This window comes from Schistocerca nitens, chromosome 8 (genome assembly GCF_023898315.1).
Source record: "Schistocerca nitens isolate TAMUIC-IGC-003100 chromosome 8, iqSchNite1.1, whole genome shotgun sequence".
Lineage (NCBI taxonomy): Eukaryota > Metazoa > Arthropoda > Insecta > Orthoptera > Acrididae > Schistocerca > Schistocerca nitens.
This window is the reverse complement of record NC_064621.1, coordinates 563,934,276-564,222,633: the sequence shown is the minus strand read 5'-3', so window position 1 is coordinate 564,222,633 and position 288,358 is coordinate 563,934,276. Positions and strand designations below refer to the sequence as shown.

Sequence of the window (288,358 nt, the reverse complement as noted above, 5' to 3'; positions counted from 1 at the left end):
GCAGTATGGCTACATCTCTTGTTTGTTCCATTAAATACGTTTTTAATTTTAAATTAAAATACATTCTCATATTATTACGTCTCCTATTATTATCATTATCTAAGTACGCAACAAGTTTATGCAAAATTTATGCGTTTGTGTGTGTGTGTGTGTGTGTGTTTTTAATTCAACCTTTTGTAAAATTTTCAACAACAAAATTTACTAGTAATAAAACTAAATTTGTATGATATAACATGAAAGATCACACAATGTTGTTGTTGTTGTTGTTGTGGTCTTCAGACCAGAGATTGGTTTGATGCAGCTCTCCATTCCACTCTATCCTGTGCAAGCTTCTTCAACTCACTGTACCTACTGCAACCTACATCCTTCTGAATCTGCTTAGTGTATTCATCTCTTGGTCTCCCTCTACGATTTTTACCCTCCACGCTGCCCTCCAATGCTAAATTTGCGATCCCTTGATGCCTCAGAACATGTCCTACCAACCGGTCCCTTCTTTTTGTCAAGTTCTGCCACAAACTCCTCTTCTCCCCAATTCTGTTCAATACCTCCTCATTAGTTATGCGATCTACCCATCTAATCTTCAGCAGTCTTCTGTAGCACCACATTTCGAAAGCTTCTATTCTCTTCTTGTCCAAACTAGTTATCGTCCATGTTTCACTTCCATACATGGCTACGCACCATACAAATACTTTCAGAAACGACTTCCTGACACATAAATTTATACTCGATGTCAACAAATTTCTCTTCTTCAGAAACACTTTCCTTTCCATTGCCGGTCTACATTTTATATCCTCTCTACCTCGACCATCATCAGTTATTTTGCTCCCCAAATAGCAAAACTCCCTTACAATTTTAAGTGTCTCATGTCCTGTTCCAGTTCCCTCAGCATCACCCGACATAATTCGACTACATTCCATTATCGTCGTTTTGCTTTTGTTGATGTTCATCTTATATACTCCTTTCAAGACACTGTCCATTCCGTTCAACTGCTCTCCCAGGTCCTTTGCTGTCTTTGACAGAATTACAATATCATCGGCGAACCTCAAAGTTTTTATTTCTTCTCCATGGATTTTGATACCTACTCCGAATTTTTCTATTGTTTCCTTTACTGCTTGCTGAATATACAGATTGAATAACATCGGGGAGAGGCTACAACCCTGTCTCACTCCCTTCCCAACCACTGCTTCCCATTCATGCCCCTCGACTCTTATAACTGCCATCTTGTTTCTGTACAAGATTACACAATGTAGCACCTGCTATATAATAACAGGCAGCAGGTCTTTACTTGAGAAATAAATAAATAAAAGTGTAGCCATAGGGGCAGGGCCCTCAACGAGCTCAACATTTTCACGATATAATGCGCCAACTGAACAGAATGTGGCACGATACTGGACATCCAACAACACTATCAATCAGTGCGAAACAGTCAGTCCGAAGGGGTCTGGGTTCTATTCCCGGCTGGGTCGGGGATTTTCTCCGCTCAGGGACTAGGTGTTGTGTTGTCTTTATCATCATTTCATCCCCATCCGGCGCGCAGGTCGCCCAATGTGGCGTCGAATGTAATAAGACCTGCACCAAGGCCGACGGATCTGCCCTGTAGGGGGCCTCCCGGCCAATGACGCCAAACGCTCATTTCATTTCAATACCAAACCGAATAACTGCTTGCTTAAGGACAGAGGTGGACCAACGTGTTATTGACTTGCTCACTTTCTGAATCTCATTGTATTGAAGAAATTATCAAGTTTCTTTCTGAAATAGTAACCATTTCACCGTCTGTACATATAGATGACATCTATCGATTTCCGTCCTGTTCGCGCGATGCCATTGTGGTACGTCTCTTTTTAATATATGTACACTCCTGGAAATTGAAATAAGAACACCGTGAATTCATTGTCCCAGGAAGGGGAAACTTTATTGACACATTCCTGGGGTCAGATACATCACATGATCACACTGACAGAACCACAGGCACATAGACACAGGCAACAGAGCATGCACAATGTCGGCACTAGTACAGTGTATATCCACCTTTCGCAGCAATGCAGGCTGCTATTCTCCCATGGAGACGATCGTAGAGATGCTGGATGTAGTCCTGTGGAACGGCTTGCCATGCCATTTCCACCTGGCGCCTCAGTTGGACTAGCGTTCGTGCTGGACGGGCAGACCGCGTGAGACGACGCTTCATCCAGTCCCAAACATGCTCAATGGGGGACAGATCCGGAGATCTTGCTGGCCAGGGTAGTTGACTTACACCTTCTAGAGCACGTTGGGTGGCACGGGATACATGCGGACGTGCATTGTCCTGTTGGAACAGCAAGTTCCCTTGCCGGTCTAGGAATGGTAGAACGATGGGTTCGATGACGGTTTGGATGTACCGTGCACTATTCAGTGTCCCCTCGACGATCACCAGTGGTGTACGGCCAGTGTAGGAGATCGCTCCCCACACCATGATGCCGGGTGTTGGCCCTGTGTGCCAAGGTCGTATGCAGTCCTGATTGTGGCGCTCACCTGCACGGCGCCAAACACGCATACGACCATCATTGGCACCAAGGCAGAAGCGACTCTCATCGCTGAAGACGACACGTCTCCATTCGTCCCTCCATTCACGCCTGTCGCGACACCACTGGAGGCGGGCTGCACGATGTTGGGGCGTGAGCAGAAGACGGCCTAACGGTGTGCGGGACCGTAGCCCAGCTTCATGGAGACAGTTGCGAATGGTCCTCGCCGATACCCCAGGAGCAACAGTGTCCCTAATTTGCTGGGAAGTGGCGGTGCGGTCCCCTACGGCACTGCGTAGGATCCTACGGTCTTGGCGTGCATCCGTGCGTCGCTGCGGTCCGGTCCCAGGTCGACGGGCACGTGCACCTTCCGCCGACCACTGGCGACAACATCGATGTACTGTGGAGACCTCACGCCCCACGTGTTGAGCAATTCGGCGGTACGTCCACCCGGCCTCCCGCATGCCCACTATACGCCCTCGCTCAAAGTCCGTCAACTGCACATACGGTTCACGTCCACGCTGTCGCGGCATGCTACCAGTGTTAAAGACTGCGATGGAGCTCCGTATGCCACGGCAAACTGGCTGACACTGACGGCGGCGGTGCACAAATGCTGCGCAGCTAGCGCCATTCGACGGCCAACACCGCGGTTCCTGGTGTGTCCGCTGTGCCGTGCGTGTGATCATTGCTTGTACAGCCCTCTCGCAGTGTCCGGAGCAAGTATGGTGGGTCTGACACACCGGTGTCAATGTGTTCTTTTTTCCATTTCCAGGAGTGTATATCTAAGAGTGAATGTTGTCAAATGCCTCGCATAAAAACGTGATTATTCCTGTATTCAAACTACTGGTACTATTGGTGACAGAAAGATAGTGTGAGGTGTTTTGGTTAGCCATTGGGCTAGGGGGTCATCTGTTTTTCCAACAGAAGGATCGTCTTAGTATCACTATCCTACGGTATAGGAACAGAGTATGAATATTTCACATTTCCTCCCGCTTCAGGGAAATGGAGCTAAATTTTGTACAGTCTACAACGGCCCTTAAGGGGCTTACCGAGGCATCATTAGTTCATGGGTAGTTCCTTATAAAACCCCTAAAAAGGTTATTTTTACACATTTCGAAGAAAGCTATACATATCAAATGGCTCAAATATTCACGATGTATTCTAAGGTCCCGATCTCGAACAACTTTGAAAATTTCTTGATATCTTTATCCATTTTCGAGATACAGAGGTTCGGAGTTACGCTACTTGCACATGTAAAATACCGATGTAAAATGCTGTACGAAGCCGAAACGGTGTTTATAAAGTGACGCATCACGGAAAATATGCTGTAATGTGTCTCCGTTATCATCAGAAGGGACCTAAAAACCCCATGTTGTAGAAATAAAGCATTTGAGCACTTGGATTGAAGTGTAAAATTAGTTTCTCGTTATTTAAATTTCACATAAGTAAACGGCCAAAAATTTTCTGACCCATAAAAGTCTTTTCTTATGATGACATGCCCTGTTGTGGCGGGGAAAAGAAAGACACCACTGGAAAAATTCTCTTGCCGGAGCACAAGAAGGGCGAGTGTGTTCCTGTTTGATCGACTGCTACTGAACAGTGGGCTACCAGCTGCCTCGTCCTACCTTATTCATAACTTTTTAAAATTTTTATTAAGTTCTGGCATGTGAACATATTCGTACTTTTTTATGCTAAGAAAGAAGGTGCTGGTGCCAGCAGGAAAGAGATAGAAAAGTAATAAATACTGGAAGATATTAGACAGGGGTACGGGTATAGAAAGAGCGAAGGACACAATGGCAGTGTGAGAGGAAAAGAGGGTCACAGTGGTAGTGGAACATAAATAACAGCGACAGAGCAGTGCAAGGAAACGAGTGAAGTAGTCTGTGCTAGTGGGACAGGAGTAAGACAAGGAGAAAGTGGAAGTGGATGAGAGCCAGAGTCTATGACAGTGACAACGAGGAAGAGAGAGATATTAACAGAGAGAGGAGACAGTAGCAGTATGAAGGAACGGAAAATGTAGTAGCAGTAGGAGAGAGCAGGAGGTTGACAGCGACAGTGAGGGGAAACAGTGGTAGTAGGACAGAACGGAGTGAGAGGTGAGCTGCACGTTGAACAGAGCGCAACTATATTCGCATAACAAAATAATATGAAAAATTTTGAAAGATGCCCCACTGATTTTATACACTACTAACCATTAAAATTGCTACACCACGAAGATGACGTGCTACAAACGCGAAATTTAACCGACAGGAAGAAGATGCTGTGACATGCAAATGATTAGCTTTTCAGAGCATTCACACAAGGTTGGCGACTGCTACAACGTGCTGACATGAGGAAAGTTTCCAGCCGATTACTCATACACAAACAGCAGTTGACCGGCGTTGCCTGGTGAAACGTTGTTGTGATGCTCGTGTAAGGAGGAGAAATGCGTACCATCATGTTTCTGACTTTGATAAAGGTCGGATTGTAGCCTATCGCAATTGCGGTTTATCATATCGCGACATTGCTGCTCGCTTTGGTCGAGATCCAATGACTGTTGGCAGAATATGGAATCGGTGGGTTCAGGAGGGTAATATGGAACGCCGTGCTGGATCCCAACGGCCTCGTATCACTAGCAGTCGAGATGACTGGCATCTTATCCGCATGGCTGTAACGGATCGTGCAGCCACGTCTCGATCCCTGAGTCAATAGATGGGGACGTTTGCAAGATAACAACCATCTGCACGAACAGTTCGATGTCGTTTGCAGCAGCATGGACTATCAGCTCGGAGACCGTGGCTGCGGTTACCCTTGACGCTGCATCACAGACAGGAGCGCCTGTGATGGTGTACTCAACGACGGACGAACCTGGGTTCACGAATGACAAAACGTCATTTTTTCTGATGAATCCAGGTTCTGTTTACACTATCACGATGGTCACATCCGTGATTGGCGACATCGCGGTGAACGCACATTGGAAGCGTGTATTGGTCTTCGCCATATTGGTGTATCAGCCGGCGTGATGGTATGGGGTGCCATTGGTTTCGGTCACCTCTTGTTCGCAATGACGGCACTTTGAACAGTGGACGTTACATTTCAGATGTGTTACGACCCGTGGCTCTACCCGTCATTCGATCCGTGCGAAACCCTACATTTCAGCAGGATAATGCACGACCGCATATTGCAGGTCCTGTACGGGCCTTTATGGATACAGAAAATGTTTGACTGCTGCCCTGGCAAGCACATTCTCCAGATCTCTCACCAATTGAAAACGTCTGGTCAATGGTGGGCGAGCAACTGGCTTGTCACAATACGCCAGTCACTACTCTTGATGAACTGTGGTATCGTATTGAAGTTGCATGGGCACCTGTACCTGTACACGCCATCCAGGCTCTGTTTAACTCAATTCCCAGGCGTATCAAGGCCATTATTACGGCCAGAGGTGGTTGTTCTGGGTAATGATTTCTCAGGATCTATGCACCCAAGTTGCGTGAAAATGTAATCACATGTCAGTTCTAGTATAATATATTTGTTCAATGAATACCGGTTTATCATCTGAATTTCTTCTTAGTGTAGTAATTTTAATGGCCAGTAGTGTATATGGCCAGACTCTCTTTGCATTCTCTGCAACATAAAGTTTGGTTGCGAAAGCTATTAAAAGCTCGTCACATTGAAGTCCGAGCTGTTTCGAACTTGGGTTAAACACCGCCAGTCTTCTAAATTTTGCTTTCTTTTGAATTTGGCAAACGTTTTAGATGTTTCTGCAGTACTGACCTGCTTTGTATACCAAGGGGTATGAATAGTATCTTTTATTAGTCCACTATGTTTGGCATAAATGCTGCTGTTGTTGTTTACACTAATCGTTGGCTTTTTCTATGACTAATGTGAACAAAACAAATGTAATATAAACCTCTAAATAAAGACGTCACCAACACGACGATTTTGTTTGGAGGCCATATTAATCTCGTAGGCAAGGTCCTGTTGAAGGTGGTATGCCAGTCGCCTTGCTTCTTTATAATACGAGGTTCTACGCTTAACATAGATTTTGCATCTCAACACACTCTGCCTGAGGCGAAAGAAGTGTTAACTGACAGCCACTGGGCCACCATTTTACCTGTAATTTACCACGGATCGAATCCGACATTGGCACCTTAACAACGAGGTACTACTGTTTTACTTACAATTTACCAGGAATCGAATCCAAGATTTATGGATCTATCGTCCGTCACTTTACCACTCAGCCACCGAGCCACATGAACAAGCATTTGAAAATGGACCTGTTGGTTCGAAACAAGTGCCACCGCCATTTGTGTACATAAATACCCTTATTAACTATTGATGACTGTTGCTTTCTTCTCTGAAAAAATTAGCATGTTTTTTGTACGCAGCCACGGTCTCACTAATGTCAGTTTTCGACAAAATAGCAGGAAGAAATTTTTTGTTCCAAGTGCCATTAATACGGAGACACTGCGTTTTATTGAGATAATACAGTTAAGGAAATACGGCATTAGCTGTTTAACTAGTTAAAGAAACAGAGGCAAGCACACATTGGCACAAAGGCCACATACCAACGCATTCTGAAAGGCGTTCTCCACGGTAGAGCGTAGAGACATGCAACAGAGTACCGAGAACACTACAGCACTGAAAGAATGGCATTTAAAACGTCGAGTCGAGTTATTCGTTATTTTGTTGGTCGATTCCACTGTCATGATGCCCACAGTCAGTGAGAACGTTATCCATCCCCATAGAAACATACATGTTAAAACAACTCACCTATTCACAGTAAATAAAAACGAAGCTGTAGTACCACAAAGCTAATACATAGATATCGTCAAGAGTGGCAGCTTTTCTTTCTTTTTTCCCAACGAAGTCACGATTCGCATCGGCGACAGTAGTTTGCAAAACGAAATCATTTCTCATAAGCTGCCTTGTTCAAATTCTCATTCACACGGTCTTTGGTTTTCACTTTCCGCAAGCTTTCTTATTTTTTGTACACATTTATATCCACCACCAAGTCGTTGGTCCAATAACAGGAACCCGCCACGATCACGTAACGTCTTGGAGGCAACAGACAAGGGGACCAAGTGGCAATCCGATTCTCTTTTTTTTTTTTTCGCGAAGTTCAGAAACTCAAATATCAATCAGCGAAAACAGTTACTTCCAGTTCTCAAATATGCTTGAGAAATTGACTTTGAATTGTACCGACCGTCTGTAATATGCTGAAGTAAGGCCAATTTTTCTCGACAGTTCGTGTGGCTGCCTGGTAGGATGCTCGCCTACTTTCTGTCGGTGACACTTTCCTCTCACACTTCTGTCAAACTTTTAAACGAAGGTATAAGTTCCTTGAACATTTCCGTTAAGCGTGAAATAGATAAGGGAGGAAATGAATTTAATTTGTAATGTTTTTTAATTCAAACAGTCTGTCATAATAGATCGGTAATTATGGATGTATATTTGCAAATAAAACTGGAATTTTGACTGCAATATGTAATTAGAAACAAGGAAAGGTGCATTTTTCATAAAATTAACAATTATAAATCAGTTAGTTGGCATATATTTGAAGAATTTTATATTTAAATGACGCAGGTATTCCGACTGAACTGAAAAAAGAAAAATAATGACCGAACTGAGACTCGAACCAGCGATTACTAGTCTCGAGCACTACTGTTTCTTTTTCCATCTTTATGTGCGAAGGCATACTGAAAGGTAATGCCTCAGAAATCTTTTATGCGAAAACTCTTTAAGCTTTTTAAATAAAAAAAGCTTTATTCACATCTGTATCTTTATTCTGCATGTCTGCATATTATTTTGTCAACATAGTCACCATGGCGACGTACACATTCCTTCCAACGAGAGAACTGTTTGTTGGTACCGTCACTGTAAAATGTTTGACTTTGTTGGCAGAGCCTCTGATTGCACGCTTCATCGCTACCGAAATGAAATTCTGGAAGGTATTCTTTAAGTTTTGGCAACAGATTAAAATCGCTACAGCCGCCTAAGGGACAAATCATGACAGTGCTGGAAGAAACTGAGATTTTTACACACCGTCTGCAAGAAATTGCAACACATTAGATCAGGTTAACGCTTTTATTAACAGCGCATTTTTTAGAAAATCTGAAAGCCTCTTCCAATCGTCCACCTGACCGCAGCGCACGTACAAGTATGATCAGCAGCACCACTCACTGGGAAGAGACTGGCTTCAAAACTACGAGCCGTACAACGCCACAAAGAAGAACCAAATGCAGTCAAGGATACAGAGTACTTTTCCTGCTCAAAAGTATGTAAAAATCAACACCAGTTTCTTTCGGGCCCTTTTTATAATGTATATGAATTACAAAAATGGTTCAAATGGCTCTGAACACTATGGGACTTAACTTCAGGGGTCATCAGTCCCCTACAACTTAGAACTACTTAAACCTAACTAACCTAAAGGACATCACACACATCCATGCCTGATGCAGGATTCGAACCTGCGACCGTAGCTGTCGCGCGGTTCCAGACTGTAGCGCCTAGAACCGCTCGGCCACCACGGCCGGCTATATGTTTTACAGATTTTTTTCTTGATATCAGGTAATGCAGCACACTTTCCAAACAGATTAGAAGTATTTTGAATATTTTTGAACCTGCTTAGGGTTATTACAAAAATTACAAGTAAACTGATGCAATTTTCTTTCTAAAATGCTTCCTTAAATTGAGGTACCACTTAATCCAATGTTATACATGTGAAGGGGACCAAATTTTTACCACATACGCATGATATGCTAGCTGAAGTACTAGACCTATTTAATTCCACCTATTACGCATCTTAAAAGGATAAAAAATATCACATCTTACATTTTAATTTTTATAATTTTTTTCATAACAACAATGTTATTTTTGTATAATTTAGTAGATTCTGCAATAAAGCTTAGGTCTACTACATACGTATGGACTGTTTCAAGTTACAGAAAAAAATTAGAGCAATGATTTTTAAACTTTTAGTAATATTTGTACCTGAATTCTGAAAAATACAACTTGCGGGGAACTGTGAATGAACATATGAATCCAATGAAACTGTGGCTCAGAACATTCTTGAAGCATAGTCTTCATCCTGCAGCATTTCTTCATCTTCAAGCTTCCTCTTGGCATTCCTTTTAGCACTTCCTGCTTCTTTGGTATCTTGAAGGGCGAATCTTTCAGCTTCATGCACCCGTTGTCTGCCACACACAAGCAATTGATCTTCCATATTAGGGCCATATTTTATACATAAATTGCTCAAGACTTCCAACTTTCCTATCACTCCATCAATGAAACGTATCACTGCATCTAGTACACCAACTTTAATGTATTTAGTCCAACAAAAATATGCTTGGGTAATATTTCCCATATGCAATGGTTGAAACGTTCATTTGTATTCTGAGTCCCCCCATGAAGACATTTACTAAGCAAAACAGAGTCACTCAGGTCTCTAAAAATTGCTTTTATTTCATTCATAATAGGCTCAGAAAGAGAATGCTTATGATGGTATGTTTGACCACTTTCTTTTGGTTTTTGGTAACCACACCAATAATCTGCTCCATTAGGGCAAAGTACGTGAAGAGGGTGGTCATCTGTGGACAACTTATGAAAGTAGATGGCCCATACAGCTCTTCTAATTACTGTAACATCATTCAAAGCTGCAGTTCGTCTAATGGCCAGTCCATAATAATTCTGAAGAAGGTCTCTTTCAGTTTCTGTCAATCTGCCTCGGACAGACAGAGATTTCCTATCAGATAGCAACTTTCCTTTCATTTCTCTTCGTAGTTTCCTCAATCTAGCATCCATCCTCTTTTGCACATGTCCACAACGCTCCAGTTTTGTTACCAAGGTATCACCATGAGAGGTGGCATGAGCCCCCTCTCACATTTCTACCCTACTATTTTCCTCTCTAATTGCATGCGGTGAAAAGTTGCTATTCCTTCACACGCGGACTTCCCACGCAGCGTCTCTCGTCACCCAGGTGGTCCGGTGACAGGCGGGCACTGCTGATCTTGAAAGGGTAAGCCGACGGGTGTGAGGGAGTCGAGTGAATGCTTTCCAGACGCCGACATTGTCAAAGGACACGCCCGGAGGGGCCTGAAGTAGCGGCTGGGCTAGAGGTTCCGTTACTTCGCAGAAACTTAGCGAAAACACTTTCTGGCAGGCTACCAGCGAGGCGTGGGAATGACTTGTGTTCCCAAGCAGCCTTGGCGCGCAAATTCCCGCGTTTTCCGCCGGTTTTCGAGTTGCTGATTGGAACGTTTATCCACGGCCACTGTCATGGGGGCGGGAATGTTCTGTGTTCGGTTGGTACGGGTGCTCTTGTGGTAGTCGGCTCTCGCCTTTCGGTCGGAGTAGGTTACAAGACTGAGCTCTCGCTGGTCTGGACAGCCTGCCTTCTGTTGGCTGTCTAATATACTTTTATTTATTTGTAACTGTTTGACGAAGTTGCTGAAGTTTCGACTTCAACGTAACTTTCCGAGTACAGTTGGCAATTGAGCGTTCTGCGTACAAGCGGCCTATGTTGTCTGTCTTGAGCAGTTTTGGCTAAAGTTGACTGTATCGGAGTTACAGTGTGACTTAGCTTGTTAAAATCAATCACTGTACCGTCAGTGATTGTGTGGCGAGCCTTCTTCGAATCCCTCAGAGGCGCATTTGTATTGCTAGGGCGTCTTTAGTCTGGAACAACCAAACCAGGATAATTTGTTTCGGGCTATACTCGCGACATTATCATCACCACGACGGGACGTCGAAGCAACCAGCCATCGCCTCCGGTACGCCAGATCGTGTTCTGCCAGTTAAGAAGACAGTTTGGTAATGTATGTCCGCAGCACCGGCAGATTGGGATTTTCCTAGGTGATAATCAGAGCTCAGCACAGCGCGCCTGTTCGTCTTTTTCTAACTTTGTTCTGTCTTGGGTAGCAGTAATTAATGTTGGGTTGGCTGTGTGTTTTCTCTTAAAATTTGAGTTGCAAGGAATTGGCTCCACATACCACTTCGTCATAAATGTCACAATCCAGTTTAGGGACAACTTCACCTTCACAGCATTTATTTGAGTATCCAATTTGAGTCAATTTGATGTATTGTAAATGTTTCATGTGTTTTGTTTATTATTTTGAGTTTAGTCATAATAAATCATATTGTTATTTTGGACAGAACTTTCATTCTGTTAATCGGCAGAGCAACCCTTTCATTTCTCACTATGTTACTGAAACTTTCCTTTATTTAATTAATGTCTATCAAACTAAATTGTTGCAGGTGCCAAACTCTTTTCTACTCCACTTGCAGGGTCGATTACAGTCGGTTCGCGTTTCTTTTTAATCCATGTGCAACAGCAAAAGTCGGAGTTAGAAGAGGGGGGGGGGGGCTTAGAGCATCATTTATGTAAGAAGATTCTCGAAGAATTTAGTGTTAAATACACTGCTAGCCCCGGCACCTCGCATAAAATGGCGACCCTTAGCCTCGGATCTTCCCTGTGAATCACTGATAAGCTAACAGTATTCTTAGTAGGAACATTCAAATTCTTTTTCTCTATTTTTTTTTAATAATTAATACCCAAGTTCTTTTTCTTGTAGTTCCGCGATTAGTTTTTAAGTAGCGGCGCATGATTACAGTTTTTGTTTTCAGTGTATATATTTTTTTTGTTCATTGTTTTTTTGTGTTTCGTTGATGTGGTGTCCGTACCACATCGCACTTTGTTGGATTTGTGTGCGGTTTCTGTACCACATCAAATTGTGCTTGTAATTACAGCGTTGGAACAGCGTTGTTGAAATTTTATGTCTATGTGTAAAAATACAGGGAGTAGATTATTTTTACTGTGTATTTTAAATAAATTTTGTTTCTCATGAACGATCACGAGAAGTAAGGCACGACTATTAGTGAGCGAAGCTAAAACAAAAGTGGATACTATAGTGGATAAGGGGCACGTTACTGACGGGGATAGGTTCGGAGATGAGATGGGCACATTTTTAGAAGGACAGGACGACAGGGTCATTGATGAGGACGGTGATTTGGACGCGATCTTAGAGCAACGTCGCGACCGTGATTATGATAGTGAGGTAGAGGATGAAACAGAGACAGGCACACAGGTCGAGACGGCAGCAGAAGTTTATAATCAAACGAACGAGAGCAGACAGGGGCCAGCTCGGTCACGTCAGAGCTCTAGCGCCCAGGTGTCCAGAGTTACATCGCCCATGTGTGACGAGGATCAAAAAGATGACATTAACCCAATACTGAGCCTCCTACGATCAATGAAAGAAGAAGATGAGAAACAGCGTACGAAGGACACTCAGACTATAATTTCGCATATAGGAGAAATTCGTGGGGAATTACTAACAATAAAGAAAGAATGTGGAGAAGTAAAACAAATGTCAATGGCTGCACAACAAGTAGTAGGCCTGGCCAAAACGGCAGCAATAGGGGCAATGAAAGTCGCGGAAGCAACTTCTAAACACGCAGGGCGCTTGCGACGTACAACACAATCCCACTCAAAATCCCTAGCGTTCTTAAAAACCCAAGGTAATATCGCGGTTGCGAACAACACGAAACGAATGGAAGAAGTAGAGAGTCGGATAGCAAAACTAGAGCAAAACGGACACACGAGCACTGCGCGTTCGGATACCAATGATGGAGTACACAGAATTGTGTCTCCGAGGAAAAGCCCGCCGTGCTCTAGCCCAATGACCGAGTGCGGAACTAACAATGCACACGCAGAAACAGCGAGTAATAGCTCTAATAATTGTAGCCCACTTAGGAGAGTGAATTCTGCGTGCCACTTCCACTGTGATACAGAGGTAGCACATCACAGTTATCAGCAAGATAGATCAGGACACTCAGCAGACGTGCAAGTATCTGAAACGAGTGACAACACCAGTGCGAGGATCAGACAGGATTTTGATCACAATCACTTCCTGTCGATACTAAAATTCCAGAAGTTCAAAGAAAATGGAGGGTCGATGCACCCGAAGAGCTGGGTGATGCAGTTTACAAATTCATTACCGACATCATGGCCAACCCAGGCAAAATTCTCCCGCGTCAGTCCGCGCTTTTCATCAATAACCAATCGAAAAATAGTAAACCTAACGACTGCACTTTTTACCGACGTAATTATCTATATGCTGAAGTTTTGCTTATGCGTAAAGTTATTTAGTATTGTTATTTATAACTTACTTTACAAATATATTCTACAAAAATCCCCTTTGTCCACATCCATACTTCTTCGAAATGCTCCCACACTAAATCCCACTACATAACTCGTTAAACAATTATCTTCATATTAACCTTAAACCACACTCACGCATCATTCATACTGCTAAAACACATTTATAACATTTTACCTACACAAAAAGCCATAATAACACTTAATGAAAATACTAGAACAGATTATGAAAAACATTCTATTACTTTAGTGCACTCTGGTAGGCACAGTCGAAACTAAATCAGTCCCCTATCCAAGACTGTCCTCTATCAGCTGATACATAAACTACGTGCGCGTCCAGTCTCGCGTCGCCATCTGTCACTATCCAGCTCTGATACACATCTCCCACTTAACCGCCTCCAAGGCAGGATCGGTTTACGGCGCTACGCCTCACAACTACAATTCCGCGTTCAAAGTCTGTCAGTCCTCGAGTGCACACGTAATCACGTCAGAAACCTTATCACATGAATCACCTGAGTACAATTGACAGCTGCGCCAAAGCATTACCCTGTTTTACATTGTGTGCCAGATACTACCGCCATCTGCATATTTGCATGTCACATCAGTGTATATACAGGGTGTTTCAAAAATGACCGGTATATTTGAAACGGCAATAAAAACTAAACGAGCAGCGATAGAAATACACCGTTTGTTGCAATATGCTTGGGACAACAGTACATTTTCAGGCGGACAAACTTTCGAAATTACAGTAGTTACAGTTTTCAACAACAGATGGCGCTGCAAGTGATGTGAAAGATATAGAAGACAACGCAGTCTGTGGGTGCGCCATTCTGTACGTCGTCTTTCTGCTGTAAGCGTGTGCTGTTCACAACGTGCAAGTGTGCTGTAGACAACATGGTTTATTCCTTAGAACAGAGGATTTTTCTGGTGTTGGAATTCCCCCGTCTAGAACACAGTGTTGTTGCAACAAGACGAAGTTTTCAACGGAGGTTTAATGTAACCAAAGGACCGAAAAGCGATACGATAAAGGATCTGTTTGAAAAATTTCAACGGACTGGGAACGTGACGGATGAACGTGCTGGAAAGGTAGGGCGACCGCTTACGGCAACCACAGAGGGCAACGCGCAGCTAGTGCAGCAGGTGATCCAACAGCGGCCTCGGGTTTCCGTTCGCCGTGTTGCAGCTGCGGTCCAAATGACGCCAACGTCCACGTATCGTCTCATGCGCCAGAGTTTACACCTCTATCCATACAAAATTCAAACGCGTCAACCCCTCAGCGCCGCTACCATTGCTGCACGAGAGACATTCGCTAACGATATAGTGCACAGGATTGATGACGGCGATATGCATGTGGGCAGCATTTGGTTTACTGACGAAGCTTATTTTTACCTGGACGGCTTCGTCAATAAACAGAACTGGCGCATATGGGGAACCGAAAAGCCCCATGTTGCAGTCCCATCGTCCCTGCATCCTCAAAAAGTACTGGTCTGGGCCGCCATGTCTTCCAAAGGAATCATTGGCCCATTTTTCAGATCCGAAACGATTACTGCATCACGCTATCTGGACATTCTTCGTGAATTTGTGGCGGTACAAACTGCCTTAGACGACACTGCGAACACCTCGTGGTTTATGCAAGATGGTGCCCGGCCACATCGCACGGCCGACGTCTTTAATTTCCTGAATGAATATTTCGATGATCGTGTGATTGCTTTGGGCTATTCGAAACATACAGGAGGCGGCGTGGATTGGCCTCCCTATTCGCCAGACATGAACCCCTGTGACTTCTTTCTGTGGGGGCACTTGAAAGACCAGGTGTACCGCCAGAATCCAGAAACAATTGAACAGCTGAAGCAGTACATCTCATCTGCATGTGAAGCCATTCCGCCAGACACGTTGTCAAAGGTTTCGGGTAATTTCTTTCAGAGACTACGCCATATTATTGCTACGCATGGTGGATATGTGGAAAATATCGTACTATAGAGTTTCCCAGACCGCAGCGCCATCTGTTGTTGACAATTGTAACTACTGTAATTTCGAAAGTTTGTCTGCCTGAAAATGTACTGTTGTCCCAAGCATATTGCAACAAACGGTGTATTTCTATCGCTGCTCGTTTAGTTTTTATTGCCGTTTCAAGTATACCGGTCATTTTTGAAACACCCTGTACATACACTTGACAACGCACTCCTCTAATAGGGCTGTTTCCATACCAGTACTTGTGAATAATGAAGTTTAATTTTGTTTATCCGCTTAAGTATTCCGTCATCAAGCTTTGTAAGTGTTTAGAATCGGTAGAGTAAGATGCTTTTAGGGAAACCTCCTGCAAACCAGTTTCCTGTACAGTGCCTCTTGTGCTTTCTTTTACTTACTGCAGACCGCTGTGACATAACTCACATCTGACAATGTCCTGAAACTAGAATTTTTACCCGCTCTAAATGTGCGTGGTAACATCCGTGTCCCTGGCTCATACGAATGATGGACATGACATGGCGTTTATTTAGATTGACGTTGTCGAACCACGCTCGAGGACAGACGTACAGCTACATGGCCCGGGGTGTCTGCAATTATGTTGGCGGGATCCATTCATGGTAAGCAGCCATCTTGGTCGGAGGTTTGAAATGAGAACTATCCTTCAGTAATGCTCCTCTTTCCTAGGTGGTTGACTCCACCTACTTCTACATCTTCGCAAGCCACCTTACTGTTTGTGGCGAAGGGTATCCTGTTCCAGTCGCGGATGGTTCACGGGAAGAATGATTACTGTCAATACTCTGAGTGGGCTCGCATCTCGTCAATCTTATCTTCATTGTCTTATCGCGAGGTATGCATAGGATAAAGCAATATATTGCCCGATTATTGTAGGGATTTCTGCTCTCCGAAGTTGAACAATACACAATAACGCGATGCAGAATACCTCTCTTGCAATATCTGCAACTGAAGTTGACTAAGTATCTCCGTGACGCTTTCGTGCTTACGAAACGAACCTCTAATGAAACGTGCTGCTCTTCTTTGCATCCTCTCTAATTCCGCTATCAGTCCTGTACGGTACAGGCACTATACTGACGAGCAATATTCAAGTATTGGTCGAACGAGTTTTTCCAAGCTACTTCTTTTGTTAACTGACTACATTTCTCGAGGACTCTTCCGATGAATCTCAATCTCCTATCCGCCTCACCTGCGATTAATTTTATCTGGTCGTTCCACTTCAAATGGCTTCGTACTCTTTAACTGCTTCCAGAGATTGTTCTGCAACCATACAGTAATGGATCTTTCTGCCTGTGTATTCGCAATACGTTACATTTGTTTATGTTGAGGTTCACTTGCCACTCCGCACACGAAGCGCCAATCCTTTGCATATGTAACTGCATTTCGCTAAAATTTTGTTGCGTTGCGACGTTTCTGTATACTACAGAATCTTACGCGAGAAGCCTCATGGAAGTTGCTGCTTTTTCGTTATGTAAAATTCCAATATGTTCTTTTATCCATAGCAAGAGGACACCTGTCTCACTTTTCCTTGCTTCTGTGATGATTCCTAATACAGCCAATATATATATATTGAAAGGTGGCTACACTGAGCCACAGCGCCAGAGATCGCTAGAGAGCATTGTTCCGCCGCCTCCACTGGCACAGTGATTATTGAGATGTCGTAGTGGGCAGTGCTTGTCCAGGACTCGTAGTAGTCAGTTCGTGTTGAGATGTGCTTGCTGAGATGTGATACTGAAAAATTCTTGTTGAGATGTTGTAATAGCGAATCGGTGTGGAGATATATTGTAATTATGAGAGTGATTTTGGTCAATATATGAAGGTAACGAAACTTGATTTATTTTTCATTATTTCCATGTTTTAAATAATGTGTCATAACAGGTTCAGTCAACAAAGCATCTGGCTTGTGTTCTTGGATTAGAGTGTAATTGTGGTTCTCTTGAGTAATTATGGTATTCGTATTTTCTTTAATTAATTCAGTATAAATGGTATTTGAAATTCTTGTCTTTTGAAGTAGAACCGTGCCAGATGTGTACGTTGAGTCATACTTCCACACACAGAACAGTTACACTTGTGCTTTGGTTTCGTAGGTTTTATAGTTGCTGGGGACTTAATTAATTAATTAATTGTGTTAATGAAAATTTCCATTTCATTCTTTGCTGTTGTTCTATGCAGTCAGATAGCGTAATAATAATAGTCAGGGCCAACCGTTACGAGACTTCGTAATCGGACAGACAGCTACTAAAGCAGAAATTAAAATTATTTGCATTCAACTTTTATTAAGCCCCCATGCACGTGGCGACCACTGCTTCGGATCGTCCCTTGGAATTCTTCTGATTGTAGAAATAGTGGACAGTAGCATTGTTGTAGTAATTTGTAGTTTAGTAATTATAGTCTGTTTTGCATGTGTAGATTTGGTAAGTGTCATTCTTATAATGGTGTTTTTTTCTCTGAATTTGATTTGTTGTCTTGTATACGCGTTTGACGACTTAGTGCAATTATTTCAATTGTTCGTTAATCGTGTTTGAGGGAAACATTTCGAGTGAATGGTATTGTTGGAGATAAAGAGTCATTGTGTGTAAATTCCGTACAGTGACGAGTTTTGTATGCTTTGTAAATGATTACGCGATCGATGAAAAAGGCAAAAAAGATGAATAGTGAGAATAACGAAATTGTTAACATGGCGAACTCGCCAACAGAGGAAAACAGTATGATGGATAATGAAGTGGAAAACAATGTAATAAGTCGGGAAAATAGTCCGGAACCATTTCCAAATTTTTCTCAATCAGGAAATTCACAGAATACGAGATTAACGATAGAAGATTCGGAAATAGTATCGAACACAGATAGCTTAATGGCTATGCAGAAGGAAGTTAGTTTTGCGGGAAATGTTAGGGGCGAAAAGAATTTTGAACTATTTAATATGGAGCAGTTGATGGGTGCAATATTAAATTTGGGATCTCGGTTGGACTCACAAATGGGAACAATGGAAACACGGTTTGACTCACTGGGATCTGAATTAAAAACAGAAATGGGAACTTTACGATCTGAATTAAAAACTGATATGGGAACAATGGAAACACGGTTTGGATCTGAATTAAAAACAGAGTTGGAAACAATGGAAACACGGTTAGATTCACGAATAGGGACATGTTTCAAAAACATGAAAGATGAATTAAAGAAAGAAATTAGAGAAGAAGTACAACCGATTTTGAATTCTCACAATAATAGATTAATTGCAGTAGAGATTAGACAAAGGGAACAGGATAGAGAACAGGAAGAAAGAGATCGCGTGATAGTACAGAAATTTTCAGAGTTAAATTTACAACGTGCACACGATAAGGAAGAAATATTTGAGAGAATCGAGGAATCCGTACCAAATGACAGATTAAATAACCTAACACAACAATATGAACAGTTTACTACCAAATGTGTCAACACTGAAACCCGAGTCGCGACACTTACGGAAGACGTAAATAAACAGAAAGAAAAAATAGGTGACTTATCGGAAAGAGTTGAGGAGATTTCAGATAAACTGACAAATCTTAGTTTACATGGGGACAGAGATTCGGATGGTACAGCTCCATTGCCATTTGCAGAAACCGAAGAGTATCAGAATATAAATAAGCATGTTGAAAATCAAGGAAAAATTAATGAACGCGTTAAAAGGGAAGTTGAGGCATTACGAAAGCAAGTCAAACAAATCGAAGGCGAAATTATAGGAAAAGATAGTAGAAGAAATTTAGAATCACAGATAGCAGAGGGGTTTGAAGAAAATAATTTGTTTCATTTACGGGATGCAACAAGAGAGCGCCAGGCGCGCGAACTTGACAATAATCGACATTCAAACTGGGACAGACGCGGTAGGCCTTTGTCGCCACGAGGCGAAAACTTTGACTATAAACACTTTTTGACTGTTCGGAAATTTAAGATCTTCCGTAATTCTAAGAATGACATACATCCATGTGCATGGTTAGATCAATTTATGTATGCACTCCCACCAAATTGGCCACTAAGTCACAAACTGGAATTTATGTGTGGATATTTAGAAAACGAACCGGCGACGCGGATGCGTGCACTCATTAGAGATTGTAATAATCTGAATGATTTTTATCATGCATTTCTATCGGCATATTGGTCCGAAAACACACAAGACAGAGTCAAACACAGTCTTATTATGCAGCGTAATTTCAAACAGTCTGAGTTCCGCACGCCAGCAGAATATTTTGAAGATATGATTCGAAAGAATCAGTTCCTTTCCAACCCTTACAGCCCGACTGAATTAATTCGCATTTGTTTAACTAAGCTGCCACAATCCATAAGACAAATTGCTTTAGCCGGAAGATGTAAAGACGACATTGAGACTTTTAAGACTTTGTTACAAGAACTTGAGTATGACAACGACGACGGGACTTTTTGTAACTTTTTCAGTAACAGTAATTACGATAGATTTTCAGAGAAAAGGGATAGTGATCGGAACGGGCGTTATATGGGTAATTTTGAGAATGACAGACGTAACAGACAGGACAATAGATACCAGCCTTATGACAATAACAGACGTTCCAACAGAAATTACACAGACAATTATAATAACGGTAATTCTTACCGGAATGATCAATCATACGGAAACAGTAATCGGTATCATCAAGACAGAAATTATTCATACAATAATAGAAACTCTTACTACAGAAATAACCAGGGTAGTAGGTCTAACAATAATTTCAGAAGTGACAGTCGAAATTATACAAGAAGTAGTTATGCAGACAGACAGGAAAACAGAAATTTTAATAACAGACACAACCAAGAATTTGCATCCAACAGACAGGAAGGACCTAATTGGCATCCTCCGCGTGACAGAAATTCAGAGAGACAAGTAGAAATAGTAGAAATTGATCCGCGAAATGACGGGAATAATCAAAGACGTGACGCAAACAATCGACCATGACTTGCAGCTTCGGCTTCTGGCAGCAATATAGACGGTTCAGAAAGTAATGACACTACGACTTTACACTACGTACGCCTGGAAGACATGAGAGACATTTTGCTAGATGAAAAGGAAAATAATGTAGACGCATTTTTACATCCTGTCATTGAAGTATGTGTGGGTAAGAATAAGTTCACTGCAGTTTTAGATTCTGGGAGCCCATTGAACGTCATTAGTGAATCAGTTTTTCGTATATGTGAAAGAACTATTGCCTGTCCTGTGTTACCTATTTCTAAAACTACAATTCGAGGAGCGATTTCTGGAAAAGGTGTGGAAGTTAAACAACAGACCAACCTAAATTTCATTTGTCAAGGATACGAATTGTCTGCTAATTTTATTATTGTTCCATTACTCAGTACACAGATTATATTAGGTATGGAGTTTCTTAACACACATAAGGCAATTTTGAACTTTAAAGAAGGAAGTGTGAATTTGACTGTTGCCGGAATGCCGAAATGTTTGAAATTTTTCGAGTGTTTAGCAAGATCTGAATCAGATACAAAATGTTTAAGGTTTCTTACTTCTGATGCTTTCGTTGAGCATTATGACGACAGTGTGTTTATTCATGACAATGAAAATAGATACAGAGACGCGATGGAGGATATAATTAGTAGCGAAGAATTAATTAATGAAAAGGTTAAGAAAGCTGAAGTGCCGGATGACGTTGCAAAAGAAGAGCTGCACCATATTTTGACTTCACATGCTACAGTCTTTAGTCATCACACAGGAACTATACAAGGCTTACAATATTTATTTAAAGTAAAAGAACACACACCATTTCGCGGGAAAACGTACGCTATTCCTTTGGCTTACAGAGACAAGGTTAAGAATGAACTTCAATACATGTTAGATCAGGGCATTATTGAGCCAGCAGTCAGCCCTTATACCAGCCCATTACACGTTGTTCTTAAAAAGGATGGGTCAATTCGTTTGGTTCTGGATTCCAGACAGATAAATAATATTATTATTCCTGAAACTGACCGTCCACAAAATTTAGATGAACTTCTTCAACATTTCCATGGAATTAAAGTTTTAACCACGATTGATATGCGCGCAAGTTTTTGGCAAATAGAACTCCACCCTGATTGTAGAAAATATACTGCTTTTTTAGCCTTTGGTAACTGTTACCAGTTTCGGAAATTACCGTTTGGACTTACTGTATCTTCAGCAGCATTCATTCGTAGTTTAAATGAAATTTTACCTGTTTATCTTCGTGACAATATTACTTCTTATGTTGACGACATTCTTATTGCTAAACGTTCTTGGAGTGAGCACAACAAAATTTTGGATTCATTATTACGTATTTTTGCACGAGTTGGCATGACAGTGAACTTGGAAAAATCAGAATTTGGTCGTTCTCAGGTGAAATTTCTCGGTCACATTTCTACAGAAGGTATTCTTCCTGATCCAGAGAAACTAGACGCTATTCGTAATTATGCTGTTCTTACCACAAAACGTGATGTTCGTAGTTTCCTTGGTGTCTGTAATTTTCTTAGACGCTTTGTTAGATTGGATGATTTGGCCACATCTCGTTTACACATTTCAGTTATGCGCACTTTGGTCCCAGAAAATGCTTCCATAAATTACGAGAAAATTACTACTTCAGTAATATGGAAAAACGTATTCGATCTGTTCTTGCCAAATGCAAATTATGTCAAATGGCTAAGCCTCCAACGATTTCTCACAGAGCAGCGTTGTTTCCCATCATTCCAGCGAAATTAAAGGACATGGCTGCAGTCGATATGTTCGGTCCAGTGGTTCGTTCTACTAATGGTTTTGCGTACATTTTCGTAGCAGTGGAACTGACATCAAAATATGTGTGTTTTACACCGTTACGCAAAGCAACAGCTCGTTCAGTATCTAACGCTTTCATCAAACATTTTCTTAAAGAAGTTGGTCATGTTGACAAGGTTATATCAGATAATGGATCACAGTTTCGCTCTAAAATTTGGCTTCGTACTCTACGGCGTCGTAAAATTAAACCAATCTTCATTTCACTTTTTCACCCTCAATCTAATGCTTCAGAGAGATGGATGAAGGAAATCAATAAATTGTGTCGTCTTTATTGTCATCAGAATCACAGAACGTGGGATCAGTATCTTCATCTTTTTCAAAACATTCTGAATGAACTTCCTAATGATTCAACTTCTTTACCGCCTATACTGATATTAAAAAATAAAGCACCGATAAATCGCATTTCTGAAATCGTTTCTTTTCCGCCTTCACGGAAACTGCGGCATTCTGAAGTTGTCAACCTGGCTCTACAAAATATTGCATCTGCGGCTGCTAGAAGAGAGAAATCAGCTAAACGTCCTGGTCGTTTAAAAACTTTGTCAGTTGGTCAGAAGGTATTAATTAAGTCCCACCGTTTATCTCATAAAGGAAAAGGCTTATGTCGCAAATTTTTTCTGCTTTATAACGGTCCGTATAGAGTTCGCAAAATTATTCATGATAACACTGTTGAAGTAGAAACTCTTAAATCTCGGCGCTCTAAGGGAATACATCATATATCGAACGTAAAAATTTTTGTAGAATGACATACTTTAGAGAAACTAACAGCTACGTAAACATGCGGAGAATGCAAGAGTACCGCGCTGTGTTTTGGCGGCGGCACATACTCAAAGCAACAGTCAGTCTGCGCGCCGCACAAGGCAGTCGTTGACCGCAAACAATCACTTCCTACGTCACGCGCCTACAGCTGATCGAGCGCTCAGTGCGAATGCACTGACAGACGTAAATAAATACACAGTTTAATTTCTCCGAATAAATTCTGTATAAAGCTATAAGGACTTCATAAATTATGTTATTAACGTTCAGTATTTTTCAGGATACGGTTGTATAAAGTATTTAAGACCTTCAGGTAAATTCTGTGCGTGTCCGACGTTAAGACGACTTGCTTTGGAGAAAATTTTCAGGAAGAAGGTCATTTCGAAGAAGAAAGTAATAAACAAAAAAAGGTAACGGTTAATTGAGTTTATTTTTCAGGTAACATAATTCCACTTAGGTACGTACTTCAGACGTAATTTGCTGCTTGCGATTACGTGATTCATACTTTGTGCTAATTTCATGTTCTATGAATTTACTAGTGAAGCGACGTGCTTACGCATATTAACTGATTTTGACAATGATTAATTAATGAACAGGGTTGTTATTTGTATATATTATGCATCGCTTGGCTGCTATGCTTTTTCACTGATGTCATATTTTTCTATTATGTGCCTGCTGTGCTTATTTATTTAAATTATAATTGTCACCTGATTAATTGTGCTGATGTGGTTAGATATGTAAGTTATACTTTGTGATTTATCTGCTTGCGCCTTCATGTTTACTTATTAAGATTACATATAAACATTTATTTGCTTATGCTGATATGATGCTAATGACCTGTTTATTATGATAGATAACATATTTGCTGCCTTGCTTATGGATTGCATATTTACACATTTCTGTTTTGTTGTCATAACTACTCTTCAATTTAGTATATAGAAATGCTGATATACTGTGTACAAACATAGAGACTAGGTTACACTATGGTATTAATTGTAGATTGTTCGCTTGGCAGAGCCTTGTTATAGGGATTGTGCTGCATCCACTTGTTGACATTCTGTTCTCTACTGGTATATTTACTCGCTATTGCATGTTTTGCTTACGCTCAGTGCCTTATATTTTTAAGATAAGAAAATGAACTGCTATAATTCGACGAACGACATTAGTAAAAGAAAGTCATAGAAGTCACATGAGCTGAGGTTTTATGGAAGCTGTATAAATTTATGCTAATAGGAAGGAAGCTAACGACATGACAGACCAAAACTAGGTTTAGACCATTGACAGTATTACACTGCATTGTCGTGAGCAATTGAAATAGGAAGTGACAATTGACACAAAAAATACTCCACATGTTTGCTTCTGCTATGATTCTTGAAGTGGTGTACACACTGTGAAATGTTATGATCATTCACACTCCGTAATCGTACTTAATTACTGAGAGTTATTCGAACTAAGGTCTGTTAGAGGTCATGTATGCATTTCTTTTATTTAATGATGGACAAGGAACCAAAATGTATCTTATAATTTATAATGAGTAGAAAATTTGGGTCAGATGGATTACACAGAGGTTGTGTGTGGACACCATGTCTTCGGATTGTATGGGATGATGAATTGAAGTTGCACTAGGATTTTGTCTGTACTTGTTCGAGGAGACTGACTAGAGGAAAGAGTTGTTATGGAAGTGAAATGATATTGGTGCTGAGGTTTATATGTATCGACGTATTATTGAGGTATTGAGATTAGGTGAAGTAGATGATTATTGGAGTTTTCGTGGACAAAAGGTAAGATAAATGATATTGATGATCGACGTATTGAAAAGGTATTAGTGAAGTATTGAGATTAAGTTGATGATTATTGGAGTTTTGGTGGATAAGAGGTAAAGTAAATGAGGAGCATTTTTTTTTTTGTTGGTCCATATGGAAGAAGGAGGATAAAGATGGCAGACTAGAACACTCAAGTAGAAGGAAGATTGTCTACACACACACTTTGTCAAATCACTAAGCAGTATACACTTTTTTTTGAAGAGAGGAAGTATTTGCATATCTTGGCTCTCTGACAGTTGTTCAGCAACAGTACAATTTGATCTGGCTTGGCAAACATTGGTCTAGACATGATGACTATGACGTTGACTAACTATTATTGACTGTTATACATTGCTGCCACTACTACTTGATACACATAATGAACATAAAATTTCGACAGAATTGCATTTACACAGTTAACACTATTCAATTACACAGTAGCACTAATGTGGATGAAAGATGAGTGAGTGTGTTTTGTGTGTTTTCCTTTTATAATCCCAGAGAAGTGATCCCAACCTATCTCCTAAATATTATTTCACTTGTTTGTTGTGGCTTGCACTGACACCCATAAATATTATAGGTTAACTGTTATTGTGTACTGTAATAGTTAATGTGACAATTACCTGATATCATTTGTGTGTTTATTATGATTTGTATGTTTAGTGTAAGAGCATTGATAATAATTTGTTAAAGAAATTGTATGTGCATTCAAACTATTGTTCATGACTGAACTGTCTCAGTAGTTATGGTGAATAGTATGGACTGTTACTTGCACTTTTTCTACATGATTGGTGCCACAAGGACATGTTTAATTTCTGCTGATGAACTGTGTGATCAGTGATTGTAAAAAATTATGGACTGTTACTTGTACCTTTTCTACATGATTGGTGCCACTAGGACATGTTTAATTTCTGCTTATAAACTCTGATGAACAGTGTGATCAGTGCTAGTGAATTTTATGGAACTGCTTCTGCTGAGAAATGTGACTTGTTGCTGTGTGCACCTGATCAACATTGCTGGTGCCACTAATGGACTGCTTCTACTGAAATGGTGTTACTTGTTGCTGTCTGCACCTGCTCAACATTGCTGGGTGCCACTGATGGATTGCTTCCACTGAAATGAAGTCACCTGTTGCTGTGTGCACCTGATCAACATTGCTGGTGCCACTAATGGACTGATTCTACTGAAATGGTGTTACTTGTTGGTGTCTGCACCTGCTCAACATTGCTGGGTGCCATTGATGGACTGCTTCTACTGAAAAGATGTCACCTGTTGATGTCTGCACCTGCTCAACATTGCTGGGTGCCACTGATGGATTGCTTCTACTGAAATGAAGTCACCTGTTGCTGTGTGCACCTGATCAACATTGCTGGTGCCACTAATGGACTGCTTCTACTGAAATGGTGTTACTTGTTGGTGTCTGCACCTACTCAACATTGCTGGGTGCCACTGATGGATTGCTTCTACTGAAATGAAGTCACCTGTTGCTGTGTGCACCTGATCAACATTGCTGGTGCCACTAATGGACTGCTTCTACTGAAATGGTGTTACTTGTTGCTGTCTGCACCTGCTCAACATTGCTGGGTGCCACTGATAGATTGCTTCCACTGAAATGAAGTCACCTGTTGCTGTGTGCACCTGATCAACATTGCTGGTGCCACTAATGGACTGCTTCTACTGAAATGGTGTTACTTGTTGGTGTCTGCACCTACTCAACATTGCTGGGTGCCACTGATGGATTGCTTCTACTGAAATGAAGTCACCTGTTGTGTGCACCTGATCAACATTTCTGGTGCCACTAATGGACTGCTTCTACTGAAATGGTGTTACTTGTTGTTGTCTGCACCTGCTCAACATTGCGGGTGCCACTGATGGACTGCTTCTATTGAAAAAATGTTACTTATTGGTATTTGCACCTGTTGACCATTGCTGGGTGCTACTGCTGGAACTGTCAACTGCTTATTCTTGGGCTATGGAAAGCGTTTATGTGAATATTTGTATAAACTGATTTTTTGTGTATTACTGTTTGTAGAAAGTTATGAGACTCTTACCTGCACATATTCGTCATTGCTGACGCTATTGATTGAACTGTTTAACCACATAATACTTGTATAAACTGTTATGTAAAGTCACATGTATGAAAGAATTTGTATTGCTTACTGTATTCTATATAATAGGTTATTGAAAGGTCAGTGCAAAGCCAAAATTTTATCTAGTTATATGATATTTACGTATTAATATTATCTTTTATTTTTGTCTATATTTTTTTGACGAATTTGGTGGTATTTTCACCACCAATGCTGGCAAAAATACCATCAAATTCTAGCCGTGCAGGAAGGGCATATGAAAGGTGGCTACACTGAGCCACAGCGCCAGAGATCGCTAGAGAGCATTGTTCCGCCGCCTCCACTGGCACAGTGATTATTGAGATGTCGTAGTGGGCAGTGCTTGTCCAGGACTCGTAGTAGTCAGTTCGTGTTGAGATGTGCTTGCTGAGATGTGATACTGAAAAATTCTTGTTGAGATGTTGTAATAGCGAATCGGTGTGGAGATATATTGTAATTATGAGAGTGATTTTGGTCAATATATGAAGGTAACGAAACTTGATTTATTTTTCATTATTTCCATGTTTTAAATAATGTGTCATAACAGGTTCAGTCAACAAAGCATCTGGCTTGTGTTCTTGGATTAGAGTGTAATTGTGGTTCTCTTGAGTAATTATGGTATTCGTATTTTCTTTAATTAATTCAGTATAAATGGTATTTGAAATTCTTGTCTTTTGAAGTAGAACCGTGCCAGATGTGTACGTTGAGTCATACTTCCACACACAGAACAGTTACACTTGTGCTTTGGTTTCGTAGGTTTTATAGTTGCTGGGGACTTAATTAATTAATTAATTGTGTTAATGAAAATTTCCATTTCATTCTTTGCTGTTGTTCTATGCAGTCAGATAGCGTAATAATAATAGTCAGGGCCAACCGTTACGAGACTTCGTAATCGGACAGACAGCTACTAAAGCAGAAATTAAAATTATTTGCATTCAACTTTTATTAAGCCCCCATGCAATATATATATATATATATATATATATATATATATATATATATATATATATATATATATATAAGTCTGCTTGTCGAACTCTGGGGTTAGTAATTTCTGCAAAAGGCTTTGGGAGTCCGCTAGTCTCAATACGAGCTAAAGGCCCTCCCACACTGCACACAGCAGATGCATGGTAGAGCGTCAGTGCCTCTGCAGTTTAGCATTCCGAATTTGAAAGGAACTGACAGTTTTGCAGCTGTCTTGGAGCTGTTGACGGGAAGTGTGTTCTAGTGAGAGTATCTCTTTTATCTGTTTCCCCTTATTTCAGTTATAAACAGCATTGCTCTGTAGTCTCTATGGCTGCATTATACATTTACTTCCACAGACGTGGGTTCAAATGGGAGGATTTAGTGACGTGAACATTTTTTTCAAGTTGAGTATTAGGAAAAAAGCTGACTGATGGGACTCTGTAAATCCCGCAGGGTAAACCACTTCCTGGAGAACAGAATGGAATTCCTTGTGTTTTCTACGTCTACATTAATAATCCGCAAGCCACCTCACGGTGTGTGGCGGAAGGTATTTCTGGTATCACTAACTAATCTCCTCTTCCGTGTTCCATTCGCGAATGGCGAATGGAAAGCCGCCGTGGTCATTTCGCGAGACGTATGTGGGAGTAAGTAATAAGTTGTGCAACTCTTTCCGGAAAGTACTCTTTCGAAATTTTAACGGTGAATTTCAGAGGGACATAACGCCTCCCTTGTACAGTATGATACCGCATCTCTATAACGCTCTCGCGCCGACGAAACGACCCCGTGATGAAATGCGCCGCTTTTCGTTGGATCTTCTCTATGAGTTTCCGCTGTTTTATATATAGTTTTTAACTACATGCCTTCTCGGCTCGTCAAACAGTGGACAGTGCGTTCGGCACATTTAGTTCAGGGTTTCGTGTGCTCAAAAGACCTTATGAGTATCTCCCGGGTACTGAAGATAGAAAAGTCACGGCAGCATGAGTAGTGCTATTTGAGGACACAAAACATTACGTAAAGTTACCTCACTGAAGAAACATCAGATATTGAGCATTAACCAGCTTCGCTCGTCTGCCCCATATAAGATGCACAGCGACGAGTAAAACTTTCGTTACGAGGTAAAAACTCAAGGAATGTTAATGCTCTGTTCAGTGGCAGCTAGCAGTTTAAAAAAAAAGACAGTACTAAATTGATGAATAGGCTGGGTCTTTTAGGTTCAAATTTTATTGCATAGATCCATATGAAATAAATAAATAAAATAATAATAAACACAATTTTGTAAATTTGCAGTTGTTTCAAAGAAATGCCTTTTTTGCATGCTGCACATCGAAAATTTTATTTTTATTTATGTACCCAGATGCGTTTCGCGTTTTTTACAAGGAATCTTCAGTGGATATCCTAAAATATAACATGCTACGTCTATTTTTATACATAGGTTATGGTTTCACATTTAGGTTATAGATTTAAAAACAGTTCCTTAACGTTTTTTTTATGAAATGGAACGGTACTTACAGGTAACTTCTAATTCATTGCATCTAAGCAAACTGTTTCGTCCCATCTGGCAATCAGGTGGACATCTTACAGTTCACTTTCACTTCACTGTTCATGTTACACATCACTGTAACTGCCATCTTTTAATGCAGAGTTTCGTTTGTTTTTCTAAGTGTTACCAACATTCTCAGTTTTCTGCATTCAACTGTTTTGTAAATGTGTGTGTGTGTGTGTGTGTGTGCGTGTGTGTGTGTGTGTGTGTGTGTGTGTGTGTGTGTGTGTGTGTATTAGAGAGAGATATTTTTCAATAAAAATATAAAAATTACTTATTTTATGTTTATTACTATTTTTATTCATTTATTTATGCTTAAAATAATAATAATTATTATAATTTCCTGTATATACCTATTAGAGGAATCAGATGTGTAATACCAGAATGAGATTTTCACTCTGCAGCGGAGTGTGCGCTGATATGAAACTTCCTAGCAGGTTAAAACTGTATGTCGGACCGAGACTCGAACTCGGGATCTTTGCCTTTCGCAGGCAAGTGCTCTACCGTCTGAGATACCCAAGCACGACTAACGCCTCGTCCTCACATCTTTACTTGAGTCTCGGTCCGGCACACAGTTTTAATCTGCAAGGAAGTTTCATATCAGCGCACACTCCGCTGCAGAGTGAAAATCTCATTCTGGAAATATCCCCCAGTCTGTCGCTAAGCCATGTCTCCGCAATATCCTTTCTTTCAGGAGTCTGCCGGCACGGTAGCTCAGCGTGTTCGGTCAGAGGGCTACGTGCCCTCTGTAACAAAAACTGAGTTAATCGATCACCGACGAACTAAACCGATGTCTTACGACGTCCGCCTCGAGCAGATGCAACGAACAAAAGCGAACAAACTGAGATTAAAAAAAAAAAAAGACGGTAGAGCACTTGCCTGCGAAAGGCAGGGTCCCGAGTTCGAGTATCGGTCCGGCACACAGTTTTAATCTGCCAGGAAGTTTCAGATGTGTAATATTTTGTTGGGATTTCTGTCTATTATATGATCAATGAGTGTAAACAGTGAGTCATATTTACTTGGTCATTTAGTAGTTGTTTCTTTTCAGCCTTTGTTTTGTATATATGACAATTTTCCTGTAATGTTAGGAGATGTCTTTCATTATTTATTCTAATTATTTTCATTTCATTTTCTCTTGTGGTAGGTTTGTGGTTATTTTCTCTCAAATGTTCTGCAAAAGTTGAGTGGCTCGTTCCATATTTCCATGCTCTGATATGTTCCTTATACCGGGTGTCAAATGCTCTGCTGGTTTGTCCTATATACCTTCCATCACATGTGTTGCACTGTAGTTGGTATATTCCTGCACTTTTGGCAGATATCTGTGCTTTTGGTTATTTTTGGAATGTGAGTTTGGATTGAATTGTCTGTTTCGAGTGCTATGTTTGTCCCTTGTCTTTCGAAAATGTTTGTTATATTATGTGTGAGTTTGTGCATGTACGTCATTGTGTACCATTTTGAAACTTCTTTCTTGTTTTCCTCTATTCTTTGTGTCGTTATGATTCTGTCACTGTTTGTGCCGGTTTCTGTAGTGTTTTGTTGTAATGTTTGTTTGTGGGTGTTCGTGTACTGTGTTCACTGACTGTATTTGTTTTTTAATTTTTTGTTTAATTTTTTGATGCAATTCCTCTGTTATTTCCTTTAACTTTTGAGCATGTAATCCAGATGACTGGTATGACGAAGAACTGGGTTATCTCGAACAGAGTGTATCAGGTATTCCATCAGTAAAGGCTTTTTGTTTCATTTATTCATTTTTTTAGTCATCAGTCCTCTGACTGGTTTCATGCGGTCCGCCACGAATTCGTCTCATGTGCCAACATTCCCAGCACAGGGTGGCAACCTACGTTCTCATTTTTTTACTGGATGTACTTCAGCCTCTGTCTTCCTCTACAGTTTTTACTCCCTACAGCTCCGTCAAGTACCACGGAGGTTATTCCTTGTCATCTTAATAGATGTCCTATCCTTCTATTCGCCGGCCGCGGTGGTCTCGCGGTTCTAGGCGCGCAGTCCGGAACCGCGCGACTGCTACGGTCGCAGGTTCGAATCCTGCCTCGGGCATGGATGTCTGTGCTGTCCTTAGGTTAGTTAGGTTTAAGTAGTTCTAAGTTCTAGGGGACTGATGACCACAGATATTAAGTCCCATAGTGCTCATAGCCATTTGAACCATTTTTTATCCTTCTTTTCCTTCTTCTTGTCAGTGTTTTCCATGCATTCCATTCCTCGCTGATTCTATGGAGAGCCTCGTCATTCCTTACCTTATCAGTCCACCTTATTTTTAACATTCTTCTGTGACACCACATTTCAAATGCTTCTATTGTCTTCTGTCCTGGTTTACCGACAGTCCATGTTTCACTACCATACAGTGCTGTTCCTCATACGTACATGCTCAGAAGTTTTTTCCTCGAATGTAGGGTTATGTTTGAAACTGGAGCACTCCTTGTTCCGTCATTCATGGGCTGTTTTGCTCCTTACCGGCAGGAAGCAGAATTCGTCTGTCTCGTGAACCGCAGTTCTTATCCTAAGCTTCTCTCTGTTCTCATTTCTGTTACTTCGCTTAACTTTTCTCTTCCTTCAATTTACTCTCACCCCATTTTCTGCACTCATTAGGCTGTTCATTCCATTCAACACAACCTGTAATTGTTCTTTACTTTCACTGAGGACTGGAATTTCATCAGTTAATCTTATCATTGACATCCTTTCACTTGAACCTTTCTTTTATTTTCGTCACTGCTTCTTCGATGTATAGGCTCAATAGTAGGGGCGAAAGATTACATCCGTCTTGCACTCTTTTTAATCGGAGCACTTTGCTCCTGGCCTTCCACTCTTATTGCTCCCTCTGGATTCTTGTACATATCGTGTATTACCCGTCATTCCTTACAGCTTGCAACGTACGGGGGTTTATTGTAAAATTATCGATATATTGAAAAATATCTATTGGTAGCCTTAGTCGACCATGAATTGCTATCTGATTTAAGTTGGCTCTGTTTAAACGCGCGGTTATGCCCCCAGTATCATTTGCATCGAAATTACCATTACACTCTAGTTATTAAACAAAAATATGGTGATTGCTAGCTACGAAATCAATAATGCGGTGATTAGCATATGATAACAAATTAAGATTTATTCAGAAAACAGGATGAGCAACATGTCTAGCCTAACATGACAATACAATACACTCGCTAACTAGCCTATCATTGGCACAATGCATTCTCTTTTCCTAACTACTTAAGTCAACACTGAACCCGCAAGTGACTCTATTGCAGTTCTGCCATAACGGACACAGACTCAGAGAGCACCAGTCAAAGAGCTAGCGGAATAAGAACGCATTTAGAATTACAGTGCCCTACCTTGACTGATGATTGATAATATCACCGTAATTCTCCGTGATGATTACGACGGTCGGCCCAGCCAACGTCGTGATGCCGTCTTTCCCGTGAGCGAGCTTGGCTTTAATCTCCACCGTGGACGTGGTTTGCGTCCGTAAACTCCTGTACGTAAGTGTTCAATTGCGGAGTCCGTCACTAGTCAATACTCAAGCTACTTGCACATATGCCAAGAGTAGTTGGTCGACTCAAGTGCGCGGCAGCAAAGGTACACTTCAGATTGCATATGAACACCACAAGTTAGTACAAATCTGTTTCTCTCCTCAGAGGAACAGATAATGCTACGTGTGTGGAGTCGCATGTTCTAAACTATTCAGACTTGGAGAGTAACCACTGGTAACTTCTCCAACCTACTTCTCTCCACGCTCTCCAAGCAGGGCAGCCAGACACCGCGACTGCTCTCTTCTACAGCCGACCCCAGAGTCCACCTTCAGAGGTTTTGCAAACCTGGCCGTTATTCGCCGCATGGTTACGTGCGCGTTGGTAGTCAATCACGACACAGACTTCCATATATCCGTGCGCGTTTGTACCCTACCACGACACAGAATTCTCCCGCGGTTACTGTTGCCGCCAAACTTAACACGTATCTCTACGCGCTGTGCGCCAATCCTGTCACAGTCTTCCGCAAATTTTCCACTGTGGCGCGAAATCGTCTTTCACTCTTTCGCATATAGCTCCTTCTCGCTTCTTGTTGTGATGGTCCAGCCTCTCCCAACGTCTTTGGTGGTCTGTAGTGCCAGCCGACAAAGGGGTCTGGCCGAGGCCATCCCGTTAGTTTGACATGACATAAACACCTTCCTTAGGGGTTCCGGCCGTTTTCCAGCCTCTGAGCCAATCTCGTTAGTCTGACATGACATACACAACTTCCTTTTCTGTGTCCATTCTCTCCTACCGGTGGGCCAATTATCAATTATTATTCGGTGTATTAGTACTGATTTAGCATCATGTAAGGTGCAAAATCTGCTACCTTACAAGCTTACCCTTATTTTTCTCAGAATTTCTAACATCTTGCTCGATTTGACCTTGTCAAATGCTTTTTCCATGTCGACTGATCCTATGAAGGCGTTTTGATTTTTCAGCCGCAACGCTAGAACTGGCTCTCTGGTGCGTTTATCTCCCCTAAAACCAAACAGGTCGTCATCTAGCAGATCCTCGATTTTCTTCTCACTTCTTCTGTATAGTATTATTGTCAGCAACTTGGTTACATGAGCTGTTAAGCTAACTGTGCCATAATTCTTGCACTAACACTCTTCAGGACTGTGTGGGTGAGGTTTTTCCGAAATTGTGATGGTATATCACCAGTCTCCTACATTCTATACATTCTACACAGCAGCCTGAACAACCGTTTTGTTGCCACTTCCCCCAATGATTTTAGGAACTTCGATGGAATGCTTTCTATCTCTTCTACCTTAATCGATCTTAAATCTTCTGTTTATAATACTGTAGCGCCTATCTCTTCCCTGTCGACTCCTGTTTCTTCTTTTGTCACCTCATAGACAAGTCCTCCTCCTCATAGAGGTCTTTAGCGTAATCTCCCCTGCATTTAATAGTGCAACTCACACTCCACTCTGAATGTTACCGCCCTTATTTTTAATTTCATCAAAAATTGTTTTGAGTTTTTCTTATGCCTAGTAGCGCTTCCGACAATCATTTCTTTTTAGACTTCTTCACATGCAGCCAAATCGCTTTAGCTTCCCTGCAATTCCTACTTATTTAATTACCGATTGACTTGCTTTTCGTTTTCCTGCATTCCCCCGAACGTTTCTTTACTTTCTTTGTTCGTCGACCAACTGGAGTACTTCTTCTATTACCCACTACCTTCCTAGTAAGCATGTTTTTCTTCCCAATTTCCCTAATAGCTCTATTTAGAGGTGTCAATTCCTCTCCAACTGAAATGCCTACTGAGCTCTTGAATATCTCAATATCTATGGCCTCAGTGAACTTCAAGCGTATCTCTTCATTCCATATTACTTCCGTATCACACTTCTTTGCGCATTGATTCTTCACCCTACACTTCATCATTACTGAATTGTGATCTGAGTCTATGTCTGCTCCTGGGTACGCCTTACAATCCAATATCTTATTACGGAATCTCAGCCTGACCAGGATGTATTCTAACTGGAATATTCCCGTATCTCCGGGCCTTTTCAATGTATACCTCCTCCTCTTGTGATTATTGAACAGAGTATTTGCTATTAATGGCTGAAATTTACTGCAGAACTGGGTGAGCCTTGATCCCCTCTCATTTCTGCTACTAAGCCCATGTTCTCCCGTAACGCTTTCTTCTACTCGCTCCCCTGCAACCGCATTTTAGTGTCCCATGACAATTACATTTTGATCTTCCTTTACGTACTGAATTATCGTTTCAGAATCCTCATATACTTCCAGTATTTCTTCATCTTTTACTTTCGACGTTGGCATACATACCTGAACTGTTGATGTCGCTGTTGGTTGACGACAGCAACCCGGTCACTGAACTGTTCATAGTAACTCAGTCTCTGCCATACCTTGCCATTCACAACAAATTCTACTCCCGTTCTACCATTTTCTGCTCATGTTGATATTACCCTTTACTCGTCAGACCAGAACTCCTTGTCTTCGTTCCATATCACTTCACTGACGCTACTATATCTACACTCCTGGAAATGGAAAAAAGAACACATTGACACCGGTGTGTCAGACCCACCATACTTGCTCCGGACACTGCGAGAGGGCTGTACAAGCAATGATCACACGCACGGCACAGCGGACACACCAGGAACCGCGGTGTTGGCCGTCGAATGGCGCTAGCTGCGCAGCATTTGTGCACCGCCGCCGTCAGTGTCAGCCAGTTTGCCGTGGCATACGGAGCTCCATCGCAGTCTTTAACACTGGTGGCATGCCGCGACAGCGTGGACGTGAACCGTATGTGCAGTTGACGGACTTTGAGCGAGGGCGTATAGGGGGCATGCGGGAGGCCGGGTGGACGTACCGCCGAATTGCTCAACACGTGGGGCGTGAGGTCTCCACAGTACATCGATGTTGTCGCCAGTGGTCGGCGGAAGGTGCACGTGCCCGTCGACCTGGGACCGGACTGCAGCGACGCACGGATGCACGCCGAGACCGTAGGATCCTACGCAGTGCCGTAGGGGACCGCACCGCCACTTCCCAGCAAATTAGGGACACTGTTGCTCCTGGGGTATCGGCGAGGACCATTCGCAACCGTCTCCATGAAGCTGGGCTACGGTCCCGCACACCGTTAGGCCGTCTTCCGCTCACGCCCCAACATCGTGCAGCCCGCCTCCAGTGGTGTCGCGACAGGCGTGAATGGAGGGACGAATGGAGACGTGTCGTCTTCAGCGATGAGAGTCGCTTCTGCCTTGGTGCCAATGATGGTCGTATGCGTGTTTGGCGCCGTGCAGGTGAGCGCCACAATCAGGACTGCATACGACCGAGGCACACAGGGCCAACACCCGGCATCATGGTGTGGGGAGCGATCTCCTACACTGGCCGTACACCACTGGTGATCGTCGAGGGGACACTGAATAGTGCACGGTACATCCAAACCGTCATCGAACCCATCGTTCTACCATTCCTAGACCGGCAAGGGAACTTGCTGTTCCAACAGGACAATGCACGTCCGCATGTATCCCGTGCCACCCAACGTGCTCTAGAAGGTGTAAGTCAACTACCCTGGCCAGCAAGATCTCCGGATCTGTCCCCCATTGAGCATGTTTGGGACTGGATGAAGCGTCGTCTCACGCGGTCTGCACGTCCAGCACGAACGCTGGTCCAACTGAGGCGCCAGGTGGAAATGGCATGGCAAGCCGTTCCAGAGGACTACATCCAGCATCTCTGCGATCGTCTCCATGGGAGAATAGCAGCCTGCATTGCTGCGAAAGGTGGATATACACTGTACTAGTGCCGACATTGTGCATACTCTGTTGCCTGTGTCTATGTGCCTGTGGTTCTGTCAGTGTGATCATGTGATGTATCTGACCCCAGGAATGTGTCAATAAAGTTTCCCCTTCCTGGGACAATGAATTCACGGTGTTCTTATTTCAATTTCCAGGAGTGTAGATTGAGCGTTAGCATATACCTTTTCCAATTTTACAGCCTCGCTAACACGTTGAAAAACTTCCAACATTCCACATCCCACTTCGTTGTTTATTCAATATTTTTCTCACTGTCACCTCCGCATTTGCGGTTCGCTCCCGGAGATCCGAATGGGGAACTAGTCAAGAATCTTTTGCCAGTGGAGAGATCATTAAATTAAAGGCCTCATGGCCTGTAGATACACATGATGTGCATTTAATGCAGTGGTTTTCTGCTACCTTCTGCATCCTCAAGACGTTGATCATTGCTGATTCTTCCGCCTTTTAAAGGCGATTTCTCACCGGAAGGGCAAGAGAGTGCCCTGAACATCTGTCTGCTCCTCAGCCCTCTTTGACAAGGTCTCTGACAGAGCGAAGATGACTTCTTATCCCGGAAGCCATTGCTGATGATTTTCATGGAAAGCTTTAGCAGTAGCAAGGTTCGAACCCGGACCCAAGGACGTTTCGATTACCAGTCAAAGACGCTACCCATTGAGTCTCGGGCCTACCTAGACCATATGCACAACGAAATGGAAGTGCGGCCTCAGACGCGAACACTGCTACTGAAAGCTCAGGAGTGGCAGAGCACGGAATGACGGAACAGCCGACACACGTCGGGAATGCAGACAGCAGGTGCGCCAGAGGAACTCCTCTGGTGCTCCGACAGAGGTGGCAGAGAGTTGCTCCGCATGGCGCCCGCCCCACACTGCACGCAGCCGTCACACAGCACATCCAGTCCCCTGTCCTGCATATCAGTGGCGAACCTATCGGCGCAGTTAGATTTAGATTCCGATTCTCTGTTCTCTGATTAAGTGACTCCAAAGACGATGATAGCATTCGCACGTAAAGTGTCTCTTTTCTTATCTGCAGCTGTTTATAGTGTCTTCATTTTTCCTGGAAACTTCCTGGCAGATTAAAACAGTGTGCCGGACCGAGACTCGAAATCTGGAACTATGGCTTACGATGTTTATGCAGGATGGCGCTCCATCCCATATTTGCTATACGCGTGAAAGATCTCTTGCGCGCGTCGTTTGGTGATGATCGTGTGCTCAGCCGCCACTTTCGTCATGCTTGGCCTCCCAGGTCCCCAGACCTCAGTCCGTGAGATTATTAGCTTTGGGGTTACCTGAAGTCGCAAGTGTATCGTGATCGACCGACATGTCTAGGGATGCTGAAAGACAACATCCGACGCCAATGCCTCACCATAACTCCGGACATACTTTACAGTGTTGTACACAACATTATTCCTCGGCTGCAGCTATTGTTGAGGAATGATGGTGGACATATTGAGCATTTCCTGTAAAGAACATCATCTTTGCTTTGTCCTACTTTGTTATGCTAATTATTGCTATTCTGATCAGATGAAGCGCCATCTGTCGGACATTTTTTGAACTTTTGTATTTTTTTGGTTCTAATAAAACCTCATGTCATTCCAAGCATGTGTGTCAATTTGTACCTCTCGATCTACATTATTCCGTGATTTATACAGTTTTCAAATTTATACTGACTTTTTGATCGCCCAGTATGTCGTATGGCGAAATATTCTCCTCTGTTGTTCGCCAAAATCTTGTTTAGATATCTGAAACCGTTTATGAGACACGAGCTGGTTTTCTACTGGTGTGCGCGTTCGGGACGGAGACACTTCCAATGAATAATTCAATATGTTAGCTACATTTCACATGCAGCAACATATGGCCTGACATGGCCCAAAAGGAAATTCATAGCGATACCTGTTCTTCAATGCAAACTTTAAGGGGCTCCGGAAAGGCTCAAAATCATGAAAAGTTCAATTTTTACTTTTTTGCGTTTTCTGAATCTTCAGACTATTACCTTTTAATAGATTTATAATTTATTCAATTCCGAAGACTACAACTATTTTTAAATTTTTTTTGAAATGTGTTCTACATGGGCGTGACGCACTGTGCCGCTGTTAAACTGCTGTCAAATGGTGTTATTATTAACGTCCGTGTTCATCAGGTACATTTTAGTGATGTGTGATCAAGTATGTGTTGTGGCTAACCTGTGATGGTTCAATATATATCGCTGGTGTGATTGTCGATTGTTTCATGTTTATTTACTCTGTCGTTATCTCGAAAATATTCGTATTTAATTCTGTTTCTTGAGTCTCTGTTTTGTTGAAGTATAATAATGAGTAAAAGTAAAGTTATTACAAATCCTCTGAAGGCTTTTAAGAAAAGGAGAAATGTTGGAAAGCCAAAGGTATTTAGAAATATGGGAATGAAGATAGGTTATAACATGGTACGAGCGATGCTTGCAAGGAACGCCTTCGGGCTGCAGACAGGGCTGTAAAGAGTCTAGAAATACAAGCAAGAGTAAACAGGAGGAGGAACAAGAGGAAGCTGGAGGAGGAGTTTGCAGAGGATGAAGATAATCCATCCTATGGACCTGGAATGCACTAAAAAGTTAATCCAGTCTTTGTCGCTCGATTCCCAAAACTTTTATTTTCTCATACTAATTACATGTTTTCTGAGGATCTTCCAAACATATTTGTTTCAAACTTTCAGTAAATGTTACACAGTACCTTCTGCATAATTTAACACAGCCTTTTTCCAAAAAACTGTATATTTTTGAATATATAAATAAAAAATTGCAAAAAAATGTTGTGAATTTTCATTACAACTGAAAAAAAATCATCTTTAATAACTGAACTAAAATTTTGTAAAATCCCTGTGTTAAGTTGTAGCCCATATTCCAATAAATAATCTGTAAAAAGTTCAACTTCCTACCTCAAATACTTTGTGAGGACAGATGTAATTTATAAGCGTTATTTTAACATTGCAAGTATAGGGCGTTCCGGAGCCCCTTAAGAATTTGATCTAGTAGCTTACCTGAACTCGAAATACCACAATAACTATGACCTTTAACGATATGATAGGCAGTTCGTCACGGAGCAAGCGAATATGGGATTTTCGAGAATCAATTTCTTTTATCGAAACGTTTCTTTACAGTCATTCGAGAAACACTGCAGATCGGCCAGCTTGCGCGTCTTGTCGTTCGCGCAGTGTTGCGAGCCTGCTGGCTACAGCGCCGATTGAATGGGTGCTGTGGGGACGACGCACGCAGGCGGCGCCGGTGGAGGATGCTGTGACAACGAACGGCTAATGTCCTGCCGTGCGCCTCAGGTAAGTGAAGTGTTCGGTGCCCCATTGGAAAGCGTGTTTTACAGAAGTCGCGCCGCCTCTGCTGCGTACGTTGTGCTGCGTGAGCCGTAGTACGAGGTGCATTCAAGTTCCAATGCCTCCGTTTTCTTTCTCCGGTCTGGAAAGAGATAGAAACATGCGCATTGTTTTAAAATGAGGCCGCGTTCATTATCAATACGTCCCAGAGATGGCAGCACCGTACGGCAGATGGAATTTTACCGCCAGCGGCGAGAATGAGAACTGTTTTAAATACTCAAAATGGCGACATTTTCCTTACTTGAACAGCGTGCAATCATTCGTTTTCTGAATTTGCGTGGTGTGAAACCAATTGAAATTCATCGACAGTTGAAGGAGACATGTGGTGATGGAGTTATGGATGTGTCGAAAGTGCGTTCGTGGGTGCGACAGTTTAATGAAGGCAGAACATCGTGTGACAACAAACCGAAACAACCTCGGCTCGCACAAGCCGGTCTGACGACATGATCGAGAAAGTGGAGAGAATTGTTTTGGGGGATCGCCGAATGACTGTTGAACAGATCGCCTCCAGAGTTGGCATTTCTGTGGGCTCTGTGCACACAACCCTGCATGACGACCTGAAAATGCGAAAAGTGTCATCCAGGTGGGTGCCACGAATGCTGACGGACGACCACATGGCTGCTCGTGTGGCATGTTGCCAAGCAATGTTGACGCGCAACGACAGCACGAATGGGACTTTCTTTTCGTCGGTTGTGACAATGGATGACACGTGGATGCCATTTTTCAATCCAGAAACAAAGCGCCAGTCAGCTCAATGGAAGCACACAGATTCACCGCCACCAAAAAACTTTCGGGTAACCGCCAGTGCTGAAAAAATGATGGTGTCCATGTTCTGGGACAGCGAGGGCGTAATCCTTACCCATTGCGTTCCAAAGGGCACTAAGGTAACAGCTGCATCCTACTAAAATGTTTTGAAGAACAAATTCCTTCCTGCACTGCAACAAAAACGTCCGGGAAGGGCTGCGCGTGTGCTGTTTCACCAAGTCAATGCACCCGCACATCGAGCAAACGTCACGCAACAGTGTCTTCGTGATAACAACTTTGAAGTGATTCCTCATGCTCCCTACTCACCTGACCTGGCTCCTAGTGACTTTTGGCTTTTTCCAACAATGAAAGACACTCTCCGTGGCCGCACATTCACCAGCCGTGCTGCTATTGCCTCAGCGATTTTCCAGTGGTCCAAACCTAAAGAAGCCTTCGCCGCTGCCATGGAATCATGGCGTCAGCGTTGTGAAAAATGTGTACGTCTGCAGGGCAATTACGTCGAGAAGTAACGCCAGTTTCATCGATTTCGGGTGAGTAGCTAATCAGAAAAAAATCGGAGGCCTTAGAACTTGAATGCACCTCGTAAAGTTAGCTTTGAAAAGCGCGCCGCAGAGCGTAGCGTGAAGCAGTCGCCCTCCGTTTTCTGGCGGTGGCGCCTTTGTCGCAATTGAAGGCTTCGGTGTCTCCCTCAAGCGGGAAAGGGGAAAAGTGGGCTGTTCGCGTGGTTTTAAGAGGTGGCTGTGTGGGCTGTCGTGGAGAGTTGGCAGTCGGGGCATCAAGAAGCGACTTCTCTCCAGGTGCTAGGGGGACAGCACGCAGACCGCGGCACCAGCGTAAGCGAAGCGAGCAGCGGCTCCGTGGTATGGGGCGTTAACTGCTCGTCGCGAAAGGAATCTTCCTGAGCGTGGGTCCGCGAGGGGCCTAATCTGCAGTTCGGCCGTATGCTGTCGACCGGTGAGGAAGTTCTGAAAATCGGAGCGCCTTCCTGCGTCCGTTGAAACGGCTGGCAGCGGGCTGCTCGGCAGAGAATTTGGAGGTGCTGCGTTGGTTCAGTCCTGGGAGTCGTAACGCACCAGAAGTTGAGTATTGATTGTTAACAGATTTTATCAAGTTTAATTTAATTCAATTTCCAGAGTGTGCTCCGCTGCAGAGTGAAAATCTCATTCTGGAAACGTCCCCCAGGCTGTGGCTAAGCCATGTCTCCGCTATATCCTTTCTTTCAGGAGTGCTAGTTCTGCTAGGTTCGCAGAAGAGCTTCTGTAAAGTTTGGAAGGTAGGAGACGAGATACTGGCAGAAGTGAAGCTGTGAGTACCGGGCGTGAGTCGAGCTTCGGTAGCTCAGATGGTAGAGCACTTGCCCGCGAAAGGCAAAGGTCCCGAATTCGAGTCTCGATCGGGCACACAGTTTTAATCCGCCAGGAAGTTTTAATTCAATTTACTTATGCTTGCTCATTACACCAGCCGTATTTTTTTTTTGGGGGGGGGGGGTTTCCCGCCCTTCATTCTCGCCTGCCCACCCGCCGTAAGGTGGTAATATTAGAAAGGGTGGTCCGTTTGTCCCCTTTTGAGGACGAAAGGGGGGGGGGGGGGAGGAGTCAGAGTAAATCTATGGTTCGGATTCCTTCTTTCCCCTCCCAGCTTACCTACGGGTTTGTTCGACTGTTAGCCTCTGCCATGTCTGTGAAAGTCTAAGGCACCAATGATTGTACTGTTTAAAATGCAACGCACTAAGACCTGATCCATTCTCTCGCCTGCCATAACTAGCATTACTAGACTCACGTGTAAAAGGTACTCTAAGAAAGAAGAAAAATTCCTTTTGCCTCGTGGTGAGAACTAGTCAATTGCATAACGAATTCCTGCTCATCTGTAACTTACGTAAATTTGTGTTTATGTATATTTGGCTATAATCAAGCAAGGTTGATAATGTACGCCGTAGTGGATTTTTTATATTGTTTCTAGTCAGCAAAAACTGTTGTGTGTTTTTTTCAATTTCATACCTTTTAAGGCTTTTACTCAACGTGCTTATGTGTTTTATACAGGTAGTTGGTTATTAGTGTGTTTTCTTGCCATGCAAAAGTTTGCCATTTCATTACGGGTAGAAATTGTTCCCTTGAAAGGAGAACGTTGTAAAAGCTCGCAAGTCCTACCTGGCGAGGGTGTGTGTTTGCCATAAGTTAACTGGCAGAAATTTGTAAAATTTGTTCTTTTATATATTTTGGAAATGTTAATGATATTAACTGTGAATGTCCCCCCGTGTGCATGACTCATGCCTTTTGGTTTTTCTATTTTGAGAACTTTTGTAAACAGCATTGTCTTTATATGTTGCAGACAAGTTAGATTCTGCGCCATTTAATGAATGGAGTGAAATTCACCTGGGATTTAGCTGAGCTTGAAATATTACCTGACAGCTCAACACAAAAGTTTTTTCTCAAGTACAGGTAGTGTTGAGGTTCAGTGGACCAAGTTCAAAACCATCGTAAAATATGCGTTAGATGAGTATGTGCCAAACAAGATCGTAAGAGATGGAAAAAGCCACCGTGGTACAACAACCGAGTTAGAAAACTGCTGCGGAAGCAAAGGGAACTTCACAGCAAACATAAACATAGGCAAAGCCTTGCAGACAAACAAAAATTACGCCAAGCGAAATGTAGTGTGAGGAGGGCTATGCGAGAGGCGTTCAATGAATTCGAAAGTAAAGTTCTATGTACTGACTTGGCAGAAAATCCTAAGAAATTTTGGTCTTATGTCAAAGCGGTAGGTGGATCAAAACAAAATGTCCAGACACTCTGTGACCAAAATGGTACTGAAACAGAGGATGGCAGACTAAAGGCCGAAATACTAAATGTCTTTTTCCAAAGCTGTTTCACAGAGGAAGACTGCACTGTAGTTCCTTCTCTAGATTGTCGCTCAGATGACAAAATGGTAGATATCGAAATAGACGACAGAGGGATAGAGAAACAATTAAAATCGCTCAAAAGAGGAAAGGCCGCTGGACCTGATGGGATACCAGTTCGATATTACACAGAGTGCGTGAAGGAACTTGCCCCCCTTCTTGCAGCGGTGTACCGTAGGCCTCTAGAAGAGCGTAGCGTTCCAAAGGATTGGAAAAGGGCACAGGTCATCCCCGTTTTCAAGAAGGGACGTCGAACGGATGTGCAGAACTATAGACCTATATCTCTAACGTCGATCAGTTGTACAATTTTGGAACACGTATTATGTTCGAGTGTAATGACTTTTCTGGAGACTAGAAATCTACTCTGTAGGAATCGGCATGGGTTTCGAAGAAGACGATCGTGTGAAACCCAGCTCGCGCTATTCGTCCACGAGACTCAGAGGGCCATAGACACGGGTTCCCAGGTAGATGCCGTGTTTCTTGACTTCCGCAAGGCGCTCGATACAGTTCCCCACAGTCGTTTGATGAACAAAGTAAGAGCATATGGATTATCAGACCAATTGTGTGATTGGATTGAAGAGTTCCTTGATAACAGAACGCAGCATGTCATTCTCAATGGAGAGAAGTCTTCCGAAGCAAGAGTGATTTCAGGTGTGCCGCAAGGGAGTGTCGTAGGACCGTTGCTATTCACAATATACATAAATGACCTTGTGGATGACATCGGAAGTTCACTGAGGCTTTTTGCGGATGGCGCTGTGGTATATTGAGAGGTTGTAACATGGAAAATTGTACTGTAATGCAGGAGGATCTGCAGCGAATTGACGCATGGTGCAGGGAATGTCAATTGAATCTCAATGTTGACAAGTGTAATGTGCTGTGAATACATAGAAATAAAGATCCCTTATCATTAGCTACAATGCAGCAGGTCAGCAACTGGAAGCAGTTAATTCCATAAATTATCTGGGAGTACGCATTAGGAGTGATTTAAAAGGGAATGATCATATAAAGTTGATCGTCGGTAAAGCAGATGCCAGACTGAGATTCATTGGAAGAATCCTAAGGAAATGCAATCCGAAAACAAAGGAAGTAGGTTACAGCACACTTGTTCGCTCACTGCTTGAATATTGCTCACCAGTGTGGGATCCGTACCAGATAGGGTTGACAGAAGAGATACAACGGAGAGCAGCGCGCTTCGTTACAGGATCATTTAGTAATCGCGAAAGCGTTACGGAGATGATAGATAAACTCCAGCGTAAGACTCTGCAGGAGAGACGCTCAGTAGCTCGGTACGGGGTTTTGTTGAAGTTTCGAGAACATACCTTCACCGAGGAGTCAAGCAGTATATTGCTTTCTCCTACGTATATCTCACGAAGAGACCATGAGGATAAAATCAGAGAGATTAGAGCCCACACAGAGGCATACCGACAATCTTTCTTTCCACGAACAATACGAGACTGCTCCTACATATGATTTAGCTAAACATCTCGCTTCCTTACTGAGACCTTTCGTAGGCAAGTGCTCACATCACATACGAAACTCAGCTGATTTTATCAATCGACTGAGGGCTCTTCGTCTTAGCAGTGTAGACCTTCTAGTAAGTTTTGATGTGGTCTCACTTTTTACAAAAGTTCCTCTTGCAGATTCTTTGACACTGATTGGTAACATGTTTCCTGTTGATATCACTGCTTTGTTCAGGCACGCTCTTTCCTCAACTTATTTTATGTTTAATCAAGAATGTTTTGAACAGACTGACGGTGTCGCCATGGGTAGCCCCCTGTCTCCTTTGGTGGCGAACCTTTTTATGGAGGATTTTGAAGAGAGAGCGCATGAATCAGCTGCCCTGAAGCCAACAGTTTTTTGGCGGTATGTGGATGACACTTTCATAGTGTGGCCTCATGGAGGAGATAAATTAATGGAGTTTCTACATCACCTCAACTCCATTCATAGCAACATCCTGTTCACAATGGAAATAGAGAAAGATGGTTGTTTGCGTTTCTTGGACGTCCTGGTTCGAAGGAAGAATGATGGTTCTCTAGGGCTATCAGTTTGCCGGAAACCCACTCATACTCATTTGTATCCGCAAGCATCGAGTTGCCATCACCCATCGCAAATCATGAATTTGCTTAAAACACTTGTTCATAGAGGTCATACTGTCTCAGATCTAGATAGCTTACCTCAAGAAGTCGCCCATCTAAAGACAGTACTCAGCGAAAATGGGTATTCCATCCAGCAGATTAACAGGACACTAACAGTTAAAACTAAGATGCAGGAAGTGGATACAGAGGAGAACATGCCGGAACAATCTTTAGCTTTTCTTCCTTTCGTTGGCAACACTTCGTTTAAAATAGCAAGAATCCTCCGAAAATTTCAGGTAAAAGTGGTTTTCCGCCCACCGTCGAAGGTTGCGGACCATGTGGGATCAGTTAAGGAGAATCTGTTACTACGAAAGACCGGAATTTACAAGATACCGTGCCAATGTGGTATGGCTTACATAGGTCAAACCACACGCACTGTGAAAGAACGCTGCACTGAACATCAACGTTACACCCGCCTTTTACAGCCAATCAGTACGCTATATATTGCGGAACGGAGGACGTTTTCGCCAGTCTGCGACGGCTCACCTGAAGATGACTGGCAGGTGCCCAGTTGAAATATCGTGCGAAGTATTGAACGACGACCGGCTGCAAGCTCGAAATTTGTTTGAACAATGCGAGACTGGAATAGAAGGGAGAACCGATAGAGGTACTCAAGGTACCCTCCGCCACACACCGTCAGGTGGCTTGCGGAGTATGGATGTAGATGTAGATGTAGATGTAGATTATACAGCATCGCGTTGTATACGTTAAATTGACTAATTTGTCAAATGATGTTTTTTTTTTAAGTCTTGCACCAAACTTGAATAAAGAGTTTTACTCAAAGTTGTGTGTAATCTCACCAGTTATTCCTTGGCACCTACTTCCACTTTACATTTTGTGTACTGATTGAGATTAATGGCTCTGAGCACTATGGGACTCAACTGCTGTGGTCATAAGTCCCCTAGAACTTAGAACTACTTAAACCTAACTAACCTAAGGACATCACACACATCCATGCCCGAGGCAGGATTCGAACCTGCGACCGTAGCGATTGAGATTAATAACCTTTGGTGAACCAGTAGTAATTCTGCGGTTCACTGCGGACCTGACAAACTATCCCCCTGGACCGCATGCTTTGTGAGTGAAGTGACACCTTTGCTCTGCCTGTTCCGTAATAATTGCAGCGCCGGAATCGGCCGTCCCCGCGGTCGACTTGCCCTCGTGAGACGCCGACTGTGAAGGGTCAAGGCGCGCGAGCTGGGCGCGGTCGCGGTCGCGGGCGCAGCTGCCGGGTGGCACCTGCGTGCGACAGCCGGGGCGGACCGCAGGAGGCGCGCCTGTCTCTGGTTCGCTGTCACTGCCCGGCCGGCCGGTGGTGGGGGCAGGTCGGCGTCTCGTCCGCGGGGGGAGGGGAGGCGACCGGGGGCGACGCGGCGACATGTCGCCCCACGGCAGTGGCCGACCGCGGGCCGAGCAGACCGCACCGCTCGTGCCGTGTACACGCCGCAGACGCTGCACCACCGTGCGACGCAGCTTCCGCCCGCCGCGGGACCAGCATGAAAGTGCGCTGACCGATGCGGGACTCCCAGCACTACGTCATCATGGGAACAGGTGGGTGATCGCTTCAGTGTCTGTGTGCGCGCACGCCTGAGTGTGTGCTGCGTAGGGCGGACAGTGTCGAGTCACGTGCGGATTCTGCTGGACTACGCCTATAGCGGAAGACAGCCCGATCACAGTACCTCTCTTTCTCACGGGTGCCAAATCTGGTCTGCTGTTAAACTCTCGCGGTGTTAGGTCTGACCGTGACAACTGTCAAAGCATTAGTAATACGCAAATAATGGCCGGTTTACAATTGAACGAAGCGACTCTCACTTCCACTAAGACGTATCCACCGGATGAGCTGGAGTAATTCTTGGAAACACTGGTGTGCGCAGCTGATTTCTTACCGTAAATGAGGATAGCACTCTAGTAAGAATAGACCCGTTGTGGATAGACATGTCGACAGCCGCAGCTATAGTCGACATATCTCTGAGAGACAGTGTCATTAATGTCTTCTCTCGTAACGGCTGATGGCAAAATGCACTCTGTACCCTGAAGAAGTATTTCCATTCATTACACACGATTGAGTACCTCGACCAACGCTGATCAGTGCTTCGAGCAATGCTGATATTTTCAGTTCCACATTGCCCGTATTTACTCAGTCGCAAGTTCGTTATGCCACTTTTCGACTGGACGGCATCGTGGATTGTGACAGGTACGTGAGTATTACAGTTGAAAAAGGAAGTAATTCGACTTGGCATGTTATGCTACACGTAGGTCTCAAGATGCTGAGAATATTTAATTGGCGGTTAACGTGTTGTTCGTGTAAAATAAGGACTGACAACTTTAGTGGAACTAAAGTTTTGTGTGGGTGTGAGTAAATCAAGTGTACCTCTTTTCTGAGTAGTTTTCAGCCAGTGATTACCATCTGTTAAACTGTTTTCCATACTGGCAGTAAATAATGGCAAACTCTGCTGATAAACACCAATGGGGACGTCCAAGGAAGCCATGGGAGGCTCGAGTTTTAACAATCTCCAAATTAGTCGAGGCGACAGAGGTGGAAGATGAAGCTAGACCACCGGTAGTACAGATCCCCTACGCTGCGACTGACTTGAATTTCTTTTTTATTGTGCTTTTGCAATGTGTTGTCATTTTTTTAATGATGTTCTGAATGGTTCTGTAATTTAAGTGCTGTCGTTTCTTTTGTTTCATGCGCTGTACGTCTTAAAGGTCCATTAATGAAATAGAAATGAGATATCACTAATGACAATGATACGCCTGTATCTAAATGTTAATACTGTGAAAGCAAGAACACTTAGTGGCCATTCATAAATCCTTATAGTTGCCAATCACGATGCATTACCGAGAGATACACTGATGAGTTAGACACAGGATTGTCGCCCGAAGATAGCAATAATCCTTCGAAACACGGCGAGACTTTCTAATACGAAGTTAATGACTTGCGGAGTGTCATTGTTACTTCGACATTAATGCTTCGCATTTCGAAAGATACCTTCCAAAAAGCACGCACTGAGATGATCCACGTAGTATAGTTGTGTGAGCGACGAGCCGGCCGCGGTGGTCTAGCGGTTCTAGGCGCGCAGTCCGGAACCGCGCGACTGCTACGGTCGCAGGTTGCCTCGGGCATGGATGTGTGTGATGTCCTTAGGTTAGTGACGTTTAACTAGTTCTAAGTTCTAGGGGACTGATGACCTCAGCAGTTGAGTCCTATAGTGCTCAGAGCCATTTGCACCATTTGTGAGCGACGACCTTCGGTGCCTGCGGGCACGAGACAAACAACCACAACCACAAAAATCTGGGTTAATGTGTTCACTTATTTTTCGAACATTATTGCATCTTGCTTCGTCAAACTGGTTACCTTATGCTTTGGTGCGTAAAAGACGTTGTTAAAGCACTTTCTTTTGTTCTTGTCAGTGCCGTCGTCTGCAACAGATGTCTGTTCAGTATGTCATTTTATTGTGTGTCGTAGCGTGCAAGGCGTACTGCTCGCCTTCCAGGACTCTATTGCTATGAAATATGACTGGCTTCAGGACGTTAAGTAGGTAGTTGCTACGAAAACCAACAGGTGATCCTCATAGCTCCACCAAAGAATGTCGGACCGCATTACAGTCGGACGAAAGTTTTACTTTGCTGTCAGTATCTCAGTACGTGCTGAGCAAGTGTTTGTACTCGGATTTCTGTGCGATGAATGAAAACATCGCTGAGAGCTGGTAAAAGTTGGTTTTATGAGTGAGTGACCACACTACCGTTTTTCACAACTTACAGTCGTATCTTCGAGTGCAACAAAAATTACTACATTAATCCAGCATAGGTGGACTCAAATGTTCTTAGCCAGTATTTAGGCAACACTGTTGGTTTCATCTACGCTGGATTTAGGTAATAATTTTTGTCGCACTCGAACATGCGGCTCTAAGCTGTGAAACACAGGTAGTGTCGTTTTCATTCACCATGACCTTCAGGCGCTGCGGATGCCATGCAGTAAAATTGCTTGCGAATTTTTGTAGTTGTGCTTATAATTCCCTGTCAACGTGCAATCTGTTAACCACGGAGCTAATGTGGCTCATGGCGACTGCTTATCACGTTATCCTACGCTTACATTTGGATTCTCCCAGTCTGGCTCTTAATTCATTTCGTTACGCGTTTTTAAATTACAAGGTTGTGCGATAACACGTCCACCACTTCACAATAAACAAATAATTGGTCATTTTTCTAAATGTATTCTTTGTTAAGAAGTGAGTAGTGACACGTGTCAGTAGAGTTCTGTTGCCCCTCACGTTGAATTTTTGTAGGAAAGTTGTTGACGATCATTTTCTGTGCATACGAGATTTTCAGTTACTCTTTCGCTTCGTAATAAAACTGCTAAATTTCCGTTCTAGCTGGCGTTTAATAACACCGCCAAGATCGTATCCGACTTTCGAGTTCATACTCGAAATTTTTGTCAGACTCTTTTCTAATGTGCTTTTCTCTTCATGCCTTAAAAAGATTATGCGTGTACGATATTTTCTTTCCAAACAATATGCGTATAAAAAGGTTTCACTCTGACACTCTGCGGCGCTTGGTTAGGAAATGCATCAGTTTTCTAGTGTCATTTAATGTTGTTGGTTTAGAAACGTCTAGGCACTAACATTCGGCGCTGAGTTGAATGTTCTGTACGTTGGGAGGACACACTGTCATCTTGGATTCCCTGTTCAAAATATTTTTCGTCCATTCAATGTATTAATTCGTCTTACTGTGTCAATTGCTTACATATTTTCGAACATATTTCTCCCGGCAAGAGACACCCGCATGTAACTCTTGTGTCCGTCTGTACGCGCTACAGTGGAACTTAACTTCTTGTACATTAATACTCTAACATTTTAACACGAGAAATGATAGCTGATAGTTTTCGACGTTCTGTGCAAATTATGGTTGGAAAGAGATATGTAGGTGACTCATGTCATGTACGTCATTGTTACACGTGCAGTAACGTCTGATCGCGGGAAGCAAGTTCTCTCTCGCCCCATCACGGCGCACGCAGCCTCTCCCAAGTCGGGCGAGACGCGGAGGCAGATGATCGTAGCGTAGCGGAGCTGCGGAGGACATCTAGCGGCACGCTCGCGAACTCGCGGCCCGTTCGCGTTTTAACGCCTATAACCCGATTATGTGGCGTGCGCATTCTTCCCGAATATCAACACGGGCATCACCATCAGTTGTTTCTCAGGAGGTACAGATTAGATCACAGGGCACATCTTCGAATTATAGACGCAAAAATATTGTTTATTTTATCTACGACAGCATTCTGGCAACAAACGCAGTTGTCATGCCATTTACATGAAAATCCTACATTAGTACCTGTTGGTTGGCACCTAGCAAAACTGTCTCATTTTGCGTAAATGACCAACCTCAACACGGGATTGTAATGCACCCCTTCTGGTAAAAAAGTTTCGACACTGGACTAATAAAAAAAAAATTAGAGAAAAGTTAAGGTGGTGTTAAAAGGTTCGTTTGAGCAGTTACCAGAAAGCGCCAGACAACAGGCTCTACTGCGCATGCGCAGCTACGATGACGTAGGCAGTCTGTGCTTGGTGCTTGCTCTGCTCATACGCTTTTCGTCGTATTTCTGGTGGGGCATCACGTGTCCATGTGTAGCCGTGCCGCCCGTGTTGCATGTTGTTGAGAGGACATACTGAGTTGTACTTTGAGCAATTGTTTTATCATATCCCACACAGATAAAGGATGCAAATAAGCAAGCAGTTCTTGGCAAAATATCATTTCAAAATTAGGCTCCACAGCTCGAAGTTCAAATGGCTCTGAGCACTATGGGACTCAACTGCTGTGGTCATAAGTCCGCTAGAACTTAGAACTACTTAAACCTAACTAACCTAAGGACAGCACACAACACCCAGCCATCACGAGGCAGAGAAAATCCCTGACCCCGCCGGGAATCGAACCCGGGAACCCGGGCGTGGGAAGCGAGAACGCTACCGCACGACCACGAGATGCGGGCAGCTCGAAGTACCATAAAATTTTGCTAACGGGTTACTTTGTCAGATTTTTTTTTTTTTTTTAATTCGTTCTCTGCAATATTCTTATGTAGCATTTCCAACAGGTTTACAACTACACAGCACTGCAAAAAGCTGTTGTTGTTGTTGTGGTCTTCAGTCCTGAGACTGGTTTGATGAAGCTCTCCATGCTACTCTGTCCTGTGCAAGCTTCTTCATCTCCCAGTACCTACTGCAACCTACATCCTTCTGAATCTGCTTAGCGTATTCATCTCTTAGTCTCCCTCGACGATTTTTACCCTCCACGCTGCCTTCCAATGCTAAATTTGTGATCCCTTGATGCCTCAAAACATGTCCTACCAACCTATCCCTTCTTCTAGTCAAGTTGTGCCACAAACTTCTCTTCTCCCCAATCCTATTCAATACCTCCTCATTAGTTACGTGATCTACCCAACTTATCTTCAGCATTCTTCTGTAGCACCACATTTCGAAAGCTTCTATTCTCTTCTTGTCCATTCTAGTTATCGTCCATGTTCCACTTCCATACATGGCTACACTCCATCCTAGTAGCTTTTTGCACCCCACATGAACCATGGACCTTGCCGTTGGTGGGGAGGCTTGCGTGCCTCAGCGATACAGATGGCCGGACCGTAGGTGCAACCACAACGGAGGGATATCTGTTTAGAGGCCAGATAAACATGTGGTTCCTGAAGAGGGGCAGCAGCCTTTTCAGTAGTTGCAGGGGCAACAGTTTGGATGATTAACCGATCTGGCCTTGTAACATTAACCAAAACGGCCTTGCTGTGCTGGTACTGCGAACGGCTGAAAGCATGGGGAAACTACAGCCGTGATTTTTCCCGAGGACATGCAGCTTTATTGTATGATTAAATGATGATGGCGTCCTCTTGGGTAAAATAGTCCCCCATTCGGATCTCCGGGCGGGGAGTACTCAAGAGGACGTCGTTATCAGGAGAAAGAAAACTGGCGTTCTACGGATCGGAGCGTGGAATGTCAGATCCCTGAATCGGGCAGGTAGGTTAGAAAATTTAAAAAGGGAAATGGATAGGTTAAAGTTAGATATAGTGGGAATTAGTGAAGTTCGGTGGCAGGAGGAACAAGACTTCTGGTCAGGTGATTACAGGGTTATAAATACAAAATCAAATAGAGGTAATGCAGGAGTAGGTTTAATAATGAATAAAAAAAATAGGAGTGCGGGTTAGCTACTACAAACAGCATAGTGAACGCATTATTGTGGCCAAGATAGACACAAAGCCCATGCCTACTGCAGTAGTACAAGTTTATATGCCAACTAGCTCCGCAGATGATGAAGAAATTGATGAAATGTATGACGAGATAAAAGAAATTATTCAGGTAGTGAAGGGAGACGAAAATTTAATAGTCATGGGTGACTGGAATTCGTCAGTAGGAAAAGGGAGAGAAGGAAACATAGTAGGTGAATATGGATTGGGGGGAAGAAATGAAAGAGGAAGCCGTCTTGTAGAATTTTGCACAGAGCATAACTTAATCATAGCTAACACTTGGTTCAAGAATCATAAAAGAAGGTTGTATACCTGGAAGAATCCTGGAGATACTAAAAGGTATCAGATAGATTATATAATGGTAAGACAGAGATTTAGGAACCAGGTTTTAAATTGTAAGACTTTTCCAGGGTCAGATATGGATTCTGACCACAATCTCTTGGTTATGAACTGCAGATTGAAACTGAAGAAACTGCAAAAAGGTGGGAATTTAAGGAGATGGGACCTGGATAAACTGAAAGAACCAGAGGTTGTAGAGAGTTTCAGGGAGAGCATAAGGGAACAATTGACAGGAATGGGGGAAAGAAATACAGTAGAAGAAGAATGGGTAGCTCTGAGGGATGAAGTAGTGAAAGCAGCAGACGATCAAGTAGGTAAAAAGACGAGGGCTAATAGAAATCCTTGGGTAACAGAAGAAATATTTAATTTAATTGATGAAAGGAGAAATTATAAAAATGCAGTAAATGAAGCAGGCAAAAAGGAATTCAAACGTCTCAAAAATGAGATCGACAGGAAGTGCAAAATGGCTAAGCGGGGATGGCTAGAGGACAAATGTAAGGATGTAGAGGCTTGTCTCACTAGGGGTAAGTTAGATACTGCTACAGGAAAGTTAAAGAGACCTTTGGAGAGAAGGGAACCACTTGTATGAATATCAAGAGCTCAGATGGCAACCCAGTTCTAAGCAAAGAAGGGAAGGCAGAAAGGTGGAAGGAGTATATAGAGGGTTTATACAAGGGCGATGTACTTGAGGACAATATTATGTAAATGGAAGAGGATGTAGATGAAGATGAAATGGGAGATACGATACTGCGTGAAGAGTTTGACAGAGCATTAAAAGACCTGAGTCGAAACAAGGCCCCGGGAGTAGACAACATTCCATTACAACTGACAAAACTCTACCATCTGGTGAGCAAGATGTATGAGACAGGTGAAATACCCTCAGACTTCAAGAAGAATATAATAATTCTAATCCCAAAGAAAGCAGGTGTTGACAGATGTGAAAATTACCGAACTATCAGTTTAATAAGTCACAGCTGCAAAATACTAACGCGAATTCTTTACAGACGAATGGAAAAACTGGTAGAAGCGGACCTCGGGGAAGATCAGTTTGGATTCCGTAGAAATGGTGGAACACGTGAGGCAATACTAACCTTACGACTTATCTTAGAAGAAAGATTAAGGAAAGGCAAACCTTCGTTCCTAGCATTTGTAGACTTAGAGAAAGCTTTTGACAATGTTGACTGGAATACTCTCTTTCACATTCTAAAGGTGGCAGGGGTAAAATACAGGGAGCGAAAGGCTATTTACAATTTGTACAGAAACCAGATGGCAATTATAAGAGTCGAGGGGCATGAAAGTGAAGCAGTGGTTGGCAAGGGAGTGAGACAGGGTTGTAGCCTCTCCCCGATGTTATTCAATCTGTATATTGAACAAGTAGTAAAGGAAACAAAAGAAAAATTCCGTGTAGGTATTAAAATCCATGGAGAAGAAGTAAAAACTTTGAGGTTCGCCGATGACATTGTAATTCTGTCAGAGACAGCAAAGGACTTTGAAGAGCAGTTGAACGGAATGGACAGTGTCTTGAAAGGAGGATATAAGATGAACATCAACAAAAGCAAAACGAGAATAATGGAATGTAGTCAAATTAAATCTGGTGATGCTGAGGGAATTAGATTAGGAAATGAGACACTTAAAGTAGTAAAGGAGTTTTGCTATTTAGGGAGTAAAATAACTGATGATGGTCGAAGTAGAGAGGATGTAAAATGTAGACTGGCAATGGCAAGGAAATCGTTTCTGAAGAAGAGAAATTTGTTAACATCGAGTATAGATTTAAGTGTCAGGAAGTCGTTTCTGAAAGTATTTGTATGGAGTGTTATTCATGGTTATGAGAATGTATATTAATTCACTTGATGGCTCCCGGCCACAGAAATCTGTTTTGTTTTCATTTGACGTGGGAGCTGTAAACGAAGACACGAAACATGTAATTTGTATTCCATTCCATTCCATTCCAAAAAGCTACTAGGATGGAATACAAATCACTTGCAACAAAAAGAGGGACAGTTTCTTGTGTAGCTTACACCGGAATAAAGGACAATAGATTTCATGACTATTTCAAAATGTGAAAAAATTAACATGGTTGTCTGTGAGGCTAAGAAACTGTACAACTGACAGTTTATATTCTATTCTAGGAATAAATATGAAGCCATGTGGGGAGTTAAAACGATAAAACATGGTATGCTGCCAGTCTAAAATTTATCATAAAATGACATTCTATAAATTTAAGACGTAAACACAAATTAAGAAATAAGTTCAGAACCAGAGGAAGCACTAGACAAGTGCCTTGTGATCGAAAAACACTTTCACAGAAGGCAGATCTATAAAATTCTGCTACAGCTGTCATTATATTGGAAACAAAATATTTAGTTCGAAACTACTGACCAAATTTGCCTACTTAGTGAGCTTCAAGTCAATGTTTACGTATGTTCGTACGTATATAGCATTAAGAGATCTTACAGTGTCATAAAAGGAACAGGACATCAGAGACTACTCCAGCAGCATCGGAATTTCATAAACCATACTAAAATGCTCCATTCCGCTCTAATTGCACATTTCTATGTCCAGATGCACTCTGAAGTACCTGATATTCAGCTTTTCATGTGATTCTCGTGATACCAATTTTCTTGGAGGTCCAGTACTGTATTCTCATGTTTGGTTCTTTATTATGGTATAACGTCATTCGTCCCAGAAAACGAAAATTTGCACTTTAAACTGAACGAGGTTGAGAGTAGCCAATAGCGCGGAATGAAACACTTCGTTTCAAATAAACTAACTCCCTCAGCGGAAAAAAATTAACTGAAGCAAATTTCTCTATAAAACAGACAGAAATAGCTTCATTAAGACATTAATGGTTCATTGCTAATAACGTGGAAGTAATATACAATCAGAAAATTGAAACTACTAACTTATTTTCGTCTTTCATGGTTATGAGAATGTATATTAATTCACTTGATGGCTCCCGGCCACAGAAATCTGTTTTGTTTTCATTTGACGTGGGAGCTGTAAGCGAAGACACGAAACATGTACACGACCACGGGTCACATGGGGAAGGACCCCCCCCCCCCCCACTATAACTCAGCTTGCTCTGCGCATGCGCGAATCTGGCAGCTTGGGCGCGCCAGGAAAATTTTTCCGGCTACTTCCTGCCACTGCTCATACAACAAACAGCCACGCTCCAAGTAGCCAGAAGCGGCAGGAAGGCACTGCTCTGCGCATGCGCAGGAGCCCGCTGGCAACTGCTCATACGAACCTAAAAATGCTGCACGTGTTCTGCATACTCTTCCCTCGCTTTGAGTACAACGTACAAAAGTTCATAAAACCATGAAAAACTGTCACTAACGCTCTTTCAACTGCCGCGTCTTATCGGCTTGAATTTCGGTGATGTCTGAGCGATGAACCTTCATGTGAATTTCTGCTCTTCGGTATTTTGTGGTGGGCTCGTATTTGTATCGCCAAATCTCGTCCCCCGTGGTGATTCATTCCAAAAGAGAACTGTCCGCGTTTTGTATTTCAATGGTGTCGCTGCAGGCGTCCACACGTTGTTTCTGTTCTGGAGTCAAGTTGCATGGACTCCGAACCACGGCGTGTGTGTAGACTCAAATGGTACAAATGGCTCTGAGCACTATGGGACTTAACATCTGTGGTCATCAGTCCCCTAGAACTTAGAACTACTTAAACCTAACTAACCTAAGGACATCACACACATCCATGCCCGAGGCAGGATTCGAACCTGCGACCGTAGCAGTCCCGCGGTTCCGGACTGAGCGCGTAGAACCGCTAGACCACCGCGGCCGGCTGTGTGTAGACGATTCTCTCTCTCCTCAGACGCTGCTGCGTACGTGCAATGACAACAGTACCATTGGAGAAACAACGGTATATTTATGCTCATCGATTATATTTTGTCACAGTTTCTTGATCAGGATGTTTATGTCTAGGAACACGTGACTCGTATAAAGTTCAAGCAAGGTGCCAAGAAACTGGACGGCTTCAGTGAAAGTCATTTTAATCAGTTTACAACAAGCCTTGTCCGATGTGAAAGGAGTGATGAATTACAGATAAAAAAGCTAAGTCTGATCAGGAATCGAATCCGAGACCTTTGCATATTATATGAATATTTGTAACCATATCTGTTGGTTTTTTCAACCAACGCTGCTCGCTAAAATTGGTTAAAATGACTTTTACTGATGTAAATGAACCACATACCGTGGTTTTTTCAGTGGTTCCGTTGTCGCAGCAAGTACGGAAGAGATACAGTATCATACGGAGCATGGGAGCTAAATTCTTCTTTGTAATTAACTAGGGTAGGGTGAGTTCTGAAAGTAATTAATTCTCTACACCAAATGCTTGACTTTACGCAACGCTTGTCCGTTTTTGTACGCGGTCTCTTAGACTGTTCCTATATGTTTTCATCCATCTAACCAGTTGTACAGTAGTATGAACGTACACAGTTTGTGTTTTCACTGATAAATATGGTTTTCTTTTCTGCCAGATAGCGGTGGCTATAGAATTAGGAAATAATCTGTGTTCCGTTCTTTGTTCATTACTCGTTTAGAGACTTGATCATAACCGCTGTGATCCATCGACAAACGAAGTGTAGCCCGCAAAATGTTTTCCCAAGGCAAAATCTGGATTTAAGCAAAATGTGACAAAAACTGGATTCACTGGCTACTCATTTCTGATTTACTGTAATTTTAGACAAGGAAGTAATGTTTCCGGAGCTGCCCGAAGACATTGCGAAGGAAGACTGGCATATGCCGTTCGCTGCGTGTCAGCCGACAAGTGGGAACATGAGACTGCCAGCCTGCTACGAGAAGAAGGAAATATGGATACTTCAAGTACTCCCTATAAATTTATTGAGAATATTTGCGAGGGGGATAGTGCATTTGTTAAGACAGAAGGCTTGTTTTCGGGTAGCTAGATGAAGCCCATATCGGCGTCCAACTATCGTTGTTTACTGTTACTGTGGATTCGAGAAAGTTAGTCAGACGAATGCTAGAAAATTTCTGTCATCAAGGAGTTGGCGTCTTTCTTCCTTCTTCCATGTCCCAAAAATTTGGCGGCCCTACGGAGACGCTAGTGTCATACTCTGACTTTTTTCAGTGGTCTTCCCCCGACTTCTATCACATAATGTTCTAATGTATGTGATCATAATGGTTGATTCACTTGCTTTGTGTTATAATCTCTTGTGTATGTAGTAACTGAAAGCTGCCATTAATTCAGCCCAAACATCACGGTTGCAATAAACTACCTCTTATCGTTCCTTAACGGAGGCTGATTTGCACGCTTCTAAATAAACACTTATTTGATAATGCCGCAGAGTAACAAATATGTGGCAACACAATAAGAAATAGCAAATTTCATTTATTAAAAGTATTATACAAAATGATATTTTGGTACAGTTTCATGCGTGATGTTGTTGTTGTGGTCTTCAGTCCTGAGACTGGTTTGATGCAGCTCTCCATGCTACTCTATCCTGTGCAAGCTTCTTCATCTCCCAGTACCTACTGCAACCTACATCCTTCTGAATCTGCTTAGTGTATTCATCTCTTGGTCTACCTCTACGATTTTTACCCTCCACGCTGCCCTGCAATACTAAATTGGTGATCCCTTGATGCCTCAGAACATGTCCTACCAACCGATCCCTTCTTCTGGTCAAGTTGTGTCACAAACTCCTCTTCTCCCCAATCGTGTTCAGTACCTCCTCATTAGTTATGTGATCTACCCATCTAATCTTCAGCATTCTTCTGTAGCACCACATTTCGAAAGCTTCTATTCTCTTCTTGTCCAAACTATTTACCGTCCATGTTTCACTTCCATACATGGCTACGCTCCATACGAATACTTTCAGAAATGACTTCCTGACACTTAAATCTATACTCGATGTTAACAAATTTCTCTTCTTCAGAAACGATTTCCTTGCCATTGCCAGTCTACATTTTATATCCTCTCTACTTCGACCATCATCAGTTATTTTGCTCTCCAAATAGCAAAACTCCTTTACTACTTTAAGTGTCTCATTTCCTAATCTAATACCCTCAACATCACCCGACTTAATTCGACTACATTCCATTATCCTCGTTTTGCTTTTGTTGATGTTCATCTTATATCCTCCCTTCAAGACACCATCCATTCCGTTCAACTGCTCTTCCAAGTCCTTTGCTGTCTCTGACAGAATTACATTGTCATCGGCGAACCTATATTCTTCTGAGGCCGGCCGAAGTGGCCGTGCGGTTAAAGGCAGTCTGGAATCGCAAGACCGCTACGGTCGCAGGTTCGAATCCTGCCTCGGGCATGGATGTTTGTGGTGTCCTTAGGTTAGTTAGGTTTAACTAGTTCTAAGTTCTAGGGGACTAATGACCTCAGCAGTTGAGTCCCATAGTGCTCAGAGCCATTTGAACCATTTTTTATTCTCCTGATAACGACATCCTCTTGAGTAGTCCCCGCCCGGAGATCCGAATGGGGGACTATTTTACCTCCGGAATATTTTACCCAAGAGGACATCATCATCATTTAATCATACAGTAAAACTGCATGCCCTCGGGAAAAATTATGGCCGTAGTTTCCCCTTGCTTTCAGCCGTTCGCAGTACCAGCACAGCAAGGCCGTTTTGGTTATTGTTACAAGGCCAGATCAGTCAATCGTCCAGACTGTTGCCCTTGCAACTACTGAAAAGGCTGCTGCCCCTCTTCAGGAACCACACGTTTGTCTGGCCTCTCAACAGATACCCCTCCGTTGTGGTTGTACCTACGGTACGGCTATCTGTATCGCTGAGGCACGCAAGCCTCCCCACCAACGGCAAGGTCCCATGCGTGATACTTGGTATACTAAACATAATGCAATGATGTATCAGCAACTTCGCTGTCTCGTGACAGTCAATGTATTGTCACTGCAAGTCATAACTGCGCTGACATTACTCCATAAATAGCGACTGCTAAGTTGCAACGTAGTCTTAGGTACTGTACCGAGCTAAACTGCAGGCACTGAAGTGCGCTGTCTAACTGACGGCTCCTAATTGTGTGACTGCTGGTGCAGAACTGTCAGAATGTCTGTGGCACATCGTGTTCTGATGCCTATCGGCGAAAGTATTTCCACGTCCATCAGTAGGCCTATTAGGTGGAAGCAAAGTAGTCCACGGTTGATAGGGTTCCCTGTTGGCTGCTGTTCACACCATCTGCAGATGTACGCTACGCACTGGTGGAAGTGACACGGAAGCAAGGGGGGTCCGTGTTTGTGAGGGTCATCTGGTGTGGCTTGTTTGGTATACAACATAAATATAAAGGGTCGATTCGTGCTTGGATACAGACCGAGGTGGCGCAGTGGTTAGCACACTGGACTCGCATTCGGGAGGACGACGGCTCAAACCCGCGTCTGGCTGTCCTGATTTAGGTTTCCCGTGACTTCCATAAATCGCTTCAGGCAAATTCTGGCGTGGTTTCTTTGAAGGGGCGCGTACGACTTCCTTACCCATCATTCCCTAATCCGAGGGGACCGATGACTTCGCTGTTTGGTTATCTCCCTCAAATCAACTAACCAACCAACTGTGCCACAATTTCTTCATCACAAACTGGCACACATTGACCAGTCCTGCGCTTTACTCATCAAGTCAATGGAAGTAGAATCCAGTGAGAGAGGCTTCAAGTGACAGGCACACATCCAAACGGATCTTTTATCGTTGGAGCTCTCCGACATTATCCTGCGGCTACCTCTGTGTCTACCTTGTTGCATAAATATCCGTTCTTTTTAGACCACTAATGCTGCCGATGTCCCATATCGTCTGAACACTGTCGAAACGCACGTGTGCAGGTGAAGTTCTGCTCTGAAGGTCTTATCAAATATGCGCCGCTAGGTTGCAGATGGTAGCCACCCCACGACCACATAACCGTCCGCTGCAATGTCATTTGGATGTTCTTCACAGAATGAGAATTCCAGAAAGATGTGTTATACATGAAACTTCCTGGCAGATTAAAACTGTGTGCCGGCCCGAGACTCGAACTCGGGATTTTGCCTTTCGCGGGCAATATCCGCAATATCCTTTCTTTCAGGAGTGCTACTTCTGCAAGGTTCGCAGGAGGATCTGTAAAATTTGGAAGGTAGGAGACGAAGTACTGGCAGAAGTAAAGCTGTGAGGACGGGGCGTGAGTCGTGTTTGGGTAGCTCAGTTGGTAGAGCACTTGCCCGCGAAAGGCAAAGGTCTCGAGTTCGAGTCTCGGTCCGGCACACAGTAGTAATCTGCCAGGAAGTTTCATATCAGCGCACACTCCGCTGTAGAGTGAAAATTTCATTCTATGTGTTATAGATGCTGTAAAAGTTGTTAAAAGGCTCCTACTCTCATACATGCTGTAAAAGGTCAACACAATTTTGTCTACGAAAGCTACATTTTTAAAAGTTTCTGGCCCTTATTGTTGTGAATGTTACCTTTAGCTATTCGGCATGCTTGCCGCATGTGTATTCGAGCCCGGAACGCTTGACGTACGTGGCATTAAAGACCCTACGCCCTAGTTCGTTGCAGTCAAATTTAGTTACGCCATGTGGTCCACAAGCACATCAAATCTTCAAATGTGTGTGAATTTCTAAGGGGCCAAACTACGTAGATCATCGGTCCCTAGACTTACAGACTACTCAAATTAACTTATAATAAAAACAACACACATATCCTTGCCCGAGGGAGGAAACGAAACTCCGGCGGGAGGGGTCGCGCAATCCGTGACATGTCGAGTAGGTGGAACGTATTGCTTTGCGAACTGTAAACAATCGCTAACCGTCGCAGCTGCGTGCTGTACGTTTGGAGAGAGTGTGACGGCGCTTTCGCTCCCTTGTTACAGATGAAGGCTGCGGTGACGTCATGACGGCGGAGGAAAAGGCGGCGGAAATGAGGGAAGAGCTGGGAGACTGCAAGCTGCCCCAGTCGACCGTCAAGTCGGAGAAAACCTCCACCACGGTAAGCGTCCAGTCTGCGTCTGTTACGGCACTCCGTGTCGGTGTCGCGGTCTTCACTCCGAAGACTGGTTTGGTGCAGCTGTCGAAGCTACTACTTGGTCAAGGCTCTCCGTCGCTGGATAACTAGTGCACCCTACATCCATTTGATCGTGCTTCTGTCTGTAAGGCCGGTATTACACTATCAAATTTCTTTGTCAAATATCTTTGTCCGATATCTTTGTCAAAGATATTTGATGGTGTAATAGGGAACTTTGTCAAATGTCGTCCAATATTTGATCAAATCTATGGCCTCGCTGTAGTTTTGATCAAAGAAGTCGCTTGTCTTCTGTTCACTGCAATATGACAGGTTACCGCATGGAGCGCTAGCATCACTGCTGCATTCTGTCGTCTGTAGTTTTTTTATAAACATTGCCGGTAAATACAATTGGTGTGTGCCGACAACTACAAAATTAATAGAGATGTATGAAGCTGATGAGGCGCTTTACAACATGATGCGCCCTGAATACCAAAATAGATTAAGAAGATTGGAGACCTGACCTGACCTAACCTAACCTAACATAACATAGACCTCTCCTGTGCCAAGGAATCGGAGTGTTACAGTGAGCCTGTCTTCTGCAGATGTATGAATATATACAATACAACACTTGTTTCTATTAAAAATCTCGTCAATGGAGTAGAAGGAGTTGGCCACTAGTAAGCCTTTCAGGCTCCTTTTAAACATCTTTATTTGTAACTAAATTTTTTTATGTTTGCTGGCACATTATTGAAGATGAGTGTTCCTGAGTAGTGGACCTCTTTTTGAACTAAAGTAAGTGCTTTTAAGTCCTTGTGCAGATCATTTTTGTTCCTAGTATTTTATGTATGAACTGAGTTATTTGTTGGAAAAAGAGATACATTATTTAGAACAAATTTCATTAAGGAGTAAATATACTGAGCGGCAGTAGTTAGTATACCCAGTTCGTTCAAGAGGTTTCTACAGGACGTCCGTGAATTTACTCCACAAATAAAACGTATTACACGCTTTTGGACTCTGAAAATTTTTGTTTGACTTGAAGACTTACCCCAAAATATTATACCATATGACATTATGGAAAGAAAGTAGGCAAAGTATGCAAGATTTTTTTCATTTTTATGTCGCCTATGTCTACTAACACTCGAATTGCAAATACAGATTTGTTAAGGCATTTCTGCAGTTCTGTGGTGTGCTCCTCCCAACTGAGTTTATTATCAAGTTGTAATCCCAGGAATTTAAGACTGTCAACCTCGTATGTATGTTTCCTTTTTTCCCCCACTTCTCTTCCGCATGTGCACACAATGCAATTGCTGCGGTTAATAACAAGTTGTTGTTGTCAGCCATCTTGAACTTTGACGAAAAATATGATGACAGTGTAATACCCCTTCTAGCACTACGTCAAAGATCTTTTTCAAATATATTTGACGGAATATTTGATCACATCTTTGATCAAATCTTTGACAAAGAAATTTGATAGTGTAATACCGGCCTAAGGTTTGGTCTGCCTATGCAATTCCCTCCCACACTCACACACACACACACACACACACACACACACACACACACACACACACACACACACACACACACACACAGCACACACTTCACTATTAAACACGATTCCTTAACGCCCCAGGACGTGCCCTATCACCAGATCTTTCTTTTAGTCAAGTTCTGCCATAGTTTTTTTCCCTAATGCGATTCGGTAGGTTCTCTTTAGTTACTCGATCTACCCATCTAATATTCAACATTCTTCTGGTGGCACCACATTTTAGAAGCTTCTGTTCTCTTCTTGTCGAAACTGTTTCTCGTCCACGTTCCACTTTCGTACACGCCCACACTCCAGACAAATCTACTTTCAAAAGAGACTTCCTAACGCTGAAATTTTTATTAGATTTTAACAAATTATCGTTTTTTAAAAACGCCATTCTTGCCAAGATTTTCTTGCTATTTCCTCTCAGCTCGGACCATCATCAGTTACTCTGCTACCCAACAGCTACTTTTAGAGTCTCATTTTCTAATTTAATTCCCTCGGTATTACCTCGTTTAAGTCGAGTACATTCCATTAACTTTGCTTTTCTTTTCCTGCGTTCATTTTTTCAAGACGCTATCTATTCCATTCAATTGGTCTTCTAAGTCCTTTCCCGTCTCTGACAGAATTTCAATGTCAGCGACAAACCTCTAAGCTTTTACTTCTTCTCCATGAACTGCAGTTGTCATAGTTTTTATTTTTTTTTTCGTTCCACTAAACACTTGTATCGCTACAACAAATAGTGTTTCTTCGAAAAGCAACTACAGTGATCATAATCTTATTGTTACATTCAAGGAAAGCAGTCGTGCTGAACTGGTCATGTATTTATCAATACACACACACGCGTGTATCGCAGTGAAGTCGTGACATACCGCACCTGCTTCGAATAACGCACATTTTTGTAGGGTCAGTAGAAAACAGCTGTTTCCCCTATTCGTGGAAAGGGCCGATGTTGCCTGCTTTCCTACCCGCTGTGCTGCAGATCCCTTCATTTCGATTCCAGAAAAGGTATTAGCTCTTCACATAGCCGTTCATTACGCTTTTTCTTGCTATATACATCAAAGACAGGCTTACCGTTTTTGAAACTGAACTGCTACCAGATGCTTGAACGGCGACTCACAAATCATCAGAGTTGTTTATCGTGGAAGGAAAAACAAATAACGAGACTCATTACCGAGCTGCCTTGTACTGTGCACCCTTAGTCGCTCGCGGTAACGCCCTTCTCGCATGGTATTCAGCTTGGTCTACTCGGAAAACTTTGAACCTCGGTTTATGCAAAATGCTTGACAAGAACATCTTACCATACGATTAGGAGAAGTCTTACGATCCATCAAAGAGCGTCGAATTTCGTCACGGTATCGTTCAGTCGACGTGAAAGCTTAAGGGAGATACGCAGCAAATTCTTGTGGTAGACACAAGAGAGGCGTGACGGAGAGGTATACTATTGAAATTCAGAGAAAGAACGCTCCGGCAAGAAAAGGGCAACACATTACTCCCTCCTACACGTAGTACACGTCAAACTGATTTTACTCGTAGCGTGTAAGTCACTTCAGTGCAGTTAACCCCAGTGGTAGCTTCAACTAACAACTGTAAACAACAGATGTGCGTTCGACCAGTTAATTATGGGCGGACAGTGCTAAATAGTGGACGTGCGGCCATAATTTGTCAACTTTATTGCCACAAATCGCAGTGGAGTAAGCGGCAGAGATCAGTTTCATGTTTTTTTCGGTAAAACGGCTACTATGACATCTGATACCATGAAAAAGGGTCACGAAGATAATCGTTTAAGTCGCGCACGAGTGCTTCAATCGTTTAAATGTTTCAAAGAAGGACACGTGTCACTAGAAGACGACGAGAGATGAAGTTCATCCGCCGGAAACACAGAAAAAGCGTCAACGTATGAAATCCAACCGTCATCTCATGCAGAACTATCGCTGAAGGACTCAACAGCTCTAGATGCAGCGTTCAGTACATGCTCCAGGATGTTCTGAAGAAGAGAAAAGTTTGTGCAAGTTTTATCCGTCACACTTTGATTCCCGAATAACATCAACGATCTGCGTACGCCTGTCGCGACTTGGTTGAAGTGAAAAACGCCGACAGTTCGTTTCGGGAAAAAATCATCGCGGCTGACGCGCATTTGTGTTATCAATGCGGACCTACCGAATGGGGCTCTGATCGTTCGTCACGATCAAAGAAGGTCTCGATGAGAGAATCGAAAGTAAAGACAATGCTGATCACCTTTTTTTTGATTCTCACGGCTTTACCGACGGGGAATTTCTTCCATTCGGCAGTAGTGTAAATTCCCAGTTTTACTTGCTTGTCACGGATCGGATGTGCAAGTGGATTCACAGGGTTCGTTCGCGAAAATAGAAGGGGAGGAATTTCTTCTTGCTACATGACAGTCTGGTCCTTCACACAGCTGCAGTAATAGTGCACTTTCTATGGGCGAGGGGGGGGGGGGGGAGGGAGGAGAACAAGTGCCACTTCTCAACCGCATTCCAGATTCACGCGATTTGGAGCTGAATGAATTTTGTATTCCCCAAAATAAAAACTACAGTATAGGTCAATGCTTAAACGACATAACTGGCTTTGAGGCCAAAATGACGCGAGGCTTTAACTACCCAAAAAAGGACATTTGTGATAGTTTCATATGATTGTTTGCGCTTGCTGAGCGTTGTACTGAGGTGGAGGGAGACAATTTAGAACACATGAAGAAAACGAGGAATCTTAACTTATATCTATTTTGTATTAATCCTGTTTCGAGACATTTTGAACTGACGTCTCTCTAAATCACCACAGTGACGACATTCGAGAAATTAAAGCTAATACGAAGCTTTACCGACAATCATTAGTCCCATGCGCCCTTTGCGAATGGAATAGGGAATGGTTGAACAGTACCTCACGCTACACTTCGTAAGGTAGTTTGGTGACATGGGAAATTCCTCATCACATCCCCTTCAGATTTAATGGAAACTAGGCTTGTTGGATAACCCATCAAAAACGGAACACAGATCAAGCATTAAAACGGGAAGAAGGTGTACTGAACTGTTGAAACAAGAAGCAGAACACAAACAATGGACTGTCCAAATTTAATCTGTTCAATATCGAGCGACATTAACGAGCGTCGTGTCGTAGGCGTGTGGTCACGGTTTTAGACTCCGAAAGTGGAGATCTGGGTTCAAATCTCCCTCATTCACTTCCTTTTTTCCACAAAATTACGAACTGTCCGTCCGGTCATTGACACGTCTGTTCGCTGTATGCAGATTTGTGTATATGTCGTGGTGTAATGTCCGTTCGCAACAGCGACGTGTAACGAATGGATCTGCAGACGCACGTACATCTACATCTACATGGATACTCTGCAAATCACATTTAAGAGCCTGACAGAGGGTTAATCGAACCACCTTCACAATTCTCTATTATTCCAAGAGCGCGGAACGGGTGAACACTATATCTTTCCGTGCGAGCTCTGATTTCCCTTATTTTATCTAGGTGATCGTTCCTCCCTACGTAGGTCGGTGTCAATAAAATATTTTCGCGTTCTGAGGAGAAAGTTAGGGATTGGAATTTGGTGAGAAGATTTCGTCGCAACGAAAAACGCCTTTCTTTTAATGATGTCCAGCCCAAATCCAACCCATTATCGTCCTACACAGGTACCTCATGTCATGCCTCTAGCGTTCCGTTTTGCAAGTTTTGAATTTCTTCATTGTAATAGAGTGCACACCTGTTTATTTGTTGTTTTCATTTCTGTGAGAGGTCTATGCGGCATCTCGGCTCCTCTCACTATTCATCACATTTCTTGCGACGGTAGTATATTCTTATAACATGACTGATATTCTGTGATGAATAGTGAGAGCAGGGGAGATGCCGCACAGACCTCTCACAGAAATGAAAACAACAAATAAATGGATGTGAACTGATGTTAGAAAGAAAGAATTCAAGAGTAAAAACTTCAGAAAGGGAATGTAAGAGGTATAACAAGTGGTGCCTTTGTGGAACAAATAGGAGGTCGATAGGTCTGGAGGTCTCTCCGTTAAAAGTCGCTGTTTCAGCCTGGCATTACGTTATGAGACGTACACAAATTTGCATACAACGTACAGTGACGTCAATGACCGGACGGACAGTTTGCAATTTCGTGAAGAGGAAAAAAAAAAAGAAGAAGAGGGAGAGGCGAGGGAGATTTGAAATCGGATCTGTGCCCCTCCGCAGTCTAACACCGTCTGCAAACAAACGCGACTCGACCGTGGCTAACGTTGCTAGATATTGCGCACATTAAATTTGGTCCGTTCACTGTTCCAGGTTTGCTTCTTTTTTCCACAATTCAGTACACCTTCTTCCTGTTTTCATGCTTGATCTCTACCCTGTTTTTGACAGGCTATCCGATGGGCCAACTTCCCATCAAATCTGAGCGGGTGCATTGAGGAGTTTCCCTTCTGAGTACACAGGGTGAAAAGTATTTAAACCGACAAACTCTCGGAGGTTGTAGGGGACATCTAAAAAAATATTTTTCCCTAATGTCATTTTTCCCTATAAGGATTATTTAAACCGGTGGAGGCCGTATTACGCTCTTCAAAAAAATTGTTCAAATGGCTCTGAGCACTATGGGACTCAACTGCTGTGGTCATAAGTCCCGTAGAACTTAGAACTACTTAAACCTAACTAACCTAAGGACAGCACACAACACCCAGCCATCACGAGGCAGAGAAAATCCCTGACCCCGCCGGGAATCGAACCCGGGAACCCGGGCGTGGGAAGCGAGAACGCTACCGCACGACCACGAGATGCGGGCATTACGCTCTTCACTTGTATTTACGCTCTTCAGTTGTAGGCAACTGCTGTCCACCAGTGTAGTAGTGCATTGTCTCTGTTTACTAATGGAGAGATACACCTGGAGTGAGTACATTGATATGGTTGGTGCGTACTACGTAGCTGCACAGCGGATTTATCAACTACCCGCTCCCTACAAGACAACGCATGTGGTTCCAACATGACGGGGCGCCGGCACTTTTCAGTCGTCGTGTGCGTCGATTTCTGGACCGACGGTTCCGAGAAACGTGGATTGGCAGACGTGGTCCTGTACCATGGCCTGCTCTATCGCCAGATATGTCCCCTACGGACTTTTTTGTGTGGGGTGAGATGCGCAACCTTGTTTACGCAACTCCTGTTGCATCAGAAGAGGATCTGGTTGCCCGGATAATAGCAGCAGCAGCTGGAACAATTCAGGATATTCCTGGGGTTTTTGCCCGTGTCACACAGAACATGATCCGACAGTGTAGCCTTTGTTTACGTGTCAATGGAGGCATATTTGAAAATCTACTGTAATTGAAATTGGGTTGTGTTAATGTGTTGTGTACATAGTCCGGCGTAGTCAGCGCGTACACAACTTTCCCACTAGAGCGCGCCCCGCTAAGCACAACAGCGCAGGCGCAGCGCTCGTCCGTCTCCGCACTACGAGATGGCGCTGCCTTACAAGACGGACCAAATTCTGCTTCCGCCGATCAGCGTATTAATATGTAATGCAGCCAGTGAGATTGCTGCTAACGTAGAACCTTTTCTCCTCGCGGATCACACACGCGCAGTGATACCTGAACGCGCGAGGTATTATAACGAGTGTACAGACCTCCGATTAGTCAGGCTGCATTAGTCTGTACCAATCTATAGTTAAGTTTCAGTCTGCGCCTAATAAGATTACCACATTCCTGTACATAGCCATGAAGATAAATGAATAGACACTTTGTCAAGTATCAGAGATATGTGAGAATAAGATTAACGCACCAAGACCAAAGGAACTTCAGATTGTCAATTGTAAACAGCATCCAGAATCAAGTTACGTAATATCTATGCTTTTTATTATTTTAATAAATGTGTGTGAAAATTAATCAATTTCTGTTTAAAGTTGGTCACCGTCAATCTGCTACTCTAAGCGTGCAAGTGGCATTTCTATCGTCTGACCTAACGGCAGAAGATAAACATGCCACGAAAAGACCACGAGACACATCGCCTACATCGTTAGAGCGACAAGTCAAATAATCTGATGGTGTGTGTACCGAAGGTCTTACAGTACGCACACCACATAATGTGTTGTCTCGTGGTCATAAAAGAATGGAAAGGTGTTTGTTGGTTTAATTAATTTGCCGCCAGAGAAATCTTCCTCTACCAGTTTAACTACTCCTCATAGGAAAAAATGACATTAAGGAAAAATATTTGTTTTGATGTCCCCTACAACCTCCCAGAATTTGTCGGTTTAAATACTTTTCACCCTGTAGATGCAGATGTAATAGAGCAGCATTCTTCCAGTCGAAGTATGCTGAATATGAGCAAACCGCGTGACTCGTCGGATGTGGCTCGCTGTCAGCCACAGCCTGGGACAAGTCTCCGGGGTCACAGGACGAGAGCGTGATTCCGCGCAGCGATAACGTAGGAGCGCTTCCCACCGGCCAGAATCGCCGTTAATGAAGCACGGCAACGCCCCCGCGGTTGCATAAAAGCTGCTGATGAGCCGGAGCGGGACGGGGAGAGAAGTGAAAATCAAGAAGAGGAGCAGTCGGCGTCGGGCAGGCCGGGGCGGCTCGCGGCTCTGTGTGTGTCGCGGGCGCGCAGGCGGCGGCGGCGGCGGCCGGTGCGACAAAAGCGGCCGCGGCCGGAGTGACAGCGAGAGGGCGCGCGCTCGCCCGCACACACCCACTGTGTAACAAGGCGACAGCCGACAATGGGATCGGTCGAGTCAGCGCGCTGATTGCCGCCGGCGGCGTTAATGATGCGACCACAAAGCGGCCGGCCCATTTGACTGTCGGCCCATTTGACTGCCGCCAGCTGCCCCAGGTATTCGTGGCCACTCGACGTGGGACACCGCGGCGGCGGGCATCCGGCGTGGGATGTCGTTGATTGCGTGTAATAAACGCCCGGTCGACCGCCGCGTCCGCCAACAAGACTTTAATGGGCTGCCCTTATCTACTCCAGCTTCGCAGGTACGATGGTGGGGGGAGGGGGAGGGTGGAAGGCGGGGGAGGACGGTTGTTTTCTCTGTTGCGAGGCTCCGGCGCACGACTGCTGCGGTGCGTCTGAATGCGTGTCGCGTAGTGGTACCGGGAGATGGGAATGGTGAGGGGTGGGGGGAGTTGGACAGGAGGGGTGCGACGGCAGGAAGGAGCGCTGGAACCGGCCCTCACACCGCCGGCGCGGCGACCTCAAGAGCCCCCAGCCCGCTTCTCTTATTTAGGGTCCCGCGCCGGTCGTGACGACCTGTCGACAAAAGCGATGAGGCGGCACGAACGGAAACAATAGCCCGTATTCTGCCTCGGCCGGCGTCATTATCGCAGTAAACACGAGCGGCGCTGCCGCTGCTGCCGCTCGCGGTGGCGACTGCTTCCCAGGTTCCTCTCCGTCTCTGCAGGTGCCCGGCACACACAAGTCCAAACAGCGCAGCGCTGCACTCTTCCACTGTACGTGCAACAAAGGCTCGAAGCGTGATCCGATTGGTTGCACTGTGCGAGTCACTGCAAACTGCTTCACCGGGACGGGGTCAAAGGCAGCATTACCGCGGAACCGCAGACCGCCGCGAAAGCCGGCACACAACAACTGGACTGTTGTTCTCTGTACCGCCTGAAAAGCGAGCAAAGTCTCACAGCGGCTGTGGCGTGGGAAACAGCGTCACCTGCACCCATGCAAAGGTAGATTCAACCGAACTGTCCAGGAATGAAGTTACGGTGTTGCTCGAAGAAATACAGCAACCAGCCCGTTGTCATAGAGGGTACTTCTAAAGCAGGGCCTAATTTCATGACTGTATGATTCATGTGCAGGTAGTAAAAGAATACCGTCTTCCCTCCAAAGATTCACATTTGAGTTCAAGAAGCATCTCCGTAATACTTGTGTTTTGATCGAACCTACAGCTGAACGCCTTTTAATTGCGGCCGGCCAGAGTGGCCGAGCGTTCCTAGGCGCTCCAGTCTGGAACCGCGCGACCGCTACGGTCGCAAGTTCGAATCCTGCCTCGGGCATGGTTGTGTGTGATGTCCTTAGGTCAGTTAGGTTTAAGTAGTTCTAAGTTCTAGGGGACTCATGACCTCAGAAATTAAGTGCCATATGCTCAGAGCCATTTGAACGATTTTAATTGCGTACGTCTCCTTCTGTAATTTGATCTGGTAGGGGTTCCAAACACTCAGCAGTACCGTGCTGAAGAATGGTTCGCATTAGTATTGTATACGCTTTCCCCTTTGCAGATGAGCTACACTTTCCCACAGCTCTCCCAATAACCCAAAGTGGAGCTTCCGGCTTGCGTAATACCGATCTCACGTCCTCGTTTAATTTCATATCGCTTTTCAACTTAACGAGGATATTTCATCGATGTGTCAAGTACCACACTAGACACACTGTATTCGAACATAGCAGGATAGTTCCCACGTGGTATTCACATGTCTGGAAATACGTGGTTTCCGACTTGCGATCATCAAACCACACCAAATCCCCCCCCCCCCCCTCAGGTAGTTGATTTTGAAACAACTGTGCTTGTAAGAGCGGCAGGAGAGTGCCACAAACAACACACAGGAAATCATGACAAGTTAGCAATAAGTGAGAGGGTACGTTTTACTCGAATAACTCGAAAACGTGTGCTCCATTGAAAACGTATCTTTAAATCTTCTACAAAAAAAAAGGCTCAAATGGCTCTGAGCACTATGGCACTTAACTTATGAGGTCATCAGTCCCCTAGAACCTAGAACTACTAAAACGTAACTAACCTACGGACATCACACACATCCATGCCCGAGCAGGACCGTAGCGGTCGCGCGGTTCCTACAAAAAGGTTCTGATCAATTTTTCTGTATAGGACTAATAGGTTGCCAGTAGTGAGCGAAAGAATAGGAAAATCTTGCGCACGGTTTATGAAGGCGAGCTGTAACACTGTGAATTTCTTCAAACGACAGCGGAACAGCCAGCTGAATCGCCCGTTATAATACAAATGCTTCAAATGGCTCTGAGCACTATGGGACTTAACATCTATGGTCATCAGTCCCCTAGAACCTAGAACTACTTAAACCTAACTAACCTAAGGACAGCACACAACACCCAGTCATCACGAGGCAGAGAAAATCCCTGACCCCGCCGGGAATCGAACCCGGGACGTTATAATACCTCTAGTCAGATACGCACGTATGTCTCAGGTGTATACCATAAGTAAACTAATTTAAAATATTTGATGACCAATAATCGCTCCTTTTCAAATGTAAATATTTTTGAGCCAAAAATTCATATGTAATACACAGTAATTATTCAGAAAGGAAATTTAAAAAAATCAATTAAAAATGACACATAAAGTGCTGAAACGTGTTTGGGCATTAACAAAACTATGAAACGGTGTCTTGTATGAAGTGGAATATCTCTCGAGTGACTGGTTATTTTCGTAACAATTGTCCGCGGTGAGTTTTGAATGTACGTGCATTAGAATAACTTTCTTTCTCCCAGCGTCTCGTGGCGTCCGTTACAGAGTGTTTTTTGAAAAGGAGCCACGCCTGTAGACACAGACAACGCTGCACCAGAAACCGTGCGGTCGGTGCAGCACACCGGCTCCATGACTCTGTGCGCAGCTCCCTCCGGAGCCGCCGCGACAATGGCGTGAAAGCCACTATGAGCGATGCCTTCTGCACCAGCCCTCATTCCTTATGCAGGCGTCTTTCCCTCCGACTTGAGACGCCCTGGCGCACACTCGCACCCTTTCTCTCGCCCTGCGAGTGCCCTCTCCGCGCGACCTGTCCTGCAACTCCGACCTTACCTTGCAGACCAGCCCACAACTTGACCGAGGTTGTACCTAGCAACGAGTGGAGTAGAATTTTATCTTCCGTAACTGCCTCGCCGTAGGGCCATCGCAACACAGTAACCGCTTTCAAACGTCAAACGGGTACAAAAATGGCGGATATGGAAACGAGTAATCGAAGAACTGAAAAGTGACACCCTGCAGAAGATCGGCCGTTGGATTCGATACGGTACCTGTTAGCTTCCATATGAGGAATAACTGGCCGCTCTTCTAAGAACACGGCCCTCATCTACATCTCTACTCGGAAAGCGAGCTCAGGGGGTGTGCTCGAGGATGTTTCTGGTACTTGTTCTCCCTTATCTTCTTCCATACACGAATGAAACGTGCAGTGAACGACTGCTGGAAAGCCTCTGAATTGGCTCTAATACCTCTGATTTACTCGTTGTGGTTATTTCGCGAAATGAAGGGTGGGAGGAAGTAGTATACAGCCCGACTTTCCTTAGTATGTAAGTTTTTTGAGTTTCAACACCAAACCTCTTCGAGAAACACACCATCTGTAACTGTAGCATCTCCATGACGCTTTTGGACTCATTGAATTATCCCCAGTCGAAACACACAGCTTGTGGTCGAATCTTCTGTGCCTGTTCTAATGATTCGACCTGGTAAGAGTAACATACTGCAACACTCAGGGATCGGCATTCTTTAAGCCACTGCTTTATTCGATAAATTACGGTTTCTTACGAGTATTTCATTGAACCCGAACGTGTCATCTGTAGATTCTACAGTTACCTTTATGCGTTTACTAGCTGAGTAACCTGCGGTGCCCGGGTATGTATTTATTCCAATCTTCTATTAGTCAATCTCCTCCTCCCCCCCCCCCCCCCTCTCCCGGTTCATCTCCACCACTTTCTTTCCTCTGTTCATCTCCTCCTCCTTATTCTTCCTCCACGTTATCACGCTTAACCTCGCAGCATATCTTTCCAGATTGTAACTAATACGTGTACCAAATTTGGTTGAAATCGTATGAATGCGTTGTGTTTAGTGAACATGGAGGAAATGGACAGGGAATGTTGTTGATAATTCTTCCGGGTTATATGGCCGTGGTCCATGGAATTCTTCTATTCCCAACGTTTCGTCCAATACTACGTTGGACATCCTCAGAGGTATGGCTGGCCTGCTGAGTCCTGCCGAGTCAGGCGTCGGAGAGCGGCCTAAATACCGAGGAAAGTGGGCGCGGTCTAGCTTGCACATGGTAGCAGAGAGAAAACTAGTCAAAGATAAAATGTAACTATCGATAATAGCCCGTCATAGATAAAAATCACTTATCGGTTCTGTAACGCCACTGTTCATATCTCGCTTAATTTCAAGGCCTCTTCTTTTCTATTAAAATTATCTTCATGTTTATAAATTCCAATAGCCTCCCTATACAGTCGTGGATAATAGTTCGTGGTAGCACTTAAAACTGTAGTTTCAGAAAACTTAACTACATGGTCACCGGACTGAAGTGCATGTTCCGCAACGGCCGATTTATCTCCGACGCCCGACTCGTCAGTCGGCAGGACTCAGCAGGACCAGCCATACCTCTGAAGATGTCCAACGTAGTATTGGACGAAACGTTAGGAATAGAAGAATTCCATGGACCACGGCCATATAACCCGGAAGAATTATCAACAACAGTACCATCCGGTCGTGAAAGCCTTCATTGTATGATTGGGCAGGGAATGCGGATAGATGGCACTCGATGGGAAGTTAATCGGCTGTGAGGCGTGTCGAGATAGTGCGTTCAGTTAAGATAACGCTGTGTCCCAGATGGGACAGTGGTTAACGCACCTGCCTAGTAAACAGGACATCCCGGTCTCGAATCCCGGTCCGATACACATTTTCACTCGTCACGGCTGATTCCGCGCAATGTCCCAATGCAGCTGACGGCAGCGATCCCCTCCCCTTTATTTCCTTTCCTTTCTTCCACTTCAATTTACATATAGGTTGAAGTCGTTCCAACGGTTTAGGATAAGCTTTTTACTCGTGGCTTTTCCTGCGTACGCGTGTATCAAATATATTCCCCTTACATTTAACATATTTCGCACGTAATTCTACACCCATCAAAAAAGTTTTGCATGATCTCCGTTCCGAGAGTTCCGGAACCTGTAGAGAAAATTGGAGTAGAGATCAACATAAACATCATTTCCGCCCTTTTTGTTGCTCATGAAAAGCACACATTGCATGTTGCACCACCATACAGCGACACCTTCAGAGGTGGTGGTCCAGATTGCTGTACACACCAGTACCTCTAATACCCAGTAGCACGTCCTCTTGCATTGATGCATGCCTGTATTCGTCGTGGCATACTGTCCACAAGTTCATCAAGGCACTGTTGGTCCAGATTGTTCCACTCCTTAACGGCGATTCGGCGTAAATCACTCAGAGTGCTTGGTGGGTCACGTCTTCCATAAACAGCCATGTTCAGTCTATCCCAGGCATGTTCGGTAGGGTTCATGTCTGGAGAACATGCTGGCTACTCTAGTCGAGTGATGTCGTTATCTTGAAGGAAGTCATTCACAAGACGTGCACGATGGGCGCGCAAATTGTCGTCCATGAAGAAGACTGCCTCGCCAATATGCTGCCGACATGTTTGCACAGTCGGTCGGAGGATGGCATTCACGTATCTTACAGACGTTACGGCGCCTTCCATGACCACCAGTGGCGAGGTAGAGGTTTTGTGTTTCCCGATAAAAGTTGGTTCTGCCTCGGTGGCAGTGAAGACCGCACGTTGGTTAGAAGAAGGCCAGTTGAGAACCTGCAACCAACTTGTCTGCGTGCAAGCTGCACCTGGAACTGTAGTCTGACGTGCGTATGACGGCAGTTTATCCGCCGCAACCTGACTGCAAATTCGTGTGTGACTCTGGTGACTCGACTTGTTGTGCTGCTATTCATGAACAGCGCTGCAGTGTGTGTTATCCAACAGAAGGACTCTGGCCCACATATCGCTGTTATAACCCGTCGTGCTCTACAGAGTGTCAACATATTGCCTTGACATGCTCGGTCACCAGATTTGCCTCCAATCCAGAACATGTGGGGCATCATCCGACAAGAACTCCATCGTCATTCCAAACAGCACTAACCGTCCCCGTAATTGACCGACCAAGTGAAACAGGCATGGAAGTACACCCCACAAGCTGACATGTAGCACCTGTACAACACAATGCATGCACGTTTGCATGCTTGCATTCAACATTCTGGCAGCTACAACGGTTATTAATGTACCAGCATTCCATATTTGCAATCGATTTCAAGTGATTACATTAACCTGTGATCTAGCAGTATTAATCACTTAAAATACAGAGTGATTCAAAAAGAATACCACAACTTTAAAAATGTGTATTTAATGAAAGAAACATAATATATCCTTCTGTTATACATCATTACAAAGAGTATTTAAAAAGGTTTTTTTTTCACTCAAAAACAAGTTCAGAGATGTTCAATATGGCCCCCTCCAGACACACGAGCAATATCAACCCGATACTCCAACTCGTTCCACACTCTCTGTAGCATATCAGGCGTAACAGTTTGGATAGCTGCTGTTATTTCTCGTTTCAAATTATCAATGGTGGCTGGGAGAGGTCGCCGAAACACCATATCCTTAACATACCCCCATAAGAAAAAATCGCAGGGAGTAAGATCAGGGCTTCTTGGAGGCCAGTGATGAAGTGCTCTGTCACGGGCTGCCTGGCGGCCGATCCATCGCCTCGGGTAGTTGACGTTCAGGTAGTTACGGACAGATAAGTGCCAATGTGGTGGCGCTCCATCCTGCTGAAATATGAATTGTTGTGCTTCTTGTTCGAGCTGAGGGAACAGCCAATTCTCTAACATCTCCAGATACTGTAGTCCAGTTACAGTAGCACCTTCGAAGAAAAAGGGACCAAAAACTTTATTGGCTGAAATGGCACAGAAAACGTTCACCTTAGGCGAGTCACGTTCATACTGAGTTGTTTCCCGCGGATTCTCAGTGCCCCATATACAGACATTGTGACGGTTGACTTTCCCGTTAGTGTGGAAAGTTGCTTCATCACTAAACACAATCTTTGAAACGAAAGATTCATCTGTTTCCATTTGAGCAAGGATAAAATCACAGAAATCGATTCTTTTAATCTTATCAGCTGCAGACAGTGCTTGAACCAATTTCAGACGACAAGGTTTCATAACTAACCTTTTTCGTAGGACTCTCCATACAGTTGATTGTGGAATTTGCAGCTCTCTGCTAGCTCTGCGAGTCGATTTTCCTCGGCTGCGAACAAATGCTTGCTGGATGCGTGCTACATTTTCATCACTCGTTCTCGGCCGTCCAGAACTTTTCCCGTTGCACAAACACCCATTCTCTGTAAACTGTTTATACCAACGTTTAATACACCACCTATCAGGAGGTTTAACACCATACTTCGTTCGAAATGCACGCTGAACAACTGTCGTCGATTCACTTCTGCCGTACTCAATAACACAAAAAGCTTTCTGTTGAGCGGTCGCCATCTTAGCATCAACTGACGCTGACGCCTAGTCAACAGCGCCTCAAGCGAACAAATGTACAACTAAATGAAACTTTATAGCTCCCTTAATTCGCCGACAGATAGTGCTTAGCTCTGCCTTTTGTCGTTGCAGAGTTTTAAATTCCTAAAGTTGTGGTATTCTTTTTGAATCACCCTGTATTACCTAGACAAATGCATTCTCGAAATTTCATTACTCTGCATTAATTATTTTTTGATGCTGCGACTTTTTTCCGTCAGTGTGTATAGCATTATAAACAGTAACGCACTATGACACTCTCGTGAGGTATCCACGAATTTACCTTAGCTTCTGTCGATTCGTTCCCTTATGAACGACGAAGACAAATGCTTTTCATCGCCATCCTATGCCAAAACTATATCGTAAGTCGGCGAGAACAAATGTACTGTACTTTCCAGAACAATATAACTCATTCAGTCGCGTTCCCATGTACTGATACTACTTACGTAGTCGCCCCGTTTCATACCTCTTCAACCTCAAAACATAGAGAAGATTTTTATTTCTCAGTAAGTCCACATTTATCTTCTTTTCCAAGACTCAACTTCGGTCTGTCTCCAATTTCTTGCTTATTTACAATAATTTCTTCTAGACCTATGTTCCCATCCCTAACCAGTTGGGTTTGCCTTTTAATTTTTCAAAATGCTCCAAGTTTTCTCGTCATCCTGCTAGAAGTGTTTCTTTTCTTGGGCCCGCAGAACACTAATCTTCTTTTCCTAATTTGTTATGTAATTTACATCGTTTTCTCAACCAATTCCTGTAAGAGAGAGTATTGCCGAACTGACAATTTCATAAGTCATGGTTGCAAAATACTAACACGAATTACTTCCAGAAGAATGTAAAAACTGGTAGAAGACGACCTCGTGGAAGATCAGTTTGGATTCCGGAGAAGTGTAGAAACACGCGAGGAAGTATTGACACTACGACTTCTCTCAGAAGACAAGTTCAGGAAAGGTAAACCAACTCATGTAGTTTTTGTGCGTTTGGAGAAAGCTTGTGACAATTTCGACTGGAATATACTCTTTGAATTTCTGAAGGTAGCTGGGGTCAAATAACGGAGCGCAATGTTACATACAACATATAAGTTATACAGGAACCAGACGGAAGTTGTAAGAGTTGGGGAGTATGAAAGGGGAGCGGCCATCTCGAAGGGAGTGAAACAGGGTTGTAGCCCATCCCCGATGTTATTCAGTCTGTACATTGAGCAAGGAGTAAAGCAAACCAAAGAAAAAACTGGAGAAGGAATTAAAGTTCAGGAAGAAGAAATAAAAACTTTGCACTTTGCCGATGACATTGTAATTCTGTCGGAGCCAGCAAACGACCTGGAAAAGCAGATGAACGGCATGAGCAGTTTCTTGAAAAGGTGATAGAAGATGAATGTTAACAAAAGCAAAACAAGAGTAATGGAATGCATTCGAATTAAATCAGGCTGTGCTAAAGGAATTAGATGAGAAAACGAGACACTAAAAGTAGTTTTTGCTATTTGAGCACCAAGTAACATTTGATGGCCGAAGTAGAGAGGATATAAAATGTACACTGGCAAAGACAAAAAAAAATCATTTCTGACGAATAAGGATTTGTAACATCGAATATAGATTTAAGTATTTGGAAGTCATTTCTGAAGGTATTTCTGCAGAGTGTAATGTGGTCGGTAAACAGTTTAGACAATAATAGAAGCTTCTGAAATGTGTTGCCACAGAATATTGCTGAAGATTAGGTGAGTAGATCATGTAGCAGATGAGAAGGTAATGAACTGGGGGAAAAAAGAAATTTGTGGCTTAACTTGAGCAAAAGAAGGGATTGGTTGGTAGGACACATTCTAAGACGTCTAGGGATCACTAATTTAGTATTGGAGGGAAGTGTAGGGAGTAAAAAAAATAGTACAGGGAGACCAAGAGATGAACACAGTAAGCAGGTTGAAAACGATGTGATTGCAGCACTTATTCTGAGATGAAGGAGCTTGCACAGGATACAATAGCGCGGAGAGCTGTATCAAGCCAGTCTTCGGACGAAAAAAGATCGACGAGAACAACATATGTAACACATTTTCGCGTTATTCTTTGATCCTTGCACTTCTTATGTATTCGTTAATGCACAGCAGGAGAAGTATTAGCAGCTTATAGGAATTCTAATTGGCGTCGACGCTATTGCCTAAATTACTGACATTTCCCACTTACGTGGAGCTATTCACGGGGCCAGTGTGGGCTGTAATTACCGCACGGCAGCGAAACTTGGTAGATATGCTAATGCGTTAATGCGGAACAAATTTACACTGGACGTAATAGCTCCTGCTTTGGCCACCAGGTGCAAATCTGGCGCTTTACACTGTTCGTATGACGGTATGGCCCCGCTGTCATTTGACGGGCCACAGCGCGAGTGAAAGTATGGCTGTCGAGAATCGAGAAGAGAATCCATATGTTGTCAGCGAAACGGTTTTATGTAAACGGCGTCAATTGCAGCGCTACACTGAGAGGTTTGAGCAGAAACCCGCTGTCATTAAATGTTCTTAAGAAGATGACTTGAAATTCGAAAGCACGGCTGAGCATGCTGTGGGACCTTGAAGAGGAACGCGTCCTACCCCGGTGGACGTCATTGACGAGGTTCCTCTTGCTGTAACTGACCATGCAGCACGTGCCCGGGTAGTGCTAGCGCTTCTCCAGCGTCACCAGAATTTCCCATCCCATGGCCAACAGTAGGAAAAATTCTGCGGTCTGCTTTACCTCACAGGATCGTCACTGCACGAACTGAAACCTCATGAAGCGCAGCAACGTTCAGAATTTGGTCCTCGGTTTCTGGCACGTACGGAAGTCGATGACTCGTGGGTGGGAAATCTTCTGCGGAGTGACGAGGCACATTTTACACTACAGAGTGCACTGAATTCGCAGAAATGCCAAATTTGGGGTCCTGTTAAACCGCGTGTTGTGCACAAAGAACCATTGCACTCACCGTATGTGACTGTGCGGTGTGGATTCGCCTGCACCTTTTTTCTCGGTCCTTTCTTCCTCGAAGATAATACACCCAGAGGGCCTGTCAGGTGTACTGTGAAGTCTGCACATTATCGAGACCTCCCTGTGCAGTATGCGAGTCCTGCTTTGGAAGAGCGCAGCTGTGTGGAAACCACTGTTTTCATGCGAGAGGGGCAACATGTCACGTCACTCGCACAGTGAAAGATCTGCTCAATGCAACTTTCGGCGAACTTGTTATCTGCATGGATTTTCCAGGTATATGTCCCCCAGGATGCGGCTTTTGACTTTGGGTTTATCTAAAAGACAGCGTTTGCCAGGGACACGTTTGGTCTCTACCTGATCTGAAGGCCAGCGTACATTAACACGTGTAAGTAGGCTGTTTAGGTTTTTATATTGGTAACGCCACGTAGCGCTCTGTACGAAAATCACTGGCTGTGCTGTGTGCAGTCTGTGGCTGGGTGGCATTGTTAGAATAGTCGCTATTATAGTGTTGGGCAGTTGGCTGTTAATAGCACGTAGCGTTACGCAGTTGGAGGTGAGCCGCCAGCAGTGGTGGATGTGGGGGGAGAGATGGCAGAATTTTAAGAGCGGACGATCTGGACGTGTGTGCGCCAGAAAGAGTAAATTTGCAGTACTGGATATCATGAACTGATATACGAGGGCTATTCCGAAAGTAAGGTCCGATCGGTCACGAAATGGAAACGACTATGAAAATCCGATAAAGCTTTGCACAGATGTGTTGGGTAGTGTCTCTAGTATAACCCCAGTTAGCATCACGTCGCTCTTCTCATTTCTGAGCTCGCAGTGAGTGCGTAAAGATGTCTAGAAAATAGTGTCTGCCGCCAAGTACGGGGGCCTGGTGAGAAATTTCCCCTGAAGCTATGCAGCTAACATTACATAACTGTCGTGCTGTTTCGTCTTCAAGACAATTCTCAGCCGCATTCTGCAGGGGCAATGAAGATGCTCCTGCATCGTTTTCAAATGGAAATGTGAGATTACCCACAATACAGCCCGTAATTGTCTCCCTCTGAGTTTCAGCTCAGGTCACATGAACCGCTGGTTATGAAGACAACATTTCGGCACAAGACAACGAGCCGCAGGCCAGCGTAGAGAATTGGCGGAGAGCACTGGCGGCTGCCTTCTATAGCGAGGGTATGGGAAAGTTGGTACAACGCTACGATACACGTCTAAGTCGGGTCGGCGACTATGGAGATAGGTAGCTGCAAGGTGTATCTAACTGTTGCAAATAAAACATTTTTGATTTTTACCGTGGTTTCCATTTCGCGACCTATCGGACCTTACTTTCGGAATAGCCCTCGTATATATATATATATATATATATATATATATATATATATATATATAATGACTTTTGAACACTATTAAGGTAAATACATTGTTTGTTCTTTATCAAAATCTTTCATTTGCTAACTATGCCTGTCAGTAGTTAGAATCTTTTATTCAGCTGGCAGTATTGGCGCACGCTGTATTGCAGTAGTTTGAGTAACGAAGATTTTTGTGAGGTAAGCCATTCATGAAAGGTATAGGTTATTGTTAGTCGGGGCCATTCTTTTGTAGGGATTTTTGAAAGTCAGATTGCGTTGCGCTGAAAATATTGTGTGTCAGTTTAAGCACAGTCATTTATAATTTTTCTAAGGGGACGTTTGACACGTTGCTCAGATTCCACCGCAACTGCTGCGAGCAACTGTTGATCGCGTCGTTTTACGGATGCAGCAACTGTTCTACATAGGCAGCACACCGCGCATGGTACACTCGGTGCTCGGAGACCACAGCACAGCTACGATACCTGAGGGTGGGCGTATAACAGTCCGAAACCAGCCGTGTGAAAGTTTACAACTGATGCGGTATTTTCAATCTCTGCTATAATGCTCAGTTGCGGATGTTCTACCAACAGTATTGTTTGTTTTCATACTAGTGAAGATGAAGAAATGGTCATTGCTGTTGTGATACGGACTTTAGCGCCCATGTTTACTCGGCGTTTCTTTCTTATTTTGGTCCATACTGCCACCTATCAAAATATCGAAAGTGAAGAGCACGTAGTAGATTTACTTCACAGTGTCGAAGACGAAGAAGCACTCATAGCTCTTCTCCGAATCCTCGTATTATTCCTTGACGAGTGAAGACTGGTTTATTCAAACTCGTCGTATGGAAGCACTAGTTTTAGGTTATTGATCGTTCATTCAACGAAATTTGGTCGCATTTTTTGGATGAAAAGCTTTGTCCTGTTATATACAGTGTGTATATATGTAGGAGGGGGGGAGGGCGCCGGCCGCAGTGGCTGAGCGGTTGTAGGCGCTTCAGTTCGGAACCGCGCGACTTCTACGGTTGCGGGTTCGAATCCTGCCTCGGGCATGGATGTGTGTGATGTCCGTAGGTTAGTTAGGTTTAAGTAGTTCTAAGTGACTGATGACCTCAGATTTCAAGTCCCATAGTGTTCAGAGCCATTTGTGTGTGTGTGGGGGGGGGGGGGGAGGCGGGTGGGCGAGTGTGTATCCAGTCACTCGTTGTTTGCCTTCAGAGTTGAATAATAAAGTATCCGTATCGATATAATGTAGCTCTATTCTAGATCCTGTAAGCTAGGCAAGTGACTAGAGAAGCTATGTGAGAGGACACTCTTCGATACGAGGAAATAGGAACGAAACTAAATGCATCCACAACTGCTCAGTAGGTGAAGGACAATGTAACGGACGGCAACGGCTAGAAAATTTCAAATATTTACTGGCAGAGAAATGTTAGGAACGGAAACCAACCGTATCTAAGGAATATACAGGGTGATTCAAAAAGAATACCACAACTTTAGGAATTTAAAACTCTGCAACGACAAAAGGCAGAGCTAAGCACTATCTGTCGGCGAATTAAGGGAGCTATAAAGTTTCATTTAGTTGTACATTTGTTCGCTTGAGGCGCTGTTGACTAGGCGTCAGCGTCAGTTGATGCTAAGATGGCACCGCTCAACAGAAAGCTTTTTGTGTTATTGAGTACGGCAGAAGTGAATCGACGACAGTTGTTCAGCGTGCATTTCGAACGAAGTATGGTGTTAAACCTCCTGATAGGTGGTGTATTAAACGTTGGTATAAACAGTTTACAGAGAATGAGTGTTTGTGCAAAGGGAAAAGTTCTGGACGGCCGAGAACGAGTGATGAAAATGTAGCACGCATCCAGCAAGCATTTGTTCGCAGCCCAGGAAAATCGACTCGCAGAGCTAGCAGAGAGCTGCAAATTCCACAATCAACTGTATGGAGAGTCCTACGAAAAAGGTTAGTTATGAAACCTTGTCGTCTGAAATTGGTTCAAGCACTGTCTGCAGCTGATAAGATTAAAAGAATCGATTTCTGTGATTTTATCCTTGCTCAAATGGAAACAGATGAATCTTTCGTTTCAAAGATTGTGTTTAGTGATGAAGCAACTTTCCACACTAACGGGAAAGTCAACCGTCACAATGTCTGTATATGGGGCACTGAGAATCCGCGGGAAACAACTCAGTATGAACGTGACTCGCCTAAGGTGAACGTTTTCTGTGCCATTTCAGCCAATAAAGTTTTTGGTCCCTTTTTCTTCGAAGGTGCTACTGTAACTGGACTACAATATCTGGAGATGTTAGAGAATTGGCTGTTCCCTCAGCTCGAACAAGAAGCACAACAATTCATATTTCAGCAGGATGGAGCGCCACCACAATGGCACTTATCTGTCCGTAACTACCTGAACGTCAACTACCCGAGGCGATGGATCGGCCGCCAGGCAGCCCGTGACAGAGAGCACTTCATCACTGGCCTCCAAGAAGCCCTCATCTTACCCCCTGCGATTTTTTCTTATGGGGGTATGTTAAGGATATGGTGTTTCGGCCACCTCTCCCAGCCACCATTGATGATTTGAAACGAGAAATAACAGCAGCTATACTTTAAATGCGAACATTTTTAGGTTAGGCTTTACCGTGACTGTTACTGACATTAAATGAAACAATAAGTTCACTGTTACCAGTCACCGTTTTATTTATTTCCACGACGCGTTTCGAAGGTTTAAACCTCCATCATCGGGTGGATTTACATTAGTAAGTATTACATTTGTGTGTGTGTTGTGTTACGATTTTTGGAGGAACTTGTGGCACTGCCTAGTAGAGAAACGAGACACTATTTCAGAATATGGTTTAGGATAACTTTTGACGAAAAATTAAACTGATATCTAATGGTAAATATTAAATAAGTAAACTACAGTACCTTCAGTGATCACAGGTTCCTTTTGCTGTCGTAACACATCACATGTATACTGCCACATTTGTAAACAAATATGGCGTCTGGAATCAGCTGGGTGCAAAGTTCGTATAACAGAAGTGAAGACATACTCGCAAAGTGCAAAGAATATACATCATAACAATATTATTACAGAATAATTGCTTTAAGCATTTGGCGGTGTTTGTTTTGAGGGGTCAAATATATGTGTGTGTTCTTCAGGTCGTATATAAATCCAATTCTGACAAGTTAGAACAGCAAACATTCGTACTCGTTTATACAATCAGGTGAAATGTTAAAATGGCTTAAACTTCATTCTTATTGATAACAATTAGGTGAAATGTTACAGACTATAATTACAATGATCATATTGGCTACAACAGTAAAATCATACATACATTACATTCTTTGATTGGGGTTAATAGACAGATGTGAAGTGAGGGGCTAGAGGCAGAAGGAGAGGTAGAGAGAGAAAAAGTGTGTGTGTGTGTGTGTGTGTGTGTGAGTGAAAGGGAGAGGGAGAGGGGGGGGGGGAGAGGGAGAGAGAGAGAGAGAGAGAGAGAGAGGGGGGGGGGAGAGAGAGAGAGAGACAGAGAGAGAGGAAAAAGTGATTATTGAGAGGAAACATTTACATGGCAAGGAGTCTTAAGATTGCATGTTGCATATAGTAGCTGCCTAAAGGTTGGAGTAATACATCGGTTAATGCTATGAAATATGCAGATAGATATACATTTGTGCCAGTAGTTGATGTACATACAGTTTTAAGCTGACAAGGGGGTACAAGCTGTTGGTGTGATGAATTATCTGTGAATGAGGTCAATCTCGTGTACTCTTGGCAGCTGTCAATATTTATGGTAAATATTAGGTGTGTGTGTGTGTGTGTGTGTGTGTGTGTGTGTGTGTGTGTGTGCGTGTGTGTGTGTGCATTTTATGAGTGTAGGCAGTCGCTGAAAATGGAGATGATACTATTGTAAATAGTATCATCTCCATTTTCAGCGACTGCCTACACTCATAAAATGCACACACACACACGCACACACACACACACACACACACACACACACACACACACACACACACCTAATATTTACCATAAATATTGACAGCTGCCAAGAGTACACGAGATTGACCTCATTCACAGATAATTCATCACACCAACAGCTTGTACCCCCTTGTCAGCTTAAAACTGTATGTACATCAACTACTGGCACAAATGTATATCTATCTGCATATTTCATAGCATTAACCGATGTATTACTCCAACCTTTAGGCAGCTACTATATGCAACATGCAATCTTAAGACTCCTTGCCATGTAAATGTTTCCTCTCAATAATCACTTTTTCCTCTCTCTCTGTCTCTCTCTCTCTCTCCCCCCCCCCCTCTCTCTCTCTCTCTCTCTCTCTCCCTCTCCCCCCCCCCCCTCTCCCTCTCCCTTTCACTCACACACACACACACACACACACACACTTTTTCTCTCTCTACCTCTCCTTCTGCCTCTAGCCCCTCACTTCACATCTGTCTATTAACCCCAATCAAAGAATGTAATGTATGTATGATTTTACTGTTGTAGCCAATATGATCATTGTAATTATAGTCTGTAACATTTCACCTAATTGTTATCAATAAGAATGAAGTTTAAGCCATTTTAACATTTCACCTGATTGTATAAACGAGTACGAATGTTTGCTGTTCTAACTTGTCAGAATTGGATTTATATACGACCTGAAGAACACACACATATATTTGACCCCTCAAAACAAACACCGCCAAATGCTTAAAGCAATTATTCTGTAATAATATTGTTATGATGTATATTCTTTGCACTTTGCGAGTATGTCTTCACTTCTGTTATACGAACTTTGCACCCAGCTGATTCCAGACGCCATATTTGTTTACAAATGTGGCAGTATACATGTGATGTGTTACGACAGCAAAAGGAACCTGTGATCACTGAAGGTACTGTAGTTTACTTATTTAATATTTACCATTAGATATCAGTTTAATTTTTCGTCAAAAGTTATCCTAAACCATATTCTGAAATAGTGTCTCGTTTCTCTACTAGGCAGTGCCACAAGTTCCTCCAAAAATCGTAACACAACACACACACAAATGTAATACTTACTAATGTAAATCCACCCGATGATGGAGGTTTAAACCTTCGAAACGCGTCGTGGAAATAAATAAAACGGTGACTGGTAACAGTGAACTTATTGTTTCATTTAATAACAGCAGCTATCCAAACTGTTACGCCTGATATGCTACAGAGAGTGTGGAACGAGTTGGAGTATCGGGTTGATATTGCTCGTGTGTCTGGAGGGGGCCATATTGAACATCTCTGAACTTGTTTTTGAGTGAAAAAAAACCTTTTTAAATACTCTTTGTAATGATGTATAACAGAAGGTTATATTATGTTTCTTTCATTAAATACACATTTTTAAAGTTGTGGTATTTTTTTTGAATCACCCTGTACTACAAGCATTGTACAGACGTGAAAGCACTCTCAACTAGCCTCGTGAAATTATAATATTTGAAAACGAAACATCTAAACCTAAGAAGTAGTACAATTCTCGCGGCCATGACCGTATTCTAAGACGATACAAACAACTTTTTTTCATGGTTTACTCTAGCATCTCGACCACTTTGGGGAAACTGCACTTTGTAACACTGGTGTCTTCACTGAACATGATGTGTCTACCAAAATAACAATTACAACAGTGTTTTAGAAGATCGTACCTTGCAATGTTCCAGCGCATCTCTCAGATGTGGGAATTTACGTCGTGTAGTATGTAGTGGTGAGAACAACAAACTAGGTGAGGAACGGTATAATTATTAAATAAACCGACCGACTTTTACTACTAAAAATTTATCGATACACTGATCATTGGTTTTCTTCATCTCAAATGCGCATTTCAGTTCTCATCTATGCGATTATTTGCTGTTACCTACACCTAGACACTGGTGTTTACATCACTCCTATTCGACATAAATGTGTTTTACTTACCTTCATGTTCGGAAACGAAGCACTATCGATTGTTATTGACGGTAGTGGTACTTCTGTGATACAGTGCCTACTTTCTCTGCGCCAGTAACTGCTCCAGTTGGTAACACAGTTTTGCTGCCAGATTTTTCAAGAAGACGTGTCTTGTACGATAGTTCGTTGTAGTGGAATCGAGTGGGCAGAAAGTTCGTTCTCCGTTAAGAGAAGAGATTGGCCCTGTCTCCTCATTACTGAGCGGAAGTGACGTAGATTTCTCCATAATTTTTAACGATGGCCATCTGGTCATCGGCCGTGGAAAATTGGTTGCCTCGGTCGCTGGTGGTCGCACAGACGATAACAATCTGCCTCGCCAAGTAAGATTTTGCATGATAGGTACTGCAAGACACTCTCATGATAAACTGCTTCACAACGTAATTTAACCTTTTTTTGACTGCGCAAAAAAATTCTTAATAGACGCATTGTCGCGATAAGAAAGTAGGTGTCGCAGCATTGCGGTACCTTACTCTGTTGTTTAAAACTTTTTCCTCAGGTTGTGGGGTATCTTCTGACAAAGTTACGCGACAGTTTATTAACAGAAATAAAACATCATAAAGAAAGCTCAAAGTTGCTGGGGTGTATTCTTATGCCGAATTAAAGGAACTTAGGATATCATATAAATTAGATTCGAATGATCGGAGTTTTATCAGTTTTTAGTTCAGTTCAGCAAAAGTGCAGTTGGGAATGGAACATGGAGTATAACGTACACAATTGATGTAGTTAAAAAATTATTATTGAACTACACTCCTGGAAATTGAAATAACAACACCGTGAATTCATTGTCCCAGGAAGGGGAAACTTTATTGACACATTCCTGGGGTCAGATACATCACATGATCACACTGACAGAACCACAGGCACATAGACACAGGCAACAGAGCATGCACAATGTCGGCACTAGTACAGTGTATATCCACCTTTCGCAGCAATGCAGGCTGCTATTCTCCCATGGAGACGATCGTAGAGATGCTGGATGTAGTCCTGTGGAACGGCTTGCCATGCCATTTCCACCTGGCGCCTCAGTTGGACCAGCGTTCGTGCTGGACGTGCAGACCGCGTGAGACGACGCCTCATCCAGTCCCAAACATGCTCAATGGGGGACAGATCCGGAGATCTTGCTGGCCAGGGTAGTTGACTTACACCTTCTAGAGCACGTTGGGTGGCACGGGATACATGCGGACGTGCATTGTCCTGTTGGAACAGCAAGTTCCCTTGCCGGTCTAGGAATGGTAGAACGATGGGTTCGATGACGGTTTGGATGTACCGTGCACTATTCAGTGTCCCCTCGACGATCATCAGTGGTGTACGGCCAGTGTAGGAGATCGCTCCCCACACCATGATGCCGGGTGTTGGCCCTGTGTGCCTCGGTCGTATGCAGTCCTGATTGTGGCGCTCACCTGCACGGCGCCAAACACGCATACGACCATCATTGGCACCAAGGCAGAAGCGACTCTCATCGCTGAAGACGACACGTCTCCATTCGTCCCTCCATTCACGCCTGTCGCGCCACCACTGGAGGCGGGCTGCACGATGTTGGGGCGTGAGCGGAAGACGGCCTAACGGTGTGCGGGACCGTAGCCCAGCTTCATGGAGACGGTTGCGAATGGTCCTCGCCGATACCCCAGGAGCAACAGTGTCCCTAATTTGCTGGGAAGTGGCGGTGCGGTCCCCTACGGCACTGCGTAGGATCCTACGGTCTTGGCGTGCATCCGTGCGTCGCTGCGGTCCGGTCCCAGGTCGACGGGCACGTGCACCTTCCGCCGACCACTGGCGACAACATCGATGTACTGTGGAGACCTCACGCCCCACGTGTTGAGCAATTCGGCGGTACGTCCACCCGGCCTCCCGCATGCCCACTATACGCCCTCGCTCAAAGTCCGTCAACTGCACATACGGTTCACGTCCACGCTGTCGCGGCATGCTACCAGTGTTAAAGACTGCGATGGAGCTCCGTATGCCACGGCAAACTGGCTGACACTGACGGCGGCGGTGCACAAATGCCGCGCAGCTAGCGCCATTCGACGGCCAACACCGCGGGTCCTGGTGTGTCCGCTGTGCCGTGCGTGTGATCATTGCTTGTACAGCCCTCTCGCAGTGTCCGGAGCAAGTATGGTGGGTCTGACACACCGGTGTCAATGTGTTCTTTTTTCCATTTCCTGGAGTGTATATGAAAAAGAAACGTAAACTAGCAACAAACTACGTCTTGAACACACTTTATTCAATATGTGAACGTCAGTACAGATATTCGGATTGAGGTTATGACACGTTCGATATGCCTACCATGATTGGCGATGCTGCGGCGCAGACGAATAGCGAAATTCTGCATGACCCGCTGAGGTGTCTGAACATCGATGCTATGCATGACCTCCTGAATAGCTGGTTTCAGCTCAGCAATGGTTTTGGGGTTATTGGGTTATTGCTGTACACCTTGTCTTTAATAAAGCCCCACAAAAACGAGTCGCATGTGTTCAGATCCAGAGCGTATGGCGGCCAATCGACGCCCCTGCCAGTGACCTCTCGGTACCCCAGAACTACAATGCGGTCCCCAAAGTGCTCCTCCAGGACATCAAACACACTCCTGCTTCGATGGGGTCGAGCTCTGTGTTGCATGAGCGACATCTTGTCGAGATCAGGGTTGCTTCGATAGTGGGGATGAAATCATTTTCCAAAACGTTCACTTCATGCCAACAAAGATCGCACCGATTATTGCGTGACTGGGCGCTGCACACAACGCAGTCACCCGTTGAGGGCGAAGAGACTTCTCGCTCGCGAAATGCGGATTCTCAGTCCCCAAAATGCACCAGTTTTGCTTATTGAAGAACCCACCCAAATGAAAGTGGGCTTCGTCGCACGAACGCGAATACTAATTCCCAGCATGCCTCGTGGCCAATCGTGCTAACGCAAACCGTTCACATGTTACGCCGATTTCATGTCATGGTCAACAATCCTGTTGGACGAATATCCTCAACTGAGCGTTATACTAGATGTTGAAAATACCGCTTCTGTTGTAAATTTCTTTCATTATCACGACCGGTTTCGGGCTCTCGTAAGCCCATCCTCAAGTGTGGCAAAAGTGCTGCCATCTATTGACGTAGAGAAGAAGGCGGGGCCACTAGCCCGGCCGTTCACAATTTTATTTAGTGGTTTACATTTAAAATTAAGAAAAAACACAAAAAATACATAAAAAGTACACGAAATAAGTGCATTATGCGTAGTAAAGGAGCGTATTGAACAGGTCGGTACAGAACGGTGGTAAAAGTGTGTGGAAACTGCGATACAAGATTATTACATAAACCGTAAAGCGCAATGAAACTCCTTTACATGAGTGGCAAACAAGTTTTAAATTTAGTGGGGATATATAAGTGGCAACGTGGAAAAGCGCGCCACAGTTATCAGTTAAAAAAAAAAAAAAACGCATGTGCCACTCCCATTTACAAGGTCCCGTTACTGATCAACAGGGAAAGCAGCAAAACCTTAGTCTGTGCTCTCAGAAAGTAATATGCCAATTAATAGCTAGCAGCAATAGCACTAAAAGGACACATTAAAAGTGGGCTCAGTTTAAAACCTCCTAACCAATAGTCGACAACTAATCGAGGCTTACATTAGATAAGACCTGAGACGCATTTTACACCATGAAAGACAGGAATTTTTTTTAGATTAGTGAGGGCACAGGTAATGCCAGAGTACTATAATGCGTCATAGTCATAGAATAAAATGAAAACATGAAAACTTTTACTAAGAGAGTTCAATTTTACAGCTATGTAAAATGAACTAGGTGGTCCTTGCGGACCCCACTATAGGAAACAGGTATCGCCGTACATTCGTTAAGCCTACTGAAGGCAACAAAAAACATAGCAAAAAAAAGCACTGACTCAATTAAGAAGTGTACATGTACGGTGTACAGTAATCAGGGACCAGAAAGAGAAGGAAATGATGTTTTACCTACCCAAGCAGTCGTCCGTAGTACTGTCTCGTCTCACTTTCTCTTTGACGTAGGTTCCACAGCACCTAGCCCGACCGGTGGTTTATAACGTTTTTTAAAAGTTTGTAAAACTTTTTTTATGAAATTTTATGTTTTTTGTATGTGTTGAGGCGTGTAAAAATTATCTCCCGCCTCTTGCTATTTTCAATGAGACACCTGAGGATGGGCTTATGAGAGGCCGAAACCGGTCGTGATAATAAAAGAAATTTACAACTGAAGCGATGTTTTCAACCTGTAGTCATATAGTTCAATAATTGTCACCCTGTATCTGATACAATGCTAAATGAAGTGCAACGCAAGTGCTAATCGATTTCTGTACGGCATTCGATGAGCGAACAGTCAGTTTTTTAACTCGTTGCAAGGTCGGCAGAGTTGTTAACGGATTTATCATGGATAGTTTAAGGGGTGTTCTTCTGTCTATCCTGTCACCATCCGATTACCACCGGGGCCGGGATATGTGTAACAGAACTTCATGTGGAACTGAGACAAAATTAGTCGAAATATATTCAAGTTTTGTAACAGGCGGGAATTGAGTCCCAGCCCGTTACTCACCTAGTCGGATGTGGGGAAATCGGCTGAAAAGCACATTAGGTTGGTTGGCTCAGCGGCAACAGTCGGTAATCCGGCGGGCGGATTCGATACGGAACTGGCGCACCTCCCTGTTCCAGAAGCGGCGGTTTAACGCGCACGGCTTTCTGGGGGTTTTAATCAGTCCCGTATCTCCTGATCTGGTACCTATGCATATGTACAGAGATGGCGGAATCCGACATCCGAGCAGTGGTACAAGGGATTGCGTGAAATTCTCATCTCCTTTCATATGGAGTATGCATATTCTTTGCGGATGCACAGTATTGCCCCATAAATGATATGGAATTGAATGCTGCAAAAACAAGCAAAGTGAGAACGTTTTGATTCGATCTCAGCGACAGTTGTATTAATACGATTCTGGAGACAATACTTCCAACAAAGCGTCTCGCCTACCACCAGTCTTATTTTCGACGTCCTTAATTTATTGATCATCTTACAGGAAAACAAATGCTGGTATTCCGTGTTGGAAATCGCGTGCGCTTCCAGATGAAAGAAGGTGAAGAGAGTAAAAACTGCAGGGGAAGACAGAGATCGGAATAAATCACGCAAATAACTCAGCACCTTGGGCGCAAGTGCTTCCGTAATGTGAAGAGAGGAATTAATAGGGACGCACATCAAAACAGACAGAAGAATGATGAACTACCTTCAAAGAAAATAAATAAGTAAACGGATTGTTGTAATGTTGAGCGAAGGAACTTCTACATCGAATACGTTGTTCGTTAGTAAAAGGACAATACATTAAGCCACGTACGCTTCTCAAACGCATCGGTAATAACCCCTCCCCGGACACGAACACAGTCCTCTTCGCGTATCATTCTTTAAATTCTGAAGTAAATGAAGTGTAATACTGACTGTCCGAAATCACATGTCATTTAATTGTTGTTGGATTAGAGACAAGTCAAACTTAACTTTTATTCGGCCACCAAATTTGCAATGGTTGTACGCACAAATATTACACCGTAGGAATGATTTCAGAGATCAGTCGCCATCTTTAGGTGGAAGATACGTTATTAGTTTTTTTTGTCCGCCAAGTTAGTCCAGTATAAAATGCGAAGTAAAACTTTAATTCAGCTTTCACAGAAAGTAATCTTCATTTGATTGTGTAACAGCTAAGCTCTGCATAATAGCGTGCGTGCCACAGTACGTCAGCCAAGTTAAGTCGACCGGGCGTATCGTCGACTGTGAAGGTAATAAGGATCTGGTAATTTGTTCGCAGAATGTAACAGTAGCCAGCAACGTGTTTCGCTCTTTACGACCGCCGCTGGGAAGAGAAAATTATGCCCGCTTATTCCACATGGACAAAACTTTATGAGCGGCATAAAATCAGCACCTGATGTGGCTCTAAAGTTAACGGACCGGGTCGGCCTGTAGTACAAGGTCTCAGGGGTATGCCGGGCCCGCTTCGAGCGAGAATCTTCTGTACCGGGAATGTCGCTCGATGGGTGATCGTTCTGTGTGGGTGATTCACGGCTTTCCAGTGTGTAACCACCACAAATCACTAGTGTTGGCCGTGACGAGACCAGTACCCGTAACGCAAGGCTTTCTGGGGAATTCGAGTGGTTGGCATGCATGGCATGTACAAAATTTGGAAACACCGAGAACACAGCCCTTTACCATGCCTAATAGGCTGTAGGAAACCCTTCTGGATTCAAAACAGCTTCCAGTCTTCTCGAAATGGACATACATGCCCTATATGGTTTTCAAGATAATCTTGTACCATTATTCCTGAAAATGGTGGCAAGTTGGAGTAGCGATGGTGTAGGTAGTTATAGGTCAAACACCCTTCTCTCCAAAAGTAGACCACAAAGCTCACTAATATTAACCTCTGCTGTCTATGGTTGCCTGGGAGACGTATAAATTCGTCCTCGCGCTCACAAAACCAGTCCTGATTTATGCGAGCTGTGTGATCGGGAATCCTGTCGTGTTGGAACCCAGCACCACCACTGAGAAACAAACTGTCTGTCTGGGGTGGAGCTGATCAGTCAAAATGGTTAAATAAACCTCGGCAGTAATGCGACCTTGTAAAGTAACCATTGGCCCCATGCAGTGCCACGATAGGGCTGCACAGACCACCACGAAACTGCCGCCGTACTTCAGTCTTGGGATGTAAACTCGGCCAGAAGCTTGTACACAGTGTGAAAAAAGACGCGTTTTATCAAATTCTTCCATTGGTCCGTAGTCTAGGTTTTATAGCTTCGGCATCACGTTTTCCTGTTAGGGGCGCTTGCATCACTGACAAGTGGTTTCGGAATCCTCGCACTGACTTCCGTGCTTATGATGCACCTTCTACATCTACATCCATACTCCGCAAGCCACCTGACTGTGTGTGACGGAAGGTACTTTGAGTATCTCTATCGGTTGTCCGTTCTATTCCAGTCTCGTATTGTTCGTGGAAAGAAAGATTGTCGGTATGCCTCTGTATGGACTCTAATCGCTCTGATTTTATCCTCATGGTCTCTTCGCGAGATATACGTAGGAGGGAGCAATATACTGGTTCAAATGGCTCTGAGCACTATGGGACTCAACTGCTGTGGTCATAAGTCCCCTAGAACTTAGAACTACTTAAACCTAACTAACCTAAGGACAGCACACAACACCCAGCCATCACGAGGCAGAGAAAATCCCTGATCCCGCCGGGAATCGAACCCGGGAACCCGGGCGTGGGAAGCGAGAACGCTACCGCACGACCACGAGATGCGGACGGAGCAATATACTACTTGACTCTTCGGTGACGGTATGTTCTCGAACCTTCAACAAAAGCCCGTACCGAGCTACTGAGCGTCTCTCCTGCAGAGTCGTCCTCTGGAGTTGATATATCATCTCCGTAACGCTTTCACGATTACTAAATGATCCTGTAACGAAGCGCGCTGCTTTCCGTTGTATCTTCTCTCTCTCTTCTATCAACCGTATCTGGTACGGGTCCCACACTGCTGAGCAATATTCATCCACTGAGCGAACAAGTGTACTGTAACCTACTTCCTTTGTTTGCAGATTGCATTTCCTTAGGATTCTTCCAATGAATCTCAGTCTGGCATCTGCTTTACCGACGATCAACTTTATATGATCATTCCATTTTAAATCACTCCTAATGCGTACTCCCAGATAATTTATGGAATTAACTGCTTCCAGTTGCTGACCTGCTGCATTGTAACTAATGATAAGGGATCTTTATTTCTATGTATTCACAGCACATTACACTTGTCTACATTGAGATTCAATTGACATTCCCTGCACCATGCGTCAATTCGCTGCAGATCCTCCTGCATTTCAGTACTATTTTCTATTGTTACAACCTCTGAAATACTACAGCATCGTCCGCAAAAAGCCTCAGTGAACTGCCGATGTCATCCACCAGGTCATTTATGTATATTGTGAATAGCAACGGTCCTACGACTCCCCTGCGGCACACCTGAAATCACTCTTGCTTCGGAAGACTTCTCTCCATTGAGAATGAAATGCTGTGTTTTGTTATCTAGGAACTCTTCAATCCTATCACAAAATTGGTCTGATAGTCCATATGCTCTTACTTTGCTCATTAAACGACTGTGGGAAACTGTATCAAACGCCTTGCGGAAGTCAAGAAACACGGCATCTACCTGGGAACCCGTGTCTACGGCCCTCTGAGTCTCGTGGACGAGTAGCCCGAGCTGGGTTTCACCCGATCATCTTCTTCGAAACCCATGCTGATTCCTGCAGAGTAGATTTGTAGTCTCCAGAAAAGTCATTATGCTCGAACATAATACGTGTTCCAAAATTGTGCAACTGATCGTCGTTAGAGATATAGGTCTATAGTTCTGCGCATCTGTTCGACGTCCCTTCTCGAAAAAGGGGATGACCTGTGCCCTTTTCCAATCTTTTGGATCGCTACGCTCTTCTAGAGACCTACGTGTCGTTTTGGTTCAAATGGCTCTGAGCATTATGGGACTTAACTTCTGTGGTCATCAGTCCCCTAGAACTTAGAACTACTTAAACCTAACTAACCTGAAGACATCACACACATCCATGCCCGAGGCAGGATTCGAACCTGCGACCGTAGCAGTCTCGGTCGTTTTGGTGCTTACAGTGTTCGCGAGTGCGACATTCAATTCTGTCTCTTTCTTACGTCTTCAATAACCGTCTGTCACAATCACTAAACACACACATTCGTCCACCTTGTGATTTACTGGTTGATGTTTCTCCGTTTTTCCTGTATGCAGTATAAATATTCGATACGATGCCCCTTGGAAGATCAAGCAGTTTTGCTTCCCTTGGTTACGGAGGCACATCCCGTCGGAACACCAATCATTTGCACGCATTAGAATTCCCTCAGCTCCGACATAATGTACACAAAACACTCTTCCCACCACGACAGGCAGTTAGAATGTATTAAGAACATTGGACGGGTGCTAAAAAACGGTTCAAATTGCTCTAAGCACTACGGGACTTAACATCTGAGGTCGTCAGTCGCCTGGAACTTAGAACTACTTAAACCTAACTAACCTAAGGACATCACACACATCCATGCCCGGGCAGGATTCGAACCTGCGACCGTAGCGGTCGCGCGGTTCCAGACTGAGGCGCCTAGAACCGCTCGGACACACCTGCCGGCTTTCATCATAGTCCTCTTCCATGGCCGTCTGTTACGATCGCTTAACACATACTTTCATTGTCGTGGTGAATGATGTCTTGCCGCTTTCCCTGTACGTGTTATAAACCTTCGACACGGTGCCTCGTGAAACACCAAGCAATTTGGCTATCTCGGTTACAGAAGCACCCATTATACTAGCATCAACAATTTGTCCACTTTCGAATTCACTTGGCTCCGACCCAAGGCACTCGCCAACTACACAGAAAACTGTTCTGCCCACGACTGACACTTGCAACGCATGAGGGCGTTGCACAGCTGCCGTTCGTGGCAAGTACAACGGTAGCGAAATCAAATGGTTCAAATGGCTCTGAGCACTATGGGACTTAACATCTGAGGTCGTCAGTCGCCTAGAACTTAGAACTACTTAAACCTAACTAACCTAAGGACATCACACACATCCGTGCCCGGGCAGGATTCGAACCTGCGACCGTGGCGGTCGCGGGGCTCCAGACTGTAGCGCCTAGAACCACTCGGCCACCCCGGCCGGTCAAGCTCATTGTGGTCTTGTGGTTAGAGTTGCTGACTCTCTATCACTGCGCCCTGGGTTAGATTCCCGGCCGCACCGGGGTTTTCTCCGCTATGGACGCGGTATTTCGTAATCAACAAAGGGCATTTCGCAGAATTGGCGTCGAATAAAAGTCTTGCGTCAGGCGGTCGAACTCTCAAGAACGGGACTTCCGGCCAGTGTGCCATACGCACGTTTCACTACTCTGCTTGCGTTCTTCACAGATGAGCACCATTTCTACTTTTCCTTCGTTGTGTACGTTACACGCACGCAAATATTCAACTGAAGACGACAGTAGTGGTGGTTGTAATTAAACAGTGTTCCGAGTGCTGTAGTGCGGGCTGTATACATAGCAGGAAGCTGAAACGTCGTAGTTACGTTCATTAACTGACGCACTCGTGGAGTATGCTGAAAAGAAAAATAGTAGTTCGACTTTGAGCCAGCACGCAAAAATATGTCGCTGTAAACAGTGAGGTAGCGGTGTGGATGCAGGAAAAGGATAGGAACGATCAAACGGATGATAACGCTGCTTCTGGCACGTTTATTAGGATATGGTCACAAGTTATAACATGCTTCAGTATGGCCTCCTGACTCTGCAGCATTCTATATCCATTACACGTAATGGTTGAAAAAAAAAATGGTTCAAATGGCTCTGAGCACTATGGGACTCAACTGCTGTGGTTATCAGTCCCCTAGAACTTAGAACTACTTAAACCTAACTAACCTAAGGACATCACACACATCCATGCCCGAGGCAGGATTCGAACCTGCGACCGTAGCAGTCGCACGGTTGCGGACTGCGCGCCTAGAACCGCGAGACCACCGCGGCCGGCGTAATGGTTGAAAGTTGCTCGCAGCACATTTAGTGTAATCAGAGCGATGTGTCGTCGTATGCTATCCTCCAGAACACGGTCTGCATACATCCGTGATAGACACTATTTTTCAGGTATCTCCGCAGTAGTGTGTTCAGGTAGGGGGATCTGGAAGGTCATACATCGTGAAATTGTCTACAGATGATGCGGGCATTGCCAAAGATTATTGAAACAAATGTTGCACCCGGCAAGTGAGATGTGGTATCGCCTCATTTTACAGTAAAATGATGAAGCGGATACGGTTGCGTTCTTGCGGAGCTGGAATCACGTGTTGCGCAAGGTGGTCCTTATAACTTTCAGACGTCACTGTACACTTAGCAGGGCCACAATGCGTCATCTCCTCGCAGAAAAACGGACCGAGAATGAAGGAGCTGGTGAAAACACACCAACAGTCACATTTGCGGAGTGCACTGGACGCTCCTGGACAAAACATGACGGAGTAGAACCCCATATGCTGCAATTCTGTGCATTGACAGCACCGTGCAGAGGAAAATGTGCCTTCTCTGTCCAAAGAATATTCCCCACCCACGTTTGATCCATTTCCATGAGTGCCAAAGAATGATGGGCAAAGTCATGGCGTTGTAACCAATCTTGGGACTTAATCTGGCGCTCATTCTAAATCTTCTACGAGATTCCAGTGTAAAATGCGTCGCAAAATTTGACCTAGCCAGGTTGACTAGGGGAGAGACAATTCCCGTTTCGGAGCTCGACCTATGGCTGCAGAATTTGAGGCGTGTGCTGCACGGTCGGCTGTAACTACAGAAACTTTGAAACGAACCCTTAGAAAAAACTATGAATGACTGTGCTGATAAACCTCTACGTTATTTGATTTTCAAACAGCTGAGCAAAACTAAACGTACTCAGACATTACTCTCTTTACTTATTCTGATCAACACTAAACTGACACACAATATTTTTAACGCAACGCAATCTGACTTTCAACAATTTCTACAAAAGAATGGCCCTGACTTACCTCACAAAAACTCGAACTACTGCAGTACAGCGAGCGCCAATACTGCCAGCTAAATAAAAGATTCTAACTACTGAAGAAACTAACTACTGATATGCATAGTCAGCAAATGAAAGATTTTGATAGAGAACAAACAGTGTATTTACCTTAATAATGCTCAAAAGTTCAAAAAATTGTTCAAATGGCTCTGAGCACTATGGGACTCAACTACTGAGGTCATTAGTCCCCTAGAACTTAGAACTAGTTAAACCTAACTAACCTAAGGACATCACAAACATCCATGCCCGAGGCAGGATTCGAACCTGCTACCGTAGCGGTCTTGCGGTTCCAGACTGCAGCGCCTTTAACCGCACGGCCACTTCGGCCGGCTGCTCAAAAGTCATCATATATATATATATATATATATATATATATATATATATATATATATATATATATATGTGTGTGTGTGTGTGTGTGTGTGTGTGTGTGTGTGTGTGTGTGTGTATCTCAGTTCATGACATCCGGTCTTACAAATTTACGCTTTCTGGCGGACACACGTCCAGATCGTCCGCTGTCAAAACTCCGCCATCTCTTTCCCCACATCCGCCACTGCTGGCGCCTCATCTCCAATTGCGCAACGCTACGCGCTGTTCACATCCAACTGCCCAACACTACAATAGCGAATATTCCAAGAATGCTAACCAGCCACAGACTGCACGCAGCACAGTCAGTGATTTTCATACAGAGCGTTACGTGGCGTTACCAACATAAAAATCTAAGCCGGCCGAAGTGGCCGAGCGGTTAAAGGCGCTACAGTGTGGAACCGCACGACCGCTACGGTCGCAGGTTCGAATCCTGCCTCGGGCATGGATGTGTGTGATGTCCTTAGGTTGGTTAGGTTTAAGTAGTTCTAAGTTCTAGGGGACTTATGACCACAGCAGAGCCATTTGAACCATTTTGAACCATAAAAATCTAAACAGCCTACTTACAACTTCATCAACAGCTGCCATGGGAGTGGGACTTCGACCTGACCCTGCTGCACTACCCGATTCACCTATTTCATCAGATTCCCTAATCATATTCTTTAGCTTATTTATTGACATGGGGCCTCTTCGCAGTTGCTTCTGTCGGCGATATTCCCACACTGCAGCGCTACTATTGCTGTCGTTTGATGAAAAATGGTTCAAATGGCTCTGAGCACTATGGGACTCAACTGCTGTGGTCATAAGTCCCCTAGAACTTAGAACTACTTAAACCTAACTAACCTAAGGACATCACACACATCCATGCCCGAGGCAGGATTCGAACCTGCGACCGTAGCGGTCGTGCGGTTCCAGACTGTAGCGCCTTTAACCGCTCGGCCACTCCGGCCGGCGTCGTTTGATGAAACAACTTTACCAGCAGTGCACGGTTTTCTTCTCAACAGGCACTGTATTTCGTACGGAAATCCTTTACACCAACAGTCACTTCACAAAAGAACACGTGTAGCCAAGCAATAAACAGCATGTCGATGTCAAAACAGGAAACGTTTCACATTCTGCTTAGAGCTACATATTTTCACCTGGTGGCAGAAAGTGGAACTGTAATTTTTCTAAGCATACTCTGCGTACCAACCGATTACCGAACGTACCTACGATTTTTCAGCGTCCTGTGATGTTAACTGCGGAGTCACCGCCAGACACCACACTTGCTAGGTGGTAGCCCTTAAATCGGCCGCGGTCCGTTAGTATACGTCGGACCCGCGTGTCGCCACTATCAGTGATTGCAGACCGAGCGCCGCCACACGGCAGGTCTAGTAAGACGCCCTAGCACTCGCCCTATTTAACCAGCCGAATTTGCTAGCGATGGTTCACTGTCTATATACGCTCTCATTTGCCGAGACGACAGTTTAGCATAGCCTTCAGCTACGTCATTTGCAACGGCCTAGCAAGGCGCCATATTCAGTTACTATTCTGAACAGATAATATTGTGAATCATGTACCGTCAAGAGCGACGTTCATCTTTAATGGATTAAAGTTAAGTATCAACTAATTTCGTCCGCTTTCTGAATTATAATTCCTTTTCATGTTCCAGAGGTCACGTCAGTATAGTCCTCCCCTCCTCACGCCAGCCTGCGTGAGCTAAAACGCGTGCATTTCGGCCTCCTCTAGTAACACGGTGTTGGCTCTTCAGCCAACACAACATTAACAACCTGCACTGCAGCAGCGAAAAATGGTTCAAGTGGCTCTGAGCACTATGGGACTCAACTTCTCAGGTCATCAGTCCCCTAGAACTTAGAACTACTAACCTAAGGACATCACAGACGTCCATGCCCGAGGCAGGATTCGAATCTGCGACCGTAGTGGTCGCGCGGTTCCAGACTGTTGCGCCTAGAACCGCTCGACCACTCCGGACGGTCTGCAGCACTCGTTAACACCGTTTGTTTAATGACAGCTACGCGATGTCAACACCAGTAAGAATGCGAGTTACGTTATCCCCCGATACTTGCACTGTGTGCTAGTGGAGGAGAGTCAAAGTCAGTTTTGTGTGACAATTTTAATAACGTCTGGTTTACGTGACTTTTTTGATCAGGTCTTGACGAGAGGAAAAGGATTGGAAAATAAAATCGTGATGTGCTGTTTGAAAGGGAAAGGTAGGCCTAATGCTGCTGATGTATTCGCAACGAAGTTACAAGAAAGTCAGGCGCGCTGGTTAATGACCCCCTGGTAGCTAAATAATCTTTTCTTTTGCTTCTGGTCAAAACATTATTATGCCAAGGTAAATGGGACACCGCGGTTTAAAAACATAAACGAGTTTAAATCAGGCTGTGGTTAGTCGGAACTCGTGTGGCGAAATCAGCGCCTGCTCTGTACGGCGTGCGTGTCGCTCGCCTGCCCGTAGTAATTATGCGGCGGTGTCAGGCCGGCCGGGGTTTGCGTAGCGTGGCGTGACGTAGCGCTGGCACCACACCGGCCGCATAAATTACCGGCGCCGCGGAGGTGGGAAGGCGGCGGTTCCCACGGCGGTGCCGGCAGCATCACGCGTGCCGCCTGCGTGACTCGGCTCGCGGCGGCAGCAGCAGCGCGGCCTACGCACGTCAAGGGCCTGCAGAGCCCCCGGTTCTTCCTTTTGCCTGCGCCGAGGGGTCCCGCTGCCTCTAGTGCCCGTCACGGCCGCCTCTGTGGCAGTGGCGCGCGCGTCGCCCGCCGGCCACGGCGGCCTACCGCTTCGCGACGCCTTCTTTCTCTGACCTGCAGATGTATGACAGTCTGTCACTGTAAACAGATGTGCACATACAATGCAGGCCTTCATGTTTGGTATTTACTCTTAGCAGATTTTATTTATACAGGTATAACACCTTGGTCTGAGTATGTTAATTGAACAGGATATGGCAATACTGTCCGAAGCTCGTGGCCTTGCGGTAGCGTTCTCGTTTCCCGCGCACGGGGTTCCGGCTTCGATTCCCGGCGGGGCCAGGGATTTTTCCTGCCTCGAGATGAGTTGGTGTTTTTTTTTGTCATCTTCATCATCATAATTCATCCCCATTACGGTCGGAGGGAGGCAATGGCAGACCACCTCCACTAGGACCTTGCCTAGCACAACGGAGGGGGTCTCCCGCATCGTCCCCTACACTCCTCGGAGTATGGGACCTCATCATCATCATCAGAAGTTAAGTCGCATAGTGCTCAGAGCCATTTGAACCGTTTGAACAGGAGAAAGAGATGATGTCAATAAGTTGGACTGAATGAGTGAGTAAGAATTTGCAAGTGAGAGTGAATGTGTATGAGCGACATACAGCGATGGACAACTTGGTGGGTGTGGGCGAGTTACAGTTAAGGCAGCTTTCGGCAGTGAGAGGCGAGTTGCACTTTTCTGCTGGTGGACGTAGTACAGTAGAAGAGTCGGTGCCCTTTGCTTTATTTAGCATCGAGACACACGACTTGTGTAATCTGTTGCGATTATTTTTATATTTTTAATTTCTGTAGCCTCTCTGTACATCTTGGGTGACTAATGAGTTCAAAAATGTTCAAATGTCTGTGAAATCTTATGGGACTTAACTGCTAAGGTCACCAGTCCCTAAGCTTACACACTACTTAACCTAAATTATCCTAAGGACAAACACACACACCCGTGCCCGAGGGAGGAGTCGAACCTCCGCCGGAACCAGCCGCACAGTCCATGACTGCAGCGTCCTAGACCGCTCGGCTACTAATGAGTGAAGCTTGATAAATACAAGGTACTGGAGAATCGAATTTCTTGGTTCCCTGATTCCAGTACCGCAGTGGTACTGCAAATTGTTATTACTGATATTTTTTAACTGTCGTGAAATGAGTGTAATGTGAGTAATAAAGATTGTGGGCGTGTATATGTGCAGTTGTGGTTCGCTGCATTGTACAAGTTGGGGAGAGGCTGACCCACTCCGATCATATCATTAGACTGCCACGCGAGGACGCTGAACGAGGTAGCTTCTTGTTGCAGGGCCTGCGGTGCGCCGCCCCCGCCTGCTTCTGCCCTTCCTTCTGCCCCGGCCAGGAGGTGATGCGGTCCTGCGACTCCTGCGGGCACGGCTGGCTGTCCCACGGTAAGAGCGCTGCGCGTAACTTCCTGCCCATTATTCTGCCTGCTGCCAAACTGGAGTTGCCTGCCGCAGATGCCTATACTCGCAGCGGACTAGACGCAGTACTATTCACCACTTGTTAACAACTGCTACGGAACAGCGATAATTCCACTGCTAAACAACCTGTTCCAAGCTAATTCTACAATAATAAATGGCCAGTCTTAGTGGTGCACGTAAAGGTGCTGTCAGAAATCCGTCTACGATATTCGTGAGCGCCTCTAACGACTCACTTTGACGAGTCACGTCCTGTTGTACGATAGTAAGTAACGTTTTCAAATCATAAAAATTCTGAGTAGCAATTAAAATCCATGGAGAAAAATATAAAATTTGAGGTTCGCCGATGACATTGTAATTCTGTCAGAGACAGCAAAGGACATGGAAGAGCAGTTGAACGGAATGGACAGTGTCTTGAAAGGAGGATATAAGATGAACATCAACGAAAGCAAAAGGAGGGTAATGGAATGTAGTCGAATTAAGTCGGCTGATGCTGAGGGAATTAGATTAGGAAATGAGGCACTTAAAGTAGTAAAGGAGTTTTGCTATTTGGGGAGCAAAGTAACTGATGATGGTCGAAGTAGAGAGGATATAAAATGTAGACTGGCAATGGCAAGGAAAGCGTTTCTGAAGATGTGAAATTTGTTACATCGAGTTAGATTTAAGTGCCAGGAAGTCGTTTCTGAAAGTATTTGTATGGAGTGTAGCCATGTATGGAAGTGAAACGTGGACGACAAATAGTTTGGACAACAGGAGAATAGCTTTCGAGAAGTGGTTCTACAGAAGAATGCTGAAGATTAGATGGGTAGATAACATAACTAATGAGGAGGTATTGAATAGAATTGGAGAGAAGAGAAATTTGTGGCGCATCTTAACTACAAGAAGGGATCGGTTGGTAGGGCATATTCTGAGGCATCAAGGGATCACCAATTGAGTATTGGAGGGCAGCGTGGAGGGTAAAAATTGTAGCGGGAGACCAAGAGATGAATACACTAAACAGATTCAGAAGGATGTAGGCTGCAGTAGGTACTGGGAGATGAAGAAGCTTGCACAGGATAGAGTAGCATGGAGAGCTGCATCAAACCAGTCTCTGGACTGAAGACCACAACAACAACAACAACCCATGACGACTTTTTCAGACAATGTACATTGGATAAATGACAGCACCGGTCGTAAACATTGAAGTTCTTTATTTTACAGATCGATTTCTGTCACTATGTGACCATCTCCAGTGCAAATTATTCGAATCTTGTATGGCCACATCATAATAGCACAACATTTACTGTGAGGTGTAATGTGTACTGTGATGACTCCCAACAGATATCTTCACTTTTACTGAATCTCATTAGTCGTTTTACTCATTGCTGAGTGTCGCGACCTCATTTTCACATTCATTCTTACGTAGGTGAGACTTGAGACAGACCTGTCTATCCACCTTGATTTACGGTCTTTCTTAATATGATGTGAAGAGGCTTCTTCGCTTGATCCAACCATCTGACTTGCTGCTCTCCCGCGTGGTCTTCTACCCTCAGTTTTTCCCTGGTCTTCTCTCAGTTATCCCCTTTCCTTCTCAAGATGTGCCCAAGGAACTGAAGGTATCTTTGGCTGACATGAGAAGATAACCTTCTCGTGATTTTAAGTTCTTCTATTATTGGAGCATTTGTTCTTTTTTGTGTCCACGGTACGCATAGCATCCACCGCCAACACCACATCTCGAAGGCATCAATGCGGCTCTTATCACTACCTTTCACTGTCCAGATCGCGCATCCGCATAAGAATACAGGAAACACCAATGCTTCTACGAGGCACATTTTCGTTGTCTCGGATATTGCCCGATTCTGCCATATCTTAGTGAGTCTGACCATTGCGGCTCGGCCAAGAATGATTCGCCGTCTTATATCTTAATGGCACTCTCGTATGCAATTGGTCAGAGAGCCTGTATATACATAATCACTCACTATCTCCAGATTCCTTTGAATCCTGTAAGTTGGTTTTGATCGCTGCCTTGGCGATTTGTAACCATTAGTTTGGTTACTTTCATGTTTATCTCTAGGCCAAGGTTTATACTAATATCTTTCACTGTTGAGAACAGATAACCGAGTTCTTCCTCACTTCCTGCTGAGTGTAATATCATCTGCGAAGCGTAAATTGTTGATTTTCCTGCCGCCAATTGAAATCCTACCGTCCCAGCCATCCAGCGCTTTCCTGATTAAACACTCTGCATAGATATTCTAGAGCCGAGGTGACAGTATGAAACCTTGTCTGACGCCATCAAAAAAATGGTTCAAATGGCTCTGAGCACTATGGGACTTAACTTCTGGGGTCATCAGTCCCCTAGAACTTAGAACTACTTAAATCTAACTAACCTAAGGACATCACACACATCCATGCCCGAGGCAGGATTCGAACCTGCGACCGTAGCGGTCGCGCGGTTTCAGACTGTAGCGCCTAGAACCGCTCGGCCACCCCGGCCGGCCTGTCTGACGCCATCTGTCACATCGAAAAATTTCGAGTTTTCGTCATCTACTTTTATGGTTGCGGTATGGCCTATTGTAAAGACCTTTTAGTAAGGATACCGGGTGTTTTCGAACCCCAGACTCGTTGAGCACATGCCAAAACGTGTCCCACATGACACAGTCAAAGGCCTTTTTATAATCTAGGAAGCAGATGTAGGCAGGGACACAGAACTCATAAGATTTTTCAATTGTCTACCTTAAATTCAAGACTGCCTCTCGAGAACTTTACCTGACACGAAACCCGCTTGTTCTGCAGAAATGGCCGACCGAAGTGGCCGTGCGGTTAAAGCCGCTGCAGTCTGGAACCGCAAGACCGCTACGGTCGCAGGTTCGAATCCTGCCTCGGGCATGGATGTTTGTGATGTCCTTAGGTTAGTTAGATTTAACTAGTTCTAAGTTCTAGGGGACTAATGACCTCAGCAGTTGAGTCCCATAGTGCTCAGAGCCATTTGAACCATTTTTTTTTTCTGCATAAATCTGAGACTGCAGAAAATTTTTTAGGCGTTGATTTATTATATGCAGGAGGACTTTGCTAGCATGTGAAATTAATGCTATGGTCCTATAGTTGGAGCAGTCCCTATCTGATCCTTTTTTGTGCAGAGGAATTAGGACAGAGGTAGTCCTGTCTTTAGGTCATTCGCTCTTTTTCCACACATTACGTATTAAATGTAGGACATGCATGCCTTCCTCTCCCATCGCAGTCAGCATTTCTGAATACAGTAGTTTTTAAATTTACGGAAGAGCCTGTAGGCTTAGCAGTTGCCGATTCGATGTACGGTGAGCTTTTTAAGAGGTCGAATCCGGTAATGATACGATTTGTGTGACCTGGCGCTGAAATGTGTAACTAAAAAAATTCGCTGTCACAGATTGATGTCGAAAAGAACGATGTTCCTGTAGTGCTGGAACCGTCAGTGATTATTCAATTACTTCTTAAAAATCGTTTACTGTCCAGCACAGTCAAACATGATTTCTTATCAGAAAGGACACAGTACGTAGTAATTAAAAGGAAACCACCGAGTGAAACAGATGTGATATCTGGCTTTATCCAAGCCACGATTGCAGGCCCTCTGCTGTTTCATACAAGCTGATTCAGCTGCCTCTACTTCCAGGTTTTATGCAGCCCGCAACATATCCTCATCCAGTGACGAGTATCGATGAGGATGACACGGCGGTCGGTCGGTACCGTTGCGCCTTCAGACACCCGATCGGACGGAGTTTAGTTTTCGTTTAGTGCTTACGTATCTCCGCTGTTGTTTCATATTTAACGCCTCGCTGTATACTACGTCGTGTTGATTTTGCTGCCCCTAATATTTTACCGTATTAATCTTAAGGAATTTGGCAGTAATCCGTCGAGATGCGTTAGCTAGAAAGACTTTGCAAGAATTACGACTGTGGCCGTGAGGACAGAAATTCGCGATCCCGTTCCTCGTAATGCAGCCTGCTGCTGTTGAAAATAGGGTGTACTGCGACACAGACCCTGGACGGTCTGATTTGTGTTCGCGCATTCTCCCGCGCGGAATCCACGGCTGCCCCGAGGGCAGATGGCGAGTATCCCGGGTCTTACGGGGCGCACTTCCGAGAAGGAGGCGCCGCCCGCCGGCCGTTAAGTAAGTCGGACTTTAAAATTAGCCGGCGACCGAGTCGCTGTATATTGATACACTGGTCGCCGGCTCGGGCGTTTAATATAGACGCGCGCGCGCTCGGCGTTTCCGCGACGGCGCACTTCATCAGCGTGTAAACACGGCCCGGGCGGGCGCCACTCTATTTTACGACGCCGACGCCGACGCCGACGCCGCTGTCAGCCTCGCTTATAGTGGCGGCGCCGTCTCGTCACGACGCCGGGCCAACTCAAACAGCGCGCGCGACGCGCAGAAACAATTAAATGCGGCGAAAACAGCGGAATTCCCTAGCGGCCCATCGTAAACACCGACCCGTCCGCTAGTTCTGTATTTGTGTTCCTAGGCCAGTATTTCGCTGCTTCCGCGAACGAAATGGACTGAGGTGTCAGACGTCTCGCACCGTTGCCTGCGATTAGGGTACAATTATTTTTGCTCGTCCTAAGGGAGTTCTTTTGTGCTCAAAATGTAAACAGAACTGAATAAAAAGTTAGTAGGTCCCACGGCACGTTCCACTAATAACGTGGAAAGGCGGGTTCCTTCCGGGCGTGAAGGCGGATGTGTCCTATGCTTTCGCACTTGCTGTCAGGCCAAGACAGGAGTGACCGCAAGAGTCGTGGGTTGTGGCGATTTTACACGTATTGAAGCGCCGACGAAAGCGTGATTCGGTTGTTGCGCGAAGCCGGCTATGAACGAGCTCCCTATCGAGGCTTGTGCTTTGGTGGATTCCGTTTTCGGTCCTATTTTAGCACAGAGAAAGAATCGGTTGGAAAAACGGAAGAGAAGACGATGGTGGGTTAGGAACTGGGTGCTTCAATGAAAATCGGGGGAAAAGTAACTTGGTTGACATGGAATTAAGAAATCATTGTCCTGAAGATTTCGAAAATGTATTACGACTGTCTCAAAAGCAGTTTGACTGCCTTTTGGAACGCATTCACGAATGACTTCAAAATCTGATACGATCACGTGACAAGTAACTTAACGCTATTTGGCTGCAGGAGACTCTATGAAAACTACGAGAATTTATTCCGTGTTCCAAAAAATAAAAAACTTACCCAGCGCAGTAAAGTTCCAGAAACAGTTAACTTTCACTAACTTGATAATAGGCCTTTTAATGTCACTAACTTCTGAAGACTTAAATTTATATTCCATATTAGCAAATTTGTCTCTTTTCGTTATGCTTTTCTTGTCACTGCCAGTCTGCATTTTATATCAGTTCTTTTTTGGCCACAATCATTGATTTTCCTCCCCATATACCAAAATTAACTAACAACTTTTAGTGCCTCATTTTGTAATACAATTCCGTCAGAATCGCGTCATTCAATTCGACTGCGTTCCATTATCCTTCTTTTACTTTAATGAATATTCATCTTATTATCTCCTTTCGAGGCGATATCTATTCTGTTCATCTTGTAGCCTAATTTCGTTCCGTTCATCTCATCTTCCAAGTCCTTTGGCGTCTCTGACAGAGTTACCAACTACATAACCCAATCTAGATATCTAACATTTGCACGCTCACATAAATGTTGCTGAAACTCTTTTACGAGTCTCATGACCTCTATATTGTGGCGTCCTGGCGATTTCCCGTTACGCCACATTTCACTGCCGATGCGGTCAGCCCTCTACTGCTCGAAGTTACTGCTCCTGTCCTGTCACGCTATAAAGGCTGCAATTACTTTCACCTGTATAATATAACGGTCGTCCCCATTCAGTTGCTATAATGTCACAGATAATGACAGCCTTACTTGGAATAACACTCACCATTTAAACAGCCCATGTAACCGGATCTCTTCATTTTTGAATAACGAGAGGCTTTAAGCGTAAAGGTCACATTTAAAGCAGTTTAAACGTAGTCATATATGGATAAGGTTTTTGCGCCTGGGTCAGTTATTAACACGAAAGTACGAATTGTACGTCGCATCACGACTGAAATCTTATTGATTACTTCACGCCGATCTCTTGTTAAATATTCGTTGTTTATTGATTTTTACTTTTTAGTATTGTACATCGCCAAGTTTGATCGTGACGTGAAAAATCGCGAATTAATGATACGAGTAAGTGGGAATATCGTCTAACAAGTCGTAATGCATGCATCAGACACTTCTTCGCCGGCACTGTCTTTTTTTTCCAATATTGGAGAAAAACTGGGTGGTTCTGACTTGTCTGCGTAGGGTACGTTCTTCGTTAACTGATACTGAATTCGGAATTTTTATTGTGGTCGCAAATTATAATTCACATATCGATTTCGGTTACTGTACAATATACATTCATCTTCAGATCCGGAAAGGACGGAATACGACTATTCGCGATCTGTCTTATATATGCAACATATACGAAATATAAAAGAATTAAAAATGAGTAAGCTGGCAGCTGTGACCGAGGGGTTCTAGGCGATTCAGTCAGGAACCGCGCTGCTGCTATGATCGCTAGTTCGAATCCTGCCTCGGGCATTGATGTGTGTGATGTCCTTAGGTTAGTTAGGTTTAAGTAGTTCTTAGTCTAGGGGACTGATGACCTCAGATGTTAAGTCCCATAGCGCTTAGGGCCATTTGAAACATTTAAAAATGAGTAAACCATAACAAGCTTTGTTACGATAAGAAACGCTTACAGAATGTGATGAAAAGTATCTGGACACGCTATGTAATGTAGAGTTGATTACTAGACGTCACACGGGCAGTACCTGGCAGTTGAAAAATAGCCGGGGCGGGGGGAATTGTGATTTCAATATAAAAGTAGTCGGGGGGGGGGGTATTGTGTTTTCAATATAGCAATAACAGCAGAATATGTCGGTCGGGAGTGTGCAGTGAGTTCGAGCGTGGACTAGTCATCGAATGCCGCTTAACAGATCCATCAGGGACATTTCAACCTTCCTAAGTTGCCCATTTCGATTGCTGGGTACCTGATTGTGAAGTGGAAACGCGAAGGAACAACCGTCCACTGTCGAAGAGCAACCGTCGACTATTGTCGAGAATCAGCGAGAGAAATCATTCGTGAGTTCCAGTGTAGTAATACAGTTCGGCCAGTGACTGCGCGTAGGGAGTTGAGATGACAGGGTTACAATGGTACAGCATCTCATGACGCACACGTTTTTATATTCAGTGAAATGGTGTAATGAGCGACTCCACCGGGCAGTCCACGAGTCTACAGGGTACATGGATACTCTGCAAATCGCTTTAAGTGCCTGGCAAAGGGTTCATCGAACCACATTTACAATTCTCTATTGTGCCAGTCTCGTGTAGCGCGCGAAAAGAACGAACACCTATATCTTTCCGCACGAGCTCTGACTTCCCTTATTTTATCGTGGTGATCGTTTCTCCCTATGTAGGTCGGCGGCAACAATATATTTTCGCATTCAAAGGAGAAAGTTGGTAATTGGAATTTCGTGAGAAGATTTCTCCGCAGCGAAAAACCCCTTTGTTTTAATGATATCCATCCCACATCCTGTATCGTTTCAGTGACACCCTCACCCCTATTTCGCCGTAATACAAAACGTGCTGCCCTTCTTTGAACTTTTTCAGTGTACTCCATCAATCCTACCTGGTAAGGAGCCCACACCGCGCAGCAGTATTCCAAAAAAGGACGGTCAAGCATAGTGTAGGCAGTCTCCTTAGTCGATGTGTTACATTTTCTAAGTGTCCTGCCAATAAAACGCAGTCTTTGGTTCGTCTTCTCTTAAGTTTTTCGTAGTTTTAATTTCTAGGTATTTAGTTGAATTTACGGCCTTCAGATTTGACTGAATTATCGTGTAACCGAAGGGATTCCTTTTATCACTCATGTGGATGACCTCACACTTTTCGTTATTTAGGGTCAATTGCCAATTTTAGAACAATACAGATATCTTTTCTAAATTAGTTTTGGTCTTTTGATGACGTTAATATTCGATAAACGACAGCGTCATCTGCAGACAACCTAAGACGGCTGCTCATATTTTCTCTCCAAATCGTTTATATAGATAAGGAACAGCAAGCGGCTTATAACACTACCTTGGCGAACGTCAGAAATCGCTTCTGTTTCACTGGATGACTTGCCGCCAATTACTTCGAACTGTGTCCTCTCTGACAAGAAATCACGAATCCTGTCACATAACTCACACGTTATTCTATTGGCATGCAATTTCACCACAAGCCGCTTGTGTGGTACAGTGTCAAAAGCCGTCCGGAAATCCAGAAATGACATGATGGGTATTAGTATTCGCGTTCATGCGACGAAGCCTACTTTCATTTTGATTGGTTCGTCAATAAGCAAAATTGGGGTATTTGGGGGACTGAGAATCCGCATTTCGCGATCGAAAAGTCTCTTCGCCCTCAGCGGGTGACTGCGTTGTGTGCAACGTACAGTCACGGAATAATTGGTGCGATATTCCTTGATGGAACGGTGGCTACCGAACAGTACTTGAACGTTTTGGAAGATGATTTCATCGCCACTATCCAAAGCGACCCTGATCTCGACAAGAAGCGGTTCATGCAAGACAGAGCTGGACCCCATCGAAGAGGCAGAGTGTTTGATTTCCTGGAGGAGCACTTTCGGGACCGCAGGAGTACCCAGAGGCCACTGGTATGGGCCTCGATTGGCCGCCATACTCTCCGGATCGGAAAACATGCGACTCCTTTTTGTGGGGCTATATTAAAGATAAGGTATACAGCAATAACCCCAAACAATTGCTGAGCTGAAAACAGCCATTCAGGAGGTCATCGACCGCATCGATGTTCCGACACTTCAACGTATCATGGAGAATTTCGCTATTCGTCTGCGCCACATCATCGTCAATGATGGCAGGCATATCGAACATGTAATAACCGAAATCCGAATATCTGTAGTGACGTTTACATGTTGAATAATGGTTATGCACGCCGTAGTTCGTAACTAATTTACGATCTAGAATGAGATTTTCACTCTGCAGCGGAGTGTGCGCTGATATGAAACTTCCTGGCAGATTAAAACTGTGTGCCGGACCGAGACTCGAACTCGGGACCTTTGCATTTCGCGGGCAAGTGCTCTACCATTGAGCTACCCAAGCACGACTCACGCCCTGTCCTCATAGCTTTACTTCTGCAAGTATCTCGTCTCCTACCTTCCGAACTTTACAGAAGCTCTCCTGCGAACCCTGCAGAACTAACACTCCTGAAAGAAAGGATATTGCGGAGACATGGCTTAGCCAGAGGCTGGGGGATGTTTCCAGCAGAAGTTTGGAAAGTAGGAGACGAGATACTGGCAGAAGTAAAGCTGTGAGGACGGGGCGTGAGTCGTGCTTGGGTAGCTCATTGGTAGAGCACTTGCCCGCGAAAGGCAAAGGTCCCGAGTTCGAGTCTCGGTCCGGCACACAGTTTTAATCTGCCAGGAAGTTTCATATCAGCGCACACTCCGCTGCAGAGTGAAAATCTCATTCTGGAAACATCCCCCAGGCTGTGGCTAAGCCATGTCTCCGCAATATCAAGAGTGCTAGTTCTGCAGGGTTCGCAGGAGGGCTTCTGTAAAGTTTGGAAGGTAGGAGACGAGATACTGGCAGAAGTAAAGCTGTGAGGACGGGGCGTGAGTCGTGCTTGGGTAGCTCAGTGGTAGAGCACTTGCCTGCGAAAGGCAAAGGTCCCGAGTTCGAGTCACGGTCCGGCACACAGTTTTAATCTGCCAGGAAGTTTCAATTTACGATCTTATTCATATTTCGATAACTGTCATCCTGAAAGTGTAAGTGTCCCGTGTCCGTGAAGAGGCGTATCCAAGATGTTCGGTTATCGACTTTGCACAATATTCTCATTGCACCCTTGTGCAGAATAAACACGGATGTTTCACCGTAGCCGCAGTACAGTCATCTCCCCACGCGTAGCACCGGGCAGCCCCCCCAACTCATCGTCAGCATGCGACGCACGCACCTTCATCAGCAGTGTCATATTTGGGAGGTAGGCCAGTGCGCGCCAGAAAGCAGCTAGACGCGCGTCACCAGCATATCAGATCCGCCGGTCCCCAAACAAGGCCAACCCGGCGGCCGCGAGCGTGGGATTGCAGCCGGGGCGCCCCTCACGTGGACCCGCGACGCGGACGAGTTGCCGCTACAGTTATGGCCCCGTAATTACGAGGCGCCGGTCTAGCTGGATTTATGCAGAGCCCGCGGCGGTCTGTTCCGTGAGAGCGAGCTGGTGGGCGTTCCCAAGGCCGCCGCGGGGAGGCGCTGCTGTCTGCACCGCTAGCGCGTCCGACAGTCGAAACCTCCCCGACTCTGCCACCAGAATCCGCCTCTCGCTGACATTTCCGACCGCAGAGTCACTAAAAGCAAATAGCTCCAGTAATCGTACACGTACCGCAATGTTGGGTGTTGCACGCTGTGCTATTACGGATCTTTGTACTTTACAGCCCTGGTCTTTGAACAGGACCGGTTTAAGGCCCAAACGACACAAGCGGACGCTCGGTGCTCCAAGATGGGCGGGGCTCCGGAGACGCCCTAGGGCACAGTTCGTAAGCGGAGTGTATTAGAATTAATAGCGAAAACTGACAAAGGTTGAAATATATGATCCAGACAACGTAAGACCCTAAAGGAGCCGTGAGCAAGATATTTCCTAATATACGTTAACATGGAGGGTGTCATGAATTTCGGATCGAAAAACTGATTTCTCAAAAATATTTCTTTCTTCTGTAGAGTTTTATCTAAGTTGTGTATAAATTTTATCTTCATGGTAACATTAAAAATGCCTGTGAAATATTAAAATATTGCTCTGCCCTCGTAGCCACGCCCACTATTCCAGACGTCTGGGAAACTACTTGCTACAGATGACTTTTTGTGAATATAAAGACTGTTGCTTTACTTCCTATGTATTTGGCTGACAAGTAATTTTTTGGCTGAAATCTGACTCTGTGGCTGACAACTTCGGCGCATGTGGTTTTTTTACGTTTCGATGATAGGAACGCGTATTAATATGTGGTGACTGAAACACCGAAACCTTTACGTGGAACTGAAGAGCATAACGGAATGTGAGAAAACTGTGTTTAAGCAACGTAGGTTTCACAGAAACAGTTTAGATGCAACGAGGTGTGCTATGTGTGCATACTATTTTCACAAACTGTCTATTGTCGAAACGCCGACGCATAATATGTGCGCGAAAGATGAATGGTGTAAGCATAACATTAGAAATGAAACCTATTCACATAACCATTCACTAACAGGGTCTTTTATGAATAGAATTAAGCTCACATGCAGGTGTCTTAGAAACTCCGACTAACTGAGAAAGTGTCTTCATGGGAAAAGACGCAAAACAAATGAAAGTGTAAGCAAATTAATTTGGATTGGATGCTCAAACAGAACTTTATTTACCACAAATAGGTGTCTACAATGCTGCTTTATAAGTCAGTGAGGGGAATAACGACAAATTTGATATGCTTTATAGAGTGTACATCCAGGTGTGTTTACTGCATCGGTCAGAGTAGGATTAATAAACCGGACAGGACACTGTCTGACCTACAAATAGCCTCCAGACAGATTGGAAGGCAAGCGAAGAAAAACCTTTAGGATGAGAATGAGTTTAAAATACAGTCATGTTATTATATGTTATAAATCCTAAAACGTATTTTCTCAGTTTTACATTTTTTCCGTTGTTAAAAGCCTTTTGTCAAAAAGTATATGAACTAATGCAATGAAATTTTCATGCGCCGTTCGAAACATGTCGCTGTGTCATTGGAACTAAAGAATCTCCTTCAGTTAAATTGCGATTTATAGCTTGGATGACCGCAAAAAAATACGTAATTTTGATTGTGCAAAAATTTAATGTTTCGTAAATATTAAAATTTTAAACATAAATTAATAATTGTGGATCAGCGATCTTATGATCCTCTTAACACCCCACGATAATGTTTTCAAATGTATTGCGTGATGATAAAATCAGCTATGGCTTTTTATAGAAGGGGAATGAAAGAATTAAAAAATTAGTGTTTGTGGCAATGTACTGAACCATGGTTTTTTTACTATATTTTCACATTAAAACGCACTTATTTTTCTCCATACATCCGAAGGTTCAGAATTCTGACTTACTCATTGTGGGTGTAAAGATTTCTAAAGGAATGTTTACATTTTCGGTAGCATCCCCCTTTCTTGTTAAGCCCCCCCACTCCACCACCCCCCTTCACCTCCATCACCACAGACTTCAGTATCGAATATTGTCGTGATTAGTATAAGTACACTAAGTGTAGCCATGTATGGAAGTGAAACATGGACGATAAATAGTTTGGACAAGAAGAGAATAGAAGCTTTCGAAATGTGGTGCTACAGAAGAATGCTGAAGATTAGATGGGTAGATCACATAACTAATGAGGAGGTACTGAATAGGATTGGGGAGAAGAGGAGTTTGTGGCACATCTTGACCAGAAGAAGGGATCGGTTGGTAGGACATGTTCTGAGGCATCAAGGGATCACCAATTTAGTATTGGAGGGCAGCGTGGAGGGTAAAAATCGTAGGGGGAGACCAAGAGATGCATACACTAAGCAGATTCAGAAGGATGTAGGTTGCAGTAGGTACTGGGAGATGAAGAAGCTTGCACAGGATAGAGTAGCATGGAGAGCTGCATCAAACCAGTCTCAGGACTGAAGACCACAACAACAACAACAACAACACTTGAAATCTGAACTTCTTACGTACGACCGTGCTAATTGAGCTAAAACTTCATGCAAGGCCTACCTTAATAAGAAACACTACTTCACCTGTCAAAGAAGCTGTTCCACGTGTCGTCCTCACATTTGGAATCGTTACTGTACTTGTCTCTACTGTTAGTTGCAAATTCTTTCAAACACCCCTGATCATGCGTGCTGTCTTTCTTTAACCGTATCAGTGGAAGTGCTGTACAGTTAACCTTTGAGATGCTCAAATATGGAAACGTCCTCCTGCCACTTCTGAGTTGTTGAACGGTTACTGAAAGGCTATTTCCGATCTTACCATCGTCTGACCAAATCACTGTAGGCCGGAATATTGTTTGGGACACGTGTCTACAGAACGCATCGACGCAATTAGGAAATGCGCTGCTAGGATCGTAACAGACCGATATAGGTTCCACGAAAATTTAATTGAGGTGCTTTACATAGTAAACAACTGCACCAATTACGGTGTTTCATGAGCATCACGACTCTCTTCCATAGCGCCATGGGAGATTACCTTAGTACAGTATGTAGTATCTGAAGAGAACGTAGAAATGCTACTACAATATTCTGCGGCATGTATTGTATATAAGAAAACATTGCCGTTGCTGTTTTGCTTACATTCTCCATAGGTGAGTAGCATCTACATTCTCTTCATTCATGTACATTGTACTCATACTAAACTTCGAAATAAAGATGGTTGAATGTGTTATGTTCGACTTCGTACACAAGGGTCAGGAGAGGTGGACTGCAGAGTGACGTGGCAGCTGTCGTCATAGGAAAGCTGAACAGGAGCAGACACGATTAGCGAACAGGTCATCATAGTAAACAGAAGATTCATTTAACTTGTATTTCTCCAAGCGTTCGAAGACTCGTTGCAAATAATGAGGCAAGAAACCAAGTACAGGTCTGTGACAACAAGGAAGAGGATCCCTGTTCTAGAGCAGTAACGATGGAGTTGTGTGTGTGTCGTAGCGAAGAGGCTCCAAGCATGGACAGGTTGAGCAGCTGCCACCAGCCATCCTATTATCGTGGCAGTAGAGGGCGCCCACTGTACAGAGCCGCTGGAGGCGTGGCCCAGCAGGAGCGCACCGTTGGGTCTGTCAGATCCCGCGCGACCGATATCGGCGTCTCACGGAAACTTGCAATACAGTTGCCAACTTCACGACGCCTGTGGGGTGATACTGATACGTGATACCACAGACTAAATGACCAGTATCCATTTTCAGACGAATTATTCTGGCTACCTCCACCATATGATAGTACATGAGAATCAAAGTCAACTTCGTGGTTATGTTTTTAATGACGTCATATTTACGTGAATGGTACACTGTCATACGTTTGTTAACATGTCTTGAGAAAAGGAAATAGACTATCGAATAAGAAAAGTATAGGGTGCTATTTAAGACATACTGCTGTTCACTATGAACGAATACAGGAAAAGCAATCATTCTGGCAGTTAAACAACGTCTACTTGATACATTCTTCATTTTGCTTCTGGACAAACAGTTATGTCGTGTGGTCAACACAAGTGGGAGAAGTAGGACTGTATGCATCACTTATCACGGTTTACCCTTTCTCCATAGTGGTGACAGTAACAAGGCTCTTTCTGTTGATTCACCAGCTTTCTTCTGACGTAGCTGTCCCGTAATCTGTCCAAAAGGAACTTGTCTACAGCACTCTTATAAACTTGTTGTACCGTTCAGCCCACTCAGCTCGCTGTTGATGCGGCTCCGATATTCACCTGCGGCTTCAAGTCTCAGCTGTCGCAACTACAGGTGTGCCCTGACAGAAAAAAAAAAAGCAGCAGGCTATGCGAGGAGCGCGGAGGCTCATGAATATGGAGAGCTGCCAGAGGCGATGAACTTGCCGCTGGCGAACCTGGTCGGCCCCTGGAGCGACCCCAGAGGTCACGGGGGACGGGGTGAACTGTGACCACTTGTCACCAACTGGCTCTATCGTTCACCAGCAGGTGCCGCGGCGGCGCTTCCCCGTCTAAACCGGAGGGCTGCCCGGCGGTGCTGGCAGTGACGAAACTGAGGCCTGCGTCAGGGGTAGGAATGTAACGGAGATGGATTTACCAATGTCGGAAAAAGGAAGGTAACTGTTTAGCACATCATCGACAACGAAGTCGTTAGAGTCGGAGCACAAATTCGGATATGGGAAGGATGCACAAGGAAAACTCCCGTGGCCTTTCTAAGGAACCATCCCGGCATTTGCTTTGGGCGATTTAGGGAAAGCACAGTAAATTTAAATCTGGGTTACCAGCAGTCGTCCTCCCTAGTAAGAGTCCAGTGTGCTAACCGCTGCTCCGTCTCGCTAGTTCCAAAGTCCAAGTCGGTTGCACAATTATTCTGACGGACTGAGGAGGCAAATACGATGACAGTATGTACGTAGTTATCATTTTATAATAACAAGAGCGTACGCACATCGCTATCTAGCGGTTAGCATCTCTCTTTCTAGTTCTCGGGGTTCTGGATCAGCTTCCCGGCCGAGTCGATTTCTTTGCTCAGGAACTCAGTTGTGTGGGGTCCTCAAATTTCATCTCATTATCATAATATACGCTAGTCGCTGAAGTATTTTTTTTTGGCTGAATATACTAGAATTGTTTTTATGAGAATGTTGTTGGCTTTAATTTTTTTAGGTGGTAATTTTTATTCTTTTGTATTTTTTATTAAGGCGTAAATATTTCCTTGCACTAAGCGGCCGACAGCCCCAGAAGGAGTCTTGCGGCCAGTAATGCCATTCCATTAACGAAAGCCCTTTGTAAAACTGCGCTTATGTATGTACGTTATGAAACTGCTTTTGGGAGAATAATTATCTATAACAAGATACAGTGTAAAAGATTGAAATCAAACTAAGTTCAAATCTGTAATTTACAATTAAGAAACAATAACTTTACTGCATTGCATTCCCTTAAACTTATCCTTAAGGCGTCTCATATTAACCCTGTCCCACTTAAAATTTTCTCATTTGCTACTGAATCTGCTGGCAGTGAAAAACGCTGTCGTCTCATATGTGACAGAATCTTTGGAGCTTTGCTTGTACTTCCTACAAAGCAAAGAATAATCAAACATTGGAATACGTTTATAATTACTCTTTGACTACTGTTTTCCTTAATATGAATTTCTGTTCCTTAGCAGTTGAGCTGTCACAATCACCGTTAAAATATCCGTTCATTGCAATATTTGTTAGCAAAGATTGGATATTACTTTTACCTACCCCTTTTTCGCAGTTTCAGATCTAGTATTAGATTCAATAGCTTCTGATGTATTAGCTGGCATCAGTTCTACCCTTGCTGGTTTTTGGACATGAAACTCTGAATCTCCTGTGTGACGAAGAGACGTGCGGTAAATAAAAGATATTATCTCGTAATCAACGTTTTATTTGTTTCACTGACACCCTCATATTGCATCGTGGCTCCAACAATTTGAAATTCAACTAATCCTCCTCACAGCGAACACACGAGGCTATTTTTGCGGTGTCAAACTAGTGTCGATAGCATGTCAGTAATGACAACACCTCCGATGTGTTATGCGCCTTTAATGTACAGTCAAGCGCGACCTGTTTTGGGACGTCTCGCCATTTGTCAAGTACATTTTCCGATACATAAAGACGTATGTAAATCGGTGGTCACAACAGACCCGTGTGTTGGTTAATCAATAAACTGCCAAATACATCAAAGCAGTCATCCATATCCCCGTATATCGTGTGAACTAACTTAGTTTATCCGAAGGTATTTGCCGAATTTCATGCACCAAAGTGGGGAGGGCCGGTTTGCTACAAGAACAGCTGTAGTGTTGCTGACAAAAAGTTACGATTTTATACGTACGTGACGGAATAGTAAAGCAACATTAAACAGCCTGTGTGAATCCATCATTTCATGTAAAACTAGGGAGATTCTGGCTCATACAGTCCTTCTACCCATGAGACACTGTTGTGAAGCTCTAAAGGCCCTTTAATTTACCAGCTTTAGTAGAAGCACTGAGATACGAAGGACTAAACTTCGTGCCTCGAGGGAAAACATTCAACAGTGATTAAAAGCTCTCGTGTTTTTAACCGGGGTGGCTGTTTTTAAAAAACCGCGTCGTTTCTACGATGTCATGCTGTCATCTTCTGGCAGTGTGTCTATTTGTAGCATTATGTCCCGCAATTTATACATCAGTGACGGGTTCCAACTCTGCCACCAGATTCGAAAACTAGCGGCTTTTCAGTATACACTTGGCATGTCTAATTTGACTTAAACATTTGAAATATTTTCCATTGTTACGGTGAAGCTGACCTGTCAAATCGCATCATTCCTCACAGTAGTTAGTTCTGTATTTGCAAAAAAAAGAAAGGATCACTAATCGTTGGGAATGTCTCGGCCGCATCTTTCTCCGACCTGTTATGACTCCCAGCAAGGTATCTGTCTCTTCTTGTAGACAGTGATGGGTGGTTCTGTAGTTCGTATTGTATTTGTGTTACTTTGGTTGGCTAGGGACTGCAAGAAGAGAGAAGTGGCCTAATGTCAATGTACAGCTGGTTTTTCTGTAATAGTACCAAGCGGACTTCGACTACGAACGGGTCACCACTAACAGTCTCACATGCCCCAGTCTCACATGTCCCTAGGTTTGGGATTTAAGCTCCTGCAATGCACACCGTCTGGCGGCCGGGATCTTCCCAACTCAAGCTATTAGTCTGTTAGTGATAATGAAAATTTCTTTCCCTTTATATAACTATTTGATGACATGTTCGGTGCTCAGTGGAAAAGTAAAATGTTTATTTCAGTATCAGATTGACACACTTCCAAAGCAGTTTCTGCGCAGTTAGTTTCATTTGTGGGGACTAACCAAACTTTAATGAACTCAGGTCTTTACCAATAAGAGTGGGCGAACGCAGTTGCCATCACACAAGTGGAAGAGATGTGTTTCACAGTGGCAAACATGAACAAGCGATCGCAGGTCTTGAGGATGCACTTCAGAGCCCATATTGTTCAAATGTGTGTGAAATCTTATGGGACTTAACTGCTAAGGTCATCAGTCCCTAAGCTTACACACTACTTAACCTAAATTGTCCTAAGGACAAACACACACACCCATGCCCGAGGGAGGACTCGAACCTCCGCCGGGACCAGCCGCACTGTCCATGATTGCAGCGCCTGAGACCGCTCGGTTAATCCCACGCGGCGGGAGAGCCCATATTTACTGGACTATTTTTCTTTTTTTTCGGTCCACACTACCTCCTCCCAAAATATTGAAAGCAAAGAACTTGCAGTATAGTCTGTCCACTACCAAGGGTATCAGAAAGATTACCGTTTACACGTTTCGATTCGGTCGCTTCTGGACCAGGATTCCTTGCCTCATATTGATTCACTTACATTTCCCCGTCATCCCTAGGGTTGTAAAACTAGCGTAAGCTATCATAAGTAAGTGCAGACTACCGTAGGTATCCTAGTAACTTTGGTCAACTGAGGTCGTATGTGCAATACATGTACGATAGATGTGTTGCAGAGCTATCGGGCGTTACCTCATAACAATCGCTTCCTTTACATATCTGATCTGTCTCTTACTAGATTCCCTTAGAAACCGGATGCGGAGAACTACCTAGAAATCGAATGACGATATGTAAAAGGCCTCATAACCTACGGAAGTTTTTGTACCACGTAGTTTACGTATAAAGAAACAGTGTTTGCAGCAAAATTGAAATTGTTAATTAATAATTCAGGTTTTATTCTAAAACTATTGGTTTGCATCGCGAAAGAGCGGGGCGTTGTAGTAAAAAATAAAGAAAAATTACGGATTTATCATATAGCGCTAGAAAACGCATTTTCCTCAAAAAAAGTTAAAATATAAAAAATTATATCAAAAATCGCTTCAATACTTCGCGAAATTTATATAAAACATGTTTCTGCAATTCATACACAATTTTCGCGTTTAATACTGATAACAAGAAACTCTTGTCTTCGATCATGATGAAGAACATTCTGTTGAGTACAAAATAATAACAAAAATTATTGATTATATATGTTTTATGTTTGTGCACGTAAAATGTACTTGCATTAAAAATAATTCATTTGGTCACATAAAAGTACCGAAAGTATGTGATCAACTTATTCTTATTACTGATTGTTGTGTGGTTCTAATTAAAGAAAGAGAGAGTGAGAGAGAAGTCGTCGTATCACAGTGTCTCTCTAACTCCACTTCTTTTCCTGTCAATGCTACCGGGAATCCTACTACTTACTGCGCTGTGTATGTATTTCATTGAAAATCCCGAACCGGAGCTTTGGCAGAGAGCAGTTCTAATCATCCCTTAAAGTTTTAACATAGTCACGGTATCACCGTGTATACTGTATATAAAGGTAGTGGAATGTTCACGAGTAGGTACACAGCAATTGTGCGTAATCAGGGTCAGTAATCAGTCTCACAGAGCACACACGTGGCTCGTGAACGCAGCAAGGTTGTTGGACATCTGGTGAGGCGTGCGTCATCGGCGGCCGAATGCACAACGGATGCTCACATAGCCCAGGCAGATATGGGCTGTCTCGTTGCGTAACAGGAGCAAGGGGCGCGCAGTGCGTAGGTGCTAGCTATCCGAATGTGCGTAACTAGCACGTCACGCTAGCGTCTGAGCTCAATGAAGCGCTGCACAAATGGAGGAAGATACACGCTACAGCGTTGAGAGATGCCGTATTGCCGGCCGGTGTGGCCGAGCGGTTCTAGGCGCCTCAGTCCGGAACCGCGCGACTGCTACGGTCGCAGGTTCGAATCCTGCCTCGGGAATGGATGTCCTTAGTTAGGTTTAAGTCGTTCTAAGTTCTAGGGGACTGATGACCTCAGCTGTTAAGCCCCATAGTGTTCAGAGCCATTTTTTGAAGAGGTCATTTCGTGCACAAAATCCTGGACTGGCAACTCTATCGCAATAACGAGACTTCCAAGGTATTGTTGAGTCCATCCCACGTCGCATTGCTGCACTATGCCGGGCAAAAGTAGGTCGAACACGATATTAGCAAGTATCCAGTGACTTTTTTTCGGCTGAGTGTATGTAAAATAATTATCTGTACACTGTTTTATGTGTCCTTATTAATTGTTTTTGAGCATACTATTCTGTATTCTAACCAATAATTCACACAGTTATCTCCCATCTTGGTCCCTCGTAATACGCAGCGTCGTGCATCCACTGAGGTACTGCAGATCAGTACTCTGCGTGTTGGGCTGAACACGGACTGTTTCACAGAAGTAACATCGCCGCAGACGTTCTCCGTGTATCGGCTCCTTCAGGTTCATTGCTCATGAATCAGAACAATTCTTTAGAGACATTAACGAGATTCTTACTCCTTCGGCGACGATTAACCGCTCCGTCCCGAAGCGACGTCAGATCTTCGTCGCATTACGTTGCGGCTCGCTGCTCGCGAGAAAGCTGCGCTGGGAGGAAAATGCGTGCGTGGCTGCCGCATCTCGCGACGGCGAGTGCGCAACAAAAGCGGCCGCAATTAATATGCACTTACCCGCGGTGTAATGTGCCGTGCTGCAGTCGCGGGGACCACGTGACAAATGACGGCCGGCAGCGTAATGACCACGTGACTCGGCACACCGGCGCAGGCTGCGGCATCAAAGGAAGCCGCCGCCGGGGGCCGCCGTCCGTCGCAGTAGCTCCTGCGGGATGTGTGTTTTCTCCGGACGAGCAATCATAAGGCTCCTCCTTTTTTAGCAGTGAGAAATATTTTCAGAAGACGACAGCGATACAGACAAATGGTTACCATTGCCCGTGAAGTCTTCGTGTTGCGTGGCCTTATCGTAAGCTGCTTAGTTCTTTTCTTTAAGTTATGTTATTGGCTTGCAGGTGCCACAATTCAGCCGCCCGTATGCGTCACAGACCTGTCGATAATGTACTTCGATGGCAACAGAGAGCTACGTAAGGTTTTGTACGTGTATAGAGGGTGTCTCAAATTTTTTGGGTCAAACTGAAACAGTTGATAGTGGGTCCACAGTCGGTTAGATAGACAACCAATGATCGGAAGCGCATATTTATAGTGTTACGGACATACAAAACGTAGTTCATAGTAATTATTCGAAGCGACAACCGCCACTCTCAGTGCATGTATTGCAACAGCACATGCAATTCTGCCACATTCTTTCAAAAATCCCGGGTATCTGTTGTACACTTGTAAGCTTATTTGTCCGTCGCTGACATAGAAGACTGCAAACCTGCTTTCCTTCCCGTCTGGGCAGGCTGTGCAGTGACTAGAGTACATGTAAAGCTTACTGGGACAGGGTAAATGTTAGCTACAATGAAGTCGATATTTCGATTGTAATATTGGCATTTTAATTTGATATTCCCCACAACTGACAAAATTTACAAAACAAATCAAAATAAATGTGAATCTCTTTGTCTACCCACACACTCCTGAGAATGGCACATTAACAGTTTGCAATTACGCGCCCCTATTACCAGCAACTGCGTTAATAAATACTCGGCACCTCGCAAGGATAACTACCAGATCAAGAATATTAGGTAAGTTGTTGGAAGTGGTTAAGCGTTGGTGAAAATCTCACTTCTGAGCACACAAAGAGCTCTAACCGCAGAACTCTGCACGGAACACGCGTTGGTGCAGTGCTGCGATACAGACCGTATATCTCCCTTCGAAGCCGATGGCCAAAACGCCGTTTCCAAGTCCGTACCGCTCGATGGCTGAAGCCGAAGCCCTCTCTCCCCACAATTCTCCCGTCTCCCCACGCGTACAAAAACGTGCCCGAAGAATACTCAGTTTCGGCCGATGTCGAATGCTCTATCATCGCCGAAATCCCTTCAACTGCATTTCTGAGATCTAGCCAATGATCGAGTAGGTCATATTGCCCCTAGGCAAACGAAATTCTCGTCTTCGCCACGTGTTGCCCAGCACAGGCGGCTCCTGATGCCGGGCTATCCCCAGAAGCGCCGTATTGTCCCGCGTTTCACCGGCCTGGGTGGCCGAGCGGTTCTAGGCACTACAGTCTGGAACCGCGCGACCCCGACGGTCGCAGGTTCGAATCCTGCCTCGGGCATGGATGTGTGTGATGTCCTTAGGTTAGTTAAGCTTAAGTAGTTCTAAGTTCTAGGGGACTGATGACCTTAGAAGTTAAGTCCCATAGTGCTCAGAGCCATTTGAACCATTTTTTGTCCCGCGTTTCCGGTGACCGCTACCTGCCACCCACGGCAGCCCGGCGAGCTACGGGTATCTGCAGACTTCATATCCCACAATTCTCAACTTCCGACATTTTTCACCAACGCTTTAAGTTAGTGATTTACATGCAGGGAATACTGCCCCAGAGTGCCTTTTATTTATCACAATTCAATTGAGTCATGATCTGATGCCCTTGCCAGTCTCTTTATTATTAATACTAATGTTGGTAAGCTAACGTGTAAGTGCCCATGTCCTCGCACGTTACACACTGCAACGGGCAACGCGTGATAAACAGCGTGCACTCCTGACCACCAAACAGACACACTGTACACAACTTACAGGGTGTTTCAAAAATGACCGGTATATTTGAAACGGCAATAAAAACTAAACCAGCAGCGATAGAAATACACCGTTTGTTGCAATATGCTTGGGACAACAGTACATTTTCAGGCAGACAAACTTTCCAAATTACAGTAGTTACAATTTTCAACAACAGATGGCGCTGCAAGTGATGTGAAAGATATAGAAGACAACGCAGTCTGTGGGTGCGCCATTCTGTACGTCGTCTTTCTGCTGTAAGCGTGTGCTGTTCACAACGTGGAAGTGTGCTGTAGACAACATGGTTTATTCCTTAGAACAGAGGATTTGTCTGGTGTTGGAATTCCACCGCCTAGAACACAGTGTTCTTGCAACAAGACGAAGTTTTCAACGGAGGTTCAATGTAACTAAAGGACCGAAAAGCGATACAATAAAGGATCTGTTTGAAAACTTTCAACGGACTGGGAACGTGACGGATGAACGTGCTGGAAAGGTAGGGCGACCGCGTACGGCAACCACAGAGGGCAACGCGCAGCTAGTGCAGCAGGTGATCCAACAGCGGCCTCGGGTTTCCGTTCGCCGTGTTGCAGCTGCGGTCCAAATGACGCCAACGTCCACGTATCGTCTCATGCGCCAGAGTTTACACCTCTATCCATACAAAATTCAAACGCGGCAACCCCTCAGCGCCGCTACCATTGCTGCACGAGAGACATTCGCTAACGATATAGTGCACAGGATTGATGACGGCGATATGCATGTGGGCAGCATTTGGTTTACTGACGAAGCTTATTTTTACCTGGACGGCTTCGTCAATAAACAGAACTGGCGCATATGGGGAACCGAAAAGCCCCTTGTTGCAGTCCCATCGTCCCTGCATCCTCAAAAAGTACTGGTCTGGGCCGCCATTTCTTCCAAAGGAATCATTGGCCCATTTTTCAGATCCGAAACGATTACTGCATCACGCTATCTGGACATTCTTCGTGAATTTGTGGCGGTACAAACTGCCTTAGACGACACTGCGAACACCTCGTGGTTTATGCAAGATGGTGCCCGGCCACATCGCACGGCCGACGTCTTTAATTTCCTGAATGAATATTTCGATGATCGCGTGATTGCTTTGGGCTATCCGAAACATACAGGAGGCGGCGTGGATTGGCCTCCCTATTCGCCAGACATGAACCCCTGTGACTTCTTTCTGTGGGGACACTTGAAAGACCAGGTGTACCGCCAGAATCCAGAAACAATTGAACAGCTGAAGCAGTACATCTCATCTGCATGTGAAGCCATTCCGCCAGACACGTTGTCAAAGGTTTCGGGTAATTTCATTCAGAGACTACGCCATATTATTGCTACGCATGGTGGATATGTGGAAAATATCGTACTACAGAGTTTCCCAGACCGCAGCGCCATCTGTTGTTGAAAATTGTAACTACTGTAATTTCGAAAGTTTGTCTGCCTGAAAATGTACTGTTGTCCCAAGCATATTGCAACAAACGGTGTATTTCTATCGCTGCTCGTTTAGTTTTTATTGCCGTTTCAAATATACCGGTCATTTTTGAAACACCCTGTAGATAGGTCATAGCACGTGCGTCATGTGACGACAGAACACAGCGCATTAACCTGTGTTTCGCGCACACCACTATCCGAGGTGTCAGTTGCCAATTGCATCAGACAGCTTGTGATGCCTCCTTGGTGAGGTGTGTTACAGTGTACAGTGCGTGACGTGTAGTCAAAGCTGGAACACTGCTCGTCACGAGAGTAGTAGACATGCATTTAATGTACGGTGCGGCAGGATGCAGTGCCTGTAAAGCAGCATGAATGCACAGCGAACGCTTTCCCAACAGGCGTCATCCTAACCAGAAGTTTACCTCCGTCGACACAAACTGAAGAGAGACTGGATCGTTCACGTCCGAGACAGCCGGCCAAGATTCCCCCCAAAGACTAGTCCGAAAACCAGACTTTGTGGAGATGGTGTTGGATCGTGTGGCCGACCTCCAGCAATAAGCGCCCGTAAACTTGCCCGTGAAAAGCACACTTCCGAAGATACACTGTGGAGAGTACCGGTGGAACAAGTATTACAGGGTGTGGTAGATAAGTAATGAGACTCAGTCTAGAAAAACAAATTTATTGATCCAATTTGTACAAAACGTTAATATTCTTCAAAGTACTCGCCTTGGGCTTCGACACAACGTTGCCAGCGCGTTTTCCAAGCTTCATAGGTCCCACTGTAGTCCGTTTGAGTTATCCCAGTTAGTGCCTTCGTGACAGCACGTTGGATGTTCGGAATATCGTCGAAACGATGACCCTTCAGGCATCTTTTGACCTTCGGAAATAGGAAGAAATCAGGAGGACTCAAGTCAGGGCTGTATGGTGGCTGTGGCAAACCTTCAACTCCAATTCGGGTCAAGTAGGAGGTCACGAGGAACGCTGTGTGCGCCGGAACGTTGTCGTGGTGGAGACGCCAGCGTTGAGCAAGGTCCTGTCGCTTCCGTTTGACAGCTCTGTGCAATCGCTGAAGGACTTATTTGTAGAATTCGGCATTGACAGTCTTCCCCTGAGGGACAAACTCTTTGTGAATTAACCACCGCTTGTCGAAAAACACAATCAGCATTGTCTTGATGCGGGACTTTGACATTCTTGCTTTCTTCGGCCGCGGGGATGCCGGTGTGTGCCACTCCGAGCTCTGGGCTTTCGTCTCCGGGTCGTACTGGAATGTCCACGATTCGTCGCCTGTTACTACGTTGTCTAAAAAGTGTGGATTATTTTCCAAATCATTCAACATCTCACGGCAAACGTCCACTCGTTGTTGCTTTTGTTCGGCGGTGAGCACTCGGGGAACCAATTTTGCGCAAACTTTCCTCATCATCAAATCTTGCGTAACAATTTGGTGAACCGTAAATTTATTCACGGAGACCTCATCGGCGATCATTTTGAGACTTAAACGACGGTCGGAGTCCAGGAGTTCTTTCACTTTGGCCACCGTTTGATCCACACGACTCATTGAAGGGCGTCCAGATCGTTCCATGTCTTCAACGGATTCCCTCCCGTTTTTAAATTCATTAAACCACCGGAACACTTGAGCTCTTGATAGGGAGTCTTCTTTGTAGGCCTCCGTAATCATAGCAAAAGTTTCCGAAGCAGTTTTGCCCAAGCGAAAGCAAAATTTGATTGCATACCGCTGTTCTATCGAGCGATCCATCTTCAGCGTTTTCACAAGTGTCACGGGCACACAAACAACGTAATACGCGAAACTCGACCCTCACTGCACCAGAGCTCCGACGCGACTGCGAACCGGTTCTATTGTTAGCTCAGATCCCCCACCACGTGACGTACAGGTGGAGACCGCCCTGCGAGCGACTGGGGCGCCGCGCGGCGGCCAGTCTCATTACTTATCTACCACACCCTGTACACCACTACCATAAGCAACGTATACGAGCACTACCATGACAGATTTTGAACCCGTGGTCAGTGTACTAATCACTGAAGTGCTGTAGTGTCGAGCTTCGTACACTTTGCATTGTTCACGGATGATGCCTCAGTCACCCGTGATGATATTTTCAACAGCTGCAACAGCTATGTCTGTAGTGAGTACAACCCCCACGCCACCCACATCGGTGTTCCTGCGAGATGTGCTGCCAGAGTTCTTGGAGACTGTATCCCTTGTCTGCGCGGCAGTGTGCCAGCCGACTGCGGTGCTAATTTCCGAGAGCACCTGAACAGCGCGTACCTTGTAATGTTGATGCATTAATTTGTTCTGAAAGCGGTGCTGATATTCAAGACAATAAAAGCGGGTTAAAAGCTGTGAGCTATCTGGGGAAGGAATAGAAGCTTCCGAAATGTGGTGCTACAGAAGAATGCTGAAGATAAGGTGGGTAGATCACGTAACTAATGAGGAGGTATTGAATAGGACTGGGGAGAAGAGAAGTTTGTGGCACAACTTGACTAGAAGAAGGGATCGGTTGGTAGGACATGTTTTGAGGCATCAAGGGATCACAAATTTAGCATTGGAGGGCAGCGTGGGGGGTAAAAATCGTAGAGGGAGACCAAGAGATCAATACACTAAGCAGATTCAGAAGGATGTAGGTAGCAGTAGGTACTGGGAGATGAAGAAGCTTGCACAGGATAGAGTAGCATGGAGAGCTGCATCAAACGAGTCTCAGGACTCAGTCCTGACCACAACAACAACAACATCTGGGGAACTTAACCTTGCATTACTGAGCTACTGTTTCACCAGGTATCTGGTCTAGCTTAGCAAATTCCCAACCAGACTAACATTAATTGTAATCTTTTAGTAGTCATCTTACGATAACCGGTGATACATATATATAAAAAGAATTTAAATAAAAAGGAATAAATCAGTTTATATTTGGACATTTATTTTAACATTGATCATTGTTCCGTTAAAATTTCAGCATATTAAACTTGATTCATAACTAAACCGGGGCTTTATTTAGGATTGTGAAAATGTCAGTTTGTAATCTTACGGAACACATCAAATATGGAGCCAAGATTGGGAGACTGCATACAACACTGCATTCATAAAATAACAAACGAAGAACGTTGAAACATATGCAAGAGGAAATTAACCACAACCAACCGATTCAATTTTCACCCAAAGAAGTTACGTTTGTAGCGCAATCCTGTCTGTCATGAAATTACCTCACACTGGTATACTAAATTCATACTAACTCTCTGTGAAATGTTCCCGAAAAGAATAGCTGAGGGCTACTTTGATGATTACACCACATGCTTCACGTGGTCAACTTGGTTTACACAAAGCGTATAACTCCACAATAATTTTGATAATTAAAATAAATTACATCGAAACACAAATTACAAAAGAAAAACCTCGAACTGGTTACTATCGTCTTACTATTAACCTGATGGGTCAAACAATTGTATGAGCACGTGGTACTGGTCTCACAAAGTGGGTTGAACATAAAGAAAAGTTGCTATATTGAAAAATATTGTCAAGACGAGACGTTATAATCTCACGCACGTTCGCATTTAAGATTGATGATCTTAGAGTTACTGATCAACACGTGGTTCCACTTTACTCACAAAGTAGTGACAAAGCAACTACTGGTAGATATTGTCAACTTCACACTGCAATTTAAGATAACATTAGATATTTTTGTCCGCAGCTCGTGGTCGTGCGGTAGCGTTCTCGCTTCCCACGCCCGGGTTCCTGGGTTCGATTCCCGGAGGGGTCAGGGATTTTCTCTGCCTCGTGATGACTGGGTGTTGTGTGATGTCCTTAGGTTAGTTAGGTTTAAGTAGTTCTAAGTTCTAGGGGACTGATGACCATAGATGTTAAGTCCCATAGTGCTCAGAGCCATTTGAACCATTAGATATTTTAGATCTAAACCTGAAATAAAGGTGATTAAATTTTCAGTTAGGCTGAACTTAAGAAATCCATTGTCCTAGGGACTTAGCAGAGACGCGCTTAGCCGGAGATCTTACCACTTTAGACGCTCGCCGTGGACAGACTGGCGTGGGCCCCAACCAAGGGTGCTTCCAGATACAAAACGGAAGTGACCAGAGACGCAGCTTCCTATACCAACATGACAAGGGACGGACAGGACCATACTAAGAATAGAAACCTCTTTGCTTTTAGAAAGCGTAGCTACCCTGCTGTTCTCTAGCAGACAGGCTTGTCTGCTACCATCAAGCATGCAACTAGAAATACATTTGCTCATTCATCCTTTCACACAGAAGGAAGGGGGATGACAGTATCTTATCATATACAGTATATAAATGAAAGCGGATGTAGGTTCCGTATGAGACTGTGTGACATGAATTACATATAAACTGTGTTTTAAGGTGTAGTAGTGTGACAGATCGTTCTTGATTATGTGTAAAAATAACACGTTCCACTGTTCAGTCTCCTCCCAGATAGTCAGAAACACCACAGTAAATTTAGAAGTGGAATGTATGCCGTAAATGACAACAGTTTTAAAAAATTAATGTGAAAGGAATCCAACAAAGACCTTTCAACCTACCCCATTGCCAGCTCGTTGGTTTCACATCTCTCGACTTCTTCTAGACACGGATGAAGATCTGCTTTCTACGGTGCCAGCTGCCTGCCTCCTTGTACAACAAACGTCAAGGATCTTTGAGAGAGCGCGGTAGAACTTCATACTCCATTCCCACGCATGGATTGAGACTGGTGGTCGTCACTTTGAACAATTTCTGTGAACTACGTTGTTATAACGCGGTGTACACGGTGTATTTCCATAACACAGTAAATATGCAATTCCGACCATCGGTTCCCTATTTCGATGTAATCAGTTGTGGACCTGTTGCCAAATGTTTCAATTTGACGGAAAGAAAAGATTTAAGACACGCCGTATAGCCATTATAGACTCACAGAAAGCTTTTGACAGTTCGAGAAATGAAGTATGGAACATGATAACTTTTGCTGGCTGATCTATACATCTTATTGAGCAGTAAGGAGCTTTTAAAAGGACACAATAACAACAAAAGTCGTAATAATAAAACTGAAGAACTAACTACCAGTAAGGAACTTAACCATGCCTGTATCCTGTCACCAACCTTATTGAATGTGTATACACGCCAAAGCGACAAAGAAACTAGTATAGGCATGCTTATTCAAATAGAAAGATATACAAACAGGCAGAATACGGCGCTGCAGTCAGCAAACCCTATATAAGGCGACAAGTGTCTGGCGAAGTTGTTAGATCGGTTACTGTTGCTACAATGCCAGGTTATAAAGAGTTAAGTAAGTTTGAGCGTGGTGTTACAGCTGGCGCACGAGCGATGGGACACAGCATCTCCGAGGAAGCGATGAAGTGGAGATTTTCCCGTACGACTATTTCACAAGTGTACCGTGAATATCAGGAATCCGGTAAAAGATCAAATCTCCTACATCGCCGCGGCCGGAAAAAGATCCTGCAAGAACGGGACCAACGACGACTGAAGAGAATCGTTCAGCGTGACAGAAGTGCAATCCTCCTGCAAACTGCTGACTGCTGGAGATTTCAGCGCTGGGCCATCAACAAGTGTCAGCGTGAGAACCACTCAACGATACATCATCGATATGGGCTGTCGGAGCCGAAGGCCCACTCGTGTAACCTTGATGAAAGCGCGACACAAAGCTTTACGCCTCGCCTGGGCCCCTCAACACCGACATTGGACTGTGATGAAACATGTTGCCTGGTCGGTCGAGTCTCGTTTCGAATTCTATCGAGCGGACGGACGTGTACTCATATGGAGACAGCCTCATGAATCGATGGACCCTGCTTGTCAGGATGGGACTATTCAAGCTGGTGGAGGCTCGGTAATGGTGTGGGGCAGTTGGAATGATGCGTCTACATACGACAGTGACGCGTGACACGTATGTAACCATCCTGTTTGATCACCTGCATCCATTCATGTCCTTTGACCATTCCGACGGACTTGCGCAATTCCAGCAGAGCAGTGCGACACCGCACACGTCAAGAATTGCTACAGAGTGGCTCCAGGAACACTCTTCTGAATTTAAACACTTCCGTTGGTCACCAAACTCCACAGACATGAACATCATTGAGCATAATCTTGATTGCCTTGCAACGTGTTGTTCAGAAGAACTCTCCACCCCTCCCCCTTCCCCGTAATACTCTTAGTGATTTATGGACAGTACTGCGGGATTTATGGTGTCAATCCCCTCCAGCACTACTTCGGACATTAGTCGAGTTCATGCCACGTCGTGTCGCGGCACTTCTGCATGCTCATGTGGGCCCTACACCAAATTAGGCAGGTGGCCCAGTTTCTTTGTCTCTTTAGTGTAAATGTTTACCCGACTCCATAGCGTAAGTCGAAAACGTACACCGTTGTACTGATGCTCAAGCTGGTGGTCGATGAACTTTTCACTGCCAGTTTTCGGCTGACAGGGGGAGGAGAAGTGGTGCATAAAATTCGTTGTCTCAAGTCACTGCTCCAGTGTTCCAAACCTCTTCCCAGTGTCTCGTGAAGTGAAGGTGTTCAACACTGTTGATTGTGGTTCATTCGTCGGATGAGGACATAGGAGCTAGGCGTCCCCCTTGGTCTATTCGTGAGGAGAAGACTACGTACCAGCACCAGACTTCAACCTGTACTTTCCCTTTATCCATAACAACACAAAAACGAATACTACACTATGCAAGTAGTGTGACATTTACTCTCCACAGATACCACATGATACTCCATAACAGATCGGAAGAAGGCAAACCACCTCCATTAAAAACTTCTTTACAGTGACTATGTTCGATTCCTGCATCTGCTTTCGTGCGCTCATTCCGTGAGTATGGGACTACTTTGACATGAAAGATTCGATTCGGAACTGGAGACAGGGAGTAAATCAGGATATACAGGATAAGAGAAATAAACATGTTAATAGTACTATGTATGTAGATCAAGTAATAGCTCGGGATGAAACTGAAGATGAGCTATAGAAAAGCATTGTATGAACTACATGAATTAGGGAGAAGAGAATATAACCGTCGTTTATCATTGAAGAATACTAAAACGTTGACTCGTCACTCGAAATACAACACCCGCTCAAAACTGATAATGGCACCCCACCAGAGCAATTCTCCATCTAAAACTTTTTTCGACGCGATATGAGCCAGGATGTGATGAAAGATGTGGAAAGTAAGATTAACAAATATCAATCAATATATACCGTGATAAAAAGTCGCCAGGTTACCCGAGGGCGCTAATGCGCTGCTTCCTGGACTCGGTTAGGCGCACCGGCTCCGGATCGAATCCGCCCGGCGGATTACCGACGAGACTGGGCCAGTGTGCTGATCAGTCTGTATGTGGCTATTAGGCGGTTTTACATATCACACTAGGTGAATACCGGGCTGGTCCCCACATCCGGCCTCAGTTGAACGACTCGTAGACATTTGAAGACGCTCACACTATTTCGTGGCTTACACAAGACGCAGACAGCTGGGCCACACAGGGGGTACGGGATGGCGACAGGAGGGGCGTAAGGCCACCCCTCCAACACATCGCCAGATCCATAGTAACAACGCCGACCCCGCTATGAAGTAGGACAAAGGCCCAAAGAAAATGATGGTGATGATGATGAAGCGTGATAAAACATTCCAGAGCAAAATACGAAAGGAAACAAAATTTTATGAAACGATGATTACACTTGTACTGGTATGCGGAAGTGAATCACGCGAGATGAAAGTAAACTACAAGCAGCAGAACCCAGATTTCTCCGGAAAGCGGTAGGTGCTACCAGCGAAAATCAAATAGTGAATGAAGATATTAGGAATCGTATAGATACTTGTAATATTAATGCACAGATTTAATCATCACCCAAAAAGAATGAGTGTAGTGAGAATTGCACCATAGGTTATGCTTCACCAGCGAAGAGAAAGAAGGGACCTAGGAAGACCCAGGACTATGTAGCAGTGAAAAGTGAAGACGGAAAAGGCATCAATGCCTAAACTCTGAACCGAAGAAGAAGATGAAAAGAGGAGAAGCAAGATACTGTTATGTTGCGACATTCAGTCCGAAGATTGGTCCGATGCCCGTACAGAAATCCTGTTCTCCCTTATGTCAGACTAGTTTCCTACTATATCTGTCTTCAAGACATCCTTTTTTTTTCTTTTCAAATTTTCTGACTTACCGACGCTATTTCTCCACCCCCGTAGCAGAGAAGTCAGCGCGGCTGAGTGCTATGTGGAGAATCCGCGTTCGATTGCCAGTAGTGCTGGGAAGACTGGAACGAGGGGTACTGTGCCTCGTGATGTCAACTGAGGAACCACTTTATGTAATAGTAGCGATAACAGGTCAGAAAAGTGACAAAGGTCGGGACATCGGTGTGCTGAACTCACGCCCCTCCATTCCGCGTCCTGTGGAGTAATTGGGAGAGGATGACACGGCGGACGGTCGGTACCAGGGTACCTCCAGGTTCTGTGGACGGAGTTCTTTTTTTATACTTTTTAAATGACGTCATTGGCGTGTAACATTCCTTTGTCTGATAGCGTCAGTCCCTCCTATACTCAGATCATTACCCGAAGATGCTGGACTGAACTGCCGAACGACAATTTAAGCGCGCTCCAGGTAGGCAGTGATGAGAATCGCCGTCTCTGGTTCCGGCGGGAAACCGTCCCCCACCCCCACCCACCGCTGCGTGGGCCAACGGAGGCGACGGTGGCGCCATTGTCTCTGCGGCCGCGGTGGCTGGCTCCACCTCCTCATCAATATGGAACACCGCGCCGCGTAAAAAACCCGCCACAGGCTTTGATTGGTTCCCACCGGGACCCGCTCGGCCGACCCGTCGCCCAGGCCACCGCAGCGTGCGTGATATGTTCCGTCCGCCGAGTTCGCCGGGCTCCGCACACACTCCGCAAACGCTCGTCGAGTTAACTTCTGCCGTTTTGATTCTAACGCAAGTAAACTTATAACGCTATATTTTCCGTGTTAATAACGACGGAATTTGGTGGGAGCCGTTGCTCCTCCGTATTTCGATGTAATTGCAGTGCAGTGGAAAGTAGTAGATTTTTTTTCTTCACAAATCTGGGCATAGTGAGACACTCGAAATGACTTTGCGAGGTATTCGGAGTGTCCTGTGACGTCAGGTGTTTTTTCGCATCATTAGCTCACCAAATACTGTCAGGAGTATTGTAGGGGCTGACACGTGATCCTGAACGTACAAGTAAATGACGGTAATTTATTGTGTACTTTGTCTGATTAAAAGTATCCATGCACTTTTGTGTAATACGAATTGACCACTACACACAACGAGAGGCGGACCCACCACTATAAAATGGAGACTGTTGAATTATCAGTACCAAGGGTGGCCTTACGATAGTTTGTAGGAGAGGGGAGGGGGATTAGACCTGCGGGTATGGAGAATTTTTAATATTTTGGAAGACAAATGGTGACCCCTAAGTACCCATAAAGAAGTTCCACTTCCGACCCTGTTAAAAACCTTCGTAACGCTGCATTTTAAATCATTTTCTTGAGAGAAAAACACCTGGCTGCAATAAATTTCTTCGTTTACCTTAGATGCGGCTTTTCGCTGATGATGCTGTAGTATACAGAGAAGTTGCAGCATTAGAAAATTGCAACGAAATGCCGGAAGATCTGCAGCGGATAGCCACTTGGTGCAGGGAGTGGTAACTACCCATAACATAGACAAATGTAATGTATTGCGAATACATAGAAAGAAGGATCCTTTATTGTATGATTACATGATAGCGGAAGAAACACTGGTAGCAGTTACTTCTGTAAAATATCTGGGAGTATCCGTACGGAACGATTTGAAGTGGAATGATCATATAAAATTAATTGTTGGTAAGGTAGGTGCCAGGTTGAGATTCATTGGGAGAGTCCTTAGAAAATGTAGTCCATCAACAAAGGAGGTGGCTTATAAAACACTCGTTCGACCTATACTTGAGTATTGCTCATCAGTGTGTGATCCGTACCAGGTCGGGTTGACAGAGGAGTAGAGAAGATCCAAAGAAGAGCGTCGCGTTTCGCCACAGGGTTATTTGGTAAGCGTGATAGCGTTACGGAGATGTTTAGCAAACTCAAGTGGCAGTCACTGCAAGAGAGGCGCTCTGCATCGTGGTGTAGCTTGCTGTCCACGTTTCGTGAGGGTGCGTTTCTGGATGAGGTATCGAATATATTTCTTCCTCCTACTTATACCTCCCGATGCGATCACGAATGTAAAATTAGAGCGATTGGAGAGCGCACGGAGGCTTTCCGGCTGTCGTTCTTCCCGCGAACCGTACGCGACCGGAACAGGAAAGGGAAGTAATGAAAATGGCACGTAAAGTGCCCTCCGCCACACACCGTTGGGTGGCTTGCGGTGTATAAACGTAGATGTAGATCTAGCGGACTAGGGTACGGCTCTTTTCCCCTCCTCCCCCCCCCCCCTCTCTGCTCCCTGATCACGGGTATCGGTGTCCTCGGTCAGTACAGAACCTGTAACACCAGAATGGATTGCTCAGAACAGCTCAGTGGCTTCGAACTTAGGGTAATCATTGGATGTCGTCCGAGTAACAAACCCACCAGAGATATTCCAGTCCATCTACAGCAGCCCAAGTCGCCTGTTCGCGATGTGACTGGCAAGTGAAAACACGATGGAATGACCGCAGCTGAACCAAAAGCAGGCAGAGCTCACGCTGCCTTCTGACGGACAGGGATCTTCAACATCGTGGAGAATTGTTGTAGAAAATCGCATGAAACCAGCAGAGGAATCACTCGTGAGTTGAAAAGTGCTGCCAGCAGTCTAGCTACTACCGTTTGACGCTGCGTAGGGAGTTAGAAAGACTGGGGTACGATGATCTAGCAGCTCTTCAAAGGCCACTCATTTCGGTAATCAGTGCTAAGCGACGCTTGAGGTGGCGTAAACAGCAACACCACTGGACAGCGGTGATGCGGAGTGATGAATTACGCTGCACGGTGCGACAATCCGATCTAAGAGTCTCAGTTTGACGAAAGCCTGGAGAACTTTACCTGTGGTCATGTGCAGTGTCAACAACGAATTACGGAAGAGGGGTGTTACAGTGTAACGGGGGCTTCCGCGGTTATGGCGTGGTTACCTTATTGAGCTTATGAAAACACTAAAAGCGAAAGAATATGAAAATATTTAATGCATTGTGTACTGCTTAGAACAAAGGAACAGTTCAGCAACATGGGTTATTATTTTTTTTTAGTATGAAAATGCAGCCTGTCATAAAGCAGCATCTGTGAGGAGTGATTTGTGAACAAGCGACAATTTCTGAAATGAACTGGCCTGACCAAAGCCCCGACCTGAACATATTGGAAAATCTTTTAGTTGAAAGCGGTTGGCTGATTAGGGGGAGGGGACGAAACAGCGAATCCATCGGTCCCAGCAGCGGATTATTGAGGGATGGAGAAGGAAGTCTGCAGTGCCCTTTCAGAGGCCGGTATTTGCCTGAAGCGATTGAGGGAAATCGCGGGAAACCTAAATCAGAATGGCCGAACGCGAGTTTGAACAGTCGTCGTCCCGAATGCGAGTCTAGTGTGCTAACCAATGCGCCACCTCACCCGGTGAGAGCAGAAAGACTTGTTCTTCTTATAAATAGAGTCGACTCAGGTTCCGTACCAAAAACTACCAAAGAAAACCAAGGATGTCAAGTATTCATCCATAAAAAAACTGTGCAATTCCAAAATGGTGAAATGGACAATTTGCACTTAATGAAATGCGCGTCGTAAGAAAAGTTTAGACTTCATGATCATCAACATCATCATCATTGCATAAATTTTCCGGTTAGAGCTCTTTGGCTTTTCCGAAACCAACCAATTTAAAACTGATCGCACCATCATCTTTGTGGCAGCGCTGTCCTCCTACAGTTGGGTCTGTAGTCATAGGTTTTCCTTAGAATTTGGCTTTGATCAAAAATGGCTCTGAGCACTGTGGGACTTAACTTCTGAGGTCATCAGTCCCCTAGAACTTAGAACTACTTAAACCTAACTAACCTAAGGACATCACACACATCCATGCCCGAGGCAGGATTTGAACCTGCGACGTAGCGGTCGCGTGGTTCCAGACTGTAGCGCTTAGAACCGCTCGGCCACTCCGGCCGGCTGGCTTTGATCCATACGTAGTTCACGGTCATGCTTTTTCTTTCTGTACTGCTGGATCTTGTCTGCTATTCCTAGAAGATGGAGCTCCTCTCTTACCTTACTGTTTCTCAAATGAACTTCTAATCTCTATCCTGCCTCATTTCTTTGATTTCAGTTCGCTGTAATGTTTGCTCCTTGAAGACCATGTTTCAGATCCATAGAGCAATAAAGGCACGGTCATAATATTGCACAGTTTAAGTACTGTCTCTTTCGTAGTTTTATTCAGGAATGATTTATTAATCGTAGCTAACATATGTAAGAGCCTTTGCAGTGTTTTTTCAGCACTTGCAAGACCCCCTCGCTTCTAAACTGATACTGTTATTACTCAGCTTAGCCACGAGTCCGCAGAGCGTGGTATATGTGACGTACAGTACAACTGGCCAGCATTTCCACCCGGAATTTGCGAGTGTAAGTCGGACCTTTCTTGATCCGCCTTGGTGGGTCGTGTCGTCAGATTTCCTCCTACCTGTGCGCGGTGCAGCTTTAGTAAATGTCGTCCCGTGCAGATTCTTCACTGGCGCATTGGGTGTCTCTGTCGGTGGAAGCTAATTATCTGAAATTGCTGTCGATCAACTTTGGGGTGTCTATTTACTCGAAATTAACATTCAGAATGCCGTAATATCACTTTTATTCCTATTAGATCAATAATGAAACACTCGTGTCACAAACTACTCGTAACCGAGAGCATGGCTACCATCGAACAAGACAGGAAGAGCTCTTAACGCCGACTGCCGACTTTGGCGCGCAGTCCGTATCTCTTACTAGTTTCGTCGCAGTTCGTGGATTTCCGATCAAGTTCGTACTTACTAAGATATGCATTTGTTAATGAACGGGTGAGAATTTTAACGAGGCAAAATTATGATAAATTGTTCTAAACATCCAGAGGCTCCTCCTAGTTTTCATGTTGCCATAAATGACTTTAATTATTAAATATAAATAAGGAAAATCGGTGACTTTGGCGGCAAGATGGCGGTACTTCCCGTCTTGTATATTTCTCAGGCTGACGCTTGTTGCTACGGTCCAGCGCCGAGCCCCACCCCACTACGCGCGACATGTGGTCGCTTCGTCACCTAGCCAGCCAGCGTGGGAAATGGATTCATGGCTGGCTACGGACTACAGCACTTCATAACTATCGTGAATACATCAATAAGAGACAATAATTTATTAAAACTGCTAAAAATGTCTTCCTCACGTAAGAGGCACCTCACACAAAAAAATATATGGTTCAAATGGCTCTGAGCACTATGGGACTTAACTTCTAAGGTCATCAGTCCCCTAGAACATAGAACTACTTAAACCTAATTAACCTAAGGACATCACACACATCCATGCCCGAGGCAGGATTCCAACTTGCGACCGTAGGGGTCACGCTGTTCCAGACTGTAACACACTCTTATCATAAACTTAAGAGATATCTCAGCCCATTTACTTGAATATGCGAACCTGCTTCCGATACCTTATTTTCGTTTATGATTCCCGTTCTTATATATTCTTTTTTGCGGAAGTTCATAGCATTATTTTTCTATGTGTATATCGTTATGCGTATATTTGCCATTTTGTGTAGTAAGAGCCATACAGCTCGTTATATGTTGTCTTCCGTATCTGCACAAGTGAGTCTGTTGAATATTGCACATTTGAACGCTATCGTTAGCTTTAAAATACCGTATGAATAAAAATACTTGCTACAGAAGCTCGCTGTTATGCACGGTATCTCTTGTGTCACCAGGTACATTTCATCCGGTGTTCCCGCAAATATTTGCAGTTTTAGTTTTTGCTATTTAGCTTATACCTGCACTCATCATATCATTCATGTGGCGTTCAGTGTGTATGGGAAGCGTCAGGCCGGCCGAGTTGGCCGAGCGGTTCTAGGCGCAACAGTCTGGAACCGCGCTACCGCTACGGTCACAGGTTCGAATCCTGCCTCGGGAATGGATGTGTTGTAAGTAGGCTGTTTAGGATTTTAAGGTTGGTAACGCCATGTAGCGCTCTATATGAAAATCGCTGACTGTGCTGTGTGCAGTCTATGGCTGGTTTGCATTGTTGGAACGTTGTTATTATAGTGTTTGGCAGTTGGCTGTTAAGAGCGCGCAGCGTTGCGCAGTTGGAGGTGAGCCGCCAGCAGTGGTGGATGTGGGGAGAGAGATGGCGGAGTTTTGAGAACGGATGATCTGGACGTGAGTCCATCAGAGACAGTAAGACTGGATGCCATGAACTGCTATATATATTATTACTTTTGAACACCATTAAGGTAAATACATTGTTTGTTCTCTATCAAAATCTTTCATTTGCTAACTATGCCTATCAGTAGTTAGTGCCTTCAGTAGAATCCTTTATTTAGCTGGCAGTATTGGCGCTCTCTGTATTGCAGTAGTTCGGGTAACGAAGATTTTTGTGAGGTAAGTGATTCATGAAAGGTGTAGGTTATTGTTAGTCAGGGCCATTCTTTTGTAGGGATTATTGAAAGTCAGATTGCGTTGCGCTAAAAATATTGTGTGTCAGTTTAGTGTTGATCAGAATAGGTAAAGAGCGAAATGTCTGAGTACGTTCATTTCTGCTCAGCTGTTTGAAAATCAAATAATGTAAGAAGTTTATCAGCACAGTCATTCATAAATTTTTCTAAGGGGACGTTTCAGTGTGTGATGTCCTTATGTTAGTTAGGCATAAGTAGTTCTAAGTTCTAGGGGACTGATGACCTCAGAAGTTAAGTCCCATAGTGCTCAGAGCCATTTGAACCATTTTTTTGAAAGCGTCGATTTGTTTCCCATTACAAACAAAATGGTTTTTAAACCGGAATTTTACGCGGCTATTGGATAGAACGTTTCCAAATTAGTCTGGTGCGATATTCGTTTTGGCGGTCTGCGTCAGCAGGAGCAGTAAAACAGGAAGGATAACGTGTACTCCAGCGGCGTGTGAGTAGCGCTGTTGCTGCATGGTCGTGGCAGTGGAGACGGGCCAGGGCGGCGCTCTAGCTGCACGAGCACCGGTTTTCCTTCCTGTTCTACTGCTCCTGCTAACGAAGGCCGCTAAAACGAATATCGCACCAGACTAGTGTGGGACGGCTCTATCGAATGGACACGTAAAATTCCGCTTTAAAAATCGATTTGTTTGTAACGGGAGACAAACCGACGATTTTTGTCGGCATTGGGAGTCACATGACAGACGTGACGAGCAGTATTTCTTTGGCACGACTTCAGCTACACACAGCAAATACGAGATTGCAAATACCTGCCGAAATAGCAGAGCAACAGCGCCCGACGACTCTTGAGAGACATGTTCAACTTTTGCAGTCCTGTCTTCGTCAGTTGCGTGTAATATTACGGTATATTGATAATTTTTACTTATGGACCGTCTGACAGCAAGTGAATAAAACACAATTTTAGTGCCATAAACGTTTCGCCTTTATTTTCTGCAAGGTATCATCAGTGGCCTGGAATATGTACATATGTTTGCTATTTAATTTACATTTTTGTCACTGTGCCTATAGGTTATAAACAGTTCTGGTGGTTGGTATTTCCTATTAAGCAGTAATGTTTTGAACTGTACTTACAGGTTGCGTGGACAATTTCTTACATATTACGCTCCTGTTGCATTTTTGGTATTGTACTTCTTCTTATGAACGCCAATTTCCGGTTTTTTTCCACGTTCCACAGCACTATGAACTGAACGCTTGTTTCAGTGCAATGTTTTGGTTTCTGTTGCCGGCTGTCAAATGTTTTTGCCAAAGATCGAATGTTATTCCCAAACTTTCGAGTGTAATTATTTAAGTATCTGTGATCTGTTCCTGTATGCATTTGTGTGTGCGTTTGTGTGTGTGTGTGTGTGTGTGTGTGTGTGTGTGTGTTATGGTGTGGTATATATACAATTTTTTTTGTGGGCTCTGCTTACGTGTGTGTAACTCTCTTGGAAGAGTTAACCCGTGTACTTTCTTTTCTTTAAATACTGTGCTTTTTCACAATTAATGACATGTTTCGGGCAATTATGACGCGGTCGAACAGATTTCACCTTTTTGGTTTTAAGGTGAAATCCATTCGACCACGCCATAACCGCCCGGAACATTCTACTAAACGCGACATTTCCGGCTGTGAAAGTTTATATTTTACAACTGTAGTTCTTAACACTTTTTTGTTATATTGCTTCTTTGTCTACCTGTCTCTTGGTAAGAGTTTTGCAATTTTTAGATTAACTTGTTCATTAGTAGAGACTTGAAACCTTAAACATAGCTCAGTCGTGTGACTAGGACCTGCCGTCGGGTAGACCGTTCGCCGGCTGCATGTCTTTCGATTTGACGCCACTTCGGCGACTTGCTCGTCGATGGGGATGAAATGGTGATGATGACAACACAACACCCAGTCCCTGAGCGGAGAAAATCTCCGGCGCAGCCGGGAATCAAACCCGGGCCCTTAGGATTGACATTCTGTCGCGCTGACCACTCAGCTACCGGGGGCGGACATAGCTCAGTACAAGATGACAATACAATATTTACTGCTTGTCTGTTTCATGGCGAAAGGTACTTCATTTACCACTTTTACTTTGCGATAAACTAGGGATATGACGCTTCCAACGTAGCTCAGATCTGGATGAAACAGATATAAACGTGCTTGCTTGTCTGGTGTGTGGCGGAACACAGTTTGTGTATGACTGCCGTCACCTCATTTTCTCGTTCTCGTCGCGAATTATTCGTGGGAAGAGCGATTTCTGATAAGCGTCCGTGCGACCTTCAATCTTTCTCATTTTAACTTCATTGTCTTATCGCGAAATAGAGGTAGGAAGAAATACACTCCTGGAAATGGAAAAAAGAACACATTGACACCGGTGTGTCAGACCCACCATACTTGCTCCGGACACTGCGAGAGGGCTGTACAAGCAATGATCACACGCACGGCACAGCGGACACACCAGGAACCACGGTGTTGGCCGTCGAATGGCGCTAGCTGCGCAGCATTTGTGCACCGCCGCCGTCAGTGTCAGCCAGTTTGCCGTGGCATACGGAGCTCCATCGCAGTCTTTAACACTGGTAGTATGCCGCGACAGCGTGAACGTGAACCGTATGTGCAGTTGACGGACTTTGAGCGAGGGCGTATAGTGGGCATGCGAGAGGCCGGGTGGACGTACCGCCGAATTGCTCAACACGTGGGGCGTGAGGTCTCCACAGTACATCGATGTTGTCGCCAGTGGTCGGCGGAAGGTGCACGTGCCCGTCGACCTGGGACCGGACCGCAGCGACGCACGGATGCACGCCAAGAACGTAGGATCCTACGCAGTGCCGTAGGGGACCGCACCGCCACTTCCCAGCAAATTAGGGACACTGTTGCTCCTGGGGTATCGGCGAGGACCATTCGCAACCGTCTCCATGAAGCTGGGCTACGGTCCCGCACACCGTTAGGCCGTCTTCCGCTCACGCCCCAACATCGTGCAGCCCGCCTCCAGTGGTGTCGCGACAGGCGTGAATGGAGGGACGAATGGAGACGTGTCGTCTTCAGCGATGAGAGTCGCTTCTGCCTTGGTGCCAATGATGGTCGTATGCGTGTTTGGCGCCGTGCAGGTGAGCGCCACAATCAGGACTGCATACGACCGAGGCACACAGGGCCAACACCCGGCATCATGGTGTGGGGAGCGATCTCCTACACTGGCCGTACACCACTGGTGATCGTCGAGGGGACACTGAATAGTGCACGGTACATCCAAACCGTCATCGAACCCATCGTTCTACCATTCCTAGACCGGCAAGGAAACTTGCTGTTCCAACAGGACAATGCACGTCCGCATGTATCCCGTGCCACCCAACGTGCTCTAGAAGGTGTAAGTCAACTACCCTGGCCAGCAAGATCTCCGGATCTGTCCCCAATTGAGCATGTTTGGGACTGGATGAAGCGTCATCTCACGCGGTCTGCACGTCCAGCACGAACGCTGGTCCAACTGAGGCGCCAGGTGGAAATGGCATGGCAAGCCGTTCCACAGGACTACATCCAGCATCTCTACGATCGTCTCCATGGGAGAATAGCAGCCTGCATTGCTGCGAAAGGTGGATATACACTGTACTAGTGCCGACATTGTGCATGCTCTGTTGCCTGTGTCTATGTGCCTGTGGTTCTGTCAGTGTGATCATGTGATGTATCTGACCCCAGGAATGTGTCAATAAAGTTTCCCCTTCCTGGGACAATGAATTCACGGTGTTCTTATTTCAATTTCCAGGAGTGTAACAGCCTCGCGGGGTAGCCGTGCGGTCTGGGGCGCCTTTCCACGGTTCGCGCTGCTCTCCCTGTCCTTCCTCGGGCATGTGTGTGTGTGTGTATGTTGTCCTGAGCGTAAGTTAGTTTAAGTTAGATTAAGTAGTGTGTGGGCCTAGGGACCGATGACCTCAGCACTTCCCACAAATTAAAAAAAAAAAAAAAAAGAAAAATGTTTGACTCAGGTGAAGCGAAACTGAAATATACGTGAAATGTACCAAATGTCTCTGTTGTAATCCCGACTGTTTGAAAGGTACTGAAAAATTTAACTCACATCACTAAAAAGCAGAATATAATAATTTAAATAAAAATCAATTCTAACACTCCAAATCTTTAAACCGGTCTAAAAAGCAAAAAATAATTCCTGCTATCCCCACACAGGTTCCTAACGCCATAACGCCAGTCCTCAAAATTTGTGATCGTGAATTTTTAATAGTTATGAAAATAATTGTGAGACTTAAAACGGAAAACATTCGGAGCTTTCGGTATATATTTGATGCATGGATAGTTCACTTCTTCGCTATTAGAGTATACAGCGTGGTCAGAATCAATTTTTCTCTTTAAGTGGTCCATGCGTTTTGATAGCTATAGTGACAGGCAAGTTTTCGATACTATATCTGTGTGTGCTTAGGAATCTGCGTGGAACTATGGGAAATAATTTTATATTCCTTAGCCAGATTTAAAAACTTGGCATATTAAAAATTGATTTTTAAGTGAATAATTATTACTCATCTTTTTCCCAGTGAAATACCGAAGATAACATCGTAAGTTCTTGCGGCTTTCTGACTTCTAAACTTCCTTCCTTTTTCACCTTTGGTCTAAAGGAAAACAGTCGTGTGTCTGACAAGGAATCCCCCCCTCCATCGCACCCGACTTACATTTAGTGGTAAGTTGGCACGTTGGACAGCCCGTCAAAAACTGAATACAGATGAAACATGAAAGCAGGAGGAAGATGTACTAAGTTGTGGAAAGAAGTGAACTGTCTAAATTTAATATGTGGAATGTCGAGTAATATTACTGAAGGTAGCGTCGTGGTTGTGCGGCCACGGTGTTGACCAGCGAAGTGGAAGGTACTGGTTCAAGCCGCCCTAGGGCCCTGTAATTTTTTTTCACAAAATTACGAGCTGTCCGTCATGTCATTGACGTGTCTGTTCGTCTGTATGTGTCGTGGCGTAATGTCCGTTTGCAGCAGCGACGTGTAACGAAGGGACCTCCAGACCTATATAACTCCTATTTGTTGTACACAGGTACCACCTCATCGGTTACGTTTTGGAAGTTTTGAATCGAGATTTCCTTCGTCGTAACATAGTTCACGCCCGTTTATTAGTTTAGAGAGCTGTATGCGGCATCTCGCCTGCTCTCACTGTGGATAACATTTACTCGCGACGGTAATATATCCTTGATGATGATGAAGATGTTTCGGATTGTGGGGCGCGCAACTGCGCGGTTATCAGCCCCCGTACAAATTCTCAACCTTTACTTAGTCCAGTTTCGCCACGTACATGAATGATGATGAAACGATGAGGCCAACACAAACACCCAGTCATCTCGAGGGATTTAAAAATCCCTGATCCTGCCGGGAATCGAGTGTGTGTGTGGTTTTTTTTTTTTTTAACGTCCCGTCGACAACGAGGTCATTAGAGACGGAGCGCAAGTTCGGGTTAGGGAAGGATGGGGAAGGAAATCGGCCGTGCCCTGTCAAAGGAACCATCCCGGCATTTGCCTGAAACGATTTAGGGAAATCACGGAAAACCTAAATCAGGATGGCTGGAGACGGGATTGAACCGTCGTCCTCCCGAATGCGAGTCCAGTGTGTTACCACTGCGCCACCTCGCTCGGTGCCGGGAATCGAACCCGGGACTCCGTGCTCGGGAAGCGACAGCACGACCGCGAGACCACGAGCTACGGACAATATTTTCTTATCGCATGACTCATATTCTATAAGCTACGTATAGTATGACAATTGCCAAGAAGGAAAAAAGACACGCCAGTGACAGGACGGACAGTTCGTATTTTTGTGGAAAACAATATAGGGCCCGAGGGAGACTTGAACGATCTCCCCCTTCGCAACCGTGACTCTACGGTCGGTAACGTAGCTCGATATTCCACATATTAAATTTGCACAGTTCACTGTTTCTATTTTAATTCTTCTTTTTTTTCACAGTTCAGTACACCTTCTTCCTGTTTCCATGTCCGATATGTATTCAGTTTTAGAGGGGCTGTCTACATCTACATCAATACTCCGCAAGCTACCTGATGGTGTGAGGCGGAGGGTACCCTGAGTACCTCTATCGGTTCTCCCTTCTATTCCAGTCTCGTATTGTTCGTGGAAAGAAGGATTGTCGGTATGCTTCTGTGTGGGCTCTAATCTCTCTGATTTTATCCTCATCGTCTCTTCACGAGATATACGTAGGAGGGAGCAATATACTGCTTGACTCTTCGGTGAAGCTATGTTCTCGAAACTTTAACAGAAGCCCATACCGAGCTACTGAGCGTCTCTCCTGCAGAGTCTTCCACTGGAGTTTATCTACCATCTCCGTAACGCTTTCGCGATTACTAAATGAACCTGTAAAGAAGCGCGCTGCTCTCCGTTGGACCTTCTCTATCTCTTCTATCAACCCTATCTGGTACGGATCCCACACCGCTGAGCAGTATTCAAGCAGTGGGCGAACAAGCGTACTGTAACCTACTTCCTTTGTTTTCGGATTGCATTTCCTTAGGATTCTTCCAATGAATCTCAGTCTGGCATCTGCTTTACCGACGATCAACTTTATATGATCATTCCATTTTAAATCACTCCTAATGCGTACTCCCAGATAATTTATGGAATTAACTGCTTCCAGTTGCTGACCTGCTATTTTGTAGCTAAAAGATAAGGGATCTGTCTTTCTATGTATTCGCAGCACAGTACACTTGTCTACATTGAGATTCAATTGCCATTCCCTGCACCATGCGTCAATTCGCTGCAGATCCCCCTCCAATGGGCCAACTTAACACAAAATGTGAAAGGGGGCGGGTGTTCGATAGGGAGTTTGCCTCGTGTGCAGAAGGCTGGTAAGGGGAACCAGTCGCTGCTGGCAAAGTGCAGGAGCGGAGATGGTGGCTAATAAGCAGAGGCCGAGGCGCGCCGCATGCCGGCCGCTCGCCGGCGGCGCCGTCTCATGCTCAGCGGGCGGCTGGTTACGGCCGGCAATTAGGCAGCCGCAATTTGCACCTCTCTGCGGCCGGCGGCCGGCTCTCGCTGTCACGCGAGGCGAACCGGCGCGCCCGGACAGGGGCGTGGTCCTCCAGGGGCAGCCGCCGCGGCCGCCCGCCACGCGACGCTGGAGGAAGCTGGAGGCGCTGCTGGTCAGCGCCAGCACCTCCAGTCTGCCGCTAAGGACTAGCGAGATAACGGAAGCGGCGTCGTCGGAACTTGGGGTTGCAGCCGGATACTACACGATTTGCTTGTAGGAGTTGGATACGGACTGGTAATTGGTTTGCACACTGATGTTCAAAATTAAAGAAGCAACCGGTAATTTTGGAAGGTTGTTTTTGTTTTGCCACAAAATAATATTAACAGCTAATAGCAATGTAGAAAAATATGTAAATACACTATTGGCCATTAAAATTGCTACACCAAGAAGAAATGCAGATGCTAAACCGGTATTCATTGGACGAATATATTCTACTAGAACTGGCACGTGATTACATTTTCACGCAATTTGGGTGCATAGATCCTGAGAAATCAGTACCCAGAACAACCACCTCTGGCCATAATAACGGCCTTTGATACACCTGGGCATTGAGTCAAACAGAGCTTCGATGGCGTGTACAGGTACAGCTGCCCATGCAGTTTCAACACGATACCACGGTTCATCAAGAGTAGTGACTGGCGTATAGTCACGAGCCAGTAGCTCGGCCATCATTGACCAGACTTTTTCAATTGGTGAGAGATCTGGAGAATGTACTGGTCAGGGCAGCAGTCGAACATTTTCTGTATCCAGAAAGGCCCGTACGGGACGTGAACAGGTGGTCGTGCATTATCCTGCTGAAATGTGGGGTTTCGCAAGGATCGAATGAAGGGTAGAGCCGTGGGTCGTAACATATCTGAAATGTAACGTCCACAGTTCAAAGTGCCGTCAATGCGAACAAGAGGTGACCGAGACGTGTAACCAATGGCACCCCATACCATCACGCAGGGTGATACGCCAGTATGGCGATAACGAATACACGCTTCCAATGTGCGTTCACCGCGATGTCGCCAAACACGGATGCGACCATCATGATGCTGTAAACAGAAGCTGGATTCATCCGAAAATATGACGTTTTGCCATTCGTGCACCCAGGTTCGTCGTTGAGTATACCATCGCAGGCGCTCCTGTCTGTGATGCAGCCATGGTCTCCGAGCTGATAGTCCATGTTGCTGCTAACGTCGTCGAACTGTTCGTGCAGATGGTTGTTGTCTTGCAAACGTCCGCATCTGTTGACTCAGGGATCGGGACGTGGCTGCACGATCCGTTACAGCCATGCGGATAAGATGCCTGTCATCTCGAGTGCTATTGATACGAGGCCGTTGGGATCCAGCACGGCGTTCCGTATTACCCTCCTGAACCCATCGATTCCATATTCTGCTAACAGTCATTGGATCTCGACCAACGCGAGCAGCAATGTCGCCATACGATAAACCGCAATCGCGATAGGCTACAACCCGAAACGTGATGGTACGCATTTCTCCTCCTTACACGAGGCATCACAGCAACGCTTCACCAGGCAACGCCGGTCAATTGCTGTTTGTGTATGAGAAATCGGTCGGAAACTTTCCTCATGTCAGCACGTTGTAGGTGTCGCCCGGCGCGAACCTTGTGTGAATGCTCTGAAAAGCTAATCATTTGCATATCACAGCATTTTCTTCATGTCGTTTAAATTTCGCGTGTGTAGCACGTCATCTTTGTGGTGTAGGAATTTTAATGGCCAGTAGTGTAATACAGAACATAAACAGTTTGAACATACATAACGGTAGACAAAAATGTTCTCCATTTTTTTCCAACGTAACGGAGTTGCACACGAATTCTGACAACTGATTAATGTCCTCAGTATAGGGTGTGAGTACATCTGGCACCAATACAGGCCTGACAACGAGGGCAAATGCTCTGAATTCTGTCATTAGTCTCACGTTGTGGCAATAAGTCCCATTCTTGCTGCAGAGCTGCTCCCAAGTCTTGGTGGATGCTGACGTTATGCAAGCCGTCTCTCTAACACTTCCCTGGCATGCTCTGTGTGATTCAAAAAGGGCGAGCGACAAGCCACGCAACCAGTCCTACTCTATGATGTCGAGCATTATCGTCCATCAATACGAAGTCTGGGCCCACAGCACCTCGCAACAACCACGCGTGCGATTCGAAGATCTCCTTACAGCACCTGAAAGTAGTTAAATCTTGCTGATTCAGCCGTAAAATTTCACGAGGAGGTGTTCAAGCGGTCAACATAATCCCTGCCCACACCATTAGAGATTCTCCTCGATATCGGTCCCTTTCCACTATTTTTGGGTCCCGAAATCGTGTTCCACGTGCCCTCCGGATGCGAATCCGTCGAGAATCACTCTCCAGACCAAATCGGGACTCATCTGTGAAAAGAACGTCGGCCCGCCTTTCGACCGTCCAGGTGCCATGTTGACGGCTCCGCTCCAGACGTTCCCTTCTGTGAAGACACGCCAGAGGTAAACAGACAGCAGGTCTCGGACAACAAAGGCCACTCTGCCGAAGCCTTTTGTATAGTGTTTGCTTCGATACAAAACGTCCAGGGGATGCTGAGGTCAGATGCCAATTGTCGTGCAGCACTAAGGCAGTACAGTCGTGCCCTTACAGCCAAATAATAGTCCTCTCGACCTGACATCACACGTGATCGGTCCGATTCTGATCTCCGCGATACAGTTTCGGTCTCTATAAACTGTCGCCTCTTCAGAGAAAGAACGGAACGATTCGCATGAAGCCACCGGCCTACACCAGTTTGCGACTCTCCTGCTTCCATTCTTCCTGTGGCCCTCCACAGCAGAGATTCTGCAGGCTCTGCTCTGTGCTATACTGCACCGGCTGCGACTGTGTACACAGCGATTTTGCAAACACTACCCCGCTTGATAGGTGCACTGACTCCATCGCTGGCGCTGTTGTCCATTGATGGGAATGCCATCTTCTATGCAGAACTCGATCGTGATGACATCTGTTGACGGTTTGTATGATTACATCGTGAATTAGACACAGGACTGGGAAAAAGCCGTTTGTTGCTTTAAGCCGGCCGGGGCCGCCGGGCGGTTCTAGGCTCTACAGTCTGGAACCGCGCGACCACTACGGTCGCAGGTTCGAATCCTGCCTCGGGCATGGATGTGTGTGATGTCCTTAGGTTAGTTAGGTTTAAGTAGTTCTAAGTTCTAGGGGACTGATGACCTCCGAAATTAAGTCCCATGGTGCTCAGAGCCATTTGAACCATTTTTTGCTTTAATTTTGGACACCAGTGCAGTTAATTATCATTTACGAGTGCTATAAATAACCGCAATATTTCCTGCAGACAGTGTCGCGCGACTCATCAGTTACGGCGCTGCGTGTTCCGCAGATCATTCGAACGAGTGGTGTGCAACGAATTGTTTTAACATTAACGAGCACATTACGAGGGTCACTCCAAAAGAAATGCACACTATTTTTTTTTAATCCACATTTTATTCTACATGTTTCAAACTTTTACAGTGTGTAGATACATCCTTTAGGAACAATATTTTCATTTATCCACATAATTTCCATCCCTGTCAACTGACTTACGCCATCTTGGAACCAGCGCCTGTATACCCGCACTGTAAAATTCTGGATCAACCTGTTGGAGCCACTGTTTGGCAGCGTGCACAAGGGAGTCATCATCTTCAAAACTTGTTCCATGAAGAGAGTCTTTCAGTTTCCCAAAGGGATGATAGTCACATGGATCCTGGTCTGGACTGTAAGGTGGGTGTTTCAGTGTTCTCCATCCGAGTTTTGTGATCGCTTCCATGGATTTTTGACTGACATGTGGCCGTGCATTGTGTTGCAACAGCAAAACATCCTACTTTTGCCGATGTGGTCGAACACGAGTCAGTCGAGCTTGAAGTTTCTTTAGTGTCGTCACATATGCATCAGAATTTATGGTAGTTCCACTTGGCATGATGTCCTCAAGCAAGAGTCCTTCGGAATCGAAAAACACCATAGCCATAACTTTTCCAGTAGAAGGTGTGGTTTTGAATTTTTTTTTTCCTTGGGTGAATTTGCATGATGCCACTTCATTGATTGCCTCTTCGTCTCTGCTGACAAATGATGGAGCCATGTTTCTTAACCTGTCACAATTCTTCCAAGAAATTCATGTCCACCATTCTCATACTGTTCCAAAAGTTCGCTGCATACCGTTTTTCTTGTTTCTTGGTGAGCCACTGTCAACATCCTGGGAACCCACCTGGCACAAACCTTTTGTAACGCCAAGACTTTCTGTATTCTGCAAACACTTCCTCCCCCTACCCCAATATAGCGTGACAATCCGTTCACTGTGATGCGTTTGTCTGCAGTCACCGTTAAGTCTCTGCACATTGTCTGGAGTTTGTGCAGTACGAGGCCTGCCGCTGCGGGGACAATCCTCAATATTTCCGTGCCCCCTTCCATCACGTAACCTGCTTGCCGACCGACTAACTGTACTGCGATCGACGGCAGCATCTCCATACACCTTTTTCAACCTCTTGTGGATGTTTTCCACTGTCTCGTTTTCACAGCACAGGAATTATATGACAGCACGTTGCTTCCGACGAACGTCAAGTGTAGCAGCCATCTTGAAGACATGCTGTGACGGCGCCACTCACGGGAACAGGTTGAACTAAGTTTGAGAACAAGCGGGAAGGAAGTATCTACACACTGTAAAACTTTAACACATGCAGAATGAAATCTGTATTTTTACAAAAATAGTGTGCATTTCTTTTGGAGTGACCCTCGTATTTTTCAACTACGCTTAAAACTAGTCTTTCTTTATTTTATAATTTTTTACAGGCTGCCAGGGGGCTATGTTTCAGACTGAACGGTGAAAGGCATAATCAGTCTTAAATGATGATGATGATGATGCCAGTTTTTAGATAAAATACTTTCTACATAATATAAGTTGTCGAGAAGAAATGATTTTAGTGTGGGTTTAAAACTTCCTTAGCTACTTTCTTCTTGTGTTCTAGATATCGTCATCACTATTCCTTCAACAATGAAGGATTATTTACGACGAATTGTTAGTAAATACTGTCTAACACAAAGGGAGAGAGAGAGAGAGAGAGACGACGCATCGCGAAGGGTTCATGCAAATTAGTCACAGTCTGACATTCATACATGTATTGACAGCAAATGCCAAATTGTAAATTGTGACGGCCTCTCGATGAAAATATGACGCCGAAGCGCTGTTGGACCGTGCAGCTGGCAAGCATAGTAAATTGAGGACATGACGATACCAGGGCATAAAATCTTTGCTAGTTTCATTTCGTGTCGTCAACTAGACATTATAACCATGTCCCGCAATCGGGCGCGTGAACAAAGTAAGCAGATGGCAGCATTTGACAGAGGATGTGTAGTTGGGCTCAAAGAAGCCGGTTGGAGTAATCGGCGAATCACTCGACATTTTAATAGGAGCGATGCCATGTAGTTGGGCTGGAGAAATCGGCAAGTCGCTCGCCGTTGGAAAAGGAGCGTTGCTGCTACTCGAGGGTGCTGGCAGGAATGGGTGAACCGTAGCCGAACACAGCGTCGGGGATGGAGTGGTCGACCTAGAGAGACGACACAACGAGGGGACCGAGCAACTGTCAAGAGGCACACAGAGTCCCGGATTCATCGTCCGGACGTGTCGACGATGTGGCCTATTTTACACCATATTTTAGTTTTACGTGACGATGCTTTGCTGAGTGTATTTATATGTTCTGACGATGCCATTACTGGTTTATCACATTACGACATTAACGACTGAAACCGGTCATCGTCGAAGGACTTTATATTGCGATCAAAGACTGGAATGAAAAAACAGTTAATAAATCATTCACTTCTTCCGAAATTGTAATTAATTTTTGTCTGTACATCGCATCTCCCGATTTCTGTCGTCTCTTCGTATATTTCCTTCGTGGTGCGCCGTTTTTTTTATTTATTTCGTTTCTTAGATTGTGTGAAGAACAAAATGACACATTGTACGTACAACGCACGAATCTAGAAACAGATCTAACTCTACCAAAGCAGAGACGCAGCCGATGGTCCTCGCACAAACTTAGTGAAAGTTGTGGAGCCTGTTCAAATACGCCTAGGTCTGTCCGTTATCGTCATCGGGAAGTCGTAAGGACTACCCGCAAGTTGTCGCAGTAATATCTCGCAGGCTTACGTGCCCGGATTTTGAATGTAGAGGTCTGGAGGAGCGCGGCGCGCAAGGGACGTAGCTCATTAAGATGGCGGCCGGAAACAAAGGACTGAAGCGCAGCGAGCGCTCCCCGCGGAGAGGCGGCCAAACAGCGGGGGTGAAAAATACGGCCGCGGCGGCCGCCCGCCGGGATAAATCTCTGACAGACAAGTGGCCCGGCTGCCTCGCCTCACCTTGCGGGTGACCTTGGCCGTCCTTGGCGGCCCTTCTCAGCGGGCGATCGGGCCGCGCTGTCGGCGGCTGCGGCGGCCCGGGAGGCGGCGCGGCACGCGAGGGATACCTTACTGGTGCCTGCTGGTTGCCACGCACCGCCGAGCACGTGTTCGGGGAGCACCTCAGCCCGCCCTCGGTGGAGGTGGCTCGAAGCTCCTTCACACCGGAGCGACCACAAGCGAATGTGCAAGAGTGAGAACACTTGTCTCTGGTGTAAACACCGGGGGTGAAACTCGTAAAGGGACTTCTGGTAACACACCCTCGGTTCATTGCCATGGCACTTGGAGGGCTGCAGTTTTACCAATCTATCACCCTCCTTTCTTACTGGCTGATTTTTAGTCTTCTATGTTTGCTTTCATTTCGTAGTTAACAGAAGTTGGTTTCATCACAGTGTGCTTCTCATTTCGACTTCTCGTGTGTATTGCACCCGTTATAAATATATTTCTCGTATTCTGATTGCGTTCTTCTCGCATCCGCAATGGTTGAAAATTTGTTTTATACATCTACATCTACATATACACTCCGTTAGCTACCAAGCGGTGTGTGGCGGAGGGGACAATTCACGTCGAAGTCATATTTCCCCCCCTCTGTTCCACTCGCGGATTGCGCGAGGGAAAAACGACTTTCTGATCGCCTCAGTACGAGCTCTAATTTCCCTTATCTTTGAATGGTGGTCATTGTGCGATTTGAAAGTTGGTGATAATAATATATGCTCTACATCCTCGGTGAAGGTCGGACTTCGGAATTTAGTGAGCAGCCCCTTCTGTTTATGTGTGTCAGTCACTATCATTTTCTCGCATTACGTACTTTCACGGCTTACACACACATGCTCAGGTGGATCAGTGGATTGCATTACACTTATGTTTGGTAGATGTAGCCAGTTTTCTGTTGTGAACATCATTTCGTTGCAAATCAGTGTAGTTTATTTTTGAGATCGTACTATGACACTGGAATTACCCATTTTAAGCAATAACAAAGTAACTTACAAGAAGAAAAACCTGTGGGTCTTTATAAATAATTTTTATCATTTTAGCACACAAACACGATACCGCAACATAAGCAGTTCAGAGACTGGGATCTGTTGACGATATGTTGGGGTGTATCTGTTATCTTCATAAATTTGTATTGTGTGTGGTTGTCTTTTGAACATATGTTATTCTACATCCTTAAGGATCTCCTCAGTATGGCTGTCTTCAGAGTCGTTGTGCTCATAGCAGAGCGTCGTGACACCATGAGCGAGCTTGGTGCCAGTGTGGTGAGCACACTGAACCCGCATTCGGCCATCCTGATTTAGATTTTCCGTTATTTCCCTGAACCGCTTCAGGCAAATTCAAGAATGGTTCCTTTGAAAGGACACGGCCGACTTCCTTCCCAATCCTTCCCTAATCCGATTGGACGGAAGGCCTCGCTGATTAGTCCGCTACCCCCCCCACCCCCCCCCCCCCCAAAAAAAAAAAAAATTCAACCAACCAACAAACTAACGTGACACCCTGAACAAAGCGTCCCCATATCGGATGCTTACCAGCTTTTCTCAGAGACTGCTGAAGAAGTAGACTGGAGATCTCCTTTACTTGACCTGTCCAAATGCTAGCTGCTCTCCCCTGCGTCTCGTGCCCTAGATGTTTCCTTCGATGACTATTTTCCCGTTTTCTCCACCTCTTCTCACAATATGGAAAAAGAACTGGAGTATTTTTTTTTAGGCGATGTGAGAAGAAAGGTGTATATACGAGGTATATGAAAGGTGTATACATTGAAAAAATCGGTAAACTTGTTCGGCAAGATCGCCGTTTAACAATCAGATCAGTGTCTGAGTTAACAGGAGTTGACAAGGAAATTGTCGAACAAGTTTACCGATTTTTTCAATGTTTGCATCAGTTTTTGCTGACAATGGTCTGCCAGTGCGAGTGTCATCACTGGTGTCTTCGCGGCCATCTTTAAATCGTTTAAACCACTCAAACACTTGTGTTCGCGTTAAACAATCATCGCCGTACACTTGTTGTAACATTACAAACGTTTCACTTGCAGATTTTCCTAGTTTGAAACAAAATTTGATGTTAACACGCTGTTCTTTCTGTACACTCAACATTTTCCGACGCACAGACAAAACGTCAACTACTTAAAACAGACGCCACGGGCAGACTGAGTGCAGGAGGCAGATGAAACTCGAGCAGTAGGCGGAGCGAGAGTCACGTGACAGGCCACGCGACTTTCAGCCTTATTGCATTCGTTTTATTGTTTCACCAGTACTAGTCCGGTTTTTTTCTAGCCACACCTCGTAGATACTGAGTAGCGTGGTAATAGACAAATTAATTTCTCTTCCAGTCCATTTTATGCGCAGCATCCTGCGTCAGTACCAAAGCTCAAATGCATCAATACTCCGCTGGTATCTTGTTACGCAACCTTAAAAGGAGACGGAAAATACGAGTGTTTGGTTCAAATGGCTCTAAGCACTATGGAACTTAACATCTGAGGTCATCAGTCCCCTGGACTTAGAACTACTTAAATCTAACTAACCTAAGGACATCACACTCATCCATGCCCGAGGCAGGATTCGAACCTGCGACCGTAGCGCGGTTCTGGACTGAAGCGCCTAGAACCGCTCGGCCACTGCGGCCGCCTGACGAGTGTTTCAGTAAGCCGAATCTTTGTCGTGCTCGTTATCGCTCTGTTCTGCCAGATCTGGGAGAGCTTCTGAAAGTATGGGCAAAAGAAGTACATGTAATCTATGCTTGATCCTCCTGTAACTTTCCTCCTATCTATGTAATTATGTCGTTATGTAGTTCTCAATTCGTTCGAGCAATCAATCATTCATAATAAGAAACACAGTCATAACTTAGTCACTCAAAATGATTCAGAAATTGTACTTGTTAGAATGAAATCAGGCGACGATTCTTCTTCTCTGCAGGCTCGTGCTTTGCGGCAGTCTGCTAATCTGTACAAATAAAATGCCTCGTATTTTTGAGAGCGTTGTATAATCAGTCGGGAAACCTCAGATCAAGCGGATATATGGCTTTGATGAAGTTTAACCTTCCGAAGCAGTAATGGAGCTCTTGGATTATCAAATGCAGGTTCGTATCCAGTATTTCGGAAGTTCCCTTCTGATTAACAACTACGCAATATATCGATGAATATCATTAATTCTCAATTGTCAAATACACACCTTTTGTATGAAGGAGCAATATATATATATATATATATATATATATATATATATATATCCCTTTTAATCTTACAATTTCGTATCAGTTATCTTTTGTCATAAATCTCAATATTCAGATTACAATTCTTCAAACAATGCTCAGGCTAATCCGCACGAAGACAATCTCGAAAGCTTTTTTTTTTTTTACTAACAACCACCAGAGAGGGTACTACAAAGAATAATTATGCGCTCTTGGCAAAGCTATTGTATGAAACTACTTTGCGCATGGATTCTGCGACTATGAAGATACAAAATTAGTAAACGTCATTCAAGGTAGTGTTGTATCAGAATAATTCATCGAATATAAAGAGATATTACACTCCGCAAGTTGAGTCGCGTGAAAACCGGATACACCAGTGGATGAAAACTTTTTCGGGCTCTCCCCCCCACGATGGGAGGGGGGAGAGAGGGGGGGTGGCGTTGAGTCGTATAAGGTAAAACACCAATGGCTCCAAAATGGGATCGGTGAACGCGCCGAAGGCGCCCGCTGCGCCCGGTGGTGTTTGGGAGTGTGGCGGACAAAAGACTGGAGACCAATGCCGCGGCAGCCGGCAGGCCGTGAGGCGGTGGGCGGAGCAGATAAATCAGCGCTAGCAGGGCCGGCCCGCACCAGCTGGAGGAGGGGGGCGGGGCGGGGGAGGCGCTGGATGCCGGCACATCACCGACGGCCAGCACCCAGCTGAGGCAGACGAGGGAGACTGCCGTCTCGAGGGACCGCAGCCACTGTACAGGGCGGAAGCACGACTTGTCAAACTGGTTGTTGTGAAGTCACAACCTGCCTTCTTCTTGAAATCCTTACGTATAAAAGTTTGAGTATGAATGATGCAAATCTCCTCCTAAGTGACTGGGTCGATTTGAACAAACTTGGTACACATATTACTTATACTCTGGAAAGAAGTGCTTTGGGTGTAAGAACCATCTGCGTCTCCAACGGGTGCGGGTTAGAAAGAAGTGTAGACTATCGCGCGCAAATATCCACATTATATTCACCAAGTATTTGAGAAGGAGAGCCCTTAGCCACTTTAAACATACACTACTGGCCATTAAAATTGCTACACTAAGAAGAAATGCAGATGATAAACGAGTATTCATTGGACAAATGTGTTATACTAGAACCGACATGTCATTCCATTTTCACGCAATTTGGGTGCCTAGATCCTGAGAAATCAGTACCCAGAACAACCACCTCTGGCCGTTATAACGGCCTTGATACGCCTGGGCATTCAGACAAACAGAACTTGGATGGCTTGAACAGGCACAGCTGCCCATGCAGCTTCAACATGATGCCACAGTTCATCAAGAGTAGTGACTGGCGTATTGTGACGAGCCAGTTGTTCGGCCACCATTGACCAGACGTTTTCATTGGTGAGAGATCTGGAGAATCTGCTGGCCAGAGCAGCACTCGAAAATTTTCTGTATCCAGAAAGGCCCGTACAAGACCTGCGAGATGCGGTCGTGCATTATCCTGCTGAAATGTAGAGTTTCGCAGGGATCGAATGAAGGGAAGAGCCACGGGTCGTAACACATCTGAAATGTAACGTCCACTGTTCAAAGTGCCGTCAATGCGAACAAGAGGTGACCGAGACGTGTAACCGATGGCACCCCATACCATCACGCCGGGTGATACGCCAGTATGGCGATGACGAATACACGCTTCCAATGTGCGTTCACCGCGATGTCGCCAAACACGGATGCGACTATCACGATGCTATGAACAGAACCTGGATTCATCCGAAAAACTGACGTTTTGCCATTCGTGCACCCAGGTTCGTCGTTGAGTACACCATCACAGGCGCTCCTGTCTGTGATGCAGCGTCAAGAGTGACCGCAGCCATGGTCTCCGAGCTGATAGCCCATGCTGCTACAAACGTCGTCGAACTCTTCGTGAAGATGGTTGTTGTCTTGCAAACCTCCCCATCTGTTGACTCAGGGATCGAGACGTGACTGCACGATCCGTTACAGCCATGCGGATAAGATGCTTGTCACCTCGACTGCTAGTGATACGAGGCCGTTGGGATCCAGCACGTCGTTCCGTATTACCCTACTGAACCCACCGATTCCATATTCTGCTAACAGTCATTGAATGTCGAGCAACGCGAGCAGCAATGTCGCGATACGATAAACCGCAATCGCGATAGCCTACAATTCGACCTGAATCAAAGTCGTGATGGTACGCATTCTCCTCCTTACACGAGGCATCACAACATCGTTTCACCACGCAACGCCGGTCAACTGCTGTTTGTGTATGAGAAATCGGTTGGAAACTTTCCTCATGTCAGCACATTGTAAGTTTTGCCACCCGCGCCAACCTTGTGTGAATGCTCTGAAAAGCTAATCATTTGCATATCACAGCATCGTCTTCCTGTCGGTTAAATTTCGCTTCCGTAGGACGTCATCTTCGTGGTGTAGCAATTTCAATGGCCAGTAGTGTAATTCTCCCCACTTGCAGGCCAACACCGTTACCACATAAAGTCGGCTTAGTGGCTATTCATTTCTATTTTGCTTCTTTTTTCCACAGTTCAGTACACCTTCTCCCTGTTTTCATTCTTGATCTGTGTTCAGTTTTTGACGGAGTATGCACTGGGCCATCTTATTACTAAATCTGAGAGGGGTACGACGGGATGTTTCCGTTGTTAGAATCGGGCAGTTGCAAGCTTGAAATTTATGTGAAATAAGTGTACGCGTGCGTAGTAAAGAGTAAGAAGGTAGTTGAGTGTAAATGTTTTGGGGTTTTACGGTAGATGCATCGTACACGAGAGGGCAGGTGAAGGAAACCTGACTATCCGACGCAGGTTCGTGCAAACGCCGAGACCGCTACTCGCAGAAGCTAGCAGCTGCCACTTGCGGCTGTGACAAACGCACAGTTGCGGAGGGGAGCGCCTGCAGTGGCCCAGTTGTGTGCGGGGACCGGTTCTGTAGCGCTGGCAGCTCCATACATAGGTAGATAGTTAGTGGGCCCCTTCCGCGGAGTCAGGTCAGACGCCAGACCCCAAAGCCCGGCCGGATCCCTGCGGGCCAAGCGTTAAATATTAACGAGCGGGGGTCAGCTGGCAGCGGAGGCAACCGATATGAGATTCCAGGGGACTCTCGATGGCCTGGCACGAGGAACGAGGCCCTGGAACGAAGTAGTTCTACACTGAAGCGCCAAAGAAACTGGTATAGGTATGCGTATGCGAATACTTTGTAAACAGTCAGAATACGGGGCTGCGGTCGGCAACGCCTGTGTAAGACAAGTGTCTGGCGCAGTTGTTAGAACGGTTACTGCTGCTACAGTAGCAAATTATCAAGGTTTAAGTGAGTTTGAAAGTCGTGTTACAGTCTGCACACGAGCGATGGGACACAGCATCTCCGAGGTAGCGATGAACTGGGGATTTTTCCGTACGACCTTTTCACGAGTATATCGTGAATATCAGGAATCTCCGACATCGCTGTTGCCGGAAAAAGATCCTGCAAGAATGGGACCAACGACGACTGAACAGAATCGTTCAGCGTGACAGAAGTGTAATCCTTCCGCAAATTGCTGCAGATTTCAATGCTGGGCCATCAGCAAGTGTCAGCGTGCGAACTATTCAACGAAACATCATCGATATGGGATTTTGGAGCCGAAGGACCACTCGTGTACCGTTAATGACTACACGACACAAAGCGTTACGGTCGCAGGTTCGAATCCTGCCTCGGGCATGGATGTGTGTGCTGTTCTTAGGTTAGTTAGGTTTACGTCGTTCTAAGTTCTACGGGACTGATGACCTCAGATGTTAAGTCCCATAGTGCTCAGAGCCAAGCGTTACGTTTCGCCTGGGCCCATCAACACCGATACTGGACTATTTACGACTGGAAATATTTAGCCTGGTCGGACGAGTCTCTTTTCAAGAGCTGATGGACGTGTTCGGTTATGGTGACAACCTCATGAATCCATGGTCTCTGCCTGTCAGGAGGGGACTGTTCAAGCTGGTGGAAGCTCTGTATTGGTGTAGGGCATGCGCATTTGGAGTGATATGGGACCCCTGGAACCTCTAGATACGATTCTGTCAGGTGAATCGTGCGTAAACATCCTGCCTGATCACCTGCATCCTTTCATATCCATTGGGCATTCCGACGGATTTGGCCAATTCCAGCAAGACAATGCGATACCCCACACGTCCACAATGGCTCCAGGAACACTCTTCTGAATTTAAACACTTCCGCTGGCCAGACACGAACATCATTGAGCATAGGCCTATATGGCAGAATTGATGGTGTCAGTTCCCTCTAGCACTGCTTCAGACATTAGCAGGGTACACGCCACGTCGGGCTGCGGCACTTCCGTGTGCTCGCGGGAGCCCTACACTATATTAGCCAGGTGTACAACTTTCTTTCTCTCTTCAGTGGATATCTACGCTCCATAAGCCACATTATCGCGTGCGTTCCTTACCCTGATCCAGTTGTTCTGGAGCGTGGAAAGAGCGCCTATCTATTTCTGCCGCGATACTATTTTCGCGAGTTGTCCGTTTTTTTCCCAGTGAATGTCAGAGACACGTGGCTGGGACCTGCTAGGCGGGCTTCACGGCTTGTGATTTCACTTGGAGGCAGGTTTTCCCAGTTCCTGTTGCGACTAATTTGCGACACTTGCTGGCAGGAAACGACTCATAGCCCAGGAGTGCTGTTAATTCCAAAAGGAAATGGCCGACTAGAGTGCTTGATTCTCTTCCAGTCTCAGTGTGACACCTGCATTTGGATAATTAGTTTTAAGAGGCCGCTGCACTGAAAGTGGTTGTGAGTGCTTCCACTGGTTGTTCAAGAATTGTGAAATCACACAACAGGGTGTACTTCCGCCTACTTGTGCACAGTAGGCTGTACTTTTTATTTTATTTTATCGAGGTTCAACCGCCTGTCCCTGAACCGAGTGTTGATCTTTCGCAGGTTGTTTTGCATTTCGCTGCACGTTTCTAGCGTTGCGACTTCCGTAATTGCAACAGCATCATCCGCAAACAGCCTCATAGAGATTCCAACCTTCTGCACTACGCCGTTCCCATGCACTAACTGGTCTATACAACCAGCATGCCTGTTAAATTACATTAATATGGATGTATCCACACCACCCCTTCAAGAAATTTTAAACTCTGCTGGGACGCATTCAGTGAGATATTGGAATGTCTGTAGGGTAAATGGAAAGCCATTCTTCCTCGAGAGCCAAATCCAGAGAAAGCAGTAATTTATTTATTTCATTAACAGTACAGAGTAACCCACCGCCTTGAAATGTAAGGTAGGTCGGATGCTTCTAAACCCAGCAACAAACACTTCTCATTCTTACAGTCCTATTGGTATACGGTTGTTAATGCTGTTTTAAATAATATGAAGAACACAATATATAAAAATTTCTCTAAGGTTACAGCGAACTCAGTGCTTAACGGTAGTTAAAATGGTTCTATATAATTTGTTTCTGCCTATGTGATGAAAATATAATTTATATAACGCAAATGTAAAAGAAAAATAAAAAGAAATAAGTAATACAGTCAGTGTGGTGAAAATAATTTGCAATATGTATAGGGAAGTGATACACTGTATCCGGACGTGTAATATAACTTACGTAGCATGTTGGTTAGTAATGCCATATTTCTACATACTGTATTTCAGGTGAGAAGGTCTCGGTAGAGCCTTATATGAAATGGTTCGTGCTTACGTATGTTCACTGTGTTTGTGTGTACTGGTATATTGCTGGGGGTGTTGCAAGTCAGGAAACTACATGAAACTCAGTAGTTGTCTGCTTGTCCTATTATAGGTAGTTGCGGTATGGTCTATGTGATACCCTAGATATATGCACCTGGTGTTATACAGATTAAATACTGATTGAGCATTTCATACATGGTTGTCATACAGGTTGTCAAAGCAGTAATGTTTTACGCCAAGGTCTGGAGTAAAGTCGACGTTCTAACTCCTACCAACGGTGTTCCATTGAGTTGAGATCGGGACTCTGGACGCGCCAGTCCTTTGCAGCAACGTGATGGTCCAGAAGCAGACGCTGCTTTATGACGAAATGCATTGTCAAGCAGATACAGAGCATCACCGCCTGCAAACTATTGCACTACTCTTTGCTGAACACAGTGCTGTAAAACGTACTCGGTATCCTTCCGCATGCAACACTTTCTTATGTGCAGTATACCGACCACGTAATAAACACGATAAACACCCACGTAGTGTAATACAACGTCCTCCGTGCCTGTTAGCCCTACAAATGACAACAGGAAACAATCTTCAGGCATCTGCCAAACCCCAATTCTTCCGTCGGATATGCTGCAGGATATAGCGTGGGCCATCACTCCAGATCACTCACTTCAGGTCGTCCAGTGTTTAATACCGTCGCTCTTTACTCAGCGTCAAGCTTCGCTTGACAACAGAAAAGTGTGAGTTATGAGGATCTGCTCGACCACTGTACCCTGTTCACCTTAACTCCCTGTGTAAATCATTATGGTAAAGGACGCCTAGTAACACTTTGAAAGTCACGAGTGACTCCTTTCGCTCATTTCAAGCGATTGTTTACGACCACCTGCCGCAATGCAGGACAGTCTCTATCCGTCACTACGTGAAGCCTGTCCGGTCTGGGTATCGTTAATCAAGTGATATCCAATAATTAGTCTACGGTCGAGGTCACTGTTAAAGTCCTGACCGAACCATTCTGTTGTTAGCGGTTCTCTGCTCACAACGCAATACTTCCCTCAACCTATCGTAAGGGGCGGGGCTCCCCTCTCGTGATGTCTGGTAGGAGGGTCCGGATAACTTTGATCTGATAGGGCGTAAGGTCCGATAACAGTACTATAGGTACTCCGGAATTTACTTGCTGGTCTGTTCTCAGTTAAGAGTTCAAGCTGTGTCGGGTTTGCGAGGAATTTTGTAGTGCTGACTGAGAATGAGTCAGTCAGCCTCCCGAGGAATCGCGCGGCGTTCTCTGGTGACTCGACTTCCGCACGGAGGAAAGACAGGAGGGGACTCCGGACTTCCCAGGCTCGGTTGGCTGCGTTCCGTCCCCTTCCGGCAAATGCGTCGCCTCTGATCACTCAGCCGCCTTCTGCGTATTCTGGTGAGCTCCTCCTCTGCAGGACGCCGCCGGAGGAACAAGGCGGCTCAGGTGCCGCGATCCGCCGTCCTTGTCTCCTTTCCCAGAGGGCCGCCCGTCACCCGCGTGACGCACAGTGCCTACGTGACGTCATCCATCGTGTTCTTGTCTGTGACGCAGCAGAAGTCGGCACGGCACTAGCGCCACATATTCGACCAACATACGCTGATTAGCTAAATTATACAACCATCTGCGAGATAGTGTGTTGAAACGAAATACATAAACTATCTGATCAAAAGTATTCGGACACCCCCAAAAACATACGTTTTTCGTATTAGGTGCATTGTGCTGCCACCTACTGCCATGTACTCCATACCAGTAGTCATTATCGCGAGAGAGCAGAATAGGGTGCCTCGCGGAACTCAGGACTTCGAACGTGGTCAGGTGATTGGGTGTCACTTGTGTCATACGTCTATACGCGAGATTTGCACACTCCTGAACACCCCTAGGTCCGCTGTTTCCGAGGTGACAGGGAAGTGGAAACGTGAAGGGACACGTACATCACAAAAATGTACAGGCAGATTTCGTCTGTTGACTGACAGAGACCTCCGGCAGATGAAGAGGGTCGTAATGTGTAATAGGCAGACGTCTATCCAATCCATGACACAGGAATTCCAAAATGTGTCAGGATACACTGCAGGTACTATGACAGTTAGGCGGGAGATGAGAAAACTTGAATTTCGTGGTCGAGCGGCTGCTTATGAGCCGGTAAATGCCAAACGGCGCCTACTTGGTGTAAGGAGCGTAAACATTGGACGATTGAACAGTGGAAAAACTGAAGTGACGAATCACGGTACACAATGTGGCGATCCGATGGCAGGGTGTGGATGTGGCGAATACCCAGCGAACGTCATCTGCCAGCGTGTGTAGTGGCAACAGTAAAATTCGGAGGCGGTGGTGTTTTGGTGTGGTCATGTTTTTCATGGAGGGCCTTGCACCCCTTGTTTTGCGTGGCACTAACACAGCACAGGCCTACATTGATGTTTTAAGCACTTTCTTCTTTCCCACTGTTAAAGAGAGGTTCGGGGATGGCGATTGCATCTTTCAACACGATCAAGCACCTGTTGATAATGCACAGCCTGTGGCGGAGTGGTTACACGACAATAACATCGCTGTAATGGGCTGGCCTGCACTGAGTCCTGATCTAAATTTTCTAGAACACCTTTAAGATGATGCCATCGGATTAGGGAAGGTTGGGAAGGAAGTCAGCCGTGTCCTTCCAAAGGAACCATCCCGAGATTTGCCTGAAGCGATATAGGGAAATTACGGAAAATCTAAATCAGGGTGGCCGGACACGGGCTTGAACCGTCGTCCTCCCGATTACGGGTGCAATGTGCTAAGCATTGCGCCACCTCGTTCGGTAGATATTTTTGTTTCGAATGTTTGTTCCTGTGATATCCCTGCATATTGACCTCTCCTTCTGGAACACGCTGTATGAGCATTATAAAATCGAATGTTAAGCAAGACACAATTTAAAAGAACAGAGTATGCTTCATAAAAGAACTTAAGTTTCCAATGAAATTATCTTGAGGTGGCAGTACATAACGTTTTTTCGTATTGGGATAGGGTATGCATCATAAAATAAGGAATAGCAAGGTGTAACGGTTAACAACTTTGAACGAGTGCAATAAGCCAAAGAGAGTACACCGTAGAAAGTTATGTCGACCATAGGTGAAGCTGCTGGACATTTGCGTGGCAGATCATGGTTGAAGTGACCGCTGTAGCGAAAACCTACTAATACCAGTACTTCTGGCCCAATTTTGATCACGAACGAAATAGAATCTTCCTACACTTCGGTCAGGGGCCTGTAAATGGCATAGTGAAACGCTGAAACTGGTTACAAATAAAATAGGGTTGGAAACTAGACGGCTGAAAGGTGTTTAACTTGACGTCCTGTATCGCACAGCCGAGTTCCAAACATGCAGGACATTCAGAACCAGATATAATGAACACCTCAGAGCACTGAAAAGCAATAGCACACACTCAACATTTGCAGACCACCTGGTAGCACACAACCACCACCCAACAAACATTGAAACTGACCTTCACATCCTAAAAACTAGCAGCAGCCTATATCAAAAATTAACTATAGAAGAAAACTACCACATCCAAAAATCAATAGCCCAAGGAAAGAAAGTACTCAATGAATACACATCACTGTGCAACAAAACTCTCTTCGCTACAATAGAAGAAATATACAAGTAAAACACACACACACACACACACACAAATCCTCTCTCTTTTCTTTCTTTCTTTCTTTATTTCTTTCTTTCAGTCTCTCTCTCTCTCTCTCTCTCTCTCTCTCTCTCTCTCTCTCTCTCTCTCACACACACACACACACACACACACACACAGGCCGGCCGAAGTGGCCGCGCGGTTCTGGCGCTGCAGTCTGGAACCGCGAGACCGCTACGGTCGCAGGTTCGAATCCTGCCTCGGGCATGGATGTGTGTGATGTCCTTAGGTTAGTTAGGTTTAACTAGTTCTAAGTTCTAGGGGACTAATGACCTCAGCAGTTGAGTCCCATAGTGCTCAGAGCCATTTGAACCCCATTTTGAACACACACACACACACACACACACACACACACACACACACACACACATACACTCTCTCTCTCTGCCCCAGTACTCATCACACACAGGCAAACCCACATAAACCACACACAACTAACACCAAATACAATTCAAACTCGCGCGCCTCAGCCAGCAGAACACGCTACGAAACAAATGAACGCCACACAGCCACAACAACACGTAATGACAGCGAAAACTCCGCCTATGTTTTGAGTAATCGAAAAACTGCATTACCACACGAACACAGGCAAAGAAGTAAGCCCATTTACTTCGCCAACAAAACAGGAAAACGTACCACAACTTCAAAACTGTAAGTTACAGAAAGAAAACGAGATACAGTCTTATTTCCGTTCGTAAATACATAACAAATAGAAAATAAATTACGTTTTGCTGTTTGCAGATGACATGTTGTATATTGTGTAGCATAACAACTACCAAAACAAGAGGACAATTAAGTTATAAATGTAACTTTTACACAATGTTGTAAACGACGAAAATGTTAATATGTTAACAACAAATTTACAGTTAAAAATAAAAAATAAAAATAGAACCCACGGATGATAGCACATAAGTGCTGAAACATGTATGGGTGAAACAAAAGAAAAAAGGTGTCTTGCATAAGGCGGAACTTCTCATCCCATTTCCGCAATCATCTGTGAAAAGATGGACATACAGAGATTTGCACTGGGGTTGAGAGACTCGCGCAGGGCAGCACAGCGCCTCACAGCGGCCATACGGAGGTTTCCGGTAGACGATGTCCATTAGGGATGGGCAAACTCGTTCATCCCTAGGAACTAGTTCACTGCTGATCGTTCTTTTTTGGGAACCGTTCATTTTTACTCATTCACCGTTCATTTGTGCTTGGTATATGGTTCTTATGAAAAACTGAAAACTAGTAGTGTAGGTGACTGAAGGATAGAGAGTACTAAGAGGGGCACTTGCCTCTCCCCTGGAGTATAGAGTTTTTATTCATTACAGAATTCTTACGCACTTTTAAAAGTAATTTATGTGATTCTGCAGAACCTCTAGTTCAGCCAACTGTAGCATTGTGTGGCTAATCGCAGGGAAATAATATAGGGTGGCCCACGGAAAACCGGCCCCGAGTACAGACTGCTCGCCAATTACGGACGATGTGTTGCCCGTTACGAGCAGACACAACAAACAGACAAACATGTAATAATTAGGCAGTGAAGAAATAACAAGCTAATGCAAGCAACAATGGCGAAACAATCGATAACGATGTGTAGAGAGCTGGAGAAAAGAACAAGAAAATCTCACGCGACGCGCGTGGGCTAAAGCACATGTAGTCCTGAAAACCTGTTGGTGGCTGTTTCCCAACTTAATAGACCACAAGTGTCTTGTATAAAATTCTTCGTTTCGACTTCCACTACATAGCTATGCTACGTTGTAAACAATAATCGTTTACACCCTATATATACTTCACATTGTCTCTGAGTTCCTAGGCGAAGGAGACTTCATGGAAGCATAAAATAAAATGTGGTTTTTCTCATCATACTTGCGTCACGCGCTTAGTAAAAATTAGGGTTTTATGTTGCATTATTAAAGTTAATGCAGCAATAATAATAATAATTAAGTTCGCAGTAATAAAGTTTTTGGTTTGAAAGCTCCTTCTGAACAAATGTTTTTGAGATAATAAGTAAATACGATTTTATGGCAATCTGTCTTTTCAAATGGAGAGGCACCGCTTTTCCTACTAAGCCAAAATGACCCACCACCCCCCCCCCCGCCCCCCTTTTTTTTCGGAGAAACCAAACTAGCAGGTAATGCAAATTGGAAACAATCAAACTTAAAAATAATTATAGCCTTCCTAAATATAATGTTTTGTATATGAAAGATACACGAAAATTGTTTGATATGAATTTTCTTACACTAAAAATTAAGCAAATTATTGAAAGTTAGTTGCTAAGTCAAGTCGATGAAACCAAAAAATATATGAATAATAAAAAAACTTGCCTTGTTATAAGTATGTCTTCTGTTGTTCATCGATATAATGAAGTGAGCTGATATGCCCTTTTCTTACCTGAAAAGACGTACCTATTACATACAACGTAATTTTTATGTAATTTACGTAACTATAAAATACTTTTTGATTACCGATCGTGGATGCTGAACAGCCAGAACCAAGTGCAAGAACAGTTTGGAACACATGTAAAATAGGCGAGCGCAGTGAACGAAACGAACAACTGGATACTGAACTAACTAGGAGCAGTCGGCAGTGGAACTGAGACAGGTGGCCATGCGAAGAACGGCGAGTGCGGCCGAAGGAGCCCGAGAGTGAGACGAGCACGCGACCGAGGCTGGAACCAGAACCGCCGAAGTGACCGCCGCGACCGAACTGAACAAGTGAACTATGAACCGATCGTTCCTCGTTCCCGGAAACTATAAGTAGACCGCCGCGACCGAAGTGAACTATGAACCGATCGTTCCTTGGAATTCGTTCCTCGGTCCTTTCGTTCATCTAGGTGAACCGTTCCTTTGCACCCGTTCGTTCGCGAACTACCCATCTCTAATGTCCATCAGGGTGCAGGTGGGATGGGACGTAGTGGGCAGGTAGTTTCCAGGAATACTGAGCTCAGGTTATAGGTATCCCGCGAAGTCTACAGCAGTCTAAAGTGTCCTCAGACGGAGGAACACGCACTCTGCGATCGACTGCTACCTTCAGCCTTTGCTAATCCCTTTCCGTTGCTCAACTCACCGCATCGGTACGTGGGAGATTAGCGATCGGCGCGCCGCGATGTGTGGACTCGGCGGCCGGCGTTTTACGAGCCGGGCAGCAGCAGGTGAGCACCGCCGGCGGCGTCGACACACACACAGACACACACACAGGTAGGCCGGAGCGGCGGCCTTGCGGCTCGCGGGCAATTTGTTTTGGGCCCCGGCCGCGCGCCGTGACACGTCCCGTAATGAGGCACCGGCCTAATGACGCGGGCTCCAGGCCGGCACGCATTCCTGCGGGAATTGGCTGGAGCCGGTGCTGGACCCCGTGTCCCCCCAGCCGGCCCAGGTAGCGAAGACGGCCGCGGCCGGCCGCCCATGCCCTATTGTGTGTGCCGCGCCGCCGGGCCCGTTCCTCCAGAGCGCGAAAGGTCCGGCAGTCTCGTGCATCAGCGGTGTCGTTTAAAGTCGTCGTCACACGGATCTTGCATTCGAAAGTCAGCGTTGAAGGTACTGGGTTTCTGGAAAAAGCAAACGGCGGAGTCTCTCTCTAGTATGTCAGGTAAACTGAACACGCCTTTGAATGTAGACCAACGAACTGAAGAACGCCACCTGCGTCACATGCTGGCCATCTCTCCTTTCAGTACACGCTACAAAGTTGAGAGATGCCGTATTGCCGGCCGGTGTGGCCGTGCGGTTCTAGGCGCTTCAGTCTGGAACCGCGTGACCGCTACGGTCGCAGGTTCGAATCCTGCCTCGGGCATGGATGTGTGTGCTGTCCTTAAGTTATTTAGGTTTAAGTAGTTCTAAGTTCTAGGGGACTGATGACCTCAGAAGTTAAAGTCGCATAGTGCTCAGAGCCATTTGAACCAGTGATGCCGTATTGTATCTCAGCTGAAGCCCATGTTTGGTCGGTTTATGCTGGGTGTTTCCCTAAGAGCGTGCAAAAATTTAACACGACGAGCAAAATGCTGCACTGAACAATTTGAGTTAGGAGCCAGCTCAAGGAGATATGCAAGTAAGCTTCTCTGAAAATGGTCCAAATCGTTCTGAGCACTATGGGACTTGACATCTGAGGTCATCAGTCCCCTAGAACTTAGAATTACTTAAACCTAACTAACCTAAGAACATCACACACATCCATGCTCGAGACAGGATTCGAACCTGCGACCGTAGCGGTCGCGCGGTTCCAGACTGAAGCGCCTAGAACCGCTCGGCCTCCCCCGCCCGGCTGTTACAATTATAGTAATTTAGACTAATTGGAGGTTTAACGTAGGGCCTTGTTCAGTATCGCACCCCCCTCAGATTTAGTTATACACTCCTGGAAATTGAAATAAGAACACCGTGAATTCATTGTCCCAGGAAGGGGAAACTTTATTGACACATTCCTGGGGTCAGATACATCACATGATCACACTGACAGAACCACAGGCATATAGACACAGGCAACAGAGCATGCACAATGTCGGCACTAGTACAGTGTATATCCACCTTTCGCAGCAATGCAGGCTGCTATTCTCCCATGGAGACGATCGTAGAGATGCTGGATGTAGTCCTGTGGAACGGCTTGCCATGCCATTTCCACCTGGCGCCTCAGTTGGACCAGCGTTCGTGCTGGACGTGCAGACCGCGTGAGACGACGCTTCATCCTGTCCCAAACATGCTCAATGGGGGACAGATCCGGAGATCTTGCTGGCCAGGGTAGTTGACTTACACCTTCTAGAGCACGTTGGGTGGCACGGGATACATGCGGACGTGCATTGTCCTGTTGGAACAGCAAGTTCCCTTGCCGGTCTAGGAATGGTAGAACGATGGGTTCGATGACGGTTTGGATGTACCGTGCACTATTCAGTGTCCCCTCGACGATCACCAGTGGTGTACGGCCAGTGTAGGAGATCGCTCCCCACACCATGATGCCGGGTGTTGGCCCTGTGTGCCTCGGTCGTATGCAGTCCTGATTGTGGCGCTCACCTGCACGGCGCCAAACACGCATACGACCATCATTGGCACCAAGGCAGAAGCGACTCTCATCGCTGAAGACGACACGTCTCCATTCGTCCCTCCATTCACGCCTGTCGCGACACCACTGGAGGCGGGCTGCACGATGTTGGGGCGTGAGCGGAAGACGGCCTAACGGTGTGCGGGACCGTAGCCCAGCTTCATGGAGACGGTTGCGAATGGTCCTCGCCGATACCCCAGGAGCAACAGTGTCCCTAATTTGCTGGGAAGTGGCGGTGCGGTCCCCTACGGCACTGCGTAGGATCCTACGGTCTTGGCGTGCATCCGTGCGTCGCTGCGGTCCGGTCCCAGGTCGACGGGCACGTGCACCTTCCGCCGACCGCTGGCGACAACATCGATGTACTGTGGAGATCTCACGCCCCACGTGTTGAGCAATTCGGCGGTACGTCCACCCGGCCTCCCCCATGCCCACTATACGCCCTCGCTCAAAGTCCGTCAACTGCACATACGGTTCACGTCCACGCTGTCGCGGCATGCTACCAGTGTTAAAGACTGCGATGGAGCTCCGTATGCCACGGCAAACTGGCTGACACTGACGGCGGCGGTGCAGAAATGCTGCGCAGCTAGCGCCATTCGACGGCCAGCACCGCGGTTCCTGGTGTGTCCGCTGTGCCGTGCGTGTGATCATTGCTTGTACAGCCCTCTCGCAGTGTCCGGAGCAAGTATGGTGGGTCTGACACACATCTACATCTACATCTACATCTATACTCCGCGAGCCACCTTACGGTGTGTGGCGGAGGGTACTTATTGTACCACTATCTGATCCCCCCTTCCCTGTTCCATTCACGAATTGTGCGTGGGAAGAACGACTGCTTGTAAGTCTCCGTATTTGCTCTAATTTCTCGGATCTTATCGTTGTGATCATTACGCGAGATATATGTGGGCGGTAGTAATATGTTGCCCATCTCTTCCCGGAATGTGCTCTCTCGTAATTTCGATAATAAACCTCTCCGTATTGCGTAACGCCTTTCTTGAAGTGTCCGCCACTGGAGCTTGTTCAGCATCTCCGTAACGCTCTCGCGCTGACTAAATGTCCCCATGACGAATCGCGCTGCTTTTCGCTGGATCATGTCTATCTCTTCTATTAATCCAACCTGGTAAGGGTCCCATACTGATGAGCAATACTCAAGAATCGGACGAACAAGCGTTTTGTAAGCTACTTCTTTCGTCGATGAGTCACATTTTCTTAGAATTCTTCCTATGAATCTCAACCTGGCGCCTGCTTTTCCCACTATTTGTTTTATGTGATCATTCCACTTCAGATCGCTCCGGATAGTAACTCCTAAGTATTTTACGGTCGTTACCGCTTCCAATGATTTACCACCTATGGCATAATCGTACTGGAATGGATTTCTGCCCCTATGTATGCGCATTATATTACATTTATCTACGTTTAGGGAAAGCTGCCAGCTGTCGCACCATTCATTAATCCTCTGCAGGTCTTCCTGGAGTACGTACGAGTCTTCTGATGTTGCTACTTTCTTGTAGACAACCGTGTCATCTGCAAATAGCCTCACGCAGCTACCGATGTTGTCAACTAAGTCATTTATGTATATTGTAAACAATAAAGGTCCTATCACGCTTCCTTGCGGTACTCCCGAAATTACCTCTACATCTGCAGATTTTGAACCGTTAAGAATGACATGTTGTGTTCTTTCTTCTAGGAAATCCTGAATCCAATCACAAACCTGGTCCGATATTCCGTAAGCACGTATTTTTTTCACTAAACGTAAGTGCGGAACCGTATCAAATGCCTTCCTGAAGTCCAGGAATACGGCATCAATCTGCTCGCCAGTGTCTACGGCACTGTGAATTTCTTGGGCAAATAGGGCGAGCTGGGTTTCACATGATCTCTGTTTGCGGAATCCATGTTGGTTATGATGAAGGAGATTTGTATTATCTAAGAACGTCATAATACGAGAACACAAAACATGTTCCATTATTCTACAACAGATTGACGTAAGTGAAATAGGCCTATAATTATTCGCATCTGATTTATGACCCTTCTTGAAAATGGGAACGACCTGTGCTTTCTTCCAGTCGCTAGGTACTTTACGTTCTTCCAGAGATCTACGATAAATTGCTGATAGAAAGGGGGCAAGTTCTTTAGCATAATCACTGTAGAATCTTAAGGGTATCTCGTCTGGTCCGGATGCTTTTCCGCTACTAAGTGATAGCAGTTGTTTTTCAATTCCGATATCGTTTATTTCAATATTTTCCATTTTGGCGTCCGTGCGACGGCTGAAGTCAGGGACCGTGTTACGATTTTCCGGTGTCAATGTGTTCTTTTTTCCATTTCCAGGAGTGTAATTTGGCACAGTGGATAGGCCTTGAAAAACTGAACACAGGTCAGTCGAGAAAACAGGAAGAAGTTGTGTGGAACTATGAAAAAATAAGCAAAATATACAAACTGAGTAGTCCATGGGCAACATACGCAACATCAAGGATGATCTAGACACGGGAGCGCCGTGGTCCCGTGGTTAGCGTGAGCAGCTGCGGAGCGAGAGGTTCTTGGTTCAAGTCTACCGTCGAGCGAAAAGTTTACGTACTTTATTTTTGCAAGTTATAATCTGTACGTTCGTTCATCGACGTCTCTGTTCACTGTAATAAGTTTAGTGTCTGTGTTTTGCGAGCGCACCCCAAAACCGTGCGATCAGTAGATGAAAGGACGTGCCTCTCCAATGGGAACCGAAAACACTTGATCCAGGAAAACTCGTCTGATATATTCTATACGACACTGGTGACGGCATGTGCGTCACATGACAGGAATATATGGCGACCCACCTAACTTGCACACTTGGCGAATGGGTAAAAAGATTCTTCTACCTTGCCCGATTTAGGTTTTCTTGTGGATGTGATAATCACTCCCAAAAAAGTGATGAAAACATAAGAGTGTGTCACATAAACTGCAACAAACGATTGCAACAGTTTCACAGTCGCACAGTTTTCTCTGTGCTCTGTCAGAACATACGTTTTTAACGTTTTCAAATTTTTCTGTATGTAGACCGTCAAATCTTGCATATGTCCAAGCAAATCTGAACATGTCCTAGAATTTTGGAGAGCGAAACTGATTATGTGTGAGTGCCTGAACTCTGATAATTGTCTGAAAATAAAAATTTAAACTTTTAACTGGAGGGATGACTTGAACCAAGGACCTCTTGTTCCGCAGTTGCTCACGCTAACCACGGGACCACGGCGCTCCTGTGCCCACATCATCCTTGATGTTGCCTATGTTGCCCATGGACTACTCAGTTTGTATATTTTGCTTATTTTTTCATAGTTCGACACAACTTCTTCTTGTTTTCTCGATTGATCTGTGTTCAGTTTTTCAAGGCCTATCCACTGTGCCAAATTATAACTAAATCTGAGGGGCGTACGATGGGGAGGTTCCCTTGTAAGGAACAAGTGACAACTGCTAAGTAACACCCGACCACTGGCAGCAGAATGATATGGAGAGGGAGGAACGTGTTAGCTACAGCGAAGCCTTCGCACGAACGCTCTGTATGCATTCTAAAGTTAATGAAGTACGATATTTCGTGAAAGTTGTTGTGGAAACGATTAGTACTATATGCCTGCAAGACATTATTTGAGTGCTTACGGTCAAGGGCGAGCAGTGGGAGAGCTCGAAGCCGGCCAGAGTGTCCCCGCTACTGAGGCCACAGTAATGGCTGCGTCCACAAGGGTCTTCTCGCGATTAAGAAAGGTCGCCGCAGCCGGAAACGCTGTTCGAAAGCATGCCGGCAGTCGTACACAGTCCTCCTCCTGCGTAGCCCTAATGGCGAAAAGGAACATGCGTGTCACGCCTAGGCAAATCGCTGAAGACTTCTCAACTGCTATCGGTAAACGTGTCTCTGCTAGAACCATTCTTGGCGATTAAGTCAAACTGGTTTGCATGCTCGGAAGCCTGTTAAATACATCCCACTTCCACCACGCCGTCGTCAAGAAAGAGTTTGTTGATGAAGGGATCATGTTGGTTGGAGTCAGAAACAGTGGTCCCGGGTAACGAATCCCGCTTCATTGTAGTAAGTGATTATGACCGCCAGTTAGTGTGTAGAGAGAAAGGGGAACACGTTACACACCACAGAATGTTCTTGAACGTCATCAGTATGGCCTAGGCGTTATGATGCTGGTAGGCATTTTGCTGAATGGCCGAACACCGCTGCCTATCTTTCATTGAGGTGCTGCAGGCATTGCAGGCAGATTATTCTGAATCATTTCCCTCTGTCTAGGGGTTGGGTAGGTCCCGACTTCCTGTTTGTGTACGACAATGTCCACTCATAAAGGCCGCTGAGGTGTCGGACATACTGGAAAGTGAAAATACTGAACGTAAGGAACGGCCTGCATACTCGCCGAACTTACACGCTATACGGCATGCCTGGGATACCCTTGTGTTTCTCAACCAACACTCTCTCCACGAACCGTGAAAGCACTGAAAACCACCTCGAGAGAGTTATGGAACAACATAACGCAAGGACTCCTCAACCGTTTAGTGGCCGGCATCAACAGCAAGTGCAAGATATGGGTTAGTGCTTGAGGAGGGCACATTCCTTGGTGAGAGTCCGATATCGCCCATTGTGTGGGGAGTCTGATCTGTGTCAAACGTGAACATTAATAATGTCTGTTATCCTACTTTCCCTTGTGGTGAAATCTCTACCATTTTTCATTGTGAGTACACCACTCCACTTCTGTTACGTATACAGGGTGTTACAAAAAGGAACGGCCAAACATTCAAGAAAAATTCCTCACACACAAATAAAGAAAAGATGTTATGTGGACATGTGTCCGGAAACGCTTAATTTCCATGTTAGAGCTCATTTTAGTTTCGTCAGTATGTACTGTACTTCCTCGATTCACCGCCAGTTGGCCCAATTGAAGGAAGGTAATGTTGACTTCGGTGCTTGCGTTGACATGCGACTCATTGCTCTACAGTACTAGCATCAAGCACATCAGTACGTAGCATCAACAAATGGCTCTGAGCACTATGGGACTCAACTGCTGAGGTCATTAGTCCCCTAGAACTTAGAACTAGTTAAACCTAACTAACCTAAGGACATCACAAACATCCATGCCCGAGGCAGGATTCGAACCTGCGACCGTAGCGGTCTTGCGGTTCCAGACTGCAGCGCCTTTAACCGCACGGCCACTTCGGCCGGCGTAGCATCAACAGGTTAGTGTTCATCACGAACGTGGTTTTGCAGTCAGTGCAATGTTTACAAATGCGGAGTTGGCAGATGCCCATTTGATGTATGGATTAGCACGGGGCAATAGCCGTGGCGCGGTACGTTTGTATCGAGACAGATTTCCAGAACGAAGGTGTCCCGACAGGAAGACGTTCGAAGCAATTGATCAGCGTCTTCGGGAGCACGGAACATTCCAGCCCATGACTCGCGACTGGGGAAGACCTAGAACGACGAGGACACCTGCAATGGACGAGGCAATTCTTCGTGCAGTTGACGATAACGCTAATGTCAGCGTCAGAGAAGTTGCTGCTGTACAAGGTAACGTTGACCACGTCACTGTATGGAGAGTGCTACGGGAGAACCATTGTTTCCGTACCATGTACAGCGTGTGCAGGCACTATCAGCAGCTGATTGGCCTCCACGGGTACGCTTCTGCGAATGGTTCATCCAACAATGTGTCAATCCTCATTTCAGTGCAAATGTTCTCTTTACGGATGAGGCTTCATTCCAACGTGATCAAATTGTAAATTTTCACAGTCAATATGTGTGGGCTGACGAGAATCCGCACGCAATTGTGCAATCACATCAACACAGATTTTCTGTGAACGTTTGGGCAGGCATTGTTGGTGATGTCTTGATTGGGCCCCATGTTCTTCCACCTACGCTCAATGGAGCACGTTATCATGATTTCATACGAGATACTCTACCTGTGCCGCTAGAACATGTGCCTTTACAAGTACGACACAACATGTGGTTCAGGCACGGTGGAGCTCCTGCACATTTCAGGCGAAGTGTTCGTACGCTTCTCAACAACAGATTCGGTGACCGATGGATTGGTAGAGGCGGACCAATTCCAGGGCCTCCACGCTCTCCTGACCTCAACCCTCTTGACTTTCATTTATGGGGGCATTGGAAAGATCTTGTCTACGCAACCCCGGTACCAAATGTAGAGACTCTTCGTGGTCGTATTGTGGACGGCTGTGATACAATACGCCATTCTCCAGGGCAGCATCAGCGCATCAGGGATTCCATGCGACGGATGGTCGATGCATGTATCCTCGCTAACGGAGGACATTTTGAACATTTCCTGTAACAAAGTGTTTGAAGTCACGCTGGTACGTTCTGGTTCTGTATGTTTCCATTCCATGATTAATGTGATTTGAAGAGAAGTAATAAAATGAGCTCTAACATGGAAAGTAAGTGTTTCCGGACACATCACCACATAACATATTTTCTTTCTTTGTGTGTGAGGAATGTTTCCTGAAAGTTTGGCCGTACCGTTTTGGAACACCCTGTATACCGTGTTGATGTGATTGTTCCTGCCCAACAATGCGTCTGTTCCTTAGCAATTGTCAAGCAGAATCACTGAATCTAGCTACAAAGAAATCTTTCACATGCACGTTTGAATTACATCTAATGAATACTTTTCAAAATAGTTTGAGGTCGGATTCATTTCTTAGCTCGTGACTTTCTACTACACCACGTTACATTCCTTTCCTCAGCAGTAATCAACGCAATCCGTTTGTCAGCCTTTTCAACGGATATGTTTTGCTAAAAGTTTGAGCATGTGAGGAAAACACAATACATGACTTCTCTTCCAAATGCTATTTCTACTGCTTTAACCATTACACTGATATTGTTGCATGAAACATTCATAAAAAGATTCGTTGAAATAACTAAGAAAAATTTTTGGCTGTGGTAACAGGTAATCTGGTATTTTTTCCAACATCGGAGGTATACATTTTGATTGCGATATCGATGTTACGATTATTCAAAGGCTTCAGTGCCGATGTTTAAACGCTTAACATCGATATTTTACAAATGACGACTATCAGCGAACATCCCTAGTACCAGCGCATCAGCGCGCGTGCATCAGTGACACTGGAAGCCCTGTTTGTTGTATTTCTCGTCGCGAAGCACGTCCCGTATGAGGACGGTATAAGGAACGGATGCATTGCATCTGCAACCATGGCCGTCAACTAGAAAGTCTCTTCTGGTGATGAGTCAGTTAAAACTGTTGGGGCGCAAGAATACCTTTGGATGTGCGCGGTAAGGCTGTACGTTGTCCGTGCGGGCAACCTGGCTCGCCATTGTTCCCGGTCATAACCGTGAAAGGCGCGCATCCGATGCAGTGTGCGCATGCGCAGTGTGTGCCTTGATTTGTCCGCACTTGCATCACTGCGGCCACTTAAAATGTCGTCGCTTGCCTCGCCACGGCTCGCTCGCTCATTGCCGAGTTGTCAGAAGTAATACCTGCTGTGTCGGATGCCGCCCGCGGGCTGTGTTATTACACGAGACACTCGCGCTTGCGTCATCCAGCTATTTCGGACACTGTGTCACATTTCGGTGTGATGTATATAATCTGTGATCCGCGCCACTCTATTAATTCATAAGACATGGAGTGCCGCAATCTTTATCCCGCGTTTCTCTAGAGCCCACAGTTTTTTTGTCTCCGGCATTAAAAGTTGGAAGAGCACTGTAAGGCTATCCCTGCGTTCATTATTGTGTTGCGCAATACCTTACATTCTGTAATTTCGCGACCTCATCGTACAGGTGTGCTTACTATTTCCACTTCTCTGAACTACTTAATTCCAGATGAACTACGTTTCAATTCGCCCGCCCAGATAGCCGCGCCGTCTAACGCGCTGCTTCCCGAGCGGGAAGGCGTGCCGGTCCCCGGTCCGGTGTGCCTGCCAGCCTGTGGTTGATTTTTAAGTCGGTTTTCCATCTTCCTCGGCGAATGCGGGCTGGTTACCCTTATTCCGCCTCAGTTACACTATGCCGGCGATTGATGCGCAAACACTGTATCCACGTACGCGTACATCATAATGACTCTACCACACAAACATTTGGAGCTACAGTGTGGTGTGAGACGTTTGCTGGGAGGGTCCGCTGGGGACCCAACCACACAGTAATCTTGAGTTCGGTGTGGGGCGGCGGTGGGGCGGATTGACAGCTGTGGCCTGTTGTGGAGTTGTGAGCCACTGAGGGCTACAACGGGGCAAAGCCTCTCCGTCGTTTCTAGGTCCCCGGTTCAGTACCCAGTACACACACACATTTCAATTCGCGTCTAGTGCATGGGGCCAACGCGGGGTAGCCGTGTTGTCTAGGGCGCCTTGTCACGCTTCGTGCGGCTCCCCCCTCCCCCCCTCCCCCTCTCCCCCGTCCCCCGTCGTAGGTTCGAGTCTGTGTGTGTGTTACCCTTAGCGTAAGTTAAAGTAGTATGTAAGTCTACGGATCGATGACCTCTGCAGTTTGTCCCATAGGAACATACCACAAAATTCCAATATTTGCTAGTGTATAGAAGGAAGATGACACACTTTTTTTTCTAAATATCTGGAAGGAACATGAAAAAAGCCTGATCTAGGGGATAGGGGATGCTTCTGGTAGCATAGTTAAAAGATAGAGAGAACACGCTGTTAAATGCACGACACGCATCTTCTATAAATGCCTTAAGGTGGGCATTTGGCTGCAACAAGGCTCAGAAACGATCAAGAAATTATGAGTAAGTAATCTGAAACTGAGGTTTAACAGGAAGCAAAGCTTTCAGAGAGGCTAGTGCAATTTTCAATAGTAATACGAAACAGGAATTAAGTCCAAACCTTAACTACAGCCACTTGCTCGAACTGATTTTCTCTCTGTCTCTGTCTCTCTCTCTCTCCCTCTCTCTCTCTCTCTCTCTCTCTCTCTCTCTCTCGCTCCGTTCCTTCCTAGAGTGAACCACGTCGTGACGAGATCGTTGCGACAGTCAGTTACTCACCAGAGAGTCGTGAACAAGACCGAAAACCGCTTCACTAATGAGTTACGGAATCATCTTTTGGGGAAACTACTCTCACAAAGAGAACATTTTTAAAATTCAGAAACATTAGAATTATATCTGCTGTTAGTCTTAGATCATCATGCAGAGACCTCTTTAAGAAAGTTGGTATTCTAACTACTACTTCTCAGTACATGTACTCATTGATGTCCTTAGCGAAAAACAACCTGTATAAGGATATAAAAGCTTAACATTAGTACAAAAAGGAGTCAAATAGATGGGTACTCATATATTCAGTAACTTACCAGGTCTTGTAAGTGATAAAGATCGGTTTCAGAGTGAACTCCTTCTACTCCATCGATCAATATCTTCACAAGGATTGTAGCTTTAAAAAAGTATATAAAAAAAACTTTGACTCCTTCCACATCCTAGAGACTCCCCTCCAAGGGATCCACGGAAAACGATAAATGTAATATAATGTAATTGAACTAAGATAAGTGTGTTGGCTTCGTTCTTCGTGGTTCTTCAGCATCTATAAACTTTGTAAATGACATCATGGTTCGACAACTGGCTGACTTGTACCCTTCCTTTTTATTACTGCAGTTTGAGCTGTTAGACCACTTTCAAACACCTGGAGTTACATATAAGCATGAGACTGCTGTGTTAGTGTAACAGGCCAATAGTAGAATCTGGAGCAACACAGATAAATGTTACAGAGTCAGTCAGTACTCGAAATATGTATTTATTTATAAAAAAAGTAGCAAAACGTGTATTTTTTATAAAATTAGTACCTTGAATCGGTGTCTATTAGAATACATATAACTTTTGTCTGTTCCGGACTACCAGTTTTCTGCAAAAATTGCCTCCTAATCGATTTTTATGATCCGTGACGATATTAAATGCGCACTGTTTATTTAAATAAACAATGTCTTCCATAGACTGGATTGTTCGAGCACACAATTAATGATAGTCATTGAAATAAAAATAAATAAAATTTCAAAAAGATAAATGACGAATGACTTTACCTTGACGTCTTGTTGACATACCTTTATCACCTTGGAACATTATACAACAGAGTGTTTCAAACTGAGTATAGTTCACATCTGCAGCAAGGCTTGACATTCGTCGTTGAAGAGACCCAACTTTTCCTTGTACGTTTGTTTTAGCAATACTCATTTTTCGTTTAAAAGTATGTCGTACCGAGGAAAAACTGTTGCCTGTGAAGAAATACGTAGCTGATTTATAGTATCGAAATTAAATATGAAGCTGTTCTGTGACGTGTAACGCGTGCTGTTAGGACCAGTTTGCACACAGGAAATTGTAGGGCGAAGAGAAGTCGTATATTGAATTGGGGAACCATTTTGTTCCGAAGGAAATTTTTCGAAAGCGCCAACTCCATTTGCTGTTGATTGGAGAATAAGCCAGCAATCTCGTAACTACCTGTGATGGAGACTAGATCAGAAAAGCGTTCAGCGTAGTCGTCTTAAATCTTCAGCCGAGTTCGCTAACCAGGCATCCACTGGAAGTCGTCGAGACCTAAAGCGGCGCTTTACGACACGTCAGACGTTCGGTTTACGAGCCAGTCACTTCATTACATGACACGACAGCCAAGATACAGACGTCCTTTCGTTCCTTTTTTTTCGCGTCTGTTTGTTTTTATTCACAATATGTCTGAATGCTTGTCCACCTCCCTCGCCACTTGTCACGACTGGTTCCTTTCCTGCTTTTCTTCTTGTCGAGAACGCGCGATGTAGTATCTCTTGTAATCTTGTCTGACTGCCTTTTATTATTTAATTTCATTTCTCGAACGCTCGTTTATGGCGGGAGCAGCACGACTGCCTTCGGTTCCTGTAGGGAAATGTGCGTAACCATTCAGGTGCTGTGTTTATACCGACAGCCCACATCGATCCTCGGTGTTGCTATTGTTATTCTCTTGCACCGTAAATATTTTAGTCCGTTTCATAAATTACGTTTAGCACTGCGGAGTAGTATTACACGATGCACTGTGGAATGGTGTGTCGGCGTATTAAATATAATTTAAAGTGAAGGCCGTTGCGACATATGGTGTCGCCGTGTAGCTGCAGCAGTCGTTCGTCATCTTTACGCCACGACGTAGTCTTGTGGAAGATTCCAGCTGGATATCCGGCCTCTTAGAGTATCACGTGACGTGAAAGCGTTCGTGGATGTTGAGAGGTCGAGTTTTGTGACGCCACAGCCTGGAATTTCACGTCTTACTAAGTTGCGAGGCGTGAGGGAATAATATGCCAAGACAGATTTCTGTCTCGTGCTAAGGAATGTGGCCAACGAGATGGATAATCGGTTTTACGTCATGTGCAGAACTTAGAAGACACCATATTGGATTTAGTCTTTTGGACTTCGTATTTGGCGGTTTTCACACACGTCAACAAAGGTTTTGCATGACCCCTTCATTTCGTAATTCACTGGACAGGAAACAAAAGTTGACCCTCAGACAAGCATTTATACTCATTTGTTACACTCATTTGGCATTCCATGGATGAGGTCATCAACCCTAGTCCAAATTGTCCCACTCTTCAGCAGCGATTTTGTGTACGTTGCGCACAGCTCGTTTAAGTCTATCCCACACATTTTCAATCGGGTTCATGTCCACGAAACAGGCAGCCCACTCCATTCTGGGGATCCTAGCATGCTGAATGAACGTGTTCCCGAGACCAGCACAATGAGCACAAGAGTAACAATCCATCGACATGAAATTGTCATCAAAATATTGGCGATACGGTCCCACTATTGGTTGATGAATCTCGTCCGTATACCTTAGAGCAGTGAGATAGCATCAACAACGAAGAGAGGCGTACGGTAGCCCCATGTAATTCCACCGTAGAACATCGCTCCACCACCAGCTTGTTCCACAAGTGGGACACAATGTCAGAGTCTTCCGATATCACCGGATTGTCTTCAACCATGTTCTGTTCGATTATCAGGGTGCAAACGAGTCCGAGTTTCAAACGTAAACAACATTGGACGCCAACCCTGGGGTGTCCATTCTCTTGATTTCTTGCCTGTATGTAACGGAGTCTCCGGTGTTGTGGTGTACGACTTGGTGCTCGCCATGACGGTCGGAAATGGGGATCGCGTCATGCAATAGTCTCTTATCTGTTGGTGCAATACATGACATCCTGTAGCCCAGGGCTTCACAACATCGTGCTCGCGGAGCAAGCTGTGAGCAGCAAGGCGCGAGCACGGAGCAGCGCGAGCACGCTACCCCCACTACCGGACCAGAGCGGAGGGTGGGGAGAGTCACGTGGGACTCACAACAGCTGCTGCCAGTCAATGTAAATCCGCGGCCACCTGCAGGGATATCACTCACTAATTATTACTGCGGCAAATGAAACAAATATAGGAGAATGTACACGTGCCACATAATTTTATTAGCTTAGTGTATACCTCTGCATTCGTATTAATTTGTGAACTGTTATACAATAAAACGTGTCACTGAAGTGTGGGATTCTCGGTTACCTTGTTTGCGTCTGTGTTCGGAGTAATTGTTCTTGTGCATTTTAGGCGCAGCGTGCAGTTTAAATTTCGATCAGACAATGCGTTTCTCAGGCGCGTCTTGTTACATTTCATTGCAGAGAACAGTTGTTCACAAACATACGTGGAGCCGAACATTAATATTGTTGTAGCCGCCAGTTTGTGCAAACGAGGAAATCTATCGTGAGGGAAGTGTCTGTAGAATTCCAAAATGTTTTTCTTGTTCTCAAATTTGTCTCTGTATTCTCTGTCACACTGCAGGTCAATAATTTATTGCTGCAGCTCAGGACGAATCTCTTAAATATTCGCTGAATATGGACAGAACAGATCAAAATCACTGTCTAGTGCTGTCAGATCTTGAAAGCGCTGATCAACTAAACTATGTGAATAACGTTCACAGTCTTTGTGAACATCTTGCATGGATGATAATTTAGGAAAATGAGGTAGGTTTCCTGTTTCCAGCTGACTCACCCAAAGTGTCAATTTCATTTTAAAAGCTCGTATTCGATCTATGAAATGAGTAATTAGCAGATCTTTACCTTGTAGTAAAATGTTCAAAGCATTCAGACGGCTAGTTAAATCTGCTAAGAACGCGGGATCACATTCAAATGTGCGCGCGCATTTCCCCTCCCTCCCCTCCCTCCCTACTCAGCGACCTTGCACCTGCTCGCGAGCACGTGCCTGAGCAGACGCGAGTACTCGCGCTCAAAACCGGCCAGTTGTTAAGCCCTGCTGTAGCCTCTTCGAAAGCCGCATTCAGTCCTGGAGCAGTCAGCCCAAAAGTCATAGATATGTGTAATCCTGCGCACCTGTCGAACGTGAACGGCTTTTGGAGTGCTAAGTCCTGAAAATTACCTGTCAGTCCATGACAGCATCACCTTACTTTGACTCCGATGCACATGTTCGCAACTTCCCTGGTTGAGAAGTCTTCTGCATGTAACGTTATAATGCGAACCCAATCATTGTTCGCGACTGACCTTTGCGGCATGATGGACGTTCACTCTAGTGTTCGACAGACGTCTCTACCTGCAACTGCAGCACATTCGAGTGCGGCATCCCACCCGTACGTAGCGCTCAGGTAACTGTGGGTGTCTTTAAAAATAACGTCAGGAAGGACGTTACTACAGACACAGTAACAGTCACTATAGCAACACACCTACATAACATATAAATGTGATGCAACACTTTTGTTGATGAACGTACGTACCATGAATATAGGCTGTTCATACGCTAAAGATCTCTCGAAACGCGTCGTATGTGGTACGAATTGTTATAATAAAAGGCCCGGAAACCACAAATCGTTAGTTACAGGCTTCCTGTGTTTTAATGACACCTGTGGCTACAATCTTTAGATATTTGTGCAATTTGGGGACTATACACTCCTGGAAATTGAAATAAGAACACCGTGAATTCATTGTCCCAGGAAGGGGAAACTTTATTGACACATTCCTGGGGTCAGATACATCACATGATCACACTGACAGAACCACAGGCACATAGACACAGGCAACAGAGCATGCACAATGTCGGCTCTAGTACAGTTTATATCCACCTTTCGCAGCAATGCAGGCTGCTATTCTCCCATGGAGACGATCGTAGAGATGCTGGATGTAGTCCTGTGGAACGGCTTGCCATGCCATTTCCACCTGGCGCCTCAGTTGGACCAGCGTTCGTGCTGGACGTGCAGACCGCGTGAGACGACGCTTCATCCAGTCCCAAACATGCTCAATGGGGGACAGATCCGGAGATCTTGCTGGCCAGGGTAGTTGACTTACACCTTCTAGAGCACGTTGGGTGGCACGGGATACATGCGGACGTGCATTGTCCTGTTGGAACAGCAAGTTCCCTTGCCGGTCTAGGAATGGTAGAACGAAGGGTTCGATGACGGTTTGGATGTACCGTGCACTATTCAGTGTCCCCTCGACGATCACCAGTGGCGTACGGCCAGTGTAGGAGATCGCTCCCCACACCATGATGCCGGGTGTTGGCCCTGTGTGCCTCGGTCGTATGCAGTCCTGATTGTGGCGCTCACCTGCACGGCGCCAAACACGCATACGACCATCATTGGCACCAAGGCAGAAGCGACTCTCATCGCTGAAGACGACACGTCTCCATTCGTCCCTCCATTCACGCCTGTCGCGACACCACTGGAGGCGGGCTGCACGACGTTGGGGCGTGAGCGGAAGACGGCCTAACGGTGTGCGGGACCGTAGCCCAGCTTCATGGAGACGGTTGCGAATGGTCCTCGCCGATACCCCAGGAGCAACAGCGTCCCTAATTTGCTGGGAAGTGGCGGTGCGGTCCCCTACGGCACTGCGTAGGATCCTACGGTCTTGGCGTGCATCCGTGCGTCGCTGCGGTCCGGTCCCAGGTCGACGGGCACGTGCACCTTCCGCCGACCACTGGCGACAACATCGATGTACTGTGGAGACCTCACGCCCCACGTTGAGCAATTCGGCAGTACGTCCATCCGGCCTCCCGCATGCCCACTATACGCCCTCGCTCAAAGTCCGTCAACTGCACATACGGTTCACGTCCACGCTGTCGCGGCATGCTACCAGTGTTAAAGACTACGATGGAGCTCCGTATGCCACGGCAAACTGGCTGACACTGACGGCGGCGGTGCACAAATGCTGCGCAGCTAGCGCCATTCGACGGCCAACACCGCGGTTCCTGGTGTGTCCGCTGTGCCGTGCGTGTGATCATTGCTTGTACAGCCCTCTCGCAGTGTTCGGAGCAAGTATGGTGGGTCTGACACACCTGTGTCAATGTGTTCTTTTTTCCATTTCCAGGAGTGTATAATTCAACACAAATTTGACTCAGTACCTATCTGACGTCAGCCCTGTAAATTACAGTACATTACATTGTGCGCCTGGATAAGCAGTTTACGTAATAACGCATCGGAAGACCATACAAACACAAACGGACACACTTACTCCCAGAGAGAGAGAGAGAGAGAGAGAGAGAGAGAGAGAGAGAGAACGAACCTTTAAATGTATAAATCGGTTGAGGTCCACAAATGAATACTTGTCAATACAATGACATCGTTTGTTTTTCAAATACATCATTATTTTCTTTGTTTTTAAAACTACTAATTTTCATAGTTGTTAACATAAAGCACTGTCTTTACGTATTTGATAGTCGCATGATTCTTTTGATAGTTTTTGTAAGTCTCACTTCACTTGCAAAATATATTATTATTACATAACGCTATACCTAGTATGTCGTCACTGGAACACATTTGTGTGTTAATAGAAGTCAATGAGGGAAGAGCAGTGTTTATGTAACGTTAAAAGTAAGAATTATCATAACGTTTGCGAACCGAGGCGCTATACTGCATATTTGACAAAGTGAAATGCACAGGCCTTCAAAGGAAGGTCTCTCTCTCTCTCTTTCTCACACACACACACACACACACACACAAAGGCTCATCAGATGACTTGAAATTACGCTCCCCCGTATCGTGCGATACCGCTGCATGAAGTACCAACCATGTTGCGCCAGGTGATGCGACAGAGCGACATGAGAATCTCAATAAACTCTGAAGTACGACCTCATTTGCATCTTGAATTTGCTGCTCCACTCCATTAATATACAAACGTATGGCAGTGTGTCTGTTCGTGCCTTCCGCTTGGCGGCACTTCAGTAGCAAGTTGCAGAATGCTGTGGGAGTTTCGTGGCTCATTGCCTTCGACTCTAACACACCACTGTCACCACTGGATTCACTGAATCTCTGGTTCGTGCGTTGGCACTCAAATACGAAATCAAACAATTTCTACAGTAACGTACTTCGCGATTATTCTCAGTCAACTGGAGCTAAACAGCTTCCATTCACCTTCATTTTATAGCTCAACTGTGTTTTAATGAAACATGAAATACTTTTATGAAAGTATATACCAGTTTTAAAACCAGGGACATCAATTCTTATACCTTTACTGCTCAGAGTATAAATATTTCTTTGAGGATATGTGGTCAGTTGATCGTAATTTCCTCTGTTAATAAGTAAGGGAAAAGAATGGCACATTGTCAGAAAAGTAGATAGTAAATAGTGTCGGAAGTTACATGCGGCTTTTCGCGGATGATGCTGTAGTATAAAGAGAAGTTGCAGCATTAGAAAATTGCAGCGAAATGCCGGAAGATCTGCAGCGGATAGCCACTTGGTGCAGGGAGTGGCAACTGACCCTTAACATAGACAAATGTAATGTATTGCGAATACATAGAAAGAAGGATCCTTTATTGTACAATTATATGATAGCGGAACAAACACTGGTAGCAGTTACTTCTGTAATATATCTGGGAGTGTGCGTGCGGAACGATTTGAAGTGGAATGATCATTTAAAATTAATTGTTGGTAAGGCGGGTGCCAGGTTGAGATTCATTGGCAGAGTCCTTAGAAAATGTAGTCCATCAACAAAGGAAGTGGCTTACAAAACACTCGTTCGACCTATACTTGAATATTGCTCATCAGTGTGGGATCCGTACCAGGTCGGGTTGACGGAGGAGATAGAGAAGATCCAAAGAAGAGCGGCGCGTTTCGTCACAGGGTTATTTGGTAACCGTGATAGCGTTAAGGAGATGTTTAGCAAACTCAAGTGGCAGACTCGGTAAGAGAGGCACTCTGCTTCGCGGTGTAGCTTGCTCGCCAGGTTTCGTGAGGGTGCGTTTCTGGATGATGTATCGAATATATTGCTTCCCCCTACTTATACCTCCCGAGGAGATCACGAATGTAAAATTAGAGAGTTTCGAGCGCGCACGGAGGCTTTCAGACAGTCGTTCTTCCCGCGAACCATACGCGACTGGAACAGGAAAGGGAGGTAATGACAGTGGCACGTAAAATGCCCTCCGCCACACACCGTTGGGTGGCTTGCTGAGTATAAATGTAGATGTAGATGTAAAAGAGTACACGTTCCGCGTGTGCTGGAGACGCAGCTCTGCTGTGGTATGGATAACAGGTGGAGGTTACGGCGTGGGAGTGAAATAGCGTGGCAACTGGAAACGTACTCCAAAGTTGAAACACGACAATCAGTACGATTATCCTGGGCAAAACGCCTTAATTTGCTCTTCTTTCTCCATGTATTTGTAACAGTGGTACTTTGTAAGCAGAACTGTAGATTCTGCACGTTGAATTTACGTACAGTACTACCCTGTGAGCAAATACATTAGAGATTTTATACATAATTAGTACCTGAAAGTTTATTGCATTATTAGTGGCCTTGTAGAAGAAATTTTCATTCTTACTTCAGTTTAAAATGCTGTTACTTAACACAAGCGAGGCGCGCATGTATTTAGCGGCCTCTGCATCCCAATTTTTGCTTATCGCTTGAGCCTGTACCTTCGAACAGTTGGCCTTTGTCTCTGGCATGGTGAATACTTACTTTATGCAAATATGTTGTTCTGTGGACAGCTGTTATAGTTTTATGCAGACAAGAGCCTTTACCAGTGGGCGTTGTGAGGTAACGGGCGAGTCGTCGCGCCCTGAAAATATTCAAAGCTCTGAGGAGGCAGTGGCCGTACGGGCCGCTCGGCTGGGCGACCACGTGGTGCTGAACGTCAGCCGGTCGAGAGGGGTGGTCGGAGGAGGTGGTCCATCGGCCGCGTGGCTGGGAATTCCATGTTGACACCGAGACGAGGACGGCGCTTTGGGTCGAAGGAGACGTCTGTGCCGGGAGTGCCAAAGATGGCGGACTTGTGAACCATAATAGCGGACATTTCACAGTTCGTATAGAAATTAATAGTAGCCAGATGAATCATGATACCTCAAAAAGAAACATGAACACTACTATAATTGGAAGGAGAAACAGCATTGGTCGTATTTGTTTGTTTTATTATCCGCAAAATCGATTTTCGGTCACTTAGTGACCATCCTCAGTGCTGTAATATACAATTAAAATTGGTAGGCACTGGTATCAACAAGCTTAGAGCCTATCAGTGCCTACCAATTTTAATTGTATATTACAGCACTGAGGATGGTCACTAAGTGACCGAAAATCGATTTTGCGGATAATAAAGCAAACAAATGCGAGCAATGCTGTTTCTCCTTCCAATTATATCCATCATCTGGTCGTGGTGCACAGAACACTCCATGGAGTCGCCAATCAATGAACATTACTATTCCCAGAATGAGATTTTCACTCTGCAGCGGAGTGTGCGCTGATATGAAACTTCCTGGCAGATTAAAACTGTGTGCCGGACCGAGACTCGAACTCGGGACCTTTGCCTTTCGCGGGCAAGTGCTCTACCAACTGAGCTACCCAAACACGACTCACGCCCCGTCCTCACAGCTTTACTTCCGCCAGTACCTCGCCTCCTACCTTCCAAACTTTGCAGAAGCTCTCCTGGTAGAGCACTTGCCCGCGAAAGGCAAAGGTCCCGAGTTCTAGTCTCGATCCAGCACACAGTTTTAATCTGCCAGGAAGTTTCAACATTACTATTATTTGCGCGACGATTTTGATGGTGTAATCAGATTTTCAATAACTTTAGTAGTTTAAAGTTTAGTATCTGACGGTAAATTATAGAAGTAACACCCAGCGACGAATTTACAAAATTTAAACGCTTAATCCGATTTTGTCGATCGCCGTGTCTTTAGAAAGCTATTAGTGTAAACCGAAATTGGTTTGAATTACAGACCTGTAACTTAAATAGTACATGAGTTATTGTATGTCAAAGTGGCCGATTACTATCGATCGCGTCAGGCCATAAGTACTCCACAGTTACACGAAAAAACGATAGCAGCATGCTTGTAAATATAATGATTCATCTATGTCTTTGTTAATATCCGATATATGCTATTCATGAAGAAGCTGGTCAATTATTTACTGTGTTTCAGAAAGCACAGTGACATTAGGCTCCTGGCCTACCTTTTGCTTCTTTTGTTTTGGTATATGTTTAGTTAATTGTTTATGTATTTAATAAGCGTGTTTATGGTCCAGCCGTAGGAATATTTATTTAATTTCAGTTATTCAAATGTAACTCCAGTATTTCGGATGTGCTTATATATGTGTGTGGGTGCGTTGGCGCTAGCGCTCTAGCCAGTCACAGCGCTCGTGAATGGGGGAGCTGGATGGGAGCATCGTTTCCGGGGAGGACACACCGTAGTTCTGGCAGTGCGGGAGTGTTGGAGAGCACGACACAGGACACGGGGCGACGGACGCACAGTCGGCGGAAAGACTCGGGCAGTGGAGCAGTTTGCGCGTGGTCGCGGAGAACAGAAATATTTAGGAGTGCCGACCTGTGCTCTTGTGTGATTTCCGTGCCTTCTGCAGTGAATATCTCGCGAGCTGTGTTGTTGTTCATAACTAATTACGTGCTGTAGGAATCTATTGTATCCCTGTAATTCAACTTATATTTTATTTAACTCCTGACCATCGACACCAGTAAGTGTTTTGCAGAAGTATACCGCATTCTCAAAAGTCCTTCTACTATCGTACTCACCATCTAAAGTCGTTAAGAGAGTACCTGCAGATTTTATTTAATTGCAAACTTTCATTTATAAATTTATATGTGGCATTCATAATTCGCAATTTCCGTGTGATGGAAATCTTCGACCATTCGATTCATGTGTGTACTCATATTGTATATTGTAGACTCAGCAGTATTTGGCTTGCAGTGCGGCAACTACGTATCCCAGCCCCTAGACAACGGAACCAGTCAAAACTTCTAATTGTCCAACGTCGAGTCGGAGGGTGCGTAATAGTAATTTTGAAAGCCCGCAGCATATACAAGTGATCATTTATTATGACGTGCGCTGAGTGTAATCTGGGTGCTGTCTCAAGCCATGATATGTGGTATTTGTGGTTTTCATATTAATTTTATGTGTGACAGGAGCCGCTCGGCTACAGGTAATGTAATTTACCACCATGTGGTATAGCGGGTGAATACAGTTACATAACAAATATTGGTCTTTTTAAATATTTTGTTTGTTGTTGTTGTTGTGGTCTTCAGTCCTGAGACTGGTTTGATGCAGCTCTCCATGCTACTCTATCCTGTGCAAGCTTCTTCATCTCCCAGTACCTACTGCAACCTACTTCCTTCTGAATCTGCTTAGTGTATTCATCTCTTGGTCTCCCCCTACGATTTTTACCCTCCACGCTGCCCTCCAATACTAAATTGGTGATCCCTTGATGCCTCAGAACATGTCCTACCAACCGATCCCTTCTTCTGGTCAAGTTGTGCCACAAACTCCTCTTCTCCCCAATCCTATTCAGTACCTCCTCATTAGTTATGTGATCTACCCATCTAATCTTTAGCATTCTTCTGTAGCACCACATTTCGAAAGCTTCTATTCTCTTCTTGTCCAAACTATTTACCGTCCATGTTTCACTTCCATACATGGCTACACTCCATACAAATACTTTCAGAAATGACTTCCTGACACTTAAATCTATACTCGATGTTAACAAATTTCTCTTCTTCAGAAACTCTTTCCTTGCCATTGACAGTCTACATTTTATATCCTCTCTACTTCGACCATCATCAGTTATTTTGCTCCCCAAATAGCAAAACTCCTTTACTACTTTAAGTGTCTCATTTCCTAATCTAATACCCTCAACATCACCCGACTTAATTCGACTACATTCCATTATCCTCGTTTTGCTTTTGTTGATGTTCATCTTATACCCTACTTTCAAGACACCATCCATTCCGTTCAACTGCTCTTCCAAGTCCTTTGCTGTCTCTGACAGAATTACAATGTCATCGGCGAACCTCAAAGTTTTTATTTCTTCTCCATGGATTTTAATACCTACTCCGAATTTTTCTTTTGTTTCCTTTACTGCTTGCTCAATATACAGATTGAATAACATCGGGGAGAGGCTACAACCCTGTCTTACTCCCTTCCCAACCACTGCTTCCCTTTCATGTTTCTCAACTCTTATAACTGCAATCTGGTTTCTGTACAAATTGTAAATAGCCTTTCGCTCCCTGTATTTTACCCCTGCCACCTTTATTTTGTTATGTATGTAAAAATATAAGGGGCATTCAAATGAAACCAGGTCACTAGTGTAAAGTAACAGTAACGATTTTATTAACTAAAAATTTTTGTTATACACAGTACACTCACTCAAAAATAATCGACAAAACCGTTGGCATATTTGTCCCATTACGACAAATGGTTCAAATACCTCGAAGCACTACGGGACGTAACATCTGAGGTCATCAGTCCCCTAGACTTAGAACTACTAACGTAAGGACATCACACACATCCATGCCTGAGGCAGGACTCGTACTTGCGACCGTAACAGCAGCGCGGTTCCAGACTGAAGCGCCTAGAGCCGCTCGGCCACAGCGGCCGACCCCATTACGACACTAGCCGGTCGATTCCATCCTTGAAGAAGCTAGTAGACTGCTGTCGCATCCAGGCCCGGACCCAGTCACACACTTCGTCGTCCGTTGCTAACAGCTAGTAACCGATGGTTCTCGTCCACAGTGATTCTGTGGTTGCACAAGACTAAACATTCACTTCCGCAACCGTTTCCGGTGTGACGTCACTATGAGCCTGTCCAGGACGAGCATCGTCCTCCAGTGTCCGGCCCCGGTAGCTGAGTGGTCAGCGTGACAGAATGTCAGTCCTAAGGTCCCGGGTTCGATTCCCGGCTGGGTCGGAGATTTTCTCCGCTCAGGGACTGGGTGTTGTGTTGTCCTAATCATCATCATTTCATCCCCATCGACGCGCAGGTCGCCGAAGTGGCGTCAAATCAAAAGACCTGCACCAGGCGAACGGTCTACCCGACGGGAGGCCCTAGCCACACGACATTTCATATCGTCCTCCAGTGACTCGCGCCATTCCACAACACCTTAACGACCCAGACTGTACTCACCGTGCGCAGTCTTCATCCGTCGATACATTTTACAGCCTCCAACTGCATCCGCCGCCAAAAATCGAACGTGAAACCACACTGGCGCTATGTAACATCAAACGTTGCGCACGCGTCAGTTTCTCTGCCAATAGATGGCGGCACCATAGCCTCAGTTACTTGGTGCCGCCTTACGTGTAAGGCAAAGGTAGACGCACTGACCGGGTTTCATTTGAATGAACCTCTTGGTTTCTAATCCTTTATATACATTTTTAGGGCCCACTCATTGCGGAGAAGATATTTGTATAAATTTCGAAACCTAGGTCAGGGGCTCAATAAACCTCTGCTTTGCAACTGCCTGGCTGATTATTTCAGCCCCTTCAGATTTATTGAGTTGCCGAATAGCAGCCATATATAAGATTTTGTAATTTCATACAGGCCCAAAGTAATTTCCTGACGAAATATGGACTAAAGCCACACAGAGGTGAGTGATACTGACAGGAAAATCCAGATCCTTCCCCTGTACATTTGCTTCTTTTCGGCGGACTGAAAGAACAAAATGAGGGTAGGGGGAGGGGGGAGATTTTCCAACGACGAAGACGTTCACTCAGCGGGTCTCACATGGCTCCGTGATCAAAGGAGTGGGTTTCTATCGTCGAGGAACTGAACGATCGGCAAACGTTCCGACCTATGTTTACAGAAAATTGGTGGCAGAAGTTTCATTATAGGAAATATTGATAACTCATTGATTATTTTTTATCTTCATAGCGACTTTCAATTGGTTTACTCACCGCCAAAGAATACAATACGATGTCACGTACTAGAAAACTGCAGGTGGTGTAACAACGTAGTAGCTGGCTTGATGGGCTGACTTGGTGGTGACCAGAACAAGAACTGATAACAGCATCGGAATTTAATCATTAATTTTACAATTTTCATTTTTCGTGTTGTATAGATAATCGCCGCAGGAGGTTTTGTGCATTTTCAGGCTCTTTCTTGCGATGGACGACCCTCGACCTCGTATAAGTTGACTGCAGCAGGAGAGATTCTTCCTTGTCGCGTAAAGAATAGCTGTCAGCGCTCGTTAGATCTCTGCGACGTTCATGCAACAAATAAAATAACATTAAAACACTCCGTAGTGTTACTTTAAACAGTAATGACTATGAAAACTGATCAACATACACTAAATCATAAGAGGCACTTGCGTGCACAGTGGAGGCGAACTATTCACTGTTTTATTATATTTTATTTATTTTCTTTAACTGTGATTTCATACAACAATATAGCTGCTTTTCGCATCCTAGCGTCCAGAGTGTCGTATATTTGCAATGTTCCTCCTGCAAATTCCGCTCTCACATACACTATGTGATGAAAAGTAATCGGACACCGCCAAAAAACATACGTTTTTCATATTAGGTGCAGTGTGCTGCCAGCTACTGCCAGGTACTCCATATCAGCGACCTCACTAGTCATTTGACATCGTGAGAGAGCAGAACGGGGCGCTCCGCGGAGCTCACTTCGAACGTGGTAGGTTATAGGGTGTCGCTTGTGTCATACGACTGTACGCGAGATTTCCACACTCCTAAACATCCCTAGTTCCACAGTTTCCGGTGTGATAGTGAAGTGGAAACGTGAAAGGACCTGTACAGCACAAAAATGTACGGGTGGACATCGTCTGTCGACTGACAGAGACCGCCGAAACCTGAAGAGGGTCGTAATGTGTAATAAGCAGACATCTATCCAGACCATCACACAGGAATTCCAAACTGCATCAGGAGCCACTGCAAGTACTATGACACTTACGCGAGCGATGAGAAAATTTTGATTTCGTGGTAGAGCGTCTGCTCATAAGCCACACATCACGCCGGCAAAGCCAAACGACACCTCACTTGGTGTAAGGAGCGAAAATATTACACTACTGAACAGTGGAAAAACGTTTCGTGGAGTGACGAATCACGGTATACAATGTGGCGATCCGAAGGCAGAGTGCGGGTATGGCGAATGCCCTGAGAACTTCATCTGCTAGCGTGTGTAGTGCCAACAGTAAAATTCGGAGGCTGTGGTGTTATGTTGTGGTCGTATGTTTCATGGAGGGGGCTTGAACCCCTTGTTGTTTTGCGTGGCACTATCACAGCACAGGCCTAAGTTGATGTTTTGAGCACCTTCTTGCTTCCCGCTGTTGAAGAGCAATTAGGGTATGGCGACTGCTTCTTTCAACACGATCGAACACCTGCTCATAATGCACAGCCTGTGGCGGAATGGTTACACGACAATAACATTCCTGTAATGGACTCACCTGCACAGAGTCGTGACCTGAATTTTATAGAACGCCTTTGGGATGATTTGTAACGCGGACTTCATGCCAGGCCTCAACGACCGGCATCGATACCTCAGTGCAGCTCTCTGTGAAGAATGGGCTGTCATTCCCCAAGAAACCTTCCAGCACCTGATTGAACGTGTGCCTGCCAGAGTGCAAGCTGTCATCATGGGTAAGGGTGGGCCAACACCGTATTGAATACGAGCATTACCGATGGAGGGAGCCAAGAACTTGTAAGTCATGTTCAGCCAGGTGTGCGGATACTTCTGATCACATAGTGTAGCTCTTCTGTCTCCTTCTGCCCGTAACGGTTTCGATCATCCTCTTCTTCTTCTTCTTCTTCTTCTTCTTCTTCTGTAAGTTTAAATGTATACATCGTCTTGCTGTGTCACCTGTCCTCACTCATACAGGACACATGCCAATGGCATCTCATTAATTTTTATCCGACTGTATTAATTGCAGTTGTGCCCAGTCCGCATTCATTTTTAATTTTGTCACGTAGTGTCAGCCTGCAGCACCATCCCACTGTTTCCATCTCCTTTACCAAGAAGTCTCACTTAGACGTGTGAGTTATTTCCGATGTTTCTGAGCCTTTCATTCCAATATTTGCTACAACGATTGTAAACATACTTATCTTCCTTTTTCATGTAAAATTGCGATTTAATTGTCTGTCTGCTCGTCTACCTTGGCCAATGCAGTTCTTAATTTCACTTTTAGTAGATCCATCTTTGTCAGAAATTACAATAATTTTTAAGAGTCCACAGACGTTACTAGCCCAGTGTTTATGTTCTTGACTCAGTCCTCCGGTAAACAAGTACTTCTTCCTCTCTGAATGCTTAAACCCCATTTATGATATTCGCTGTGCACCTTTCTCATTCTCTGGAAAAATGATTTGGTCATCAGAAAAATGCTAAGGGAACACCTTGTCATCATTTGAAGACACACCAATACTACGACAAGGACATTAGGGCAAAATTCAACTTATTGAAAGTAATGTAGAAGCTATGGTTAATCCTTGTGGTAGATCACCTCCATTACTTGTGCGCCAGTACAGTAGCCGCTGAGCACAGCGCCACCTTGTTGTGTGCCCACAGCGCTGCCGCAGCTGCCGCACCAGAGCGACGTGGAACACGCGGCCTCGCTGGTGCTCTACGGCTGCCAGGCGCTGCCTATCCGGCTCAAGATCCTGCTGGACAGGCTCTTCTCCAGTGTCGGCCGTCGACAGCTAGCCCAGCTGCTACTCCAGTTCGGCTGGACGCTCGACGACTACGCTCGCGGCTACATCGTCCGGGTAAGTACAGCGACCCGGCTGTCAGCCAGTCCCACTCCACCATTAGAATCCTCTCAGTTTCTTCCTTTCTGGAAAGCACTCACCCTGTCTCGGTTTGAGCATCTGGGTACATTAGCTGCAGTAATTTTATAAGAACATGCAGAAATTAAACAGGAATATCGGAATTCTCCACAGGATATTTACTGCAGAGGTCGTCATGGTCCGACTGTACATAGAGCGCTGGGTAGGCGTTCCTATGGTTGTCACGATGGCGTAGTTGCTGTCCCACCCAGGTTCAGAATGGTTCAAATGACTCTGAGCACTATGGAACTTAACATATGAGGTCATCAGTCCCAAGACTTAGAACTATTTAAACTTAACTAACCTAAGGACATCACACACATCCATGCCCGAGGCAGGATTCGAACCTGCGACCGTAGCAGCAGTGCGGTTCCGGACTGAAGCACCTAGAACCGCTCGGCCACAGAGGCCGACTGTCCCACCCAGGCATTATTGGTTCGACGGCGGGCTGAATTTCGTCTAACGAAATTGTTCCGCCGCGGAAAATCACAAGACGATCTCGCATTTCAACGAACATCGAAAAGATAGAGACTGAGCTAACCGATCGCGAAATAGAACAGCAATTACAATCTCTTAGTAGTGGAAACCCATCAGGATCAGATGAGATAGATGTAAGATTCTACACAAAAAAATCCGAAAGAACTTGCTCGCCTTCGAGCAGCAGTTTATCGTAGACCACTGAAGCAGTGAAGGGTACCTAGCAACTGGAAAAAAGCGAAAGACATTCCGATTTTCAAGAAGGGTCGTGGGACAGATGCACATAATTATAGGCCTATATCGTTGACGTCAAAATGTTGTAGAATTAGGATACATGTTTTCTGCTCACTTATTATGACGCTTTTGGAGAACGATAATCTTCGGAATATAAGACAACATGGGGTCCGCAAACGGAGATATTGCGAAAAGCAGCTTCCTCTGTTCCTTCATGAGATCCATACCGCTGTAGACAACTCATTCGGAATAATGTCGTGTTACTTGACTTCAGAAATGCCTTTGACATCTTCCCGCCTTGCCATTTAGTAAAAAAAAAAAAAAAAAAAAAATTATACGAACCTGCCGAGTATGTGACCAGATTAGCCACTGGATACGAGACTTCCTGACGTAAAGACCGGAACACGTCGCTCTTAATGGAACAAAATCGACACATGTAATGATAAATTCCGGTGAACCCCAAGGAAGTGTGACACGGCTGTTAATGTTTACAATGTACATAAATGATGTACTAGAAAGCGTCGGAAACTCTGTAAGACTGTTCGCAGATGATACAGTTGTCTATAAGAATATAGCAATACCATAAGACAGTATCAGTTCGCAAAATGACCTACTGAGGATTGATTATGAATGATGCAGGTATTCACAGTTGACTACAACGTAAATAAATGTAACATATTGCTCATACGTAGGAAAGAAGTCCACTACTGCACAACTGCACCATTGATGGAAAATTGCTGCAAACAGTATCTGCCACAAAATATGTAGGAGTAACCACCCAGAGCGACCTTAATTGGAATGACCACATTAAACAAAGAGTAGGAAAACCAATGCCGAACTAAGATTGATAGGAAGAATGTTAAGTAAATACAGCTCATCCACGAACGAAGTGTCGTACGAGGCACTTGCTCGACTGATTCTTGAGTACTGGTCATCCGTGTGGGATCTTTACCCGGCAGGACTGACAGAGAAGATCCAACCAAGATCCTCACACGATCGTTTAGTCCGCGCAAGAGCGTTACAGAGACGTTCAACAAACTCCATTGGGAGACATTATAGGAGAGGCGTTGTGCATCACGCAGAGGTTTACTGTGGAAACTTCGTGAGAGTAATTTCAGCAAGAGTCGAACAACATATTACTTCTCTGTATGTCCATCTTTTTTAGCGATGGTTGCGGGACTCGGCTGTTCGTTAGAGTATGCCAAATTAAACACCTTTCAGCCTTCAATTTTCAACCTTAATTTATTTGGAAACCAGTTTTAGCGTTTTACTAAGCCATTTTCAGGTCTCTGACCGACGTATAGGAATCATCTACCTCGGCAGGTGATCGTTGAAGTGGTCACTGTAGCAATTATGTACTAATACCGGTATCGCTGGGCCCTGTTTTGATAAAAAAAAACTCGCCAATTTAAATCACAGTTGCATTTCGTCATTCATAATGGATAATGGATATTCCGAAAAAAGTATGTACAACTTGCTTCGCCAGAGCAAGATACGATGACAGGATTCGAAAATTTGTTCTACGAGTACTTTCAAACTAATGCTAAAGCACTACACCTAACATGTTGACATGCGCTGGACGACGTCATCTATGCACTTACAGCAAACATTCGACGGAGTTCTTACGACTTTCATAAACATTATTCTTACCTGTAAGAAACGTGATGAATGAGGTGTAGGAAGAAGTTGTAAAAAGACACAAGAGTTTTTTTACCCTTTCAGAGTAAGAAATATGATGAACTTAAAAGAAAACTAAATCCTAAAACTTTATTACTCTTTTAGTAATTCAGTGGAAAGTATTAGAAAAAAGCAGTAGGCTATGAAAGGGTCATACTAAATGCAATAAGCTATGAAAGGGTCGTACTATCTGAAAGTAAGGTCGTTGCAGATGCATATGACCTCTTAGGAACAGCGCTGTTAAAAGTAGCATCAAAGGATCTTTTGAGAAACTGCTAACTTACGAGGGGTGTTCAATAAGTAGTGCAACACATTTTTTTTTCTCTGCCAATTTCGTTTGACGAAATGCAGAATTTGTTGTGGGAGATCGTGGAATACTCCCTTTTCAGCCCGTATAGTTTCACGAAGTTCCGACAGATGGCTCACGAAGCCTTCAAAATGGCGCCTGTAACGGAGGTCCGTTACGAGCAGAGAGCCGTCATTGAGTTTGTTTTGGTGGTAAACTAGAGCATCACTGATAGTCATAGGCCCCTGCAAAAGGTCTTCGGAAACCGGTCAGTGAACAAAAGCACGGCGAGTCGTTGGGCGAGGTGCCTGTCATCATCGCAACAAGGTTGCGCAAACCTGTCCCATCTGCCGCATGCCGGCCGGCCGTATATAGCTGTGACTCCTGCAATGTTAGAACGTACGGATTCTCTCATTCGAAATGATCGACGAATACCAACGCACTTCTCCTTCTCCGTGACAACGCAAGACATCACACAAGTCTGCGAACCCGAGAAGAGCTCACAAAAGTTCATTGCTCTTCCTCATCCACCCTAACGCCCGGATCTCGCACCTTCCGACTTCCGTCTGTTTGGCCCAATGAAGGACACACTGCCCGGGAAGCAGTACGCGGATGATGGAGAGATTATTGATGCAGCAAGACGTTGCCTCCGACGTCCACCAATAGCTTGGCGACATACAAGCTCTCCCCGTAAGTTGACGCAAGGCCGTCGCATCGAACGGAGATTATGCTGAAAAATAGGGTCTTGCAGCCAGTAATATGGTGTGTTGGCATCCTGAACAAAACAAACCTGCTTTCAGAAAGAAAGTGTTGCATCTCTTCTAGAACGCCTCTCGTAGTTTTAGACATGTGTGAAGTGTAGGGCAGCGAGCGTATTTTCCCCAATAAATCAATAAAAACTTTAAAAGAGGGAAAGATGTGGGCGGTGGGACTGGTTATGAGATGTGAGGTCTGGGTGACATTTTGGTGAATTGAGAATGAGGCAACTGACTGCCACGGAGGAGCGGGTGTATGGTCCCCTAGGGCCCAGTGCATGTAGTTACGTCAGTGCTCGACCGTCTGATTACCTGCAGCTTCTGGAAGAAACCGCAGTCGCCGTTCGGAACTGTATGTAGCCTGGTCGCCAGCGCTGACTCGGAGACCGCGCCCTCGCCCTGTGGCGGAAGCCGCCCCCGCACCTACCTGCCGCCCCCATTAGCGCCGGAGAACAAAGTAGCCCGCTAATGGCAGGGGTCGCCTTTCGGCCCATTACCGCAGCAGTCGGCACTCGGTCCGCCCCCACTTGTCCTCAGCCCCCGACATGTGTTACTCTGCGGACACCACTCAACGCCACCGCGGCACGATTCTCACCATTTACTTTTTCGTTCCAGCAGCGCAAGGGCACTGCAAGTCATTAACTCCGTATGGCGTTTAGTCGTGGGCCACTGAAACAAAATGCAATCACATCAATAATAAACCATCTCTCTCTTAGACTGTGCTAAAGTGGATGACCTAAATCACATTTTCTTTGGCTGCAAATATCGGATGGATGTCAATAACACAAGCCCTCTGGTACATGAGTTACCAGCTTTAGCCCCTGTATTTTAATCATCAAAAAAATGTTCAAATGTGTGTGAAATCTTATGGGACTTAACTGCTAAGGTCATCAGTCCCTAAGCTTGCACACTGTTGTTGTTGTTGTTGTTGTGGTCTTCAGTCCTGAGACTGGTTTGATGCAGCTCTCCATACTACTCTATCCTGTGCAAGCTTCATCTCCCAATACCTACTGCAGCCTACATCCTTCTGAATCTGCTTAGTGTATTCATCTCTTGGTCTCTCTCTACGATTTTTACCCTCCACGCTGCCCTCCAATACTAAATTGGCGATCCCTCGATGTCTCAGAACATGTCCTACCAACCGATCCCTTCTTCTAGTCAAGTTGTGCCACAAGCTCCTCTTCTCCCCAATTCTATTCAATACCTCCTCATTAGTTATGTGATCTACCCATTTAATCTTCAGCATTCTTCTGTAGTACCACATTTCGAAAGCTTCTATTCTCTTCTTGTCCAAACCATTTATCGTCCACGTTTGACTTCCATAGATGGCTACACTCCATACAAATACTTTCAGAAACAACTTCCTAACACTTAAATCTATACTCGATGTTAACAAATTTCTCTTCTTCAGAAACGCTTTCCTTGCCATTGCCGCCGGCCGCGGTGGTCTAGCGGTTCTAGGCGCTCAGTCGGGAACCGCGCGACTGCTACGGGCACAGTTTCGAATCCTTCCTCGGGCATGGATGTGTGTGATGTCCTTAGGTTAGTTAGGTGTAAGTAGGGGACTGATGACCAAAGGTGTTAAGTCCCTTAGTGCTCAGAGCCTTGCCATTGCCAGTCTACATTTTATATCCTCTATACTTCGACCATCATTAGTTATTTTGCTCCCCAAATAGCAAAATTCTCATTTCCTAATCGGCCGGCCGGAGTGGCCAAGCGGTTAAAGGCGCTACAGTCTGGAACCGCGCGACTGCTCCGGTCGCAGGTTCGAATCCTGCCTTGGGCATGGATGTGTGTGATGTCCTTAGGTTAGTTAGGTTTAAGTAGTTCTAAGTTCTAGGGGACTGATGACCATAGAAGTTAAGTCCCGTAGTGCTCAGAGCCATCATTTCCTAATCTAATTCCTTCAGCATCACCCGATTTAATTCGCCTACATTCCATTATCCTCGTTTTGCTTTTGTTGATGTTCGTCTTATACCCTCCTTTCAAGACACTGTCTATTCCGTTCAACTGCTCTTGCAAGTCCTTTGCTGTCTCTGACAGAATTACAATGTCATCGGCAAACCTCAAAGTTTTTATTTCTTCTCCATGGATTTTAATACCTACTCTGAATTTTTCTTTTGATTCCTTTATTGCTTGCTCAATATACAGATTGAATAACATCGGGGATAGGCTACAACCCTGTCTCACTCCCTTCCCAACCACTGCTTCACTTTCACACCCCTCGACTCTTATAACTGCCATCTGCTTTCTGTATAAAATGTAAATAGCCTTTCGCTCCCTGTATTATACCCCTGCCACCTTCAGAATTTGTAAGAGAGTATTCCAATCAACATTGTCAAAAGCTTTCTCTAAGTCTACAAATGCTAGAAACGTAGGTTTGCCTTTCATTAATCTAGCTTCTAAGATAAGTCGTAGGTCGGTATTGCCTCACGTGTTCCAATATTTCTACGGAATCCAAATTGATCTTCCCCAAGTTCGGCTTCTACCACTTTTTCCATTCTTCTGTAAAGAATCCGCGTTAGTATTTTGCAGCTGTGACTTATTAAACTGATAGTTCGGTAATTTTCACATCTGTCAACACCTGCTTTCTCTGGGATTGGAATTATTATATTCTTCTTTAAGGCTGAGGGTATTTCGCCTGTCTCATACATTTTGCTCACCAGATGGTAGAGTTTTGTCAGGACTGGCTCTCCCAAGGCTGGCAGTAGTTCAAATGAAATATTGTCTGTAGATGAAGATGAAATGGGAGATGTGAAGAGTTTGACAAAGCTTCAAATGTGTGTGATATCTTATGGGACTTAACTGCTACGGTCACCTGTCCCTAAGCTTACACACTACTTAACCTAAATTATCTTAAGGACAAACACACACACACACCCATTCCCGAGGGAGGACTCGAACCTCCGCCGGGACCAGCCGGACAGTCCATGACTGCAGCGCCTGAGACCGCCTGGCTAATCCCGCGCGGCATATTGTTGTCATCAAAAGACATTTTTTGTAGATGAAATGTGTTCGCAGTTGCGAATACGAACAACTGACTGTTCTATAAGGGAATGACGACAATGAAGATTTGTGCCGACGGGGACTCGAACCCGGATTTACCACTTCGCTATGGCTATCTGTGCATGACTCACGACCAGACCGAGACGTCCATAAATCTTCGTTCCTGCGTCACAACCTGTTCTCGGACAGACGTTATGTATTTCCCTCATGCATCTTTCATCTAAACAACACAGGCACTGCAATATTGGATTTATTAGTCAATACCAGGCAGCGACTTTCAGTTAAAATGTTCTCCCGTGCACGGGAATTGTATTACGTGTGTGCGAGTACAGTGTGTGTTGTGTTGGCTGAAGAGCTACACCGTGTTACTAGAGGAGGCCGAAATGCACGCGTTTTAACTCACGCAGGCTGGCGTGAGGAGGGAAGGACTATACTGACGTGAGGTCTGGAACATGACAAGGAATTAGAATTCAGAAAGCAGACGTAGCTAGTTGATACTTAACTTTAATCCATTCATGATGAACGTCGCTCTTGACGGTACATGATTCACAATACTACCTGTTAGTAACTGAATATGGCGCCTTGCTAGGTCGTAGCAAATGACGTAGCTGAAGGCTATGCTAAACTGTCGTCCCTGCAAATGAGAGCGTCTGTAGTCAGTGAACCATCGCTAGAAAAGTCGGCTGTACAACTGGGCGAGTGCTAGGACGTCTCTCTAGACTAGACCTGCCGTTGTCGGCGCTCGGTCTGCTTCACTGATAGTGGCGACACGCGGGTCCGACGTATACTAACGGACCGCGGCCGATTTAAAGACTACCACCTAGCAAGTTGGAGTGACAACATACGGGAGTTTCAGTATTTTAAACATAGCTGCGCTACAGCAACGGTTCCACGTCAAAAGATTAAAAAACAGCCGACCAGTTGCAAAGGATAAAGTAATCTTTACCTAGGTTTCAATAGATATAAATCTATCTTCTTCAGAAGACGGGAATATTACAGTAACATGAAGTGAAGTATCCTAGTCATTTTTGCAAACATTTACATAACTCAGTTGATCCAAATAAAACATAGCCCTGAGAACAGGGTTTGTCAGACATATAAAAATTAAGAACATAGTAGTTGAAGAGCGCATGCGCTCTTCAACTACTATGTTCTTAATTTTTATATGTCTGACAAACCCTGTTCTCAGGGCTACGTTTTATGTCGCCCATGCGCTCTTCAACTACTATGTTCTTAATTTTTATATGTCTGACAAACCCTGTTCTCAGGGCTATGTTTTATTTGGATCAACTGAGTTATGTAAATGTTTGCAAAAATGACTAGGATACTTCACTCCATGTTACTGTAATATTGCCGTCTTCTGAAGAAGATAGATTTATATCTATTGAAACCTAGGTAAAGATTACTTTATCCTTTGCAACTGGTCGGCTGTTTTTTAATCTTTATACGGGAGTTTGGTTCTGACCGTGAGCCCTGTACGAGTAGCCAAAGCGGTCAAGGCGACGCTCGTGTAAAGTGAGATACACATGTTCGAGCTCCAGTCCGGCACACATTAGCACTATGGTCATTGCCGTACACTGCTGATGGCTGTTCGTTTTCGCAATTGCGAATACAATTCGTGTGTTTCAAAATGGTCACAGACGCCACAGTGTCCGTCTTCTAAACAACACGGACACTGCAGTGTCGTATTTTCATACAGTAAGGTTAAAAGGAAGCGTCGCCTTATTCTTCAGGAGGTGGTATTGGTCAAAACTGGAAGATATTTTCCTTTAATTGTATGTCGGGGAACTAATACCTGTTGAGGTATGGGCCATTTTGATTGTGACAGATAATGTGTAGTATTTACAGGTGAGTCGGGATTCATAAGAGATGGCATGGTAAATTACCACATTACATGGATGCAAATCTTCCAGCAGTCGTGAAGATGAGACATCATAATCACTTCCCTAAATGTATTTTCGGTGAAAGATTCAAAACGGGTGTTGCGTATCGCCGATTTCTGCGAGTTGAATTACCAGCGCAAGTGGTAAAGAAAAAGGACTTTGATTTGTATTCAACCGTGCTCCACGCCATTTCCTATGGATTAAGCGACAGTAGCTCACCAGAACGATTCGTGAGCGATCGATTGGTCAAAATCATGCCCTCCCTTTCACAACACGTGAAACGGTTAGATTTCTGGTTAAGACGACATTTAAAGGCTTTTTTGTATGGCCAACCCATCGACAATGTGCAGATGTCACAGTGGAGTGCGACCAACGCGTGTGACGCAAATCGAATCGCTGCCTTTAATTTAACTTGTACGTATCAAAGTGTGTACTTTGTATACGTGCACCTACTTCGAAAGAAAGAGAGACACTACAACTCGTGCCTGGTACAGCTATAGTTGACTGTCAGGCTGGAGTCCAGGCAGAGAGGACATACAATACAGCGCAGGAAACGTTGTTCACATGTATAAACGACATAGATTTTGATCCGATGACGGCATATGCCGCCTGAGCCATATCAGATGTACTGATAATGGTTTCCACGTCGTTCGCCAATAGATAGTGTAGTCTATCAGAGCAGCATCTGTGTCTTCCCTTTAAGAGGAAGCGCCCACACGCAGAAGCCTCAGTGTGAAGCGAACAGGCAGCCATGACACGGAGACTCACTCGTGCTTCCTACAGCCAAGTGAGCCAGTTTGAATCGGGTGAGATTGTGGCCATCCTAGTGGGTCTTTCAGAGAACTGACGTGATGCGTCAGCTGTGCCACAACGCTGCTATCAGTCATCACGTGAACAGTCTCACGCCCGTAGACGAGGTTCTTTAAGCCCACGCAGCACAGACGTCTGCGAGAATAGTCCTATTATAAGGGCAGCGGTGGCAGATCATACAGCACGGGTAAGAGGGCTTGTGAACCCAGATATGTGGACACCACCTGTTGCGAACCGGTTGTTAGCAGTTGGACTACGGGCACGTACACGTCTAGCAAGTCTTCCACTCACGCCACGTCATCGACTAGCACGGCTCGACTGGTTCCTTCGCTTTGGGGGTGGAATCGATCACCGCGGTCTTCAGCGCTGAAAGCAGATCCTGCCTGCACGTGATGGTCGTTTACGCGTACGACGCAGAACGCGTGAACACGGTCTCTTAGAGTGCATTCGTCCAACACACACTAGGGCAGCCTCACGGCTTATGGTACGGGGTACGATAAGCTACAATTCTCGTTCACCTTTGGGCACACTAACCAGCTAACCAGCGCTCGGTACGTCAAGAATGCTGTTAGGCTCGTTCTTACGCCGTTCTTGCAATAGGAAGGTCATGTGATGTTCCAACAGGGTAATGCTAGGCCACACACCGCCCGTGCAACTCAGCGTGCTCTGAAACACGTGTAGCAATTTCCCTGGACAGCAAAATGTCTCTAGTTTAGCACGTGCGGAATACGAGGTGCGGCTATAAAAAAAACCGGGCTGATGCTGGAAAAAACATTTATTTACAATTATTTACAATTTCATGTTATCTCCTTCAATGTACTCTCCTCCTCGGTCTCTACACCGCTCCATACGAATTTTCCACTGTTCATAGCAATGCTGCAGATCATTTTCGGTACGTCCATACATTACTTCCGTCGCTTTTTCTTTTACTGCTTCAACAGTCTCAAATCTAGTTCCTTTCAAAGCTGACTTGACTTTAGGGAAAAGAAAAAAGTCACAGGGGGCCAAATCAGGTGAGTGGGGTGGGTGATCTAAGATGGGAATGTTGTGTTTTGCCAAAAACGTCTTCACTGACAACGCACTGTGAGCTGGGGCATTGTCTTGGTGAAGGATCCATGACTTTTTTCTCCACAAATCGTTCCGTTTTCTCCGTACTCGCTCACGTAGGGTAGCCAGGACGCTAATGTAGTAATGCTGGTTCACTGTTTGTCCCTCTGGTACCCAATCAATGTGCACAAACCCTTTGATGTCAAAAAAAAATCACCATTGCCTTGAATTTCGATTTTGACATTCGTGCTTTTTTCTGTCGTGGAGAACCAGGAGTTTTCCAATGCATCGATTGGCGTTTAGTTTCGGGATCGTAAGTAAAAAACCACGATTCATCGCAAGTAATAACATTTTGTAAGAAGGTGGGATCACTTTCATTGTTTTCCAGGATGTCAGAACAAATCATTCTTCGGCGTTCCTTCTGTTCAATTGTGAGACACTTTGGAACCATTTTTGAACACACTTTGTTCATGTTGAAACTTTCATGAAGAATCTGCCTAACACTTTCCTTGTCAACTCCTGTTAACTCAGACACTGCTCTGATTGTTAAACGGCGATCTTGTCGAACAAGTTTACCGATTTTTTCAATGTTTGCATCAGTTTTTGCTGACAATGGTCTGCCAGTGCGAATGTCATCACTGGTGTCTTCGCGGCCATCTTTAAATCGTTTAAACCACTCAAACACTTGTGTTCGCGATAAACAATCATCGCCGTACACTTGTAACATTACAAACGTTTCACTTGCAGATTCTCCTAGTTTGAAACAAAATTTGATGTTAACACGCTGTTCTTTCTGTATACTCAACATTTTCCGACGCACAGACAAAACGTCAACTACTTAAAACAGACGCCACGGGCAGACTGAGTGCAGGAGGCAGATGAAACTCGAGCAGTAGGCGGAGCGAGAGTCACGTGACAGGCCACGCGACTTTCAGCCTTATTGCATTCGTTTTATTGTTTCACCAGTACTAGTCCGGTTTTTTTCTGGCCACACCTCGTATGACGGGACGAGAAGTGACTCGTGCGACACGTCAGCCAACAACTTTTACAGAATTACTTGAACGCGTCGAGAAGGACTGTATTGCAGGACAGTATTCATCACTTACACGATCGACTAGTCAGCCCCTGCATTACCGCCCGCGCAGGCTATACCACGTATTACTATGGGTGTTTCGGCATGGGTCATGGCACGTCAGACGTGCTTGTGCCAATGATCTGTAAATGCAATCATTTCATGTACTCTGTATGCACTGTTGCATATGAACAGAGTGAAATGGAAACCTCAGTATTTTACCGACAGTGTGGAATAACTAAATGGCTCTGAGCACTATGGGACTTAACATCTGTGGTCATCAGTCCCCTAGAACTCAGAACTACTTAAACCTAACTAACCTAAGGACATCACACACATCCATGCCCGAGGCAGGATTCGAACCTGCGACCGGAGCGGTCACGCGGTTCCAGACTGAAGCGCCTAGACCGCACGGTCACACCGGCCGGCTGCAATAACTAGGAAAGCCTTGACATGACTCGGTCGGTCGTCGAAATATTGTGCCAAAACTGAAATACAAACTCGGCCGGCCACCCGGAAGAACACCATTAATGTGTATAGCATGGTTCAAAATGGTTCAAATGGCTCTGAGCACTATGGGACTTAACTTCTGAGGTCATAAGTCCCCTAGAACTTAGAACTACTTAAACCTAACTAACCTAAGGACATCACACACATCCATGCCCGAGGCAGGATTCGAACCTGCGACCGTAGCGGTCGCGCGGTTCCAGACTGTGGCCCCTAGAACCGCTCGGCCACTCCGGCTGGCGTGTATAGTATGATCACTGTTAATTTTGATACTGTATTACAAAAATATTTTTTCAAGCAAATGTTTAGTTGCAGAATGAGATTTTCACTTTGCAGCGGAGTGTGCGCTGATGTGAAACTACCTGGCAGATTAAAGCTGTATGCCGGACCAAGACGCGAGCTCGGGACCTTTGCCTTTCGCGGGCAAGTGCTCTACCAGCCGAGCTACCCAAGCATGACTCGCGACCCGTCCTCACTGCTTCAAATCCGCCAGTACCTCGCCTCCTACTTTCCAAACTTCACAGAAGCTCTCCTGCGAACCTTGCAGAGCTAGCACTCCTGGATGAAAGGATATCGCGGAGACATGGCTTAGCCGAGTTCGAGTCTCGGTCCGACACACAGTTTTAATCTGCCAGGAAGTTTCAAATGTTTAGTGTTTTGCCAAGTAAGACCCCATTTATGAGTTTTATGAATCTGTTCGTGTTGTCTGTCTGTTAGTCGGTATTGTTTCTTCAATGAGACGTGTTTCTGTGTAGTGTTCAGATTCGTTAACTGTCAAAGATGGATTACATACAAATCCAGAGTCTTACATATAAAAAATTTTACTTGATAATTACTTTGATTCACAAGACACACCGAAATTCTGACGTACGATTTGTCGGACGCCATGGGAATGACGTCACTAGCCATTAGAATGAAAGCAGAAGGTTCAGCTTTGAAAGGGTGTGGTGAGTGCGGAGGAAACGGCAGTTGGGTAGTTGTGGAGACAGGCGGCAGGTTATAAAGCGGCGCGTATGTTTTCGGGACTAAGAATTGAAGTTGTGAACCTGTAAGCCTGAACAACCAATAGAACGGTATCCACGGGAGTAGCTGATGTGGGAATCTATTATTAGTGAGCACTTGAGTTAAAGGCAATGAATGTAACAAATAAGTACGTGCAGAAAAAAATTATTCTGGGCTCAAATTGGTGCTATTTTTCTGCCAATATCTGTGTTGTTTTTTGGTAACATTGCTGTTATTTTTTGGCAGTAACGATGTTATTTTTGAAAAAATCCGTTATTATTTTTGGCCAAACCAGATGACTTTTTTCGCCAGCTTCGATGTTGTCTTTACTAGATTCGGTGACACTGTTTTTCACAGACTCGCTGTTTTTGTCAGATTCGTTATTTTTTGGCATATTCGGTGCTAATTTTTGCTAAATTCATTCTTATTTTTTTCTAAATTTAGTCTAATTTTTTGCCAAATTCGGTCTCTTTTTTGGCAAATTCTGTGTTTTTTTTCTAATTTCGGTGTTATTTCTTCTAATTTCGGTGTAATTATTTCCAGTTTCTGTGTTATAGTTCTGTTCAATTTCGGTGTTATTCTCTTTCCAATTTCGGTGTTTCAAATTTCGGTAGTATTTTTAATGGTACACGAACATCAGATTTGAGGAAGTACGAACTCAAAATTCAATTTCACTATCCAATAAGGATGAGTTACGAATATTGGTATATTTCTGTCCCTTAGATTTACAACATATTTTGTACGGGGAAAGGACAAATTTCGCGACGTTTCGGAAAAAATCGCCGATTTCGAGATATTTCGTAAAAGTTCTTGAATCCCTGTTAGTTCGCTAAACACCTTGAAATTCGCGTTATCATTCTTGGTTTCGTTTTCGTGAAATTTTCGTGTCCCTAGATGAAAGTAGATCTCATCAGTCGCAAATTTTAATGGACGTTAAATATGGTAGGCAATTAAAAAGGACCGGTAAACTCAAATGACGTATAGCACGTGAGTTGTGGCCGCTTTGGTCCTGGAACAAGGATGCTGGCTGCGCGTAACTGGCGTGGCGCCTCCTTTCAAGAGCAACACCGACTCAAAGGAAGGCCTCGGCGCTTGTTGGTGACGTCACGTCAGCTAGGCACGGCGAACGCCAGGTCTGTTGTAGGCATACTCATAATGGCGGTGTCTCCCTCTCTGACACAGGAAAATGTGAAACTGTTGGCGGTAGTTGAGCAACACACATTGTTCTGAGAGATTTCTGCAATCAATTAATTGTGCAATTCATTACAATTCTTAACAAATAGTGTACTCCTGAACTTAAATTTCCACCTGTTTTAAGGATTGACATACAAAAACAACTTCATGGTCCAGCAGCAACATAATTCGTGCTTCTTTACCTTATTTGTAAATCTGAGGAAGTTACGTTTGTAATGGGTTGCTTTTAAAAGAAACTGTGAACATATTGGTGCTCTTCTTTAGGTATCTTGGTTGACTATGGGGTGAGGAGCACTGAATGTTAATGCAATATCTTGCGATTGTACACGTTTGGGAATGGGTTGGGGGGACCGAAGAAGAGGTAAAAGAGAGATACTTGATTTATCAAGTAAAATTTTTTTATCTTATAAAGTTTCTCCTTTCAGTGGCAAAAGGGGAATATTTATCTTTTCTAATGTGCATGTTTAAAAAAGTTTAAGCTCAGCAGTATTTTCGATGTATGAAGCTATTTTGTTTCCTGTTTAGAATTCCTTTCGTTGAAAACGACTGTAATCCAATGATTGGCAACAGTTGGACATTTACACATGTAAATTAGTTCACATTTCCAGTGACGATGTCAAACGAAAATAGATAAATAAATAAATAAAAGAAACGAGTTCATTGTAAGGGGGTTGGGGAAAGTTTCGATAACAAAATGGATCAAGTAAATATAGTTAGTTGAATGTAAAATTTCCGAAGCTTGCAATGGGGCAAAGCATCCTCTCATATTGATCTACGTTTGTTTCGACAGGGTTCAGTAATACAGAACTATGATCTTCATTTGTAGCTTTACGATTGTAAGAAAATCTTTCATCTAAATAAAACTGCAGAATCCAAAACAATACCAAACATTTTGTCCAAAAATAAGGGATTTATAGTGAGAAGCACGCCCAGGCGTTTCTGCCTGCAACAGACCTGGCGTCCGCCGTGCCTAGCTGACGTGACGCACCAACAAGCGCCGAGGCCTTCCTTTGAGTCGCTGTCGGCCTCGCACGCAGCGCTGGCCATGTTGGCTGCCCCGGGCTCCGTGCCCCTCTCACACTGGCTACTCCCCCCCGGCGGCTGGGATGCGCCGTTCGCCGCTCGCCTTGTCTTTAGCTAATCTCTTCCTGTGCGCTGCTCGCGTTCATATTTAAAACCCCAGCCCTTAATGTCGCTGCAGCAGGCTACGGTAGTTGGCCGCCCTTCCTCCCCACGCCTTCCCCGTGCCGAAAACCGCAGCATCCTCCCGCAGTTCTTTCCGGGATCAGGCCGCAGCGCTGCCGGGATAAGAAGGAAAGGATTTCCCTCTCGTTAGCGAGCAGGCCCGCTGCCGCCGATGAATAATGAAGCAGCGTGGATGCCGGCAGGAGAAGTGCAGCCAAGAGCGCGCGCTGCCTTTTAACTCACCGCTAAACTCCCACACCGCGGCGCTCCTTCCCAGCATTAATTAATAACCGGCTCTAGAATGATAAAGTCTTGTCCGTATCATCAGACACCGTAAAATAATTAAAACCGCCGAGCATCCCCCTGCATCCGCACTTCCTCCGTGAGCCTTCGTCACTTTCATAAAGAGAGGAAGATTACTGAAATAATTTCACAACACTGTTGTCGCCACATAAGCTGCTCATCTATATTTCACAGACAGCGCTGTCATTGTCTTTGTCATTATAGTTACTCCCGTAGTGTACGTAGTACGATCTTATTTGTTCCAAGTAATTATCTACGCAGGCACAAAATTTTCTCGATTTACTGTTTCACTCAAATCCACAACCTTCAGACGGTAATTCCCAGTCCTGTTATGACGAGCAATCAACTTCATTACGAAGTCATGCAGGTAACAAGGAATCTCTGATACGACGTGTCACCGTGACTGCGGCTAAAGAAAGTAAAAATCTGAATGTGGTCAATACAGGTCCGCAACATTGATTCAGAAGGAATAGTACAACGTTATTCTTGTTGCAGGCGTGTGTGTGTTGGTATGAATTATTAACTGATGGTGACTTTGACGCACGGGTAAAACACAAACATTCATCAGGTACACGCTTGGCCTGCTTGTTGCTCTCATTATTTGTTTGACTTTATAACGCGAATGACAGCTGACCCGAAAGTGATAACATACGGAATGAGCGGAAACAAAACGCCTTAGAGGCATAGTTTCGGGCGCAACATAAAGTACGCTTTGAGCTCTCTCTATTTCTCATCAATAAGGGATACTGCAAAACTGGTAACATCGTCAAACCAAACAGCAGTTGTCTTTGTGTTGACATTCACCAGAAATATCTAAATCTACGCCCTGTAAACTACTATGTTATATATGCATGGCAGGGGGCACTTCCCATGTAACACTTACCAGGGCTCTTCCTGTTACATGTAAGTCGCGAGGGAAGAATAATGCGTAGGGGCCTCGATGCGTGTTGTAATTAATCTAATCTTGTGTTCGTGATTGCTACGAAATCTATTCATAGACGGTTGTAGTATATTCCTAGACCAATCACTTGAAGCTGATTCTCGAAATTGTGTAAGTAGTCTCTCATGGGATGCTGCGACCTATTCTTGAGTACTGCTCGATTGTTTGGGACCCGAACCAGGTCTGATTGAATGAAGACATCGAAGCAATTCAGAGGCGGGCTGCTAGATTTGTTACCGATAGGTTTGAGCAATACGTGTTACGGAGATGTTTCGGAAACTCAAATGGGAATCCCTGGAGGGCGAAACACTATTAAGAAAATTTAGAGAACCGGCATTTAAAGCTGACTGCCAAACAATTCGACTACCGCCAATATACGAGGGATATCCGGAAAGTAAATTCCGATTGATCGCGAAATGGAAACCACTTTTAAAATCAGAAATATTTTGTCTGCAACAGTTAGTTACAGCTTCCAGCCACTGCTCAACATAGTCACCACTCCGACTTATAAATCTGTCGTAGCGTTCTACCAACATTCCTATACCCTCGTCATAGAAGACAGTCGCCTGTGCTTCCCGCCAATTCTCTACGCTCATCTATAGCTCGTTATCTGTCAGAAAATGTTGTCTTCATAGCCAGTAGTCAATGTGAGCATAGATGAAACACAGAGGGAGTCAATTACGGGCTGTAGTGCGGGAGATCAAACACATCCCATCGAAAACGCTGCAGGAGCATTTCCATTGCCCCTGCAGATTGCGACCGTGAATTGTCACAAAGTAGGAACCGTATGAGAGTTCTGTAATGTGGGCTGCATAACATCAGGCGAAACCTCTCACCAGGACCTCACACTTGGCGGGACACAGTATTTTCTATCTTTATGTGCTCACCACGCACTCAGAACTGGAAAGAGTGAAGTGATGTAACCGACACTCATACCACAGACACTGTCGAACACATATGTGCAAAGCTTTATCAGATTTTCACAGTGGTTTCCTTTTCTTGACCGATCGGAACTTTCTTTCCCGATATCCCTTGTGCATTGCGCGTAAGGACTACGGAGATAAGATACGAGAAATTAGGGCACATACGAAGGGATACGGTCGTTTTACCTGCTCTCTGTTTGCGAGTGGAACAGGAAAGCAAATGACAAGTAGTGGTAAAGGGCACTCTCTGCCACGTACCGCTCTGTAGCTTGTTGAGAATGTACACTCCTGGAAATGGAAAAAAGAACACATTGACACCGGTGTGTCAGTCCCACCATACTTGCTCCGGACACTGCGAGAGGGCTGTACAAGCAATGATCACACGCACGGCACAGCGTACACACCAGGAACCGCGGTGTTGGCCGTCGAATGGCGCTAGCTGCGCAGCATTTGTGCACCGCCGCCGTCAGTGTCAGCCAGTTTGCCGTGGCATACGGAGCTCCATCGCAGTCTTTAACACTGGTAGCATGCCGCGACAGCGTGGACGTGAACCGTATGTGCAGTTGACGGACTTTGAGCGAGGGCGTATAGTGGGCATGCGAGAGGCCGGGTGGACATACCGCCGAATTGCTCAACACGTGGGGCGTGAGGTCTCCACAGTACATCGATGTTGTCGCCAGTGGTCGGCGGAAGGTGCACGTGCCCGTCGACCTGGGACCGGACCGCAGCGACGCACGGATGCACGCCAAGACCGTAGGATCCTACGCAGTGCCGTAGGGGAACGCACCGCCACTTCCCAGCAAATTAGGGACACTGTTGCTCCTGGGGTATCGGCGAGGACCATTCGCAACCGTCTCCATGAAGCTGGGCTACGGTCCCGCACACCGTTAGACCGTCTTCCGCTCACGCCCCAACATCGTGCAGCCCGCCTCCAGTGGTGTCGCGACAGGCGTGAATGGAGGGACGAATGGAGACGTGTCGTCTTCAGCGATGAGAGTCGCTTCTGCCTTGGTGCCAATGATGGTCGTATGCGTGTTTGGCGCCGTGCAGGTGAGCGCCACAATCAGGACTGCATACGACCGAGGCACACAGGGCCAACACCCGGCATCATGGTGTGGGGAGCGATCTCCTACACTGGCCGTACACCACTGGTGATCGTCGAGGGGACACTGAATAGTGCACGGTACATCCAAACCGTCATCGAACCCATCGTTCTACCATTCCTAGACCGGCAAGGGAACTTGCTGTTCCAACAGGACAATGCACGTCCGCATGTATCCCGTGCCACCCAACGTGCTCTAGAAGGTGTAAGTCAACTACCCTGGCCAGCAAGATCTCCGGACCTGTCCCCCATTGAGCATGTTTGGGACTGGATGAAGCGTCGTCTCACGCGGTCTGCACGTCCAGCACGAACGCTGGTCCAACTGAGGCGCCAGGTGGAAATGGCATGGCAATCCGTTCCACAGGACTACATCCAGCATCTCTACGATCGTCTCCATGGGAGAATAGCAGCCTGCATTGCTGCGAAAGGTGGATATACACTGTACTAGTGCCGACATTGTGCATGCTCTGTTGCCTGTGTCTATGTGCCTGTGGTTCTGTCAGTGTGATCATGTGATGTATCTGACCCCAGGAATGTGTCAATAAAGTTTCCCCTTCCTGGGACAATGAATTCACGGTGTTATTATTATTTTAATTTCCAGGAGTGTATGTAGATGTTGATGTACACAGTACAGCAATATTCTAGGGTGAGTGGTACGTAAGTAATTTGTTTTGTAGTGTGACTGCACTTTCTTAGTATCCTATAGATTAATCGATGTCAGTCATCTTCGACTGAATCCATGTGATCGTTCCATTTGTTATTATTGCAAAACTTACATCCATATTCTTGTATGAGTTGACTGATTAGAATTGCGCTATTCACATTGCTTTAATACGATATTGCAAATTTTCTTATCTGAAGCAAGCTATTTTAAATTTTTGAACATTTAAAGCAAGTTTCCATCTTGTGTACTATATTGAAATCTTATCAAATGTGAGTAAATATATTTATCTTTAGATGCGAACATTTTAGATTAGGCGTTACCGTGACTGTTACTGATATGAAATGGAACAATAAGTTTACTGTTACCAGTCACTGTTTATTTATCTCCTTGACGCGTTTCAGAGGTTTCAGCTTCCATCATCAGGTGGCTTTACATTTGTTAGTATGACATTTGTGTGTGTGTGTATGTGTGTTGTGTTACGATTATTTGGAGGAACTTGTGGGACTGTCTCTAGTGCATATTTGTTTACAAAATATGGCAGTATGCATATGATGTGTTATGACAGTAAAAGGAACCTGTGACCACCGGAGACAGTGGCACAAGTTCTCCCAAATAATCGTAACACAACACAAACAAATGTCATACTAACAACTGTGTTCCAGAAAATGAAATCGCCAACAAAAATGTTTATTTTTCGATTCTTAACCCCACTGACACACACAGCTAATGTACATAACCTACCAGCTGAGGTATAAGTAACTGTATAATGCACCTGATGAAGGCAGCATGCTAGCGAAATGCATTGTGCTAATAAAATGTTAGTAAAATGTGACTGCAGCAGTATAAAATTATTCCACATAATCTTATAATACAATCGCAGACCTCAAACAGCATCCATATAATATGGATAAATTTAAACTGTAAATCCACCTGATGATGGAGGTTGAAACCTTTGAAACGCGTCGTGGAGATAAATAAACAGTGACTAGTAACAGTAAACTTGTTTCATTTAATATGAGTAAATAGTTGTGCAAGGAAGTGGAAGTAACACATTCTCTCATGTATCGTGGGTCAACCATCTGCGACAGGGGAAGTTTTTGGAAGGTGAGACAAGGAGCGTAGCACGGTAGACCGAGTGGCTATGAAGAAGCTCGCCAATATTTGGCGGAACTGAGTGATAAGAAACGAAAAGTACATAGATCCAGCGTAGCACGGTAGACCGAGTGGCTATGAAGAAGCTCGCCAATATTTGGCGGAACTGAGTGATAAGAAACGAAAAGTACATAGATCCAGCGTAGCACGGTAGACCGAGTGGCTATGAAGAAGCTCGCCAATATTTGGCGGAACTGAGTGATAAGAAACGAAAAGTACATAGATCCAACTTACTGAAACACTCGTGGACCCTCAAGACCAGCATTTTGGCGTAGTTGAGTTTTGTCCTGGCGCAGAATGCTGTACATAAAATGTATCAAAAAAGAACTAATGCGTCCACTATCAAGAAATGTGATATCTCCAGGCGTCTTTCTCTCATGTCAAGCAAAAAATTGTGCAGTTGTTTTGCTGTACTGTGGGAAGAAATGGACAAAATCTTCATGGATGGAAAGATCGAGAGCACGAGACCACTGGTGAGGACAGCGATCAGGTGGATGGAGCACATCAAGAAGATATCAAGTCTTACTCTTCTGCCCTCCCTGAGAGAAGTTGATAACAGACCAGTAAGGCGACTCTTGGTACACGGGGCCACGGCAATCAACAATACGTACGACGACCTGTAATGATGATGATGAGCTGATGTCATTCCCGAGAACTACATCATCTTCGAAAAGTCTAAGGATACTATTTATACTGACAGTCAGATCATTAATGTACAACATGAATAGCAAGAGCCTCAAAACTACTTCCTGGAGCAGACCTGAAAGTCACTTCATCTATCGATAAATATCCATCCCAAGATAACACGCGGCTTCCTCCCTACCAAGCAATCAATAAAGTCACAAACTCTGCTTGATACCCCTCAAAATCTTATTTCCGTTAATAAACGTCGGTTTTGTGTCGAGTCAAACGTTTTTCGGGATACGTACAAAAGATGCAGGAGGCGGAGACTGAAAAAGGGGAAAGGACAGGGTACGGGGAAATGTCTCTGAATTTCTGAACAGAAGGAAATGAGATGCGTGACGATTACGACGAGGCTGGGTTTCTTTCCCACGCGAAATGTTCTCACACTCGGTCTCGATGTAAATTGCCGTCTCTGCTGCGTCGCAGCGCCTGTTTTACATTCTGGCTTCACCGCATGGGCGGCACGGAAAGGGCGGACTCCGTACCGCACAGAAAGTCCCGCCGTCAGAGGGAATTCCACACGCAGGTTCCGGCATCGCTCTTACGAAAAGTATCCTCCCATCTTACAATCACGATAAAGAGGACGAACGAATTTTAGAAGAGTTTCGACTAATCAGATTATAAAATTGTGCATGGATAACAGGTTTATACAAAGTGACAAAGGTTACTAATCGCATTTGGAAGACACGGAAACTGCTCGAAGAATGGAAATGTGTTGTCATAGTACAGTGATTTATCGAAGGGTAAACCATTACGGGGAAACATACGTCATACATGTTGGCTACAAGTTGCTGCCTACATCTCTTATTAACATAGCAGAACTGAAAGTGCAGTAGGAGCCTAGCAAGAAGGCGGTAGAAGAGCGCAGGAAGGCATGGAGAACTTGACGCTGATAGCACTGATAGGACACAGGCTCTTGAAGGACAATAAAACAGCTGCAACGTTTCGGTATTTCAAGAAAGTGAAGATCATGAAGAACAGTAGACAGGATGAGAAGACGCTACAGGAGAACTGAATTATTAAGAGATATTAAGGCAAGGATGATATTGGGAAGCATTCCTTTTCATACTATGGTGTACGTCAAACAGGGAGACTGGCTTTTTCCCATGCTGTTCTGTCTTGCACACGATGAAGCGATCACAGCGGAAAGCAACAACCTCGGAAAGCAGGACAAAAAGGACTGCAGGACATACGAGGATATCTTCCATTTGCGGATGACAGTGTGATACTAAGTGGGACGGAATAATGATACTTCTAAATTTAAGTTTATATTATTACAAGAGTAGGACTAAATACTGCCCACAACAAGATGATATTGCCTGCCACTTAGATTTGAATCATCAGGAGGCACCGTACAGCACACTGACGCATTAATCTAAGAGAATAAGTAACAGGAAATAAAGCAGTAACGAAGAAGTGAAAGGGGGGACGAAGAAGATCACAACTACTTCTCTATGTCCAGGAAATTTTGTTGTTAGGAGAGGATAACAACGGACGTTAAAACTAGTGATTTCAAGACATCAGCGACGAACGCAATATCTAAGCATGAGATGGTAGAGTTGTAAACACGACATACAGAAAACAAACGAAGAATAGAATATCTTTAGGAAGATACTGGACCTAAAAAGAGAAGATAAAAGTTACGAATCAAGGGAATAAATGTGCCGCATCTCGAGGGCCATGGAAAAAAGTACACACCAACTAACATTTCACGACGAGAAAAAAGAGAGATCGAGAAGAGTTTCGCCAGCGGAAGACATAACCTTAATAGGGCACTAAGATATCATAAGAAAAGCAGGACAGAAGAAGGAAATGGAAAGAACTATCATGGCGTCTTAAGAATTTAGATAAGCCATGGAGAGCCTATATCTGGATAGCGGCACTGGGTTTTGAACCAATGTCCCCCAGAATGCGAGTGTACTTGTCTTACCATTGCGTTACCCAGCTGCCGGCCGCGGTGGGTATCGTGGTTCTAGGCGCTCAGTCCGGAACCACGCGACTGTTACGGTCGCAGGTTCGAATCCTGCCTCGGGCATGGATGTGTGTGATGTCCTTAGGTTGGTTAGGTTTAAGTAGTTCTAAGTTCTAGGGGACTGATGACCACAGATGTTAAGTCCCATAGTGCTCAGAGCCATTTGAACCATTTTTTCGTTACCCAGCTCGATGCCCTTGAGGTAGACGCCTCAAATTTGAAAAAAATGGCTTTGAGCACTATGGGACTTAACTTCTGAGGTCATCAGTCCCCTAGAACTTAGAACTACTTAAACCTAACTAATCTAAGGACATCACACACATCCATCACCGAGGCACGATTAGAACCTGCGACCGTAGCGGTCGTACGGTTCCAGACTGAAGCGCCTAGAACCGCTCGGCCACCCCCGCCGGTCTCAAATTTCACCACAGTGATAGCTGCTGCTGGGAGTGTTTCACAATTCGAAGTATTTGGTGCAGCGTACTATCATTCCAGATGTCAGTTCAACGCAAGGCTTAGAAACGCTTTCTTATAAGGTACTAAACAATCGACAGCTGAATTAACACAGGGGAATAACATGAGGTAATGCGGCGGGCCGCACTGTTAATTCACGAACGTAGTCACAAACTGCTCAAGTGATTGCTCCGTGTTTTTTTACCTTCTCAAAAATCATACAGGACGGTCAGTGTGCAAGGCATCGACCAAAATATGTTACTACGTCATACATTGGGTCACTCTTATTAACGCTCCCATTACATGTGCTAAAATGGCATTTCACTTCTTTCAGTCAGTCATGTACCAGTGACAGAAATAAAGTTGTCGAGTAAGTTACGTCGCCTGCAACGTATTCTTTAGCAAAGGCGACAGATCTTACGAGGAATTATGTAGTTCACACAAGGCAACTATTACACGTAACATTTTTTTTTGTTTTTTTGTTTTATCCTGTGATGAACTGCGGTTCTACATTATCCTGTATAACCATCGTCGGTTACTATGATGGTAACAGGGAGAAAGGTACCATTGTTCCAAAGTTACTCTTGGTGCCATGGTCGCTTAGCGGCGTTACTCTTGTTGCCATGGTGGGTTGATCCAACGGTATGACTTCGTCTCACGGAAGACAGTGATTAGTCTGACAGCACGACGGTACCGCACAGACATCTTGCGTCCTCATGTATTACCTTAAACGCGACAGCACCGTAGTGCAATTTTTCAACACGATAATGCTCCCCCATTCATGGCACGTTTGTCTATGAACTATCTGCACGATGCTGAGATTCTCCCGTGGCCACCAAGTTCCCCATATGTGTCCGATAAAACACGTGAGGGAGCAGCGCGAAGGTCGACTCCATGCTGTGCCATCATCTAGAACTTCAAGGACCAGTTAGCCTGCAACGTTTGCGGGCCAACTTGCCTCAGATACAGCGCCAGCCAGCATGATACCCTTCTCAACAGAATAAGTGGATGCATCCAGGCCAGGAGAGGTGTAATGTCATACTGCTAAGTGGAATCATACTGCCGATTTCTTTGTATAAGTGACCCGATTATGTAATCAATGGAATAACGTGTATCTGTCAACCCGTTTAGTTTCATTTCCTCTCCTTCTCCACTTCTAAGTGACTTACTTTGTTTTTCAGGCAGCGTAATTAGTAGTGATATAAGTGTATCGCCCTTGGTAATCAATCTATCAACTAGTGAAAGCCGCATTCAAATGGTCCCCGAGATTAGCAGACAATAAAACGTGGCACTGAACTTCGATTCATAAAGGTCGATTGAGCTGCCCCAAGCGAAATCTTTTTAGGCAACCCTCAATGCTATTTCTGGCCTTCAAAAATCATGCCCGAGATTTTCATATTTTCTCGTTCGCAACGCACGAACTGTTAGTCCTACAAAAACAATGAATACGACCTTTTTGTAGGAAATTTAAAGTAGTTAAAGTTCGTAATGGGATGCGCCTTCGTTGGAGGACACTGTATTCGAGTTATTTAAGAAAAACGTACAAAAATAACCTTCAAACGCACCTGCACTCCAAAACTCATCCCTCACCAGTCACGATTCCTAGTATGTTGTTTGTGGTACTCCTTCCTACCACTATACAAAAATTGAAGACTAAACAAAATAGTCACAATATTCGAAAATTTTTGGTCTCTATTCATTGGGGTATTACGCCACCAGCATAATCGACTGATTCGTTAACGTTATTAATTCAAACGTGACCGTGAGGATATGAACCAGAAACGTCTCCTGTAAACGTAACGCTAAAGCTAATTACGTTGACAATTCGAACCTTACAATCATGGTAGTTTTGCAGTCGGAAGATCTGACGAATAACGATGCTGCAACTGTTTCTTTTATGCTGTTAAAATGCATAAAATTTACACATAGGTCAGCTTTATAATTTCTGTTTGCTCGAATAAGCCGATGGTGTAATAAGGACAGCCAATGAAGATGAAAAAAAGTCTAATTTGAGAAATAATTAGCGCTGTCACAAATTTTTGTACGGTGGTAACAGGGAGTGCCATGAACAATACACTAGAAATCCTGAACGGTGGGGGCTGAGTATGCGCGTGGAGCAGCGTTTGGTGGTCACTTTCGTACATTTTTCTTGAATGACTCGAAAACTATGACTTCTAAGCGAAAACGCTTCAGTTATGTTAATAGCGCATTTGATTGTGTATGGGAACGTGTATCTCATTAAACATATTACAACTGTTGAGCACCACCTTGCAAAAACACTGAAGCGTGATTTTCAGTGGGATCATGTATATACTGGAAACTGGTGAACTGTACATACCAGGAAACAGCGTGAGCCGGCGTGCGCGGCCGGTAGTAGAGTTATTTACTGGGCCGAATCGTCTGCCATGTTTTCGCCAACTCTTAAGATTCGGCATTATTTACCTTGTGGGTGTTAAACCTATTCCGCATTCTCACATGTTCATGCAGAAAGAGAGTAGGATCTCGAAGTTGTAATATTAATATTCCACAACATTGGAATTATTTAAAAGGCCCTAGAATTATGACATACATAAAGTCAACCTTAGAAGTATATCCATACAGGCGTATTTCCCAAAAGTAAGATTTTATGTTATTTATTGCTCATTAGGTTAAATTAGATGCTGCCCTGCAGGGAGGTCTGAGTAACCACCCCACCCCCTCTTTCCCAAACACGAAGTGTGAATATCTGGAATTCACGCTGCTGTTACAAGTCTTTGTGATTAACACAAAAATAAAACAGATCATTTCTAGTTTGCTGAGTTGTGGTCAAAACTTTATTCTTTGAAGTTATGTCACTTACACAGGTTCCCTCACAATGACCAGTCCGCTATAAACATATCTTGATTATGACTCATCCTATTGTACATAAATAGAACTGCGGTTACATATTATTCAGTTCATGTATTTATGGTTACGATAAAGACTTACAAATAAATCCCAGTGAATATTACACTGAACTTTCCGAATTCCGAAAATACGTCAGGGCCCGAAAAATTTTGAGACGAACTGATTCAGTATAGTTTTCGACTGGGGAAGAAAACGCAGTTGTAAACATCTGGTTTCATGTTTAGAACTACTGTTCTTAACACACAGTTACAACACACGGTTGAGCGCCAGACACTGGTTCCCAGTTGTGAGATCGTGACCCCTTTTTTTCTTCGTTTGCGATCGCTTGGAATTGTAAAGACGTGAAAAACCATTTTTGCAATGTTTAGTGCAATTCACAGCTGAGCAGTCACCAACTATTCATGACGTATTCATCTTTCCCTTTAACTGAAAATCGCCATTTACGTCGGGACTCACATGAAAAGAAGTATAAAACATTGGGCATTGGGGACACGTTTTTTTAGTTTTTATTTTTAGTCATCAGTCTTCTGACTCGTTTAATGCAGCATGCGGGCCCTCCAAGAATTCCTCTCCTGTGCCAACCTCTTCATGTCAGAGGACCACTTGCAGCCTAAGTCCTCAATTATTTGCTGGAGGTATTCCAATCTGTATCTTCCTCTACATTCTTTGCCTTCTGCTGCTCCCTCTAGTACCACGGATATCATTCGCTGATGTCTTAACAGATGTCCTATCATCCTGTCCCTACTCCTTCTCAGTGTTTCCCACATATTCCTTTCATCTCCGATTCTGCGCAAAACCTCCTCATCACTAACTTATCAGTCCACCTTATTTTCAAGATTCGTCTGTAGCACCACATCTCAAATGCTTCGATTCTCTTCTGTTCCGCTTTTCCCACAGTCCAATTTCCACTATCGTACAGTGCTGTGGTCCAAACGTACACGATCAGAAATTTGTGCCTCAAATTAAGGACTATGTTCGAAACTAGTAGGCATCTCTTGACGAGGAATGCCCTTTTTGCCAGTGCTAGTCTGCTTTTGATGTCCTCCTCGCTACATCCGTCATTGGTCACTGGCTCGGCACACAAGTGAGTGGTTTGTATCTGGCTTCAGGACGCGTGCGGCGAGCGGCTGGACTCGTGGCAGATGTGCTCGGCCGAGGAGGAGTCGGCGCTGGTGCGCGCGTGCGTGCGCTTCGCGGACACGCACTCGCTGGCGCTGCAGCTGCTGGCGGCGTGCGACGGGCCGCCGCCCCACGCGGGGGTGGGCGCCGCCGCCCACCACACGGCGCACGCGCTGCCGCCCTCGCCCGCCAGGACGTCGCCGCCCGCCTCCCCGCCCCATGCCGCCCCCGGTGAGTACAGCAGCCGCCCCACACCTGCAGTTCACTGGGCGCGACAACAAACGGCTACGGAGAAACCAAGTAATCGGTTGCCTGAGTACACTGACGAAAAGTGTCTGGGCACCCCTGTATAATGCGGAATGTCACCAGAGATGGACCCGCCGGTTCAGAAGAAGGCCGGGAGTATTGTGTTGTCAGTGAAGAAAAAGTAACAGCACAATGGGTCAGCAAGCAGAGATCAGTGGCGTCGAACGAGACTAGACACTGTACGTCATGCGAATTGCAAACCCACCAGGCATATTTCGACCGCCGGCCGGGATGGCCGAGCGGTTCTGGGCGCTACAGTCTGGAACCGCGCGACCGCTACAGTCGCAGGTTCGAATCCTGCCTCGGGCATGGATGTGTGTCATGTCCTTAGGTTAGTTAGGTTTAAGTTCTAGGGGACTGATGACATAGAAGTTAAGTCCCATAGTGCTCAGAGTCATTTGAACCATATTTCGACCCTTCTGAAGTTCCCCAATTCGATCGTTGCTGAGTGTGATTCTCAAGGGGAGACACGGCTAAACCGAGATCAGCAGACAGGGATAGTCAAGCATTGACGAAGGTGGTTGTAAAGAAATCGTTTGAAATCAGCAGAAGGAATCACTCCCAGATGCTACCAGCAGTCAAACTAGCACGATGACTGTGCGTAGAGAGTTATATAGAATGACCTACGATGATCGAGCGTCTTTTCATAACCCACACATTTCTGTCTTACACAGAATTGCAGCTCCAGCACAGGCTCTTTCCTTCTAACGGACTCCACTCTAGAGCAAGTCATATCTGTTTCTTGTTATGGAACCTCTTGATTTCTTTTTGGTTTCCGTTATAATGGCCATGTCAGTATTTTATGAACTCTAAGTAGCCAATTTGAGGACACTGTCTATTCCAAGTCGTTTGTTCCCGTTGTACATAAGTGTTGCCTTCGGTTTATCGGTTCATGCTGGAGATTCTGAGGAACATTATAATTCTCCTGTTCCAAAATACCGTCCTGTAGTGGTGTAGTTAGATGGTGGGGCTGCCCTCTCTATGTGCCCCAACACACATGTTTTTCTTTTCAAGTTGGCTCCCTTAAAAGGTTGCTACAGCCATCGGTCCATCTCTTGAGGTTTCCTACGGTATCTTTCCCTGTTTCTCATCGTGGCTGTTGATGAGAATTGGCTTAAAAAAATGGCTCTGAGCACTATGCGACTTAACTTCTGAGGTCATCAGTCGCCTAAAACTTAGAACTAATTAAACCTAACTAACCTAAGGACAACACGCACATCCATGCCCGAGGCAGGATTCGAACCTGCGACCGTAGCAGTCGCTCGGTTCCAGACTGTAGCGCCTAGAACCGCACGGCCACTCCGGCCTGCAGAATTGGCTTCCCTACGCCTAGAAGAGTCCACTTGCCACTCCCCCAACCCCTACGTTGTGGACTGACTAGCACTGCCAAGAGCTTCACCTCCCACCAGCTTGACTCTATGGGTCATTACAGAGTGCACAATCCTCCTCGTCAACAGTAAGGTGGCAATCTCTGACATCGAACATGATACATCATGCGTCCAGAGATATTTCACTACATTTTTTCTACGGTCTGAAAGCAGTCGAGCCTGTTTAACATGTGGTTTAGTAATGCAAGTAAAACCCAAAATGCGCAGTTTTAAGTAAACTTTACGCTTTAGTAGATAAATTTATGATCCATGCAAGCAGTTAATGAAAACAATCTGACTGTAACATTATCATCGCAACAGAATACACTTACATTAAAAACGTAATTGGAATACAATAGACTTAGCGCCTGTAAGTTCTGTACTTAAGTGACCATGAACAACCAGCTCTACTATTCCACAAATAATGAATACACTGAGCAGCCAAAACATTATGACCACTTTACGCCGTGACGTTGGCTGCCACCTCGTGGCGTTGCGGGCACGTGACGCGGTAACAAAAGTGCCTAAGCGGAGCAGACACGGAAGGGGATGACCCTAAAAAAAAAAAAAAAAAAGATATGGGCTGCAAATGATGAAATGCATCGAGATAAGCGACTATGACGAAGGACAGGTTATTATTATGCAGAGCCTGTGAACGAGTAACTCGAAAACGGCGAAGCTGGTCGAATGTTCACGTGCTAACGTCCTGAGATTCTACGGAAAGAGCTAGAAGGGCAATGAAACTATCACTAGGCGCTAAATAACTGGAAGTCCACGACTCTTCACAGAACGTCGGGTTCAAAGCCTTGTCTGTACTGTAAGATAGGGTAGATAGTGACCTGTGGCATCTCAATCGAAAGAGCACAATGCTGGTGCACGCACAAGTGTTTCGCAGCACACTGGTGATCGTACCACTCCTAGGTGTTCACATGTTCATCCAGCGACATCCTCACTTACGACTGCAGTCGACACGGGACAATCGAGATTCGATAGTATGGCATAAATTATACCTAGTGTTCGTAATGATTCATTTTCCCTCTTTCTTGGCACACAATGTGAGATATGATACCAAATCGTCGATCAGTGGAAGTGTGTCGGATGAATTACATTTTTGGTACACTACGTCAATGATCGTTTCCACAAACGCCGTCATCGAGATGTACGGCGGCTCGAAACGCACAGCGGGCCACGGACGAAGGCTGGTGGGAGCAGTATAATGGTATTGGAGACATTCTCTGCGCTTGCACGGGACGTGTGGTAGCAATCGAAAACACGCTGACAGCTGCGAACCACTTAACATCCGTTCGTGCTCGATGTCTTCAGATGGTTCAAATGGCGCTGAGCACTATGGGACTTAACTTCTGTCCGCATCTCGTGGTCGTGCGGTAGCGTTCTTGCTTCCCACGCCCGGTTTCCCGGGTTCGATTCCCGGCGGGGTCTGCCTCGTGATGACTGGGTGTTGTGTGATGTCCTTAGGTTATTTAGGTTTAACAAGGGGAGGCCGCCAATTGTGAAATTCAGATTCGATTCATACTGCGCATAATAAAAGCTCATGGCCAGAGGTGTAATGTGGCAAAGCACCAAGATGCACTTCTCAGCCGTTGTCGAGAAAATCGACAGTTAAAGAAACCGTTGCCGCGAAATACTCTCTACGATCAAGTATTTACTACAGCGCCGTGGCGCAGCGGTACGCGCTCGGGTTCGTAATCCGAAGATCGCCGGATCGAATCTCACGCCATGCAACTTTTTTTTTATTATTAGTTTATTGTAATTCAAATATATATATATATATATATATATATATATATAAACTATTAATGAATTGCTTATGCATGTTGGTGAAGGCGGATCGCTCTCCAATTGTACCGCCTCCATTTTTCCGTTTGTTTAACAGGGTGTACCAAAGCTCTCACGTCCGCACTGATTTTCGACGATGTTATAAGTTGCGCTAGGGACCGCATCTACCTTCTTTCGAAGTTAGCACGCAACTACGCTGTTATGCGGCGGCTCGTTTCGGCCCATTCAACGTCTGTCCTTCAAGTGTAACGAGCGAGTAACGGAGTTTATATTTCATACCTGCCACAGCAAATTTGTGTTCGTGGGGTTTCTATTCTAATTCGAACGTTTGACTTACGCCATACGTATTCGTTTCGGAATATCGTTTCTACGTCTTCCGTTAACTATACGTGGTTAACATTATGAAGACAATTAATAACATTTGTGAAATACAACTTTGTTTGCGGAAAACATAATGATGTTCGAAATCGCCAGTTTTCCACGACAAACGACTTTCAACAACTTATTATATGCATAATTATTGCAACTGCTTGCCGGGAATGATATATATATATATATATATATATATATAAAAAAACCGCTCGGGTTCGTAATCCGAAGGTCGCTGGTTCGAATCTCGTGCCATGCAACTTTTCTTTTTAGTATTTTTTTGTAATTCAAATGTGTGTATACACACACACACTATATATATATATATATATATATATATATATATATATATATATATATATATATAGTGTGTGTGTGTATGTGTATACACACATTTGAATTACGAAGAAATATTAAAAAAAAAGTTGCATGGCACGAGATTCGAACCAGCGACCTTCGGATTACGAACCCGAGCGCTTACCGCTGCGCTACAACGCTGTAGGAAATGGTTAATCGTAGAGAGTATTTCACAGCAACGGTTTATTTTAACTGTCGATTTTCTCGACAACGGCTGAGAAGTGCATCTTGGTGCTTTGCCACATTACACCTCTGGCCATGAGCTTTTATTATGCGCAGTATCAATTGAATCTGAATTTCACAATTGGCGGCCTCCCCTTGTAAGTAGTTCTAAGTTCTAGGGAACTGATGACCATAGAAGTTAAGTCCCATAGTGCTCAGAGCCACTTGAACCATTTTTGAACTTAACTTCTGAGGTTATCAGTCCCCTAGAACTTAAAACTACTGAAACCTAACTAACCTTAGGACATCACACACATCCATGCCCGAGGCAGGATTCGAACCTGCGACCGTAGCGGTCGCGCGGTTCTGGACTCTAGCGCCTAGAACCGCTCGTCCACTTGATGTCTCCCCCGACGGCGATGTCATCTTTCAGCAGCAAATGTCACGGAGCCAGAACCGTGTACACTGGTTTGAGGAGCGTTATAGTGACCTCACCCTGATCTCTCGGCGCTCAAATTCGCCTTACGTAAATCCTGTGGAACCCATCTGGGTCGCTGTCTGGCGCCATTATTTACGCGAATTACGTGACCTGTGCCTAGGCTTGTAATGCATCATACCTCCGCAAACGTATCAACAAACGGATCCCTGATACCCGGAATCAGTAATGTGCTTCGTTTCAAAGACGGATAAACAGTCTATTAAATAGTTGGTTATAATGTTTTGGCTCATCAGTGTAAGTGTTAACAATCCGACTTGTAATCAGTTGCTTTGCGGAGAGGATGTTAAATTCGTTTCTGTGGTTATTACAGTCAAACATGGAACTCCGCAAGAGCACACGTCTGCAGATTCATGTACAGCACCTCCCCTAGCTGCAGGGGCTTCGTGACTCACCATATTACCTGTAAAATGTATGTAGCGGAAGGAGAGTGAGTAGAGCTTCCCTGAAGCGGCAGTTGCCACGCTGTTGCGCAGGCAAGGTGCGGCTGCCGCCGCTGGAAGTCCTGCAGGATGCCGCCCCATCACCTCTGCTGGCCGCTTCCCCCTCGCCGTCGACGTCTGCGTCGCTGTGGCCGGGAGCGCGCGGCAGCTCCACCCCCGCCGTCTTGGCGTCGCCCGGCGCCAGCATTTCCGACGGCGGATCCTCGGAAGAGTGTAACGGTACGTGTCCTGTCCTCGCTGCCAGCCACCGGTTCCACGGCGAGTCCTTAATGCACCGGAAATCGGATAATTACTGTCTGCACCTCTGTAACTAAACAAGGTCTCACAGGTTACAATAAAAGTCTAAGCACTGCCAAATTATAACAGCACTATATTACCCGGCCCCGGGAGTATACAACATTCCATTAGAACTACTGACGGCCTTGGGAGAGCCAGTCCTGACAAAACTCTACCATCTGGTCAGCAAGATGTATGAGACAGGCGAAATACCCTCAGACTTCAAGAAGAATATAATAATTCCGATCCCAAAGAAAGCAGGTGCTGACAGATGTGAAAATTACCGAATAATCAGTCTAATAAGTCACGGATGCAAAATACTAACGCGAATACTTTAGAGACGAATGGAAAAGCTGGTAGAAGCTGACCTCGAGGAAGATCAGTTTGGATTCCGTAGAAATGTTGGAACACGTCAGGCAATACTGACCCTACGACTTATTTTAGAAGCTAGATTAAGGAAAGGCAAACCTACGTTTGTAGCATTTGTAGACTTAGAGAAAGCTTTTCACAATGTTGACTGGAATACTCTCTATCAAATTCTGACGGTGGCAGGGGTAAAATACAGGGAGCGAAAGGCTATTTACAATTTGTACAGAAACCAGATGGCAGTTATAAGAGTCGCGGGACATGAAAGGGAAGCAGTGGTTGGGAAGGGAGTGAGACAGGGTTGTAGCCTATCTCCGATATTATTCAATATGTATATTGAACAAGCAGTAAAGGAAACAAAAGGAAAATTCGGAGTAGGTATTAAAATCCATGGAGAAGAAATAAAAACTTTGAGGTTCGCCGATGACATTGTAATTCTGTCAGAGACAGCAAAAGACTTGGAAGAGCAGTTGAACGGAATGGACAGTGTCTTGAAAGGAGGCTATAAGATGAACACCAACAAAAGCAAAACGAGGATAATGGAATGTAGTCGAATTAAGTTGGGTGATGCTGGGGAAATTAGATTAGGAAATGGGACACTTAAAATAGTAAAGGAGTTTTGCTATTTGGGGAGCAAAATAACTGGTGATGGTCGAAGTAGAGAGGATATAAAATGTAGACTGGCAGTGGCAAGGAAAGCGTTTCTGAAGAAGAGCAATTTGTTAACATCGAGTATAGATTTAAATGTCAGGAAGTCGTTTCTGAAAGTATTTGTATGGAGTGTAGCCATGTATGGAAGTGAAACATGGACGATAAATAGTTTATACAAGAAGAGAATAGAAGCTTCCGAAATGTGGTGCTACAGAAGAATGCTGAAGATTAGATGGGTAGATCACATAACTAATGGGGAGGTACTGAATAGGATTGGGGAGAAGTGATCGGTTGGTAGGACATGTTCTGAGGCATCAAGGGATCACCAATTTAGTATTGGAGGGCAGCGTGGAGGGTAAAAATCGTAGAGGGAGACCAAGAGATGAATACACTAAACAGATTCAGAAGGATGTAGGTTGCGGTAGGTACTGGGAGACGAAGAAGCTTGCACAGGATAGAGTAGCATGGAGAGCTGCATCAAACCAGTCTCAGGACTGAAGACCGCAACAACAACAATATTACTTCCCTCTTCTTCAGCTGAGACATCCTGGAGATGGGTTCGACAAATGACGGCCACGTTGTGAAACCTCGTTTCGGTGTAACAAGTTTCCCGTACCGTTTTAATCATCATCGTTATAGACATCCGCAGTTTGTTCTCTGAGATCGATATCTGATGTTTTATGCCATCCATTTAATTTGAGAGTTGCACAATGTCTAACCTCCTTTAATCTAAATATACTTCGTAACTGTTCGCGGTTTTTGAGTCGTTGAAGATTCTGAGAAGTGTCGTAATTTTCGACCTTGATAATTCTCTCCATTAAAATGGGATGCGTTAACAAACATGTTGCAGAAACGTAAAAGTATTTTAACCTTGAGCCTCGGTTTCAACTTCATACATTCTTTATGACAGGCCGTAGATGAAGACGAGATGGGAGATATGATCATGCGAGAAGAACTTGATAGAGCACTGAAAGTCCTTGAAAATTGACAGCATTCCGTTAGAGCCACTGATAGCCTTGGGATAGCCACCAATGACAAAACTCTTCCATCTGATGTGCAAGATTAATGGGAGAGGTGAAATAACGTCAGACTTCAAGAAGAATATAATAATTCCAATTACAAAGAAAACAGGTGCTGACACATGTTCATATTACCGGCCTATCAGTTTGGTAAGTCACGGCTGCAAAATGTTACATGAAATTTTTACAGATGAATGGAAAAGATGGTAGAAGCCGACCTCGGGGAAGTATAGTTTGGATTCAGCTGAAATATACGAACACGCGAGGCAGTAATGACTGATTTATCTTTATGAAGAAATGTTAAGCAAAAGAAAACCTACGTTTACAGCATCTGTTCCACTTGAAGAAAGCTTTTGACAATGTTGACTGGAATACTGTCTTTGAAATTCTGAAGGTACCAGGGGTAAAAAACAGGGAGCGAAAGGCTATTTACAACTTGTACAAACCCAAACGACTGCTCTAAGAGTCGATGGTCACGAAGGGAAACCAGTATTTGAGAAAGTATCGCTGTAGAGTGGACCCTTCGTAAAAAAACGGAATGTGGCTACTTGTTATTTGTAACTAAGAAAGATCTGAAAATGACATGAAATGCAGATGTTACAAAAGTGCTTGACAATGACGCTTAGTCGAACTTAGCTAGTCGCACGACTAAATAAACATCGCATTACATCATACCATGTTTACATTTATTAGAGGCTTTGGATCCCCACAAGTACAAAATTTTACTGAGAAAGAGTTATAGACTATACCCGCCCGATATTATTCAATCTGTACACTGAGAAAGCAGTAAAGGGAACCAAAGAAAAATTTGAAGTACGAATTAAAGTTTAGTAGGAAGAAATAAAATCTTTGAGGTTTGCCGATGACACTGTAATTCTGTCCGAGACAGCAAAGGTCTTGGAAGAGCAGGTAACGGAATGGAGTGCCTCTTGAAAGGAAGATATAGGATGAACAGCAACAAAGTCAAAACAAGGATAATTGTAGTCGAATTAAATCAGATGATGCTGAGGGAATTGGATTAGGAAACCAGAGAATTGAAGTAGTAGATGAGTTTTGCTATTTAGGCAGCAAAATAACTGATGATGGCCGAAATAGAGGAGATATAAAATGTAGACTGACAATGACAAGAAAAGGATTTCTAAAGATTAGGGATTTGTTAATATCGAATATAGATTGAAGTGACAGGAAGTCTTTTCTGAAGGTATTTTTCTGGAGTGTAGCCATGCATGGAAGTGTAAAATGGACGATAAAAGTCTTAGACAAGAAGAGAATAGAAACTTTTGAAACGTGGTGCTACAGAAGAATGGTTCAAATGGCTCTGAGCACTATGGGACTTAACATCTGTGGTCATCAGTCCCCTAGAACTTAGAACTACTTAAACCTAACTAACCTAAGGACATCACACACATCCATGCCCGAGGCAGGATTCGAACCTGCGACCGTAGCAGTCGCGCGGTTCCGGACTGAGCGCCTTAACCGCGAGACCACCGCGGCCGGCACAGAAGAATGCTGAACATCAGATGGATATATCGCGTAACTAATGAAGGGGTACTGAACAGAACTGCAGAGAAGAACAATTTCTGGTATAATGTGATAACCTGACCAGGGGAAGGGATCGGTTGGTAGGGCTTAACAAAGGATCACCAATTTAGTGCTGGAGGGAAGGGGTGAGGGTAAAAATTGTAGAGTGAAACCTGGAGATGAATACAATCAGCAGGTTCAGAACGCTGTAGATAGCAGTAGTTATTTAGAGGTGAAGAGGTTTGCGCAGGATAGACTAGCATGGAGCTTCATTTAACCAGTCTTTCGACTGAAGACCACAACAACAACATCCATTATGGTTTTTGGACAGCGCATTACTGAAGCTGTTGTCTTCAGTTAAAAAAAAATGACTCTGAGCACTATGGGACTTAACTTCTGAGGTCATCAGTCCTCTAGAACTTAGAACTACTTAAACCTAACTAACTTAAGGACATCACACACATCCATGCCCGAGGCAGGATTCGAACCTGGACCGTAGCGGTCTCGAAGTTCCAGACTGTAGCGCCTAGAACCGCTCCGACACCCCGGCCGGCTGTCTTCAGTTAGAGGCTTGGTCTAGCTTTCTCAGTCTGCTTCATCTCTGCATAGCTGTTGTAACCAACAGCCATTTGAAATGCTGTACCTGTTTACTGAAGTCAAACATAATTCTCGATGCACAGCTTTTACCTACCGCACTTATCTTGCACTTACAAACAGACAATTTCATGATGCCTCAGTGCGTCCTATTAACTGACCCCTTCTTCTAGTCAAGCTGCGCAATAAATTCCTTTTCTCCCCATTTCAATTCAATACTTCTTTACATATCTTACCAATTTTCTCCGTTATTTTGTAGCACCATATTTCAAAAGCTTCTGTTCTCTTATATAGTATGTGAAATGTTCCTCGTCCTCGTTTTGATTTCCATGTAAGGCAACACTCCAGACAAATACCTTCAGAAAAGACGTCTTAACACTCAAAGTTACATTCCATGTTAACGAATTTCACTTTTTCAGAAACGCTTTTCTTGCCGTTAACGGTCTGAGTTTTATATACTACTTCGGCTAACGTCCGTTATTCTCCTGCTCAAATGCCAAAAGTCATTTCGTACTTCTAGTGTATCATTTCCTTTGTTGGTGTCCTTGTTATAACATCTTTTCGACATCCAACCCGTTCAAGTAATCCTCCAGGTCCTTTGCCATTCCCAACGAAATTACAGATTGATTTTCAAACCTCAAAGATATCATTTCTTCTACCTCAACTTTAATTCGCTTTCTGAACTTCACCTTGGCTTTCTTTAGTTGTTGCAAAATGTATAGAATGAATAACACGGAAATATTCCAGTTTCTTAACTCAGGAAATACTTAGTTGATAGCGAATAAATTACATGGCGAATCTTACTTAACAAAAATTTACCCAAGCAAAATAATTCAGATGTTGTAGAACTCGTCCGCGAAATATCTGAAGGTGTTGGGTGTTCAAAATCTGAAGGATCAAAATAATTGGAAGGTCTTAGCTGTTCAAAATCTTAAGACTGTAATACTTGGAGCGCTACTATAGGTCAGTGACGGTTTGTGTTACCGATCATGCTTTGCTTCTCTTCAAAATACACTCCTGGAAATTGAAATAAGAACACCGTGAATTCATTGTCCCAGGAAGGGGAAACTTTATTGACACATTCCTGGGGTCAGATACATCACATGATCACACTGACAGAACCACAGGCACATAGACACAGGCAACAGAGCATGCACAATGTCGGCACTAGTACAGTGTATATCCACCTTTCGCAGCAATGCAGGCTGCTATTCTCCCATGGAGACGATCGTAGAGATGCTGGATGTAGTCCTGTGGAACGCCTTGCCATGCCATTTCCACCTGGCGCCTCAGTTGGACCAGCGTTCGTGCTGGACGTGCAGACCGCGTGAGACGACGCTTCATCCAGTCCCAAACATGCTCAATGGGGGACAGATCCGGAGATCTTGCTGGCCAGGGTAGTTGACTTACACCTTCTAGAGCACGTTGGGTGGCACGGGATACATGCGGACGTGCATTGTCCTGTTGGAACAGCAAGTTCCCTTGCCGGTCTAGGAATGGTAGAACGATGGGTTCGATGACGGTTTGGATGTACCGTGCACTATTCAGTGTCCCCTCGACGATCACCACTGGTGTACGGCCAGTGTAGGAGATCGCTCCCCACACCATGATGCCGGGTGTTGGCCCTGTGTGCCTCGGTCGTATGCAGTCCTGATTGTGGCGCTCGCCTGCACGGCGCCAAACACGCATACGACCATCATTGGCACCAAGGCAGAAGCGACTCTCATCGCTGAAGACGACACGTCTCCATTCGTCCCTCCATTCACGCCTGTCGCGACACCACTGGAGGCGGGCTGCACGATGTTGGGGCGTGAGCGGAAGACGGCCTAACGGTGTGCGGGACCGTAGCCCAGCTTCATGGAGACGGTTGCGAATGGTCCTCGCCGATACCCGAGGAGCAACAGTGTCCCTAATTTGCTGGGAAGTGGCGGTGCGGTCCCCTACGGCACTGCGTAGGATCCTACGGTCTTGGCGTGCATCCGTGCGTCGCTGCGGTCCGGTCCCAGGTCGACGGGCACGTGCACCTTCCGCCGACCACTGGCGACAACATCGATGTACTGTGGAGACCTCACGCCCCACGTGTTGAGCAATTCGGCGGTACGTCCACCCGGCCTCCCGCATGCCCACTATACGCCCTCGTTCAAAGTCCGTCAACTGCACATACGGTTCACGTCCACGCTGTCGCGGCATGCTACCAGTGTTAAAGACAGCGATGGAGCTCCGTATGCCACGGCAAACTGGCTGACACTGACGGCGGCGGTGCACAAATGCTGCGCAGCTAGCGCCATTCGACGGCCAACACCGCGGTTCCTGGTGTGTCCGCTGTGCCGTGCGTGTGATCATTGCTTGTACAGCCCTCTCGCAGTGTCCGGAGCAAGTATGGTGGGTCTGACACACCGGTGTCAATGTGTTCTTTTTTCCGTTTCCAGGAGTGTATAATGCGGTGAGAAATTTGTGCTGAGTTACCTTAGCCGTTTGGAAACAGAAAGCGAGACGAGTTTGACAACAGCACCGAAATATATGACTGAATGACGGTGCGTGTTTGTGAGCTCAGAAGACTTTGATGGTGTAATGAGCGCGCCGCTGTGACGAACGACGAGTACAAAAAAGATTTTGACGAGTCACTCGTTAATGTGCCGATGAGTGTGCTTGCTCGGCATCAGTCTTACGAAATTATACAGTTAGGCTATACAGTAGACCCATTGAGCGTGGTGATCTCAGCGCCGGTCATTAGCGGTGTAGGCCATATTTACTCGTAATGCTCTGGACTTCCGATATCCAAGCAGGGACGCACGATTTGTTTCGGTTCTCCTTGCAGTCTGGTTGTATTCGGTTGCTTTGGAATACATTACCAGATGTTGATGCTAATTCACGAGTCGTCGAAGTACTTAGTATCCGACCGTGTCACCTCCAATAATCATTCGAAGAGCACAGCGCAGACGTCAGTAATACTGAGTGGCTTTCAAACCCGTCTGGTGGTACTCAATGTGTTCCTCATATACGGGTGGATGGCACTTCCTCCACTTAAACGGTACCTCAGCGGGTTATTGCTGTGGTCTTCACCCTAAAATTAGTTTAATGCAAACTATTTTATCTAAATGTTTTTTATTCCAGTCTCTGATCACAATATCAGTCCTTTAGACGATGATCGGTTTCAGTCCGTAATGACCATCCTCAGATCTTTTTTACACCATGTCCTAAAGTGATAAGGCCAAAATGGCAAATGGCATCGAAGTCCGGGAACACTTTCAATTATTTATTGCACAATAACTAAACATTGTACAGATGTCATTCATATTGCATTTTGAAGATTAACCTTTTTTTTTTTTTTTTTTACAAAAATTCGAGCTGTGAGTGACACGGGAGACGTCAATACGTTAATCGAATTCTTGCCATACCCGTTCCAGCTTGGCATCGTCGGCTGTGGCAGTCGCTTCCCGTATTCTCTCCCGGAGCTCTAATGCATAACGTGGTAGAGGCGGTACAGCCATCTACAGAAAAGTCATACGGAGTGAGATCTGGTGATCCGGGAGGCCATTTCACGAAACAGCCGTCCCCTTCTGTAGCACGGCCGATCCATCGAAGCGGCAGCTCCGTGTTCAGGTACCCACGAACTTCACGATGAAAATGGGGGTGGAGCCCCATCCTGCTGGCAGATGAACGGAGAGTCCGATTGCATTTGAGGCATCAGTCATTGCTGCAAGATGTCCAAGTAGAAATATCCAGTGATAGTGCTTTCGGCGAAGAAGAATGGCTCGTACAATTTTTGACATGACAAGGCACAAAAAACATTGGTGTGGATGCTTTGTACCCCAGATTCGACAATAATGCCTGTTCACTTTCCCATTAATGTGAAAAGTGGCTCCGTTGCTAAAAATTAAGCGCTCAACAATACCATCCCCATCCTCATTCAATTGTTACAACTGCGAGCAAAACTCAAAACGCTTGTCTTTGTCGTCGTCATTGAGCTTCTGCACTAGCTCCATTTTGAATGGTTTCGTAGACAGCTTCTGTCGCAGGACTTTCCACCTTGTCACTGGAGCTATTTAGAGTTCACGGGATGACGACGCACCGATTTCTTTGGACTCCACATGAATGTCTCTCGTACGCGCTCCACATTCACTTCACTCACACTGGGACGTCCGCTTCTCTTTGCCGGGCGCAAGCAATCCGTCGTAACGAATTTGTTAGGCCAGTGGTAAACGGCCTTCCTTGTTGGTGGCTTCTTACCGTATTTGGTTCTAAACATCCGCTGAACAGCTATAGCACACTTGTTTTTGTCGAACTCCAACACACAGAAAGCTCGCTCCGCACGTGAACTCGCCTTGTTTGCGAATAGCGCTGACTATCGACAAATTACCAAACTACACTGTGGCGGTATATATTAAAAAAAAAAAAAAACTTTGAGAGTTTCTCTTCAAAATGACGCGTGTGTGATATCTGTACAACGTTTGGTTCTTGTGGAATACATAATTGAAAGTGTTCCCGAACTTTATGTACACCCTTTATACTAACAATATTAAAAATCATAGGCATACCCATCGTTCCTAGTCAAAACTTACTATTCAGAGAAGATTGACAATACCAAAAGTTAGCGACCCAGCGCTCCTAGTCATAAGTATATGACGCCGCACTACCCACATGGATAACTTCTGTTCCGCCAGCCAGACGGTCTCTCCTTGTCATGTAAGACACTACCACCTGATACTTTCCGCTTTGTAATAATACTAATCGTATTAGTAGTGACAATTCTCTATCGCCAACCCGGCCTTTTTTTAAAAAAAGTATCGTCTCCTCACTAAAAATATATATATTTTTTTCTTTTTACATGCAGGCAAGTTTTAAAGAAAGGGGCACTTTTTCTTTACCTTTCGGTCACCATAGTACTGACGATATTTTATGAGTAGTAAATTCCCACTAGGGGCCATCTACGATTTTTTAACATTGTGAGTATATTTTAGACATTCCTTTACTGATTTTAATATCCGCAAAAAGTGGTGACACTATACTTTGCTTTTTACGACGTAGGTTCACCTGATGATGATGCTTGAAGCAGCGACACCGGTCGTGTTTTAATAAACAACCATTTTACCAGCTGTGAGCTGAGTTCTTCCTGACATCACCAGTGCAATTATCCATGCTAGTATAGCCTGCGAAAGCCTCCTCATGTGTGCATATCTATTGCAACCTACATCCATTTAAATCTGATGCCTGTAATGGAGACCTGATCTCCCTTCAGAATGTTTTCCTCCCACATTTCCCTCCATTACCAAGATGACAATTCCCTGATGCACCAGGATTTGTGCTACCAGCCAATAGCTTCCTAAAGTCAAGTTGTACAAATAAAAAAATTATTTTCCGCAATTCGGCTCAGTACGTCCACATTAGTGAGGCGATGTATCCATTTAATCTTCAGCATTCTTCTATAGCACCACATTCCAAATCCTTCTCTCCCTCTCGGAACTAATGATCGTCCACGTTTCACTTTCGTACAGGGCTACACTCCAAAAAAATCGGTTCAAAGAAAACTTTCGAACATTTAATTGATATCGATGTTAGCATATTTATCTTTTATACGTCGTAGAAAGCCTACATAAAAGCTCTAAGCCTTTAGTTCAGAAGGAGTATATGTTACGACATATGATGAACATTAGATCAGTTTTCGGAAAACAGTTTAATACAGCATAGCCTGGAAGAAATCCATATCCATATGAGGGACGATATACGGGGCCGGTCGCATTAATGTCACCACCATCTACGTTCGATGTCAACGGCAATAACGACTCACAGACGCCAGGTGGCAGCGCTAGCAGAGGAGGGTACATATGGCGTGAAGTGTGTCAGGTGATGGGGGGAGGGGAGGGGGGGAGGGGAAACATGGAAAAAAAAATACTGCAGTCCTCGTAATGCGAAAACGGAGCAAATTACACTACAGGCCATTGCTACACCAAGAAGAAATGCAGATGGTAAACGGGTATTCAATGGACAAATATATTATACTAGAACTGACATGTGATTACATTTTCTCGCAATTTGGGTGAATAGATCCTGAGAAATCAGTACCCGGAACAACCACCTCTGGCCGTAATAACGGCCTTGATACGCCTGGGCATTGAGAGTAGTGACTGGCGTATTGTAACGAGCCAGTTGCTCGGCCACCATTGACCGGACGTTTTCAATTGGTGAGAGATCTGGAGAATATGCTGGCCAGGGCAGCAGTCGAACATTTTCAGTATCCAGAAAGGCCCGTACAGGACCTGCAACATGCGGTCGTGCATTATCCCGCTGAAATGTAGGGTTTCGCAGGGATCGAATGAAGGGTAGAGCCACGGGTCGTAAGACATCTGAAATGTAACGTCCTCTGTTCAAAGTGCGGTCAATGCGAACAAGAGGTGACCGAGAAGTGTAAGCAATGCCACCCCATACCATCACGCCGGGTGATACGCCAGTATCGCGATGACGAATAAACGCTTCCAATGTGCGATGTCGCCAAACACGGATGCGATCATCATGATGCTGTAAACAGAATCTAGATTCATCCGAAAAAATGACGTTATGCCATTCGTGCACCCAGGTTCGTCGTTGAGTACACCATCGCAGGCGCTCCTGTCTGTCATGCAGCGTCAAGGGTAACTGCGGCCATGGTCTCCGAGCTGATAGTCCATGCTGCTGCAAACGTCGTCGAACTGTTCGTGCAGATGGTTGCTGTCTTGCAAACGTCCCCACCTGTTGACTCAGGGATCGAGACGTGGCTGCACGATCCGTTACAGCCATGCGGATAAGATGCCTGTCATCTCGACTGCTAGTGATACGAGGCCGTTGGGATCCAGCACGGCGTCCCGTATTACCATCCTGAACCCACCAATTCCATATTCTGCTAACAGTCATTGGACCTCGACCAACGCGAGCAGCAGTGTCGCGATACGATAAACCGAAATCGCGATAGGCTACAATCCGACCTTTATCAAAGTCGGAAACGTGATGGCACGCATTTCTCCTCGTTACACGAGGCATCACAACAACGTTTCACCAGGCAATGCCGGTCAACTGCTGTTTGTGTATGAGAAATCCGTTGGAAAGTTTGCTCATGTCAGCACGTTGTAGGTGTTGGTACCCACGCCAACGTTGTGTTAATGCTCTGAAAAGCTAATACTTTGCATATCACAGCATCTTCTTCCTGTCGGTTAAATTTCGCGTCGCTAGTACGTCATCCTCGTGGTGTAGCAATTTCAATGGCCAGTAGTGTATATGACGTCCGAAAGGGCATCTTAATTGATTTTCGGGCTAAAGATGAAATAATTTCCGAAACAGCTAAATTTGTAAGCTGTTCGTGTGCCGCCGTTGTTAAAGTATACCGTGCACTGCAAAATGGCGCTACGCAAAACACGCGCCTAGGCCACTGTGGTGCACCGCAGGCCACAAGATGATACGGATAAACGGCGGCTGTGTGTGCAGGAGAATATACTACAGCTGCTGACCAAATGACAGCACAGATGAACCAATGGACTACCAACAGTGCCTCTTCAACTCTGTTCAGGGAAAGGTGCTGTGTATGGGCCGCCGCAGCAGGCGCGCGGTCAGCGCACCCGTGCTAAATGCTGTTCATCTGGGACGACGGCTGGTATTTGCACGGCAGTATCGCAACTGGTTGACGACAGGCGGTCTTTCCAGATGAATCATGTTTTATGCTCCTGTCGACAGGTGGCCGTCGGCGTGTGCGGCGTGAAAAGTCTAAAAGTAAACACCTTGCAACAATCGTCAGAAGGGTCCGAGCTGGAGAGGAGGGTCCGCTATGGTCTGGGGAATGTTTTCGAGGAATTCCCGGGATGATACTGTCGCTCTGGAAAACATGATGAATCAACACAGGTATGCATTTATCCTCTAGGACCACGCCCACTCCTACATGCAGTATGTTTTTCCTCGTCAAGATAGCATTTATCAGCAAGACAATGCGACGCGGCACTCACCTCGCAATGTATGTGCGTGGTTCGACGAGCACCAGGAACAATTCACCATACTCCACTGGCCGTAAGACTCCCAGGATTTAAACTCAATCGAGAAACTGTCGGACAGTCTCGCTCGGCTGTTGGCGGCATAAGCCTCAACCGAGGAATCTAGCTCAGCTGGCCGTGGCGCTGGAGTCGTGTGGCTGCACGTGTCTGTCGGTACCTTCCGGGACCGCACTGATTGTCTTTCTGCACGTCTTACAGTGGTACGCGCTGTAGAAGGTGCTTTTCACAGATGGTGACGGTAATTTTCCTGGACAGTGTACATTTGATAGAAACCATAGAACGCCGTCATATCAGTTCAGCTGATCAGACTTCACGAAGAAGAATATAAATTCCAATCCCAAAGAAAGCGGGTGTTGTCAGATGTGAAAATTACCGAACTATCAGTTTAATATGTCACAGCTGCAAAATACTAACGCGAATTCTTTATATACGAATGGGAAAACTGATAGAAGTCGACCTCGGGGAAGATCAGTTTGGATTCCATAGAAATGTAGGAACACATGAGGCAATACTTATGCATTATCTTAGAAGAAAGATTAAGGAAAGGCAAACCTACGTTACTAGCATTTGTTGACTTAGAGTAAGCTTTTGACAATGTTGACTGGAATACTCTCTTTCAAATTCTAAAGGTGGCAGGGGTAAAATACAGGGAGCGAAACGCTATTTACAATTTGTACAGAAACCAGATGGCAGTTATAATAGTCGAGGGGCATGAAAGGGTAGCAGTGGTTGGGAAGGGAGTGAGACAGGGTTGCAGCCTCTCCCCGATGTTATTCGATCTCTATATTGAGCAAGCAGTAAAGGAAGTAGTAGGTATTAAAATCCATGGAGAAGAAAAAAAAAAACTTTGAGGTTCGCCGATGACATTGTAATTCTGTCAGAGACAGCAAAGGACTTGGAAGAGCAGTTGAACGGAATGGACAGTGTCTTGAAAGGAGGATATAAGATGAACATCAACAAAAGCAAAACGAGGATAATGGAATGTAGTCGAATTAAGTTGGGTGATGCTTAGGGAATTAGATTAGGAAATGGGACGCTTAAAGTAGTAAATGAGTTTTGCTATTTGGGGAGCAAAATAACTGATGATGGTCGAAGTAGAGAGGATATAAAATGTAGACTGGCAATGACAAGGAAAGCGTTTCTGAAGAAGAGGAATTTGTTAACATCGAGTATAGATTTAAATGTCAGGAAGTCGTTTCTGAAAGTATTTGTATGGAGTGTAGCCATGTATGGAAAACGTGAACGATAAATAGTTTAGACAAGAAGAGAATAGTAGCTTTCGAAATGTGGTGCTACAGAAGAATGCTGAAGATTATTTGGGTAGATCACATAACTAATGATGAAGTGTCGAAAAGAATTGGGGAGAAGAGGAGTTTGTGGCACAACTTGACAAAAAGAAGGGACCGGTTAGTAGGACATGTTCTGAGGCATCAAGGGATCACAAATTTAGCATTGGAGGGCAGCGTGGAGATTAAAAATCGTAGAGATGAATACATTAAGCAGATTCAGAAGGATGTAGGTTGCAGTAAGTACTGGGAGATGAATAAGCTTGCACAGGATAGAGTAGCCTGGAGAGCTGCATCAAACCAGTCCCATGACTGAAGACCACAACTTTTACTGATAACAGTGGATAATTACTTTACATTTAGCTTTAGTACATTGTTCTAATGGCACTAGATTGCTCTTGATCTGAACTACGAAGAGGCTCCTATCAGCGTGGCTGTTAGAGAGTAGGGTGCGCCGCACTGCACTCCAACATATGTAGACTTCCGGCTGTGGCGGCGTAGTTAACCTCATGAGGACGTGTCTTCCTCGTCATCTGTCATTCGTGGCTGCGTCTGGCAGCGACTTTCTTTAGCTTTTTGTCCCGTTGTGAGGTACCGACTTTAACATGAGACCTTACTCTTTGGACGACAGTTTGTTTTCCTTTTCAGAAATGCTTTTCTTGCTATCGCCAGTCAGCATATTCTATACTTCCTACTTCCACCAAAAGTAGTTACTTTGCTGCCCAAATTTCAGGTTCACCTTGATATTTTAAACTAAAGTCATTACAGTTTGCATCTAGTTGAACACACCACAGAATTACTTCTAATATCTTTTTCAGTTTTAACAGAACAAATTACTGTTGTAAGTAATGTGAAAGAACGACTGTTGTGGTAATGAGCCAGTGGTCATAACTTAATGGATAGTAACAGAGGTGAAGTTGCTGAGGTTCAAATTAAATGGGTAAAAATTGTAACTGTTTTCATTATGATTGGATATAAACTTTCTGTTGCTTCTGCTCTCAAAACTCTCAGTCCCTCATTTCTTTGGTCTCAAACCATCCCTTTTTCCATGTTTTAGATTGTTGTTAACTGCGTTTTAACCATTCTGGTTCCTTCTGTTATTATGACGTATCCCTTAAATTGTTCTTATACTTTGCATTTCCACCCTGGATAAATACCTTTTATTCTTGACTTGAATTTGTTCTGGCCAGTAATGTGTATCCAGTCAGTTTTCTAAGGAATCTCAATCATGAGCTCTCTATTTCTTTGTCCTGATGCTATGTAATGTTCGACATTGGCATCTCTTATCTTTTGTGACCTCCAGTCAAATTCCCCTTCATTGCGGCACTCGAAATAAAGAAATGTTTCGACCTTTCTGAAAAAGTCATAATTGAATGCTTATGTTGAGTTGCAGCCTAAATATGAGAAACTCGTGAAACGATTTATTGTTTGGTACTTAGTTACAGTAATCTGTGTTCTAGGCCTGCCATTATTGAAAAAATGCGACTGATGCGAAATTTTTGGTAAAATGCTTTCTGGTCAGATGTTGAAGTACAAACTGAGCGGTGAACCTTATTTAATATACAATTTCACATAGAAAATATATTTGGTTTTAAGATATTAATTCAATGATAGTAATATCATTTGACAAGTTTCTTCTACGCGCCAGGCAATGTGCCTATCACGTCATTTCGCCCATTAAAAACTGCTAAGACTCATCTCACCTGGCCGGCCGGTGTGGCCGTGCGGTTCTGGCGCTTCAGTCTGGAACCGCGTGACCGCTGCGGTCGCAGGTTCGAATCCTGCCTCGGGCATGGATGTGTGTTATGTCCTTAGGTTAGTTAGGTTTAAGTAGTTCTAAGTTCTAGGGGACTGATGACCACAGATGTTAAGTCCCATAGTGCTCAGAGCCATTTGAACCATTTTTGAACCATCTCACCTGGAAACTTTAGGACGCTCCATTTTCGAAATACTGGACCGATAGAGAACGTGATAATTTCGATTCATCGAAGAATAGTTCATCTGGAAGCAAAGGAAAGTATGCGCCGTTAAAAGTTTATATGGAAAGTTTTCACTACAGCAAGCACGTACAAGTGTATGTTAGTAGCAGTAACTACGCTAAAATGAAGAGATCTGCTAAGGCTAGAGTAGTGTGAAGAGTTGCATTAATCAAGTCTTCGCGGTAGAGACTATAACTTACGAACCTTGTCGTAGATGTTTCTAAAGTTCTGCACCTATAAATGCAACACGTCTAGTATAACTATGTTTTTGGAACGAAGGAAGGATGCAGGAGCTGTGACTAGCGAAGATTGGAGAAGAAACCAGCCTTGTACATTTCGAAGGCATCATTCTGGTATTGGCCTTAAGCGATTTGAGAAAATCATGGAAAACCGAAATTTGGATGACTGGATGAATATTATGACCCCGTGTCTTACCACTGCCCCGCCTTGCTCGGTGATGATGTTTCTTCACAGGATTATTGCGGAAATCAACAAGAAATTTGCACCATAGCGAATTGGCTGTTTTTGATTCACAGCGCCAAATGCTGGGTGGGAAAAATAAAACTGGCCCGAAAAATATTACATTCATTTTAAGATATGCAAACCAACTTAGCATTAAACTTCCTGGCACATTAAAACTGTGTGCCGGACCGAGACTCTAATTCAGGACCTTTGCCTTTCGCGGGCAAGTGGTCTACCTTTTGAGGCATCCAAGTACGACTCACGCCCCGTCCTCACAGCTTTACTTCTGCCAGTACCTCGTCTCGAGTTCGAGTCTCAGTCCGGCACACAGTTTTAATGTGCCAGGAAGTTTCATATCAACGCACACTCCGCTGCAGAGTGAAAATCTCATTCTAGAAACATCCCGCAGGCTGTGGCTAAGCCATGTCTCCGAAATATCCTTTCTTTCTGGAGTGCTAGTTCTGCAAGGTTCGCAGGAGACCTTCTGTTAAGTTTGGAAGGTAGGAGACGAGGTACTGGCAGAAGTAAAGCTGTGAGGAAATGGCGTGAGTCGTGCTTGTGTAGCTCAGTTGGTAGAGCACTTGCCCGCGAAAGGCAAAGGTCCCGAGTTCGAGTGTCGGTCGGGCACACAGTTTTAATCTGCCAGGAAGTTTCATATCAGCGCACACTCCGCTACAGATTGAAAATCTCATTCTGGCAACTTAACATCAACTGCACCAGTTGTAGATGATGTAAGTGGGTTGCCGACTTCAGGAAACATGTACTATTTTCTGAGCCAGTTTTATTATGCCTACCCAGTACGTTTTAGTTTCTTATCGCTGTGCTACTTTGTACAGCTCCAAGTGAAGTTACAGGTTCAAGAATGTGGTGTACCAGATCGACACAGAGCACAGTGGAGATGTGAATGCTCGAAACAATGTTTACCATTCTAAGTCTGCTGGTGATTTCTTCGCTGCACCGCCGCCGGATGAGCCAGCCTCTTCATGTGGTACCTCACTCGTTTGTTGCAGGCGCTTACGAGACTGCGCTCGACCTGAGCCGGGATGGCTGCTCACCGAGGCCAAAGTCAGGCTCCGGGAAAATGGGCAAGGCGTCCGGCTGGAACTCCAGGAGCGGAGGCGTGAGTGCGCTGGAGATGCAGTCTGGCGGTTCCCAGGGGAAGCCTGCGCTGGGCAAGAAGCGAGTCCAGTGCAACGTCTGCCTCAAGACCTTCTGCGACAAGGGCGCGCTCAAGATACACTTCTCGGCTGTCCACCTCCGTGAGATGCACAAGTGCACGGTACGTATCTCACTTATACCTAAGTACACTTTTCACTTACATGTAGCTTAGTTAGAAACCCAAAAAGAAAAACTCGTCTACTATATACGAGCATCAGCCAACACCTTTTCGCTAACAAAACTTGTTCCCCATGACCTAAACTGTTGTTGTTGTGGTCTTCAGTCCTGAGACTGGTTTGATGCAGCTCCCCATGTTACCCTATTCTGTGCAAGCTTCTTCATCTCCCAGTACTTACTGCAACCTACATCCTTCTGAATCTGCTTAATGTATTCATCTCTTGGTCTCCCTTTACGATTTTTAATCTCCACGCTGCCCTCCAGTGCTAAATTTGTGATCCCTTGATGCCTCAGAACATGTCCTGCTAACCGGTCCCTTCTTTTTGTCAAGTTGTGCCACAAACTCCTCTTCTCCCCAATTCTGTTCGATACATCATCATTAGTTATGTGATCTACCCAAATAATCTTCAGCATTCTTCTGTAGCACCACATTTCGAAAGCTTCTATTCTCTTCTTGTCCAAACTAGTTATTGTCCATGTTTCACTTCCATACACGGCTACACCCCATACAAATACTTTCAGAAACGACTTCCTGACACTTAAATCTACACTCGATGTTAACAAATTCCTCTTCTTCAGAAACGCTTTCCTTGCCATTGCCAGTCTACATTTTATATCTTCTCTACTTCGACCATCATCAGTTATTTTGCTCCCGAAATAGCAAAACCCCTTTACTACTTTAAGTGTCTCATTTCCTAATCTAATTCCCTCAGAATCACCCAACTTAATTCGACTACATTCTATTATCCTTGTTTTGCTTTTGTTGATGTTCATCTTATATCCTCCTTTGAAGACACTGTCCATTCCGTTCAACTGCTCTTCCAAGTCCTTTGCTGTCTCTGACAGAATTACAATGTCATCGGCAAACTTCAAAGTTTTTTTTTCTTCTCTATGGATTTTAATACCTACTACTTCCTTTACTGCTTGCTCAATATAGAGATTGAATAACATCGGGGAGAGGCTGCAACCCTTCCCAACCACTGCTACCCTTTCATGCCCCTCGACTATTATAACTGCCATCTGGTTTCTGTACAAATTGTAAATAGCCTTTCGCTCCCTGTATTTTACCCCTGCCACCTTTAGAATTTGAAAGAGAGTATTCCAGTCAACATTGTCAAAAGCTTTCTCTAAGTCTACAAATGCTAAAAACGTAGGTTTGCCTTTCCTTAATTTTTCTTCTAAGGTAAGTCGTAAGGTCAGTATTGCCTGACGTGTTCCAATATTTCTACGGAATCCAAACTGATCTTCCCCGAGGTCGGCTTCTACCAGTTTTTCCATTCGTCTGTAAAGAATTCGCGTTAGTATTTTGCATCTGTGACTTATTAAACTGATAGTTCGGTAATTTTCACATGTGTCAACACCTGCTTTCTTTGGGATTGGAATTATTATATTCTTCTTGAAGTCTGAGGGTATTTCGCCTGTCTCATACTTCTTGTTCACCAGATGGTACAGTTTTGTCAGGCCTGGCTCCCGCAAAGCCGTCAGTAGTTCTAATGGAATGTTGTCTGCTCCCGCGGCCTAAACTATCACTCTGTATATATCCAAGGCTATTACTGTGTTACTCCTGCCTAGCCTCTTGCGCCCTGATGGCACATACAGGGTGACATTTATTGAACTATACGAAAAAACGTAGGTTAGTTACAAACTAAGGGGTGCACACACTTTGTTCGTTATGTAACCGTCACTACAGATATTCGGATTGGGGTTACGACATGTTAGATATTTCTGCCATTGTTAGCGATGATGTGTCGCACAGAAATAGCGAAATTCTGCATGACCCGCTGAAGTGTCGGAACACCGATGCTGTCGAGTACCTCCTGATAGGCTTTTGTCAGCTCAGCAGTGATTTTGGGGCTATTGCTGTACATATTGTCTTAAATGTAGCTTCACAAAAAGGAGTCGCATGTGATCAGATGCAGAAAATACGGCGGCCAATAGAGGCCGATACCAGTGACCTCTGGGAACCTAGAGCCAGAATATGGTCACCGAAGTGCTCCTCCAGGACATCAAACAATCTTCTGCTTCGATGGGGTGGAGCTCCATCCAGCACATGTACCACATCTTGTCGAAAACAGGGTCACCTTGGCTAATGGGGATGAAATCATCTTCCAAAACCTGCACGTACCGTTCGTTAGTCACCGTTCCATCGAGGAATGTCGCACGGATTATTCCGTGACTGGACAGTGCACACTAGACAGTCACCCGTTGAGTGTGAAGAGCTTTCTCGATCGCGAAATTCGGATTCTCAGTCGCCCTAATGCGCCAATTTTCCTTATTGACGAACCCATCCAAATGAAAGTCGGCTTCGTCGCACAAATGCGCATAGTAATTCCCATCATCCCTTCGCAGCCAACCGTGCAGTTTGAACGTCCCATTGCGAACCGTTCAGATGTTATGACGATTTTATTTGATATAGTTCAATAATTGTCACCCTTTATTATTCTCCTTTTTTAGTGTAGTCTGTTTGTGGGTTACCGAGTCAGGTGGCGCAGTGGTTAGGACACTCGATATGCATTTGGGAGGACGACGGTTCAAACCCGAGTCCTTTAGTTACATCCAGAATTACATTCTCTGGTTACTCTTGCTCGATCATAAAATGGTGCTTCCAGCCTGTAAATAAATCCACACTGCAGTCATAAACAGGCCTGATGTCCCACGTAAACGTTTCCCAAGCGAACAGCAATAAAATCCGACAAGTCTGCTTTGCGAAACAGCCAACGTCGGGACTCTTACATATCACAGTCAGTTAATAAAGCACTAAATTTCTATACCGTGACATCTGGCAGACAATATTGCGGCGTTGCCTCATGTTCATGGAACTGTGAAGATGTGGGACGTAAGATTGCGTTATTTATTGGTCTATAATACGAAAGCACTGAAGAATCAAAACAGTTCCTGTTACATTACGCTGGGGCGTAAAGTACGTTAGGGAGACGGTATCGACTACAGTATCAGAAAATCGAGCTCTTTCAACTAGCTCAGCACGCCGTCCCGGTAACCAGCGAAGGAAAATCGCCCCACTGGAGGCGAGCACCTTCAGCCAACGGCCAGCAGTAGAGAAACCACCCATCAGTCCCCGCGCGGATGTGGAGGCGGTGCTGTCATAGCATCCATACGGAGTATGCGGACCCAGGCTTTTCTAGTTGGCTAGAACTACCGTCTGTTGAAGCCAGATTCTCAGTGAGTCTCCATGGAACCCGGGGGGTTCGCATTAGTGAGATGTACACTCCTGGAAATGGAAAAAAGAACACATTGACACCGGTGTGTCAGACCCACCATACTTGCTCCGGACACTGCGAGAGGGCTGTACAAGCAGTGATAACACGCACGGCACAGCGGACACACCAGGAACCGCGGTGTTGGCCGTCGAATGGCGCTAGCTGCGCAGCATTTGTGCACCGCCGCCGTCAGTGTCAGCCAGTTTGCCGTGGCATACGGAGCTCCATCGCAGTCTTTAACACTGGTAGCATGCCGCGACAGCGTGGACGTGAACCGTATGTGCAGTTGACGGACTTTGAGCGAGGGCGTATAGTGGGCATGCGGGAGGCCGGGTGGACGTACCGCCGAATTGCTCAACACGTGGGGCGTGAGGTCTCCACAGTACATCGATGTTGTCGCCAGTGGTCGGCGGAAGGTGCACGTGCCCGTCGACCTGGGACGGGACCGCAGCGACGCACGGGTGCACGCCAAGACCGTAGGATCCTACGCAGTGCCGTAGGGGACCGCACCGCCACTTCCCAGCAAATTAGGGACACTGTTGCTCCTGGGGTATCGGCGAGGACCATTCGCAACCGTCTCCATGAAGCTGGGCTACGGTCCCGCACACCGTTAGGCCGTCTTCCGCTCACGCCCCAACATCGTGCAGCCCGCCTCCAGTGGTGTCGCGACAGGCGTGAATGGAGGGACGAATGGAGACGTGTCGTCTTCAGCGATGAGAGTCGCTTCTGCCTTGGTGCCAATGATGGTCGTATGCGTGTTTGGCGCCGTGCAGGTGAGCGCCACAATCAGGACTGCATACGACCGAGGCACACAGGGCCAACACCCGGCATCATGGTGTGGGGAGCGATCTCCTACACTGGCCGTACACCACTGGTGATCGTCGAGGGGACACTGAATAGTGCACGGTACATCCAAACCGTCATCGAACCCATCGTTCTACCATTCCTAGACCGGCAAGGGAACTTGCTGTTCCAACAGGACAATGCACGTCCGCATGTATCCCGTGCCACCCAACGTGCTCTAGAAGGTGTAAGTCAACTACCCTGGCCAGCAAGATCTCCGGATCTGTCCCCCATCGAGCATGTTTGGGACTGGATGAAGCGTCGTCTCACGCGGTCTGCACGTCCAGCACGAACGCTGGTCCAACTGAGGCGCCAGGTGGAAATGGCATGGCAAGCCGTTCCACAGGACTACATCCAGCATCTCTACGATCGTCTCCATGGGAGAATAGCAGCCTGCATTGCTGCGAAAGGTGGATATACACTGTACTAGTGCCGACATTGTGCATGCTCTGTTGCCTGTGTCTATGTGCCTGTGGTTCCGTCAGTGTGATCATGTGATGTATCTGACCCCAAGAATGTGTCAATAAAGTTTCCCCTTCCTGGGACAATGAATTCACGGTGTTCTTATTTCAATTTCCAGGAGTGTATTTCCCCACCTGTGACCAGTCATCACCGCGGAAACTCGTGCGTTACCTCTGCAGCAAATTTATGCTGCCAGTACACAAATGTCGCCTTCATACAAAGGCAAAGGATAGTCCACAGACGGACATTAGTCCGTCCACTTCGGCGCGGCCGTAAACATTGTTTGAAGTATCCCACAAGGAGCTGACTATCTAGTGAAGGACGTGTGGCAGACTGCTCTCGTCAGTAATGCAACATGCAGATGAGATTGTACACTTAGAGGGAGTCTGTGAAGCACACGGTTATTCTCTACAGCAGATACCCAAGGCGTTGCGAATGCAACCCAAGGAGCACAGAATGACTGAGGAAGAAGACACAGGGAAATTTCAATCGATGGCGTTTCGCATCCATACCTAGCACGAAGTTAATGTGATTTTTCGCCCTCCACTGAAAACACTAGCACTCCAGGGTTTTGCCGCAGATGATTCGATGCTCCACAAGGCTGGGGACGCCATGCTTCATCCCCTGTAAGGGTGCCTTGTCGTACGTCTAGCAGACGACTCGTACAGTTCGTGAAAGATGCACGGAAGTTAGTTCATTAGTTAGGTACATGTTCCACAGAGCGTTGGAAACGATTCTTTTATCTAAATGTGGACCGCCGCGGGTACACGGAGCTGCTACAGCCCAATAGATCGTCTGTGACAGAGAACTATATCGACACCAATCACTCTGTTCGGTATGAAAACGTTGCAACTCCAATGTCGACATTATCTTTTTAGCACTCGCTGGTGAAAGAAGCAGTTGAAATTCGTTTGGGGAAGAATTTGATTCATGGACATAGCGTTTTCAGCTTGCACAAATCGTGAAAGCCGGCACTTGCTGTAATAAACTTGCTACAGTGCAGTCACACATCGATATCCCAGCGTGAATCGACTGCGTAGCCTCAGATTCAATTTAAACATACTTGTTTGCCACCGAATGACACATGTGACACCTTTGCGTCTGCGGCCACACGCGCAGTGGCTCATTCCAGCCGTGTAAAAGGAAGGAGCGAATGTCGTAGCTTCATTCTGTCGGCACCTGAAGATGTCCGTAAGGTATACGGCCGAAATATTAAGAGAAGCAATTTTGTTGAAGGCTTTGCTCACCCGAAATTTAGTGAATCTATCGGTGCGCCGCAAGTACACGAAGATGCTCAGAGAAAAGTTATACTGCTGTGCAAAACTTACGGATGAACGTAGTTTTCGCATGATGAGTCACTGCCAGGTAACACAGCTGGGCGGGGGGGGGGGGGGGAGGTATAGAGAGAACTGCTACAGTCTAGTACAGAAGGTAACTGAAAGAAGTACGCAATATGAAGAATATGCATGACACTTTTATTCCAAGACAGTAATGAAACTTAAGTTGGCGCGATTTATGATGAACTCCTGGACATTAGAAACCCCAGGACTGGTTGTGCTCACCATGGGCGAGAGAACATGCTGTGCAACGCGCTCCCATGCTGGTCGAAAGGTTAGCTAGGATTTCTTATGGTATGGCGTTCCATTCGTGCACTAGCGCGGCTGGTGACTGCATAATGTCGTTGGTACATATGAACGTCTTGCAATGCGACACCTCAACGCATCCAACACGCGGTCACGTGGTCAGTGTGATTTTGTTCTGAAGGGGGGGGGGGGGGGGGCACACGACTCTATTCACCGATTATCTTATCGTTCCAGGAGCTTCGTCACCTGTGCTGTTCCACGTCGCCGCTCATTGTCATACCACAATCTGAACTCAGGGCCGAATGAACCCTCAACAAGACGCACGTGCGGGAAGGAGTACAGTGTGACAATAAAGTTGATCGGTGATAGGACCGTGTATGGAAGTTTGGAGTTCAGTACGCCCATGCAACACTATGCCTCTCCACACCATAATACGTAGGCAGCAATACACGTGTGACAACGCTAAAGGGCGAGGGGGAGAACATTTAATGAAACCAGGATAGAGTAGAACCGTAATACTTTTGAGAGTCCAGTTTTTATGACGTGAGGAGGCGTAATGTTGCCTGGACGTATTTTCAGGGCTGCATTCGTTCCTTATTTCATTATTATGCGGGATAATGAGCGACAGCATCGAAAGTGCTGGTGGAGGAACCCTTGGAATGAGAGTATATTCGGTGAATTGGCTGTCGTAGCCGTTACTCCCAACTTAAATGCCATGGAGGACGTAGGGGATGCGTTTTGGAGACGTTTTGCAAGACGTCCACATGCTCCGAGGACCACCCAGCAGTTTTTAACCGCGCTCGTCGAAGAATGGAACTCCCTACACAAGAACTACTTGCCAAACTTGCAGGAAGTGTAGGAGCACATTGCATAGCCTGCAGCGAAGCCAGTTATGACCGCACGCCCTATTAAGAACCATGTGCTGCCTTTTGTAATGTCCAGGGGATTATCATGAATCGCGGTGGCCTGAGCGCAATTATTATGTTTCAATATAAAACGCCATTTCTGGGTTCGTCTCGGTTTGAATTCTTTCACTTACCTTCTGTACTGTACAGTGGCAGTTTTTTCTATGTACGGTCCAAGCTTGATAGAGCTATGTTACTTGGCAGTGACACGTCATGCGAAAACTACTTTCGTCGTTAAGGTTTTTACGAGGGAGGAATGAAAGAAGATTAGGTTTTAACGTTCCGTCGAGAACGAGGTCATCAAATACGGACGTTGTGTACATGAGTGTACTTGTGCACCCAGTAGCTTTCCTCTCTCGAATGCCTCCCATGCACTTTCTTAAAACGGCAGCAAGTGTTTCGTGTAGCCGCAGTGGTGTGCAGCAGTGGACGCGTCTGAACGCGCCGTGTGCCCGCAGGTGGAGGGCTGCAACATGATGTTCAGCTCGCGGCGGTCGCGCAACCGCCACAGCGCCAACCCCAACCCCAAGCTGCACCAGCTGCAGTTCCGGCGCGCCGACCTCGCCGTGCGATACCCCAGCCGCTCTCCCGCCGACGCCTCGCCGGCCGGACTCGGCGCTGCCAGCGCCGTCGACGTCGGCGTGGGTGGCGTCAGCGCGGAAGACACGCTGACCCGCGTGCTCAGCCTCAGGCTCCTGCAGGGCGCGCGGCCAGAGCTCAGGTGAGTCGCCCTTTTTTTATTTACCTATTTATTCCTTTTACTGCTTCTTGTAGACCTATTTTCTGCGTTTACTCGAGGGACGTTCAACAATTGATGTAACAATTGAAAGAAAATCAGCCCTCGGTCACTATTTTTAACAAATTAACCTCGTTTCGACGCTGCTAGGAGTGTCTTCCTCAGGATATACACTCCTGGAAATTGAAATAAGAACACCGTGAATTCATTGTCCCAGGAAGGGGAAACTTTAGTGAAACATTCCTGGGGTCAGATACATCACATGATCACACTGACAGAACCACAGGCACATAGACGCAGGCAACAGAGCATGCGCAATGTCGGCACTAGTACAGTGTATATCCACCTTTCGCAGCAATGCAGGCTGCTATTCTCCCATGGAGACGATCGTAGAGATGCTGGATGTAGTCCTGTGGAACGGCTTGCCATGCCATTTCCACCTGGCGCCTCAGTTGGACCAGCGTTCGTGCTGGACGTGCAGACCGCGTGAGACGACGCTTCATCCAGTCCCAAACATGCTCAATGGGGGACAGATCCGGAGATCTTGCTGGCCAGGGTAGTTGACTTACACCTTCTAGAGCACGTTGGGTGGCACGGGATACATGCGGACGTGCATTTTCCTGTTGGAACAGCAAGTTCCCTTGCCGGTCTGGGAATGGTAGAACGATGGGTTCGATGACGGTTTGGATGTACCGTGCACTATTCAGTGTCCCCTCGACGATCACCAGTGGTGTACGGCCAGTGTAGGAGATCGCTCCCCACACCATGATGCCGGGTGTTGGCCCTGTGTGCCTCGGTCGTATGCAGTCCTGATTGTGGCGCTCACCTGCACGGCGCCAAACACGCATACGACCATCATTGGCACCAAGGCAGAAGCGACTCTCATCGCTGAAGACGACACGTCTCCATTCGTCCCTCCATTCACGCCTGTAGCGACACCACTGGAGGCGGGCTGCACGATGTTGGGGCGTGAGCGGAAGACGGCCTAACGGTGTGCGGGACCGTAGCCCAGCTTCATGGAGACGGTTGCGAATGGTCCTCGCCGATACCCCAGGAGCAACAGTGTCCCTAATTTGCTGGGAAGTGGCGGTGCGGTCCCCTATGGCACTGCGTAGGATCCTACGGTCTTGGCGTGCATCCGTGCGTCGCTGCGGTCCGGTCCCAGGTCGACGGGCACGTGCACCTTCCGCCGACCACTGGCGACAACATCGATGTACTGTGGAGACCTCACGCCCCACGTGTTGAGCAATTCGGCGGTACGTCCACCCGGCCTCCCGCATGCCCACTATACGCCCTCGCTCAAAGTCCGTCAACTGCACATACGGTTCACGTCCACGCTGTCGCGGCATGCTACCAGTGTTAAAGACTGCGATGGAGCTCCGTATGCCACGGCAAACTGGCTGACACTGACGGCGGCGGTGCACAAATGCTGCGCAGCTAGCGCCATTCGACGGCCAAGACCGCGGTTCCTGGTGTGTCCGCTGTGCCGTGCGTGTGATCATTGCTTGTACAGCCCTCTCGCAGTGTCCGGAGCAAGTATGGTGGGTCTGACACACCGGTGTCAATGTGTTCTTTTTTCCATTTCCAGGAGTGTAAATCAAAGTATGGTCTATATTCTGCGACCATGTTATTGAATATAGACCATTCTTTGATTTAAATTCTGAGGAAGACACTCCTAGCAGTGTCGAAACCAGGTTAATTTGTTACAAATAGTGACCGAGGGCTGATTTTCTTTCAATTGTATTCACGGTCTCTGAACGTGGAGCCATGTACAAGATTTAGTGATGCAACTTTTTTTTTCTGTAAACAGCTTGGTTTTATTCAGGATTCCAATACCCCATATTATCGCTCGCTATTTTGGCTACAAAACCAGTTGTTCTACACAGTCTCCGTGTCATGCGACGGCCTTCCGCCACCTTACTGGAGGACCTGTATGCGCGCGTGGTACCACTCCACTGGTCGACTTCTGAGCCAACGTTCTGATGCATTAATAACTTCCTCATCATCCACGCACTGCTTCCCGGGGACTGATATCCTTCATTGGGTCAGACAGGTGGTGGTCGGAATTTGCGAGGTCCGGGCTGTAGGGTGACGAGCAAGAGCAGTCCAGTGAAGTTCTATGAGGTCCCCTCGAGTGCACAAACTACTGTGACTACGAAGGCTTTCCCGGCGTAATAATTGATCAAATTCTTCTCGGGTATGCAGCCGGATCATGACGTCTTCAAGACACAATATTTCTGCGGTCCAACTGGCCGCCATCATCAGGTGAGAGCGCTGGTGCACAATTTCGCCGGAACTGACTTCCCAGCGCAAGCGGCAGCCCATATATAGGCCGCAGAAGGCCCACAACGCGTGCGCGAAAAGGTGCCGTAGCTGCCCTCTAGTGCAGTAAACATGCCGCGCCGCCGGTGGTGGAAAGAGGCGAAATCGAGATATCGCTGTCAAAAATAAGAGAAATTTAAAAAATTCTATTCCGACGATTGAGACGCAGACCGTTGTTTTTTAATGTCGGATAACACCGGGTCCCAAGTCTTACTTAAAAGATAGCCCTTGTCTCTATTAATAAGATTGTCAGATAAACGAATCTCTATTGATTCTTTTAAAACACAGTCCCAATAGCGAGATGCAGGGGCAACCATTTGTGTCGCATCTACATCTACATCTACATCTATACTCCGCGAGCCACCTTACGGTGTGTGGCGGAGGGTACTTATTGTACCACTATCTGATCCCCCCTTCCCTGTTCCATTCACGAATTGTGCGTGGGAAGAACGACTGCTTGTAAGTCTCCGTATTTGCTCTAATTTCTCGGATCTTTTCGTTGTGATCATTACGCGAGATATATGTGGGCGGTAGTAATATGTTGCCCATCTCTTCCCGGAATGTGCTCTCTCGTAATTTCGATAATAAACCTCTCCGTATTGCGTAACGCCTTTCTTGAAGTGTCCGCCACTGGAGCTTGTTCAGCATCTCCGTAACGCTCTCGCGCTGACTAAATGTCCCCATGACGAATCGCGCTGCTTTTCGCTGGATCATGTCTATCTCTTCTATTAATCCAACCTGGTAAGGGTCCCATACTGATGAGCAATACTCAAGAATCGGACGAACAAGCGTTTTGTAAGCTACTTCTTTCGTCGATGAGTCACATTTTCTTAGAATTCTTCCTATGAATCTCAACCTGGCGCCTGCTTTTCCCACTATTTGTTTTATGTGATCATTCCACTTCAGATCGCTCCGGATAGTAACTCCTAAGTATTTTACGGTCGTTACCGCTTCCAATGATTTACCACCTATGGCATAATCGTACTGGAATGGATTTCTGCCCCTATGTATGCGCATTATATTACATTTATCTACGTTTAGGGAAAGCTGCCAGCTGTCGCACCATTCATTAATCCTCTGCAGGTCTTCCTGGAGTACGTACGAGTCTTCTGATGTTGCTACTTTCTTGTAGACAACCGTGTCATCTGCAAATAGCCTCACGGAGCTACCGATGTTGTCAACTAAGTCATTTATGTATATTGTAAACAATAAGGGTCCTATCACGCTTCCTTGCGGTACTCCCGAAATTACCTCTACATCTGCAGATTTTGAACCGTTAAGAATGACATGTTGTGTTCTTTCTTCTAGGAAATCCTGAATCCAATCACAAACCTGGTCCGATATTCCGTAAGCTCGTATTTTTTTCACTAAACGTAAGTGCGGAACCGTATCAAATGCCTTCCTGAAGTCCAGGAATACGGCATCAATCTGCTCGCCAGTGTCTACGGCACTGTGAATTTCTTGGACAAATAGGGCGAGCTGAGTTTCACATGATCTCTGTTTGCGGAATCCATGTTGGTTATGATGAAGGAGATTTGTATTATCTAAGAACGTCATAATACGAGAACATAAAACATGTTCCATTATTCTACAACAGATTGACGTAAGCGAAATAGGCCTATAATTATTCGCATCTGATTTATGACCCTTCTTGAAAATGGGAACGACCTGCGCTTTCTTCCAGTCGCTAGGTACTTTACGTTCTTCCAGAGATCTACGATAAATTGCTGATAGAAAGGGGGCAAGTTCTTTAGCATAATCACTGTAGAATCTTACGGGTATCTCATATTGCATTCTGTGTCCCTGGGTGAGACAGTGCTCCGCCACTGCGGATTTCTCGGGTTGAAGCAGCCGTGTGTGCCGCTGATGCTCAACACATCGGTCCTGAATGGTCCGGATCGTCTGACCAATGTAAGCCTTCCCACAGTGGCAAGGGATCTTGTACACACCGGGCTTCCTCAAACCCAAGTCATCCTTAACAGAGCCAAGAAACGCTCTAAGCTTGGCCGGCGGACGAAAAATACTTTTGATGTGATATCTTTTTAGAATTCTTCCTATCTTCGAGGAAATGCTCCCAGCAAAAGGCAGAAAAGCCACCGATTTGCAGGTATCTTCTGGTGGTTCAGGCGATGGTCCAAACTGGAAAGCACGACGGATCTGTTATCTGTATAGCCATTCTGCTTGAACACAACCTTAAGGTGGTCCAATTCTTGTGTCAAGCTTTCTCCATCTGAAATGGCATAAGCTCTTCTCGCCAACGTTCGCAGGACCCCTGTACGCTGGAACGATGGATGACAGCTAGAAGCATGCAGGTAACGGTCCGTGTGCGTAGGCTTTCGATAAACACTGTGTCCCAGTGTCCCATCATCCTTTCTGTACACCAGAACATCCAGAAACGGAAGCTTTCCATCACTTTCCACCTCCATGGTAAACTTGATGCTAGGATGCAGGGAATTAAAATGATCTAGGAGGCGGTCAAGAGCCTCTCTCCCATGAGGCCACACCATAAACGTGTCGTCAACGTACCTCCAAAAACAGGTTGGTTTTAAGGACGCCGTCTTCAGCGCCATGTCCTCCAAATCTTCCATAAAAAGGTTGGCGACTATTGGGGACAGTGGGCTCCCCATAGCCACTCCGTCAGTCTGTTCAAAATATTTGTCATTGAATAAAAAGTACGTTGACGTCAGCACGTGGCGACAAAGCCTGGTTGTGTCCTCATCCAGTTTCTCACCAATTAATTGCAAGGATTCTTCCAGAGGAACCCGGGTAAAAAGCGACACGACATCAAAGCTCACAAGCAAATCGCAGGGACTAAGAGACAAGGACTTCAATCTCTGAATAAACACCATAGAATTGGGAATGTGATGTTGGCATTTACCGACGTGAGGGCCAAGAACAGATGCTAAATACTTGGCTAGATTGTAGGTAGGAGCACCCAAGTTACTCACGATCGGACGAAGCGGGACCCCTTTCTTATGAATCTTGGGTAGGCCGTATAGCCAGTTGGACCGCAGAAATATTGTGTCTTGAAGACGTCATGATCCGGCTGCATACCCGAGAAGAATTTTTTCACAAACTACTGTTTATCGGGAGGACGACGGTTCAATCCCACGTCCGGCCATCCTGATTTAGGTTTTCCGTGATTTCCCAAAATCGCTCCAGGCAAATGCCGGGATGATTCCTTTGAAAGGGCACGGCCGAATTCCTATCCCATCCTTCCCTAATTCGATGAGACCGATGACCCCCAAACAACCCAACCCGTGTTTAAGATCTTGCGTTGTCACGGAGAATAATAACCATTTGTGTGTGAGTGTGTGTGTGTGTGTGTGTGTGTGTGTGTGTGACTGGCGGTCAACGGCTCGAAAAAACCATTCCGAGGTATTCACCGTCAGTCAGCTTCGGTGATGATATTAACAAATCTCTCCTCTATCCTATCTTCTTTTTATATTCTTCTTAAAAAACAACAAAATTTTATTTATATTTCAACCTTAAATTATTGTTATTTTGAAAAGTATCATTCTCTGTAAATGTTGTAGATAAAACAAAAGAAAAGAAAATTGTAAAAAGATGAAAAACGAAAATTGTAAGACGTACGACCTGTTTTAAACGTCAGGTAACAGGTCTATAAATTGGCAATAAATAAATAAATAAAATGTCACGGACAATAAGTTCGTTTGTATTTTTGTGGCAACGAACATGCTGAAGTCGTTTCTTCAGTACCCTGAGTTAGCACGGTACTCTTCACAGTTGATCGTTGCACCAAAAGGGAGACATCAAACAGAATAACCATTCCACAGTTCCAGAAGACCGTCGCTATGAGTTTGTCGGCTAAGGGTGCGACTTCAAACTTTGTCTTCGGAGGAGAGCAGGTACGGCGTCCACTCCAAGTATTAATGTTTTCTTTACGGTTCGAAGTGATGACCCATGTTTCATCGCCAGTTCGACAAAAAAATTGTTACGAGCAGCGTGGTCCTTCGTTGCTCTTTATGAGCTTCTGTGAGGCAGCGACGAACCCAGGCCGGCCGATCTGGCCGAGCGGTTCTAGGCGCTTCAGCCTGGAACCGCGCGACCGCTACGGTCGCAGGTTCGAATCCTGCCTCGGGCACGGATGTGTGTGATGTCCTTAGGTTAGTTAGGTTTAAGTAGTTCTAAGTTCTAGGGGACTGGTGACCTCAGATGTTAAGTCCCATAGTGCTCAGAGCCATTTGAACCATTTTTTCGAGAAACCCAGCGGGCACACATCTTTCAGTACTTCAACTGTCTGTCAGTGCTACCAACAGAGACGTCCAGTTGACCAGCGAGGTGTTTGATCGTGATCTGTGGATAACCTCGATTGAGAGTGTTCGCACGTTCCCACTCTGCTGGAGTCACAACGGTGTGCAGGAGATAGGAAACGTTTGCGCGACCTTGTTGCGATGATTACAGCCACCTCTCCCAATGACTCACCGTGCTTTTGTTGACTGCCTCACCTCTGTAGGCATTCTGAAAGCACCGGCGAATGGCTGAAATGGTCTGGTTTTCAGCCAAAGCGTTTCAGTGACAGCCCTCCGCTTGGAACGCTCCTCCGTAACAGACGCCACCAGTCGCGTCATGAAATCACAGGGGCTGAAGCGGGAATATTCCACGATATCCATAACAAACTCCGCATTTTGTCAACCGAAATCAGCAGAGAAAAAAAGAAGAATACTCACTGAAAGCCCCTTGTATTTACGTAACGGTTAAAAAAGAAATGTATATATCCTGGTAAATGCACTATTTCAGTGCTATCATTCATATTTTCTAAAATTCATGTGACCCTCCAGCCTATGACCGAGATAGGTGACAGACTTTTTAATCCACCTGTAATCGAGAAGAATGGGGCTTTAATCGCCATCCACACATCAGGATTTACGTTTCTCTTGATTTCCTTAACGGCGAATCCAGAATAGTTCCTTTGAGAGGGACTGAGTTCAGTCAAATTTCCATCCTTCTCGCGACACTGCAATTAATTCGTCACCGAAGCCACAATGAATCCAGATTTTATTTTTTTCTCCCTATCATGGTGTGCAGGGGAGATTATGATTACATGAATCGTGTATTGGATCAGTTAGGCGTGCACGTATCATTTTGACCGGAAAAACACTATCTTCCAGAGACAGGTATTCGGTTTTCTATTGGGTGCGCCGTCTTAACCTGCCGCGAATCATCAACGTTGCAAAACAGCGAAAAACGTTGCATCACAGTAACAAAACTAACAGTATGATCAATAGAATTCCTCCACTGCATTCTTTCTGATAGTGGAGGTAGTTTGACATTTTGAGGACCCTCTACAAAATATCGATGGTATACACAATAACTAGACACAATTTGCAGCCACCAGTATGTTGTAGAGTTGTCCAACAACGGCTCAGTTAGATGAGTAATGCAGTTTTCTACCAGTAACAACTAAAAATATTGTATTTTGAACGAAACCCGCACCGAGTGGCCCCCATCGGCAACGAACAAGAGCTGTTTCCTTCTAGTCTCCAAGACACCCTGCTAGGTTAGGTCATTTCCCAGCTAAGTCGACCAACGCACTCTTTTGCCAAGAGAACGAATTTTTTTGTGGCATTCCATAACAGCTACAGATAATTCTCTTATTTTGTAACATATGATGAGCAAGTTGTATTTGTATACTAATTTATACGTCCAACATCTCAGTGCTCCTCCATGGTCAATATTGCGAAAGATCCACTTCACTACTCTTCTTTTAAAGGTTTCTCGTTTCTTTATGTCACTGTTCCTATCTGCTCACATTTCAGAGCTGCAAAGCACAACTGCTTGTGGAACGTTGTTGATCAGCGCTCTCTACGACAAGTCTGTCTAAATCTGTGAATTTTTGAATCTCAAAATATCTCACTGATTTTCAGACTACCTGCAGACAGGTCCAGTTTCGCTCCAATCGTGATATTGCTACTTATTCTCTCCACCGTTGTCGTTGACGCAGCCGGTTGTGAGATGAACAAGATTTGGCGTGTAGGACACCCCCAACTCAGAGGCATGGTTTGAATAAATCATTAGTACAACTCAAGCCAATCCCTTTAAATTAATTTAACTTGTCAAACGACTTTCGCTAAGCTTACCGCCATCTAATTTACATGCACACACTCGATGCTTGTTCATTTTTATCCCACCCTACTGACTTTTATCTATTGAGAATCAGAATGAATAAGAAAGGAGGCACCACATCGATACGCCTCAGGTCGCATTTCATCCAATACTTCATAGGTACCGCTTCAGCATACACTCAGTGGCCAAATTCCTGGGAAGTCACTGGCAGACGAATTGTTCGTCGGCCGCTGAAGCCCGTGTTATGCATTTACATCGGTAGAATCCCAGTACAAAGGAGTTCCTGACGCCCCACATTCAGTTCGGTGGCTGTGTTACTCACAGTACGAGGTGCATTCAAGTTCTAAGGCCTCCGATTTTTTTTTCTCCGGACTGGAAAGAGATAGAAACATGCGCATTGTTTTAAAATGAGGCCGCGTTCATTGTCAATACGTCCCAGAGATGGCAGCACCGTACGGCAGATGGAATTTTACCGCCAGCGGCGAGAGTGAGAACTGGTTTAAATACTTAAAATGGCGACGTTTTCCTTATTTGAACAGCGTGCAATCATTCGTTTTCTGAATTTGCGTGGAGTGAAACCAATTCAAATTTATCGACAGTTGAAGGAGACATGTGGTGATGGAGTTATGGATGTGTCGAAAGTGCGTTCGTGGGTGCGACAGTTTAATGAAGGCAGAACATCATGTGACAACAAATCGAAACAACCTCGGGTTCGCACAAGCCGGTCTGACGACATGATCGAGAAAGTGGAGAGAATTGTTTTGGGGGATTGCCGAATTACTGTTGAACAGATCACCTCCAGAGTTGGCATTTCTGTGAGTTCTGTGCACATGACGACCTGAAAATGCGAAAAGTGTCATCCAGGTGGGTGCCACGAATGCTGATGGACGACCACATGGCTGCCCGTGTGGCATGTTGCCAAGCAATGTTGACGTGCAACGGCAGCATGAATGGGACTTTCTTTTCGTCGGTTGTGACAATGGATGACACGTGGATGCCATTTTTCAATCCAGAAACAAAGCGCCAGTCAGCTCAATGGAAGCACACAGATTCACCCCCACCAAAAAAATTTCGGGTAACCGTCAGTGCTGAAAAAATGATGGTGTCCATGTTCTGGGACAGTGAGGGCGTAATCCTTACCCATTGCGTTCCAAAGGGCACTACGGTAACAGGTGCATCCTACGAAAATGTTTTGAAGAACAAATTCCCTCCTGCACTGCAACAAAAACGTCGGGGAAGGGCTGCGCGTGTGCTGTTTCACCAAGACAACGCACCCGCACATCGAGCTAACGTTACGCAACAGTTTCTTCGTGATAACAACTTTGAAGTGATTCCTCATGCTCCCTACTCACCTGACCTGGCTCCTGGTGACTTTTGGCTTTTTCCAACAATGAAAGACACTCTCCGTGGCCACACATTCACCAGCCGTGCTGCTATTGCCTCAGCGATTTTCCAGTGGTCAAAACATACTCCTAAAGAAGCCTTCGCCGCTGCCATGGAATCATGGCGTCAGCGTTGTGAAAAATGTGTACGTCTGCAGGGCAATTACGTCGAGAAGTAACGCCAGTTTCATCGATTTCGGGTGAGTAGTTAATTAGAAAAAAAATCGGAGGCCTTAGAACTTGAATGCACCTCGTAGACCTCCGATCACCACGTATGAACCTGCGCACGCTAAGTGACGTGTGTTCCTTCGTCACACTTGTGCTCTTCCCGTGCGGCGGTTTACGAGTGTGGAAACATCACCAGTGACATACTGAAGATCCATTGCTGACAGTGACGATCTCTGAAACACTAACCCTTTTGTAATCTCCGATATGCTGTGATCCAATAGTCTTACGCCGATAACCATTTTACTTTCAACTAACTCACGACTTGCTGCCATGTTCAGTGCACATGTGCCTGTAACAGACAGCTCGGATCTCGTGTCTACACTCGCGAACTTTTAAACATTTAGCTGCAACATTCGAGCGTCATGCACTACGCTTTTTCAAACGGCAAAATCCTATCCGTTACTCTGGGCCAGTGAGAAGGGGAGATGGTCAGGGGTGGGATCGACTATTTGCAATCATCTATACCGTGATGTAGGTTATTATGCAAAATTTTATTTGCTCTTTGTTCATTCCATTTTATTCTTCTTCCATTTGGAATCCTTGCCCACGTGATTTGAATTATTTTTCCGTATTTACTTCGATTTAATTGCTTCCATTTCATCATTTTATATTTTCGTCCAAGGTACTGCAATCGGTATTTCTATTACTCATTTTGCTTCACTTTCGCTTTATTTATAAAACTTTCTTTCCTTTAAACCTTCACCTAAGTTATTTTGTCCATAGAGCGAGGAGAATTTTTGCTTTAAATGCATTTATTACTGTAATCATCCATAAAGAAGTACATCTTTTACGCAACTGCAAAGCCAATATAAACAGTTTATTTTCTCTTTTACGTCTTAACCGGGAGAGTGGTAATTTTAAACGTTTATATGTTATGACCGTTAAATAAAAACAAATAACACCGGGCAGGCAAAGATTGCAGTTGACAGAATAATAAAGGGTAAAAAAGAGAGCAGAAAACGTCAGTACGTTGGTAAAATGATACATCAAAGGATCACAAATAAAACTGTATTTAGACTGATTCATATAGAAACATAATGATAAATCACTCTGAGAAACATGTCATAGCAAAAATGGCGCACCAGACGGGACTCCAACCGAGAATCTTGAGCATTCCAGCCAAATAACATAGCTGCTTTTTATTATTTACTAATATTTTAGATCAACTTTCTTAGTTGCTTTTGCAGCCAAAGCTAATTCTTGAGTCTGGCGTGGCTCCTTGGACAGTTTTTTAAAAAATTATTTTGTTACTTTTTTATCGTAGCCGCTACACTGTTCTTTATTTGCCCTCGAATCTCTCTCAGAATCCCTCCTTCACTCACCAAATTTTGCCTCCTTCGGTCAACTTTTGTTGCCGTATTTAGGTCTGGTTGTGTGAAGTTCTTCCTTCTTTTTAACTGGAATAAGAATGTTATCAGCGTCTGATCATGTGATTCGCTAGGTTGCGGAGCAGTTTGCGAACAATGCCGCTATCATCAGCGCTCTGGCAGATCATCTCGATTACTCGCAGATGGTGGCCCACCAGTGTTAACTGCTGCTGGGTGTGCTACCTTGGTAACGTTTGACCCGTATGTTCGCCGTCATAAACAAGGTGTTTTCACGATTCATGTTACACACTTCCAGAAGCTGTAGAAGGTACTTGGTAGCTCGAATTTCACATAGGAACTCATGTCCGGAAACGTCGGCCAGCGACGCTACGGAGTCAAAGTTAGAAGCAACGGCGCTTGTAAATGTATATATTTGTACCGGGAGATTCCGTGGTGATGTTACAGAATTTCTAGGATGATGGAGAAGGATAAATGTATCAGTTTGAATTAAGGGTCGCTGTGCCGGAAACGAACGAATCGAAAATTATGAGTAAAAATCATGTACCAGTACTGTTGTTTGGCCGAGCGGTTCTAGGCGCTACAGTCCGGAACAACGCGACCGCTACGGTCGCAGGTTCGAATCCTGCCTCGGGCATGGATGTGTGTGATGTCCTTCGGTTAGTTAGGCTTAAGTAGTTCTAAGTTCTAGGGTACTGATGACCTCAGAAATTATATCCCATAGTGCTCAAAGCCATTTGAACCATTTTTAAATACTGTTGTTGCTAAGATTGTATGTTAGGTAAATTCCAGTGGTAGTATGCACCGAGACAAGAAAAAATGTCCAGTAAACATGGGCTCTACAATGCATACCTTAACAGCTTTGAGCACATGTTCAACAGAGGAGGATTGGTTGACAGTCGTGAAGATGGAAAAGTGCTCAGAGCTCCTGAGGTGTGCGTTTTACAGCCCATTTTTTCCTTGTTTTGGTCCATACTAACACCTCTGAAAATTGCATACCCTACAACAATATCCGTATATGTATTCCACCGTCAGAAGTATCAAAACGGTTTTTGCTTATAACTTTCGACCCGCTCTTTTTCAGGTTCAGGACTCAAACTTCAAATTGATGTTTTTATCGTTCTCCATCATCCTAGGAAGTTAGTAATATCATCGGAGGGATCACCCTGTATACGGGGTGGTCCATTGATTGTGACCAGGCTAAATATCTCACGAAATAAGCATCAAACGAAAAAACTAAAAAGAACGAAACTCTTCTAGCTTGAAGGGGGAAACCAGATGGCCCTATGGTTGGCCCGCTAGATGGCGCTGCCATAGGTCAAACGGATATCACCTGAATTTTTTAAAATAAGAACAACCATTTTAATACGTATTCGTGCAGTACGTAAAGAAATATGAATGTTTTAGTTGGACCACTTTTTTCGCTTCGTGATAGATGGTGCTGTAATAGTCACAAACATATGGCTCACAATTTAGACGGACAGTTGGTAACAGGTAGGTTTTTTAAATTATACGTAGGTACGTTTGAACATTTTACTCCGACTGTTTCAATGTGATTTCTGAGAACGTTTGCTGTTACTGCGTGATTACCTGTAAATACCACATTAATGCAATAATTGCTCAAAATGACGTCCGTCAACCTCAATGCATTTGGCAATGCGTGTTGCGACTTTCCTCTCAACAGCGAATAGTTCGCCTTCCGCAATGTTCGCACATGCATTGACAGTGCGCTGACGCATATTGTCAGGCGTTATCGATGGATCACGATAGCAAATATCCTTCAACTTTCCCCACAGAAAGAATTCCGGGGACGTCATATCCGGTGAACGTGCAGGCCATGGTATGGTGCTTCGACGACCAATCCACCTGTCATGAAATATGCTATTCAATACCGTGTCAACCGCACGCGAGCTATGTGCTGAACATCCATCATGTTGGAAGTACATCGCCATTCTGTCCTTCCTCCCATAATGACGCACCATACATTAACCCGCCAAATGTTCCATTTGTCGCAGCCATCGTAGATTTTCCGTTGCCCAATAGTGCGTATTATGCCGGTTTACGTTACCGCTGTTGGTGAATGATGCTTCGTCGCTAAACAGAAGGCGTGCAAAGAATCTGTCATAGTCCCGTAATTTCTCTTGTGCTCAGTGGCAGAACCGTACACGACGTTCAAAGTCGTCGCCAAGCAATTTGTGGTGCATAGAAATATGGTACGGGTGCAGTCGATGTTGATGTAGCATTCTCAACACCGACGTTTTTAAGATTCCTGATACTCGCGCAATTTGTCTGCTACTGATGTGCGGGTTAGCCGCGACAGCAGCTAAAACACCTACTTGGGCATCATCATTTGTTGCAGGTCGTGGTTGGCGTTTCACATGTGGCTGAACACTTCCTGTTACCTTAAATAACGTAACTATCCGGCGAACGGTCAGGACACTTGGATGATGTCATCCAGGATACCGAGCAGCATACATAGCAAACGCCCGTTGTGCATTTTCATCACAATAGCCATACATCAACACTATATCGACCTTTTCCGGTATTGGTAAACGGTCCATTTTAACACGGGTAATGTACCACGAAGCAAATACCGTCCGCACTGGCGGAGTGTTAGTTATACCACGTACATATACGTTTGTGACTATTACAGCGCCATCTATCACAAAGCTAGGAAGGTGGTCCAACTAAAACATTCATATTTCTTTACGTACTACACGAATATGTAATAAAAATGGGGGTTCCTATTTAAAAAAAACGCAGTAATATCCGTTTGACCTATGGCAGCGCCATCTAGCGGGCCAACCATAGCGCCATCTGGTTTTCCCCTTCAAGCTAGACGAGTTTCATTCTTTGTAGTTTTTTCATTTGATGCTTATTGTAGTGTCGGCAGACTTGCCAACACTACGCACACTAATGGAAAGAGGCGGCCAAGATGCACGCGCTAACTCACGAAGGATGGAGTGAGGTCTGAAACAGGAGACTTAATGAATGTGATAAAGAAAATACGTATCTTTGGAATATACTTAACTTTTAATACATCCTTGTATACATCGTTCTTGATGAGACATCTGGAGATTGTGGCGATACAAGTGACTCTTTATATACAAGCTATTTAAGGCTAATGGCGCCTTGCTAAGTCGTAGCCATTAACTTAGCTGAAGGCTATTCTAACTGTCTCTCGGCAAATGAGAGAAATGGCTTCGTCCGTATAGTCGCTAGCAACGTCGTCGTACAACTGGGCGAGTTCTCGTACGTCTCTCGAGACCTGCCGTGTGGTGGTGCTCGGTCTGCGATCACACAGTGGCGACACGCGGGTCCGACATGTACTAATGGACCGCGGCCGATTTAAAGCTACCACCTAGCAAGTGTGGTGTCTGGCAGTGACACCACACTTATTTCGTGAGATATTTGGCCCGGTTACTATCAATGGACCACCCTGTATATATACATTTATAGACGCCGGCACCTGTAATTTCGAATCTCTGTAGCGTCGTTAGATTCTGTTTCTGGCATGGGTTCCTATGTAAAACTAGATCTAACAGCCCCTCTACAGCCTCTAGAACTATGTAACATGGATTGGTTCAAAAATGGTTCAAATGGCTCTGAGCACTATGGGACTTAACATCTGTGGTCATCAGTCCCCTAGAACTTAGAACTACTTAAACCTAACTAACCTAAGGACATCACACACATCCATGCCCGAAGCAGGATTCGAACCTGCGACCGTAGCAGTCGCGCGGTTCCGGACTGCGCGCCTAGAACCTCTACACCACCGCGGCCGGCGTAACATGGATTGCAAACCACCTTGTAGATGTGTTCAAAAAGTCCATCCCAGACTTGGAAACCTCCCCCTGTCATTTTACAAGCATTGCAGCTGCCGACCGTTCAGGTCTACAAGACTTTAAGTTTTCAGTTATGTACTTCACCTGGCCCCTTACTATTTCTCACCACTTCTCATGCTGGTTACAGGTTCGAGGACTCGACGCAGACTGGGCAGGCGCACACGTCCTCCGAGGACTCGTCCATGTCGCCCAAGAACAACGGCGCGGTCTACGAGGGCGAGTCTGATGCCGACACGAAGGCTGGGGGCGGGGACGGCGAAGCGGACGAGAAGCCGGAGCCCAGCTGGCTGAAGCGCCTGCAGAGGCGGTGGCAGCAGGAGAGCGGCGAGGAGTCGCCCAAGCTGACCGCTCCCGAAGACGCGTCTGCCGCCGAAACGCCTGCCGCCGCGCCCGAGCCGCCGCAGAGGGGGACGCGCAAGCGGAAGAGCCAGCACCCCACGCGCTGCGCCGCCGTCGCCGGCGAAAGGCCCGCCAAACTCTTCGCCTCGGACTCGCTCTCCTCGGAGGACGACTGCCACCTGTAGCCGCCTCTGCCAGTGAAACTCTGCAACTCTGTTCAGAATAACTTCAGGGCTGACACTTCCGCAGGAGCACGCATAGGCGCGGGACAGAGATACCACATCGCGCACGGAGCACGTTGCAGTCTCGTGTTTGATTTAGACTGGTCGAACTCGCGAGCTGGCACCAATGCGTCCTGACCGAGTGAGGTGGCGCAGTGGTTATCACACTGGACTGGTATTCGGGAGGACGACAGTTCAAACACGCGTGTGGCCATCCTGATTCAGGTTTTCCGTAATTTCCCTAAATTGCTTCAGGCAACTTTTGGGATGGTGCCTTTGAAAGTGCACATCCAACTTCCTTTCAATCCCTCCATAATCCGATGGGACTGATGACCTCGCTGTTTTAAGTGGCCGTGCGGTTAAAGGCGCTGCAGTCTGGAACCGCGAGACCGCTACGGTCGCAGGTTCGAATCCTGCCTCGGGCATGGATGTTTGTGATGTCCTTAGGTTAGTTAGGTTTAACTAGTTCTAAGTTCTAGGGGACTAATGACCTGAGCAGTTGAGTCCCATAGTGCTCAGAGCCATTTGAACCATTTTTGAACCTCGCTGTTTGGTCCTCTCCCAGAAATCAACCAGCCAACCATCAATATGTCCTCCAGTGTTGTCATCTCAATTTTACTTGCTACAGCGAATTTTTAAAATTCTATGCAGTCAATTTTACTGAGACGTACTGACTCCTACGTTTATCACATGCCTGCGGTACAGGCAGGATGAACCCCATTTGTCCCGCTGCTGAGCTGCTGTTCCAATATCGGAGAGTCTCGGCAATACTGGTGCGAGTTTAGAAGGAGAACAACAATGGCTTGAGGAGTGAACTGGAATTTGTATCAGGGAAGGAGACGCATAGGGTAGTTCATGCAGGTGTGGAAGTTGGAGTGCCAGCGATGGATAGCGCATCTGTCTAGAAAGCGGAAGACCTGGGTTCAAATCCCAGTCCAGGTACAAATTTTAACTCGTCGCTACTGCCTACATCATTAATGTAAACTTTTAAAACGATGTTGGGAAGTTCACGAAAACGTATTTCCTCACCATGTAACCGAATTTTCGACAAGCGAAAAATTTTGTTGTTGTTGAAGTTAGGTGGACACACCATTTGTTGACACAGCTGTCCACTTTAGTCTATCTCGTGCACGCCTCTTCATCTCTTCTACATAACCACTGCATCTACATCCATTTAAACCTTCTTAGTGCAGTAAACGCTTGCTTTTCCTCATCAATTTTTACCTCTGACATTCCCTCCATTACCGAAATGATGACTCACTGATGCCTCAGTAGATATCCTATCAGATGACCCTTCTTTTAGTGAAGCTGCATACATTTTCTCCCGATTGTACTCATGCGTCGCCATTCGTTATTCGCTTTATCAGTATACAGCATTCTTCAGTAACGCCACATTAAAAAACCCATTCTCTTCTTGTCTCAAGTGCTAATCGTGTACATTTTACCTTCGTTCCTTGCTACACTTTCCTCTTTTTTTTCAGAAATTCTTTTCTTACTGTAGCCAATCTGTATTTGATGTTCTCTCTGTTTCAACCATTATCACTAATTTTGCTGACAAGATAGCATAACTTGTATAGCCTCATTTCATAATTTAATTCTCATAGTTCCACCTTATTTCGTTCGTCTATATTCTGTTACCTTTGTTTCAGTATTTTATACCCATTTTATAATACCTTTTGAAGACACATTCCATTCCGGTTCAATTGATCTTCGAAGACCTTAGCGTCTCTGCCAAAATTACAATGTCACTGTCAAGCATCAAAGTATTAATTTATTCTCGAAGGCTCAAATTGCCTTTACACATTTGTCCTTGCTTTACCTTACAGCTCTGATGGTGTACAGATGGAATAACATCGGAAACAGCTAACAATCTTCTCCAACTCCCTTCTCAAGTATTACTTCCTTTTCATGTTCTTTGAATCACAACTATAGTCCAATTTCTGTACATGTTGTAGTTAACCTTTCCCTCTCTGTGTTTTACGTGTGATAAGGGTACCAAATTTTCGACAAGCAAGGCACTTTTTTTGTTATTGAAGATAAGTGAACAAATTACACTAACGAAAACCTCAAGATAGATCGCATTTTCATGTGCTCCAAATCCAACAGCGTCAATGATTGCCAACAAGAAGTAATTTGAATTAAATGTTAAGCATGATGCTCCACTTGCTCATCAAGTGCTATCTGATCACTTGTTTTGGTTTCATTATGGGATATTGATCAATACTTGAGTAAGTAACATGTTATTATTATGCAAAAAACAACAGTAATAACTCCTCCAACAGTAATAATTCCATAGAAGAACAAACTGCCTGAACATTCGCATAGTGCAAATGGGAATTACTTTATTTGAGGGGGAGTGAGGCTGTGGATGAACGTTTTGCAACCAGGATTTGTTGCCGCGGCTACAGGACTCGTGGTTTTGGCCTTGTCTCCTGTATGGGTCTCAACCCACTATTTCCTTCGTAGGTGTCACTCCTAAAGGAATTCTGAACAGAGTATTGACTCCCGCAGAGCTCCAGAGCCGTATACCACACAAACCGCTGCCACCGAGTGGCAGTACAAACCAAGAACAACTGTCGGGTCTTGGCCTGCATGTAATTCTCATCGTATGTGTAATGTGCCGCATCTCTTGCCTATTGCTCTGTCGAGCACACTTAGTATTAACGTAAAGTTCCTGTATTTCAATCTCGCTCAGCAGATAAAACCATATTTTTCTATTTGGCAGTCTTCTAAAATTGCATTTCAGCATATGAATTTGTACAAATGTAACTGTAAATTTTATGGTTCTTTATAGCATGATGTATCCTAAGTCTCATGAATTAAACTGGTTGCGAAAATTTATATGCAACGTCATATTTTAGCGATTGTGCAGTGGCTGTAGCCATTTGTAGAAATATTTCTCTTTTTACTATGTTAGACCATGACGAGACTGACGTTTAGAGGATGATGTACAAATACCTGCCTACATTAATGTCAATTTAAAATGGCCTCAAGTAGGACTATAAGGAACCAATTGTTCAGTCCAGTAGTATGTCCATGGTGTGATGACCGTGATTTGTATATGTGTACCACAAATATAAAATTGTAATTTTTGTATCAATATTAAAACTTAGAATGGACAAGTAATTGATACATCCTGAGTCACTATCTAAAATAACCAAACCTTCAGATATATCCTTACCTTTTATTTTCAGCGACCATAAATTGCAAATGACACTGCATAATCAACTTCCAATTGTCTGACGATAACATAATTATTTTGAGGGTTGTGAGCTTATAAAATAGGCATAATGTGATTCAAGGCTCAGATGCGAGAACAATGTTTTTCATCAACTTCCATAAGAATGCTGATGCAGTTCCCACAGCGTAGGGTTTCAAGACTAATAGAATTTCATGAGTTTTAGTTACTCAGAGTCCCAAGACTGATTTTATTTCTGGCGTACAAGGGATCACAGTGCACTAACTACAATAGGAGTTGGAAGTGAACAACTGTAATGAACAGATTTGAATTCGACCATTAAGTTATAAACAGGCAATGATAATTAGTAGACGAGCTGCCGTAGTGTGTCAATGTTTTTGTGCCACAAGAGAGTGTAAATCGAGTGTTCAAGACATCGTTCTGAATGTTTTGGAGAAATTATGAGGAAAGGCACGTCGATTCCGAAACAAAAACGACGATGCTGGAGGCCTGGCTTGACTTGATTGAAATGAAAAATGCGGACAGTACTCTACCAGTAAAAATCGTTAAGGGTAACGAGACTTGGTGTTGCCAACATGAAACTACCACAAAACGACTTATGGTAGAAATTCACGTAAAGAGTCGAGACGTTGACGAGATAACCGAAATTGAAGGCAATGTGATCTTCGAGATGGAAACATCCCGAAGAACAACTTTTCTGTCAATCTCACATGACTGTACATTACGCTCAAGTGGGGCGAGACTACATAAGAACAGTGAAGCATTTAAATCAACATGGTTTTTTTTTTTCTTAATCAGCTCTCGAAACTTTTCAGACTGATTGAGTAAATACCTGTCTAGCTGTTACGTTGAGGCTTGATTGTTACATAAGTTTAAAAGAAAGCCTGATACATTTTCAGATAATTTCAGTGCTCCTATCGGAACGTAATGCAGTTCTTTTCAGTATAAATAAGAAGGGAGAACAAGGAATGCAATCAGTTTCATGCTGCATGAAAATTAAGTTTATTAATGATAAAGACTGCTTAGAGCAGTTTATTGTTACCAGTAATAGACAATAGTTATGTATGCAGGGTGTTACAAAAAGGTACGGCCAAACTTTCAGGAAACATTCCACACATACAAAGAAAGAAAATATGTTACGTGGACATGTGTCCGGAAACGCTTACTTTGCATGTTAGCTCATTTTATTACTTCTCTTCAAATCACATTAATCATGGAATGGAAACACACAGCAACAGAACGTACCAGCGTGACTTCAAAGACTTTGCTACAGGAAATGTTAAAAATGTCCTCCGTTAGCGAGGATACACGCATCCACCCTCCGTCGCATGGAATCGCTGATGTGCTGATGCTGCCCTGGAGAATGGCGTATTGTATCACAGCCGTCCACAATACGAGCACGAAGAGTCTCTACATTAGGTACCGGGGTTGCGTAGACAAGAGCTTTCAAATCCCCCATAAATGAAAGTCAAGAGGGTTGAGGTCAGGAGAGCGTGGAGGCCATGGAATTGATCCGCCTCTACCAATCCATCGGTCACTGAATCTGTTGTTGAGAAGCGTACGAACACTTCGACTGAAATGTGCAGGAGCTCCATCGTGCATGAACCACATGTTGTGTCATACTTGTGAAGGCACATGTTCTAGCAGCACAGGTAGAGTATCCCGTATGAAATCATGATAACGTGCTCCATTGAGCGTAGGTGGAAGAACATGGGGCCCAATCAAGACATCGCCAACAATGCCTGCCCAAACGTTCACAGAAAATCTGTGTTGATGACGTGATTGCACAACTGCGTGCGGATTCTCGTCAGCCCACACATGTTGATTGTGAAAATTTACAGTTTGATCACGTTGGAATGAAGCCTCATCCGTAAAGAGAACATTTGCACTGAAATGAGGATTGACGCATTATTGGATGAACCATTCGCAGAAGTGTACCCGTGGAGGCCAATCAGCTGCTGATAGTGCCTGCACACGCTGTACATGGTACGGAAACAATGGTTCTCCCGTAGCACTCTCCATACAGTGACGTGGTCAACATTACCTTGTACAGCAGCAACTTATCTGACGCTGACATTAGGGTTATCGTCAACTGCACGAAGAATTGCCTCGTCCATTGCAGGTGTCCTCGTCGTTCTACGTCTTCCCCAGTCGCGAGTCATAGGCTGAAATGTTCCGTGCTCCCTAAGACGCCGATCAATTGCTTCGAACGTCTTCCTGTCGGGATACCTTCGTTCTGGAAATCTGTCACGTCTATTGCCCCGTGCTAATCCATACATCAAATGGGCATCTGCCAACTCCGCATTTGTAAACATTGCACTGACTGCAAAACCACTGTTGATGTACACTAACCTGTTGATGTTACGTACTGATGTGCTTGATGCTAGTACTGTAGAGCAATGAGTCGCATGTCAACACAAGCACCGAAGTCAACATTACCTTCCTCCAATTGGGCCAACTGGTGGTGAATCGAGGAAGTACAGTACATACTGACGAAACTAAAATGAGCTCTAACATGGAAATTAAGCGTTTCCGGACGCATGTCCACATAACATCTTTTCTTTATTTGTGTGTGAGGAATGTTTCCTGAAAGTTTGGCTGTACCTTTTTGTAACACCCTGTATACATCGCTATAATTTCTATTGTTAATCTTCTGCCGGCCGCGGTGGCCGAGCGGTTCTAGGCGCTTCAGTCCGGAACCGCACGACTGCTTCGGTCGCAGGTTCGAATCCTGCGTCGGGCATCGATGTGTGTGATGTCCTTAGGTTAGTTAGGTTTAAGTAGTTCTAAGTTCTAGGGGACTGATGACCTCAGATGTTAAGTCCCATAGTCCTCAGAGCCATTTGAACCATTTTGTTAACTTGTGTTTATATCAGGAGAATGCATTTGTTCACTTCGCTGCACAAGTACGATGAAACTAAGAGACTGCTTACGAGCAGGACACGAGGTGATAGCATAGTACAGAAAGTGTTAGTACGTTTTTGTTTTATCTGTGCCATAAGCAGTATAATGCGCCAAAATACACCTAGATTATAACGCAGGAGAATTCTCTTAACATACGTAGTAACTTTAAATCTGGTTTGTCCATTTGTAGATCTTGTGAAGGAAAGATGACAGTGCTCTACAACATTCAAACGGATAGCATCAATAATTGCATTCATGTTTCGAAAATACCTATTTATTTAGACATACAGATGACCTTTCGCTGGAAGGTGTAATTTTACTTTGTTGCCAGCTTGTTTTAAGAATAACATAATTTGTTGCAGTAGCAACTGAAAAATGTGTGGCAGAAAACATGGTCTCCTTCGTATAGAATAAGGAGCTGGGACACCACTGATCAACGGCGTGTTATTTGTGGCAGTGGAGACTTCATCTCATGAGTCGAGCACTGACCAGTGTATACAAGATTTCTGTGCAGGACTGTATTATTCTCAATGAATGATAGTAAATCCACATCGAAGATTCTATGTTGGACTGGAGCCTTTGTTGCGTCACGCCTGCATTTTGTGATGTAGTCTCTTATAAGTACTGGTGCATTTTAGAAATTGACCTGATACACTGGTCTGACTACTTAGTATTCTGGACACTATGTTATGAATTTCAGAATGCTTTCAGAGTACTACTCAACATGAAGCGAAGAAGATGAGAGAAAGACACATTCAAATTTGAAGTACTTACGACTCGTAGCCGAAAATATGACGGGCTACAGCGAAATTACAATATTTGACATAGGATTTATGTGTTTGGAAACTGAAACTGATTGCTATATTCTGCGAAAGTTGAAAGAAATACTTAACATCGAATGAAAAGGAAATAAAGTGTTGCACCGCCGCGATACCGGTGTAACTGGCACAGACAAAGTACAGCCTTCACACAACAGAAAAAAAGCAAGAAATGCAGAGCACAGATTAAGCTTAGCACGACAAGCCAAAATTAGAATGCAAGATGCTGTCCCGCCAGTCCACTTTTAAAATACAAAATAGTCGTTCGCCCTATACATAAATACGGAAACCAAGAATTGATAATGTCACCCACTCAAACTAAGATCCTGTCTACAGACAGGAGGATGCTAAGAATAACTGGAAAACTAGGATACGACTTCCTTAACTGTCCCTGTACAAGAAACTCCCAACACAAAGAAAACCGAGACAATCTCAAAGAGCAATGCTCTGGATGTGGTCTCTGTGGATCATGTAGCACGCTGGTCCATGAAATCATCTTCTTCACTACGAACCTAGGACCTTCAGTTACCCTCACTTCAGGTATATAATACCAAAGAAAGCAGGTGTTGACAGATGTGAAAATTACCGTACTATCAGTTTAATAAGTCACAGCTGCAAAATACTAACGCGAATTCATTACAGACGAATGGAAAAACTGGTAGAAGCGGACCTCGGGGAAGATCAGTTTGGATTCCGTAGAAATGTTGGAACGCGTGAGGCAATACTAACCTTACGACTTATCTTAGAAGAAAGATTAAGAAAAGGCAAACCTTCGTTTCTAGCATTTGTAGACTTAGAGAAAGCTTTTGACAACGTTAACTGGAATACTCTCTTTCAAATTCTGAAGGTGGCAGGGGTAAAATACAGGGAGCGAAAGGCTATTTACAATTTGTACAGAAACCAGATGGCAGTTATAAGAGTCGAGGGGCATGAAAGGGAAGCAATGGTTGGGAAAGGAGTGAGACAGGGTTGTAGCCTCTCCCCGATGTTATTCAATCTGTATATTGAGCAAGCAGTAAAGGAAACAAAAGAAAAATTCGGAGTAGGTATTAAAATTCATGGAGAAGAAGTAAAAACTTTGAGGTTCGCCGATGACATTGTAATTCTGTCAGAGACAGCAAAGGACTTGGAAGAGCAGTTGAACGGAATGGACAGTGTCTTGAAAGGAGGATATAAGATGAACATCAACAAAAGCAAAACGAGGATAATGGAATGTAGTCAAATTAAATCGGGTGATGCTGAGGGGATTAGATTAGGAAATGAGACACTGAAAGTAGTAAAGGAGTTTTACTATTTAGGGAGTAAAATAACTGATGACGGTCGAAGTAGAGAGGATATAAAATGTAGACTGGCAATGGCAAGGAAAGCGTTTCTGAAGAAGAGAAATTTGTTAACATCGAGTATAGATTTAAGTGTCAGGAAGTCGTTTCTGAAAGTATTTGTATGGGGTGTAGCCATGTATGGAAGTGAAACATGGACGATAACCAGTTTGGACAAGAAGAGAATAGAAGCTTTCGAAATGTGGTGCTACAGAAGAATGCTGAAGATAAGGTGGGTAGATCACGTAACTAATGAGGAGGTATTGAATAGGATTGGGGAGAAGAGAAGTTTGTGGCACAACTTGACTAGAAGAAGGGATCGGTTGGTAGGACATGTTTTGAGGCATCAAGGGATCACAAATTTAGCATTGGAGGGCAGCGTGGAGGGTAAAAATCGTAGAGGGAGACCAAGAGATCAATACACTAAGCAGATTCAGAAGGATGTAGGTTGCAGTAGGTACTGGGAGATGAAGAAGCTTGCTCAGGATAGAGTAGCATGGAGAGCTGCATCAAACCAGTCTCAGGACTGAAGACCACAACAACATCCATGTCATGAAGCTACGAGGGGCTTTCAGTACGTAATGCAACACATTTTTTTCGTGAAAGAAGGTTAGTTTTATTCATGGTTCCAATACAACATATTATTATATTATATTGGCTGCAAAATCCCGTTTTTCAACATAATTTTCGTTCAATGCGACGGCATCACGCCACGTTAATGACGACCCTCTATGCCCTCATGGTACTACTTTAGTGGTCGACGTCGGAGTCAATCAGTTTCTGCTTCAGTAACCTCCCCACCATCCACGTATTGCTTCCCGCAGAATGCATGCTTCATTGGCCCAAAAAATGGAAGTCGGAAGGTGTGAGATTCGGGCTCTAGGGTGGATGAAGAAGAACAGTCCAAGAATATTTAGTGACCTCCTCTTGTGTGAGGCCTTGCGTTGTCATGCAGAAGCAGAAGTTCGTCTGCATTTTTGTGGCGACGAACACTCTGAAGTCGTTCCTTCAATCTCCTGAGGGCCGCACCATAATCTTTTGTGATTTCCTTTTTGTTGCTGTTTCTGCTGTACACTGCCGGCAAAAAATGTGCTCGCCCTTTCAAAAGTTTTCAATTCAGTGAAAAAATGGCTCTGAGCACTATGGGACTCTTCTGAGCTCATCAGTCGCTCAGAACTTAGAACTACTTAAACCAAACTAACCTAAGGACACTACACACATCCATGCCCGAGGCAGGATTCGAACCTGCGACCGTAGCGGTCGCGCGTTTCCAGACAGTAGCGCCTAGAACCGCTCGGCCACTCCGGCCGGCTCAGTTCAGTCAAGATTCATGGTTACAACATTGTATATGGAGTACATGAAATGATTACAATTACAGGTCAATAGCGTAACCGGTTATGAGGTGCCAGTTACCGACCCACACTGAAACTCCCGTATTGGTACGTGGTGTGGCCTCCTCGGGCGGTTTTTATTTATTTATTTATTTATTGTTCGGTGGGACCAAATTAAGGAGACGTCTCCATGGTCATGGAACGAGTCAATACATGAAATTACAACACGATAGTAGAAACAGATAAAATGAATTATAAGAAACGTATTCAGGCGACAATTCGTAAGTTTAAATAAAGAAAATCAACAATGTAACACTGGAATTTGCTTAATTTTTCAGCTCTTCCAGGAGCACCTCGACAGAATAGAAGAAGTGAGCCATGAGGAAACTCTTCAGTTTAGACTTAAAAGACTTTGGGCTACTGCTAAGATATTTGAGTTCTTGTGGTAGCTTATTGAAAATAGATGCAGCAGAATAGTGCACTTCTTTCTGCACAAGAGGCGAGGAAGTGCATTCCATGTGCAGATTTGATTTCTGCCTAGTATTAACTGAGTGAAAGCTGCTAACTCTTGGGAATAAGCTAATATTGCTAACAACAAACGACATTAAAGAAAATATATACTGTGAGGGCAATGTCAGAATTCCCAGACTATTGAATAGGGGTCGACAAGAGATTTTCGAACTTACACCACACATAGCTCGAACAGCCCGTTTTTGAGCCAAAAATACCCATTTTGAATCAGAAGAATTACCCCAAAAAATAATACCATACGACATAAGCGTTTGAAAATATGCGAAGTAGACTACTTTTCGTGTTGAACTGTCACTTATTTCAGATACTGTTCTAATGGTAAATAAAGCAACATTTAGTTTCTGAACAAGATCCTGAACATGGGCTTTCCACAACAGCTTACTAGCTATCCGAACGCCTAGGAACTTAAACTGTTGCGTCTCGCTTATAATATGCCCATTTTGTCTGATCAAAATATCGGTTCTTGTTGAATTGTGAGTTAGAGTAAAAACTGAGTCTTACTGTGATTTAGCGTCAAATTATTTTCCACAAGCCACGAACATATATCATGAACTACATTATTTGATAATGTTGCAATATTACACACGAGATCCTTCACTACCAAGCTGGTGTCATCAGCAAACAGAAATATTTTTGAGTCACCTGTAATACTAGAAGGCATATCTGTTGTTGTTGTGGTCTTCAGTCCTGAGACTGGTTTGATGCAGCTCTCCATGCTAATCTATCCTGTGCAAGCTGCTTCATCTCCCAGTACCTACTGCAACCTACATCCTTCTGAATCTGCTTAGTGTATTCATCTCTTGGTCTCCCTATACGATTTTTACCCTCCACGAGGCCCTCCAATACTAAATTGGTGATCCCTCGATGCCTCAGAACATGTCCTACCAAACGATCCCTTCTTCAAGTTGTGCCACAAACGTCTCTTCTCCCCAATACTATTCAACACCTCCTCATTAGTTATGTGATCTACCCATCTAATCTTCAGCATTCTTCTGTAGCACCACATTTCGAAAGCTTCTATTCTCTTCTTGTCTAAACTATTTACCGTCCATGTTTCACTTCCATACATGGCTACACTCCATACAAATACTTCCAGAAACGACTTCCTGACACTTAAATCTATACTCGATGTTAACAAATTTCTCTTCTTCAAAAACGCTTTCCTTCCCATTGCGAGTCTACATTTTATGTCCTCTCTACTTCGACCATCATCAGTTATTTTGCTCCCCAAATAGCAAAACTCCTTTGCTACTTTAAGTGTCTCATTTCCTAATCTAATTCCCTCAGCATCACCCGACTTAATTTGACTACATTCCATTATCCTCATTTTGCTTTTGTTGATGTTCATCTTATATCCTCCCTTCAAGACACTATCCATTCCGTTCAATTGCTCTTCCAAGTCCTTTGCTGTCTCTGACAGAATTACAATGTCATCGGCGAACCTCAAAGTTTTTATTTCTTCTCCATGGATTTTAATACCTACTCCGAATTTTTATTTTGTTTCCTTCACTGCTTGCTCAATATATAGATTGAATAACATCGGGGAGAGGCTACAACCCTGTCTCACTCCCTTCCCAACCACTGCTTCCCTTTCATGCCCCTAAACTCTTATAACTGCCATTTGGTTTCTATACAAATTGTAAATAGCCTTTCGCTCGCTATATTTTACCCCTGCCGCCTTCAGGTTTTGAAAGAGAGTATTCCAGTCAACATTGTCAAAAGCTCTCTAAGTCTACAAATGCTAGAATCATAGGTTTGCCTTTCCTTAATCTAGCTTCTGAGATAAGCCGTAGGGTCAGCATTGCCTCAAGTGTTCCAATATTTCGACGGAATCCAAACTGATCTTCCCCAAGGTCGGCTTCTACTAGTTTTTCCATTCGCCTGTAAAGAATTCGCGTTAGTATTTTGCAGCTGTGACTTATTAAACTGATAGTTCGGTAATTTTCACATCTGTCAACACCTGCTTTCTTTGGGATTGGAATTATTATATTCTTCTTGAAGTCTGAGGGTATTTCGCCTGTTTCATACATTTTGCTCACCAGATGGTAGAGTTTTGTCAGGACTGGCTCCCCCAAGGCCGTCAGTAGTTCTAATGGAATGTTGTCTACTCCCGGGGCTTTGTTTCGACTCAGGTCTTTCAGTGCTCTGTCAAACTCTTCATGCAGTATCATATCTCCCATTTGATCTTCATCTACATCCTCTTCCATTTCCATAATATTGTCCTCAAGTACATAGCCCTTGTATAGACCCTCTATATACACCTTCCACCTTCCTCCTTTCCCTTCTTTGCTTAGAACTGGGTTGCCATCTGAGTTCTTGATATTCATACAAGTGGTCCTCTTTTCTCCAAAGGATCTCTTTAATTTTCCTGTAGGCGGTATCTATCTTACCCCTAGTGAGATAAGACTCTACATCCTTACATTTATCCTCTAGCCATCCCTGCTTAGCAATTTTGCACTTCCTGTCGATCTCATTTTTGAGACGTTTGTATTCCTTTTTGCCTGCTTCATTTACTGCATTTTTATATTTTCTCCTTTCATCAATTAAATTCAATATTTCTTCTGTTACCCAAGGATTTCTATTAGCCCTCGTCTTTTTACCTACTTGATCGTCTGCTGCCTTCACTACTTCATCCCTCAGAGCTACCCATTCTTCTTCTACTGTATTTCTTTCCCCCATTCCTGTCAATTGTTCCCTTATGCTCTCCCTGAAACTCTCTACAACCTCTTGTACTTTCAGTTTATCCAGGTCCCATCTCCTTAAATTCCCACCTTTTTGCAGTTTCTTCAGTTTTAATCTACAGTTCATAACCAATAGATTGTGGTCAGAGTCCACATCTGCCCCTGGAAATGTCGTACAACTTAAAACGTGGTTCCTAAATCTCTGTCTTACCATTATATAATCTCTCTGATACCTTCTAGTATCTCCAGGATTTTTTCATGTATACAACCTTCTTTTATGATTCTTGAACCAAGTGTTAGCTATGATTAAGTTGTTCTCTGTGCAAAATTCTACCAGGCGGCTTCCACTTTCATTTCTTACCCCCAATCCATATTCACCTACTAAGTTTCCTTCTCTCCCTTTTCCTACTACCGAATTCCAGTCACCCATGACTATTAAATTTTCGTCAACAGCAGTGGCCCCAGCACCGACCCTTGGGGAACGCCCCACTTAACAGTGCCCCACTGGGACTGAACATCACTACCACTCTCAATATTGCGGAGAATTACCTTCTGCTTTCTGTTCTTAAAGTAAGAGGCGAACCAATTGAAAGCTACTCCCCTTATTCCATAATGGTCCAATTTCTGCAGTAATGCAGACGCTGACTCTGTCATCCAGTTGATAATGCAGACGGCGAATTTAGTCCTGGGGTACGATACTGTACGGCTGCTGGAGCCGTTCCCGTACTTTTGTAAGCATTGTTGGGTGAGGATTTGCACGAGTCCCTGCTCGCTCCATTTCATCCCACACGTGCTCGGTTGGAGAGTAGTCCAGAGATCGTACTGGCCAGGTGAGTTGTCGTACGTCTTGCAGAGCACGTTGAGGTCCACTGGCAGTGTGTGGGCGAGCATTATCGTGTTGGAACAACACACTAACTTCCTGCTGCAAGAACGGTGAAAGAGTGTGTCTAACAACATTCTAAGTGTACCGAACACTGGTTACCTGGTTAGATTACCCAAAGGCGGACGACAGTTATATCTTAGCGCACCCCACACAGTAACGTTGAAAGGTCTCTGTTGGATTCCTTTCATGTTTAATTTCTCAAATTTGTTGTCTTTTAAGGAATAAATTCCTCTTCTAAATTTACTGTGGCGTTTCTGACTATCTGGGAGGAGACTGAGTAGTGGAACGTGTTACTTTTACACGTAAACATGAACGATCTCTCACACTACTACACTTTAAAGCACAGTTTATATGTAATTCTTATATGTAATTCATGTCACACAGTCTCATACGGAACCTACATCCGCTTTCTTTTATATACTGTGTATGATAAGATACTGTCATCCCCCTTCCCTTCTGTGTGAGAGGATGAATGATCAAATGTGTTTGTAGCTGCATGCTTGAGGGTAGCAGACAAGGCTGTCTGCTAGAGAACAGTAGGACCAACGTTGAAACAGGTAGCTACGGTTCCTAAAAGCAGAGAGGTTTCCATTCTTAGTATGGTCCGGTCCGTCCCCTGTCATGTTGGTATAGGAAGCTGCCCCTCTGGCGCCTTCCGTTTGTCTTTGTGAGCGACTCTCAGGAGCACGCTGGGTAGTTCAGGGGGAGTCTGGCAGCTGGAGAGTAAGCAGTTGGAGAGTTGCAGCCGAGTAGTAGGCAGTTGGAGTCCAGTAGTAGCGCAGGGCAGTCCAGCAGTAGAAGTCTGGCGGTAGCGAGCGTCTGAAGTGGTAAGATCTCCGGCCAAGCGCGTGTCTGTTAAGTCCATAGGACAATGGATTTGTTAAGTTCAGCTTAACTGAGAATTTAATCATTTTATTTCGGGTTAGCTTTAAAATGGCTAAGGTTATCTTTAATTGCAGCGGAGTGTGATTCTCGTGTCCAGTTCAGATTATTTGGCGGTAGTTGCTTTGTTACTACTTTGTGAGTAAAGTGGAACCACGTGTTGGTCAGTAACTCTAAGTAAGATCAATCTTAAATGCAAATGCTTGTGTGATTATAACGTATCGTCTTGAAAAGATTTTGAATATACCAACTTTTCTTTATGTTCAACCCACGTGGCGTGTACTTTGTGAGACCAGTACCACGTGCTTATATAACTGTTTGACCCATCAGGTTAATAG

General features: G+C 44.9%; 1 protein-coding gene across 1 annotated transcript; it reads left to right on the top strand.

Moving 5' to 3' along the window:
• Positions 1-47,408: 47,408 nt before the first annotated feature.
• Positions 47,409-276,586, top strand: LOC126199677 (zinc finger protein basonuclin-1-like). Its single transcript, XM_049936605.1, has 9 exons — positions 47,409-47,547; positions 62,395-62,510; positions 104,588-104,690; positions 199,589-199,785; positions 227,169-227,409; positions 232,509-232,694; positions 249,652-249,920; positions 257,446-257,708; positions 273,040-276,586. The coding sequence occupies exons 1-9, from the start codon at positions 47,511-47,513 to the stop codon at positions 273,434-273,436; spliced, it is 1,809 nt and encodes a 602-aa protein (XP_049792562.1). The 5' UTR covers positions 47,409-47,510; the 3' UTR covers positions 273,437-276,586.
• Positions 276,587-288,358: the final 11,772 nt, after the last annotated feature.

Coding starts and splice junctions, on each gene's coding strand:
- LOC126199677 (XM_049936605.1), top strand. CDS start 47,511: ATGCGGGACTCCCAGCACTACGTCATCATGGGAACAG. Junction 199,786..227,168: donor CTCGCGGCTACATCGTCCGG/GTAAGTACAGCG, acceptor ATCTGGCTTCAG/GACGCGTGCGGCGAGCGGCT. Junction 227,410..232,508: donor CCCGCCCCATGCCGCCCCCG/GTGAGTACAGCA, acceptor GCTGTTGCGCAG/GCAAGGTGCGGCTGCCGCCG.